This window comes from Ursus americanus, chromosome 7 (assembly GCF_024610735.1).
Source record: "Ursus americanus isolate L20-20 chromosome 7, mUrsAme1.1.p, whole genome shotgun sequence".
Taxonomy (NCBI): Eukaryota; Metazoa; Chordata; class Mammalia; order Carnivora; family Ursidae; genus Ursus; species Ursus americanus.
In genome coordinates this window covers 55,817,214-56,081,653 of record NC_142133.1, presented here as the reverse complement: position 1 = coordinate 56,081,653, position 264,440 = coordinate 55,817,214, and the positions used below count along the sequence as shown (strand labels likewise).

Genomic DNA, 264,440 nt, shown 5'->3' with positions numbered 1-264,440 from the left:
ACCACACTTAATGCATACCTCAGTATGAGAAATAAGTAATCCTTCCAATTATAAATTTTCTTTTTCTGTTACTTGTCAGCTCACTGAGTTTTCCTGGATCAGGAACAATGAAAACTCCTACCCACAATAGCAGATTGTTTGTTAGATTTTCATTCTCCTGGCTTAAAAAGATGTTGGGCATCTCAGAGAGAATCAGAAACTACGCAGGATAAAAATGTATAAATGAAGAACATTGAGACAAACGGAAATGAAGGTAAGAATATGAAGTCATGATGTGGTTAATACCCAAAAGCCATGCCATGAGGATCCTTCCTGTTAATACAGGTGGACTGTATTTTTGATTTTGAGCTTCCAGCAGCCAAGCAAGAGAAAAATCTAGATCAGTTATTGAGTCGAAAGCCAAGCTGGAGTTCCGTTCGCAGAGCCCAAGTACACAGAGCCCGGGTGTTGTTAGATACAGCACCATGCATTTATTTGAGCTCCTCCATGAATCTGGTACCAAGGGCCAAGATGCAGAATTGTAGCAGGGCAAAGACAAGCTGTATTTAGGAAAGAGCAAACTCCTCACCAAACCTGAGAGCTCCGGGGGATTCACAGACCAACTGCAGGGAGGGCCAGCCTCTGGGGGTTATAGCTGCCACCTGGCTCATCCCCACCCAGCAGAAAAAAACAAATGTCCTAGGGGCGCCTGGGTGGCCCAGTCAGTTGAGCATCTGACTCTTGATTTCAGCTCAGGTCACGATCTCAGGGTTGTGAGATGGAGCCCCATGTCGGGCTCGGCGCTGGGCATGGAGCCTGCTTAAGATTCTCTCTCTCCCTCTGCTCCTCCCCCTCCCCCAACCCCCCACCCTTGCTCATGCATGTGTGCTCTCTCTCCCTAAAAAAAAAAAAAAAGTTCTAGAGGAACCACCAAGAATTCCATACCAAGGAAGGAAGGAAGGGAAGAAGGAAGAAAGGAAGAAAAGCATTCATGACACAAAATGAAGAAATGGCAGAAAGTGAAAAATGAAGTTGAAGGATTCACAGCAAATGTATGATCATGGCAGGCGATGAGGCAGGATGAGCATGTGAGGACAGTGGGGATCAAAGTCCTCAAATGCACTGGGGACTATTTTATTGGATACACAGAAATACACAAGAAGGCTAATGCAAATATGCCAACATGCTAATAGCTCTCAATTCTGGGAGGCGAGAAAACTTTGTATTTTATACTTCTCTGTATTTTTTTAATCATTTAAAATTTAAAAAATAAAAATAGAAGAGATGATAGTAGAAGAGGGGACGTTGGTAAAAGATTCCTGGAGAAGATGAGTTTTGAGGCAACTATAAAAAACAGACTTTGGATGGCCTTGGGGGAGAGTTGCCAGAGTGAAAGACTGAGGAGCTTTCTGTTTGGAAACAGACCCTGTTTTTTAGAAGCTACTTAGGGATATAAAAATTACCTACGTGAAACACGTAGATGCCAATACAGTCACACAGAACTGAAAGTTACATCACTTGTTGCTAATAACAGAGAAAGCAAAAATAAATTATTTCAGAATGAATAATTCAGAGGTTTTCACATGACTCAACCTCAAATACACTGCCATTTCTTTACTCTTCCTCACTCATCCTCACCCATACCTATAACATTACCATGTCTTTGATTTCTTTGGAATGCTCTAGAAATAAGAGAGGAAGGAAGGGAGGGAGGAAGGGGGTCAGGAGGGAAGAGGGAAGGAGGGAAGGGGGAAAGGAGGGAGGGAAGGAAGGAAGGAAGGAGGAAGGGAGGGGGAGGGAGGAGGGAGATAAGAAAGGAATGGACAGGGAAACTAAGGGGGGGAGGAGGAAGAAGAGAGCTCAGTGTATGTGCAGATAACTCACTAATGGGCAAGATTACCATGCATCCTAGAAAAGAAAAACCAAATAAGTCCACAATAGATGTTCCACAATACCATCTTAGAAAATAAGAAGTCTTGGACTTTGAGGGACAAAAGCAAAGGTTGCCCTAGAAGGATACAAGGCAAGTCTCTCACCCTGTGATTAAAATACACCTGAACATTATTGGCTCTGTTGGGTTGGCTATTTTCACGAGTACGTGGTTACAACAAAACCCTCCACCTCATGTTTCTCAATCCTGTTTATATCAACTCAAGTTCTTGATGTCATTTGTATGTCAGAGTCCTTTTCTTTTAAAAAAAATTTTTTTTAAAGATTTTATTTATTTGAGATAGAGTGAGAGAGAGAGAGAGCATGAGTTGGGGGAGGGGCTGGGGAGGGGGAGAAGCAGGCTCCCCACTGAGCAGGAAGCCCAGTGCGGGCTTGATCCCAGGATCCCAGGATCCCAGGATCCCAGGATCATGACCTGAGCCAAAGCAGACGCTTAACAGACTGAGCCACCCAGGTGCTCCAAGTCCTTTTCTTTTTAAGGATAGTTCATTGTCTTGGTATCTTCGGGTACCGTGTATCAATTAACAGGGTAAGCCATGGGACACCTGGCAACGGATGCTGTTAGCACAGCTGCAGAGCTCATCTATGCTATAAAACTGCATTTAAATTTTGTCTTTTAGAGTTTGAATGAAGTATGATTCCATTACGAGGCTATTGAGCACATTTATGATGTGAGCATTCACAAACACTCCCTCTGCGGTAAAATGGCTCAATTGCCCTTTTTTTCCACCAAAGTGTTGAAGACCATTTTCTGTTGCCCGGCTTAAAGCAACTATAGTGTGAGGTCGGAGTCAGGTACTTTAAGTCCTGCAGATCAAGAAGTAGAACAGCATATTGACAATTTTCTTTGGGGGGAAAAAAAAGCATGTATTTTCACTCTAATTACTGTATCTGAGTCCTTAATGAGGTATATCTTTTCCAGAGAAAATTTAAAAAGAAAATCTGATGCAGATAAAAATGTTTAAATGAAGGGAGAAAGGGAGAACATTCAAATCACTCTGAAATAATGATAAATGATAACAGCTTCCAACAATTACTTAGTTCTTATGAAAAGTATTTACCATGGCAACCACTGCATCAAATTGCTCATAAATAGGTCCGGAGCCATACGCAAAAAAATAAAAATTAAAAAAGAGGAAGCGAGAGGAAATTTGTCTCCTAGACCCATATTTGCTCAGTTTACAGCAAGGAGGTAGCCTGCAGTGACACGATGACACAAACCTAGTACATGTGCACCGTGCTTTGTTATACAGCACCGCACACAGACCATCTCCTAGCTGGATCATGACGCACAGACCCTTTAATTATCTTGATCTCCTTCCAGACGTTTCAGAAAGGACTCCCAGACTATTTAAACGTGAAATAAGAGGTCTTCAGCAACCGATGTGGAGGGGTCCCTCCTCTCATGGAATTACTGAAACAGTGTTTTGTTTTTTTAAGATTTTATTTATTTATTTGACAGAGAGACAGCCAGCGAGAGAGGGAACACAAGCAGGGGGAGTGGGAGAGGAAGAAGCAGGCTCATAGCGGAGGAGCCTGATGTGGGGCTTGATCCCAGAACACCCGGGATCACGCCCTGAGCCCAAGGCAGACGCTTAACGACTGAGCCACCCAGGTGCCCCTGAAACAGTGTTAAATTCTTGAGGTCCCTTCCATATCACAAGGCTCCTTCCATACTTTGATTTCATATTATAAATGAAAATACATAAGAGCTTTAAGGAAATAATCTAATACATGGCAAAGATATAAGAACAAAGATATACAGTGCGGGACTATAATAATCAAGAAATTAGAACATGTTGGGGCACCTGGGTAGCGCAGTCGTTAAGCGTCTGCCTTCGGCTCAGGGCGTGATCCCGGCGTTCCGGGATCAAGTCCCACATCGGGCTCCTCCGCTATGAGCCTGCTTCTTCCTCTCCCACTCCCCCTGCTTGTGTTCCCTCTCTCGCTGGCTGTCTCTCTGTCACATAAACAAATAAAATCTTAAAAAAAAAAAAAAAAAAGAAATTAGAACATGTTCTTACTCTTTTATTCTTATTAGGCCAACATTATCAGGGCAACTCTGGAGCCAGACTGCCTTGTTTTAAATCCAGGCTATGTGACCTCCTTTTTTTTTTTTTTTAAAGATTTTATTTATTCATTTGAGAGAGAGAGAGAGTACAACAGGGAGGGGAGGGACAGAGGGAGAGGGAGAAGCAGACACCCCACTGAGCAGGTAGCCAGACACGGGTTCGATCCCAGAACCCTGAGATCATGACCCAAGCCGAAGGCAGCTGCTCAGCCGACTGAGCCACCCAGGCTCCCCTATGTGACCTCTTTTTCTCTCAGTTTCTCACCTGTAAAATTGGGATAGCCATAATTCTTAGGTATAGGATTATTGTACGGTTTATTCAAGTCAATACAGGCACAGGGCATGCGAGCAATGCATAGCAAGGGCGATGTGGGTGTCTGCTATTATTGTCATCATCATTATTAGTGAGCACATACTACGTGCCTGGCCACGAGATCCTTTATATACACAGGCTCATTTCATCGTTGCGGAAAACTTACATGATAAGTACTATTAGCCTGATTTTACAAATAGAAAGTCAGAAAAATGACATCATCTGCCAAAATCACCCAAGAAGTAAAGGATGCATGACTAATTATATAAATAATTTAGGACTCCGGGCCAGTTTTTGCCAAACGTAGGATGGAATAGTTGCAGAGAAATATCTGACTTCAAATACGGGCTACATGGTTTACAGAAAAATTCACTTTGGTAGAGGACTAGAGAGTAGTGACTGGCCAGAGCATGTGACACTGAAGTACAACCGGAGACCACTGGGAGGGCTCCCCGGAAGAGACACACAATAGTAACACAGATACTACAGGCAGAGAAAACATGCGCTGACCTCCACACCATACCCGAATGGTAAATCACAGGGTCAGGCGCAGCACTTCCCGTTACTCTGCAGAACTGCAACCCAGCTGCTTCTCAGATGCACAGCTCTGCACACGATGGCTCAGGAGGCAAACGATCATTTATTATGTGACAACTGTTGACTTTCTGGAAGAGGGTCAGCAGACTATGACTCATGGGCAAAATGTGGCCCACTGCCTGTTTTTGCAAGTAAAGTTTTATCGGAACACAGCCACACCTATGTGTTCATCCATTCTCTGTGGCTGTTTTCAAACTCCGGGGGCAAAGATGAGTAGTTGTGAAGAACACCACAAGGCCCAGCAAAGAAATATTTACTCTCCGGCCCATTACAGAAAACATTCCCTGGCCCCTGCTCCAGAGCAATTGGAAAGTCCAGCCTGTCTATCTATGTTGAAAAGAGAAGAATACATCTGAATTAGAAAGAATTTGATGATTAAGTAGATGATGCTTCTATCCTGTAAAGAACAGTTTGCACGCCATGCCCGAGACTTTCGTAACTATGACACTCACATGTGTTTTATAAGGAGAGAGTTGGGGAGGAAAATGTGAGCTCTGTCTTGAATAGGATAAGCATACAGTTGCAGTGGCCCGTCCAAGCTTCTAGTTGGAATCTTTATTAGGCAGATGGAGATAGAAGTCTGATGCCTGGGAGACAGGACAAGACTGGAGGTGTCGATTAGGGAGTCGTCAGTCCAAAGGTGCTCTTTTGAATTCATCAAGATTTAGAAAGCATATGAAAAAATAAAAATAAAAAGCACCTTTTGACCCAGCGTGTCACTACCACTTCTAGGTACAAATATTAGAGAAGCCCTCACAAGGTGATATGTGTATACACAAACGCACACAGCAAGATGGTTTGCTGTGGTTGTGAGAATGTGAAAACAAACTCAATTTCCATCGACGGAACAGGGATAAATGAATTGGACACACGACTCATGCTAACCTACACAGCACCAGCGAAACAGAATAACTTGAATTACACGTAACAACATGAACTAATCTCATGAGTATAAAGTGGAGTAAAGAATCAAGTTGAAGAAGACTATTTAAAATACATAGCACGGATCAAGGTGCACCACATACACACTTTGGCAGAGGGCCAATAGGTTCAAATCGATAGTTAAAGACAAAGCTACATGTCAACATCTAAGAATGGCTTCTGGGGCACAAGAATGAATCTGAAATTATCCTTAAAATATTGTTATTTTATTATTAATCTTAGTAGCAATTACGTCCTAGTACATAAACAATCATTTCTGCAGCGTGGTCAGGTGCTCTTTTGCTCCTGAAGACACCGTTCTACCTACGAGTGATGTCAGATAGACACATTCTCAGCTGAGCTCAGAACAGCAAGCTATTCTGAGATCATCTCATTTTTCTCGGCTACTTTTTTCTTCATGTATTTTATATTTTTTATGATGCCTAAATCAAAAATGATTTATTATAAATATTGTGCATGATTTTGGAGTTTTCCCTCTTGGTGAAATTTTGAGATGGCAAAATTGACATCCCAAATGTATCCTCATTAAAAAAAAAAAATTCCCAGTGACACCTTTTCTTAACCAATTCATGATCTAAATGGAATTTTAAGGGGCGCCTGGGTGGCTCAGTCAGTTAAGCAGCTGCCTTCAGCTCAGGTCATGATCCTGGGGTCTCAGGTCATGATCCCAGGGTCCTGGGAGCAAGCCCTGAGTCGGGCTCCCTGCTCAGTGGGGAGCCTGCTTCTCCCTCTCCCCCTGCCCCTCCCCCTGCTCCTTCTCTCTCTTTCTCTCTCTCAAATAAATAAAATCTTTAAAAAATAAAATAAAATATGCAGACAAACCTGATTTTGTTTGGGGTATTAAGAAACAAAATTCAACTGAGTAGACTTTAAAGATCTTACTGACTTTATTTAATGATTCATGAATTGGGCAGCACCCAATTTAGCAGATAGAAGGTAGCTCTGAGGAGCTGTGCAAAATAAAGGATTTTATAGGCAGAAGGGAGTGGGAACAAGGAGGTTGTACTAGGCAAATAGGCGGACTGGTTATTGCAAGGTTACATTTCTTTAGGGGATGGTAGGGATCTACCCCTCGGATTACCTAAGTAGTGCTGATCAGGTGACGCCTGAGGGGTTTAAGATTCCATTCCTGCGAGAGCCAAAACTGTAACGGGCTCAGTCTGGTGATGGGGGGCTTAGCATCAGCAGCTCTCTTTGGGTCCTTTTGTCTTGTTTTAAACAAAGATTACATGGGTATGTATCACAATGATAAAGGCATATCTGGGAGCGAAAACCAAAGTCAGGCACAAGTTTGGCCCTTCTGTGGGGAAAGATGGGGAATGCACTTGGGAAAAGATACACAGAAGGGCCAATTTTATTTGCAACATTAAATTTCTTTTTTTTTTTTTAAAGATTTTATTTATTTATTCGACAGAAATAGAGACAGCCAGCGAGAGAGGGAACACAAGCAGGGGGAATGGGAGAGGAAGAACCAGGCTCCCAGTGGAGGAGCCCGATGTGGGGCTCGATCCCATAAGGCCGGGATCACGCCCTGAGCCGAAGGCAGACGCTTAACCACTGTGCCACCCAGGCGCCCCGCAACATTAAATTTCTTAAGCAAAGATTTGAAACTTCAATATTTATTATATTACTCTCTACCTTTTTTCACATGCCTCAAAAATTTAATGACAAAGGAATAAGAAAAAATAGCAGCAAATAAAAAACTGTCCTTACTAAGAATGCCCATGCAGTTCCAGAAACCAGAAATATTTTTCACTTACAAACTTTTTAAATTGGAAAAAAAAAACCTCTAAAATAGGGATTTGTCTTTTCTTCAGAGGTGAAATTATTGGTTTTTAAGGCACCCACTCAGCAGTTGATGTACTTAAATCTCAGAAAATAAGATAAAAATAAGCATAAAATTAATGTAATCATATACCATTTTTAATGGCACGTTGGTACAAAACATCTTTTTGCTATAGTGATAGTAATTAAAGGAAAAAGAAAAAAATTGTTAAGAGGAAAAGAAACTCAGTAGTTTGGGTTTGAAACCAACAGAACAGCATTCAAATCTGCGGTCTTCATGGGTAAGATCTCTACTTTAAGCGGTACGTACCCCCATCTCAAAAGCTGGCTCATGGAAACGTTCCCTCCACTTCTGTCTGGGCACAGTTGTTCTATTTTCAGTATTACCTGGCGCAAATTTTCTGGTTTTCTCCACTGATCCCCAAACCTCTGATCAGAAAGCCGTGGCCCTGGATACTCCTGGGCGATGGTAGTTTGCCCGCGCTGATTACCTGCCTCATTTCCTGTTTTCTCTCTCATCTGGAGACAGCAGGTACCCGGCAGAGCAGGATATGACAGAGGGAATGCTGCAAACAAGAATGAAAGCAATTACTCTGAGTCTTCGGTGCATTTGCTCGTTTTCATTTCAGTGGATAAGTGATATTATCTCTCGCACGTGAAGTGGGACAGGCTACGCCCCTTCAAGGACAGCAGAAAAGGCACCTGCCTCCGGTTATCACTATCAATTAGCCGCTTGTTTGCTTTCCTCAGGCCTTGGGGGGGGGGGGTTAATGTCTTCCCTCTAGTGAGTTTTTGAATTCGAATTTGACTTTGTAACTTTATATCTACTTTATGTCTTTCTAAGTCTCACTAGCTTTAAGAAAGGTTGGAACAGAAAACAGACAGGACTTAGAAAACAGCATGATTCGTTTGGACCAAATGAGGAAAGGGATGAGGGGCTTAGAAATTCTTTCACTGAGTGAGATAATGAATCATTTCCTTCACAAAAAAACTCTCCCTGCAGCAGGTGAATTGCCTCTCGTGATCTGTTTAAATCTAAGTTCCTGCCCTGAAGCTCATTTTTATAATGCTCTCTACTGACTTTCTGGCAGAAAAATCACCCCTTTAAACATTTGTTGGGAGTAAAATAATGGTTGGCTAGTCCCGGGGGACTGGGGGTGGGGATGAGAGTGACTCGCTGTGGGGCAGGGGGTTACTTTTGGGGGTAATGAAAACGTTCCACACTTAGATTTGGGTGCCGGCGGCATGAGTGTGGATACACACACACTACCCAGACCTGGGATTTTCCCACCATGCTCTCTGCCCTCTTCCCAGCAGGGTCCTTCTTCATAATTGATCTCATGAATAACCTAACCCAATATAGTCCCGTGAGAGACACGGGATTCGCAACCCCAAAGCCATTCACAGGGTCCTCTTCTCCTGCCTTTTTCTCCTAAGAGGCTGGAAAAGCAAATACCTGATTTTCTGTATTTGCTGTGAAGAGAGGCCATAGGATTCAGTTTTGGCCAATACAACGCAAACAGAACGCTCGTACCTAAGATTTCCAGGAACGTTTCACTTCCCAGTGCAAAGAAATAGCTACAACGGGCAGAGCCTCTTTCGTCCCTGTCACCTTTCCCCTTCTTACTGCCTGGAAGGCAAACATGAGGCTCGACAGCCAGTTGGGGACATGAAGCGACAAGCATAAGAATAAAAGCCCATTAGCTAAGAAGGGCGGAGCAGAGAGACTGAAAGAGCCTTGGTTCTCGTCAGCATTTCTTAGCAGCTGTATCCCTGCTGGATTGTTCAGCTCTGGACTTCTCGTTTTATAAGAAAAAGAAAAGTCTTTTGTGTTAACCTCCTGCTGCTTGCCATTGCAAATAGATGTCCTGTTATTTGCAGCCAAAAGCACTCCTAACCAGCCAATTATGAGACTGGACTATTTATTTATTTATTTATTTAATTTATTTATTTATAAAGATTTTATTTATTTCAGAGAGAGAGAGAGAGCGAGCAAACACAAGCATGAGCAGGGGGAGGGGCAAAGGGACAGGCAGTCTCCCCACTGAGCAGGGAGCCTGACTCGGGGCTCAATCCCAGGACCCTGAGATCATGACCTGCGCCAAAGGCAGATGCTTAACCCACTGAGCCACCCAGGCACCCCAGAGACTTGCCTATTTAAAAATTTTTTAAATATGTCAGTGTCAAAGTGGTTTTATTTTGATGGCCAAGGGCTGCCTCTTATGCTCAGAAGAGACCATTTATAGTTAATTGGGGTTTGAGGTATTTTATAATTTAGTGAAGAATCATATTTTGCTTAAACCTTAAAGTTTAATTTAAAATATTTTATCTTCCTTGTAGATCTAATAAGGTAAGTGCCACACTAGAGATCTGGGCACAGATGAAGAAAAAGAAGGTTTCACAGAGAAGCATTTGAGCTAGGCCCTAAAGAATGGAGAAAAAAGAAAGTTCCAGACTGAAAGAATACATGAACTCAGAGGCACGAAAAAGCATGGCGTGCTAGATGGGTATGCAAGGCTGGAGAAGGGGAGATGATGTTAGAAAGCAAATTGAGGTCAAATCCTTTCAAGTCTTGTGTACCAGACTAACTTGCTTCAACTTTACCCGACAGAAAATAGAAGCTCCTAGAGGTTTTGAAGGAAGGGAGTGACATGGTCATATGGATGTTTTAGAAAGCGGGGTGCCTGGGTGGCTCAGCTGGTTGAGCATCCAACTCTTGATTTCGGCTCAGGTCATGATCTCAGGGTCCTGAGATTGAGCCCCATGTTGGGCTTAGTTTAGGATTCTCTCTCTCTCCCTCTCCCTCTGCCACCACCCCTCCCCCGCTCATGCTCTCTTTTTGGTCTCTATTTTATAAAAATCTTTTAAAAAGAAAGAAAGATAAAGAGATTGGGGGCCATAGGTAGGAGCACACTACAGAGAGGATTAGGAACCAAACAAAGAGAAGACCCCACTGCAGGAGCCCAGGGGGCAGGGGTCCAATGGAGGACAAAGCAGAGGCTCAGGGTCCACAGTGAGAGGGAGCTGAGGGGAGGCCAAGTCTTCAAGGGACAGGGGTCAGTGTTCCCAGGAGGCATTGCTAAGGCTGTTAAGGGCCACCTGTTAACGGCTGGAGGGTGCAGCTTAGGGAGCAGCACAGCACGGAGCAGACAGGTAGACAAGGCAGCAGAGGAGGCAAAGGACCCCCAGGATGAGGACCCCGGCTCTTCCTGCTGAGGTAGGCTCCTAAGCCACACCCCTGCCTCTTCTCCAAGCACCTGCTCACCATATTAGGAAAAGAAGCAGGCAAAGGGGAGGTTGTCTGAGAGTTACAATGTTTTTATCCAAGAGAAACCGAACATACCTATTAAATGAATTAAATACGGAGGCCATTAGCCCGAGGTGGCCCTAATGCCATGGCAGCCGACGTAAGCAAACCAAAATCTAAGCCTGTAAATGCCTCAAGGTTATGAAACTGAAACCTAAGGACAACCAATCACAAACAGCCAACTAGACCAAACTGTAACCAATCAATAATTTCCTTTCTTCACTTCCACCTTTTCTCTAGAAAGGTCTTACTCCTAACCACTTCCAGTTTGTTGCTGCCCATTCAAGTCGAGTTTTAATTCAAATAAGCTCTTTAAATTTTTAATCTGCCTCAGTTTATCTTTAAACACGCCCAGAGAGATCATTTTAATCATCAGCATCACCGTGCTTTAAACCAAATCGGACGTCTAGCTCACCGCCACCACCACCACCAGCAACTACCCATGTGGGTGGGAGCTCTGGAGAAGCCCAGAGCAGTTATGGACAACACAATAGGAAAAGCCGTCTTCTCTGCAAAACACAGTTGTAGAGCCCAAGTTAGAGTATGCACCTCTGATAGAAACACCAAGAAAGCAGAGTCAACCATGCGAACATCGGCTGATTCTATCCCTCCCTGTCTGTCGGTGGCCCCGAATCTGGGGGACATCAGCAATCTGGTCACCAGAGATAACTCCCACTTAGGAAGCAGGTACGTTTGGGGGGACCTGGCCCTGGCCCAAGACTCTCCAGCTCTTTGCCCCACTCTATGCTCATCAAACGGCCTGTGATTATTACTTCATTGTCCCCAGTTCTTTAACTAGAGCCTGGTACTGGAGAAGGATACCTCTCCCCTCTTAAAAAGAAACGGAATGGGCTTTTATTTTTTTACAGGACCTAGACCCTCCGGCCAGGGCGCACTCATCATATCAGAAGAGACACAATTGGGATCAACCGTGTCATAATCAGCATGAGATATGTAGATCCCAGCAATTTCTAGAACTGTTGGCTGGGTTCTTCTACCTTAGGGATTTGAGTTCAGCAAAAAGACAGGACACATTCAGCAGGACAGGTGTTTCCCAGGAAATCGCTGAGGAAGTGGCTGCTTCACTAAGGAGCGGCTGCGGGCTGGAGCCTTTCGTACCTGGTGGTGCAGAGCTGCCCCATCAGCACTGGCCTTTCCAGAGCAGTGATTACGGAGTGACGGACACCCTGTACTGTAGCTGCAGTGACTCTGGCTCACAACCAGGTCACACCAGCTCCACATGTTCTCTTTTCAGGACTTACCGCTTTGACGTCGGGAGCGGAGCTAGGCAGGTCCAAGTCTGAACACCCGCCGCCGAGCCTCCTCGGCCAAAGTCTTCCCTGGATCTCAGTTTTCTCAGCCATCAGAATAGCAATGGTTATTACCTCCCAGGCAGATACACTACCTAAAATGCCTAGCATGCACGCCGCCTGGCACATAGTAGACACTGACCAGTGTTAATTCTGATTCCTTTTTCTGAGTTTCTGATTCCAACCTGAGGCAGAATCTCCAGGATCCTAACGATTGGCCTCATCTAGGGGTCCTCTGTACTCAGTTTTAATTCTTCCTTGTCCTGAGTCAGGGGAAGATTGTAACCTGCAGTCAGACTTGGGGCTCTTCCTTCAGGGTATGATTGGACACGTTTCTGGAAGGAATGGTGTTGGGGGAATGGGGGGCCGACCCAAGGAAATGCTTGTTCCATGATCCTCAAACTTCGGTGAGCATGGGAATCACTTAGGGAGTTTATTAAAAATACAGATACCCAGGTCCCTCCCTCAGTGACTGAGAGCCACTGAGCCACTGAGGGTCAGACCCAGGAATCTATCTATCTATCTATCTATCTATCTATCTATCTATCTATATATTTTTTAAGATTTTATTTATTTATGTGACAGAGAGACAGCCAGCGAGAGAGGGAACACAGCAGGGGAGTGGGAGAGGAAGAAGCAGGCTCCCAGCGGAGGAGCCCAATGTGGGACTCGATCCAGGAACGCGGGGGTCACGCCCTGAGCCGAAGGCAGACGCTTAACGACTGCGCCACCCAGGTGCCCCAGGAATCTATATTTTTAATAGGGCCCCCAGAATATTCTAAGGTGCACTAAAGTTTCCTCCTCCTTGACCTGGTCATTCCCTGAAGATTGAGTGCATGGTAGGGCCCACTTGGGGGCTGTAGGATAATAAAAATATTTGGTCTTTATCTCTACTTCCTGGCACAGAGCTCTCTTGAGTGATAAGAGTGTCTTAAGTGATGACTGTCTTATGCTAATGAGACAACCCTTGGGGTGTGGCGGGGGGCTAGATAGCTTCAGGTTGAGAACTGGTCACGAGAAAACCCAACCAAGTAATTAGAGGATTAGAATTTTCAGCCTCACCCCTTGACCTCCAGGGAGGGGAGAATGGTGGAAATTGAGTTCAATCACCGATGGCCAGAGATTTAATCAACCATGCCAACCATTGGATTTAACCAACCATTTAGATTAATCGGCCTAATGAAACCTTGATAAAAATCCTAAAGGACAGGTGGATGAACACATTCATGTGCTTGGACGATGGCACACCAGGACAGAACATGGAAGTTCTGCACCAATCCCCAGGCCCCACCCCCACCCCCCAACCCCCTCCCCGTAATTGGTCCTATGCATCTTCTCCACTTTGCTGTTTCTGAAGTACAAACTTTAGAATGAACTGGTAAGCCTAAGTAAAGTGTTTTCCTAAGTTCTGTGAGTCATTCTAGCAAATTATCAAATCTGAAGGGAGCTCATGGGAACTCCCAAATTTGTAGTCAGGCTGGAGGAAATCTGGGTAGCCTGTATACCCCATTTGCAACTGACGTGTGATGTGGAACCAGTCCTATGGGACGGAGCCCTAATTTAACCCATGAGATCTGACCCAAACTCTAGGTGAATAGTGTCAGAATTGAATTGAATTGTTGGGCACCCAATTAGTGTCAGAGAATTGGTTGGTGTCTGTAGAAACATGACACATTTGGTGTCAGAAAAAAACCACACAGGGGCCCTGTCGTATTTCATCTCTTTCTGATTTCACCTGGCCCTTGTACAGCTGCACTTCTTTATAGAATGTGGTTAAGCCCAGAAGAAATGGCCAATTCTGTTTCATTTCTCTGACCTAAATTCAGTGTTAGCCTTTTGAAGGGGAGCAGAAGTGGGGCTTAAGTTTTCCCTGCACAAACCTACCTAAAGGAGGGCAGAATTTGCCTATGGGCCTCTGACCTGCTGATTGTAATCCACACCATAGCCAGTGGACAATCTCTAACAGGCCAGGGAGGAAAGGGCCCGCTCTAGAATAGGGCACAAGTCCATTTTCTGGAATCATTTTATGGGCTCACTGACCACCTTGACTCTGGCTGGATACCACTTGACCTGCCTCTTGACCTTGAGCCAAGTCATATGGTATCTGGCAGACCCCTTCCATCTAGCTAGGTTCTTTGCCCTGGCTCCTCTTGGCTATTTATCAGTAGTCAAGCCTTTCTTCATGCCCCAAAATTGCTACAATAAACTCACTCAGCCATTTCCACCAGAATGTGCCCCAAGAGTGCAGGTGAAGGCCTTGCTGATAAGCTTTCCTATCCTGGCCTCATTCCTGAGGTCTCAGCGGCACTGCAGTCCCAGCATTTATTAGGGTGCTATTCCGTCCCTTTCCTGCCTTCTCCTCCCTTTCCTCCTGGAGAAGCCACGCTGTTTTATCAACCAACGCCACCCATCTTGGTATACCACCTGACAGACCTGAAATCATGTAAGGGGCCCTCACACTTTCTCTTTTTAAAAAATATGTGGTGATTTTTGCAGAGACTTCTTCTACTAAGACCCTGTTAGGACAAAGTTAACCTGGTCAATGATTGTCTTGCTCACCTGCAGGGAGGGAGACATGGTCAATTTGGTAAAAGGTGGCACAGAATCAAGGGACATGACAGAGGCCCTATGTGCTGAAGTCCAAGTGGAATGAATGGGCTAAGTGCTTCTACTTGGAGTAGAGGCTCAAGTCTTCCATGAGAGAGAAGCTCCCCAGGAACTAGAGGGCTATACTGCAGAGCCACCATTAATGAGGAGAGAGTACCAGCCAGCTTCAGAGTCATCCCAGGGATCTCAGCTGGACCGTACTTGGGAGAGTGCCCCAGGCAGCTTCCAATCACTTGGCACAGGACACTCTTCCTGTGACTACACTGGGTCAACACGGACTCCTTAAAACCCTCCCTCCAACTCTGGCTCAGTGTCCTCTTCCAAGATACAAATGGCACATGCACTGTGGCTGATTGACTTGGGGTTCTAGATATTCTGCAGGGAAGCCAGTCTGGGAAGGCTGGGGGGAAATCCTGTGTGGCTTGAGCTCTTCCTGCATCGAAAAATGCATCACTATCAAACTGGATCACACCCTGTGCCACCCACCCTCTGGCCATTATGAACTTCTCCAACCAGAGCTGTTGCAGACCTTGTCACTCTGATCCTTGCAATTTCTAGCTCAACACTCACAAAGGCACCATCTTCTGGACTAAAATCTCTGTCTTCTTCTAGATCCCTGGAAATCCTCTGACTCTGTGTTCTCACCTTGGGCAGTGCCTGGCGTGTACCTGATACCCATAGTCCCATCCCCAGTGTGGGCTCATAGCTATCTGGCTAGTATACACCCAAACCAGGCTCAGATTTTCATTATGTGCAAAGAACAGGAGGGACAAGGTGGCTGTTAGCAACCCTCCAAGGTCCCTGGAAAGTATTTACTGAGATACTATAAACTGTTAGTAAGGAATGTGGCAGACTGCTCCACTATCGTCTTCTTTATACTACACGAACAGAACCCAGAGAAAACAAGATTATATCTTTTCCCAACCTACCCTGCAGGTGAATAAGTTATGGAACTTTCAGGATGTATCCTCAAAAGGAGAGGGCCTGGCCCTTCTCCAACACCCCCCCCTCCACACCTCCTCCCCTCCATCCTGCTGCTCTCAATGTGGACCCAGTGGCATACATCCTTGGCTAAGTGGACTTCAGGTCATGCCCTTCAGCTAGTGAAGCAACAAGTTAGAGGGAACTTATGGACCAGATGACCCACATGGAGCAGAACCGCCATGCTCACCTGGACCACTTGTTGAGAGAAGCAATCCACCAAGGCCCCGAGCGTCCCTGAACATCGTTTTTGGCTATGCTGAGAATGCAAAGCCCTGATGACTCTTCAGGCAACCATTTCTCGGGGTTGAGTTTGCGGTGAGCAGCAGGCTCATCTCCTCCCAGACAAAGGGCAGGCTCGCTTAGCATTTACTATAAAAGGCAGATTCCAGCTGTAATGCAGGCCCACTGTACATATCCCTTCTACCTTGGTTCCTCCGTGTTGCCTCCATGGGTCTTGGGGGGACATAAGGAACCAGCACTCGCAGGATGCACGTGCTTCTTGCCATGCAGTGAGGAATGAAATTGTTTGTCCTGGACCCAGGAATCTGTGTCTTCAGTCAGCATCCACGAAACAGCAACTTATGCACTTGCAAATAAAGTAAAGTCCCGGATCCTGACACACCTACCTCTGGGCTGTTTTTAGGGGAAAAGAAAACAACTCGTACCTCTCTTGCGCCACTGTGATTTCGGATCTCTGTTCTAGGCAGCCAAACCTAATTCTAACTAATCAAAGGGTCACTTTTCTAAAGCTCTAATTTGGCGAAAAAGAAAAAAGAGGGGGGAAAAAAAACCATGCTTGTTACATCTTGTCAGAAATTTATCTTTCAAGCTGAGCCAAATGTGATCCATTCAAAAGCAAGGAATTATTAAAGTAAGAAGTGTGTGCCGCTTGGGACCTCTTGAACAAGTGTCCTGGAGAAATCAAGATCACACTGTGACGGGTCAGCCGGTACTGCAGACACCGAATCAAAGGTTACGCAATCGGGCTGGCAACCTCACAAGAGCAAATCCTCCACACTGATGTGAGTCAGCCACATAATCTTTAAACGTTGTGAAGGCTTGACTGTTACTCTCCGCCAAGCCTCACACTCAGCCATGCTTTTGGATGTAAGATTCCATATTATGAGGAAGGGAATCCAGATGAACTTGGAGAGCAATTCCCTCATCTGCCTTGTTCGCAGACAAGGCGGGGGTGAATGTGCTTCAGGCGAGGCTGAATCCGAGCTAACATTCTTTCTAGAATGTTGGCAGCTCTTGCCCTTTGAAAAACAGCAGGGTAATTGAAGGTGTTGAGAAAGGTTCAAGGGAGTCTGCGTCACTACCACATTAGTCAGGAGACCGGGGCCAACAAAGATAAAACAAGACTAGCAGTAAGGATGTGGCAGGAAGCACCTGCTATGCGACCGCCGAGAGAATGCTGACAGCTCTGTGTGGGGCACAGGTATTTTGATGTGTCAAATATTCTAAGTGCACGAACTCTCTCTGCAAGAATTCCCTGTGCACCCATTCAACAATTCTCTAACGAAACTACCCCATTACTCTTTTTGGTGGGCGAATGTTGTTTTTGCCTGTCCAGCCTCCGTGCGCCTCCGTGCTCACTTTGGGACTAGCCTCTAGAGTTTCCCTTGGAGAATCACCCCTCCCCGCTCTCCCATCCACATTGCTGGGGGAGGCCGACTCAACCCCACCAAGCATCAGGCTGTTGGTTCAGAAGGCCACAGGACCTGGTGAGAGTCAACACTGGGACTTTCCTTGATACTATCTGGGAATGTGAGGCTTGCTGTGTCCTGAGATTGCTATTGGAGGGATAATATAAGCCTGGAGATGCTAGGGATCATAGGTAGAAAAACCAGTCTGAAAATAGGGCCAACACAGTGGAGAACAGAACAAGAGGAGGAGAGAAACCAAGTTCTACCGACATAGTTTTAGCCCAGATCCAGCCATGCCTGAAGAGAGCTTCATCCATAGACTTTTCACTCTGTTATCTAATAATTTCCCTTTTTTGCCTAAGCCAAATTTGAGTTGGTTTATGACTTGTGGAATTAAAAGAGTTCTGACTTTTGAAAGTATTGCTCTCACAAAGGACAACCAGAAGTGTTTATCTAGTCTATATAAAACCAAAGAATGTGCTCGGGCCAGCTGTGGCTTTAGAATTTCTATAAGTAGGTGCCACAGTCAAGTAAAAGGGAATGGATGAGGGGCTTGTTTTGAAGCTGCTTTACATGAAATTGATTAACCATCTATTATTCATGTCAAAAAATGAGGGGGAAGAAAAGACATCTCCCCAAGCCACTCCCTTGGCAACACCATTCACTCAGACTAAGGAAAGATCAATCAACGGGGTTTCCAGAGCACTGTGAGGGCCTATCTGACTGTCAAGGCTTACCTGAGGCTGAAGGATGTAGTGGAAAGCGCTCTGGATTAAAACCCTAGCTCTACAAAGCCCACGAGCTAAATGACCCCGAACTAATGGCTTAAATTGAGAGAGATCTAGCTTACTTTGCAAGGTCGAGTATTTGATACAAATGATACTTCTGCATCCCTTCTGCACTGGGTTTTTTTTTCCTCCTTAAGATTATAATTATGAAATTTATGCCTGAGGACCTGTGGAGTCCTAGGGCGTTTATTTTCCTGTTATGTCATATTGCATTACATGGATCTATACCCAAATTTTCTTCCATTTTTAAAATGATGGACTTTAGGTTGATTCCAAATTTTTATTCTTACACATAATGCTGCTATAAATATTCTTATGCCCTCATGCGAAAGATCATCTAGGGTATATTCCAAGATGGAATTGCTGGGTCCTGGGCTACTGGTGGGTTATGTGCAATTTGACTCTATTAGATATTGACAAGTTGTCCTTCCAAGTGGTTTTATCAACTGTGGACTTCTACCAGCTGTGTATGAGAGATGCTTCACATCCTTTCCAGCATTCAAACATTCAGTCCACAAATATTTTTTAGCGATCTACTAATCTGTTCTAGTTACCGGGATACAGCAGTGAAATTTCTCACTCTCGTGGAGCTTCCATTTTCTTGGCAGAACACATAACAACAAATAAACAAATGACAATATAATAGGCCTTGTTTCCAGAGTGTGTGGGTGCCAAGGACTAGCTCTTTTCCTTGGGCCCTTTTTCCCCACAGTTAAGTGAATGCAATGCCCTTTTGAGCCCAATGTAACCTAATCCCAGAAACTAATTTTTCAAACTTATAATTACCATAAAAATTAAAAGATGAACATTTTACATTGGTGTACTATGTTAGAATCTGTAGGGTGCTTTGGCATCCAGTCCTCAGTTGACCACAATACCAGGCAGCATATACGGAAGTGGTTATATGCCCCTACCTCTGCAGTCAAAGAGCCCAGGATCCAATCTTGATTTCCTGACTTACAAACCATGTGACCTTGAACACGTTACTTAACCTCAGTAAGTCTCGGTTTCTGAATCAGATAATAGTGCCTGACTCATAAGGGTGCTTATCATGGTGCCCAGTACATATTTACCACTTTATATTTACTAGCAATCAATAAATAATAACTGGATGGACCAATCATAGGATATTATTCCCATTTTATAGTCGAGGAAACGGAAGTTCAGAGTGGTTGAACAAATTGCCTGGCCAGTAAGTTCTGATGCCTTTTGAACCCAGATCTTCTGCTATCAGAGCCAATTCTCCACTACGACATTGTAAATACCAATGTATCATGTATTCATTCAATAGCTACTTACTGAGCATCTAAGATTGCCAGTCCCTGTGCTTGGTGCTAGGAGATTCTAGAATAATCCAAATATAGCTGAACTCTCTGGGCAACCCTGAAATTACAACTCCTTTGAGGCCAGTCCCAGCGCTTTCTTTCATCCAGCGTTGACTGGTAATGAATTCTGAAGATTTCACTGAAGGCTTTATGGAAGACGGAGGTGAGCCTTGCATCATATTAGACTGCAAGCTCCTTGAAGGCGAGGATCGTGTTTTACTTATCAATGTACAACCTGCTCTTAGCACGATGCCTGGCACACGCTCATTGACTATTTGACGAATGAACACGTCATACAGCAACATTTAACCCAGCTTCCTCCACAACTTCTCACCTGCCCGCATCACGCCTTCCCCAGCAGCTGCTCCAAAATTATTGACGAAGTAGAGGTGAATTGAACTGTGAAGAATTCCACCTCTTGTGAACTTGATTGGCTTCTCCCCGGTATTCCTGGCTTCCAGATACAAGTAGGTTTCTTCTGAAACCAAGGATAGTGTTGTTGAGGTTACCAAAAATTTGTGAGTTAAAATAAAGAGTCAGGGAGCCCATATAGCTGAGTAAACAATAACAACAAAATGTACTCATGGAAAGATAAAGAACGATCTAAGCCACTGCATAGTGGAGTGCCCAATGAAGATAACTGACAATTAATGCTCTTCAAGTTCAGAGCAACAGGAAAGAGAACAGGAAGATGGTAACTTATCAACTGAAGAGAATCTATTTTGGGTCCTTTTATAGACAAACTGTGAGGTGTTGAGTTGCTTTTATTATTCTAATTCAGAGAGTTCCCCCTGCCTAGCAGGCTGTCCGGAGCCTAAAGCTTTGGAGCCATTTCTGACACCTGCTGTGTCTACATAGAATGAGGCGGTGGGGCCCAGGGTCCAAGCCTCAGATCTCCTCCTTCCTGGCTGCCCAAGCATTCAGCTTTGAGGACTAGCCTCCAGGAGAGAAGAGAAGCTGACCTTATTCTTTACCCATCTACCCTGATGCCTCACTCTCTGGTTGAAAGAAAAGGTATCCATTTTAAGTAACTCCTCTTAACATAAATGTCACAATTCCTACTCTTTTTACCCCATAACCTCACCTTCAGCTCCCATCCCCAAAATAAAAATACTTCCCTGAAATTGACAATGCTTTATTTTCAAAGTTACTACCTTACTTCTGACCCAATCCAACCTTGGAGATGGAACATATTTTCTTAGATTTAGGGTGCCTCTTCTTCTTCCTTTTTTTTAAGTGCACAAATATTTATTTTATTTTTTATATATAAAATTTATTTTATTTTATATATGATAAAATGTTATCTATAACGCATATATATGTGTATATATACATATATGTATATTATTATTATTTTATTTATTTTTTAAGATTTTATTTATTTATTTGACGGAAAGAGAGACAGCCAGTGAGAGAGGGAACACAGGCAGGGGGAGTGGGAGAGGAAGAAGCAGGCTCCCAGCGGAGGAGCCTGATGTGGGACTCGATCCCAGGACTCTGGGATCATGCCCTGAGCCGAAGGCAGACGCTTAACAACTGAGCCACCCAGGTGCCCCCTATTATTATTATTTTTTAATAGGCTCCATACCCAATGTGGGGCTTGAACTCATGACCCTGACATCAAGAGCCACATGCTTTACCGACTGAGCCGGCCAGGTGCGCCAAGTGCACAAATAATCCTTTAGAATATCACTGTGAAACTAGGAAAATAGGATATTTTGGTAAGAAAAGTCAAGATTCGTGCCTGACCGCTGACCTAGCACAAGGTGGTCCTATTTAGGACACTATGTTAAGCCCTTAAAAGTGAAAGGAAAATGAACTGAAGACACGTACTCCCTACATCTTAGAGAAACATCACAGTATGTTTCATTTCCTACCAAGCCTAGCTACGATACCTCCCCTAGTGACACTTGGCTTTGGCCATTCAAATGCACTTATCTCTTTCTGCGACAACATGAGCTTGGCAGAACACTGAGAACCGTAGGCTGAGAAAAGAAAATGCAGTCTTCCTGCCCACAGAAGAGATTCTGAGACATCCGTGCTCACACAGCATTGCCGAAAGGGCTTGTCTATGAATCAGCCACAAATGTTAAGTGGGCTGATGAGGACTGCAGAGTTGATGAGAATTTCTGAGGAAGCAGCAGGCAAGAGGGCGATCGGTTATTGTGCGAGTGTGGTGCAGTCTGTGATGTCACTGGTATGGGTCTTTTTGTTATTATGTGTTAGGCTTCCCTAAGGCCCGTTGCAAGTTCTCTTTTCCCTTTGCCATCACAATTCCCCTGCTTCATGAATGAGAACTGAGGCTTGTGGCAAGAAAGTTAAATATCCCTTCAAACTACAGACAGAAAGAGGGCTGAGAGACAGTTATGTTGTATTAGCATCTGATCCAGGAACACAATTCCAATTCTCATTTTCCGATCAAAGATGCATTTTGGTGCTTACCGCAGTCTAGCTGAATCTCCTCTGTGGTACCTAGGAACCAAACCAAGAGCAGTGTCAAGCAAAGATGAGCACAAAGGCAGTCAAATAAAACACGTCTTCCGGCTTCCAACATCCTCCCCCTTCCCGGGCCCAGTACTGTCTAGAGTTGACACATTTAGCAAAGAAATACACCAGCTCCTATATTTTATTTGACGACCCTTTTAAGGCCTTTAGGAGCTCTTTCTTAGTCTTATGGCATCAGAGACTATTTTGGGAAAAAAATTCTGAGATTAGTCATCAAACTGTTGAGCCCCATTTCTCAAAGTCTGGTCCCAGGTAATCTGCATTAGAATAACCTGGGAAACTTGTGAAAAGGGCAGATTCCTGAGTCTTGCCCTTGACTCACAGAATCAGAAATTCCAGGGATGAGCCTGGAAATACACATTCTTGAAAAAGAGTGTCTCAGATAATTCTGAGGCACTCTAAAGCATGACAATTATTTAATGATCTGTTTGTCTTTTCCTCTCCCATCGGTACATACTTAAAGCCTTTTTCTGCTTGTAGGAAAGAGATAATAAAAGTACAGTATGTGACATTTAGGGGGGACCTTAATAAATATTCCCTTAATCCCTTTTTTAAAAAGATTTATTTATTTGAGGGGCGCCTGGGTGGCAGAGCGGTTGGGTGTCTGCCTTTGACTCAGGGCGTCCTGGCGTTATGGGATCGAGCCCCACATCAGGCTCCTCTGCTATGAGCCTGCTTCTTCCTCTCCCACTCCTCCTGCTTGTGTTCCCTCTCTCGCTGGCTGTCTCTATCTCTGTCAAATAAATAAATAAAATCTTAAAAAAAAAAGATTTATTTATTTGAGAGAGAGAGCACGTGGGTCGGAGGAGGGGCAAAGCGAGAGAATCTTCAAGCAAGCAGACTCCCCTGTTGAGCGGGGAGCCTGGGGCTTGATCCCACAACCCTCAAACACCTTAACCCATTGGGCCACCCAGGCGCCCCTCCCTTAATCTCTTCTTAAAGGAATTTTGGACTTCAGGAACAAAACGGGAGTAGATCCTCAAGGCCCTTCCCCAGACCCCCCGAGGAAAAGAAAGTCAGAGGCTGTCTCCGACCACCTCCGAGTAACAAAGCCCTAGTTCATCTACACTTGACCCTGTCCGGGCTGCTACTCCAGGCCCGCCTCCAGGAAAGCCTATGGACAGAGGTTCCAACACAAACATGTCCAGAGCTTCACTGTGTGGGACAAACAGAAGGAATCTTCAGTCAGTGTTCGGAGTCACCTGCACTTATTTGCCCCTTCTCTAAATTACCTCGGCACTTCTTTCTCCTCCGGATCAAAGAGTTAATTTAAAACCAGAATTCCCCTCCCCCACCCCCCAACATTCGTCTGTCTCGAATTCTGCTCCCTGCATTTTCCAGAATTTTACCTGAAAGTCTGCCACGAACATTAATGAACAGCTAGCTCACTGCCTGTTTGGGCACCGCGTGCCAGGGAAGGGGGTAGAATCCTGCCGATTCAGGATTTGGGGTTTAGAAAGACTACAGGCCCCAACATGCAATCTCATCATCCAAAGACTACCACTCCCAACATGCAATGCAGCCAGAGTTAGCAAAGGAAAAGCCTGCCTGGAAGTTTTGCCTTCCTGTCACCCTCAGGCGAAGGAAAGATTTAGAAAGTCGCCAGAGGGCATTTTTTGCAGGAGCGGTCACTCAATCCAGGCAGGGAAGGGGAGGAGTCTGAGCCGGGTCCCGCCTCTTCTCCAGTAAACTTCTCCCGCTCCAGCTTTGGAGGCTGGAGTTCCAAGGGCCGGGAGCAGCGGCGCGCCTGCGACTTTCCCCATGGCTTCGGTGACCAGAGCCGTGTTTGGAGACCTGCCCTCAGGGGCAGGGACAGTGGAGAAGTTCCAGCTGCAGTCAGACCTGCTGAAAGTGGACATCATCTCCTGGGGCTGCACCATTACGGCCCTGGAGGTCAAAGACAGGCAGGGCAGGGCGTCCGATGTGGTGCTCGGCTTTGCAGAGTTGGAAGGTGGGTTGAACTCTGCCCCGGGCTGCCGGGCCGGCCCCGGGCCCCCAGCCCACTAGTCTTTACGCACACGCCCCCCCCCCCCCCCCCGATCGATCGGGCTGCTGGCGGCCGGGACCCGGGGCAAGTCCCCGAGCTGGTCGCCGTCAGGAGTGCTTGCCGTCAGCCAACTCCGTGTTTCCATCCAGTGCCCCGAAAAAGACAAATGAATGGGAACTACAGGACTTGGCCTCTGGTTATCCATTTAGGCATTGCTTTAGTTAATTTGGAAGAGTTGAGGATAAGATGAAACCCCTGCAACCCAGGAGCCATCTTTGAGCTGCCAGGTCTGCGAGGGCAGGAGAGGGAAGAGCTGGCCAGAGGGGGTGTGGCTCCCCGTTCGGGCTTTGTGTTCTCCTGTAGGAGGACAATCCGGGACCTGCGTCTTCTACTTCCTTTCTCCTTCATCAGATCCTCTTTGAGGTCTGGTGGTCTCAGAAATGCTCCAGCGTGGCTCGGTGGGTGCAGACAGTTCTGCCAACTTGGTCTGATGTAATGGGGCCCCAGCGTTCCGGGGGCCACACTAACCCTGTACCGAGTGGAAAGTAGAAGACCGACTCACTGTCTAGCAATGAGGCCTCCCAACTAGGATGGACTTTTATTGGAATCCGTGGGCAATTAGGAGCATGTATGAATCGAGGCGTTCACAAACTGTTCATTCAGTTATGTCATTCATTGAGACAATGTCCTGACCCTCACAGAGCTTGCCCTTTAGCTGGGGACATGGACATTAGCCCACTCACCGGATTCATGCCTAATTACAGGTGCAGTTTGATCTCAGCCAAGGAAAATGGCCGCAGTGCTATCTCTTGTCACTACCCTGTAGCTAGACAGGAGATAAGGTCTGAACTAAATAAAGCTGGCCAAGGGAAACTGCTTGAAGAGAAATAGCCTTTGCTCAGTGGAAGGGGCGTGCACAAAAACTGCCAGAGGAGGTTTGAGGTTTTCCTTTAGGTGTGTCTTTCTATCTGTTTGGTTCTTTAGATATGTAAGATGGCTCATGGTTAGAAGTCAACAGAAGACTCCGGGTCTTGGTGTTTCTCTGGTGGGGGTTCAGATCTTCGGTTTTCAGAGTCAGAAGCTATGAGGGTTGACGAGTGACAAAAGAGGATTCTTCAGAATCATTTTGCTGAGTCACCTCTCTCTCTGTTAGTAGCATAGCTATTTTCTGGGCTGACGCAGAATCACAAAGAGATTACTTGGCTGGTGCAAAATTGCCCAATGGAGTCGAAGAATTCGACAGAGGGTCTAGAATTCCAGAGCCAGCAAAGCCTTGGAGATACTGAGCTGTCAGCATCTGCTTTTATCACCTCTTCCATCTCTGCCTGATCGGAGATAGCGGCCCTCCCCCCGCACCTCTGCACACATTCATTCACCTACCCTCACTCCTTACCCGTTTTAGTTCTGATACAAGAGCCACGCGGATCTTAAAAGACAAAGTGTCTGTGGAATTCTTGTGAACCGTGTGCCATGACACGACGCCTGGGAGGCAACAGTGTCTTCATAGGCGTGGAAGTGTCGATTTTGTGAGGGCATCCATACAGTGGAGTCGTCTCTGAGTCTAGGACTCCTGTGGGAGTCTAGGTGAAGAAAGTATTATCCCCACATGTTCTTGAAAGGGAGGGAAAAAACCCAGATCCCCTCGGATTATAGTGATCTAGCTTGCTCTGTATTGCCCTCCACGGTAGTCACCTGTCTTGAGAACGTTAAATAGCATTTTCTTATTAGGATGCATCACAGGCTTCCCCCAAAAGTTGAATCAAAGCGTCTAAAATATTGTGGGTGCTGGGTCAAGACAGACGTCCTCATTCCTATGCTATAATTTAGATAATTGAATTACCGATTTTGAAAGGAAAGCACGCTATTTTCAGAAGAGGAAAAGTTGGAAAAAAGCCCTCAGAATGTCAATTAGTGCTTTCTAATATGTGCAGTCGGCTTCGTGGTTATTGCAGTGGCCCTTTGTTCCCTTTTTACAGCCCGTCTTTCAGTTTTTTTTGTAGATTCTCTCAGTATTGCTAAAGATAAAAGAAGACTCCATATATGTCATAACAGGAAGCATACTTGTCTTGGTTAGAATAGTGTGAAATGCTGCTCTGCTACTATTTTGATTAATTCTTGTGTATTAAAACCCATGTTAAGAAACTGGCAAAAGTGGGCACCTGGCTGGCTCAGCTGATGGAGAGTATGGCTCTTGATCTCAGGGTTGTGAGTTTGAGCCCCACGTGGGGTGTAGAAATTACTTAAAAAAAAAAAAAGATCTTAAAAAAGAAAAAAAGAAATTGCTAACAGTGATTGTCTTTAAGAAAAGACACTGGGTAGCTGGGGTGCAGGGTTAAGAAGGAGACTTTATTTTCACTGCATATTCTTTTCAACTATCTGAATATGTAAGTATTATGTGAACAAAACGGAGGTAAATCATTTAAAGCTACAAGACGTGACAGAATATGACAGAATAGGGGGTTATCTTGACATTACTATGTCCCCCAAACGTTTTGAGCCACAGGGAGGAGCTAAGCATGTGTAATTCTTTGAGACATGGTCCTTTGGTATCTGCCAGGTTAGATGTCAACTCTCTCCAGTTTCCCAGATAGCTTATATAAACTGCTTGGATCATGGCCATGACCGGAGGTCGGAATGGTTCAATTTCTCCCTGGGAAAATTAGATCTTTCTTCTGTAGAATTCTAAACAGGTAAATCATAGGATCTTTTAGTTACAGCCTGGAAAAATCAGTAATGCCTCCTATGAATTTTTCTGCCATTTTTTGTACCTAAAATACTTAAAAATGCTTTTCATGTTCATGTCCCACCTACAATCATTACGACTTCTTTCAAAACCTGTGATGAGACTATTTGCCTATAAGCCACAGGTATCAACGACCTACCCACACGATCACTGCCTGTTCTGCCCCTCTATCTTCCCCCCAGTTACCACCGAATACCCAGCTATTACTGCCGTGAGAGCCATTGTGGAAAAAAATAGAAGAAAATGGACTTTGTGCTTTTTGAAAACCGTGATTCATTGGGGGGTGGAGGAAAGGGGACGGGTTCAGAGGCTGCGGTGTAGTATTGCAGACGGCCAAGAGTGCCCTTAGAGGAACGTTGAGGATTCCTGGTTTAAGTCTCTGCTTTGTCCCTTAAAGCCGTGGGACCTAAGCACGTTATTTAACCTCCCCAGACTTACTTCCTCGCCTAAATTAATGGATAGTGATGATTAAATGTGCTACCAGCTGTGATAGTGTCTGTAGTGAACAACCAATAGTTTTTATCTCTTTTCCTTCCCTTGCCTCCAAATATCTTCCCTCACACTACTTGAACTTTTTACCTCACTTCGTTAACACTGAAGAAAGGGCATGAAAATCCATGTGGGCAGCCAGCGGCCATTGGAAAATATCTAAGATGTTGGGGACAATTAAAATGCTTGTCAGTGAAAGTAATGTTTCCTCCGAAAGCCAAAGGAAAGTCATTCAGGTTGTAGAAGCTTCGACTGGGATTAGTAGGCACTTTTATGTCAGACTTTAGGGCACTCTGGCTGAAGTTTGGGCTGTAGGAGGCGGACAGCCCAGCTGGGGTCCTTGGAATGTTAGAGGAGTGGAAAGATCCAGTAATATATTCTGGCCAGTCCTTTGCCCAGGAAAAGGGACAGACTTTTTCTCTACCCTTTATCCCACATCAGCAGTTGGCTTGATTAAATCATCATTGTGGCTTGACCTAGAAACCTGCCCTTTTTGCATGGAAAACAGTATTTTCTGCATTTCAAAACAAGCTTTTTAGTCATGGCCTTTTCAGAATTTGAGGACTGTCACTCTCTATAATTCTGATTTGATATAAAACTTAGTAACATATGGGGGCGCCTGGGTGGCACAGCGGTTAAGAGTCTGCCTTCGGCTCAGGGCGTGATCCCACCGTTCTGGGATCGAGCCCCACATCAGGCTCCTCTGCTATGAGCCTGCTTCTTCCTCTCCCACTCCCCCTGCTTGTGTTCCCTCTCTCGCTGGCTGTCTCTACCTCTGTCGAATAAATAAAATAAAATCTTAAAAAAAAAAAAAAACAAAGAAACTTAGTAACATATGAAGATAGTATAAAATCCATTTGTTCGGAAGAGTTTTTCAGAGACAAGTTGGGAGCAGTGCTTTCTGCTGTCCTTATGGTTCAGTCATTAAAAACTCTTCCTCTAAACCAAGGACTGACAAGTGCTTCTTATCTCTGTGGTGGGCTATTTACTGTGGCCAGAAAGCGGTCCCTTCCGAGGGAATTCTTACAAGCCCGTGAACCAGCAGCATTGCTGTTGGATTTGTCATTGTTTCCAGAGCCACGCATGTGACTGGTGAAGAGTTAAGGTTGAACGGATCAAAGTAGAAATCAAAAATAGATACAGCCAAACGATTTTAAACAAAAATTCTGCTTTTCTTCATATTTTTGACTCCTGAAAAGCAGATGAATGGTCCACATTATGCGTCATCAGAAAAATGCAGATTAAAATAATAGTGAGGGTTACCAGTATGGCCAAAATCCAGAACACTGAAAACACCAAATGCTGGCAAGGATGTGGGGCAACAGGAAATCTCATTCATTGCTGGTGGGAATGCAAAATGGTGCAGCCACTTTGGAAGACAGTCTGATCGTTTCTTACAAAACTAAACATATTCTAACCATATTCTAACTATAAGCAAGCAGTCATGCTTCTTGGTAGTTACTCAAAGGAGTTAAAAATTTATGTTCACACACACACACACACACACGTCCACACACACGTCCACACAAAACCTGCACAAAGGCGTTTATAGCAGCTTTATTCATAATTGCCCAAACAACAACCAAGTTGTCCTGTGGTCCGTGAACGGACAAATGAACTGTGGAACATCCCGCCCAGTGGAATATTACCCAGTGCTAAAAAGAAATGAGCTACTAAGCCACAAAAAGCCACTAAAACTCATATTATTAAATGAAAAAAGCCCATCTGAAAGGGCTACCTACTATCCAAGTCCAACTATGACATTCCGAAAAAGGCAAGTTTATGGAGTCAGTAAAAAGATTTGTGGTTGCCAGGGGCTAGGGGGATGGAAGGGATGAATAGGGAGAACACGGAAGATTTTTAGGGCAGTGAAAATACTATGTATTGTATTATAATGATGGATACATATCATTATTCCTTTGTCCAAACCCATAGAATGTACAGCACCAAGAGTGAGCCCTACTGTTGAACTATGGACTTTGGGTGATAATGATATGTTGGTGTGGGTTCATCAATTATTAGAAATGTGTTTCTCTGATGGGAGATGTTGGTAACGGGAGAGGCTATGCATGTGTGGGGACGGGGAATATATGAGGAACCTGTACTTTCTGCTCAGTTTTGCTGTAGACCTAAAACTGCTCTAAAAATAAAGTCTAAGGCATCTGGGTGGCTCAGTTGGTTAAGCATCTGCCTTCGGCTCAGGTCATGATCCCAGGGTCCTGGGATCGAGTCCCGAATTCGGCTCTTTGCTCAGCAGGGAGCCTGCTTCTCCCTCTGCCACTCCCCCTGCTTATGGTCTCTTTCTCTCTCTGACAAATAAATAAAATCTTTAAAAAATAAAGTCTACTAAAAAAACAAAAGCAGATGAAGCAAAACCAAGAGAAGTTTTCCTGGCCTGTCAGAACTCCTCTTGGTTACCCAGTGTAAGGAGTTTGAAAGCTGCAGCTTCAGAAAGGGAGGAGGGCGGGGAGGGAGGTGGGAGCTTTTGGCGAGGTCAGTCTGGCCTATGCTGAGGGGTGGTAGTAAGATCAATTCACCAGAAAGTCTTGTGCTTTTCAAATAATGTGATGCTTCAGAACGAGTACTTAGGAGCCAGGCTGTGTTCAAATCCAGGTTCTTCTGATAACTAGCTGTGTTTTGGGGCAAGTTACGTAGCCTTTCTGTCCTCAGGTTCCACGTCTGTAAAATGAGGGTAATAATATTGTCTAGCTCATAGAACTATCCTGAAGATGAAATGAGTTGAATGTAGAGCACTTAGGAAGTGGCCGAGCCTTAGGAAGAACTCAGCGTTAGCTATTACGACAGTCCATACGCAGGACTCTGAGGACCTGCAGGTTAGCGGGGGAGTGAATCAGGAGAGACCTGGAAGAGGATGGTTAATGTTTCACTTACACCCAGCCAGTTGAGTAATGGGAACCTATGATCTGCAACTGGCCTAATGGTTCAGGGTCTGTATCCCAAGAGCCCCTCCAGCCATGGTAAAAATAATTCATATGCTTGAATTGCATACTCTTCTTTTTTTTTTTTTTTCATTTAAATTCAGTTAATTAACAGATAATGTATTATTACTTTCAGAGGTGGAGGTCAGTGAGTCATCAGTCTTGTGTAACACCCAGTGCTCATCACATCACATGCCCTCTGTAATGTCCGTCACCCAGTTACTCCATCTCCCCACCTCCTCCCCTCCAGCAATCCTCAGTTTGTTTCCTATGATTAAGAGTCTCTTATGGTTTGTCTCCCTCTCTGATTTTATCTTGTAGCAGTGGTTCTCATCTATAGCAGCGACGTCCACAAGAAGAAGAGTTGAGGCTTAAGAGAGGGACTTTCACGTTTTACTCTTTTTTTAAAAAAGAGATTTGTTTATTTATTTGAGACAGAGCGCAGGGAGCAGGGGATAGGGGGCAGAGGGAGACAGAGAATCTCAAGCAGACTCCCTGCTGAGCGTGGAGCCCGACATGGGGCTGGATCTTACAACCCTGAGATCATAACCTGAGTTGAAATCAAGAGACAGACAAGTAACTGACTGAGGCACACAGATGCCCCTTTCACATTTTAGTCTTTATTAAGGTTGCCAGATTTAGTGAATGAGAATATGGGACACCTGATTAAATTTGAATTTCAAATAAATAACAAATGGGTTTTTTAAAAACTTTTTAAAAAGTTTTTATTTATTCATTTATTTAAAGAATCTCTACACCCAACATGGGGCTTGAACTCACGACCCCGAGGTCAAGAGTCTCGTGCTCTTCTGACTGAGCCAGGTAGGCACCCCAGCAAATGGTTTTTAAATGTTAAGTATGTCTCATGTATAATAATAATATGGATATACTTATACTAAAAAATTATTTGTCGTTTATCCGAAATTCAGATTCAGCTGGGTGTCCTGTATTTCCTCTGACATGCCTACTCCCTATATAATTTGCTTAATGCTCTTTAAAGGATAGTTTCATGAAATAATGGTATTATTTTAAAAAAATAAAAAGAGGAAGAAGAATTCTTCTCAAGACAACACAAAAATAGGGTTTTTAGTTAAGGAAATTGACTTAGAAAAGAGCAAATTACAAAGTAGCACTTAAATTAAGACTCCGATTTTATAAAAAGAAGAAAAGCACATGTCTGCATGTACTAAAGGGCAGGAGGATATACATAAGAATATTAACAGTTGTCCTCTCTAGTGATGAGATGAAGATGATTTAAATTTCTTGGGGTGCCTGGGTGGCTCAGTTGGTTGCACATCTGACTCTTGGTTTCGGCTCGGTGTTGATCTCATGAGATCAACCCCCAAGTGGGGCTCTATGCTCAGCATGCGGAGTCTGCTTAAGACTCTCGCTACCTCTTCTTCTGCCCCTCCCCCCTCAAATAAATAAATCTTTTTTTTTCTTAAAGATTTTAATTATTTATTTGTCAGAGAGAGAGAGAGCACAAGCAGGGGGAGCAGCAGGCAGAGGGAGAAGCAGGCTCCCCACTGAGTTAGGATCCTGATGCGGGGCTCGATCCCAGAACCCTGGGATCACGACCCAAGCCAAAGGCAGACTCTTAACCAACTGAACCACCCAGGCATCCCTAAATAAATCTTTAAAAAAAATACATTTCTTCTTCGTGCTTTATAAAGTTCTTTCACAATGTTTACAAAGAACATGCATTACTTTTGGAAAGGGAAAACGTCGTGTGTAAAGAACACCATTTTTCTGTGCTCCCTGAGGAGTTGAGTACGTCCAAGCTGTTCCTACTTTCAGCTTCTCTCAGAAGGAAGTGGTGGGCAGCAGTGGGAGCCTCACCTTTGGTCTGAAGTTTTAAAAAACACTTCCATCTCATGTCCTGCAGGCTACCTCCAAAAGCAGCCCTACTTCGGAGCCGTGGTTGGCAGGGTGGCCAACCGAATTGCCAAAGGAACATTCACATTGGACGGGAAGGAGCATAGGCTGGCCATTAACAATGGACCCAACAGTCTGCATGGAGGAGTCAGAGGGTTTGATAAGGTGAGTCGGGGGCGCTGGACAGAGTCCTCACCTGGCGTACTTCACAGAGTACCTTCAAACATACCATCTGTTCGCTAGGCTCAATCCTAGGCCCTACAGCAGATGTGTGGGGAGGTGATACAGGAAAGAGGCCGATCCTGGGGTTCGGGGGACCCATCCTTCTGTAGCTCGTTGGACTATAACAGGCAGGGGAGCCCTGAGTGAAAGGGTGACAGTCCTTGACTTGGGAAAGATAGGGAATGACTTTCTCCCGGTGTCAGGCTCAGAAGTCCAGTGGACCTTGGGCACAACGGAAAAGTGGCTTACAAACACTACCTGCCACTTACTGTACAAGGCATTTGCATGTCTTCTCTGTCGTGCTTACGAGAGCCCTGCGTTCTCACCAAGTGAGAAATCTGAGGGTCTGAAAGGCCATATAACTCCTAGGTTGGGCTGCCCGGCCCGCAGCCCTTGTTTCTGCACGATAACTGCTGGTGTAAGCGCCCCCGGTCCAACACACACCCCTGAAACTGCCACTATGCCCCCCCTCCGTGCAGCGTGGTGCCACATCCAGGCATAGCCTTCCAGCGAAGTGCCTCATGCCTCAAAATTACCTCAGATTCTCCCCGGATTACTCCTGTCCGCAGTAAAACTCCCATTCCCCAAGCGAATCCCGGCAAAACAAGGTTAGGACAGCAAACTGATCAAACAGCTTCTCCCTGAAGTAGAAATGCCTGGCCTGCTTCCTAGCTGTGTGGGAGTCTGAGGCTTAACCCCCAGCGACTCTCTTACTAGTCTAATTTCAGGGTGATAATTTTGGTGGCTAACTCTCCTTTAAATTATACCACCCAGTTTATTTCCTAAAGAAGATCCAGAAAATACTAGAAGGTGTGTGGCAGTTCAAGATCACCATTTCTTCCTTTCTGCCTCTGACTGCCACCTGTCCCGTTGAAGGAAGTTGGTCACTCTTTCCCGTCTCACCAACTTCCCGTCTGTGGCCTAGAACCACACATGCTCCATCTCCTCCCTGTTGCTCCGTGATCAGACGCCTCACACCAGGAAGGCTTGAAGGCAAGGGGTGGCCTCGGTCCTGGCAGTACTGGGACAGAGGGTCTCCGGAGTATGGCAGGCCCATGGGCAAAGGCCAACCAGAGGAAGTCAGGCCCAGCTCTGTTCTGACAGGGATCGTCAGAGGAGCGTCAGAACAGCACCTGTTCTGGTTTGATCCCCTTCCCTCTGTTCCACTGTAGTGTTTTCTGTGGCGCTGCCTCACCTGTGTGCCCTGTAAAAACACAGCCAGCTAGTGAGGACATACCTCCCAGTGCACTGTGCCTATTGAGTCCCTTCTGTGAACCAGGCAGCGTCATATGGTGGGGATTCCTGGGACTCCAGGAGAGCGAGGGAGCCAGACCCTTCGATAAACAGCTGTTCTCGGCAACCGGCCCCTAATGTAGATGCCAGCGGTGTGCTGTAGACACCGGGTGTGGACAGATTCTAGCAACCGGGGAGGCAGGATTTGAACCACCCTTGAAGGAAGAGTAGCATTTCATTTAGTAAGTAGGTACTGGAAAAAATGGCTGTGCAGAAGCCCAGAGAGGGTTGGGGACAGACTTGGAATGTTTCCCTGGGGATATTGAAAGCTTTTGAACTGTAAGCTTTCACAGCGTAACGTGAGCCGTATCGGGGGAACTTTGTTTCCAGTGTATTTCATCTCGACAATTACTGAATAATAGCTGGTTTGTAGGTACGTCTTCTTCTATTTATATCAACACATTTTTCTTAAAAGATGAAATTGAATAACCTAACAGGATTAGAAATGGTATTTAAGTAGGCCTAGAGATGCAAATGTGGAAATTTTCAGGAAATTTGGAAAGTGCGGAGTCAGGGATATTCTCCCATGGGTAGGAATTGTGTTTTCCCCAAAATTATACTTAACCGATAATATTGGTTTACACAAAAAACTTTCCACTGTGTTCTTTCTCTAAGGACAAAAACTAGGTGGTAAGTGGAGAACATTTTGTTTCAAATACTTTATTCCTAAAATTTTCCATTTGGGGGATTTTTTCTTTTTTTAATCATGCATATAACTGGCTTTATATTTTAAGTGTCTTGAAAATTCAAGACTTCTAGGAGATAACTAGGGTGTAAAATTAATTTTTTACTAAGGTCAGTGAATTTGTTTCAGATACCAGCTGCTTTCACCATATGTAAAGGCAGAGACCTCTGCTCCTGCTGGGCTTCCCTGCCTGGTAAATGTGGGATCTCTCAACATCAGTGAGAGAGATCCAGGCCACGCTAGGAGCAGGTGGGCAGAGCCTGGGCTCAAAGGCCATTCCTGTGGCCCACAGAAATGATTATCTTTCAGTCTATTTGGAAGGACAGTGTTTGGCTTCAACTTTTCTGTTGAAAAAAGGAGATTCAAACAAAACATTCACTGTAAAGAAGATGTGGAATGCTGTAGACTCCAGGCCTAAGTCTGAATCTTAGTTCTGTCACTAATGACATGTATGACTTAAACAAGATTTTTTTACCCCTTTAAACAATGGGCACAGGGCCCCTGGGTGGCTCAATCAGTTAAGTGTCCAACTCTTGGTTTCAGCTCAGGTCGTGATCTCAGGGTCCTGAGATCGAGCCCCATGTCGGGCTCCATGCTCAGCCTGGAGTCTGCTTAACACTCTCTCTCTCCTAGGAGCACCTGGGTGGCTCAGTCAGTTGGGTGTCTGCCTTCGGCTTGGGTCGTGATCCCAGGGTCCTGGGATCGAGGCCCACGTCAGGCTCCCTGCTCGGCGGGAAGCCTGCTTCTCCCTCTCTCTCTGCCTGCTACTCTCCCTACTTGTGCTCTCTCACTCTGTCAAATAAAAAAATAAAATCTTAAAAAAAAAAGACTTTCTCTCTCTCTCTCCCTCTGCTCCTCCCCCTGCTTGTGCGCTTTCTCTCTTTCCCTCTCTCTCTTTCTATATATATATAAAATAAATAAATCGTTAAAAAAAAAAGAGTTTTAAACAACGAGCGTGAACTATGAAAAGGTTCTACTCAACCCCGGGAATATGGGAGGTGGAAGTAGGCAAGGTAACACTACTGAACTCAATTTGCTCATCTGTAAAATGGGGTCATAGTATTAGTGGGAGCCATTTGAAAGGGCCAGTGTTCAACTATTTTGACCTACAAAGATGGTCATTTCATTTGGTTCAACCAAATCTTTATCTTATAAAATGATTTATGTAAAGCACCAGGTCAGTGGCTGGTGAGCACCAAACAAATGGATATCTCCTATTAGCAAAGACCTCTTGACTAGTGACCCCCCCCTCAAAGGGACTGGGGCTCTCTGGACAGTATGTCCTTTGATAGCATAGAATAAGGAAAAAAGCTCAGGATCAGACCACTATCTTCCCAGCTGGAAGAAGCTAGGAAAAGTAGTGTGTTCTTTCTGAGCCCAACTCTCTCATCGTTAAATGAAGATAATGATGCCTACACTGAGTCAGCGCTGAGACAGATAAGAGAGTGTCTGTGGGGGCGCCTGGGTAGCACAGTTGTTAAGCGTCTGCCTTTGGCTCAGGGCGTGATCCCGGCGTTCCGGGATCGAGTCCCACATTGGACTCTTCCGCTGGGAGCCTGCTTCTTCCTCTCCCACTCCCCTGCTGTGTTCCCTCTCTCACTGGCTGTCTCTCTGTCACATAAATAAATAAAAATCATTAAAAAAAAATAAAAGAGAGTGTCTGTGAAGTTCCTAGCAAAGTGTCTGGCTCATCATGGGCACTCAGTAAGTGCTGGCTGGCCCTCCCCTGTAAGGGTAATCTTGAGGCCTCTAGAGCAAAGGTGAGAGGAACCACTGTGTGAATCAAAGATTCCTGTTTCAAAAGCAAAAAATTCTAGAAAACTTTTCTTCATATTTTTTCTGCCACCCTTAGAACCATATTTTCTAGAATGAGAAGAAGACTTCGGGATCATTTTTCCAGCCCCTTTATGGCAGGGACTGATGCCCAACATCACACAGTGAGCTAGGAACAAACCTGGCCCCCAAATCGGGACTCCTGACATGTGGGCAGAACTCTTCCTGACAGAGCAAGTGTCTTCTTGTTCGTTTGGAACTCTGCCCAGGGAATATAGAGAATCTTGGAGCGTTTTTTATAAATATTCATAAATAGTACTTCCCTGGGAAAGAGGGGCTGATTTATTAAGGTCATTTTTTTAATACCATTAATACCATTAGCAGATATCGCTATATGACATTTATCAGAATGGGGCACCAAGATAAAAAACAAAAACAAAACTTTTAAAGAAGGGGAAGAAGAAAATATTGTAGACACATATGTATAAGTTTAGGGAGAAAGACTATGGGGAATATGAGTAGGTAAAGAGCAAACATTTTCTCTTAAAATCTACTTTTTTGTATAAAACAAAATTTTAGAACAATTAAAATCCAAGCTGTTGGAATTTAGAACAAAGTTATTTGAATAGTAGAACAAAGCTATTATTCAAACATCTTGAAGATCATATAACCATTTCTCTTCCTAGAATTAGCTAGCTTTAAATATTGAAACGTGGCATTTAGCTCGAAATTGCAATGACTGAACAGCTTCGAAAACACTTTTTTCTAGGTCCTCTGGACCCCTCAGGTGCTGTCAAATGGCGTTCAGTTCTCGAGGGTCAGTCCAGATGGTGAGGAAGGTTACCCTGGAGAGTTGAAAGTCTGGGTGACTTACACGCTGGATGGTGGGGAGCTTATGATCAACTACCGAGCCCAGGCCAGTCAGACCACACCGGTCAGTCTGACCAACCATTCCTATTTCAACCTGGCGGGCCAGGTAAGTGGACTTGCTCTGCTCTCCTGCTGCAGCATAAATGTAACTTGCCTCTTCTCTCCTGCCGCGTGCTTTGTGGAATGACCTGGGGAGTGGCTGGAGAGACCAACCCAGGACGGAATTACTCTGGCAATGGGGTCAACCCTGGTGATGAGCAAAAATGGCTAGCAAAGCAGCTGGCTCATAGTAGGTGCTCAATAAATGGAAGTTAGAGAGAAAGGTAGAATGAGTACATTGTATTACCCAGAGAATTACCTCTTTCCCCCATGTTCAGACAAGGAACTAGCTATTTCAAGAACTCCCTCTCATCTCACTGTAACATGAGCTTATATTTGCTTCCTCATTCCACTCCTACCCCTAAAAGATTGCAGTGAAGGCACTTTCCGTCCTTGGAACTTTAAAAATGGGCTTGGCTCAGCCCCTTTAGATATGCTGCCAACATTTGTATGCCTCCAGCATGCAGCCCACTCTAAGAGAGCTCTAGAGACGGTCCCTACCCCCCAGGTAATCCCCTCCACACGACCTTATTCCCTCCTAATGACATTTTTGAGCTTGTCCAGGAGGCTGTTACATGAGGCAGAGTAGAAAGTTTAGCTAAACTCTGTAGACTCTATTACTTCCTCTTCATCTGAAAAGCCATCATTGTCTACTATACTTGAATCGCTTTGGCATGATTTCCTACCACAAGATGATGTTCCCAGCCAACTAGTAATATCTTGCATTTTTACACTCTTTTAGGAGTCTGCTGACGAAGTGCTGCTTTTTTTTCTAGGATCTTTCCAAATAGCACGAATTAATTGGTTCTTATGTAATTTCCAAAGTTCATCCCTTAAAAATAAGAAAAAGGATTCTAAACTTGTCTGTTGCTTATCCTCAGAAACTTCCACCATCCTCCTTAAGATTTTAAAGACAGGGCGCCTAGGTGGTTAAGTGGTTAAGCATCAGTCGGTTAAGCATCTGCCTTCAGCTCGGGTCATGACCCCGGGGTCCTGGGATCGAGCCTCGCATCTGGTTCCCTGCTCAGCCAGGAGCCTACCTCTCCCTCTGTCTGCTGCCCCCCCGCTTCTGCTTTCTCTCTGTGTCAAATAAAGAAATAAAAACCTTAAAAAAAAAATCTTAAACCAAAAACCAAAACCAAAACCAAAACCAAAACATGCCCAGCTGTAAGAGGCTCTGCAATAATGTGCATAAAAAATAATGTACTTTTAAAAAATATATATATTTTATTTATTTATTTGACAGAGAGAGAAAGAGAGGAAGAACAAGCAGGGGGAGTGGGAGAGGGAGAAGCAGGCTCCCCACTGAGCAGGGAGGCCCACGAGGGGCTCGATCCCAGGACCCTGGGATCATGACCTGAGCGGAAGGCAGATGCTTACCCGACTGAGCCACCCAGGCACCCCAAGACTCTACTTTTTATAATTCAGAAAGAAGCTTGGCAGAAATAGAACAAAATATTAGTGGTTTTTTATAGGTAGTAGATCATGGTGATTTTTCATTATTTTCCACATTTTTGTATACTTAGGACATCCTATTTTATAATCAGGGGCGGAGGGAGGTGCTCTAAAGAAATAGATTCAGAAATGCATTAAATACGTAAGTATCTGCTGATGTATTCCAATCAAGGAGTCAAAATGGGAATGCAAGTTCACTAAGGCTCTGTCCATTTACCCGGCATGAGGACCCTCACAGGTCACAGAGTTGACCCACAAGGAGGGTGGTCAACGTTAACCCCCTTCTGTATACTGTCTTAGCGCGTGCAACTGGAATCCACGGCTAGCTTCAGGGTTGAGGGTAGGAGGGGGCCATCAGCCCTTTGGGGCCCTTTGAGGAGAGTGGGTGGTCACTCACCAGGCCTGGGGTCCAGGGGCTCTGCATCTTTGGAACATCTCTTACCCTACCCAGGAAAGCATTAGCATGTCTTAAACCCTCTCCAGGGAAATAGCTCAAAACTTGGTCATTTAAAATGGTCAGCTCATCGTATGTATTTTCTTGTTGCTTATTTGTTTTTTAATTTAATAAGCAGTATGTTTGTTCTACCTGGGGCCAACTTTTGACTCATCACTTCTAAGATTGAGTGTTGGTGGCCTGGGGGGAGGAGAGAACTGTGTTTTTCAAAGAATGGAAAAGGTTGCTGGTTGTTTGGGCTTTGTTGTTGTGGTTCCTCCCTTATCTAACCCCAAACTGGGCAATCACGTAAGAGCTAGGAAGCAGCCTGGGGGAATTTGAGATGAAAGGCAATAGTGGGGTTCCAGCATGACTGGGGAGGTGGTCAGCAAGGACCCGGGTTCTTCTATCTTTCCATTCTGCCTCTTCAGTGTTTTGGCTCATCCTCTCCTGGTCACATGATGGTTGCTGCAGCTCCGGGAATCACGTCTTCATATAGTTCCACCCAGACTCAAAAAAGAACCTATTCCTTTTTTTCATATCTCTAATGTTCCATTTTTAAGAATAAACAAAACTTTTCCCAGAAGCTCCCAGCAGACTTTGCCTCACATTTCATGGGCCAGGAGAGTGTCCCATGCCCTGCCTAACCCCGTACCAGCAAGGGAACTGGACCACCATGATGGGCTTAGGCGAATCAAAATACACTCATGTGGGATTAGGGAGGGCGTCCTTTCCCTGAGCATACGGCCTAGCGCAGGTCCCATCAACAAGTCAGCACTCTGCCAGGGGAAAACGAAGGTGCCAGTAAGGGAGTTGCTGTGGCTTTGGGGTAGTACTCAAGTTGGCGCTATCCTGCTAGAGGTGACGAGAGCTGAATGAAGGCAGTCGTAGTGGCAATGCACGGAGAGGTCCGTAAAGCTCCGGGCAGGCCACAAAGAGCTCTATAAATGGTTAATGTTCCGAACCAGTAGCAGCTGAGCAAAGCTAACCGAAACCAACAGCGAACCCAGAGATGGGCCTCCAGAGCTGTTGGTGGATCAGCCTTCCTTGCCAGGTTTTCACCGGCCTGGAAAGGAGATGAACCCAGCAGGAATAGTCCACCAGAGTGGATCACTGCATTATTCCAGTCAGAACGATAAAATGAAGGCTGCTTCCCTTTCATAAAGGAATGTAGATGCCGCTTGGTGACCCGATGCCCATTAAGGGAGTGACTCTCATGAATGTTCCTTTCCTTCTCCCCCACCCGGGCTTCTTCCTAACCTCTCACACTCGTCAATTTATTTGGTGTGTGACTGAATCACTTTCTTCCTGCCCTAACGCTACAAAACAAACAGAAAAAGGAAATCCCTAAGCATCTTTATTCATAATAGTAAAAAACTGGAAGCAAACAAAGGTCTATCAACAGGCACACGGATAAACGGATTGTGATATATTCATACAATGGAATACTACTCAGCCTTCCACTGAGCACGGAGCAGATAGAGCCAAGGAAACAGTCCCCACTTCTCTTCCCTCATCTCTGCTCCCCTCAGGCCCAGAGGCCTCTTCGGTGCTGGCAGGATCCCTGAGACCGGGGGGGGGGGGGGAGTAGGGAGAACCCGCCAGGAGAGACCCCTCTAGTTGAAAGCAGCACTAGGTGGTGGTGCAGACCCCTCCCATCTTGGACCTGCCTTCTCAGGTCAGAACAGGGACCAAAGGAGTGGCTAAGGGAGAGACTGTGGGGGCAGAGGGGAGGCCTCTGTCCTGGCCTTGTCTCCCGTCCACTCCTACCCTGCCCACGTGTACCCACCGGGAGACGTACCCACAAGACCAGGGCAGTTCTTGAGAAACAGAGCCTCCTTTGAGTGTAATTAAAGCAATTTCTGGCCGGTTTAGACATAGATTCTCGTGGTCTCTAAAATCCTGGCATTTCTCCTCAGGACAACTCCATTTGATTGTGTGGGCCTACGTCTTTCTGACTAGAGGACCAGTTTCGGTTAACCCGCAGGGCTCTGCCTCCCTCTGCTTCTCAAGAACCCAGCCTAGCTTTCAGTTTAGCTTAGCTCGGAGTTTCTCAACCCAAGCGCATTGACATGTTGGGTCAGACAATTTCTTTGTTGCAGGGCTGTGCATTATAGGGTGTTTGGCAGAATTCCTGGCTTCTTCCCACTAGATGCCAAGAGCATTTCCACCCCCGGTCATGACAATCAAAAATGTCTCCAGAACACTGTCGGATTTTGCCTGATGGCAAAGTCATCCCCCGTTGAGAAGCATCCCCAGTTTCGCTTACATTTGAGCATTCACCGGGCAGAAGCCCTCTCCTGGTTCCCCTTCCACGTCTTCTGCTGTGAAGTTTGAAAATATACTATTCAAATGTAATCCTCTTTATCAGAAACCTGTGTGTGTCCTTTCCAATTTGCAAGCCGCACACCACAGCTTTACTAAACTGTCCCTCACAAGAACCCTGGAAAAGGTGGAAAAGGAGCATTGTTGCCCGGTTTTACCCTGAAGGCCAAGAGATTCTAGGTTGAGTGACTTCCCTGGGGCCACTCCATGAGAGCCAGAACTAGACCCCGGGCCTTCCGACTACGGACCTGTCTTCGACTCCCCCTGGGAAGGCGGGCTGCATCTGTAATGGAAGGCTGAGCGCGCTCTCCAAAGCAGGAACTCTAGTTCTGACTCCCGGGCTTCGGTCATGTGGTACAGAGTGGGTCCTCTGGGTGGGAGCTGGGCCAGAGAACGGGCACAGATACCCCACCTCCAAGCCTGGAGGCGACACGTTGGCCATCCAGCACTAGTGTGTTCCAGGTCAACAACTCTTGCTCTTCTGTTTGCATGTGAGAGTGGGAGAAACCCCTCTGCTAATAAGCCAAAGTCGAAAAGTTTTTCAAACCACTGATGTCTCTCTGACTTTTCACACTCATAATTCCACTTAGAAAAGAAGATGCATGCGGGGGTCACCCTCGAGAACGTCTTCCAAATAGGTGAGTTGCTCCGTTGAGGACCTAGCTACCTACACTTAAATGAACCCACTATTCGTCACCATAGGTCAAATGGGATTTCTAAAGTGTTTGTCAATGCCTGAAAATATTTCTGCAAGAGAAGTTAAAAAGCCAAAATACCTGGGGCACCTGGGTGGCTCAGGTGGTTAAGTGTCCGACTCTTGATTTCCGTCCAGGTCCTGGTCTCGGGGTCGTGGGATCAAGTCCTGCGTGGGACTCCGTGCTGAGCATGAAGCACTGAGCAGGGAAGCTGCTTGGGATTCTCTCTCCCTCTTCCTCTCCCTTCCACCTCCCGGCCCACGTGCTCTCCCTTAAATAAATCTTAAAAAAAAAAAAAAAAAAGCAAAAATACAAAATAAGACTAAGCATTAGATCTTGTTTTCTTTCTCTACCTTTCCCTCCCAGGGTTCCCCGAACATATATGACCATGAAGTCACTATAGAAGCCGATGCCTTTTTGCCTGTGGATGAAACGCTGATTCCTACAGGTTGGTGAACTTCAACGTTTTTACGGGAATGCAGAGCTGGGCCGTGATTGGGAGAGTACTAAAACCTCATTTACTTAAATTCATTTTCTCTGTTGGCCTGCCAAATTGCCTATAATTACCATGATTAGTCATTTATGTTGGTTAAGGTTGGGTAACCATATAATTAAACACCGGAGCCAGGATCCTTTGAGAGGGAAAGGGGATGCTATCAATAATTAAGCCGGGCAACAGGGCAGTTCTAAACAAACCGGGTCAGATGGCCGTCCTAGCCGAGCCGTAGACGGCAAGAGTTCTCTGCTAAAACGTAAATCAGGTACTTAGCACCTCAGCAGAGCTCAGTTTACCTGAGCATTACCTCACCGGTGCAGGACACCGACAGAACACAGCGTGGTTTTTGATGGAGGAGGAAAGGTTGTACCCTAGGGAAGACAAATGCATGTGTCACCTCTGAGACACAGTTGGGGGGACGGGGTAGCATGGGGAATCCAAAGTATCAAAAGAGAAGGTGAGGTGTTACCAAACTCAAACCTTCTGGCTGTGTGTGTGTGTGTGTGCATGCGCGTGCTCCTAGGTTAACTGGACTGAGGTCATCTTGGTTATTATTATTTGTGATCAAAACTACCTTGGTTCAAATAGGCAAATCCATAGAGATAGAAAGTAGATTAGGAGGTTGCCAGGGGCTGGGGACATAGGAGAATGGAGAGCGACAATGCGTACAAGTTTTTTTTTTGGAGGGGGTGATGAAAAGATTCTGGAATTAGATAATGGTGATGGTTGTACGACCTGTAAATATACTAAACACTACTGAACTGTGCACTTTAAAAGGGTGAATTTTGTGGTATGTGGATTATATCTCAATTAAAAACAAGAAAAAAAGAAACAAACAAACTTGGCTCCTGCGTTGTCTCCAGGATTAAGTGGTGCAGATTTGTACTAGACTGCAGGTGCCCTGCCATCTGCCTCCAGGGGACAGATGGATGACAGCAAGGTGGCTGGCAGGGGTGCTGTTATTCGTGGCAGCTTATAGAATTCACTTGAGGTCATTACCCCAAAGCAGTAGATAAATATTCTTCCTAGGGTTTCATTAAAATCAGAGCTGAGGTAAGTGTAGAAGCTTCGCCAAAGAAAACCAAAGTAAACAAAAGTAGAGGATGAAGGGAAAGAAGAGCAGAAATCCAGAACCACACAAACGCTTTTGCGTTAGGTCCCCTTCCCCCCCGGGAAGAAGGGCTGCCACGTGCTGCCCCTTGGCTGGCCAGGGTCTCCTGCCTGTGTCTGACAGCGACTTAGAGGTGTTAGGTCAGAGCCCCGTTGTCGGAGCACTAACATCCCGTGTTCGCTCCCTTAAGTGTCCGTTCAGAGCTCCAGCCTTCCATCGGCCCATCTGCTGGCAGCTCCGTGTGGAAGGTCAGGAAGTCTTGTCCCCCCTTCCCACCCCCTGAAGGGGTGCTACCACTTTGCTGGTGTCCTTGGCTAATAAAGAGCTTAGAATGACAGAATATGAGCAATTTGAAGCCAAGGGCACCATCATAATCAAATAATCAAGTTTTACATCACCACTAATAAGATGTATTGTGTCCTCCTATGATGTACTGAAAAAGTGCATCATGTCTGTCGTGTTCTGTCGGAAATGCCTAACTCCGTTCCATCCAGGAGAAGGCATCGCGTGGACCCAGTTGAGGGACAGTCTACAAAATCATGAACCAGTACAGTCCTCTTCAGGACGGTCAATGTCATGAAAGACAAAGCAACACTGAATGGTCACAGAAGGGACTAAGGAGATAAGGACAGCTAAATGCAATGGGAGATCCGGGACTGGATCCTGAGCCAGAAAGAGGACCTTAGTGGGAACACTGGTGAAATTCTAGTGAAGCGTGTAGTTAGTAGTATCGAACCAATGTGAATTTCTTAGCTGTGATCATTGTACCATGGTTATCTATGATGTTAACATTGGGGAAAGGAGAGGTGTACAGAGATGTACTTTTTTTTTTTTTTAAAGATTTTATTTTTAAGAAAGCTCTACCCCCAACGTGGGGCTCAGACTCACAACCCTGAGATCAGGAGTTGCATGTTTTACTGACTGAGCCAGCCAGGCGCCCCCACAGATGTACTATTTTTGTAACCTCGCTGAAGTCTAAAATTATTTCGAATTAAAAAAAGTTTTTTAAAAACCCAGGGCTCCAAGTAAGACATTATTTTAATTTTCCTGGACACCTGCCTTACTTTATAGGTAAGGGCTTTTGATTTATTTTGGCGTCTTTAAAATAATGGGGTTGTGTTTATGGCCACTCGTTCAAAATTTTTATGAGGAAAATGGAAAGATTGTGAGCCCGCATACTAAGTGGCAACTTCCGTGAACAGCAGGAATTAGGAACCCATAAATATAGGGACTACAAAGCTAATTAGAATAATAATGAGAAATCAAGATAAATGGATTAAAAATTTTTGCATCACAGTTTTCCTCGCTCCAGGGCTGAGTTTAAAGTCTTTTGCGTTTGTCTTGGTAACATGTGTCATCTTCTGATATTTACATGACTCAGTGTGGGGGTGAGTAAGCTGGCCCGTCTTGTCCTAGATGCCGCAGGCTGGCGTTAGAACTCTGTGTTGTGAACTGCAAGGGAAAAATGGTGGCGGCTGCTGTTTTGTGACTGATAAGGAAGAAAATGAATTCAGTAGCTTCCCGGTGGACGTGATGAAATTAGTGCGTATTTATTTGTGTATATTTATAAAATCTCATGCTGTCCTGTTGCGTTTTGATCAGATGAAAATCACAAAAATGCATAATTCATGCCGTGTAAAGATTAATTGTCACGATGGTAAGAGAGAACTGTGGCAAAGCACCAGAGAGCTTAACATGTAATCTCACAGGTTGCGGAAAACTCATGCTCAGCTCAGGTCTGCACCGTGAATGGTTTTAGGATCAAATTCTAGACTTTGTACTAATTTTGAACACCTGTGAAGTTGAATAAGGCTGTAAGGGCTCTGGACCCTGGGAGGCAAGAGCCCTGCGCTCTGCTGTTAACTTGCTAGGCAACCTTCAGTGTATGTGTAATGCTTTAACATTTAACTTCCCTACGCCCTCATTTCCTTTTCTGCAAATGGGAGGGATGTTGAACGCAATCCGATTTTATGGACCAGTAAATTTTCTTTACAAAATAATTTGAGAGACTTACAATGCGGTTGCCCAACTTTTCATTTAGCCAAGTTAGAAAGTGATCATAAATATAGGGCTATTAAAACTAATGAGAATGTATATATATTATATTTCAATTTTAAAAAATAATTTAAACTAACCAGGGTAATAATGAGGAACAGAAATAAATAGGCTAGTGGTGCCTGGCTGGTTCAGTCCGTAGAGCATGTGACTCTCAATCTTGAGATCATGATTTCAAGTCCCATGTTGGGCGTGGAGCCTAGGGGGGGGGTTGTAGAAATAGACTACATTTATTTTTTTAAAACCCAAGCTGCTATTTATAATCACCATCTTTTCATAAAAGAAAATATTTTAACACCACAAAAGTGGGGAAGTTTTAATCTTGGAGTAAAGAACAACACTTTAAATTGAATTCATCTTGCTTTTCAAAGAAATGTGATAGATTATCCAAATATATCTCCTTTTTCTGTGGACCAGTAAAAATGTTGTCATGGACTCATGCTTGTGAACCAGTAATTGGCCTGAAAGATCACTTATAGCTCTTACATTCTGTGATTCCACGAGGCTGTTAATATAACATCTTACTGCTATTTTTCTCCCGCCCTTCAAATCCATTAGAACTCTGGCATGAAAGTCAGTTGCAACAACTTCAGACCACATACAAAACTCCGTCAGTCTCTTTTACCTACCCAGACATTAGCCAGTCCTACAGAAGTTAATGTCTGTTTGCCCAGTGACACTTCAACTGAAATTATAGGGTTGTTTCTTCTTCCCCTTTGTCAGAAATTTGTGAGAAACAAGTGAATTGTATGTTTCCTTCGGAACTGCCTGCAAAAATGGGTAGCCACTTCTACTCTGCACTTCCCGGAGGGAAGAATTAACATGTCTGACCCTCTTTCAGCCAAGAACAAATCTCCGGGAGCCCAGATTTCATCAGATTCTTAACACTGACCAAAAGCCCATGAACGTGTGGCTTAATTCTGAGACCAGTCCAAAGTCATTTGGTCATTTGGAAATGCCTCCCCTCTGCTGCTGGGCTCGCCAGGAGTCGACAGTCTAGTGGAGGAGTCAGCCAGAATATTATCCATTAACCTGGAAAATGTCAGGATAGGTGGAACTCAGAGACCTGCTTCAGAGGAAAAGCGCTCCCAGATGGAGGAGATGCGAGTTAAATAAAACCTGAAAGGGAAGGTGGAGATTTGCCAGGCAACCAGGAGAAAGGTGTTTTAGATAGAGATGAACAGGGAAAAGGGAGTGCAGGAATGGCAGAACTATCCCCAGGAAAGTGCTGGGCTTCTGAAGCATTTGGGGTTTTCGGTGGTAGAAAACCAATGGGCCCAGAGGGGTTGGCTGGGGCCATGTCAGATCTGCACCAGACTCTGCTATGGCTGCAATCCTGGGTGACTCGGGATGGCCCTGGATGACCCTAGGCTGGTCTGGAGTTCAAGGCTGATCTGCACAGGGCAGACTCACAGGTGTACCTGAGTCCAGTCTTAAAGCTCCGGATATTCAGCCAGTAGTGGACTGAACCACAAGGCCACTTCCTTGAGACATGGTACGAGAAACCTGTTAGACCAGCCATACTCGGTTAAGAGTTCTGGGGATTGATATGCAGTATCTAGAGATTGTGGTTGTGCCGAATTGAGAAAAAGGAAGATACTGTTTATTTGTGAGGTGAGGTGAAGGTTTATGGTAATAATAGCTAATATTTCAGAGAGGACTTTATAAATGATAATCCACACCAGAATCCTATAAGGTAGGTTCTGTTAATTTTTCTTCTTTAACAGATAGGGAACCTGGAGCCCGAGAAGTGTCAGTAACTTGGGCTCACCCAAGTTAACAAGTGGTGGGAAGCTGGGATTCAGACCTAGGAAAACTGGTGTTCAAACTCAGGCTCTCCACTGGACCCTTACTCCGCAGACCCTACCATGTGGTTAGATGTCGAGAAGGGTTCTGGGATGGGGAGGTGGGGTAGGAGGGGAAAGGAAAGTAATTTCTTGATGACGCGGATAGCCAAGATCACCATGTAGTCATGACGTGGGAAGTTAAGCTAGAAAAAAAAAAGCGACATCTGTCAGTTCTCCTTTCTTTTCTACCTTTTATAGAAGTTGCCTTACAGCTTCTGTTTTCCTCCCTTTATTTTGACTTTTCTGCAAAGAAAACAGGAAACCAGTTATATTGGAAAGGGGAGGAAAAAAAGAAGGACCAAGATGGAAGGCTAGGAGGCTTTCCTGAGACTAAAGAGCATGAATAGAAGTGCCTGGCCGCGTTAGACTGACCAGGAAGGGAATGTGGAAAAGGAACACCACCAGAAGTGACCAGTTTAACGGTCAGAATTATTCTCCGTGCCCCTCAGTAACCTCGGAGGTCATTGTGCTGTTGCAACGTACGTAGTGCCTTGTCTGGTGACGCGTCCCTTGTCCTGCTGCTCTTGGTCCCCTCCTCTGCCAGCGCCGGTCGCGAGCAGGCTGTTGTTGTAGAGCCGCTGTCTTCCACTAGGCACGCTGGGCACCTCTGTGGAAGGTGGTGGGAAGTTCACCAACGTAGTGGAAGAACAGCTTCACCACGTACCTGGGGAGCTTTCTGTCACCTGGAAGATTCACTTACAATGAGATGCCTCCTTTAACCAGCAGGGTGCTGGGCAGTGAGTTCATTCTAGACCCTTCGGCTCTCCCTGGCTTTCCGTGGGGCTGCTGCTGCCTGGTCTCGGGAAAGCCCTGCAGAGGTTGGCGGGCCATGTTGGTCTCCTTGTGTGGGAATGGCTTTTCCTCTACCACCATCCCCCATCCTCTGCTTTCCACCCCAAATCCTTATTTGTGTTTGGGGGTTTTTTTAGATTTCTCATTTTAGGGTCATAAAGATCCTCATTATTTTTACTTGGAGCTCCCAGAGAGAAAAGTGTCCCTTACCGTCATTGTACCAAAAAAGAAACCGAGAACTCCTTACCTGCACCCAATATCCCAAGAAGAGACAGCTGCGAAACCTATCTGAAAGGGTGGCTCCGCAGGAGAATTTGTGGTGGATTCGGAGGAAGCTCGGGGCAACACTGCAACCATGAGGACTTTTATCAGATCATTCTTTGAATTCTGTGCGGGTTTGTCCCAAATGCTTCATCTGACAAATTGCAATTTCTGTAGCTTCATTTAGCCAGCCTTCTCTTGACTCTCTGCCAAGGCCCCCAGGCTTGCTTCGAAGCTCGAGTCTTTCCGCGGTACAAAGATGTTTAGTAGTCCCAGGCCCCTGCCTTCTGTGACTATTAATTTATACTTATGTTTGTTTTTCAACTCCTTCTTTTTATTTGCCCTTCAGAAAAACTATTTCTGAGGGAAATGCTGACACAGATCTAAACTTTGCGGGTGTTTTTCACCTTGGTCGTAGATATTCAGTAAATAATTTTTCAGGTGAAGGGAAAACCCACTGTCATGAGAAAGTAGCACCTCTTATTGTACAGTAGCTGTCATACTGTGGCCAAGGTACTCAGTAAAAAGGGACCTTCCCCCTGTGTCTATCTGGGGGAGGGACACAGCCTTGGCCTCCATTTTGCCTGTCGCAGGTGTACCGAGTGGGCGTGATCACACAGAAAGGAAAGGGTTGCGCTGGCACACGGTTTGAGGGAGCCAAAGCAGGCACGTATCATGAAATCCCCTTGTCTTAAACTCATAGCCCCCGTTTAGACCTCTACCCCAGGCAGCGCGCCCAGACCTCTGGCAGCCTCGGGCTCCTGTTCCGCTCCCGCCTTTCTTCCTGTTGGCCATGTGGGGAGCATATAAAATGTCTTCAGCCCTTTCAGATAGTAAAACACAGAAGATAACAGCCTGTATCACGTGGCTTCTTCGTTCTCCCCCTTTCTCTGTGATATTAAAAAGCTATCCTTTTCCCAAACCTCAGTGGAAAAGCCTCAGCAAGTGTGGGGGTAGCAGAAGCCTTCAAAGGGGCCCATTCAAATAATTTACTCACACACACACACACACACACACACACACACACACACCCTCTTTCCCCCTAGAAATTTCTGCCATTTTGTCATTCCTGGAGGCTTCCAGGCAAACGCAGGCAAACAATACCCTTTGTGTGTTAGGCTGCAAGACTCCAGCATCTTTGCTTTTTTTTCCCCGGGGTGGTGGGGGGGAGAAGAAAATGTGTTGAATAAAAGAATAGAATCCATCACCTTGCTTCCGAAGCTCCTGCTCTGGGTGTCGTTCTGTGCGCTCTGGAGTTGGCAGGGGTGCTGGGTCACGTGGCCCTTGCTCGCAGGTGTCTCCTGCTCCACGGCTGCACCACCGGAAGGCCTCTCTGCAGGGCCACGAGCTTGGTTCACCTGGAGACCAAGAGCAGCGTCTGCAGCTAAGCTGTCAGGCTGGGTTTGCATCTCAGCAGTTAGTTTAGCTTTGCTTCTTCTGAGCAGTTCTCTTCCCTACTTAAAAAAAAAAAAAAATCGCAGCCCATAAAGCATTTGCCACTACTTAGGATGGGCTCATCCTCTGTGACCGGGGGCATCTTCAGATCCTCTTGAGTGTATGTGTGTGTGTGTGTGTTGTTGTCAGGGCTGTCCCTGTAGTTTCCCAAAAGTGCAACTCCCAGGAGCTGTTTGTCAGGAAGGACCAGTGTATGATCGGTGTCCACAGAGAGAGAACATTCCAGCGCCAGATCCCTGTGCAGCCATATCAGGGGCATTAAGCTTCGGGACCTGAGTCGAGTTGTTCTGTCCAGTGGCAACAAGGGGAAATCGGTCCCTGGAGCCCTGCTCAGGTACAAAGCCAGCTCAATGTGAGCAGGTGAGAAAATTCAGGGCTTCAGTTTCCCTGGGGATTAATTCATTCCCAGGGTTGTAAACATTACACGTCCCCCTTTCGCTTTACAGAACTGTGAGACTTGGAGGCCGTGTGGGCAACCTGCCCAGCAAGATATTATCATGTACACAACATTGTGCAGAACCGAGCACGTGTCTTTAGACGCATTTGCAGCAGACAGCTTTTTTTTTTCTTTTAATTTTGCTGTTCTTTACTTGCAGTCATAGATGAGGAATTAAGAAAGCAAAAAATGAATGCTTTGACTAGGTTTTTGCCTCTTAAAGTAACATTAGTAAAATTCTATCTTATTCTTTTCCTTGAGAAAAGATACCTTTTATTTTTATAGAAATCTACACAACCCACTCTGTCCCCCAGCCCATCTGTGTTCACTTGCTGTTCTTGCTGCTCTCGGTTTTTGAAAGCGCCTTCTAAAATTACATGAAAGCAACCCCATTTTGACAAAATTAGAATTCTGGTATGAAAGGCTTACCATGAGGCTGTGGAGAAAGGCCCAGCAAAAACCTTTGTATTTTATTTCACCCTCTCTGGGCTCAACCTACAATTCAGTCAATTTTATAATTACTTCCCTAGGGCAAGTCTAGTCTCTGCCCTGAAGAAATAACAAATTCCGAAGTCATCTCCCGGTTCAAAGATGGTGCAAATGAAAACTGTTTTGATCTACGTGTTTTAATCATTCTGGAGCTTCTTACAGGAAATTCCCTGGGACTTTATATGATTCTAAAATGTTGGACATGATACGAGTTTCAAACCTACATCAGCATCCATCCTCTTTCTTTGCATCCCGCTTCCCCCCCCCCCCCCCAGTATTGTTAGTCATCAGGTGCTGCCGATTTTTTAAACTAAGAATGTATCTTTTTTGGAGAAGTTTTAGGTTCACAGCAAAATTGAGCAGAAGGTACCGAGATGTCCCGTATACCTCATGCCCCCACATATGCACAGTCCCCCCTGCTTTCCAACACCCCCACCAGAGTGGAGCACTTATTACAACTGATGAACCTACACTGACATATCATCACCCAAAGTCCATAGTTTACGTGAGGGTTCGCTCTTGGACAAATGTACGACGACACGTATCCATCATTATGATAGCACACAGAGCTTTCACTAACCTAAAAATCCTCTGGACATAATATTAGTTTCAACCATGCATCAATACACTTCCTCTTTCCTTTTGAGTCTCCCCTCCCCCCCAATATTGTTAATCATCAAGTCCTGCTGATTTTTAACTCCTAAGTATTTCTCGAATCTGTCTCCTCAGTGTGCATTAATTATATGGTTCTATTTCCATCGTCACTATCCTGGTTGGCTGTCTTTTCCTGTCTAGATTGCTGCCTGGCTTATATTATGAGTTTCACATATTGGGATCAGTGAAGGAACAAATGAATCTGGAAAATAGCTTTCTAACTGGGGGGGGGGGATCTCTTTAGATCTAGACTCCATCTGGTTACTAAAGTTATCTATCTAAAATGCAAATCTTACCTCGATACCCTACAGTTTAAAAACCTTTAGATGGCTCCCAGACCACACACCAGCTGCCTCCCAGACCCGTCTCCCAGCATGCCTCACTCATACCCCACACACCTGCCACCCACAGGGACTACCCAACTCCCCCTTCTCTGTTGCATAAACCCCTACTCTTCAAGGCTATTATTTCGCCTTAGAAATCTTTTCCCCACTTCCTGGAAACAATAGATTCTTTGTTGTTCAAGAGTTTGTGTAATGACAGAAACTGTTTAGAGCTTACCCTGTGCCCAGAGCTCACCTTTCTTCTCTTCCCCTCCACAAGTCTGCCTGAGATGACCTCGCAGGACTTAGTTACCGGTTGGAAGTAGGGAGCTGGAAGGCAGCTTCAGGCTTGGTCTCTTCGGCTTAAAGCTAGAAAACTATGCTAAACAGAAAAATGAAACCCAGTAAGAGCCATGCTGTACATTCTAGGGACAAGTACTCCTTCCTTTCCCTACACTCAGCCTCTCTCCACTCTTCTCCCTTCTTGACATTTGTTTTCAACAGACCATATGAACACAGCAGTGCAGGATAACCGGGATTCAGAAAGCCTGGGCACAGGTCTCCCTTCTACTTCCCACCAGCCATGTGCTCCAGCCACCCAGGAAAACTCGCTGGGCCTCATAACCTAATCTGCTAACTCTCATCAGATGGGGTTCCATCAGTTGAACTCTGTCAGTTGAACTCTGAAATCCTGTCCGTTTCTAACCCTGATTCAGAGATTCCATGGAATCTCTAACCCAGATATTCATAACCACGATCCATACATGTATGTCTGGGAAGATGATAAGAGATCTTCAGGGGCTTCATGGGCCCCCAGAATTCTGTGTAAAGCCCTGTATGAGCTGATCACATCATCTTGGTCCACTGAGGGTTTGTCTTTTTTTGGGGGGGAGGGCGGTCGTCTGGTCTCTCTTCCTTTCTCAAGGTAATGATAGTTTATGGTCATCGTACTACGTATTATTATATATATAAGATAGCCATTGTTTTGGAGATGAGCAACAGTGTGTTTTCCTTTTGGTAATCTTCAGGGTGGCTTTACAATTTTTTTGCTAATTCATCACCAATTGATCTTCTGAAGGGAGCTAGAAGACTAGCTAGAAGAGGAAGACAGCACTTCCCAGAAGGAAAGTAACTTCTCCAAGGTTCCCTCTGGAGGAGCAACAGCTGCCAGGGGTGGGGGTTGGATGGCCAGCTTCTCTTTTTCTGCTCGATCAGATGAATGCAGTTGCCCTTCTGTGTCCACCAGCCCTTGGTGTAGTAAGACTCCCGGCCTGGCCATCAGGATGGGAGCAGGCAGGCACGCTGGGGCCTCACTGTAAGTGGAACGCCAGAGCATGGTGTCCTGGTCGTCACCTTCAGCTCGGCAGTTCTGGAGACAGGCACCTCTAGCTGCGGGTCTGCTCCCCAAGTTTCTTCTTTTTTCCATTCTCCATCACCGGCCGACACCAGGCACCTGCTATGTGCCAGGTACTATGCCAGCCCCAGGGAAGCAATGTTGAACAAAACAGATCTGCCCCACCTGCGTGCAGAACACACTGCCGTGCATATAGCACACGTCCTGTGCTTGAGGAACGGAGACTAGTGTTATTAAAGGAAGGATTCGAATAACACTAAAAAAGTGAAACTCATGATATTGGTACTTACGAAATGTTAGTTACCTGGAGCTGTTTCTGCTATGACAGGTCCCTCCTAGACAGTTCGAGGAAATTCACGACAGAAACTCTTAAGGACTTCTCCTGGTAGCAATAATACTCTCCAAATGGGTGCATTACTGAATCCTTCTCTATAAAAGGGCCCCAAGAACAGTTTTATGAGGCCCCAGAATAAGTCCCAAAGCAGTCCTCGTGTTCCCTGATAGAAAACACATCACTGCTACAAGACTGGCGAACATGAGCCAGCATGGTGGAAATTTGGCAGGAAGAAAGCTCAGAAATTAGCACTTGTCCAGGCATTATGTAACTCCTATGAAAATTTCAGGCTAACGACAAGTGCATTTGCCAGAAGAGATGTTACTTGCTAGAGCTCTGACTACCACGCGTGGAGAGCCCGTGTTTAACGCCCACTCTCCCCACCCTGGGTCTGGACAGGGGCTGGCTCCAGCTCATTCCTTCAAGGTCACCCCATTCTGAAGGAGCTGAGATGTAACTGTGGGCTTTGCACCATGGGCCTGAGGCTGATTCACACAAGTACTCAGAGCAGACATATTCAGTTCAACGAACATTTATGGAGCACCTGCTGATTGCTACCTGCTTCCTGAGGCGCTGGCCATGGAAAGATGATTGAACGCTAGCTCTGCCCTTGAGAAGCTCACAGGAAGTGAAGTATCTAATGTGGTCAGGACAGTAGAAGAGGTAATGCCCATGGGGCTAGGGAGCCCAGAGATAAGGGTAGGAGGAGGCTTGCTCAAGATCACCCTGGGCTGCAAGAAGTTTCTTAGTGTCTGTGAGCATCTAGCAGCAAGGAGAGACTTTTGCGAAAGCATCTCCGATATTTAAGGTGCAAGAAAAGCTTACACGAAAGGCACCAAGGGAGATGGTCAGAGGTAGAAGGCAGAGAAAAGAAAAGGTGACCGGAAGTCTTGGAGTGACCAACAGCATCAGTACTCCAGAGTACTCTCCCTGCGGAGGCCTGGGGAGAGCGTGCGGGCTGTAGTGGCCGTTCCTGCTGACCTCGTGTCACAGAGTGCTGAGGGTAGAAGCCAGGCTCCGGCCACTGGAGAAGTCACTGAAAGTGAGGAAGGAGAGTCAGGGAGCAGAGGCCATGAGGAGTTCCCAACCAAGGCAACTTTCTTGAACACAAAGTCTCACGCCCCACCTCGGAGATCCTGCTTCCTTTGCTTTGGTGTGGGGCCGGGGAGTCCTTTCATCTGTAAGCTCCCCACTGAGCTAGCGGCGACCACTGGTGGTGACTATGCTTTCAGAAACCCGGGAAAGGAAGAAGACAGGGCGCCTCCATGAGGCGGAGATGCAGCGTCAAGGAAGAGGTTTCTTCAGGGGAGAGGAGCTGATGAGGGGCAAGTAAAATGTTTGTCGGAGGGTTTCAGGTGGGGATGGAGACCAGGAATCCGTGGTGGCCTCAGTCTCGGTTTCCTCCTGATTGTCTCGGGAGCTTCAAGTCAGGAGCAGAGACGGTGGACCGTGGGATGTTCCGAAGCTGGAGTTTTGTCAGGAAGGAAGGAGGATGTGAGGCAGGTCGCTAAGACTGTTACCAACCAAAGCGGCTCAGGTCAGAGACACTGGGCCCAGGCACGTGGCAAAGGACACGAGGGGCCTGATGGATTCGCTGGCGGGGGAACCTGGAGACCAGGTCTATCAGGAACGCCCCTGTGGGAAGTCTGCGGACAGACAGTGGGCACACTTTCCACTGGCAGCAAATCCCTGGGTGCCATCTTGATGTGAGTCTAGGATGGAAAAATTCTCTGCATGAAAATGCCTCGTGTGGGCCCAACTGTGAAGTGTAAAATTGCCTTCTCACCTGAAAACAATGTGGAACTGGGTTTAGCACTTTATGCTTCAGATGACATGTAATATCCAGAAACAATACCCTCCCCCCATTGCCAGTCAAAGTAAAATCAGAAAATGCTCAGTGAGGAGAAAAAAAAAAAAGAAAGAAAAAAGAAAAAGAAAGAAAACAGCAGTAGAATAAAGCCACAAACCCAAAGCTTCGGCAGAGGGAAGGGGAAAAACTGCAGCAGAGACAAGCTTTGAGGTTGTGTGATCTATGAAAATTTATAGAAATGTTACCTCAAAAAAAAAAAAAAAATCCCAGGGTGCTTTACTTGCCAACCACTGGAATGAAGACAAATTCCCACCCAGGGTGTTACTTTTAATTATCATTCTCTTTATGTTGTTTCTTAAAATAATAACAGGTATTCTAGAGATGATATACCAAGATGGCTTAATTAGGTGTCAGATGAGTACCTGTGCCCACGAGCCCCATTACCGCCGGCTTCCTTATGCAAATTGACTGACTTCTGAACCTGACTAGATAAAGCCACAGACAGAATTGGAGCAGCTGGGCTGGAAGCACAGCTGGGCCGTCCCCATGGAGACCAGACTCCCGCGGCAAGGCGCTCTTCCCGCTGCCCCAGCATTCCTCCCCACCCCCACCCCCTTTTTTTTTACTGAGATGAATGCACGACACATCTGAGCCTGGGTCTACCTTAGATGAGCTCCACGTCAGTGCGTACACGGATCATCTGGGGAGCTTGTTAATGTGCAGATCCTGACTCTGGTCTGAGGGAGCAGGGCCTCTGGGTCTGGTTTCTAGAAAGCCCCAGGTGGTGGTCCTAGGCCACCCTTTCTCTAGCCACCTAAAAAGCTCTGAAAAGCTCTGTCCGGCCTCAAGTTTGTTTCTTTTTCCTTTTTTGGGCACCTGTCCCTCCCCCAACAACCCTGCTGTCCTCTTGCTGCCCCTGAGCTCCCCTCCCTCCTTCAACTCTTCATTCTCCCATTCCTGGGCCTCTCTATAGGCCATTATACAAAGAGCTGCTCTCCGCCAATGGCCTCCCTAAATAAGACAAGCTAACAATTTGATTTAATAAAGTGAGAGGAGGGAAATAACTGGATATCCCATTGTGTCCCTAAAGGGAACAACCTGCATCATTATTTTTATCATGTGGGCCAGTGGATCTACAGTCTTGGAAGGTCACAGGCGGGAAAGTGAATCCCAGACCGTAGGCTCCGTGGGCACTCAGGGTGGTCCCTGTCCAACCTGGGCCAGCACGTCAGAGAGGCCTTCCTGAAACTGAGCTGGGATCTGTCTAGAGCCAGCCCCATTTTGCCTACTTCTTGGCTCAAGGCCTTAGAAGATAGTTGTCCTGTTGCCCCCAAGTCATTTCTTCTTCCACACATACAGCAGAGGAAGAACAGCTGTGAGTTGGCCATTCTGGTCACTGTCCTGTGATTCGGCTTCTGTATGTCTAGGCCTCTCCGTCTGGGATGCCTGCACTGCAAAGCGTTATCAAGAACTGTTACCACCTCGTTGCACTCTTGATGTGACTCCCGTGGAACTTACTGCCAACCACATCCTTAAAGTCATTTTCGCACAGGCTGTGGCTCACTACATCTCCCTAGTCAGCAATAACTGTGGTAATTAGACTCAACGTTTACGAGAAGCGGTATAACGTGATAGCTACGAATGCTGCTCTGGAGCCCGACTGCCTAGGTGTGAAGCACTTAGAAGAACCGCGTCATTGTTAGCTATCGCCATCATGATGGTCATCGTCCCCCCCATGCTAAGCACTTCGCCCATCGTAACTTCTAATCCCCATGGCAACTTCATGGGATAGGGGCTATGTTGTCCCAATTTTACAAGGAAGGAGATGGAACCTCCGAAGATTATTTTTCGTGCCCAGGGTTAGAGTTACAATGTCATGTGAGGCAGTGTCCTTTGCTTTTTGGCTTTTGGCTCTTTTGGACACACGTTCGGGACTGTATCTGTTGCCATTATTCACAAATTTCATCCTGTAGCCAGTGCTTTACCCCCACTTCGCAGTTTTTTGGATGCCTGGTTCTGTTATCCCAAGCGAATCTGCCTCCTAGCGTCATGCTGTCTGTCCTAGCTTGAGAAAAATACCTTCCCTATCTTCATCTCGATCATCCGCAGATCGGAGACCACGTGACAACTGCCTGCAGGTTCTGCTCACTGAAGCCCAGGTGCTCCATCTCCCAAAGCTCCCCGAAGGCTTTGCGACCCTTCAGAGAAGAGGGGGAAGCCTGGGGATGATTTGCATTTGAGCAGATCTGTATTTGGCTCCTGGTGAGCATGGCCATCTCGCCTTCCAGGACTCCATTCCATTCCAGAGTTCTTCCCAGGGCAGAGGGCAGCTCCTAAATTCAGCTTGTGAAGTTGACCCTCCAGGCAGGGCCAGTTGCAAAGATCGAATCGAATGCAGGTCTGCAGAACACACATACCAGGGAGGATGCTGACCACATCCTGCAGATAGTGAGACCCAGGAGGCTGGCTCTGCATTTCAAGGCTCCCTTCCTGCTGACTCCACAGGCCTTCATTGTCCCAGATAAACGATAGGAGGCCGAGCAGTCCTGGTGGTTGATATTTCCGTGTAGGGGGAGCGTGGGGCCCCAGTCTCTGGAAGAGAGACTGGGGTGTGCTTTGAAAAAAGTGTAGGTTTATGTGGAGCTATTTGCAAGAAAGGGGAGCACTGATGGAGATCAGAGGGGCTAGGTCTCCCACATAAAGCCATTTCTTGGTGCTACCACTGTGCCAGTTGACCAGAAAGACAGGACTGATCTCTTCCCTCTCCCCTCTACTGGTTCTATTCTCTGACCCCGGGCCATTAATGCAGTTTGGCTCTCTTCAGTTACCACCTTTCTTGGCCTCTGTGAACCATGACTGTGGTTCTTGGAGGAGAGCAGGAAGCCATGGGTCTACCATGAGCCTGGGCTCCCTAATTACGCCACTGTCGCTGGAGCCTGCCCAAGCTACTGTGAAGCGGCGGAACAAGCATGCAGGAAAATGTTTCTGCCCCAACACGTTCCCCGTTTGAAATCATCAAGCAAACGCCGAACACTATCTCTCTGTGTGGTCAGGCAGAAGGGCTGTCCCTCTCCTGCTGGAGCCGTGAGGGACTGAGCCCGGTGGATCCAGGAGGATTTGGGGAAGGCAGTCTTGGTTCTCACAGATCAACATCTGGCCCTAGCAGTGCCCCTGCTCTTGGGCACTGGGTGTCCCAGGATGCCATGAAAAGTGATGGGGACAGGTGAAGGCGCTTCTGCTGGAAATGGAAAATGCCTCTGACCTTAGCGAGTCCTTGGTATGACGTTGAATGCTTAAATGCTGATTTTGACACATCATCAGGAAAACAAAGTAGTTAAAGCATGGACTCAAACCCTGACTGCCTCGGTTTTAAATCCATCTCTGTGACATTGGAGCATTTATTTAGCTTCTGCAAACTTCATGTGTAAGGTAAAGGTAATCACTGGACCTGCCTGATTGGTCACGAAGATTAAATGAGATATTACATGTAAGGTGCGTAAAACAGCTCCTGGCATTTCATAAGAGCTTTGTAAGGATTAACTACTATTGTTACCATGTTCATCACCATCACCACCATGTCTGAGTGTTGAGTACGTACCAGCCGCTGAGCTAAGCACATACACGCGTTAGCTCACTCAACTACCCTTTCAAAGAGGCGTGATGCTTCAGTTATGCCCCAGTCGAGGAAACGGACATCTGGAGAGGTGAATTAAGCTGCACCGAGCGAAGCAGGTGAGCAATTGGGGAAGTCAGGATTTGCAGCCAAGTCTCCCTAACTCCAGAGTCCATGCTGTCATCACCCCTGGCCACGTTCCGCACAAGCGGCTGTGTTACAGAGTACTTCCTGCCGCCGGGTAGGATGCAGGGCGCGTTACGTGCCTTACCCTGTTTAATGTTCATAATCCCATGAAGTAGAGACTCTTCCTACCCCCGGTTTACAGATGAGGAAAGCAGGGCTCAGAGAAGCGAAGCAGCCTCCACACATTTTTACAGCACAGCATTTACATCCAGGCTGCCTGCCTCTTAAACTCCATTCTAAGATCTGTTGAGTTTGACTGTCAAGCAAGGGAGCAAAATGCTGCTCCTGGGAGGCTGATAACAGTCACTGGTGACCTCGACTCCTCACAGCCGCTGGCGCCCAGGGGGACACAGTTTGCCTGATCAGCCCCATTTTCTGAGCTGTCGTTAGGGGCAATTTCCACTGTCCAATGCTTCACTTTCCTGCAATTTCTGTAAGTTGTTGATTTGCTCAGATTAAGACAAGCTCCTGTGTGTTTCACATATTGTTGTACGTCCTGCAAGAATAGGGAGGAATCGTAGAGAGTCCAGAAGGAGGCCCCGATGTATTGTGCAAAGCCTTCGCCTCGTTTCTATAGGAGGAATCTGCCAGTAGACTCCCAGACTGCCTTTCTTGACCAAACACCCGAGATTCCGTGACTGCAACATTCCAGATGTGCATTTTCGTATCAGGTCATGAGAGGGCAACTTGCTTGGTGCTGAGTAGTAGTGGTCTAGGCGGAACACATTCACCGGCCTGGAAGTCAGGGATTCTTAACCAGTCATGGATGGCTGGTCTTCAGAGGTTCTGAGAACATTCTTTACATTTGTATGCATTTTTCTAGAGAGCGCCCATAACTTTTACAATATTCTCAAGGGAGTATATTTGAGGACTCAAAAACTACAGTTCTAGATTTAAAAATCACTAAAGAAGGAAGCTTCAAAAAACAAACCAAAAAACCCTGAATCCTTTTTTAATGAAAATGGCAATGCTCCCTGGAAGCAGAAATGTACCTTCCTTTTGCATCAATGATTTATGCTATAATGAATAACTGTACTCTTTGTTCTCTCTGTCTCTATTCTCTATTTCTGGAGTGTGTGTGTGTGTGTGTGTGTGTGTGTGTGTGTGTGTGTGTGTAACAGAAAGACAGAGCACTATGTGTCAGGTACTCCCTAGAGATAGGACTTCCTTCATATCATTCTCTCGGTTAAACCTCACAATATCTGTTTTAGGTAGACACCAATATTAGCTCTGTTTTATAAATAAAGAAACTGAATCTTATAGAGGCATAGAAACTTACCCAAGGTCAGTTAGTAAGTCTTTCTAAATCCTAAGATGTCTTACATAGATTTACATTGAAATATAGGATGAATCATAGAAAATAATTTTCAAATAATATACTCAATTTTTAAAATATTTCTTTTTTTATATATTTCTTTTTTTAAGGGAGAAAAAAAATTGTTGGAAAAAATTTCTCCTTTCACCCAAATTTTTCTGGAAAGTCTATGCCAGATTTTCTTTTCTCTCTTTTTTTTCTCTTTTCCCAAAATATTTTTTAATTGTTATTATACATAAGACTTTGCTGAGGACTGTCCGGTGGGACTCTGATTTTATGGCTGCACTTGTGTTACTGGGTTGTGTGAAGATGAGAGAGAAAGGGGACCTGCCGGGAAGGGGCTAAAAATGAATGAATGTGGAGATACAGTGACTCTTCCAGTGACCATCTGTTCATCTTCTCATTGAGTCAGGCACTAGGGCCACCAGGCAGAGGAAGGAACTATTTCTGATGATGAGAAATTAAAAGCATTAAATTAAAATTCACCCCAGGTGAATTTTCTAAGTCAGACACGGAGATAGTGTTCATGCCCAGATGTTACAAAAAACCATTTCACTGGAGTCAGTGTTTGATCAGAAGTTCAAAGGACTAATTCACCTTCTACTCCATTTCTTAAGTCGTTTGCCCCCCAAATTAAGTCAGAGCTGGGAGTCTCTAGGATATGTGTGATACAAATGTATCTTGCCTGCACTCTACACACAACTTCGCAGGGGACAGGAGTCCATTCCTATGCTGGTTCCGTCCTGCACCCTATCCACTGAGCCAGTCCCGACTTATCCTTCAAGAGAAGGCTCCTGTCACCATGTCTGGAAAGCCTTTCCTGACCCCACAGCTGCTTCTCTCTGCTGCACGAGAGCCCCCTGGATGCCACTCTCGCTGCCTTTGTCACACTCTCCTCTCAGCGTTAATTTATTTATCTGTCTCCTTCACTAGAGTCTAGGCTCTCTGAGGTCAGTTTCATGCCTGGTACATAAAAGCTACTCAAAAATGCCTGAACTAACTACTTGGTATTTGTTTTTTTCCCCACCCAAAAGTAATTTCGCATTCTTAAGGTAGAACCACTTCAAGATACTTCTGACTATGTAATAAAGGGAGGGTCAGAGTGCACTAACCTCCTGTCGAGACTAGTCAAATTTTCACCAAGAGGTGAAAACATCCGAAGGCAATATACTAGTTATCTATTGCTATATAATAAATTACTCCACACTTCAAGTATTATTTTCATTGTTCCTGTGGCCAGGAATTTAGACAGTGCATAGCTTGTGTCTGCATGTGATGTCTGGGGCTCATTTACTCGCATGCTTGCTACTGGCTAGGAGCCTAGCTGAGGCTATCAGCCAGAACACCCCGCAGATGGCCTTTCAATGTGACTTGAGCTTCCTTACAAGATGGCGGCTGGCTTCCAAGGGCAAATATCCTGAAGAGCAGGGGCCCAGCCCAAACCACTCTGTATTTATAACTTGACCTCAGAAATCACATAGCATCATTTGTGCCGTATTCTATTGGTCGAGGTAGTTATAAGGGTCCTTCCCAGTTTACGGTAGGGAACAAAGATGCCACCTATCAGTCAAGGAGTGTCCACATCACATTGTAAGTAGAGCCTGTGGAATGGGATACATACCGGTGTGGCCATCTTTGAAAAGTAAAATCTGCCACAAGCAGTCATGGGGAAAAGGCCGAAGTCTGTATAATAGAATTCATATAAGAACCCCTTAGTGAGGTAAGAGATATGAATGGAGGCAGATGGATTTCATGAAGGCAGTGAGTTTTTCCTTTGCTGCCAGAAGGCAGGTAATTATAATTGTCAGGAATGCAAATAGGAAAAGGAAGATTTAACACCTTGTGAGAGATCTGGAATGTTAGAGTCCTCTTTCCAATTAATAGGTCTACATCATCTTGCAAGGATGGGGCAGCTGTAGTTGCCAGAGTGACACATCTATTGAGGTCGTCTATAGACATCAGCTCATTCCTGGCTCACTGTCATTCCAACACCACTCTTGTCATAGTCCCTAATTATTGCATTATCCACATGGATGATACTTACCTCTTAGCTTCTTGACATCCTCCCTTCCAATGATCTTGTCCCCCAACCTTCTCAGTTACTCAAACCCATGGTCATTGGGTCATACCCTTGACTTCGTCATCACCTCTTACTGTAGCCATCTATAATGCCTTTTTAAGATGTCTGTTTCAGCCCCAATAATTCTTTGATGCCACACAAACCTACAGTCCCTTCATCCTACCATCCTTTCACTGCCCCTTGCCTGCTCACGAGCTCGCTCCCCACCTATTTGAATCAGAAGTCCATCATTAGATTCACCCCTTTGCCTGTGCTCTCCACTCCCTCACCCCCCTTCTGTGTATTCTCCTAACAAACCCAACCCACCTACCCTCCACAGCTGCCCCCACACAGGGACTGGTGTCACTCTAAATTTATGACAGGAACCTCAGGTGAATCTGAGTGGGGCCAGCAGTCAGGCTTTCCCTGCCATGGGGACGTAGAAACGCCAGACCGGGCTGCTCACCTGCCCCCGAGCTGTAAGCCCGTACCTCCGGGTCAGAGCCCACCACCTGCCAGGCAGGATGGCACTGCTGCTCAGAGCTCAGTGCATGGCCAGCCAAACTTCGGAGCATGAAGAAAGCCCCTTCAGAAAACAGCTTCTCTTTGCCGACACCCTAGCTTTCTGGTGGCTTCAAAACCGAAGTCTGGTGATGTGACATCCTCTCTGGGGGCACCCTTTCCATCTCCGCCTCATTTTCTGTACACTCAGCGTTGCTGAGAGAGCTATTTTGACATCTTCTATTCTTAGCACCAAAGCACAAAGTCACATATGCAGATAGACCAAAATTAGAAGAACGGCACATTGATTTTCCAAATTCTTTGAAAAAGCAAGAACACTTGGAGGGTTGAGGGTGGAAGGGGTTGTAACCAAGCCACTCCAGGGTGAGGAGCCTGGAGACTTTAGCATTATGGAGATGTGTCACCTTGGGCAAGTCCCTGTAGCTGGGGACCTCCCAGTCTTATCATCCACAAAGTGAGGGGACTGGATGAGGTAATTCCTAAAGCCCTTTCTAGATCTTTCATTCTGACTTTGGCACAGGATGTAACAACATTCACAGTGGTCCCTGTTTTTGCTGCCTCTACTTCATTCATTCATTCATCAATTTTTCAATCAAGTAAAGGCTTGCTTCATGCTCATAGAGTACAAAGATAAAAAGGACACAACCGCTGCCCTCTAGGAGCTTGATATAATCCTATAATTATGCCTAATGTGATGAATGTCTTGAAGAAAGTATGTTCCAAGTATGATAGGAACAAAGAAGAAAAGGAGAGCAGTTCTAGCTGTGGAGGCTCCAGTCCTTCACAGAGGAAGCGGCATTGCAGAGTAAGTCTTCTCCAACAACTTCGCCAGGGTGTGGTGGAGGCAGGCACGGAGAGGACATTCCAGTTACGAGACAGGCCAAAGACCCAGTGAATCTGGGGGACAAATTCCAAATTCTCCATATGCCCCCTGATTAAGAACATGTGTCAGCCTGAGGCTGAAAAACGGAGATTGGAACCCTCTCTCTTTTTTTATTTGGCAAAAATCTCATTTTGGAATTATCCCAAATTTCTCATTTTTAAGTCAGGGCTTCTCTGCCATTCTGAAGTCTTACCCCCTCTAGGCTCTCCTTTGTGGTACATATGTTATCCTGAAATTTGGCCTGTTTATTTATGCCACCCTCCTGAAACCATTTATCAGATATTTCCATGTAATGTATAAGGCAGCAAATAATAGCTTCATTTGACAAAGAGAAAAGTTAACGTATACATTGATTTGTAGATTGCTCAGTATCAGATAAACAGACCTGAAATATACTCTGGCTCCCTCGTTCATGAAAATGCCATGACTTTCTTCTTACCTTCAAGTCAAGAGAAATAAATAATCTTGACTGACTTGTGCAGAATTACATTGGGACTGTCATAAAGGTTAAATTTTGAGTCAAGCATGACTTTAAGGAACTAAGTATTGTGAGTACCATATAAAGTTAGGGAAGAAAGCATAACATAAATTAATACTCAGAATATGGGTTGGTAAGTGGCACCTGGGTGGCTCAGTCGCTAAGCATCTGCCTTCAGCTCAGGTCATGATCCCAGGGTCCTGGGATCGAGCCCCACATTGTGCTCCCTGCTCAGTGGGAAGCCTCCTTCTTCCTCTCCCACTCCCCTTGCTTGTGTTCCCTCTCTCCCTGTCTCTCTCTCTACCAAATAAATAAAATCTTAAAAAAAAAAAAAAAAAGAATGTGGGTTGGTAAGACTAAAATCTTCTTGAGCCCATGAAAACAGCTACTGCTTTTTCCCAGACTAATTGTTTCATAAGGAAACATTTTACCTTTTTAAAAATCAGTGTGGTCACCCAGACTTCACAAGACAGTAGCACCCAGGCGGGTCATTACCATCCAGGATTTGGCCTTTGGCCTGAGGGACCCAAAAACTTCAACTATTCATTCTCCCAGAACTAATCAGGGTTTAGAGGGCTGACTCTGAACTCAGAGGTGGATGTTTATGAAGCAAGCCCTTTATATTGTGTCTCTAGCACCATCTACTGGGAAACAAAAGTGCCTTTATTAGGATTCTTAACAGTTGAAAGCATCAGAAACCCCAAGTCAGGTAGCGAAGAGAAGGGAGAAAGGGTGAGAAAGGAAAAGCTTAGCAGATTCTAAGAAACAGAGGATTAAGTATATTATATTGAAGTTACTTATATATAGATGTAACCACTAAGACAGAATTATAAACTTTTGAAGTGATAAGACACACATACATAGACCATATAGTAAAAGCTTTTAAAATTAAGCAATAACAAAAATTCATAAACACAGAAAGCACACCACAAAATGTAATGACAGAACTAAGAATACTTAGAACATACATATGTCATTGTCATGCCATAAAATGCCTCTATTAAAGTCTCTCAGACTGAATCACAAAGCAAAATCCATCAGAATGCTGTGTACAACCAAGTCATACAGATGGGTTAAAAATATGAGATTTCAAAGCAAACCAAGCAAATGAAAGCCAAAGTGGCAGGAGTCTCAATCTTAATATCAGTAAAGGCTGATTTCAGGACAGGAAGCATTAAATTACATAAAGGAAGCACCTTGTAATGATAAAGGATGCAATTTAAAATGAGAGTTCACCATATCTGAGACCATAAAGAAAACCTCAAGGTCGTTTCACAAAATAGGAGTAATACAGCCAATACTGACCTAGAAATGTTTTAACTCTTAATAATTCTTGGATCAAAAGGGAATTCAAACCCCAAAACTAGAAACACCTAGTTATGTGTAAATAAGTAAATAATATGTCGTAATTATATATAATAGAAATATATACATAATACATGTTGGAATATATAATAAATGGAAATATGATGTTATAATTACATATAACGGAAATTCCTATATATGATATAAAGCCTATCGCTCAGAACATTGTAGCACTAAATACACCTATTAATCCCCAAAAGTGAAAATAATTAGGCATCTAATGCAAGATATTTGAAAAATAACAAAATAAACCCAAGGGCTACTTCACTGGAGGGGATAAAGTAGATAAAGCATCAGCTAACCTATTCAGTGCACAAATTTAGAAATGAGCACAGGCCAATAACCACAGACAGATGAAATCGAAAGGATCATCGGTTACTGTCTTCCTCGACTCTACACATAAATGAGAGTAATATAGATGGAATGCATATGTTTCCAGAAAAATATAAATTTGCAATTACGATGCCAGAAAAAAATTTTAAGTTGACAGATTATTAGAGAAAAAATAGAAATATGAGTGCATATCTGTCCAATCAAATACATAGGAGTAAATTTAGCAACAAGCTCCAAGACAAATTGAATAAAAAGATCAAGGTGGAAACAGGCTCTATGTGTGTGTGTGTGTACGTGGTGGGTCTGCACTTACACGTTTGGATATCCTCGTTTCTGGAAGGAAGCGTGAGGAAGAAGCAGCAGCGGTTGCTTCTGTTGAAGGAAATTGGATCTGTAGGGAAAAAAGATGAGAGAGACTGTTTTAATTATATACTATTTTGTACCTTTTACATTTGTTACCTTTTAAATTGGTTACATGTGGGCGCCTGGGTGGCCCAGTCAGTTGAGCGTCTGCCTTTGGCTCAGGTCGTGATCCCAGGGTCCCAGGATCGAGCCCTCAATCGGGCTCCCTGCTCAGCGGGGAGTCTGCCTCTCCCTCTGACCCTTGCCCCTCTTGTGCTCTCTCTCAAATAAATAAAATCTTTTTAAAATAAATAAATAAATAGATTACATGAGCAAATATTACCCATTCAAAAATCCTTTTTCTTACAAGCAGAACCAAGGCAAAGGAAATAGATGGTTCTAAAGGATGTTTTCAAAAAGAATGTTACTTAATTTTTCCTAAAGCTGACTCTGGTAAGAGAAGGATTGTTCTGTGTGCTTCTCTAACTCCCTTGGTTGAACAGTGGACACTGGATGCTAGGATGGTATTGGCCAGGCCTCCGTGTCCCCCTTGGGTGCTTTGGACCCCAGGCGTCCTCACAGCTCTGTGTGAATTCACAGACTCCAGTCCTCACATACCAGGAAGACCATGTTTCTGAAGAGTACCTCCGAGTTTAAGAAAAGGATGCCCTCTTTTGCCCAAAGATAGGAGATTTGTATTTCCTCCTAGTATTTAAGAGCACACAGAAGCAGAACTAAATGTTTTGAACAGCTAAAGCTGGTTCTCCTTTTACTTGTTTAAATCTTTTAGTGGTAAGGGACAAGTTCCTGATTTTTCTTAGCCTCCTAAGGCTTCAGACCCACTTTGCATGCTACCTCTCTCTCTTCTAAAAATAGCAGAGAAACCAAGTTCCTACAACATCTTCATCTGACCACATGAAAGCCAAGAGTTGTTCTAACCCCCAAAGAGTATGTTATCTGACTGGCATTTATATTCACCTTCAAATATGTGATACTATTCTAGGACAAAGGCGGCTTTTAAAGAAACTAAACTGGGCTTGCAGGTATGCAGTAAGTCACAGGAATAAAAGGCCCAGCGTAAGGAATGTAGTCGGGGGTATTGGGGTATTGTGATAGTGCCGGCTGGTGGCAGACGGCTGCCCTCAGGGCGAGCACAGCATCATGTAGAGAGAAGCTGAATCACTACGTTGCACACCTGAGACTAATGCAATATTGTGTGTTAACTATGCTCACATTTTTAAAAATTTTTAAATAAAGACAGAAACTAAACTGGATCACGGAGTAAGGCTCTGAAATAGAGTCCCTCTCCTCTTTCAAGAAAGCCTGGCCAGAGTACCTCAGCCCGCTGCCTTTTTATCTCCCTCTTCCCACCAGGAGAAGTTGCTCCAGTGCGAGAAACTGCCTTTGACCTGAGGAAGCCAGTCGAGCTTGGAAAACACCTGCAGGAGTTCCATATCAATGGCTTTGACCACAATTTCTGTCTGAAGGGATCTAAAGAGAAACGCTTTTGTGCACGGTAGGTCCTTTCCACTTCCTGTCTCTGTGGGGAAGAAGAGATTCCACGTCTTCTGTGAGGAGCCTTTTCTCTGGCCCTATCAGTAGCATTTACGATGCCGCAGGGACCAAATACCACATCCCCCGTCTTTTCAGAGCTCCTGTTCCACAGAGCAGCTCCTCGGAACTTCTCTCCCCTCCCCCCACTGGGCCACGAGCCCTGTGCTCCCACCTGGCACCCTGTCTCTCTCTGCTCCCTCGCTCCCCATCTGTGCCTGTTCTTTAAGGCCCCCTTTTTTAGAAGCCCTAATTCCTCCTGATTGAAGTCACCTCTGCTTTCCTTGAACTTCTGGAGCCCCTTGTACTCTGTTCATTTGTGATTCGTGCCCTGTCCACTTCCATGGAAAGTCAGAGGCCGCACTTCTCCTGAGCACCCACCACCAGCGGCCTTGTCTCATAGGCCTGTGCGTGCACTCTCCCTCTTCCGCACTGAATTCTGAGCTCCTTACGCCATCTCGTCTCTGAGAATCCCCACCTCTGCCCTAGTACCGAATACCGTGCTTGGCACCAGCAAAGAATGCCTGTAGAATAAGTGGATTTGAAATACAGCAGAGAAAATGATTCAGACTCCAGTAGAAACTTCGAATGCCTTCTCTCCCTCAGAGCCCCAGTCCCTGTGTTCTTCCTGCTGGAGTCTGCTGTTCTCTAGCCTACTGCTCACATTTCTCTCTCTACTCTCCCCACCTCGAGGAGACTCTCCACTACTCAAATCCTGGCCCTCCTCTTCCCAGACATCCCTCCCTGAACCTCTTGACTGACGCTACGTTGTTGGGATGTTTGACCTCAGCAAGAGGGTAAGCCTGAGGCTCTATCCGTATCCCTTCAACACCAAGTATGGGACCGGCTAGGTACTCTCAGCTCTGCAGAGAACTGGTTTTTTGGTTTTTTTTGTTTTAAAAAACGGAAACAGTAAATGTAGCAAAAACTGAGAGTGCATCTGTTCTCAGGGGGGATCTGACTAAAAAGTGCAGCCTGCTGGAGCCCCAGGGAAGGGGGATGGTTTAATTTAGAAAAGCATCTCTTCTCTTTCAAAAGACATAGCTGGTGGCTTTGCCAGGCCAGGCAGAGAGCTCCCACTCTTTATGAGAGAGTCTCAGCCCCTCCAGGCCCTGAAAACTGCATCTCTTCAACCTAGCTATACACACACACACACACACACACACACACACACACACACACACGGCTGTCCGGCTGGGGTGAGCCTTCCCCAGAGCAGCCAAGGTCAGAGTGAGAAGTCGTCATTGGAGGATCCTCAGACCCACCTGCTCGTGCCTCACCCCGGAGCCTGCGAGAATCTCCTGCCGTGCTCTTCCCATCTTTGTCTCCGGGTACCTGTCCCTGCTCTGTGGGGGGTCTGATGACGGTCTCAGAGGCTGCTTCCCAGCTTCTGCCTGTCCCTGCTGGCTTCTGCGCTGATGTGGTCTGCTTTACCCCCAGGGTCCGTCATGCTGGGAGCGGGCGGGTCCTGGAAGTGTACAGCACCCAGCCGGGGGTCCAGTTTTACACAGGCAACTTCCTGGATGGCACACTGAGGGGCAAGAAGGGAACGGTCTATCCCAAGCACTCTGGTTTCTGCCTCGAGACCCAGAACTGGCCTGATGCCGTCAATCAGGTAAAGCTCCAGCCCGGCTTCTCAAGTGGTGTTGTGTGCAAGGTCACACTGGATGACAGAGGTCCTGACACTCGGGTCTTTGTGATTCAAAAGTCCATGGGGGTTCTCTTCTCCCAGTCCTGATAAGGAAACCTTTAGCCACGTTACTAACATAGCACTTACGTGTTTTTTAAATCTCCGTTGTGTCTCGGAAGCCTTTATTCAGTTTAATGTTGCTCCTTGTCAATACTGGCTCATCTTCTGCAACCACGCTTTCCTTTGGGGGAGGGGCCGAGGGGAAGGGAGAAAGAATCCTAAGCGGCTCCACACCCAGCACGGAGCCCACACAGGGCTCGGTCTCACGACCCCAGGATCATGACCTGAGCCGAAATCGAGAGTCAAACAGCTAATTGACTAAGCTGCCCAGGCACCCCCTGCAACCACACTTTTAAAATGATCCCACCTTCTCTTCCTGTTTGCTTACTGGTGGCTTCTTTCTCTAGCTGCGGCCTGGAGGAGCACTCAAGGCACCAGCTCGTAAAACCAGAACGTAAAATGATACCCGGCCTCCCTCATTGGGAGAGTCCTGCTGTGACGACGTGCTCAGTGACGTGGCTAGCTCACTGCAAACCAATAGGGGCGCAGCCGGCTGTAGAGACCAGTCCACAGCCAGCCTGAATGGTGAAGGGTGCAGCCGGGCTGGCAAGTGTCACCTGTCCTGTTTTTTCCTTCACAGCCCCACTTCCCCCCTGTGCTGCTGAGGCCCGGGGAAGAGTATGACCACACCACTTGGTTCAAGTTTTCTGTGGCTTAAGGAAGTGTGAAGACGTGACCTCTTCCAGGGCCAGGCTGGGAGCCCCTTCAGCAGCCTGTCTCCTGCCCAGGGAGGAGACGAAGACTTAGAGGCTTTAAAAGTGATCCTGTGAATTAAAACCATGTAAAGGGTAGCTTCATAGTAACGAGTCTGAGTACTGATTTCCTTTCCCGGTGACTGGCTCCAGGTCGGTTCTAATGAGCAGCTCTCTCCTCGGTGTAGGTAAGGGGATCCACCCACTAGTGTCATCACCTAAGCCCTGAGCCTAGCCCGGAAGTGGTGCCCAACCCCTTGTACTGTGTTGGCTCCATCTCTCCACCCTGCTTTCTTCTCTACTTTTTACCCTTCCTTCCTTTGATCCTACTTTCCTTTGTCCTCCTCCTCTGCTGTCTCAAACCACTTTGGAGTTTTCAGTGGCGTTATTAGCTCACGGACCGTGCTGGCAGATGGACCTGTCTGCCTCGGAAAGGCAGGAGATGACTGAGGGAGGGAGGTGGGGCTTAGGGAGGGTAAATGATGCCCGTAAAAGCACATGGCTGGGACCAATTTTAGCCAGGACTGGATGTCAGGTCATGCACATTCAGGTCCCCTTCTTTGCTTCCATTTCAGTCTGCCAGGGCATTCCCGGGGTCACTGATGGGCAAATGTGGGGTCTGACCTTCCTCTCTCTGGGCCAGCCTTTCTTCCCAGATTCACATTTATAAGCGTGAGTCTGAGTTTGAGTTTAGCTGTCTTAAAGATGTCACTTAAAGGGCCAGGTCAAAATATCCAGAAAGAATCTGTAAATTTGATTCTCTGTCTTTGTGGTTGAGAAAGTCCTGGCCCAGCCAAGGCCTGGGAAGCAAGCAAACCACTGGAGACCAGAGCTGTGTTAGTGTGGAGACGGGGCCTCACCTGAGCACTGCACGTTGCACCTGCAGCAAGATGTCATGTTATGTAGATGAGGCCGGGGCTCCCCCCTTTCCTGAACAACTGAATTACCAGTTATGGGTTTGGGTTGGTGGTTGGTTTAGGTTTTTAAAGAAATGTATCTTATACTTTTGTATACTGGCAACCAGTTGAAATAAAACCAAAAGCTGCACCTTTGGAAGACTCCCAGTCTCTGGGAGTCTCATTTTTAAATCTGTCAGACACGGACCTTTAGGAAATTGACCCAGTATGTGATGTGTTCTGGGGTCCACGGTGCTCTCCAGTAGAAGAGCCAGCATCTTCCTAGGAGAAAGCCACCTAACTGGCAGCCTACTGAGCTTCCCACACTCCCTCTTTCTTAGCAACGATAAACCAAAAATAGTGTTCATTTTTTAATTCATTTCATCATGGATTTTCTGGATACCTATTGTGTCCACAGTTCTCTGCTGAGTCTTTTCAGGATTTCAGGAAGTAATGTCTGAGATGTAGTGTATTCCTTCAGGGACAGCAGTCTCTGTGGGGAAGACAAGACTAATAGTGACAATAAGATGACATAGAATTGCACGCAACAGACCAAACCCTGAGCACTAACTTGCTACTGGCGTTCACTACATGGGCAAACAATCTAATTTCATTTGGCCTCCATTTTTCTCACCTGTAAGGCAGTTACCGTCTTGCCAGGATTCTCCTCCTTAAATGGCTCCTCTTCATTTTGATTGCCAAAAGTATGACTGAAGAAATTATTTCATCTGACCCTTACAACCTGTAATGAGGTAGCAAAAGCCCCATTAAAAACAAGAGGTCGGGGCACCTGGGTGGCTCAGTTGGTTAAGCGTCTGCCTTCTGCTAGGGTCATGATCCCAGGGGCCTGGGATCAGCTCTGCATCCGGCTCCCTGCTCGGCGGGGAGCCTGCTTCTCCCTCTCCCTCTATTGCTCCCCCTGCTTGTGCTCTCTCTGTCAAATAAATTTTAAAAAACCAAGAGGTCACTAGCTGGAAAAAATAACAGTCCAGGAAGTGGCAGATCTAGAACATAAGCCCTTTAATAAGAAACCCAATGTAAAAAAAAAAAAAAAAAAAAAGGCAGCCCAATGTATGTTCTAGTGGCACTACACTCCAAAAGAAGTCCCCGGTTTTTCCTTTCAGAGGGCAAAATCTAACATTCATAACATACCGTATTGGTAAGTAGAGAATTTTTACTCCATCACCATCTAGAAACGTAGATTAATACAACTTTTTTGGAGGGAAATTTGGCAGAATCTATTCAATATTGGCAAACTTGCAAAACTCATGATCTAGCAATTCTACTTTTAGAAATCTTTTCCATGGGAATACTTACACAAATCTAAAGACAACATTCAGATAATGATGTTCGTTGCAATCTAATTGGCAATAATGAAAAACTGAAAACTACCTAACACCCATCAATACAGAATGGATAAATAATCCATATAATGGAAAATTATTAAAAGACCATTAAAAGAGATGAGATCAAATTACACACTATCCTCCTTTTGTAAAATAAAACAAATTTACATATATTTGTAAAGTCTAGAAGGGCTAATTAAGTTATTAATAATTGTGTTCTCTGGCAAATAGAATTTGGAGGGGAGTAAGGAGTTTCACTTTTTATTTCATTGATATTCTTTGAATTGCCAAAGACAAGCATCTTCCTTTTGCAATTAAAAATTCAAGTCTGCAAAATGAGGGAGGGAAGACACATTAAAAAAAAATATTTCAAACTTACGGAAAAGTTGCAACAACAGTACAAAAATTTCCATACACCCCTGACTCAGAGATCCCATTCAGATTTTATCACCTGTCTCAATGTCCCTCCTGGCAAAAGGGTTCAAACCAGGAGCACAAATAGTACTTAAGTTTCTTCAGTTTCCTTCAATCCAGCACAATTCCTCCAGTCTCCCTTGACTTGACCTTTATGACCTTCATATTTTTGAGGATTGCAGGAAAGTTATTTTATACAATGTGCCTCCATTGGGATTTGTGTGCTGTTTCTTCCTGATCAGATTGGTGTCCTACATCTTTCGCAGGAGTATCACTGGAATAATGCCGTTCTTACTTCAGGTAATGCCAAGTTCCGGGTGTGGCCTCTCACCGATGAGGTTAACTTTGTTCACCTGGGGAAGGCTGCCAGGTTTCTTCACTCTAAAGCTACCAATATATACTTTAATCAAGGGGCCTCAGAGATGAAATATTAAGTGGATTGCAACCTAGCTACTAGTTTAATTAATTTTCTGTGCAGGGTTGTAATATTCTAGGTGCCAGAAATCATTTAGGAAACCCTAGAGAAGAAAGAAAAAGAATATTTTCTTATTCTCAAGGAAATATAACAACTACAAATTAGTTCCCAGTTTAGTGGCTTCTAGGTTTGAGGTTACATTTATTACCCAAGTACATTTGACCCTTGAGGAACACAGAGGTTCAGGGCATCAACCCCCATGCAGTCAAAAATCCACGTATAACTTTTGACTCCCCCAAAACTTAACTACTAATAGCCTGTTGTTGACCGAAAGCCTTACCAATAACAAACAGTTGATTAACATATTTTGCATGTTACATGTATTACTGTATTCTTACAATAAAATAAGCTAGAGAAAAGAAAATGTTATTAAGAGGATCAAAAGAGAAAATATATTTACAGACTGTAAAAAACCCACATGTATGTGGACCTGTGCAGTTCAAACCAATGTTGTTCAAAGGTCGACTGTACTTTGTTTTCCTCTGTTCTCTAAAGAATTGTCTTTAAAAATAAATAAAACAGAGGGGCGCCTGGGTGGCTCGGTGATTAAGCGTCTGCCTTCGGCTCAGGGTGTGATCCCAGAGTCCTGGGATCAAGCCCTGCATCGGGCTCCTCCGTTGGGAGCCTGCTTCTTCCTCTCCCACTCCCCCTGCTTGTGTTCCCTCTCTCGCTGGCTGTCTCTCTCTGTTAAATGAATATAAATAAATAAATAAATAAATAAATAAATAAATAAATAAATAAATAAATAAATAAATAAATAAATAAAATAGGGGCGCCTGGGTGGCTCAGTCGATTAAATGTCTGCTTTCGGCTCAGGTCGTGATCCCAGAGTCCTGGGATCGAGTCCCACATCGGGCTTCCTGCTCAGCGGACAGCCTGCTTCTGTCTCTTCCTCTGCTGCTCCTCCTGCTTGTAAACTCTTTCCCTCTCTCTCTGTCAAATAAATAAGAAAAATCTTTAAAAATAGATAAAATAATTACAAAGAAAAAATAAAGTAACATCTTCCACTCATTAAAAAATTATAAAAAAATTAAAAATAAATAGGGCGCCTGGGTGCCTCAGCCAGTTAGGCATCTGACTCTTGATTTCAGCTCAGATCATGACCTCAGCGTCGTGGGACTGAGCCCCACACATCAGGCTTCTCGCTTAGCACAGAGTCTGCTTATCCCTTTCCTGCTCCTCCCCCAATGTGCTCTCTCTCTCTAATAAATAAGTAAATAAATAAATCTTAAACAAAAACAAACAACAAATAAAAAGAGTTACTTAGCCCCAGTAAGGACATGCGCCTTTAGGGCAGTTGGAGGAAGATACTGGTAATTGCAGTTATGAAAGACAATAAAAAGGCTATGTCGAGCAACAAATCTGATGAGAGTAATTTTAGAGAAATTGATCTTTTGTGGTAGCAACCAATCTATCCCTTTTTATAAAATACACACATAAAAAAGAACTTTGATTTGCCTGAGAAAAGACCTTCCATATACTTATGAGACATGGAGAGTGTGACATGTGAGCTTAAGTGTGGCATTTTATGACGAACTCACTGAAGGTGTCAGCAAGAAACAAAACTTTACAGGCTAATAACAGGACAATTTTAGTTCATGTGAGATGGTGAAGACAAACATGGTATTCGATATGAAAAACACCACACAACCACAGATTAAAGACTTGTTGAAAATGCAAATATCCACTAAATGCAACACAAACTACCCCATTCCCACAAAAATAAGTCTCCAGGCTTCCAGGAGTCCATGCCTTCTTTACCATACACCACCTACCCACAACCAGACTAGTGCTATTATTCTGAGTTCTGACCCTTCACAGGTGAGCCTATCACTGACTTTAGTTCAGTGATCTATGGATTCCTGTTTCAAATTCTTAGAATATAAATTCTTATCATTAGCTGTGGGATCTTCATTTTTCCAATTCCCAAATGTTTTGCCTAACAAGGTAAGATGTAATACTAAACAACTGCTCAAACGTTGCTGGAAAGACTAAACTAAGATGGCATACTGTGGACGTTGAACCGTTGCGACCTGTTAGGTAACCTATGACCGTCCAATCTCAAAGGACCAAAGGAAGTTAATGCCGATGAATACAGTTTGTAAAAAGTAGAACGTGAAAAAATACAGAACTACCAGCAGAAGACAGAAGGGAAACACAGCACATACCTTCTGTTCCCAGCCAGTTCCCGTTATCAGTCATAACCATTTTAAACAACTGGATCACCAGTTTGCAGTGGGCTATTTAGACAGTTTTGGCAGGAGTGCAATCCTTTTCCGATGGAGGCATTTATCAAGTTTCAACTTATCCTCCAATGACTCAAATCATAATTCAAGCCTCAGATGCTTTGGGTAGCACTTCCCAAGTAAGGAGGTCAGCAAATCCTCTCTCCTCAAAAAAGCAACTATAGAACGCTGAAAAAAAAAAAATTGACAAAACAACTTTGCTGCTCTGGAAAACTGGCCAAAAGCATACAGCAATCTGCGATGTTTATGTTTGGAGAGCTGTGGACTTTGTACAGGAACAGTGGGAGACTGTGGGATTCTTGCCTGAAGCCGCTCCCACTCCCATCCTCCCCCAGCCCAGTCACTGTGGAGGTTCTGCGAGGGCAAAACAGAACATGTGGACCAGCAGGTTGCTGTGGTTGAAGGGGGTGTTCACTCAATTTGGAGCAGTAGGTGATACCAATACCCAACAGCTTTATCAATAGAAGTAATGATCTCATTGGTATGCAAGCAGGGACAGCTGATGGCTCTACTAGCCTGATGCTGCAATCTGGTTGGAAAATGCAGATTTCTGGATGATTGGAGCCTGCACACATGCATCGCAGAGACCAGACAGGGTCCAAGCTGTACACTCCTGGCCAACTCTGAGGCTGCATGCATGTGCACAGGAAATTAAAAGGGGTTCAGCAAAAAGTAAAAGGCAGGGCAGAACTGAAAACAGCCCAAACACTGAATTCACTCCCCAACTAAAACAGATAGAGGGCAGAGGGCAGAAATCTGACTGGTTGGGGTGTCTGAGCACAACCTCTGTCTAGAGATTGGCTAACCACTTAGCTACACAGACACAGGGCAACCCCCTAGAAAACTAAGCTTAAAAATAAACACAAGAATGTTTTTCTAAAATAACCAAAAAGTTGAATAGAGACAGATTATAAAAAACAACCAAGTGAAAATTGTAGGGTTGAAATTTACAATAATAAATGAAAAGTTCACTAGAGAAGCTAAGAAACAGATCTGAGAGGACAGGAGAAAAAATAAGTGAACTTGAAGATAAATCAATAGAAATTATGAATCTGAAAAACAGAAAAGAAATTGAAGAAAACAGAACTGGGACCCCTGGGTGGCTCAGTCGGTTAAGCAACTGCCTTTGGCTCAGGTCATGATTCTCAGGGTCCTGGAATCGAGTCCCGCATTGGGCTCCCTGCTGAGCAGGGAGCTTCTCCCTCTCCCTCTGCCTGCCGCTCCCCCTGCTTGTGCAGCACTCTCTCTCAAATAAGTAAATAAAATCTTAGAAAAAAAAAAAAGGAAAACAGAACCTCGGAGACCTGCAGGACATGAAGCACATCAACACATATGTGTGAGAGTCCAAAAAGGAGAGGACGCTTTCTGCCTCCACTGCCGCCATGGCACCTGTGAAAAAGCTTATGGAGAGGGGGCAAAAAAAAGAACCCTTGACTGCACCCCCTCTGTAGAGGATGGAATCATGGATGCTACCAATTTTGAGCAGTTTCTTCAAGAGAGAATCAAAGTGAATGGAAAAGCTGGGAATCTCAGTGGAAGGGTTGTAACCACTGAAAGGAGGAGCAAGATTACTATAACTTCTGAGGTGCCTTTTTCCAAAAGCTATTTGAAATATCTCACCAAGAATATGTGAAGAATAATAATCTATGTGATTGGTTACACACAGTTGCTAACAGCAGAGAGAGTTACAAATTGCATTACTTCCAGATTTACCAGGATGAGGAAGGGGAGGATTAAAACTCATTTATCTGGAATATTCTGTATGAGTTCTTGAATAAAACTTGAGAACCAAAACACAAAACAAAAAAAACCAAAAAAGGAAACAGTCTGAAAAATATTTCAAAAAATGACAAAAACCCTCAAATTTGACAAAAAACCATTAATCGATACAACCAAGAAGCTCTATTAACACTCCGAGAGGATAAATACAAAAAGATCCCCACCTAGATACATAAACTGTTGAATGCCAAAAAACAAAGAGAAAAATTGAAAGCAAGAGAAAAATGACTCATTACTACGGGGGACCACCAATACCATTACATCTGACTTCTCATCTGAAACAGCTGAGTCCAGGAGACAGCAGAATGACATAGTCAAAGTGCTTAACCCAAAACTACCATTCAAAAACAAAGATGGGGGCGCCTGGGTGGCGCAGTCGTTAAAGCGTCTGCCTTCGGCTCAGGGCGTGATCCCGGCCTACCAGGATTGAGCCCCGCATCGGGCTCCTCCGCTGTGAGCCTGCTTCTTCCTCTCCCACTCCCCCTGCTGTGTTCCCTCTCTCACTGGCTGTCTCTCTGTCACATAAATAAATAAAATCTTAAAAAAAAAGATGAAATGAAAACATTCCCAGATAAAGCATGAGAGAATTCATTGCTAGCAGACGTGCCTTACCAGAAATACTAGAGGAAGTCCTTCATGCTAAAAGGAAATTAAGATGGCAACATAAATCCTTGGAAAGAATGAAGAATATCAGATATGGTAAATATATATATATATGGTTAACAAAAAGGGTCTGTGTATTTTCTTATCTCTTCTTTAAAAGACATAAGACTGTATAAAGCAAAAATTATGACACTATATCAGAGTTTATAATACATACAGCACACGGGAGGGAAATCCAGGAAAAGGAAATACATTGGAACAAAATTTCTGTATTTTTGTGATGGGTAGTAAGGAGGGCACGTATTGCATGGTGCACTGGGTGTTATACACAACTAATGAATCATTGAGCCTTACATCGGAAACTGGGGATGTACTGTATAGTGACTAACATAATAAAAAATCATTAAAAAAAAAAATTTCTGTATTTTACCAGAATATTAATCTGAAGTAGATTGTGATAAATGAAGATGTAACAACTAAGGAAATAACTCACGAATATAGTAAAAAATAAAATCAAGAGAAATTAAAATGATACACTAAAAACACATTCAATACAAAAGAAGGCGGTTACAAGAGGAAGAGAGGAAAAAGACAGAAAACATACAGAAAACAAAATGGGAAATACAAAAAAAATGGCAATTGTAAATCCAATCATATCAATAATTGTACTAACTGCAGATGGCTTAAATACCCCAAAAGGCAGAGTTTTGTCAGACTGAATTTAAAAAGCAAGATATAGCAACTAACTATATGCACCAATAGGCTGAAAGTAAGTGGATGGAAAAGATATGCCATATGAAACAGTCATCAGTAGAGAGCTGGGGATGGGGGGCACCTGCGTGGCTCGGTTGGTTGGGCATCTGCCTTCAGCTCAGGTCATGGTCCTGGTGTCCTGGGATCAAGCCCCGCATCAGGCTCCCCGCTCACCGGGGAGTCTGCTTCTCCCTCTCCCTCTGCTTGTGCTGTGTCAAATAAATAGAATCTTAAAAAAAAAAAAAAGAGCTGGAGTGGTTATATTACTATCAGACAAAATAGACTTTAAGATATGAAATATTCAAAAAAATAATAAAACAAATATTTGTAGAGACAAAGATATTTTATAATAAAAGCATCGTCACATCAAGAAGATACGACAATTATAAATGTATGCATGTAGTTAGAAGAGCCACAATTGTGACCAGAGGCCATGCCTGGAGTTGTCTTAGTGTTGGGTAAAACCAATAGTTCTAGTAAACACTGCTTCAAATTTCCTGAACAGAACATTAGCTTTCTTTTAGATGAATATTTCTCTGAGCACAGTGACCTCTGCTGGTATTTATATAAACTAAAATGTAGTTTCTACCATTTTCATAAAAAGGTCTCATTCCAGCATAAGGTCATTTGCTCAGAGAAACATAAAGGATACATATTAGAACCTTCCTTTGAATCACGAGTATTGCAAACTATTATAATAGCAGTTAAGTCAGGCCAATCTGTCCCGTAACTAGTGAACTTGGAGTGGGCTATCACTAGCCCCAATAGCAATAGTTTCCTATTCTGGTTATATATTAGAATCACCAGGAAGATTTTTAGAATATTAATGCTCAGGCATCACCCTCAGCAATTTTGACTTCACTAGAATGTTTCTAAGGCTTCTGGCTGATCCTAATATGTAACTAGGGATGAGATCCATCGTCCTAGAGTAAAAGCTTTCACTAATACTGTAAGTACATAAATGTTTAGCTAGAATTTGCCCCCTAGCTTCATGAAGCACTTTCTCAAGAATGAGTCACAAAGAAACAATCTCCCCAGACCAAAAGTATGTCTTGGTAAGGCTGTTGCAACCCTACTAGTAATGGCACCTAGGATCTTCAGAAATAATTATCTTGAAGATTGTAAACAGTTGAAGATAAATGTCTAAACCAGGGGTGGCAAACATTTTCTGTAAATGGTTTTGTGACTTACAATCTGTCAAAATTACACAACTCTGCCACTATAACACAAAAAGTCAAGAGATGATAGGTAAACAAATGAGCCTTGGCTGTGTCCCAATAAAACATTATGGATGCTGCAATTTGAATTTCACATAATTTTCATGTCATTATTATTATACGTTTTTCAGCCACATAAAAATGTAGAAACCATCTTAGCTCATTAGCTGTATGAAAACAGCAGTGGGCCAGATGTGGCCTGTGTGCCATAATTTCCTAAATCCTGGTCTAAATAAATAGCCTGCACTCTTAAAGAATATGAACATTAAAGCATAGTACAGCCAGCCTTAGTTAAAGAAAGCAGTATGTTCTTATTATGGGAGCCCAGGAACTCTGGTGATGGTCGTTTTGACAATGACCGAGATAAACTAGCCCATCTACCTTTACCTCTGCCATATATATTTTCTTTACAGCCAGATTTTTTATTCTTGGCATTGAACAGACTCATTTTCTAGAAACTAGATTTCTTGAAGGTATGCTACAAACCAAAATAAAAGCTAACAGGCTCTTCCTATAGGATCCCGTTTAGCCACCTGCCAGCTTCGGTTCCCGAGAAGCACCCAGGGAGTCTGTGGAACTGGACAGGACTGCAGGATATAACCTTAGGCAGCTGAGAGCCATATGATATGGCTGCTGTCGGTCCAATGATTTTGTTTCTTCCATGGGAGAGGCAGACTCATCTGGGCTCATCAGCTCTTGGAATGGTAGGTAAGTCTCTACCCTTCCTGCAGAGAACTTTCTGCACAGAAATTTTCCTCACCCTTTCTGAGCAGAACTCTTGGAGTTTAACCAAAATGAGAAAAAAACCCTTGCAGGAGAGTTGCAGAGCAGAGCCGGACATGGTGAACAGCGGCCTATGGAGCCAGATCCTTTGCCGGCGGATTCAGACGGGAGTCAGAGGCAGTCTTAGAGGTCACTAAAAGGCAATGTGAACTTTTAACTGAAATGGTGATTATAAAGGTCTCAGACAAGAGAGGAGGTTCTAATTTTATATGCTTGGTTTAACAGATTAGAATTCATTCATTCATTCATTCATTCATTCATTCATTCATCAACTAACTTTTCCTTCATCAAATATTTAAGTACTAGACAATGAGGAAACGGAATAAGGCCTGGTACTTGCTGTAGCCATTAGACTTTCGGCAGCGTACCTGCAGAGAAGTAAATAGGTAATTACAGTGTGAACAGAAATCTGACTAAAGAAGTTTATGGTGTTGAGAGCAAGGGTTAACATAAACCAGACGTCTGAGTATGTGGAAACTTTGCAGAATAGGGGGAAAATATGCATTCTGCCACAACTAAAACAAAAACCAAAAACTATGCTGAGACACCATTTTCCAACACAAGATTGGTAAGCTTAACAAATGATAGCCCATCACGTAGGCAACAGTACAGAGAAACAGACACTCATATACCTAGTCGCCAGAGCAAATGAACAATACCTAGCAAAAATATAAATGCACATATCCTTTGACCCAGCAATTCAACTTCTAGGGATTATCCAAGATATGCAGGGTCACATGTGCAACGTATTGTACAAGGTAATTCACCACAGTATTGTTGCAGTAATTAGAAACAACCCTCATATCAGGTAATAGGTAACTGATTCAATTCCTGTTACTCTTTGCTCAAAAATGCTCAGTGGAAACAAAGCAAGTCTTCTCCAATGTATACAAGGTCCCGTATGATCTATATCCTACAGCCCTCTCCCAAACCTCTTCAGGGCCTTCATGCTTACTGCGCCCTCTGCCCAGAGTTGACATATAATCCCTCACTTGCGCAAATGTCACCATCAGAGGCCTCCCTTAGACACCCTTTACCCAACACCAACTCCCTCTCCCCGAGCTTCACGGTTGTGCATATATGTTATTACCCACCTGTTTGTTCATTTGTCTCTCCAGAACTTAAGTTCCATGGAGACAGACTTTGTTCACCTGTTTTCCAAGGCTAGCAGTACCTGGCACATTGAAGGGGCACAAAAGTTAACTGCATAAATTATGCAATATCCAGAAACTAAATAGTATGCAACATAAAAGAGAGGAAGTGCCATTTTTACCTACACGAAAGAACTCCAAAATGTTAAGTGAGAAAAACAAGGTGTGTCTATTTTGTGTTAAAGGGAAAAAGGAGAAAATATCTATGTATATTTGCTCAGGCTATATAATTGGTAACAGTGGTTACCTTTGGGGAAGAAACCGTGCTGCTGAGTCAGGGGTACGGATTACCAAGTCAAAAAATGAAATAAAATGTAAAATAAGTTGGGCCAGTGGCCTATGGGAAAAGGAAAAAGCACTAGATCCAAGAACTGGCCTTGAGGGCGTAACAGTAATTGGCTACTGCATTCCACATCCTTCTATCCAGCATCTTTTCCTCATTAAGTCTGGAAAGAAAATAGCCAAGTTAATAGCAATGGTTATGGGTAGAATCATAGGTTGTATTTTCTGATTTTCCTACATGGTTTTGTTTCAAAGGAGTAGTAAGGTGCTTTATTGATTAGAAAAGTAAGGGCTTTGAAATGGTATATAGGATCCAAACATTTCTTACCTCCTAAGAGGATAATTGTACAGTATTAACAATCTTTCTGAACCCATTTCCTCTTCTGGGAGATGGGGTTAACAGCACTATTTTGTTGTGGGGATCGACAAAAAGTCCTTTGACATTTTTACCAGAATGGTAACAGGAAACCTATAAAGTGTGGAAAAAATAACCTATCAGGCCTTAAAGCTGCTTACTGGTGCTTCCCTGCCACCCTCCCTTAAGATAGTTCTGGATAGAACAGCTTTAATACTACTGTACCATAAACCTAGGCATCTTCACCCCATTTCTTCGGCTTGTCACCAGTTTTCACCACCCTCCGAACACTCCAAGACCAGCCAGGCCCTAATATGTTACTTTGACCTTTGCTTCATCATGTCTTTCCAGCTATGCAATTACATTTACATCTCTGGGTTGTATAGCCCTCCCTTCCAAAGGCCTCCAAACGACGGTTGCTCAGTTAAGAGCCAGATCTAATGAATTCTTTGCTATTACTCTTCACTCTGATTACTCTTTACCAAGCTGTTTTAGAGCTTCCATTTCCTTTTTATATTCTCTTGGAAATCACCGTGCTCCTTTAGACTTCAAGATAGGCTACACAAAAATGAGAATCACAATCCTATATGCCACCATTCATTTAACCAAGTCTCAAAGTGATGGCATTTCCAAACTCCCTCAGATTTCCTTCATCCTCAGGAGGGAACATGGCAAGGTGGTAGGACCTCTTTCATTTGATACTTAGCCTAGCTCCAAGTCCAAAGGAAAACCCACTGTGAAGTCAAGGGCATGCATTACCTACCTCTCAACACCTCTGCAGGTGAGAGGACCAAAATTAGATTCTATGTCCAAAGTACCATGTCTGATGTGTTCAATTAGCTACCAAGTAGTGCCAGGTTTAAAATTTAGAAGGAATGAGCCTAGACTAGCACTTACCAAGTCAGTTACATAAATTTAGCATTCCTAACATCTGAAACTATAAAAAGTACACTGCACTGAAGTATTAAGATGTATACTAATCATAGTAGTTGCTGTCAAGCATGTGAAAGGTACTAGCCTAGATACCCAGCACTCCCTTTCCCATTTAGAGCAACACTTCCTGGGCTTGTTTCTTAAACCCATCCTTGCCCCTACCCCTCTTCATATCCTTTTCATCTTTTTGTACTCATCTCTAGGATGCTGCCAGTAATCCATCCCAAAGCTACAGGTGATTCCTACTCTCGGCTCAGAACTCCCACTTCCAAAAATTGATATCAGGATTGTTTGTTCTCTGCAGATTTATTAAGTGAACTTATCTTTATATAATACAGAACAATTAAAGCTGACCAAGTGCAACAAATAAGCCTGCCAATTATACACAAAGCTTTACACCATTATAATTCAGCCAGTTGTCAAAATTCTGAAAACAAAGCATCCAATCTTTCAACGCACTAGCGATCAGACCAAATAAATTTGATGCAGACCAGTATTCCCTTTTTGCACCAATGCTAGTGAATACCTGGTAAAAGCTTGACCAGAAAACTCAAAATTAACTATTACTGCCCTACTAAAGTCTCAAAAAGAATCTACTGGCTATATTCTAAGAGCTACCAGGTGCTACCAAAACAACTAAATAAGGTGTTGCTAAATGTAGGTGAGATTTACAAAACTTCTTTAGTCTCATTAACATTTCTGATTGACATCTTTAATTACTTTCGCACCAGCCTGGCAAAATAAGATATTGGTAGTCGGGAACTGAAAAACCTAGATTGGAAATTAACAGATCTCTGCTCAGAATAAGGAATCTGTTTCAAGAGATAGATTATCTGGACTGAAAATTTTGCAAAGCTGGTTTACATGAAGATGTTTGTGCCAAATTCAGACAATTCCTCAAACATGCGAAAGTTGTGGTATAAAATTAATGTTGAAAACAAAACAAAAAAAGATCGGGTAGAACTTACTGAAGTCAGGAGTTCTAATTTGACACCATCCCATCTGATACCCTGAAAACCTCAGTTACTATACTTAACTAAATAGCCTTCGGAATCAGTGGTCCCTCTAGGTTGACAAATTGAGATCATCAGAGCTTGTTACCTAATAACACCAACTCCCACAGATTAAAGTAGGGACTTGTCAGATACACTTATGCTATTAAAGGGACTTGAGTTCTTATCTCACCCAAAGCTCTAAGGATAAAAAATAATTTTCAAAGTGTATGTATACTACAGCTAATGAGGTTCATGACTCAAACACCATTAAACTTTGAAATGTAAGTCTGTATGAATATGGTTAATATCAAGGTTTACCCCTGAAGCTTAACAAACTGAGTATTAATATTGAACACAAATCAAAAATCTAGTTAGAAACATTTTATTTAAATGTGCCAAATAAAAACCCACATTTTCAGACCATAGGATGTTAATACATTCAACAAAAATTTATATTATCTTACTGCTGTGAATTTACAGAGTAATAATCCAGATCCATTTTGATTAGATGGTTGAAATACCCTTCCTAGGTTACACTTTGACACCACAAATCCCTTATAATAATGTAAACAAAATAACTTTTCCCTAAAAGGTGAACTTGAGAACTTCAGTCCACTCTTTCAGGACTTGCACTTCTTCGCGGACTTCCTGATGGGGAACGACTAAAAAGAAAAACATTAAGTTCGGCACTGATTAGTATTTACTGAAATTTACTCTTCTCATGTACATGTCAGGGCAAAACTCAATTTCCATAAACTCAAAGGTGGCCAAAGGTACTATTTAGCAGAAATCAAAGATTTACATACAAATCCTTTGTCCCTGCTTAAGATTGGATTTAATTGCCTCCTTGCTACAACTGCAAGACAACTATTTAAATTCTGAGAGGTTTTGATCATTAGGTATCAACTAATAAGCAAGATAATGCTTTAGCTGTAAGATCTCAACCTAAACATTTTTCCTTCATGTGGGTACTTCATTTACCGACTGTCCCACGTGGAGGAAAAAGCAGGTTTCTTAACATGAAATTATACAGTTAAAGGTTCACCGCACTAAACATCTTAATAATCATCCTAACATTTTATGACTAAACATCCACCAAAAATATAAGCTAATGTTGAAGCGGGAAAAGCAATCACCTAAGAAACTTAGTATCTAGTAATATATATAGCACCAATTCTCCAAAGAGCTCAAAGCCTGCAAAAGTAAGCAGTAAGCAAAACAAATTCTGCAGAGGCCACACTTGACAGTTAAGATTTGGCAACAAATTATTTAGCTTACCTTCTTTTTGGAGATGGAGATCTGGACTTTGATCGGCTGTCAAAACATGAGAAATTCTATTAAGAAAAAGTACTAACCAATCCCTTTCTTATAATCACAGTATCATGAAATGAACCCCCAAGTTGCCCTGAGCTTAAAATTAAAAGGTCAGGCCACAGTTAAACTGAAAAAGAGCCTACCAGTTTTTGCAAACAAAAGCCAATCTTCCAACAACTGTTCATAAAATGAGTCAACTGCTTCACTGTATCACAATCTTTACACTCTGCTTTAAGCACAATTCTCTCAGAATGCTTCTCCATGCGCCCATCAGTTCTAACAAGGCCTCTTCATATAACCCCAAAGTCAGAAACTGCTTTTTCACCATAGCTTGACATTTCCTTGTCCAGGAAGTCAGCCACAAAAAGCCACATATAAATTAAGTTCTAGAAGTTTGGTTTACTAATGAGGTACTGTGTTCCACTAACACCTTGGCTTAAAGTTAACACTTGAAATTTAAATTCAAAACACTTTGAACTCTTTGGATATTGGTGCCATATACTAGAAGAGCATTAATCAGATTTTTACCCTACCTGCTTCTTGGTCGTGAAAGAGACCTGGATCTTGATCTTGATCTCGACCGTGATCTTAATAAAAAGAAAAACAATTATACCAATTAGTTCACAGAATAATCTCTTTCAACACCTACTGAGCACTTTATTAGGTAAACTAAGAACAGAGAAACGAAAATTAAGCAAGACACAGGGCGCTTGGCTGACTCAGTGGGTAGAGTGTGCAACTCTTGATCTCAGTGGTTAGGAGTTAGAGCCCATGCTGGGTGTAAAGGTTACTTTAAAAAAATTTTTTTAATGAAGTATTAAAAAAAAAAAAACTAGCAAAACACAACTCTTTCCTTGTATCGGCCTAAGACTGGACAAATTATACTTTTAATAAGCTCTGATATCAAAATAAAGAACCACCGCGTCAATTGTTTGGTTCTATCATCTCAATGAGCTGGGCTGATAGTCAAACTTCCTGTACAGAGGTATGACATTCTTAAAGAGTATAGTATCCAAAACAAATAAAAAAATGTTTTTAAGACTGGTATGGTTTGGTTTAATTTTATCTTAGAAGAATCAAACCAACATCACACAGATCCCTAAACGGATATTTCCATTCTTCTGGTGGTAAGTGCAGTATCAAGTCACAACTGGGTCTTAGAACTTTATTATTCTTGTATCAACAAGCTTTCATGCTCAAGACTATTGATTTGTCATCCAAGCTAAATTTGGCTCTAAAATACATACGTTTGGGGGGTCCTGTAGTCAAATAAAATGCATTTATCTAGAGTGTCAGAGCTTCCTCAACTGGACTGCAAATTTTAGAATCCCTGCGTTTGAAGATTTTGTACTATTATTTAACAGTAGTTAACTCCCAGTGGCATTCCCTACTAGTGACTCAACTGTAATACTGTCAACTTCTCATTTTCCAGAATCTTACCCATTTCTACCACATTTAAAGGACTTCTAACAAAGGGAGTAAAAACAACTAAGGTTCTTAACTTCTTACGTTTCAGTATAAGTCTCAGGTTAAAAACAGGCCACATTTACCCACATGTATACAACTACTACTCTAAACAACTTTCTATGATCTCAAATTCACCTCCCATCATTCCAAGAAGGAGAAGCTTTTCTTCCAACTTGCTTCTAAGTCTCCTCCTTGTTCTAAGCGGCCTCCTTATGAGATCAAGCAACTATCATCTTTTAGAGGTAGCATCATTTACCTAGACAGACATAATATTGCTCTAGAGTTCAGCAACGTGTCTACCCACAGTGTTCACTAGAATGACTTGAGGATTTGTGCTTTGGACCATCCTCTACCACGACCTCTCAAACAACCCTTTAAAAATCTTTGATTGGGCTTTTCTTTAACTGTACAATTAAGTAATATCCATTTACAGGTCATGTATAAATTCAACTTTTAGGTCTCAAAATATTTTCTGAAGCAATCCATTTCAATTATGTCTTTAAGACATTCATTAATTGTCTTAAAGTGCAGTCATTAAGACGTGACAATCCAAATACAAATAAGGGAAAAAAAGTGTTACATACTGGAAATACCTCGATCCTTTTATAGAACCAGACCTAGATCGTCTGAGTGAAGCTGATCTTGATCTACGAAGAGACACAGATCTTGATCGTCGTGGAGATGCTGATCTTGACCTAAAAAATAAATCAAAGTTTATGTCTTATGTCCAATTAAAGTTTACCACTTGTTAAAACTTAAATTAAGTAGTATTTCTCACCTCCTTCCCCTGCTCCTGCTCCGTGAGCGAGAGTATCGCCTACCTCTGGATCTCGAATGTGATCTAGACCGTGACCTATTTTTTAAGTTAGAAAAAAACAAAATGTTAGATGGTAACTCGTTTTTAGAGTTTGTGTGCCTCTGCTGAAATCGAATCTCAAAACTATTTAAATTTAGTATCTCATTTGGAAACAAACTCTGGGCCTATTAGCTTTTTTTTTTTTTTTTTTTTTTTACTACCTAAAAAAAGATTTGTTAAAAGTTGAATTACATCTTAGAATTACATTAATATAAAACACCATAATGTGTATTTAAAATAAACCTTGCAAGTTTGCAGGTCGACCCTCTTTGGCCCATGGTCTAGTAGATCTAGACGATCTAGAAGTATCTATAGCCGATCGCTGCATCTAGATGTTTTCTTCAATCTAACGACGATCAAACTGACAGCCAAATGAGCCAGGTGAGGCTTGATTGACGCAAGAAGATTTTTCTAGTTGGGAATGTGGTCAATCTGGTGTTCCTCTTTCTAAACCGGAGGGGGCCCCAATTGTAAGCCAAATTTACTGTTACGGCGATCACCGTCTCAAATTTTCTGCCCTTTAAAGAATAAGGTGAAGCTAGGTGTAGATGACTCGAGGGGATCTGGCCTCTTATGCTGATCACCTCAAGGTCTAGGAGGATCTTAATTGTCGGATTTGCAAGGCGCCTCAGCATGATATCATAAGGCTCGTGACATTCTGAATCAAGGCGACTGACTCAAACGAAGAAACCTGAAAGGTTTTGACCAGGTTGATTATTAATATATTAACATTTGTTTAATTAAACAAAAATTGTAAAATACACCTGTACAATTAACATTCAAGTTTATAGAAAAATACTAGTATCTGCCTTGCTAATAAAAAAATTACTTGATTAACTAGTATACCAACCATTCATTAAAATAGATACCTGCTTCGCCGCCGGCGGCTATAACGATGACAATCATAAGCATAATGTCCCTTTTCGCCACATTCATAGCATCTATCATTGGGATCAAAGGGACGTCGGGCAGGTGGTCTATCAAAACGAGATCTCCGAGGCATGCCTGTTGATAATTCAACTCTCACTCGGGAACCACAAATCACCCTATAAAAGAAAATCAACAAAATTCTAATGCTAAAAGAATACACCACTTCTAGATTTAGAACTTTCCAACCACTCTTCCCTCACAAACTTCAGCTATCTTTATAAACCCTTCCAACTCCACATTTGCACCCCCTTCATATCTTAAATATATAGAATTAAGTTAGCTGCTTGTCTCCTCCAGACTACAGAATCCAACCTTATTACCTACCTCACTACCCAGCTCACAGGGATATTTTAATAAACGTCAATTTCATAACCAACATCTACTTACTTCCCATCCAGGCCTCGCACTGCATCTTCTGCATCTCTAGGATCTTCAAATTCCACAAAGGCAAATCCTGGAGGATTTCTCGCAATCCACACAGTTCTTAAGGGACCATAATAACTGAAAGCCCTTTCTAACTCTCCTTTGCCGGCACCGGTTCCCAGATTACCAACATACACCTTGGTTTCTGTTTAAAAACGCAAATAGAATAATGCATGTTATGCAATATTTTGCCTAAGTTTCAGTGAATTCTGTATCCCAAACGGGCCATCCGTAAGATTGTGCAAAGCACGTTTAATGCGTTTATCAAAGATTTAATTTAGCCTTAAAACCAGCAAAGCCCATTCATTTTGAAAAGCTAGGCGTATGACAAAGATCTTTACATTCTAATAGGGAAACGACCTCCAAAACAGAAGCACAGACACGTGGTAGGATATTCCGAGGCGTGGGGCGGGCCCCGCCCCGGCCCCGCCCCCGAGTCCCGGCAGCCCCGGGCTCGCGGGGAGCGCGCGGGCCGGCAGCGTCGGCGGCGGGCGGGACCCGGCAGGGGCCGGACCGGGAGAACGGGGCTGCGCCGGCTCTCGTCCTCCGCGGCAACCGCCCCAGGCGCTGGCTCGCCCAGACTCCAGCTCCCCGCCCCAGAGCCATAAACCGCGCTCGAAAAAGCTAAAAGAGAAAAGAAACCAGCCGCCAGACGAAAAGATTATGTCTCCATTCCCACTCCTCAGTTCGACCGATTGTCTGACGAGAATGCGCAGCTCGAAGCTGCCACACTTTTGTTCAGTCTCAAATTCACCCGGATTCTACGGCTGCGACCAGATCTGTCTGCTAAAGTGGCGGGAAAGCGCCAAGGAAATGCGCCACCATGGTCGTCAATGTGCGCAAAATGGCAGCCGAGAGCGGGGGGGTGGGGGGGCAGGCGGGCGGCTCGAAGAAGGGCAACAGGGAAACAGTGATCGTGGGCCTGCCTTGGGCTGTGGCGGGAGACGAAATCGCCCAAGAATGAATACAGAACCCACCACAGACCTGCACCCGCCACCCCCCGGCTGCCTTCGATACCCCGCCCCCGCGGCCTCAGGCTTCGTATGGTGTGCGCCGAAGCCGCCATTACGCACGCGGAATAACCGTCTCCCAACCGCCGCGCCAACCCCACGGCCTCGCAATACTCACTACATCCACAGCAACGTCCCTTACCGGGCCCCGGCCTCTTACCTCCTCCATACCGCCCGTAACGCGACATGATGACTGGCCCGCGAGCTCGGCGTTCTCAGCTCGCAGTGCCCAGGGAGCGTGTAATACAAAAGCTGCAAAACCCTGTCTGTGGCCAACGGTCCCGACGGCACTACAAGGAAGAGTCTGGGTTCGCGTTTATATATGCGGCGGCTGCGTCTCCCTGCGCATGCGTCATTTCGACGTTCTGCGCGGCACAAAGGAGCTGGGCGGAAACAGTGGAGAAGCGGCGCGGAGGGAACTGAAAAGGCTAGACACTGGGAACGGGCGGAGGAATACGTTTCCATGGGAACGCTAGACCTCGCCTGTAAACCCGTGGACTTCCCCGCGGTGTCCCGCCCCCTCCCTTCCCCCCTTTCCTGTACCCTCCTCATTTTCCTCCCCTTCTCCCTCCCCCTCTTTTATTTCCCCCAATCTAGGGACCTTCAGCTCTAGTAATCTTACTACAGGTACATTAGACCAGCCTTATGAAAGGCTGTAAAATTTAACCGCTGATGTTGCTGCTGCCGCCGCCTTTCTGCTGGGGGACCTGGCCTAGACTGCTACTCAGTCAACCTTTGGGGCTCATCAGAGGTAATCGGGAGTTTGGCCAGGGTGAGAACTCCACGAACCCCGCCGTTCTGAGTAGTGGTCACTGCACCCTGGGCCTCAAAAGGACTGACGCCCACAGGGACGGCACGACCCTCCAGCCCCTTCAGAACCAATTTTCACCAAAACCGTACGAGTTCTTGGGAGTCTGGAGGACAAAGGAATAGAGTTTTATTTCGTTTTCCGGTTATAATGAAATTATGCAAAAACCCTAAGTCCTTAAAGCCTTCTAGCTAGTGGCAATTATGAAATTATTTGCATTTGAAGCACAGAGTTATTTACTTGTGCTTCCTTTCTAGTGCTTTCTGCTTTGTATTGTAGTAACACATTTCATCCACTAATACTCATATCCTGAAGACTGGGACTTTAAGTTGTCTTTGAGTAATGGCCTTGCTGCTCAGGCACTCTCTATATAAAATAAATGTAAACCTTTTCTTTAGATAGAATCGCTTAAAATTCAGTTTTGATTTTATTTTTTATTTTTGTTAAGTATAGTTGACAATGTTATAATAGTTTCACATGTACAACGTAGTCTTTCAATAATTCTTTACATTACTGGATGTTCACCATAAATGTAGTCACCATCTGTCACCCATACAACATTATTACAATATTATTGACTATATTTCCTATGCTGTACTTTTCGGTTTTGATTTTATACAATGTATTTGCCAAACACCAAGTCTACAAATACAGATTTAACTTCTTTTTCACCAGCCACAAAAAAAAAAAAAAGACATTACACCATAAATACTTGGAATATATGAGTTGGAATTGTTGCACATGAAAGATGAAATCCTTAGATATTTGTATCTCTATGTTTCTTTTGTGTAAATTCACGTGATGTATATAGGTGTATGATACAGAGTACAGGAGAAAGGAGACTTAGTTGATGAAAGAAGTATGAATCCTCTCTTGACAATGCTACAAATTCATACATGTTTTTTTCAGATTGATCAAATTATGGAAAGAATACACCTATTGCAAAAAAATTCTAGCAAGAAAACAGAAGTTCTATAGAATATGTTATATTTGTTCTCATTTTTTTTTAAATATTTTATTTGTCAGAGAGAGAGCACAAGCAGGGGAGCCACAGGCAGAGGGAGAAGCAGGCTTCTCGCTGAGCAAGGAGCCACAGGCCGGACTTGATTCCAAGACCCAGGGATCATGACTTGAGCTGAATGCAGACACAACCCACTGAGCCACCCAGGCATCCCCGTTCTCCTTTAGTTTTATTGATTTTTGTTTTCCACTTAACTGGGTTCTTCTCAAAGGATTAAATGATAAAGATCTTTTTATATACTTGCTGGAAGACAGAATATCAATTCTGTAAAGGCTCACTAATTTGACTTTCTTCTATTAAGAATTTACGGGGGCACCTGGGTGGCTTGGTCTATTAAGCATCCAACTCTTGATTTTGCCTCAGGTCATGATCCCAGAGTTGTGAGATCAAGCCCCACCTCAGCCTCCACGCTGGGTGAGAAGCCTGCTTAAGATCCTCTCTCTCCCTCTGCCCCTCCCCTCCCTCTCAAAAAAAAAAAAAAAAAAAAAGAACTTATGAAAAGTGCTGTTGCACAAAGCATAGGTAACTTATTGAAAGATAGTACTTAGTATACTATTAGGCCTCAATAAATGTTTTTTGTCTCTGAATGCAAAGTCTTTTGTACCAAAGAGAATTTTGAAGGATATAATACTGTAAAAAATAGGAAAAGAAGCAGTTTTCCAACTTGTAACAAACTGCTTTCAAGCACAGCAAAGGAAAAGGGGTAAATTCTGACTGGCTTGTCTACCTCTCTAGAGACAGGGGCTTTGATAAGCTAATTACAGGTGATTTATCTCTATTAGAGGAGGGACAATTCTAGGCTGGGCTTTGCTATCCTAGGTACCATGAAAAAACAATAGTTCCACATAGTATTTCCATACTCTATTGTACTGAACACTTTTTCTCTAAGAACACATAACCAATTCTTTTCACTAAATGTCAGTCCAAATCAGGGAGATATTACTGTACAGAGTACTTTTATTCCCACTGATTCTTTTGAAATCATTTTCAGCCACATAACTTTCTGCCTCTAGCACTGTGAGTTACATTAAGATCATGTTCCAGGATTCAACCGGAATATAAAAGCTCCTTAATTCAACAAATATTCTAAGAATTCCTAATATGAAATGTTAAGTAATTCTTAATATATTACTCTTGTTAAATATTGATTATGTTATTAGTTTAGGAGAGGGTGGGTTAATCCTTAATCCTTTTACAGCAGCTTTCAAAATTTATCTGCATTTTCTAGATTCAGTTTTTCCAGAGAAGCATTAAAGAAAAAGTTCACTCTTTCTCTTATTTTCTTCTCCATTTTAGTTTCAGTTTTAAATCATTGTCACTATTTTAGCTTGTATGTGAAAACCTTAAAACAAAAACAAATTTAGACCTTTTGTACATGTATCTATTTTTAATGTAAATAGTCTTTTAATATGTATTTATGTTATGTGCTGTATATATATGTACTGTGGATCCATCCAAACAGCTATATTCAACTACAACTTTGCTTTTTTTTTCCCCCAACATTTCATAATCTTCAATTCCCTCTAGAATGCTCTTACAAAATTCTAGGAAGGAAAAATTCTCAGAATCATGTTTATAATTCTTTCATATTGTATAAAGAAATTAACTTTCCATTAGCCAAGTACTGGACCATGATCAGTACTGAAGTATGGAGATGGGGATGGGAGAGGAGCAGTTAAAGAATGCCAGTGCCTTACTGGAGGAGATAATGCTAAGTGAAATAAGTCAAGCAGAGAAAGACAACTATCGTATGATTTCTCTCATCTATGGAACATAAGAACTAGGATGATCAGTAGGGGAATAAAGGGATAAAGAAAGGGGGGGTAATCAGAAGGGGGAATGAAACATGAGAGACTATGGACTCTGAGAAACAAACTGAGGGCCTCAGAGGGGAGGGGGGTGGGGGAATGGGATAGACCGGTGATGGGTAGTAAGGAGGGCACGTATTGCATGGTGCACTGGGTGTTATACGCAACTAATGAATCATCGAGCCTTACATCGGAAACCGGGGATGTACTGTATGGTGACTAACATAATATAATAAAAATCCTTATAAAAAAAAAAAAAGAATGCCAGTGCCTTAACCAACCTCAAAGAGTGAAACTAGGAAGAGTGAAAATGTGATGCAAGAGTGATCCACGGATACAAATATTACCTAAATGGGTGGTTGAGGAGTATAAGACAATCTAGGAAGAAGTAGGCCTTCTGAGGAATGCCTGATTGTATTAAAAACTGTGAAACTGCAAAACCATCAAACCCAGTTCAATTATGTTGTTCCTTATCTAAAGAAAGAATATTAATGAAAGGGACTTGGTAAGCTTGTCTTAACTAGAGAGAGCTAGACTGGCTTGGACAGAGTTTAGCAGTTCATTCAGCACTACCTTAGGAGACAACCTATGTTATTAGCCAGCCCTCAGGTGTACTTAAAGATTACTGCTCAAGACCATTGACTTCTCTTATTTGATGTTTTGATACTGATCTTTTAATCCCTGGAAATGAATATTCTCTACTGTAAATTAATAAAAATGATTTTTGTTCATGAATTCTTTCCTTAAAACAGGTGGTATATACTTTTAGGAAGGTATAGTATAGTATAGTATAGTATAGTATGGTATAGTATAATGATTACGGTGGGTAGGTATAGTACGGTGATTAAGAGCATAAGCTCATAGAGTGTGACAGTTGGGTTTAAAGCTTGGCTCCACTATTTAATAGCTGCCTACCATTGACCAAGCTGTTACTCTCCTGGTACTTCAGCTTCCTCACCTGCAAAATGGGGTTTGATAGTAGTACCCATCTCAAAGAGTTGTTGTTAGGCTTAGATGAGGTAAATCAAGCAATTAACATTGCCCAGCGTCTAGCACATACTGAGTGCTCAATAAATGTTAGCTGTTAGGAGGATGAAGAGGAGCGGGAGTAGCAGTGGTTTTACTAACCTTTGTCAGTTGCTAAAAATTTGATATGACCTGGGTACATTGAAAAAAATGAAGTTTTGTTTCTGCAAAGCTGGGGACTAGACCCTGAAACACAGTGACCAGCCTTAAGTGGCCACTCCCAAGACATCTTTGTCTCTTCACTCACTGACTTCTAAGTGAAATTGGCACTTTTCTTCTTTGACCCTATCTACACAAAAACAATCTGACACTTATAAAAAGCAACAAGGCAGAAAAAGAAATCTTCTTCATGAAAAGTGAATCTACAGGAATCCCAAAATTAAATGCTGAAACCTTCTTAAAGGTTCTATGCAAAGGCATCTGCCTATGAAATGGAGAGATACATGTTCATGAGCAATGGGGAAGTTGTTGCTTTTTATTACAAAGCTAAGTCTTTGAAGCTAATTTTTTTGGGGGGGGAGAGGGAGGGGTAGAGGGTGAGGAAGAGAGAGAATCTTAAGCAGGCTCCATGCCCAGCTTGGAGCCCAGCTTGGGGCTTGATCTCATGACCCTGAGATCCAATAACCTGAGCTAAAATTGCATCAGACACCTAACCGACTGAGCCACCCAGGTGTCCCTTTGAAGCTAATATCTATGAGATTAAGTATACCTTTTTTAAAAAAGCAAATAGAAAACCTATTCCCAAGCCAATGACAAATAGATATATCAGCTCGTGCTCTCTCTCTCAAATAAATAAAATCTTTTTTTAAAAAAGAAAGAAGTGATTGGAAACACATAGATAAATGAGGAAATATATTAAATCATTAGTTTAACTACCTCATTTTTCAAATGAGACTAAGCCCTAGAATTGTAACATGGTGATGCAGTGGTACCCAAATCTTGCCACAAGGACTATCAGAACGTTGATAAAAAAATATCTACAATTCCAGAAAAATAGGAACTATTGCCAACCACTCCTTCTTGGGAAGAACCATCTTTTATTCTGTGAATATGTCTTATTTTTTAAAATGTTCCCCCCTTTTTAAAATTAATTTATTCATTTGAGAGTCAGAGAGACAGCATAAGCAAGGGGAGAGGCAGAGGGAGAGGGAGAAGCAGACTTCCGGTTGAGCTGGGAGCCCAATATGGGGCTCAATCCCAGGACCTGGAGATCATGACCTGAGCCGAAGGTAGATACTTAACTGTCTGAGCCACCTAGCCCCCCCCCCCTTTTAATGAAAGGATGCTAAGAGTAATTTTTTTTTAAAAATCTTATGTTTTCTTTTTCTTCCTTTGTTTATTTTCAGTAATCTCTACACCCAACATGGGGCTCGAACTCACAACCCTGAGATCAAGAGTCAGCATGCTCCTCTGACCGAGCCAGGCTGGCACTCCTCTTCATGTTTTCTTGAGAGGAAAAAGTTCGTGCCCTCCACCCCCCAGTATTTTTCAGATCTACCTTGTTCCCAAAATCCAAGAGTCTGGAATCTCTATCTAAGAACAAAGTATGACAGGGTTCCTGGCTGGCTCAGTCGGTAGAGCATGTGACTCATGTGACTTGATCTCAGGGTCTTGACTTCAAGCCCCACCTTGGGCATAGAGCTTACTTTAAAAAAAAGAAAATGACTTCACCCAGTAAAAAATAGAAAAAAACCAACAACAACAACAACAACAACACAGAAACAGACAAGAAGAACCACAAAGAAAAAAAAATGTCTATCCTTACTAAAAATGCAAATTAATACAACATGCTATTTTTGTCAGGAGTGCAGTGAAATTGGCACTTATACACACTAATGGGAACGTGAAATGATACCATATTTGAGGGTCAATTTAGCAATATGTTGTTTCCTTCTTTAATGAAGCACGTTTATAGCCTATACACCCCCCCACACACAAACTTCAGAATATATAAAATTTAATTCTTTCAAAATATCCTTTAACTTTTTACTAATTCAGATATAACATTTATAATTAGTATATGATTTTTTAATTTTTAAAAAAATTTTAACTAGGCTTCATGCCCAGTGTGGGGCTTGTACTCATGACCCTAGGATTAAGAGTCACTGCTCTACCGACTGAGCCAGCCAGGCACCCCAATTAGTATATAATTTTGAGATAGTACTGAGTATGGTCACCTGTGTGTTCTTTGGAAAAACAGTCCCCAGCAATTTGCACCTCATTGGTATGTAGTATGATTCCCCACAGTCCGTGATCACTGTCTCAACCCATGTTTACAGCCATATTCCAGCATGAATATGGTGAACTGGAAAAAGTATTGAGTTGGGAAGTCAGGCAACATATTTCTCATCTTTATTATTAACTAATCATATTATCTTAGATGTTTACAAACTTTCTAGACCTCATTTTTCTCTCATCTCAAAAGAGGGCTCTAGCCCCCAATTAACTTACTAAATGTTAGTATTCACTGAGTATTTACTATGTGCCAGACACTATACTAAGTATTTTACATAGGTTAACTCTTTTTTTTTTCACTTTACAAATAAAACCAAACGGCTCATTTTTGAACAAACCTCTCCCCGTTTCCTTATGCCATTATCCTTATAATATTAATATTCCTCGATTGTTCCTATGAACAGCCCAACCTATGAAAGTCCTCCTCATACTTAAAAGCTTAGCTTAAATGTATCTCTTCAAGAATCAGAGAAATTAAATTATTTGCCCAAGGCCATCCAGCTACCTCTTTGATGAATACAGTCTGAGTTAATGAAAAGAGCAAGGACCTGGGACTTACAGAACTTCAAATTGAATCCTGTCTCTACAATTTACTACTCGGTTTTAGAAAAACCACTTAAATGTTTAAGACATTTGTTGTCTCATTTGTATTCATCCATGTATTACATGTTCAAGCATACTTTGAAAAGTGATTCAAAGTTAATAATCATAATCCAATTCAAAATTTTGAGTTACTTTGGACAGCAGTGTTGTATGTTCTTCTGTACTTAGCTCAAGTATTCCACTGGGTTATATGGATAAGATTATTAATTATACAGGGGCGCCTGGGTGTCTCAGTCAGTTAAGCATCTGCCTTCGGCTCAGGTCATGATCTCGGGGTCCTGGGGTTGGGCCCCATGTTGGGCTCCCTGCTCAGTGGGGAGCCTGCTTCTCCCTCTGCCTCTGTGTGCTCTCTCTCTAAAATAAATAAATAAAATCTTTTTAAAAAGATTATTAATTATCCATGTAATATTAAATTGAGAATGTAAAAACTTTCTTAAATTATAAAAATAATTTACTTTTGCTGTAGAAAATGGAAAATATAGGAAAGCAGAATGAAAAAAACCAATAATCCTACATGGTTTAGCTTTCCCAGTAAAATATTTGTCTTGTTCACTGCTGTAGACCAAGCATCTTAGAACGGTGCCAGGTACAAAGTAGATGTTCAATAAATAATTGCCAAATGACTTATTTTATTTTATTTTATTTTTTTAAAGATTTTATTTACTTATTTGACAGAGAGAGAGAGAGCACAAGCAGGGGGAGAGGCAGAGGGAGAAGCAGGCTTCCCGCTGAGCAGGGACCCTGACATGGGGCTCAATCCCAGGACCCTAGAATCATGACCTGAGCCAAAGGCAGATGTTTAACCAACTGAGCCACCCAGGCGCCCACAAATGACTTCTTTTAAAAAAAGAAGTTTGGGGCGCCTGCCTGGCTCCGTCAGAAAAGCATGTGACTCCTGATCTTGAGATTGTGAGTTTGAGCCCCACGTTGGGTGTAGAGATTAATAAATTTTAAAAAATTAAATAAGATTAAATAAATAAATAAATAAATAAACAAATACGTTAGCTCATGCCGTACTGACGACTATTGACTATGACTGTGAGCTCTGCAGTCCAACCACTTGGGTTTGAATCCTATTCTCCCTACACACACCAACTATGATTTTGGGCAAGTCATTCAACTTCACTTGGACTCAATTTCCCCATACATAAAAGAGAAATGACAATAACACCTGCCTCATCCAGTTATGAGAATTACATAAGCCTGCAGAAGTTAGACTTTTTATTCCTGATTATAACTAACATGTTGAGGGGTGCCTGGATGGCTCCCCCTGCTTATTCTCTCTCTCTTTCTCTGTCAAATAAATAAATAAAATCTTAAAAAAAAAAAGTAACATGTTGACTGTGGAAATTATAATAGCACAAATACCAGGCTGTGAATTTTGTGAGGGCAGGGTCCAAATCGATCTCATTAACTATGGTATGCCTAGTTCCTAGCATAGTCCTTATCATATAGTAGGCGCTCAAAATTTACTAAATGTTGTTAAATAAAGAATATAAATGTTATCCATAATCCATAAATAATTACACCATAAACAATCTCCCAGGTCATTAAATATTCTACAACATTATAATGTTTGCAATAGTATTCCATTTCATCACTATCCACTGTTGTAAGAAATTTAATTATTTTCATTTTCTGTATTATAAATAATGCTGAAGTATATATACCTTCTACAGATATTTATGTATATCCCCGATTATTTCCTTAGAATAATTCTGTAAGTGAAATTACTGGGGAAAGAGTGTAAAAAAAAAAATGTAAAAGCTGGGCACCTGGGTAGCTCAGTCAGTTAAGTGACTGATTTTTGATTTCAGGGTTGTGAGATCAAGCCTCATGACAAGCCCCACAGGCCAGCCCCCATCAGGCTTCATGCTCAGTGGGGAGTTGGCTTTAGGATTCTCACCCTTTCCCTCTCCCCCCACCCTAAAATGAATAAATTAAAAAAATGTGAAAGCTTTTAAAACATGTTGCCAAATAGCTCTCCAAAATGGCTGCAGACACTTAGACACCCCGCACCAAGTCCACAAAGGCACTTGGTTTTCTGAACCTTCATTAACACTGGATGAATTTTTTTAATCTGCCAAATTTCATTTTTAAGATGAATATATTATTTTTTTAATTTGCATTTTGTTATTTACAATGAGATTCAACATTATGCTTACTGGCAATGCATTCATGTCCTTTGTTAACTTTTCTGTCAGGGTGTTTTTCTAGCTTAGTGATTCTTAGCATCTCTTACTATATTAAGGACATTGATTCTTTGTAGTATTCACTGTTATATTTTTCTGAGTCTCATAGTTTTAACAGTTAAATGATTACTTCATCTTGAATTTATCTTAGTATATGTAAATTGAAAACTGTTATGGCCATGTAATAAATGCTAATTTAGTTTAATGACTAAGTGCCAGTCATTGTACTTGGTGATGAAGATAGATATAAAAGATGCAGAAAAAAAGATAGATGTTTAAAAAATATATATATATAGCAAGTGCTGGGATAGAGGTAAGCACAAGGCATCATGGGAACACATAGGATGTTCACTTATCTTAGACTGAAAGAAGAGATCAAGAGATTCTCACATCTTCTACATCTCTTCTCAAATGTCACCTTACTGGGGAGGCCTTCCCTGACTATCCTACATAAAATAGCAAGTACCTCACACACCGTCGCTCTTGAAATTCCTTATTCTGTCTTAATCTGTCTTATTCTTCTTCATAGCGGTATATCAATTGCTGACATGTTATTTATTCATTTATTTATTGTTTCCCTCCCTATCACAACATTCCTCTCCCTGCCAGAATGGCCCTCCCCTAAGAAAACCAATTCCACGGGAGCCATGTCTTTGTTTTGTTCACTACAGTATCCCCAGCACCAAGGACAGTGCTCAGTAGATTGAAGGAGCTCAATTCAATCTGTAGTAAATGAATGACAGAAAGGAAGGCTCTTCCCTGTTAGTGCGAGGGCTTTTTCCTCATCTCATTCAAGGCTTTTCCTCCCTGCACCTGTGCTCTGTGCATCCCTCTCTTCTTCGCTGAATTGTCCTTTCTGTACCTTCAACTTCTCCCTCTCTCTTTTCCTCAAGCCCCTACTTGACTGATCTTCCCGGCTCAGTATTAGTGTTCCCTAACCCATTCTCACTAGACTGATCCTTTTTTTTTTTAAGATTATATTTTTTAAGTAATCTCTACAGCCAACGTGGGGCTTGAACTTACAACTCTGAGATCAAGAGTTGCATGCTCTACCAACCGAGCCAGCCAGGCACCCCACTAGATTGATCCTTTTAAAAGTAGACAAGCAGACAGAGGTAAAGAAGACATTTTGTATAGAACATTTTAAGCAAAAGAATGATAGAATGACTCCACCTCTATCACCAAAAGCTGTGGGACTCCTACACACAGCAGTCTGCTTCCCAAACCTCATTTAAAACAATTCGGCACGCACCTGCTATATGCCAGACTCTGGGGAGATGTGTATAGAATAATATATTGAGTATTTACTATGGATGCCAGGTACTGTCCTGACCCCTTTACATATATTAATTTACCTAATTCTCCCAACCAGTCTTTGGTAGAAGTGCTATTATTCCCTCTTTGCAGATGAAAAACAATGGCACAGTAAAGCCAAGCAAGTCTCCACAGGATTCAAACCTAAGCAGTCTAACTTCATGGTCTGTGCATTTTACCATATTATACCATTTTACCATATTATAACCTTGTTAAAGAAGAATGTCCAGGGTGATTCGGAGGACAACAGAGAGGTACCGCGTTCAGCAAGGTTGATCTGACAGGGTTTGGTCACTGATGGATATAGGAGGAGGAAAAAAGAGATCTAGTGTGGATGATGGTACCAATCATCTAAAGAGGGCATACAAGATTTGGAGGAGGAGGAGATGGCCTTAGGAGTTGATAAATAACATGCCTTTTCCTGCCTGAGTTCAGAACCAACAGGATATAGATGCAAGAGGCAGAAGGACACCAAAATATGACCTTTTTGATTAAGTTACTGTGATTTCAGATGTGATGTGCTGCCAAGTGGGCTCACTGATGCTTCACCCCTGATTAAACACTTACTCTCCTGGTCCCAGGCACAGCTAGAGAGCGGAAAACTCTTCCTGGTTTTTGGTTTCAGACTTTGAATAGGCCAATTCCAAAAGGAGGAATTCAGAAGGCACAGAGCAACACTCTTCCAGGTTCTTTTATCAGCTCCCAGCCAGAAGTGAGCCCAGAGTATTCCTCTAGCAGAAAAGTCCCCTTATGGGAATATTAAGAACAAGGACTTGGGGGGCGGGGAGTAGGGAGAGGTTGGTAAAATAATACAAATTTTCAGTTATAAGATGAATAAGGTCTGAGGATCTAATATATAACATGGCGACTGTAGTTGATAATACTGTATTGTATAATTGAAATTTTCTGAGAGTAGAAAAATGTTCTCATCCCCCCCAAACCATCATATTATATATTTTAAATAACTTACAGTTTTGTCAATTTTATCTCAATAAAACTTGGGGGGGAGGGGAAGAATAGGGAGTGTGTCAACTATATTCAAATAAAAAAAATTATTTTAAAGGGAATAAGCCTTCCCCCATCAACATTTCTGAAAATGTGAATTATTGATGAAAGAACTTTTTGTTTATAAAGGATTTACTTCACATGTTTTCTATGCATTACAAATGATTTGAACTTTTCAGAAATACCTCTTAGGTAAATAAAATTATCTTTCTCCTCCTCCCCCTTTGTCTGGAATAGGTGAGACTACCCTAATGCTGCACCCTCACTATTAGCTTGTCGGCCTCCGTCGTAACAGCGACACCTCAGGCTGTAGAAGAAGGGAGCCCAGTCGGGAGAGCAGGAGCTACCCTCATTGCGGCTGCATCACTCCCCTTCAGATATTGCCCGTCTCTAAAGTAGGGAAGCAAATATGTCATTGACTCTAAGTAAAAGAGAACACGATAAGGGGAATAACTTTACATCATTTACTCTAAGTAAGGCAGAAAGTGATGAGGACAAGTTTGAAGACGCCTATGAAGTTATCCCTGCGGCAACAACAATGAATCTAACATCTTCCCTGGAAGAATGCACAACGGGATTGTATTTATTTCTAAATAACAGATTCTCAGAGGCCATAGACCTCATTCATCCGTGGTCGAAAAACAGCATATACCATGCTCTAATTTATAATATCCTAATGGTTGTCAAGGCCATCTTGACTTTTGATCCACTGGACCTACAGATTGGAATGACTGCCACAAAGGAAGCTTTGAAAACCTGTAACAGTTTCCGAAGAAAATCTAGGATGACCAGTTTTTCTCATCTAGTGAGTAAACAGGGAATAAAGGCTATCAAAGAAGAGGAACTGCATGCAGAAGTCTGCTATGCTGAGTGTCTGATTCTGAAATCCACTGTAACATTTATACAGGATGACAGTACGTTTGGTTTTCTTAAAAGCGCAATCAACATCGGGTTAAGTTATCAAATATACAAAGACTGTCAACAAGTATTAACACAGATACCTCACAACCAGAGCAAAACCTACCGACACCTGGTTGGAGGAGTAAAATTTGGACTTGGAGCGTTCAATCTGATATTATCGCTTGTGCCACCAAAGACCCTTAAACTACTCAATATTGTTGGATATTCCGGTGATAAAGAGGTGGGCTTGGCTTTGCTTTATGAGAGTGCATCTGAATCCCATATAAATAATATCTTAAGTGTTTTGACTCTCCTCTTTTATTACAGTTATATCTATGTAGCTGTTGGTGTTGAAAAGGGTCACGATGCTGCTGTAGAGGACCTCTTCCTAATCTATCTCCAGAAATTTCCCAACTGTGTCGTACTTAAATTTTTTCATGCACGTTTTAGTATGCTGAAAGGAAATTTTGAAAATGCACAGTTAGTATTAGAGGAGTGCATTTTCATTCAAAATGAGTGGAAGCAGGTTCAGCACCTCTGTTACTGGGAACTCATGTGGTGCCACATTTTTCTGCGGAATTGGAGGCAGGCTCACCGCTATGCCGATCTACTGTATCAGCACAGCAGGTGGTCCAAAGCAATATACGTGTACAGTAAAGCTATGCTACTCGCCTTGCTTCCTTCGGATTCTGTCAGATCAGGGAGCGAGGACATAACCTCTCTCTTCTTAAAAGTGGAGAGCCTGAGAATCAAAATCCTGGGGACTTCCGTGCCAATAGAAAAGTTCGTTGCCGAGAAGGGTCAGCGCTACGGCACTACTACAGGCTGGTTCACGGCACAGCCCATTCTGGAATTCCTTTACGCCTGGAGCGGTTTCCGAGTCATGAGCAAAAAACTAGACCTTATTTCAAGCTGGCTATCAATAATTAACAGAGGACAAGACCTTTTACGAGAAAATCCAAATAAGGAGTATGGCGCAGATGACATCAGTTTGTTAAATTTACTGAAAGGTCTCTGCCTGAAACACTTGGGCAGATATTCCACAGCTGAGCATTACTTTAATCGGGTCATTCACAAGGAGAAACTGTTAAAATACGACCACTACTTGGTGCCGTACACTTACTACGAACTAGGAATTCTTCACTATCTAAAAGGAGATTATGACAGCGCCACAAAAAACCTAGACAACATAAAAAACTACAAAGACTATTCCATGGAAGCCCGACTACAGTTTAGGGTTCACATAGCTCTTGAACAAATAGCTAAAGAAAAGTGATGGTTTTGACACAAAGTGTGGTTTTGTTTATTATGAGTGAAGTATCTGCAATCGGCCAGGTAACTGACAGTTAGAAAAATCATTTCTTTGTGGAAGAAATCCAAGAAGAGGCAGCTGCTAAGAATCCGATCGGTAACAAGTAAGAAAGGAATTGGCCATTACTTTTCCCTCTTTCCTTCTCCTTACCTATAAAATGGAATGTCTTAGACTGGCAAATGGAGTGGTGCACATTCTTGAAAAAGAAAAGACAAATGATGTACAATTGAGCCTTGAACAACACGGAGATTATGGGTGCTGACCCCCACGCAGTCAAAAATCTGTGTATAACTTTTGACTCCCCCAAAACTTAACCACGAATAGCCTACCATTGACCAGAAGCCTTATCACTAACAGTCGATTAACATATATTTTGTATGTTCCATGTATTACATACTGTGTTCTTATATACAATAAAGGAAGCTAGAGAAAAAACGTCACTAAGAAAATCATAAGATACGTTTACAGGACCGTATTGTAGCAAAAAAAAAATCCACGTATAAGTGAATCTGCACAGTTCAAACCCATGTTGTTCAAAGGTCAACTGTATATTACGAAATATACTCTCTTATATGTTACGAATTTTTCAGTTATGTTAGACAACATTTTCAAAAACTCAAAAAATATTTTTTAACATCTCACTCGATAATGTATACAACTTGCAAATAAAATAGGAAAAGTAGCCATACCGGGAATCCCAGTGCCCTATAAATGTTTTTACTGTTAAAAAAAGAAAGAAAACCTTTAAGGTCTTACTGACATTTCAAAATAATGATGCACCGAACAGCACAAACTCTGAATGTTTTTCCCTCTTACATAGTAATTTTTATTTCAATTTTTTATATCAGAGAAGATATTTTCCTCCCTATTTTCCCTTTTACCTGTAGTTTATTTTACCTTTTTTACTAGGAAGCTCAACTATGGGTCTATAATTTGTCACAGGGTAGAGAAGAAAAAGCTCCCCCCCCCCTCCCCTTCACACACATACAGAGACAAACCCTTTGAAGATAATTGGAGGAAGCTGGGAGGATAGATTTACTGGGTAGGAAAAAACAGGTTAGGCTTATGGAGAGAGACTTGAGTTACTGCTGGGCCCTCCCTTAGTTACCCTCCCTAAGGTGTAAGGAGCTACAACATAATTAAACGCTGCATTTATCCAGTTGCCATTGTCAGTGGGCTAATCTGAGAGTAAATAGCAGCTGTAGGCGTGGGGTATTGCTTTACCTGCCTTGGGGGTAAAATCAGTACCTAGACCATTTAATTTCCAGACCATTAAATCTGGCTGAGTGTATCCTCCCTTGGAAAGTCACCCTTGGAAACAGACCTTGCTGGGGAAGTCTGGTTTGCTAAAACACATGAGTGAAACATTATTTTTAATGCTTTGGGCGTCTAAGCAATCAACTGGAGCACAACGAGGAGCTAGTATTTCGGATTTAAAAACGCTTACTTTGAAAAGTATGTTCCTCATTAACTAAAAATTGACTTTTAGGTGAACAACTGTGCTTCAGTTTTCCTCCATTATTTAATTAGTGCGATATCGTGGTTAAGAGGGCAGGCTCTGGTCCGGTAGCCCGGATTAGTATCCTTGCTCTGGCCCTAGGTAGCCACGTGCTCTGTGCCTCAGTGTCCCTGGCTATAAAGCAGGGTTGGGGTGCTTGGGTGGCTCAGTCATTAAGGGTCTGCCTTTGGCTCAGGGCGTGATCCCGGCGTTGTGGGATCGAGCCCCACATCAGGCTCCTCTGCTGGGAGCCTGCTTCTTCCTCTCCCACTCCCCCTGCTTGTGTTCCCTCTCTCGTTGGCTGTCTCTCTCTCTGTCAAATAAATAAATAAAATCTTTGAAAAAAAAGCAGGGTTAATAGTTCCTCTTTCCTGTTTTTTCTGTGTTAATTAATATTTGAGTTAATACACATATGCTATTCTTATTGCTACTATTACCAGTAGTACTAAGAAGAATATTGTTACTCAGTGCAGAGGATTTAAATTACTTTCTTAGAAAAAGCAAAGGTGCCTTTGTTACTGCTTTGCCAATCTGAAATTAGACCTGTTAATTTGCTTTTTCTATTCTTTGTTTATCTTGGTCACTGATGAAATAAGTAACTCTCTGCCTAAATTATGGTTTTGTGTTTTGTCCTAGCTTCTTCCAATGAAGAGCAAATTTATTAATTGGTTAAATAAACATGTTGAATGCCTACTATTTGCAGCCACTGAACAGGGTATTGAGGATATAAAGATAAAGCAAGTTCTCTCTCCTGAGGGCTTTATTAGGGGGACAAGTTAGAAGAGGATTTTGTTGGGGTGGAAACACTTAAAACGGGTGAGAGTTTGTCTCAAACACAAGGAATCTGAAGATAGGTAGCTCAGGTCTGGTATGACTCTTATTTTTCTGCGTGGCACGCCAGCCTTCTCGTGCATGTCTCCTCACACAGTTGGAAGAGGCCACCTCATCTCCGGGCCTTACGTCCAAGCCAGGCAGGCTGGAGGAGGAATGCTTACGGAAGAAAAAAGGCTTTCTCCCTCTTAGGAGGCTTTGCCTTGTTTCAGAAGGGACAGCCTTCCTGGGGATTTCCATGTAGATCTCACTGGCCGGGAACATTCATTTGGCCACTTCTACCTGCAGGGGAAGCTGAAGATTGAATGGTAGCTTTCCAGCCTCATTAGGAGGCTGTGCGAAAGGACTGTTAAATGATCCAACCTACAGTAACTGCCTCAACACATATGTAAATAACAAGACGCTACAAAATGGAACAGGAAGGGCACTGTTGAAAAAGGAGCAAGGCAACAGTGAGACCAAGGAATCGCCTGCAGAAGACTCTGTGGGGTTCCAACAGGAAATCTTGCTGTTGGCATTTCCTTGGTGAAGTTGCGACCCGTAGCCCAGCTTTCCGGCCCTTAACTGGCCCAAGGGTTGACTAGACACATGGAAGCTGATTCTTGGCAGGCAAACTCACAAGAGATTAAGGTAGAATTTACTCTGCAAATTTGTTTATTTATAGTAGGGACTATTCCAGAGTTACTAACTAAATTTCCTGTGGGATCAGGCAGTTAATGTAAACAATATAAAGCAGCCAAACATAAAACAATAAAAGTGGTTGAAACCAGTTGTGAAGAAGAGAGAGGAAACCTATCTAAAAGCTTTCAAATTAAAAAAAATTAATTAAAAAATTTTAAACTGTGCAGATATTAAACTATCTGCATGTCCTGATATGACCCCTGGTTTGTGATTTCTGGTCTATTTGTTTCTATTGACTAGAAAGTGCTCATGTTTCCCTCTCAAGAATCACCTCTCCTGATAAACACTCCTCCCAGAGTGGAGGAGTCACAGGCAGCTTGGTGAGCATGGAATCAAAATCCAAGAAGGCGGGTGTAGGAACGGCTATTCCAGGCCAGGGTGAGATGTGAGGAAGCATCCGTTCCCCACAATATGTATGTATCTCCCGAAAGTCCCCGCCTTGCAGATCCAGGGTCTCTGAGAAATACCTCCCAATCTTTTGCTAACTGATCTTTCTTCTTCCATGTCTTCTGCTGCCAACCCTGGGGTACTGAAGGTCCCAATAGGGTACCATACAATTAAGTTTCCATCTACCACTATCAAACCCCATTCCAGTCCTGGGTCCAGAGAATACAACCAGATCACTCAGTTTGGAATTTTGGTCATCCCCACATTCTCTGGTGATCCAGATTATAGATGGGTCTCTTTGTACAAACGAATCACAGATCGAATCACATCCATTTAACTTAACATTGAGGGTTAGTTTATAAGAGCTTGGAGGAGGGACCTCACTGTGGCCTTCCTATGCCATAAACACAAATACAGTGTTAGCGAAGCATTTTTTACTCCAGGAAGAGATTTCTTATCTAATTTAGTAAATATAGTAACTATTTAGAGGCCCAAGATCCTGGAAAAAAAACAAAAAACAAAACAAAACAAAAAAACAAAGAGGAAGAGGGGATTATGAAGAAAAGAACAGAGAGGAGCTCTGTTCAAGGATCAAAGTTCTCAACATGCCCTTGCCCCAATCCAATCAACCACTAAATCCTGTTGATTTTTCCTTCGAAATATTTGTCGATTCTACTCCTTTTCTCACCTCTTTCTCATTTCCACTGCCATCAGCTTAGGCTAGGACTTTATTATGTCCTGTCTGGGCCGCTGCACCAATTTTGGGGAGCTCAGTAGTCAACAACTTTTGTTGTTCCAAAGCAATTCCAGGGAAAAATAAAAATAGTTAACCCCACTTTATTTTTTTTTCCAAAACAAAATAAAATCTATGTAAAACAGCTATATTTGTACCATTGAGGCTGATTATGTCATTGACTAAGAGGAACTCAATGAAAAAAATGGCACTAAAAACAAATGGCACTGATTTTTAGCCAGTATAAAGATAGCAGCTGAGCATATTTGAAAAGCAACAATTACAGAAGCAGTTTGCTAAACCTTCATGCCTTACGTGTGTTTAGTGCTTTAGAGTTCACAAAGTCTGTTCAAAGCATTTTCATCCAGGGAAAACAATCCTATCTCCACCTTACTGCGAGGGAAACCAATTTTCTCTGAGGTTGTAAAAATCGCCCCTCTGGGTGGGCCTGGGCAGCACTGGGCAGAGCGGATAACTAATCAATTTAGAGACACTGCCTCCCTAAATCTGATTTCCATTTGGAAAGTGGTTCTGGAATTTTTTTGTCCTGATACCACTGCTTTGTCTGGATAGAGAGGCTACGTTTTACATAAAGTTTCATGTTAAGTATATATACTCTGTACTTCCCTGTTTTCTCCACCTCTCATTTCTCTGCATCCTTTCTCATACACTGATTTAATCATGTTATTCCATCACTCAAATTTTTTCCATTCTCTTTGGTATAGTTATTCACTCAAAATGGGTTAATATCTGAAAGTTCTTAAAGTAGTGCCTGGCACATATTAGGTGATAAATAACTGCCTAAGAAATGAACGTTCAGTTCAAATTGAGCACCTACTATATGCCAGGCACGGTGGTGGAGGTGGGTATATGGTAGTAAACAAAACAGACATAGCCCCTGCCCTTAGAGGGTTTACAGGGCTTCTAAATGACTGCATGGCTTAGTCATGAACATTTATTGCTGACAGCATCCTGTCAGCAATAGGTCTTCTAATACCACATTTTCATTTATAAATGAGGAAACTGAAATCTAAGAAGGCAAATGACATCCAAAGTCATAAAGCTGGTAGGAATACAGTCAGTGGTGTGCGGGAACCAGTATAAACTGTCTTAAAAGAACCCATTGTTAAATATTCAGGAATTTTTTGAGCCAGTTGTTAAATCATTGGTACCTTGAAATCAGCTATGGTGGGAATATTTACACCATAGGAATCAGCAAATAGTACAAATCAAGTACAAATCAAGCTGCCTTTTTTCAGGAGAACCAGTTTACCAGGACACTATAGATTTAACCAAATTGAAACCAAGGTTGCTAAAACTCCCTGCCCACTGCTTTTCACTCCAACCTACACCTCCTTTGATTAGGATCTGTGTTCCATAGACACAGAATTTTTTTGTGTTGGGTCATTACCTATAACGCAAGTTCAAGGGCTACCTCTTTAAGAAGCTTTTCTCTTCTTTTCTTTTCAAGATTTTATTTATTTGACAGAGACAGCCAGCGAGAGAGGGAACACAAGCAGGGGGAGTGGGAGAGGGAGAAGCAGACTTCCCGCTAAGCAGGGAGCCCGATGCGGGGCTCGATCCCAGGACACTGGGATCACACCCTGAGCCGAAGGCAGACGCTGAATGACCGAGCCAACCAGGCGCCCCTAAGAAGCTTTTCTAAGAACCCCTTCCCATTTATTACCACTTTAAGTAGAATGATAGTTTACGTGTTTACAAGTACAAGGAAACGTTATCAACTTCCCAAAGGCAAGACATTTTTAGAATTAGGTTTTGAACTCCTAGTTGTGAACAAAGTGTAGCATGTGTAGGTACACAGGATGTGCTTGAGGAATAAATGTAGACATAAAGAAGAGACACTTCTAGTGGGTTCTACTTGTTGAATGAGTGGAAAACCCAGAACATTAAAAAAATCTCGGGTCAAAATGACCAGGTATTCTTTTTCTGACCTTACCTTGCATGAAATATACTCAGCAAATTACCACCCCACCCCCATTCATTTTCTACCTTTTTTTCATGATAAGTATACTCTTTATCTACCTACTATGATTACCCACCACTATGAATTGAAAATGGTGATACCTGGTCATGGCAGGGCAGGTTTATCTTTGAACCATGATAAAGAACAGTGGTAAAACTATTGACAACTTTTTTAACTTCAGATTTTCTTCAGGGAAGTTAAGAAAAGGTTCTTTAAAAGTTTTTTGCTGGGGCACCTGACTGGCTCCGTTGGTAGAGTGTGCAATTGTTTTTTTAAAGATTTATTTATTTGACAGAGAAAGAGAGAGAGCACACAAGCAAGGGGAGAGTCAGGCAGAGGGAGAGAGAGAAGTAGGCTCCCCGCCCAGCACAGAGCCCCATGTGGGGCTTATCCCAGGACCCCAGCATCATGACCAAAGTCGAAGGCCAATGCTTAACCGACTGAGCTACCCAGGTGCCCCAGAGCACGCAATTTTTGATCTCAGGGTCATGAGTTCAAACCCCAAGTTGGGTGTAGAGATTACTTAAAAAAAATACATCTTGCTAAAATTAAACAAAATGTATTCCAAAATCTAGAATAAGTAATTTTGCACTTGGCAGAGGAAAGGGGTGTGTGTGTGTGTGTGTGTGTGTGTGTGAATGTTTGAGGGGGAGGCAGACATTAGCAAGGAGATGGAGGGAGAGGGAAAGGAAGAGAGGAAGAAAAGTAGAAAATGTGAGAGAAGGGACATCAACTGGTCTGAGAGAGGCACCAGGGGGACAAGAGTCGGGGTTGACAAGGGAGAGGAAATGGCACCATCTGAGCTCCTTGAGGGTGGACTACAGGAGAGGGTCTTTCTGTGACTCTGCATTAGGGAGTGGGCTGCGCTCGGTCTGTACTGAATCAGCGATTCACATCAGCAGATACTGGAAATGATTCTCTATCCGGGAGCCTAAAGGGAGAGGGGAGAGAAAGGAAGGAATTTGCCCCAGTCTCATCACTTTAAAAGGGGTCATTTAAATTAAGCTTGAAGCTAGTTTCCAAAGTCTTTCATTCTGCAGTCACAGAATAAAGTCTTGAAATGCAAATGACCAGTTGTCACAATTGGTTGAAGCTGTTTTGGACTGAATTTTTATGAGGTCCTATGTTTAGCTTCACAATTTAACAATTGGTATGTATGCATGAATGTATTTATACGTTTTTTATTGAAGTAATTTCTATACCCAACGTGGGGTTGGGACTCACAACCTGGGGATCAAGAGTTGCATGCTTTTCCGACTGAGCCAGCCAGGCACCCCCAATTGGTATTTATATTAGCTCTTTGTAGATTTATAGAGGACTTAACTGGCATAATCTAATTTAATCTACTAAAGCCACATTAATATAATCAGCCAATCCCTCAAGTGAAGGTTGCCAAAGGATTATTTAAAATGATGGCAATAAGAAACAATGTACTTCAAGGATTATGTGAACTCAAATCCCAAATTGTAAGGGAAAAGCTGACTAATTTTCAGTGTTTTATACATCGTGGTTTGATAGTCCTCTAATTCGGCTTCTGTAAATCTCCCTTCGTGTTCACATTTGCAGAAACTCAACGTTTAACACCTAGCACCATTTTTTCAGGATCACAGTTTATCTGGACCATGCCAGGAGCCGACTTACATACCTGAACCGAAATCTGTGGCAGAAGCGAGTCTTTTGCGCTCTTCCACTGCGGGGGTGGTGAAGGGGTGCGGGGGAGCGGCCGGGGCATTCCTAGTGGTTGAGGCACCTCTCACTAGCGAGCGGTCTGCTAGGTGGAATTCATCCCAATCCTGTGCTTTTCCTTTCTGGCTTCTGCAGCTCCTACAGGACTGTAGCAAGGGCACATCCCAAAGGACCAGACGTATTAATTGCCTGACGCTAGCCAAACAAATATCTCGACTCTATCGCTTTTCTCCAAGGCACTTTCACCCCTCACTTCTAAAGCTTTAGGATTTACCTAGAGGGTTCTTGGGCTTTGATTCCACCGCAAGGGTTCTTCTCCAGGTAAACTCTCAACGAGGAACAGGCACGAGACTTTTCCTCTTTAAAAACAAAAGGTTGAAATGTCCACCGTGACAGTGAAGAGGGGTGGTTCTAGCGAACAAGGAGCCTTATTATTACTACACAAAAATCTCAGGCCCTGCCCGCAACCAGCCTTCATCCCCCCCCCACGCCCGGTGACTCTCAGACCTCTAGGTGTGACTAGGGCCAAGGACTACAAAACAGAGAATTCTGGGGGAAGGAAGTGATGACATGACGCAAAGCATGCTGGGCTCAGGTGGGCGCCGCTGCAGTGACTCCTTCCTCACCGCGTGGTTGCTGCGTACCCGGCGCTGCGAGTTCTTGCTGGTAGTTTTCTCATTTGTGGGGATTACACGTTAAGTACCACCAGGTTTGAGTACTGTTTTAAGTATCGTGCAGCTGCAAGCTCGCCACGGAATCTGCGCTCTAGAGCCTTCGCTGCTGCCCTCCGGTTCGTGCATCTTCCAAACAGATTAAGAGGGAAATTGTCAAATCCGGGGCCTCTCTCTGGCGGGATCCAGCGGAGAAACAGCTGGAGAGAGCGAGTGGGTGGATATCAAAGGAGTTTTCTTCTTCCGTTTTGGCTAAAAGTGGTGTGGAGTGAGCTTTGATCGCAGGAGAGCAGAGTTAAAAGGGTTTGAGCATCTGCTGACCGGAGTTCAAAGCCAGGGTGACGGCGATCTGGAATGGTACTGGGTGGTGGAATAGAAATAAGCCGGATGAGTTACCCCGGGCTGGGCCCCATGGCAACTCGGTGTCTCCTTAGCTTTCAGACCGAATTGTGAATATGATATTTTCCTGATAAGGAGCTTGAGGCAAATCACAGATGTTCTCTATCTCTGGGATGGCACTTGCTTGAGTGGAACACACATATTAACCTGAACTGATGGTGGTTTTAGATCTAGCCAGCCATGAATGAATGGATGAGGAAAGGCCCCTTAGAATGGCAAGATTACACGTACAAAGAAGTCAAAGTGACAGCCAGTGAGAAGGAGTATAAAGGATGGGTTTTAACCACAGACCCAGTTTCTGCCAAGTGAGTATGGGTCCTCCTCCCCTGAAATCTTAATGACACCCCTTTGTGCTGCCTATGTTATGTCCAAACTAAGGAAGTAGGTAAGTGAAAGCTAGTTATTCACACATAGAAATTACATTGCCTTTGAATCGAAGTGTTGTTCTAACTATGGATTACCTTGGCAGACCAGCCAAGTTTGTAGAAGTGAGACACTTTTTTGTTACTACATTTTTATTAGAAAATCTCAAACATACGTAAATGTAGAGAGAATAGCGTAACAGATGCTAGCCTTACCTTCCCCTTTAAATATCTTGAAGCCAGCTGCAGATACATAATTTTGTTCATAAATACCTCAATATATATTTCAGCAGATAAGGACTCTTTAATAACCACAATAACATTATAATACCTAACAAAAGTAATAATTGTATTAACAGTCTGTTTTTAGATTTGCCTCATCTCAAAATCTCTAATTGGTTTATCAGTTTGGCTGATACATCTCTTAAATATCTTTATGATTGCACTTTCTCTTTTTAGTTTTTCATGTCATTTATTTTACTTTTTTTTTTTTTAAGAACCAACATTTGGATTTAATCTTGTTCTTTTGAGAAAAAGAAAATCTTTTGTTTTCTATTTCATTAATTTTGTGCTTTGTTACTTTCTTTGGTCTGCCTTGAAGGCAAGTTATTCAGTTGTTTAAAGTCTGTACCCTTCTTGCTTTCTAATACACTTTTAAGCCATTCATAACTCTTCAGTGCTTTAACTGCATCCCACAATGATCAGTTTTAGTCTAGACAAAAAAGTGTAGATGTGTAGGACCCTCAGTGAATGCTTACTGAATGAGTACAAACAGTTGGTGAGGGGATTAATTTTAAACAAGGAAGTTCTTATTCCTGATTTCTAATTGCCTGTTGGGGATGATGATGCCTCTTCATTCTATTGCTTCTTCCGTAGTTTGATGGGCCTTTACGTTTTTCTTTTGCAACTTTTCCTCCCAAGTATTGTCCTTGTGAACTTCCTGGAAGATGGCAGCATGTCTGTGACTGGAATTATGGGCCATGCTGTGCAGACCGTTGAAACTGTGAATGAAGGGGACCACAGAGTGAGCGAGAAGCTGATGCATTTGTTCATGTCTGGAGACTGCAAGGCCTACAGCCCCGAGGATCTGGAGAAGAGAAAGAACAGCCTAAAGAAATGGCTCGAGAAGAACCACATCCCCATCACTGAACAGGGAGATTCACGAAGGACGCTGTGTGTGGCTGGGGTTCTGACGATAGACCCACCCTATGGTCCAGAAAATTGCAGCAGTTCTAATGAGATTATTCTATCCCGTGTTCAGGATCTTATTCAAGGACATCTTGCAGCTTGCCAATGAGAGGCCAAGAACTGTGGATGCATTGATTGAAATAACACTTCATTTTTATTTTTTTGCTTCATAAAATGTTTTGAATGTTAAATCCATCATATTACAAGACTTCAACGGCACACCATTCTGTGTGTGTGTTTTAATTCTCCATTGTTTTGGTAAAATCAAAGATGTAGATTATAAGTCCTAATAAATAAGCGAACTATGGCAAGGATAGCGTCACACGCAACAGAATAGCACAAGGACATTAGAATTTTAAGAGTTTTGTTGGCGGGAGTACACCTCCATTTTTGTTACGCAATAAATGTATTTGGAAGAAACACAAACATGTTAGATTCAATATAAAATGTCTTGTTAAGTCCCTTGCACTAACTGTATGTGTCGGTTTTAAAATATTTACTGTGTAAGAATGAAATATCGCTTTTGAATCAGAATATATTGGAATATATGCTCTTTTGGTTGAAACTTGGTAAGTTTTAACTATTTGTAAAATCTTAACACATATGCTGTATAACTTTCAAAGCCTTTAAAATGAGCCCTGGCTGAGATCTCTGAAGAAAAAGGTAAATGTGACATGTATTCTGCTGCTGCCCTGAACCCAGTTCCTGTGCCTGGTGGATTCATCCAAGGCCTTCGGCCCATGCTGCTTTCTGCCTGTAGTCCCCGTTCCCAGGTCAGGCTTCACGGAAGGGAGAGAATGCAGAAGCATGCTTCACTACACCTGGCCCTACCCCTTGGAAGTCAGGCAGGGGCCAGGACTCACATGGAGGTTTCTGGCCTAGAAACCAAGGGGGGTGCCTCAGATTGTCAGTTGGGTGTCTTCTCAGGGGCAGGTCAGATTAGAACTCCAGGCCTCTGACTCCCTAGGACAGGGGTCAGCAAGCCCTTGGGATGAATGCAGCCTGCTGCCTGCATTTGATAAAAGTTCTACTGGAACACAGCTGTACCCACTGGTTCACCTATTTTCTGTGGCTGCTTTTGAGCCATAATGGCAGATTTGAATATTGTGACAGAAACTATATGGCTTGTACTTACAGAAAAATATAGGCCTTTGGGGCAGCTGGGTGGCTCAGCCGGTTAAGCGTCTGCCTTTGGCTCAGGTCATGATCCCAGGGTCCTGGGATTGAGCCCCACATCGGGCTCCCTGCTCAGTGGGGCACCTACTTCTCCCTCTCTTCCCAGCTCACTATCTCTATCTCTAATAAAATCTTCTAAAATATACAAATATATATACATATAGCCCTTTACAGAACGTTTGCTCTAGGCGATCCTTGAAGCAGCCTTGTGTGCCAGGCCTGGGGCCGACTCCTGAAGGCCACTTTGAACTGGATAGGCCACACGGGCTGGCTGCTCCAGGCCTGAACTCACTCTCACTTCTCCCTAGTCTACCTGCAGGGATTCAGCTATGCAAACAGCCCTTTCAGTTCTCATGTCTGTCCCTTATTAATACAAAAAGAGAAGTGCTACCTTTTGCAAGAAATACTTTGAAATACTCAGTTTTTAGGGGGTCTTTGAATGCAGTTCGGTAAGCGCTATTTTCCTGCATAGTTGGCTAATGACAGGATGTAGCCTCACGCGCCTCACACTTCAGCAAGCATCAGAATCACTCGAGAGCTTGTTAAGTTGCGGGACCCTATCCCCAGTGGATTGTGTCTCAGGACGTCCAGGTTGGGGCCCAGGCATTTCCATTTCTAACAAATTCCCAGATAATGGTGATGCTACCTATCTGAGGCCGCACTTGCAAAAGCAGTTCAGAAACTTTGGGGAAACAGCCCTTCTCTCACAACTTTAAAGTTCCCATGATCTTAAAAAGATTTAGTGCATGGCCTTGCTCCCTGTGACTAAGACCCTCCCATTCAAATCCTGGAATGTCTTTGGAAAGCAAACAGGGCAAGGGGAATAAAAACAAATTAAACTTAGTGTGGAAATAATTTGGCAAAATATGGGGAAGACTTGAGATGAGTGAAGCCATGTAGGAAATTGCCCACAGCATCAGTTGGCCTTGAGCCCTGGCCCACGGACAGGTGCATTGGTGTTGATAGATTTGTTTGCCGTCAGACTAATGAGCTGGGGAGAGAGACTGTTTCTTGGCAACTGAGTCCTCTGATTGTTTAAATAATGTGCCTGCAAACAAAAGCTGAGTGCTGAAGAGGGTTAATGATCTGACTCTGCCATGGAAACCTCATATTCTTATCATTTTGTCATATCTATTTCTTTGTTTCTAATATTTACTCAAGTGGAAATATATTCTAATTATGTAATTATTGCGTACATGCCCCGCTTTTAACTTATTTTAACGTAATTTCAGATTTATAGGAAGTTTGCAAGCACAGGACAAAGAATTCCCATATATCCTTTTCTTGCCAAATGTTAACATTTTCCCACATTCGTATTTTCCGTCTATGTGAGCGTGTGTTCATTTTCTCTCCCCGAACTGTTTGAGAGTAAATCATGGACACGATGGAAAAATGAGGACATTCTCTTAAATAACCACAATACAGTTATCAAAATCAGGATAGTAACATTGATACAGTACTGTGACTTAATACACACCTTATCCAGATCATCTCAATGTCCTGCATTGCAAAAACAAAACAAAATACGAGATGATTTTTAAAATTTGGACCACATATCATGTTCAGTCACTTGTCCCTTCCTTTAATTGGGAATAGTTCCTCAGTCTTTGATTTTTAGGACATTGACATTTATATTGTGGAATAATCCTCAATTTGAGTTTGATGTTTTCGTTTTGTTTCAACTTGATAGGATTCTTTTGGGTAGGAATACCCTGGAAATGATAGTGTGTTTTCAATACATCACATATCAGGAGGCACAAAATAACGATTTGTCCCATTTCTGGTGATGTTAACTTGGTGAAGATGGTGTTTGTCAAGTTTCTCCACTGTAAACTATTTTTTTTAAGTTGATGTATTTTTTCTTAGTCATTGCTACACCCAGGGTGGGGCTCGAGTTCACGACCTCAAGAGTCACACCCTCTTCCGAATGAGCCAGCCACGTGCCCCACTATTTTTTTTTTAATTAGTTATCTTACAACAAATTTTTATGTATTTATTTTTAAGGATTTTAAATAATCTCTGCACCCAACATGGGGCTCCAACTCAACCACCCTGAGAGCAAGAGTTCTATGTTCTACTGGTTGAGGCAGCCAGGTGCCAAACGTATGTATTTTTTTTTAGAAAGAGTGAGCACATGTGCACCAGCTGGGAGGGGGGTTAAGGTGAGGGGAGAAGGAAAGAATGCTTTTTGTTAAATAAGTATGCACATTTTTTAAAAAGATTTGTTTATTTGTCAGAGAGCATAAGCAGAGGGAGCGGCAGGCAGAGGGAGAGCAGGGAGCCTGAGGCGGGACTCCATCCCAGGACCCTGGGGTCATGACCTGAGCCAAAGGCAGAGGCTTAACCTACTGAGCCACCCAGGCGTCCTAGAGAGAGAGAATCTTAAGCAGGCTCCACGCCCAGCACAGAGCCCCATATAGGGCTCAATCTCAGGACCCTGAGATCGCGACCTGAGCTGAAACCAAGAGTCAGACACTTAACCAAGGACTGAGCCACCCAGGCATCCCAGGCACCCAACATATTTTTAAAAAGAACTTTATTGAGGTATTATTAACGTATCATAAAATGCATCCACTTGAAGCATGTAATTCAGTGATCTTTAGTAAATTGACAGAGTTGTGCAGCCATTGCCACGATCCTTTATTTTTTTTAAACGTTCCCATCCCCACAAGATTCTCTCTCTCATTTGTAGCGAATTCCCATTCCCACCCTCAGTTCCAGGCAACCACTAATCTTTTTGTGTCTAGAGGTTTGACATTTCTGTTCATATAAATGGAATCACACCAGATGCAGTGTCTGTGTCTGGCTGCTTTCACTCAGCATCATGTTTCTGAAGTTCACCCATGTTGTAGCCTGTATCACAGGCTCCTTGCTATTACTCAATAATACTCCATCGTGAATCGACTCCTTTTGTGTATTCACTCACCATGGGTATCTGGATTGTTCCCAGTTTGGGGTATGATGAATAATGCTGCTGTGAACATTTGTGAGAAGTCTCTGTATGGACATATATTTTTATTTCTCTTATGTGAAATACCTACGAGAGGAGTTACTGGATTATGTGATAAATTATGTCTAACTTTTTAAGAAATTCAAGCTATTTTCTAATGTGGCCGCACCATTTGACATCCCGTCAGCAATGTGCGAGGGCTCGAATTTCTCCGCAGCCTTATCGGTATGTGGTACTACGTGTGACTCTAGAGGTTATGAAGTAGTAGCTCATTGCGGTTTTCGTTTGCACTTCTCTGATGACGAATGATGTTGAGCATCTTTTCGTGTGCTGCTTAAGCCATATGTACATCCTTGGTGAAATGTTTACTCAAGTCTTTTGCCTGTTTTTAAAACTGAGTTGTCTGCTTGAGTTGTAAGAAGTCTTAATATAGTCTAGATACAAGTGCTTTATCGAAATATAATTTGCAAATATTTCCTCCCAGTCTGTGGTTTGTCTTGTATTTTCTTAATGATGTTTTTGAGCTGCGGAAGTTTAAGAAATTGACTAAGTATGATTTACCATTTTTTTTTTCTGTTATGGATCATGCTTTTGGTGTTTGTGGCTAAAAACTCTGCCTAACTTAAGGTCACATAGATGTTCTATGTTTTCTTTTTCTCTTTTTAATTTTTAAAGTTTATTTTAGAGAGACAGTGCGTGCAATTGGGGGGAGGGGCAGAGGGAGAGAATCTCAAACAGACCCCCTCCTGAGCGCAGAGCCCGAGGTGGGGCTCCATCCGACGACCCATGAGACCCTGACCTGAGCCGAAGCCAAGAGTCGGGTGCTTAACCAACTGAGCCACCCAGGCGCCCTCCAAATACATTTTCAGGAAGGAGGAGGCCATAAATGTATTCCCTACAGCTACTTCTTTGGTGATATGCAGAAGTTTGCTCACAATGTTTATTTCTTTTTCTCCCCCTTCTCCCTCCATGTGCTTCCCCTTAACAATGTTTAAAGAAGCACACCTAGGGGCTCCTGGGTGGCTCAGTTGGTTAAGCATCTGCCTTCAGCTCAGGTCATGATCCCAGGGTGCTGGAATTGAGCCCCATGTTGGGCTCCCTGCTCAGCAGGGAGTCTGCTTGTCTCTCTCGCTCCCTCTGCCCTTCCCCACCGCTCATGCTTGCTCTCTCTCTCAAGTAAATAAATACAGTCTTGAAAAAAAAAAAAAAAGCACACCTAACTGCTGAATGAGATGAGATCCTTCAAAAGCAGAATTAAAAGACTTGGTCAAAGCCATTAGTATCCTTCATTTTAATTTCAACATATAGGCATCTGGTTTCTTTAGGACCTTCTTTAGAACCCTCTCGCAGGGGGTAAATTATGCTCCTGATTGAATTTATTCAAGTAAATATTTCTCCATTGTCCAGTTTCTCCTGTGTCCCAGTTTATCTTTGTATCCTGAGTTCCTAGGGTGGCTGGCACATAGCACCTGCTTAAAATGTTGGTTATACTGGAATTATGAGCATAAATGTCGCAGAAATTTCTGCACCTTCAATATGGGTCTCAAACTAGGCACGTAGCACACATTAGTTATAAACTGGACAATCAGCCTCCCCATTAACTAATCAGATTGCATGCTTCAACTAATCCGTTTTAGCCATGCTTACTGTGGAAAAGGATGGTATAAAGATTTATGGGCCAGAAATAATGGGGACAGCTGGAGCTTAAATGGGAAAGTGCACAGGTGAATTTCAGAGACAGAAGAGCGGCATTAACAGAAACATCTGTAATTATGGATTGTTTTGTGCTGGGTCTATAATCAATGGATTAGTTTCCTCCTTATATGGGATTGTCCCTTGGTGCCCATGGTATAGCATGGCCCCTGATTTGTAAAGACATCTGTCTTCTAAAGAGCATAACACATCTTTGACTTTCAGTCTGGTAATCTTGCTAATAATCAAGTCCTAAAACAAACTGATTTTTTTTTTTCAGTGCAAACAATAGGAGAAAGGTTACTGAGCCTAGAAATTATAGTTCCTAATTAAGCTTCATGTTAGATTTCAACATTTTACAGTTATCTACCTAATAGAGCTATATACTCCCATCCCCCTTCTTAAAATCCTATTTGTGTTATACCATATTGGCCAAAGTCTACTAGGTTGGACTCTGTTCAAAGAAAGATAAAGTAAGGGTGTGTGTATTTCAGACATCTTAATGTGGGCCTAAGTGGGAGAACTTGAGTTTTGCAGTGGAAAACGTTAGCAGTATTAGTGTCACATACAAATTGTACTTTCAAAACACATGTTTTAACTTATTTTCACATTTTCAAAATAAGTGATTTCTACAAAAATGAAATTTAATGGTAGAACATGTTTTTAAAGTAAATATATCCCGAGGGCCTCGGTGGCACAGCGGTTAAGCGCCTGCCTTTGGCTCAGGGCATGATCCCGGCGTTGTGGGATCGAGCCCCACATCAGGCTCCTCCGCTATGAGCCTGCTTCTTCCTCTCCCACTCCCCCTGCTTGTGTTCCCTCTCTCGCTGGCTGTCTCTCTCTCTGTCAAATAAATAAATAAAATCTTTAAAAAAAATAATAAAGTAAATATATCCCTACTCATCTGTGCATGGCTTTTCCCATTTGTACACATAATTTCCTCAAATTCTTAAGTACTCTGCATTTTGGTAACAATATGATGGACTCATAAGCTCTTATTCACACAGTACATGTTTATTAGAGTTGATTTGGATATAATGTTCAGAGACAACTGTGGGCATACTTTATATCTGATTAGTAACTAACAGCTAGACTTTTTAAGTAGTCATCGATCTCATTTTGTTTCAATAGGTTTTCTCCACCGTGGTGCTACTACATTTTGAATTGGACAATTTTTTGTTCGAGGAGGATCTTGTGCCTTGTAGGACATTCGGCAGCATCTCTGGCTTCTAACCGCTAGGTGCCAGGAGCACACCCCAAACCCACTCAGGTGTGCCGGCATCTCCAGATATTGCCAAATGTCCCCTGGTGGGCAAAACTGCCTCCACTTGAGAGCCATGGGTTTAAAACAAGCAAAATATACATTTTTCCCCTGTGAGGAAACTTCTTTAGAGTCTTTGTATGTGACGAGATCCTGTATTATAATCAACCTCTATGGACAAAGTCTTACTTGAATGGTTAACACATGCTTCTGTTTTAATACACTTGTACAGATGGAATGAGGCAAAACTTATTAAAAGGGGACTCTCGGGAAGTAAGTGAGTGTTTTTGGCTATGTTATCCCGTCTTGAATCATTGTAGAAGAAAATCGGCCATGGATAGTCTCCCCTTAATAATAAGCTCATTCAACTTGGAAAATTAACTCCTTCAGGCCATTTTCATCAAAACCTAGGTTGCAGGAGGTAGCAGTAACTGTATTTTTCTGCATAAGGAATAATAATACCAAAAATCCTCACTGTTTGAAATGCTTCCGTTGAAAATGCTTATTAAATACATTATTATACCATATTTAGGAATATTGTATTTGTAATGTCAGGGTCATCATCCTAAACACAGATAAAAAGTTGCCTTTTTATAAAAAAAAGAATTTATTTATGTATATACTTACTGAGAGAGAGAGAGACAGAAAGCCCATGAGCTGGAGTGGGGGGGGTAGGCAGAGGGAGAGGGAGAGAGAGAATCTCAAGCTGACCACACTGAGCTCGGAGTCCGATATCGAGATGGTGACCTGAGCCACTGAAACGCCCCTGGGAAGTTGCCTTTTCCAACAAACCCCTCATACTGTCTTTTGTTGCAATCTGTTTCTTTCCTAAAAGGTTGAAATAGAGGTGGAGAAATCCAGTAAATGGATCCTAAGCCATCCTCTTCCTATCTCTCTCACTGGGGCCTGTGTCCTGGCTTATTTTCTCAGTTAGCTGGGCTGGAACTGACTCAGGAGTAGACTCCAGCATGGCCCCCGTTGGGCAAAGATGGGGCACAGGCTGAGCCGTCTGTGGGAACAAGCTCATGTTTGGGCTGCTGTCCTGTAGCTTTCTGAAATACCGAGGTCACTCATTCCTGATGGCTCAGACATCAGGTGAGTGATTCTCCAACACAACTCTTTCTCTGCTCTTTGACAAAGCAAATTATTAAGACAGCTAAGATTTTAAAGCACCTTAAGGATTAGTGACTGGCTGTAAGTCCTATTTAAGACCAATCTCTTTGATACATGGTTTTGGGGGTGATAACTTAGAAATGGCAAGAAAAAAGTCTCTCCTGGAAATGACTTATCATGGTTAATGGTTTACACAGTCATTACACAGCTTTACAAGTGTGAGGCTTAAAAAGACATGGAAGAAGCCTGTCACTCTGGAACAGTCTGAAGCTATTGCTGTGACAATACATGGTACTAGCTGTTTCTACAGTGTTCCCCCTGAGGCACCGTACTGTGAGTACTCAAGTATCGAGTAACACAGTTTCATGATCAAGATCTAACTTTTTTTTTTTTAAGATTTTATTTATTTGACACAGAGAGAGAGGTAATAAGCACAAGCAGGGGAGAGCAGACGGAGAGGGAGAAGCAGGCTCCCCACTGAGCAGGGAGCCCAATGCCGGACTCGGTCCCCGGACCCCGGGACCAGGGCCTGAGCCAAAGGCAGACGCTCAACCGACTGAGCCACCCAGGCGCCCTAAGATCTACCTTCTGAAAACAGTAGCCCATCTTGCATTTATTAACTGGCTAAATATTTTAAGCAAACTTTCCCCTTGCATTTGGGAGAAAATAAGCCTTAGGAATTCTGCTTAATTCTAGCATGACTTGGAAGGAAAGAGCCAGTGTCTGCCTAGGCTTGTTTAAGCATAATGGCAGTGTGAGCATAATTCTGCTGCCCCCAGGGATCCTCATTTTATGTGGCAACTAGGTGACACCCACAAGACACACTGCAGGTATGACGCCTGAGCTCCCCAGCTCAGCCCAGCAACTGAGAAACACAGCAGGGCTGCTCTCAAAAAGCCAGCCTGGGCTGCGTCTGAAAACCACACCCTCAGTCCCAATTTGCTTCCATTTGCTACATTTTAATTTTACAAAGTACTTTCACAAGGTTTTATTTTATGATAACCTCATAGGGACATATTCAAACCATTGCCTAGAAAGGAAAAAGAATATTTACCCTATGCCTACAGAGCCACAGGCTGTGTGCTTTGGTGTACTCGTTAAACTGCTCCAATAACAGAATGGGAGGATGAAGACCAAAGTTCATTACTTGTCAGGGAGTCTGAATTGTAACATGCAGATACGGAACTCGAGGAGGAAGAAGACAAAGCGAATGCTTTGCCAACCTACGACCACCTCTGCAAGAATGTTCACCTATTCTCACTTCCTGAGCACTCCCCATAGACAGACTACAAAACCCTGATGCAGACTAATTTTGTAGCAAGTACTTTACCAATATCGCTTCCCAGCTAGATTCCAGTAAAACAAATACTTAAGAAACATTTCCAGAATTCTCCATAAAATGAACTTTAAACGCTGGCCATCTTGCTGGGCCTGAGAAATCCGGTTCCACCTTGAAAGGCTATACTGCATTCTGATCTTCAATTGTGAAGAAGTAATCCTGTTTCATTTACTTCATAATTTTGATGACGGGGGCTTAAGAAGTTTAGTTTTGGTGGGCAGGATTTTCTGCCTCAGTGTCTTCAGTCAAGGCTTCCCGATCTTTTCCACATTCTGGCACCTCTGTGGGAGGAGTTGTGCGTTTGTATGTGGCTGCAAGTAACCAGCCCAAGGGTAACTTGCCGGAGGGGCGCGATTCCTCAGCACTCTGGATGGAAAGTTCTGGTATTTACCGCCCCACTGTATACTCTGCTGCAAACCTGCGTGGAAAGCTGAGGTTTGCTTGGGCAGATGGCTCCAGCTCGGGCAGCCCGCATGAGCTCCACGATAGCACCGAGTCAACACTGGTTAAAGAAAATGTTCTGGAGCGTTAGTTGTGACCTCCTTCATTTCTCCTGAGCAGTTCTGTAAGGTGAGCCTTGTTCCAGCAGCAAGTCAGAGCTTGAATCCTGGGGCTGCTATGCATATGCGTGTTCTTTTATTTAAAGTGATGACATGAATTAATGCCTTTAAAAATACTGCTTAGAGTCGAGGCTCTTCAAGTGCGCCACAGCTTCAACACGCCTGATAATGACCGTTCTGGACAGTCTAGGAGGTTTTCTGAAAATTTAACTGAAATAATACCTTGAAAAGTGAACCCCCTTCACGGAGGGGGTTTGGCTGATTAGTTCGGATTCTATCTATAGTACGGAATCTGCAGTGACTCCACCTGAGCGCCGGACAAGCATAAGAATATTTCTTCTACTCAGCTCTTCGGGATGCTTCCTGGCCACACGGATAAATGTCCAGAGAAAATGTAAATGTACTGACAGTTTTTCAAAATGCTAGCTCCCCATTCACCTAAGTGGCGGCTGAAAATAAGCAGCCTCCTGGAAGATACTTTTATGGCTGTAAATCCGACACTAGCGTGGCAACCTTCTCTACTTCGACTGTGCCAAGTCCGCCCTGAGAACACCATCCAGCTCCCCGTTGGGTAATGTGAAAGGTGGCCATTAGATCTGGGCGTGTTCCTAAGAGAGAGCAAAGATTCCTAAACGGAAAACCGAAAACAGAACGAAGACATGTAGACTGTTCTGCTTTTAAGAATAAGAATGGTAAGGCTAAAACCAGCTTGCATTTTAATGACAAATAAGAGCTCTTCGAGTTTGTGTTTTCAGGCTGACCTTTAATGAGTAAAAATAAAAATCCCTCACAGATCAAGTTTAAGTTTACTTTGTAGCCAACAGCCTAAAATGAAATTTTAATTTTTCTTGCTCACATGATTTTTTTTGTGCCTCTCTGTTCTAACTTCTTTCAGATGAGCCTTTATGATAGAAAAAAGCATTCAGTATTTCTCCTCATGCTCCTATCTCACCCCAGTAAAAAAGCAGGAGAAAAAAAATACATAGATTAAAACAGAATTGTATTAAACATTCACTTTTGTATTATGAGGTGAATTTCATCCATTCCAGGATAGTCACAGAGAAAAAGACAGGCAAGCTGGTTTTTAGACTGCCTCACACGGACACTCCGAATTGTGCCGGGAGTGATCTTGTTCTGTTAGAAATACTCAGCCTGGGAAACCTCCCTAAGGGTGTGTGGTGCCTCCGCTGACTGCGCAGTGCCCGCCCTGGGCTCCTTCCCCAGGGCGGCCCCAAGCACAGAGCTTGGTTGGAGGTAGAGATGCTGCTGTTATTTCCCAGGTGAGCAAGAAGCAGGGGAGTAGCAAGCACTCTCCTAAGACTTTATTGTGTGGTGACAAGTTTCACAATCATGCTGATGATCCGGGATCCTCGAGGACATGTACACAAGTCTATGCTTGGGTTTTTTATCTTATCCTGGAGGAGCTGGTCAAGTTCGCAACGGAGTTCCTTTACTAATTCAGCCACCTAAAATGAAAGTTGCAATGTGAGCAGTGACTGGGGCAACAGGGGAGGAAAGGTTATTAAAGGAAATGTCCCACTGATGATTATCACTGTTCTAGATTTCTGGTAGTAATTTTAACGCCATGCGGGGGGGTGGGGTGGGGTGAGAAACTAAACACATTTTTATTCTAAAAGGGCTTCTCAAATTTCTTGATGCAGCTGTAAGAACATCCACTCAATGTCAGCTCTGCAATATAATAAACGGAATCTATTATAAAGAGGCTCCTCTATCGCATCTCATTTAAAGAAAAGATTAAATCTGGAAGAATGGCTTCTATGGAGGGTTCTGCATATTAAAGCTTGGTCAACGTTCACAATTTGCTCCAAGAGGAGACGCAGGAAAATGGAGAATTAAAAATGCTGGATATTAAACCGAAAAATCTGTAGTTTGGGGATACATTTGATGCTTTCACAGGAAGAAATACCTCCACATTTTTTACGGCATTTTCGTATGCTGATGTGTAGTGGGCTTTGGAGATGTCTTCCCAACATGGTCTGCTGCTCCCCATCATTTGACAACCATGCAGTTTGCACCTGACCTAACTCAGACAGGCTTATTCCATGAGCTTTGCCAAAGTGAAATGGCTCCAAGCATCTGGGCCTTAGAGTATATGATGGTCCTTTGGTCACAGAAATTGGTTTAGGAGAGGAAGTTCCTTGTCTCCCTTCTTGGACAGTATGCTGCTGCACAGATGTGAGGCCTGGAGCTATGGCAGCCATCCTGCTACCATGAAGTCAGCCAAGCTTTTGTTGTCCTTGAGCTGCTGAATTAAACCAACCCTGCCTGGCCTTCTTGACCTGTTCCATGCAATACAGCAGCCACGTGGTTAATATAATGGTCAGTCCAAACAGATGTGCTGTGAGTGTAAAATACACCCCAGGTTTTAAAGATTTAATATAAAAAAATATAAAATATCTCAATAAATTCTTATACTGATTACATATTGAAATTAAAACTTTTTAGCTGTATTAAGTTAAATAAAATTAAGATTAATTTCACCTATTTTTTATATGTGGCTGCTAGAAAAATTGAAATTACATATATGGCTCACATATTTTTATTGGACTGTGCTGCTTTAGACTTTACAGTTAAATGTGCCAATAAATTCTCTTTAATGTTTGAGTTGCTGTTTCTGCTTTTGCCACCTTTCTACCAGATGCAAATGTTAAAATGAATTTTTATTTCCTAAACATATACTCCCCCTTTAATGTTTCTGCAGATATTGCAATAATGAATACATGAGACCTGAGAGTAAAATAATTCAGACACATTACTTTCTTTTTTTCCCCCCTTAATGGTAGTGGTAGAATCAGGGTGATTTTTATTTATTTTTGCTCATCTATAGTTTCTGATTTTTCTTCGGTGAACATGTGTTATTTGTATAACAATCAGGAAGGTCCAGCATCTCACTCACGGCTTCTGTCCCAAACCCTTCACACCAGCCCATCCTGGGCTCCCCTCCCCGTACACTTCTCAGTCTCTCACTGAGCACCCAGCCCTGGCCTCCCTCCAGATCGTTCTCCGTGTCCCACTGTCCCTCTCGTTGTTCACTCTTCCTCAGCTCTGTTGTCCTCGCCCCAAAGGAACGCCTGCTACTTGACAGCATTCAAGCCCTCAGGGCCCGCGCCTCACAGACAGGCCCACTAGCCCTTACCTGATGGGATGCAGCCGCAAAACGGATCCAACCATCATCCAAGGACACAACGAACTCCCCTCTCTGAAGCTGCACGCTCACTTGGCCTCCCCCGAACAAGACCAGTGGGTACACGGACACCATGCTGCAGTCTCGGATGAATACCCGGCTAGTTTTGATCTTTTCGTGGTACACCAGGTAGGGGCTGTCAAAGTGTCTGACCTGGAACAGAAAACCTCAGATGATGACACTGGCAGCCGAAGGGGAACTCCCCCCATTCCACGGATCGAAGTACCGCCTGTCCATGAGCGACTCCCCAGATTTTCCCCAGCCGGTACCTGCCCCCGACGCCAGGCTTCTACGTGCAATCGCCTTCTTGACGTCTCACTCTGGATATCTAATAAGCATCTCAGACTTACGTTCAAAGCAATTCTTGATTTTCCCCTCCTTCCGGTATTCCCTTCCCGCTCAGTGCATGATGTTCCCAGCCCCTCACCGCGCACGTCCCACATTTAGAAGCCACCCTCAGCTGCTCTTTCCCCTCGCTCCATCGCAATTATCGCTGGGTCCTGTCGGTTCTATTTTCAAAACACATAATGAACTGACATATTCTCCCCACTGTGACAGCTACCGCCTCAGCTCAGAGCATCTCCGACAGGCACAGACCGCTGCCACGACTTCCTAAGAATAAAATCTCAAATCCTTAGCGTGGCCTGTAAGGTCCCACACAGTCCGGCCCTGCCTGCTTGTCCCAGGCCCGTAAGGTCCCACACAGTCCGGCCCTGCCTGCTTGTCCCAGCACAGCTGCTCCTCTGGCACCTCGTCATCCCACTCTGCCTGTCCTGCCGCTGGCCTGCGTCTCCTGGAGCACGCCAATGTGCTCCTGTCTCATTTCCTGTGCTGGAATGTTCTCTCCTTAGATATCTCCGTGGCTCGCCCTTCACAGCATTTAGGATCTGCTCAGTTGTTTTCTCCTCAGAGAGTTCTTCCCTGACCACTCTCGACAAAACGGCCCCTCTCCTGTCACTCTCAACCTCTCTTATTCTTTTATTTTTCTTTCTTTCTTTTTTTTTTTTTTTTTAAAGATTTTATTTATTTATTTGACAGAGATAGAGACAGCCAGCGAGAGAGGGAACACAAGCAGGAGGAGTGGGAGAGGAAGAAGCAGGCTCATAGCAGAAGAGCCTGATGTGGGGCTCGATCCCATCACGCCGGGATCACGCCCTGAGCCGAAGGCAGACGCTTAACCGCTGTGCCACCCAGGTGCCCCTCTTTTATTTTTCTTGATAGCATTTGTCACTAACCTGAGATTATCTGTTTACTTATTTCTCGCCTGTCTTCCTCAGCAGAACAGAAGCTCCCTGAGGACACAGACCTTGTCTGTCTAGTTCATCCACTGTCCTCCATGGCCCACAACAGTGCTGGGCGCGGAGAAGTCGCTAGTAGATACTGAATGGATGCATGAATAATTTGGATTCATTGCATGAATGTCATGGTAAACTCAGAAGAGGAGGAGTGGAGCTAACTCAGACCTCTAGCTCCTAAGTACGTGTGCAGCCGAGAGACCAGATGACCTTCTGGTCCTCAAATTCTTTGGGCTTAAGGAGACCCTATTCATGCTTGGCTGCCATGTTACTCGGTAGTTGCAGGGGGCTGACCAGCCCTAACACTTCAAATTCTCTTCCTCCATCCTCCTGTCCTCTTTTGCTCCATCTCCCCTCCAAGTTTTACTGAGCATCTGCTTTCAGATGGGGGCCCTGCTAGATGTCGAGAATATAAAAATGCATACCATACAATTCCTGTCGTTAGGAATTTCACAATTCCACGAAGGAGATGTACCATAAACCATAAAATAAAGTGATAAGCACAACGGTGGATAAAATGCATGCCACACAATGGCAGGACCGGAAGTAAAGAGCAACTTTGAGGGAGAGCTTCTTCATGGAAGCTTGAAGGTTAGGAGCCTGCTGAGAATGAGAACGCCATTCCAGGTCCTGAGGAAGTGTGTCCACGTCATGGCACACAGAAGGACCACGGGAAGAGCGGCAGTGGACATGGTACAGGAGGGGCCAGGCACGCAGGGTCCCAGGAGCGTGTGCAGGAGACTCCATGTATGAAGCGTTCCAAGCCAGGGAATGACGTGACCGAATGTGTGTTTTGCAAAGTTAATTCTGGCAGCTGTACCATAAAGGTTGGAAAGAAAGGACTGAAAATGATAGCACTTTTGGCAGGAGACAGAAGTTGGGGTTTGAACTGAGGAAGGGATGGTGGGGAGAAGAGGAGTAGGCCCATCCAAGAGTGTCGGAAGGTGCAACTGCTAGGACCTGGGGTCCAATGGACCGGAGTAAGGAGAAGAGTGGCAGGGTCTCTGTGAGCACAGGGTCTGCTTGGCCTGGTGCCATTCAGCAAGACAGGGAACACGGGAAGAGAAGAGGGAAGTGGAAGGTAATGAGTCTGAGGTGATTGGAAGGAATCTGGCTGATGATCTCCAGCAGGAGAGCTCAGAAAAAACCCAGGCCAGAGAGAGATCTGGGGCTCTGTGACAGCACGCAGGGGCAGTTGGAACCACAGTGCTGTACTCCGGTGGTTCGGGAAGAATAAGTGCCCTGTAGCGGGAAAAGGGGGACTAAGGACAGAACCACTATTTCAAAGCAAAGGATGAGGCACTAGTCAAAGAGGTGTCAGGGGATGATCAGAGAGAGAGAGAGAGAGAGAGAGAGAGAAGAAAATGGCATTTCAGGAGCAAAACCACATCAAAGCTAGTTGCAGGAGGACGGGAGGTTAGGAGTGTCAAACACTACGCAACAGTCAAGGCTGGGGAGGACCAGGGGGTGTTCTCTGGGTTTGACAGCTAGGAGGTGACGTGTAACCTGTGGTGAGTTGAGCGGAGCAGCGGGAGCAGAGCCCGGCAGTTGCAGGAGGAAGGAGCACCGAGGAAGTGCCATCAGCAAGTACAGCTCATTCCCCTTTAGGGCACACACTTAGTGAGGCAGTTACACCCTGACTTCTTAAATCACCACTGCAAAGAGACCATTTTACAACTGAGAGCAGGTTTGAGCATTTTTTTGGAACCCAGAATTTTCTTAAAATGGAAACAGTCTTTCCCCAAATGGTCCAATTTCTAGTCTGTTCATGCTTATTCAACCATCCCCAAGTCAGTGGTGCTGCTGGGGACAGAGAATGATAGAAGGTTTGGCTGACTCGAAGGGACTGTGCTGCTCCCGGTAAGACCTGCCATATGTAAATATAGGTGTACCCCACCATTCCGACCTGATAGTTCACCGAGGAAGGGTGAATGTGCACATATCCATCGTTCTTGGTGACAAACTTCAACTCATCTGATTTGGGTTGCATTCTGACAGCTCCGGTACTGGTCTTCTGAAATTTCCCTTCTGGGCTTTTCACCTAAACAACAGGTATTTGGGGAAAAAAAAAAAAGTGTGTATATATATATATATGTATGTGTGTGTGTACATATATATACATATATATATTTCCATGATAGGAAGCATCCCTTGGCACGAAACCAGTCTTGTCTGAATGCTTTTGCTGTTTCTTCCCTGTTTCCTTTTGAAAGCAGTGTAAGCATACTTTCCCCCCTTTTCTTTCTTTTTTTGAACCACCAAGAAGTGTGGGTGAGGTGCAGCAGCTGCGGGAGACTAGTACACTAGCCCCATGGGGGTGGGCGGACGTTGCTACTGGAGGTCTGCTCCGACTCTCAGCTGCAGAGATCCAGCCAGTAACAGTGCGGCAGGAATCTGCTTCAATCCTAATCTGATTTTTCCAAATGCATTTCTTTCCAAAAGAGGGGGAAAATGATATGAATAAACACATTATTTCATTTGAAAAGAAAAAGTTTGTGTGCACATATACATACATATGAATTTTATATATATCATATATATATATGTTTTGCAAAAATAATACATGGTTACTGTAGAAAGTAACATATTAGGAAAAAGGAAGAAAATAAAGATATCCTGTGATCACATGATTAAGAGATAACTAGCACTGTATTTGATAAATATTTTAGTTTGCGGTGCTAGATTTGTTTATATACAGAAGCAAAGAAAACTATAAACATATAAATAAAAGTATACACGTAGTGAAACTAATGTAGGATCATTTTCTACAATCTACTTTTTAAACTTAATACACTGAGAACATCTTTCCATGTTGTTCAATATTTTCTTAAAACATAATTCTAAATGGCTACAACTCCTTATAAGGATCTATAATAATTTAACTAACAAATTCCCTATTACTGGTACTTTAGATTGTTTGCGATTATAAACAGAGCTAGAATGAACATTCTCCTAGCTGTACCTTTATGCATACATGCAATTATTTCCTAATCAGTAAGTCCTCAGAAATGAAATCTAGAATGGGTGTATCAATTTATACTCCCACTAAGAGTGAGAGGGTTCATTGTGGGGGGCTTCTGACAGCACCAGTATTACAATTTTTAAAAACTTGCGTCACATCATAATGACCCAAAGCCCATAGTTTACCTTAGGGTTTGCTCTCGGTGGTGTACATTCCACGGGTTTGTGCAAATGTATAACGACGTGCATCTATTACGATGGTATCATACAGAGCTTTTTCATTGCCCTAAAAATTGTCTATGCTCTGCCTATTTATTCTTCCCAATCCTTGAGTTTTTTCTTCTGTCTCCATACTTATGCTTCAAATGATTTTTTAAAATTTCAAATGGTTTGAAAAGCATGCTAGTATTGAGCAGAAAATGTGCCAGAAATTCATCAGCAGATGTCAACCGAGCATTTAACAAAATGTTAAATGAGAAACAATTTAGCACTCTGACAAATTCATAGTCTTTCTAAGTTTGACAAGGACTGGATAATTAAAACTTAGGTAAAAGTCCAACAGCACATATAGGAGGGTTTTCCAGAAGGCTGGCCACAGGTGGTCCCATGGCAGAGCCCTGGCTTGTTTGATTTTGTTCTTATCTAAGTGTAGTCCAGAGCAGAGGCCATAAGGGAAACTGTAGTAGAATCAAGCTTCTATCTAATATAGAAGGCTAGTTATGCACAGGTTACCTGGCAGGGTAGCATTTATGTCCATTTAAATTTCTAGAATGTCATAATATGTCAGGATTAAAAAGGCACCTCATTTTATACAATAAATGTGTTCTTGAACAAGGTATCTGAACAGATTTGGGGAACTGAAGGATTAGAAATGTATACAAAGTTTAAAAGGCTCTGTGTGTGTTCATATATATCTCTTTAAAAAGACGATTAACGTATATGTCTTAACTTACGTCCCTTGGCTACAAATCGAACAAGAAGTGGGAGGACCCAGGAAAGATGTTTTGTTACCTGCACTACATTTGGATAAAGAGCAGCACACAGCATTGCTGATATCAGCTTGGGGTTCTCAGCATTTGAGTTTGCCTATGAGAGAAAGACAGCATTGATCTTACAAGTAATGTGGCTACTTCTGTCTGTACCCCGGAATTTACCATCATTTTTCACCTGATTTCTATCTTAAAACAAAACTAAAACACCAAATTTCTATCTTTTTGCTAGAAAAATTCTTTCTTCGTAAGTGAAAAATAAGTCTACTGGACCATATTCACACAGGACCCACTCCAAGAAGCCCACAGTGACTCTGGGTCTCTGCAGAGCAGTTACAAAGCCAGTGTTCCTAAGGGTCGGCGGACAGAGATTCTGGCTCACAAGATGCTCCCGATCTGCAGGAAGTACTAACTGCACTGAGAACAGAGCAGCATCGGGTTTGTCCTGAAGAAGCGTTCCTCCTGTCGTCATATAAAAAAGCTGTCCTTGGTTGCAAAAAGGCTGGTGTGATTTAAGAAAACATTACTGAAACATCTATTTCACCTCTTATAGGCTTATCAAGAACTGGTGTGGGGGCGTCTGGATGGCGCAGTTGGTTATGCATCTGACTCTTGGTTTCAGCTCAGGCCGTGATCTCAGGGTGGTGAGATCGAGCCCTGCATCGGGCTCTGTGCTCAATGTGGAGTCTCCCTTGTCCATTTAATTTTTGAGTTGCTCTCCCTCTGCCCCTCCCGCTTGTGCTCTCTCTCTCTAATAAATAAATTAAAAAAAAAAAAAAAAGAAACCAGTGTGAAATTAAAAAAAAATAGTAGCAACAATGAACAGGAAAACCCTTCTGTTTTTAGAAGTGTTACCTGACACTTATTTGTGGAAAGAAAATCAAGAATGTCACTAAGCCCACTGCTCAGAGGGCTTAAGTGAAAAATTAAGTGAGTTAATATACTATCCATGTGCTAATTAAAGAGAAATAAAAGAACTAACCACACATTCTTTACCTCTTCTCCTGTGGCATCCAAAATACCATCTCCTCCATGGGCCCTTTTCTCAATTTCCCTTGCTCTGAGTCCCTCCTTTACAAAGCCTATATCTGATAACAGTTCAGTGAACTGTCGTTTGAGGCTGGCCATTTCCTGAAAGAAATGGAAAAAAATCTTTAAGTCTGGGCAGCAGCAAATCACAGGTGAGTGCAGAGTCTTTACTTCAGTGGACAGTAGTGAGGCTCCTACAGGTTCACCAAAGAGGTATGAAGATTGTCTTGTCTGGTCATTTCCAGAAGGGTACTTTTTACTTTGACAAACCAGCAGATAGAGTGAAAGAGTTAGACAGAAATTCAACCAATTTTAGAAAACCTAAGGATCATTTATTTAACTCTAAATCATATTTTTAAAAAACACATTCATTGGAATTGGGATAGGTCTGAGTTTCCTGGCAATTCTTCCGACAGCAAAAAATACAGTTTACTTTGGACCCCCAACTCAAGGTGCTGTGACATTGTCTAGTTTTTCCTACTTACATTTCTGCTCAGGTCCCCTTAGTTCCTCACTGGAGCCTAGAGTGGTTAGTGTTCTCTCTCAATGGATGCAGAACACCCAGCTCAGAACTTACTTCCTACTACCTTGTGATCTCTCTGGCTCACATCTTTTCCTAGGAATAAGGACATTATTAAGTGGTTTAGATTTAGACACCCCTTTGTGTCGCTGAGCACAAGAGTGAGAAAGAAAAGAACATGGGGCGCCTGGGTGGCACAGCGGTTAAGCGTCTGCCTTCGGCTCAGGGCGTGATCCCGGCGTTGTGGGATCGAGCCCCACATCAGGCTCCTCCGCTATGAGCCTGCTTCTTCCTCTCCCGCTCCCCCTGCTTGTGTTCCTTCTCTCGCTGGCTGTCTCTCTGTCACATAAATAAATAAAATCTTAAAAAAAAAAAAAAAGAAAGAAAAGAACAGACCCCTTTCTCTTCTGGTCACCGTTCAAATAGAGGCTGTGTATCAGATGATAGGGAAGGAGATAAGGACAGTCAAAGGAACTGAGAGCCAAGAAATCCTGCCTCTTGATGGCAGCTTAAGTATTTTCTTGAAATGTCTCACGTACCCATGGATAACATAGCAAAATATAGCTAGGACTTCTCTATCATGACAAGGTTTTAACTGATATCTTAATAAATCTTAATATCTCTAGTGAGAAGGGGAACTCTGATGGACCTTCTATATCAGGGCAAAACGTATATACATCCCGAAGAAAATGAATACATTACATAAGAAATGTAATCTGAAAGAAACGTCATTTTATACTTAAATATTAATGACTTGAGGACATTTCTATTAGTGCACCTTCCATATAACAGTGGTTGTCGACCCTGGCTGCATACTAGAATCCCCCGGTGCGCCCGACGACGACCACAAACAGATGCTCTGGCCCCATCCACAGAGATCAGATGTAACTGGCCTGGGGTGGAACCTGGGAATTTTTACTCATTTATTTTGTTAAGCCTCCTCAGGTGAATCTAATGTGCAGCCAGGATTGAAAATTACTGCTTTCGGTGTCCTTGGAACAAAGCTAGAGCCCGTGTCCCCTTGCGATGCCTCACTGCAGTGCACCTCGAGGCAGGGGAGAAGGCAGGCCAACAGTGGGATGCTTCTGAAGTCTCTTACTTCATTTTAAATAACCAAATTCATTCACTTCTGCATTTCTTCAGTGAATCTTTACTGAGCGTCAGCTGTGTGCTAAGCACGGGGATACAGTGTTGAACAAATCGGTAAGGCCTCTGCTCTGAAGGAGCTTCTGGGATAGAGAGATAAATAAAAAAATGTCAGGTAGTGGTAAGCACTAAGGACATTAATTGTCTTCTACTCCAGGACATCTTTTAATACGAAAACAAAGCTACTTCCCCTTCCCCAGCCTGAAAATCTCTGAGTAAAACAGATGCTTGCCAAGATGTGTACCAACATTATTCTGGCTTCTCCTACCACTTTGGAAAGGCACGTACAACACTGTCACAACAGAGGACAGAGCCCTGTCCACTATGGCCCAGAAAGTAAGAAACCTTCTCTTTCTTGTGCTCTCATTACTGACATCTCAGCCTCTGATGGACGTAAGGACAATTAACAAAGCCTGGTTCAGGACTCATTCTCTGGTTTCGTGGAGAACGTAAGGAGCTTGATGATGGTCACAGACTGCTCTGAGAACAGGACTACTGCTATGGTCCCTCTCTCCAGAATAAAGCACATATGTATAAGCATATGATTTTCATATAATTTCAGGGGTTTACGGATCCAGGTTAAGAATGCCTGGTAGAATTACTGAAAAAACTGACTTCCGGTAAGCAGTAATCGTCACAGAGTCTATATTCTCCTAACCTCCACATAAGTAAACACAGATTCACTGAAGAGAGGAAAAGTGGGTCAGTTGAAAGGCTCAGTGCAGAAGGCCTCATGTCAGAGGATGTAAAACAGAAGTGTGCTTTACACAGCTGGTAAAGCCAAGCATATTCCGGAAGTGACACTTCCAATGTCGAGGCAGGACACGGGAGACAAGATTGCAACACCCTCTGGAGCGTGGCTACAACAGAAAAACAAATGAAAACAAGCTGTCCCAGAAACAACTCACCTGAAGAACCCTTCCAGACAAGAAGTTCTGTCTGCAGTAATTGTAACTTGCACGCATTCCTTCTTTCGTACTCAGCTGCCATCCCTAAATTTTGGAGAAAATAAAAGTGAACTTACTCTTTAGTGCCAATTTTGGTAATACACTTCAGCTATTAAGTTATATACTTACCTTATATGCTTGTAGAAGAGCCAGATAGTCGCTGTTTGCAAATGCAAATTCTAGCTTTTTCTGGTTAGCTTCCTCTTTTTTATCCCAGGGAGACACCTAAATGAGGAAAACCAGGTTCTAAGGGCACATTTTACCTGAGGTTTCTTTCTTTCTTCCTTCCTTTTTTTTTTTTTCTTCAAGATTTTATTTTTAAATAATCTCTACACCCAGCGTGGGGCTTGAACTTACAACCCCAAGATCAAGAGTTGCATGCTCCATGGACCAGCCAGCCAGGCGCCTCGTGATTTTTGACAAGAATACCAAGACCATTCAATGGTGAAAGAACAGTCTTTTCAACAAATGGTACTGGGACAACTGAACAGTCATATGCAAAAGAATGAAACTGGACTCTTACCTATGCCATTTACAAAAATTAACTCAAAACAGACCAAAGACCATAACGTAAGAGCAAAAACTATAAAACTCTTATGGGGCACCTGGGTGGCTCTGTCAGCTGGTGTCCAACTCTTGATTTCAGCTCAGGTCATGATCTCAGGGTTGTGAGATCGAGCTCCATGTCGGGCTCCGCGCTGAGCGTGGAGTCTGCTTAAGATTCTCCCTCTCCCTCTGCCCTTTCTCCCCACTAAAAAAAATAAATAAAAATAAAATTATAAAACTTACAAAAAAACATAGGGATAAATGGGACAAATCTTCATAACTTTGGATCTGGCAATGGATTTTTTTTGAGTGTAGTTGACACACAATGTTATATTAGTTTCAGGTATACAACACAGCAATTTGACAAGTCAATAATTGATACATTATGCTGTGCTCACCACAAGTGTAGCTATCATCTGTCATCATATAACACTATTACAATATCGTTGACTATATTCTTTACGCTGTGCCTTTTATTCCCATGACTAACTGGAAGCCTGTATCTTCTACTCCCCTTCAGCCATTTTGGCAATGGAGTCTCTTTTTTTGGAGGGGGGGATTCTTAACTATGACAATGGAAACTCAAGGAAGAAAAAACTGGATAAACTGGATTTCATCAAAATTTAAAACGTTTGTGTTTCAAAGGACATATCAAGAAAGTGAAAAAGGTAACCCACAGAATGGGAGAAAATATTAGCAGATCATATTTCTCATAAGGGACCTGTATCCAGAATATATAAACAACTCTTGCAAATCAATCATAAAAAGATGAATAACCCAATTAAAAAACGGGCAAAGGATCTGAATAGACATTTCTTGAAAGAAGATATACAAATGGCAAATAGGCAAATGAAAAGATGTTTACTATCATTAGCCATTAGAGAAATACAAGTCGAAACTACAAATTCACACCCCCAGGATTATAGTAAAAAAGTCAGATAATAATAAGTGTTGGTGAAGATGGGGAGAAACTGCAACCCTGATAAAAGGCTGGTGGAATGTAATGTGCAGCTACTCTGGAAAAAGAACTAGAACTTCTTGAGAAAGTTAAATATAGAGTTAATATTTGATCCAGTACTTTTATTCCTAGGTATATACCTAAGACAAATGAAAACATATGTCTGCATAAAAACTTGTACATGAATGTTTACTGGCAAAGGTGGAAACAATCCCAAATGTTCATCCAGAGCTGAATGGATAAACAAAATGTGGTATGTCCATACAAAGGAATATCACTTGGCAAAGGAACCAAGTACTGATTATACTGTACAAAGATGCACCGTAAAAGCATTATGCTAAGTGAAGAAGCCAGTCACAAAAGACCATAAATTATATTATTTCATTAACAGGAAATGTCTGGAAGAGGTAAATCTATGAAGACAGAAAGCAAACTGGTGGTTGCCTAGCACTGCAGCAGATGAGGGATTAGAGGGGGAAAAAGGGAGTGACTGCTAAGGGGTTTCTTTATGAGTTAATAAAAATGTTCTAAAACTGACCATGACGAGGACCACATAAACTAAAATTTACTGAATGTATAATTTAAACGGGCAAATTATATTTCAATAAAGCTGTTTAAAAAAAAGTGGTCCAATGTATTTACTGTCTTCTAAAATCATGCTGGGGTACTTTTGCTTGCTTGCATTTTCTGATTTTTCTTTAGTGAGCAAGGATGGAGCAGATACAATAAAAAGCACATTTAGATTATTTCAATAAGTTGGATCTTTAGTTCTTAATCTTTATTTGAGGTATGGATTTCTCTGAGGATCAGACAAAAGTTATAGACATCATGACCTAAGATTTCCCATATATCATCCTCACAAGAAAATGTGTGGGGAGGCTCACATAACCCTGAAGCCCCCATGGTCCCCTTAGAGATCTCTGGACTCCAGTTTAGATGAATGTTGTTTACTTACAAAAGGAGACTTAAAAGCCAAACTGGCAGCAATGGTGAGGGCAGGATCCAGACAGCGGAAGATAGACCCAAACAGCATCAGTTTGCCGATTCTCACATCCACGGGCAGAGAGGCCAAGTGATACCCTAGGGGGGTCAGCTTTTCATCTGGAGTTAATGCTCCTAAGTCTCGTAATCGTATTTTTGAGGCGCGGAGAGAGTCAGTGTGCGGCGGCTCAATGAGCCGAGAGAACACAGACTGGAGATTGTGAGTGCTAAACATCTCTAAAATTTTAATTCTACAAAAAGAAAACAAAATAGTAATTTTTCCATTTTATTTCTGGAGAGATGACACAGAGGAGAAAGCTTCTTTCTTGAAAGAAAATAGCTGATAATTTCCCAGACATATGCTTTCATAAGCCAGACAATGCTAGTTTAAATACTTTTTCTTTTGGGGGGTGAGGGGCAGAGGGAGAGAGTGAGAGAATCTTAAGCAGACTCTGAGCTGAGCATAGAGCCCGGAGCAGGGCTCCATTTTCCCACCCGAGATCATGATCTGAGTTGAAATCAAGAGTCAGACGCCCAACCGACTGAGCCACCCAGGCGCCCCTGAGCTGTTTTTAAATCATATGTACTATGTAATTACATTTTCCCTCTCATCCTCCCTCATGGGTCACTCAACTTCCAAAGCTTTCTCAAATCCCTTCGCTCCTCTTCATTTGCACTGTTACTACGTTAGTTCGAGGCAACTGCTTGCCCAACTTCTTAAGACCTGATCGTGGACACTTAAAAGTGGGGCCTGGGTCTTGATTCCTACATGTCTCTAGTGCTTAGCTCAACCCTTGGCAAATGGGAAGGCTTTTAAAATATACAGCTGGATAAAAGGAGAGCTATAACATCTTTGTACAAGGAACTTTTTATTATTTTATGGGCATACTCCCTCAATGCAGTGACTGGGTGAGAGGGCATGGCTAGTGTGAGTTCTTACATACACCAAGCACATTTTCAGAAAGGTTGAACCAAAGGTGGCCCAGCTTCAGTAACACTGAGTTCATCACTCTTTCATTAAATCCTATTTTATGATATTTGTTCTTGTTTGTTCATCAGGTAAATGAGGGTGTTTTTCAAGTTGCTTTTGTTCACTTTGCTCTGATAATGAGGCTGTAGATTTTTTTACCTTTGATGATTTAATATTGGTGTTGCCCCTAGCAGAAACTTCCTGATAAGTTAGATTATTTTCCTGATTACCAATGCATTCTTAAGCTCTATTTTAGGGCCATTCTTTGCAATGTAAGAGATCTTCATGTGCAAAAAGTTACAACGAATGGGAAAGGCAACACTGAAGAGCTCTTCCTTTGCAAATGAGTAAGTTCATCCACGTCCACTCTCAGCAAAACGTTTTCTACTAAGAAGAAAACAGGGAACTTAGGGTGAGAACCATGTAGACCTTCCAGAAGGCAGAACACAGAGATCAAGGTGTACCTCAGACACAGCTGCTCCAACGGCACTCTCTGTATCTCTGGTAGCTGCTGCTTTAACAGCTGGTGATGGAAGTGATGGCTGGTGAATAAGTGGAAGCAGACCCCAGAGGCAACACGGCCCGCTCGACCTTTTCTCTGCAGAGCATTGGCTTGAGAGACGAAAGTATCCTCTAGGCTTTCCATCCCTTTACTGGCGTCATATCTACAGAGAAAAAGAAAACGGAAAAAGGAATGATTTTATAAAAACATGGCTAAGACCCTACTTAGCATGGACAGAATAGATGCACTACCTTACCGCCACGGAAGGCACAGTGTCCTGTGTGTTCTAGGATAGTTCAGTCCCTGCTGGGAGCACAGAGTGCGATTTCAGTGGCATCAAATGCTGGTGAATCACATACAGTCCTTTATGCAACTTTTTCTTTTTTTGGTATTTATTTGACAAATAAAAACCGTATATACTTAAGGTGTACAATGTGACGTTTTGATATATGTGCGCACCGTGACGTGGTTACCGCAGTCAAACTAATTAACACACCCATCGCCACCTAGATCACCGATTTTCATTCAAGCACATGAAAAGCATATAAAAAAAAAAGAGAGGAAAAATAATTACTTCTAAGGTAAAACCTGAAACTTTCCACCTCCATTGGACTTTGAGACTATGGTCCCGGTACAGAATCACTCACATACACCCACACAGTTTTCATAAAAACCCGTGTGGCTCAAGAGCGTCAGTCGCGGACATGGCACGCTCCCTGAGACCTCATTAGCCCTCCTCTGGCAGCGCCGGAAGAGAATACCTCTTCTCTTTCATTTTCCCAGAATCGATGACATAGACAACATCGTCGATGGTTATGGATGTCTCCGCAATGTTGGTGGAAATTATAATCTTGGTTACACCCACAGGGGGTTTTACAAACACCGCCTGCTGCTCTTCACTGGATAAAGATGAATGAAGTGGGTGAACCACACATCTGAAAGGAAACAGAAGCACATTTAGTGTTCTAGCACAAAAGGCTGAAACTGGATTAATGGTGGGTGAATTTCTATTAAAATTAACAACAGGACTCCAAGTATCAGCAGCTTCTCTACAACCTGCCCTCAGGGTCCAGCTCTTCTAAATGGGAAGGTTCCTTCTGAGTCTTCCAGAACACGTACTCTGTTCTATGAACTAGAAACCTTGTAGCACCTTGGGGAAAACTGGAGTGTGACTCAGTAGTAAATATTCAAGAAGACTATATTGTTGATATCCTACAAGTAACGAGCCTAGAGCACACTGACAGCAGAGAGTCATTTTTCCCCTATCTTTAAGCCCAGGAATGAGAGACAGTGATGTATGCTAAGACTTCATTCTTGTATTTCTAGGGAGTGTTCCTCTCTTCAGTACTTGTCCCCTTAGATATGAAAACACAGGTCTTGCTACTGGAAAAGAAACTGTTACAAATTACTTTTTTCTCAAATGGCAGCATTTCTTTGTTGTTACTTACACTGGCTTCTTCCGTCCCCCGTATGTGGCAACTGAAATTACATGCAATTTTGCTGAGTCACTATGCTAAGTGAAGAGAAATATTTTTATTTAATGGAATGGGAATGATTGATTCCCTGGAACAAATAGGTTTGTCTACTTCCAGCTGGCATAAACAAACATATTCTTGAGGAGTGACACCAGGGTCTAAAGAGGGTGATGGCTGTCAGAGAGAGTTCTGGTTATTCATCTTTGCATGTCACTGCAACAAATGATTAAGGATATGGAAAGCAATTAACTTACCGATGACTGCGTCTGTTGTTGAAAAGAGAATTAGACTGTAGCTGTTCATATAGCATTTTGATTTCTGCTAGTCCCGGTAAAAATACAAGTATAGCACCTGGGTACATAAAAACAATCAATGAGGGGCGCCTGGGTGGCACAGCGGTTAAACATCTGCCTTCAGCTCAGGGTGTGATCCCGGCGTTGTGGGATCGAGCCCCACATCAGGCTACTCCGCTATGAGCCTGCTTCTTCCTCTCCCACTCCCCCTGCTTGTGTTCCCTCTCTCGCTGGCTGTCTCTATCTCTGTCAAATAAATAAATAAAAAATCTTAAAAAAAAAAAAAAAAACAATCAATGTGATAGACACAAAAAAGGAAAAACTAATATGGACTAGGGAACTGTTTTAAATTTTAAAAATGTAATAATCTGAGATTTTTTTCACTATCAATTTTCTTTGTAAAGTCCCTAGGGGTTTAAATGGATAGCACTGTTTTTCATACATTTTCTGACTTAACTGCAAAATGAATGGGGTATTATCTTTCTACAAGAGGAAAAACTGAAGTATAGAAAAATGTAATACCTCAAGTTACATAAGAATCATTCGCAAAGCTCTTTAAACATACTTCTTCAGTGCACTGGGCACTGACATTGTTTCTAGGAAGAGTTATCCTTCTAATCTTGTAAGACACGAATACTCTTCTATTAGTAAATAAAATCCATAAACATTTTACTGGAAATGAGAAAAAGAAAATACAATTGGCTGGCCAACCTGATAACCTAAATTCGGATATATGTTGGAGAGGCAGCACATTAACCACGTCATATTAACAATTAATGGGCTTTTAAATTTTACATTAAAGAAAATAAGCAGTGATAACTAATTATAAAATACTTCTGTGCCAAGAGTGGGCACTCAGCAAGTTACCTTCTTTTGTGCTTTATTCGGAGAAGAAACTGACACCATCTTCACTAGCCCCTCCTTTAATCCCACAGATATTTATTGGGTGTCTATGTCAGCTCTGTGCTAGGTACAATGAAATAGAAACCAAAGATCTGCCTACAAGGAACATAAGACCTATTATTTATCACAGTTATTCTCCCCACTAAGTAAATAAGGAAACTAAATTATTACAAAAAGGAACCCTGAAGGAGGCAAGAGACATCTTTGAGGGTTAGTTTCAACACTTCATAGTATATAAGGCACGTTTACATACACTATCTCATTTGATCCTCACAACCACCCATTAAGGTTATTAGTACCTTTAAAGTGACTCGGTAACTTGGCCAGGTGACAGAGTTAGTAAAAGTGGGGCTTAGACACAAACCTAAGGTTTCGGGCACCAGACCCATGCTCTTTCCATTACACATTCCATGTTCCTCTCTACTAAAATACCACAACATTTAAGAGGGGTAAAATAGGGGCACCTGGGTGGCACAGTTGGTTAAGCTTCCGACTCTTGGTTTTGGCTCAGGTCACGATCTCGGGGTTGTGATCTCAGCCCTGGGATAGGGTCTGTGCTCAGCAGGGAGTCTGCTTAGGTTTCTCTCTCCCTCTCCCTTTGTCCTACCCCCACCCTCTCCATGCTCTCTCTTTAAAATAAATAAATGCATTTTTTAAAAGATTTTATTTATTTATTTGAGATGCTCCATGTCACAACCCTGACATCACGACCTGAAGTGAAACTAAGAGTCAGTCGCTTGTGCCACCCAGGCACCCCATAAATAAATCAAATGTTAAAAAAAAAAAAAAAAAAGCGGTAAATAATCTAGATGGATGGGAAAAAATTTTTGTCTATATTTTTATGTGTCTCCTGATCTGCTCTGCCCTCACAGCTTGACCACCTGTATTGGGGATAACTTTATTATTATTATTTTTTAAATAAAGTAAGCTCTACACCCAACCTGAGGCTTGAACTCACAACCCCCAGATCAGGAGTCACATGCTTTACCGACTGAGCCAGCCAGGCGCCCCTGTATCAGGGATATCTTTAATATTCACAAACATATCAGAGTCCCTACTTACTACATTTAATCTGCTTTGAATTCAGGTAATTTTCTAACAGTTCTTTTTGTCTGCTGTGCCTGATGTTTTTCAAAAATCACCTTTTCCTCTGGGAGAAACAAGACATTCAGCCCAGTGATAATGCATTAGCCAACACTGACTACTTGCCAAGAGATAACAAACAAGGCACTTTAAGCCTTTCACGTGGCTCATACATCTCTTTAGAAAATATCACACAATGATCGATTACAGTCTAAGCAGAGGAGGGCAGCCATTCCCACGTCTCTAAAGCACTTTGCAGGGAGCACATCATGGAATTGCTTAATTTACGATCACCCGACAGAGCCTGCGTCTGTTCATGTGACAATTATTTACTCTGTACCTAAATATTCCAGGTGTCGTCCTGGGGTCTGAGGAACACAGTGGGGCAGGATAAATCCTATTCTTAAGGAGTTTGCATTCTATTGAAGGAAACTGTCAGTAAGCAGAATTATAACTCTGGATATTGTGAAGTGCTATAATGAAAATGAAAATCACTTTTGGATATCATGATAAAGCAAGGGGTGAGGGGTGAGAAAACAGATAGGGTGGTCAGAGAAGACTTCTCTAAAGAGAAGATATTTGACAGAAACCTGAGTGATGGGAAGGTTTAGTTATGAGAAGATCTGGGGGATAAAGGACTGCAAGTGAGGTTAAGAAGGCCACTGGGATGGGAAGACAGTGAGTAAGGGGAAAGCAGGGACTGCTCTGGGTCACGGCAGCAGCAGTAGTAACAGTGATCGCAGCAATAATAATGATGATGTATGTTATAATTACAACGTTACCATCTACTGGGCATTAACTAGATGCCAGGCACTATGTTAAGTGCTTTACATATGGTTTCTTTCTTTCTTTCTTTCTTTCTTTCTTTCTTTCTTTCTTTCTTTCTTTCTTTCTTTCTTTTTTTTTAAGATTTTATTTTTAAGTAATCTCTATACCCAACACGGGGCTCAAACTCACAATCCCAAGATCAAGAGTCACATGGTCCACGCACTGAGCCAGCCAGGTGCCCCCTACATATGGTTTCTTTTAATCCTAAAAATAGCTGTATGTCAGAGGAATTATGATTGTCATCATTTCACAAACAAGGAAACTGAGGCAGAGCAAGGATAAGGACTCCATCTGAGACTACACATTCCTGAGCAGCAGAGCTGGAAGTTTATCAGACCCCAAAGCCGGTTCTTTTAACCCCCCTGCCCTGTGACCTTCATGTGCAAAGTCTTCACGGGATTCAAACACGCATTACCAGACTCCCATTTAGCCTGGGCTGAGTGTTTACTATGTGGCTCGCCCAGGCCTTCTTTTCAGCTTTCTGCTTTTTGTACTTTGTATTGTTGGCATCTTTTTGTTCAGCGGGAAGAAGAGAACGCTGAGCAACAAGGAATGAGTGAGCCTCAAAAAATAAAATGTAAAATCTCCCCCTGAAAAGCCTAACAAGCAACATTACACGCAATTGGGGGGTGAAAAAGCAAGGGTGGGGGCGAGGGAGGGCTCCAGGAAGGGAGGCCGCCCCCACAGCACCCACTATATCTCAGTGAGTGAGCTGCCTTCCCTTTTGCCGTCTTACACACAAACGAAGACAAGAAGTGGTTACCTGGAGGGTAGGAGTGCTTTCCATCTACAATCCACTCTAACAAGGCCTCTATTAATTCAAGATTCACCTTTTCGAAATCCATGATGGACATTGTTTTGATGACCGATTTGCTAACCCCTGAAAGAAAGGTAAAAAATCAGAAGGATAATTATACCTTATTAAAGACAATGATCCTGTGAACTAGGTGAGTTTCCTGATTTAATGACATACACATTCACATTTATGCACCAAAATGAATTGTTTTCTTTCAGTCTCTCAGAAAATACATGCTTACTAGGAGCACTTTTTGCTTGAACAATGACTCATAACAGGCACCTGACCCTGCTGGAAAGGCCCAGATTGGCCACGTTTTCCTTTCTTCCTTCCCCTCTTTTATCCATCACACATTTTATTGACAATTTAAATCCTAGAAACAAAATTCAAAGTCAAATACACTTTAAAAAGCCCTTCCAGATTCAATCAAGTCATGGGTCAGACCAGATGCCAGGGAAATCAATGGACAGAGACCACAGCCTTCACCAACATCCTCACGAGAGTGACTCTAACCTTTAGGTTCCTTTGAGAAAAGGACAAAAGTTCTGGATTTTCCCTGAAAAATACATGTGATTTTAATGGCTTCACCAACAACCCCTGAGGTCTAGTCACAGACTTTTAGGTTAGGGTTTCCACTCTCCTCCTAATTTATCTGAGGCCTAGTGAAGGATACAGTTCTTTGGGCTGTACTATGCACCTGAGCTCTTTTAAAAACAAACAGCATACTCTTGGGGAGACTCCAAAGACAAAACCAAATGGAGGGACATTCTACAAAATAACTGGCCCAAACTCCAAAAAAATGTCAAGATCTTAAAAGAAAAATACAGGCTGGCGAGTTTTTCCAGACGAAAAGAAACTAAAGACACATAACAACAAATGCAATATGTAATTGTGGGTTGGATTCTGGACCAGAAAAAAACAGAAATAAAGAACACTTTTAGATAATTGGCAAAATTAGAATTTTGACTATGGATCAAATAATAGTATTATATCAGTTAAATATCTTCATTTTGATCATGTCTGGTGTTTATGCTTTGAAGAAATACATATTAAAATATTAGGGATTAGGGGACATTGTATCTGCAACTTACTCAAAAGGTTCAGAAAAGAAATATATACATGTGCACAGAGCAAATGATAAAGCAAATGAAGCCAAATATTAATAATCGGTGAACTGGGGTGGAGGATACAGGCGAGTTCACTGGATAGTCCTGCCACCTTTAATTTTGAATTTGCAATCATATCAAAATAAAAAGTTATAAAATACTCAAGAATACATTTATATTTCACTATTTCCCAATTTTTCTATAATAAACACATTTTTTATAATCAGAAAAAAACCTGGTAAATACAGTAACAATTACATCCAACATGTGTTGGAACTGCTATTTTTCTTTTTTTTCCTTTTTGGAACTGCTATTTTTCTAAGTCAAAGGTTGTTCTGATGGATTAAGACAATGTAGCTATGAGATAAGAGCCACGTTGTTGTTCCTCTGGATCACCATGGGGGAAAGAACTAGTTACCTTCGGCATAAATGTAACATTCCCCCAGGAAACGCATTACCTTTATAGCGGGCCAGGAGCTGCTTGAAATCTAACTGCTGATCTGGCACTGCGTCTCTGACCGAATCCTGGGGCTGGAGGTGAAGAGAGAGCCTCAGGTCTTCCTCTACTTCTTCAAAGGCAGTTCTGCTGCGCCTTGCTTTCAGCTTCTCCTTTGTCATCTGCTTCGTGGAGCGCATATATGGGCTCCCATCCTGTAACACATACCTGAGGAAGGAAGACAAAGGAATGGGTCCGTGGGGGCGCCTGGGTGGCACAGTGCTTAAGTGTCTGCCTTCGGCTCAGGGCGTGATCCCGGCGTTGTGGGATCGAGCCCCACATCAGGCTCCTCTGCTGTGAGCCTGCTTCTTCCTCTCCCACTCCCCCTGCTTGTGTTCCCTCTCTCGCTGGCTGTCTCTATCTCTGTCAAATAAATAAATAAAATCTTAAAAAAAAAAAAAAAAGGAATGGGTCTGTGTGTATGTGGGTCTGCTGGCGAGAAATGAAAATGTTCACCGATTTACATGCTCGTTCTGCATAATGTTGCTCTGTTTCTGCCCAACCCATGTGCTGCTCTTCCACCAGTCCAGGGTTCCGCTGGCTGGGCCCTATTTCTGGGAGGGGACACACTGGAATGATTTTAGTTCTGTCTCAAGATCATTCTGGCGGCAGTGAGATTGAGGCAATGAGTCTGAGTTTGAAAGTGAGAGAATAAAGACCGGGAAACTAGTTGAAAGATTAATTTCCCCAGAGATTCACATTCCACGGAAGTGGGATGGGGCCCGGAGAATAACAGTTGTAATAAGCTCCCTACATATGCTTATTGCACACTAATATTTGAGAGCCACTGGTTTGGGGTTTTTAGCTTGAGAATATTGTACCATTAAATAAACAGAGCTAGGAGTGGGGCTTCTTAGAAATGGAAGGAGCAGGGGGAAGGAGAACAATTCTGAATTGAATTCAGGTGCCAGACATCAAGGGTACTTTACTTCTGGAACTCAGAGGTCTGGAATGAAGATAATGATCTGGGAATTCTTGGCACAAAGGTGACATCTGAAATCACATGAGTCTAACAGAGGGATGAAAGAGTTTTACAGTGAGAAGAAATAGTACAAGGATAAAACCACAGGGAGTCTTCAAGGCTGAAGAGTGGGAAGAGGAATCAGGGCTTTCAAAGGAGAAAAATGTTTGTATCCAATGGAAATGACCATTTTCTACCCAGTACTGAAATTACAGACATCTTAACACTCACACTATACAGCACGCTCCCAGAGGCTTGCATGATGACGATGATACCAGCTAACATTTATAAAGCATTTAGCTCTGCGCCAGGCACAGTTCTACGCACTCTGCAGCTACTAACTCCAAGAATTAACTAATTAATTAATCCTCATAACAACCTTGTGAAGCAGCTATTTAATAATATCACCATTTTATGTATGATGAAACTGAGTCACAGAGAGATTAAGCTACTTATCAATGTCAGTTAGTAAGCAGAAGGATTTTTTTTTTAATTCTTTATTTTAAGTAATCTCTATACCCAATGTGCTCAAACTCACAACCCTGAGATCAAGAGTCACACGCTCCTCCAACTGGGCCAGCGAGACGCCCCTAGTAAGTAGAAGGACTGGCAGTCTACCTGCCGAATTGGTCTTTTTCTTTCTTATTAAATTTTCCATATATTTGTTCCTTCATCATTTTTTAAATAGACTTCAGCAGAAGGTATAGCGATTTCCTGATACCCCCCGCTCCCTACATATGCAAAGCCTCCCTCGTTATCAATAACCCCCCACCAGAGTGGTATCATTGTTGTAACTGATGAACGTCCAGTGGTACATCATGAACACCCAAAGCCTACAGTTTACATTAGGGTTCCAGTCAGTATGGACAAAATACAATACTGTCTGTGAACTGCAAATAATTTGTATAATACTTGCTGAAAGGGGAAAACAAAATGCTCAAGCAGAAAAATTAGAAGAAAAATGAACACATCTGTTAAAATGCTTGCACACTGAGGTCAAATGATAACTCTTTTCAAAGGCTTTCACCAAACCTTCATTAGTATCTTCCTTACCTCGTCACAGCAATTGCATCTTCCAGAAAAAACTGATCGACAGGAAATGTACGACCTAGAAGAACAAGAAAATAAAAGAGAAAAGCCTCAGAATACCTGTTCAACTATTTTGAAATAAATAGTTGGTATATGCAAAATTCTCTTAAAACAAAGCTTGGCACAACAGGAATGGTTGTTCTGTGGTCTTAAAAATACCAAAAAAGAAAACAAACACTTTCAATGATCAAAATTAGAAGGGATAGATTCCAGCTCGTAAAACAAACCCAGAAGTGCATAGGTAGAGAGATGCTCATTTAGTAATAAGACTTTTTTTAAACCTCTCTCTTTTTTTTTTAAATCTGTTACACTTTTCCCACCCTCCCCTTCTCCCCCTCAGGGAACTTTGAACCATTCAACAACTAGAAGAAATAGTACGATTATTCGTCAAAATTGTCACCAAATTGTCCCTTTGGCAATCAATTGCAGAAGGTTAGAGCAAAGCCCAAGGTGATAAATAAATCCCACAATGACACTGGGAAAGCACCAAGAGACATAGACTATTCAACTTCACTTTTTCCCAGAGTAGACAACGCCCAGAAAGTTAGAAGAATCCAGCAATGAACCAATATGCTTATACACAGAGACAACTTCCCTCTTTATGACAGATTACCATTATTAACTCACACTTCGATGTTACACACATGGAATGCCAGAAATCCTAATAACCTAGACTTTTTAAGAAAGCATATATAAAACTAAAATCTCTTAACAAGTGGATATATGTCACTTCTTTATTTATTTCATTATATGGTCATAATTTTGCTTGTTATAAACAAATCACTTCTCTAGAAAATAGGTATAAATACCTGTTATTTTGTATCTCAAATGAACTTTAAAAATAATTATATTTGCTTATTAGAACAATGCATATTTAAGGATGCATTTTAATCACCTGGTATAGTAATAACCGGGCAGGAACTGAAATATTCTGAAAAGAGTTCAGCATTTAAAGTTGCACTCATTAGAATAACTTGAAGAGTTGGTCTCTGCAACACAATGTCCTTCAAGACTAGCAGCAAGAAGTCACTAAAGGAAATAAAAGAAACACCCGAAGATCAAATTCATAAAAATGAATTAACTTTTGATGTATTTTTTAAAAGATTTTATTTACTTATTTGACAGAGAGAGAGAGAGCACAAGCAGGGGGAGGGAGAAGCAGGCTCCCCACTGAGCAGGGAGCCCAATGTGGGGCTCAATCCCAGAACCCTGGGATCAACTTTCGATGTATTTTGAACAATGAATGTATAAGACCTATGTGAAAAAAACCCAAAAAAACTATAAATCTCCGAAAGATGTGTCATGATCCTAGATGTAAAGACTTAAAATTATAAAGACATCTCCCAAATAAACTAAATTCAGTGTAGTACCAATCCAAACACTAACAGGATCTATCACTGCATTTGGTAATCCTACTTCTTGATATCTGCATGTACATAATGAAGATACAAAGCATTGTATCTTTGTACAGTTATTTCAAAACAAAACAATCGCATTGTTTATAATAGCAAAACAATGGAAACTACTTAAATGTCCATCCACCAAGAAGTGGTTAACTACAACAAAATCACCCATTCTATGGAATAACATGAGGCAGATAAAAGGAATAAGGTAGAGCTTTAGATACCGACGTGAAAACACCCGTAAGACATAGTGAAAGAAACCCAAGTTATAAAACAATTTGTGCTGCAGAAAAGCAATACCCTCACTGGTCCCCCTGCTCCACCCTGTCCCCTTGCAATCTATTCTCAACAGAGCAGACCCACAATTCTATTCAAATAGAAATCTTACTGTGCCACTCTTCTGCTCATAATCCTCTGATGACTTACTGAAGTGCTCACAAACAAGTTAGGCCCTACCCGACGGGATCTGCATCACCACCGCTCATCTCCTGCTGCTCTCCCCTTATGCACTCGCTCCAGCCACGCTGTCCTCCTTGCCGTCCTTGAAGCATGTACCTCAGGTCCTCTGCACATGTTATTAATTGGCCAGTAACGCGATTCTCCTACACATTCATTCACAGGTAGTTCCCTCACTTCCTTCAAGTCGTTACTCAAAGATACCTTTTCAGCCAGGCCTTCCCCGGCCACCCTATTTAAAAATTCAAAGGCTCCCCCTGCATCTCATATCACCCTTTCTCTTCTTAGCGCTTAAAATATTTTACTATATTTCACTTACTTATCTTTCTTATTGTTGAGCTCACCCATTAGAATATAAGCTCTATGAGGACAAGGATTTTGGTCTTTTTTGTTCACTAATAAAAGTAATCTAGAACAATGTCTGGAATGTAGTAGGTGCTCAATAAATATTCACTGACTTACTAAATGAACATATCATTTGTGTAAGAAAAAAAGGCCAGAAAACAAAAGTACCTATTTCTAACAAAGTAAACATATATGTCAATGTATAGAAGGACATATCATCAGTCTGATCACCATAGTAATCTCTGGGGAAGAGACTGGTAATGGTTTGAAAGTGTGACGGGGGACTTCCATTTTATCTGTATTGCTTGAAAATATATATATATATTAATTGTAGGCCCCATGCCCAATGTGGGGCTCAAACTCTCGACCCCAAGACCAAGAGCTGCATGCTCCACCAACTGAGCCAGGCAGGCGCCCCCCGTATTGCTTGAATTTTTCATGAGAGCGTATTCTTATATTATTTAGTTCTCTTTAATTTCATGAGCTAATTTAATTACATTGATGATTTTTTTCTTTTTTAGGGAAAAGGAAATAACATAACACTAGGAAATGCTTCAATAATTTATGGTACATCCATACTTTAAAATCTCCTTATGCAATTATTAATAATAACTTCAAAGACAGCTCATGCTATTATGTTAACTGTTACATCAAAAGCAGCACACAAACTCCAATGTTTGTAGAGACACCTATCTCTCCCTACCACATCTCTCCCCTAACGCCTAATATACTCCCAGAAGAAAACAGATCAAAATTGTAACAGGTAATTACTATACAGGGGACAGAAACTATTCTTCTGGACATCTGATACTTGCCAAACATTTAGAAAAATCATACTATCTCTATGATCAGGAAATTTACTAAAAATTTTAAACTAACACATCTACAACTTTCCTATATCCAACCTTCAATCATGTCTATATTTTTATTATCTTGGTTCCTGGATTTTACTCCTGTTTTTTGTCGTTTTCCATCTGGGCTAGCAAATATTCCTCTACTTTTTCTTATAATTTGTAAACCTTTCCCAAAGATTGGTATTTGTAAATGTCCGAATCTCCCTTCTGCAGTGTGTAACTTATTTTTATTCAGATGTTAAAAATTTTTGTATTTTTAACTGTTGATATTCTGCAAATCATTAAATTTTATAAAAATCTTTCCCTTTTAAGAACACGACTGCCTTCAGAAGCCAGATCCAGTACTACGCTTCAGTTTCTCTGAATTTGGGGGAAAAAAATTGTTATGAAACCCAAAGCCATTCTTTACATTCAAAATTACACTAGATATAATCTCCCCTAAAATTTTAAATGTATTTTAATAATATAATCATTTAAATATTATTAGTCTGGTTTAATGTTATATTTGATTTCCTCCTCCAATTGTATAGTGAATATACTGAAAAAATTTTCTTCTTTCAAACGTTCACTTGAACATTTACCTGCAAAATGAAATGATTTACCATTTATTTTTTCCCCACTGTTTTCTGGAGTCTCTACAAAAAGATTATTTGACCCTTAAAGATTCCCAGTGTTTTGTGTATAGTCATGTAAAATTTATGGGATGCCTGGGTGGCTCAGTCAGTTAAGCGTCTGCTTTGGCTCAGAGGTCATGATCTCAGGGTCCTGGGATCGAGCCCCGCATCGGGCACCCTGCTTGGCAGGGAGCCTACTTCTCCCTCTCCCTTCTGCCACTCCCCCTGCTTGTGCACTCTCTCTCTGTCAAATTAGTAAATAAAATCTTTTAAAAAATTAAATAAAATTTACTATTGTTGTGTTCTAGGAATTCTTTCTTTTTATTTTGATCTATTCTTTTCATATGCAAGTCTGCTTTTCTTTAGTTTCTAATTACTTCATATTTCCTATTTACTAGTGTATCAATGTATTTATTTCTTTGAACAAATAGTCTTCTAGTCATATGTCTTCCCTGTTCAGTTTTTAAAAACTTTTTATTGGCAATAGTTGGAGACTCTTTTCATATTTTTTTCTTTTTAAAATTTTGCTATTAGCTATTTTCTCCTCCTCTGTCAGTCTACTAACTTTACTCAGACTTTGTTTCTTCTCAGAATATTTATAATAGTATAGTCCTTTTGGGGAAAGTCTCATAATTATTCAGGACTGTATGTTTTCTCCATTAGTTTGTTGTTGTTGTTGTTGTTCTAGAACATGACCCACAAACTATGACAAACTATGATTAATACCACCTATTTACTTGGCCCTTCCTTTTAAAATACTGGAGATTTTGATTTTATATCCCAAACTTTAACGACTTCTAATTCCATTAAAATAAATTCTAAATGCTTTATTGTCCAGGGTATACAAGGCCCAGGAAGATGTGGCTCCTGCCTTTTCTACCTGCTACTTTTCCCCTCGCTTACTACACCAGCTGCAAGGGCCTTCCTCCAGTTTCTGGGCTCATGATGCCCTTTCTCACCGCAGAGTCTGCGAATGCTGGCCTTGCTCCTATCTGTCACATGGGATGCCTTCTCATACTTCTGTTTTTAATTTAATCACCATCTCTTGAGAAAGATCAGCTCTGACCATCTCATGGTTCTCTCTCCCCAAAACACAGCATCCTATTTATACCTTCTGAGTACTTACTCCAATTTGTCTTTATTTATTTATTTGCTCATTATTTGTTTTTCCTATCAGACCCTGAGATAAAGGAGAACCACATATGCTTGTTTGCTATAGTATCCCCAGCAATTAACAGATCACTTGGCACTTAAGACAGTCTCAATATACATATGAATGACAGTCAGGACTGAATGACTGACCAAATGAACAAAGAAGGAAGCACTGACCAGCTATCAACTACGCATGCGTTACACCTGTTATTCCTAAGTACAGCGCCCAGCTCAGTGTGAGGCCCAGGAGCGTGTTAAGCATCTCCTAGTAGAAGATGTGCATCTAACAAGATGACTCTTCTAATGATGAACATGTACCCTCCTAGCAGTTCTAGTATTCCAGACCATGGAGACCAGGAAAGCAGTTCCTCTTCTCTAACTTGGGCCGTCTCTGTGGACTTCCTCTCTAGCTCTACGAAATTGAACTGGAAACAGAACAAAATTATTTCAGCCATGTCTTCATTTTATGTGCGTGGCTATTTGTTTAGAAAATCTTTGGTTTACCTTTCTTCTGTCCTCTCATGAACTTCATCAACAATGATATGGGTGACTCCTTGGAGAGCTGTGTCTCCTTCCAGCCGTCTCAGCAGCACGCCCGTGGTGCAGTACAACAGTCTGGTGGCTGAGGACTTACACAGAAAAGGGCAGAGAAAGCATTCATGGAATTTTTGCAAAAAGGAAACACTTTCAAAGCCAATATGGCAAAGCCATTTTGAATGGATAGGGACAAAGAATCTTGAAAACATCAGGAGTTGCATTTAACATGAAACCACACTAAATGCATAGCTTCTTGCCGGCAACAACAGTAAAAGCTTTTCTATTTCTTATCAAAATTTTAAGTTTAAGATTCATAAAAAGCATTCAAAAATTATTATAAAACATAAAAACAACAGTGAGTGGTGAACTCAATTCTGCATTTGTCCCTTCCTTATTTGGTTAAGTGGATTAAGTCCCAGGTTTAAGAGTAAAACAGCACTTACTAGATCATTTCTGCCAATGAAGAATAAAAGGTCTTTAGAGAGGAAATGAAGTGTACCCAAAAAAGAGTTCTTATACCAAAATATTTCTAAAAGGTCTTCAGCCGTCCTAAAGTATGCATTTCAACTTGCCCACGAGTGTTCAGACTCCAAGAACCCTTTATATTTGAAAACGAAATTTCTGTTATCAGAAAATAAGCAGAGTATACAAACCTTGACACTTTCTAGCCGGATCTGGTACCCCACAGTCAGACCCACTCTTTCTGTCCTTTCTTTAGCAACACGTTCAGCGACAGATATGGCCGAGATTCGTCGGGGTTGAGTACAGATGATGTTAGCCACTTTCTCAGGTGGCCCATTCAGAGAATCATCCAGAATAAACTGAGGAATCTGTGTAGTTTTCCCACATCTGTATGTCAAAACAAGTAAGTTCTAAAATGAGAGTTTTCAAGTGCTAGTTAACTTTAAAAAAAAAAAAAAAGAGCCATGTGCAATGAGGGAAGTGAGAAAGCTAATTATAATAAAACTCGTTCAGCTTCAATTATCTTCTAAACGGACCTACTGACTTTTTACTTACAGCTCGTAACTGCTAGGAATTTGCACGTGGATTAACAGAACACTCATATAATAGTTTAGTATCATTTATAAAATTGGTACAATTGAGCAGACATTAGATTAAGTTCTATAAACACCTCTAGGAATGTATTTGTACATTCCTATGTATATACATGTACATACATCTGTATTTGAATCCTAAAGAAATGGTAGTATTCTCTTATGATTTTATATATTATCTTACCGATTTGGCTATAAGTGGACTGAGGTTAAAAAGATAAGAAACAGGAAGATCTCAAACTACTACTGTATCAGTGAGTCTGGACACAAATGTAATTATTAGGTTGAATACCTTTGAATATAGAACTAAATTAAGCCTACAACCTGTCTCTGTTAAATAAATTTGGATAACATATGAAAAGTGTGAAACAGGAAAAATAATATGCCTTAAGTTGTTCTTAAAAGAACAAATAAGAGCTCTAAGGAAATCAGAATAAATTTAGAAGATGAAAGTTTCCAAGTTAAATGTTCTGGAGAGGTACCTGAGTGGCTCAGCTGGTTAAGCAGCCAGCTCTTGATTTCAGCTCAGGTCATGATCACAGGGTCCTGGGATTGAGCACCCCCCATCGGGCTCCGTGCTCAGTGGGGAGGAGTTAGCTTGAGAATTCTCTCTCCTGCTCTCTCTGCCCCACTCCCAGCTTGCGTGCATGCACATGTGTGCGCTCTCTCTCAAATAAATAAATAAATCTTTAAAAATAAATAAATAAATAAATACATAAATGTATGTATGTATGTATATGTATGTATGTACGTACATTTTGGAACTATCCTTTGCATTAAAAAATGGGCCTCTTAAAAGCATTCAGTAAGGGGCACCTGGGTGGTGCAGTCGGTTAAGTGTCCAACTCTTGGTTTCAGCTCAGGTTCTTATCTCAGAATCATGAGATTGAGCCCATGTTGGACTCTGTGCTCAGTGCAGAGTCTGCTTAAGATGTTCTCTCCCTCTCCCTCTATCCCTCACACTTTGCGCTCGTGTGCTCTCTCTCTCCCAAATAAATTAATATTTTTTAAAAACCTTACCAAAAAAGTGTCCAGTTAGATCTTCTGCCTTAAAATTGTCTCAAGGCAGAGGTGTACAATGTGTATAAATTCCTGGATGGATTTCTTTTTTTTTTTTTTAAAAGATTTTATTTATTTATTTGTCAGAGAGAGAAACAGATTGAGAACATGAGCAGGGGGAGCAGAAAGCAGAGGGAGGAGAAGCAGGCTCCCTGCTGAGCAAGGAGCCCAATGAGGGACTCGATCCCAGGACCCTGGGGTCATGGCCTGGGCCGAAGGCAGATACTTAACTGACTGAGCCACCCAGGTGTCCCTTCTGGATGGATTTCTGAGTTTTGTTTTTGTTTTTTTGTAACTTGGGTCTGTTGGCTGCAGATCTACAATATTAGGGTCTGTGAAATATTATTTCATATCTGACCAGAAAAAGCACAAGTTATAACAGCTACTAGTTTTTTACAAATAGAACTGGTTGGGTAGGGGACATACCATATTCATGGATGAAAGCTGCATTACAAATAAATTGCATTCTTACCCAGTCATACCACTTATAACAAGCACTTGGTGCTCGCTCAACAATTTAAGAATGGTTTCTCTTTCTTCCCAAGCAGGGAGTGATTGTCTTTCTTGTAGAATTGACTGGAACTGTCTGGAAGCCTAATAACATGAAAGATAAGCCATCAGTTAGGGACTTTGAAGCGTCTTTCACAAAGCTCCGAGTGTGGAATCCCATAGCTTCACCCACCCTTTTCTTCAATAATTTATTCAGAGAGAAACTGCAGATTTGTTAGGATTGGATGCTGATGACTTCAGTCAGAAGGCTGCTCAGAGAACCAGCCGGAATAAGCACTGAAATCTTTATGGTTTTCCTACATCTGAATAAACGGCAAGATCTTATAAGAGAAACAAGCCGTCCTGCTTAGCACTATCAAGCTCTTCCTAACAGGAGTCTCTGCATCAGCACTACCCAACAAAACTTCCCATGTTAATGGAAATGTCTGTAATAGCACCGACCAATATAAACACCTCTGGCTACATATAGCTTTGAGCACTGGAAATGTGGCCAGTGCTACTGAGGAACTGAATTTTAATTTTATTTAAGTTTAATTAATTTAAATTTAAATAGCCACATGTGGCTAGGGGCTACCACATTGGACAGCGTAGTTCTATACAATATCAGAGTTTTACTAAAGTCACTAACAGTAACAGCACTCATGAAAGGGTTCTTTTTGGCCAGGCATCACATAGATGTAACAGTCTGACATCCAATGGCCAATAAACACTGAAGTGTATGTTAAAACTAAAGTTGTATTTTTGAATAAGAAATTTATACTAACACATCATTTTTGGCCTACAATTTTATCATATACATTTGTTACCTCTGAACACAAACTGATCAAACTGAATGTGGAATTTTTTGTTTCTACCATCTTACTATTTATTTATGGTATGAATTTCTATTCACTTTGATATTCTACAGGTATTGCACTATAATATGCGATAGTGTTATACTGTGTCAAAAATCAGAATCAGAACTTGACAAGTAGAAGAACCGTTAGACACATCTAATCCAATCCCCAAACTGGTTAAGCAACCTTTTGTCCTACACCCAACTCTGCCCTAAAAGTTCACTCATAGGTTCTTTTGAAATATTCTTCTTGTGAATGGGAAAAAAACAGCATGGACTTTAGGAACTGAGAATTTATTTGAATCCCTGTTGCCACCTACTAGCTATGTGATCTTGGATAAGTTATTTATCCTGTGATTCTCTGAATGGGGTAAGGGCCCCTCCTTATCCTTCTCTTTCCTACACTATTTTTTTCTAATGTCAATCAGTGTTAATTTTCATTTCACTCACCAGATTGTCTATTACAGTACCAAAGCCAAATGATTCTGAGAATATTTGGTATATATGCGTGTGTTCCATTTCCACCAGCCATTGGATTTTCCAGAACTATCTAGAACATGCACCAAGTTTGCTGTGGCATGCAGGAACTTCGACCACTCAGAGTTAAAGAGAACCAAAAGTATACTAGGGAGGGTAGCCAAGGCTTCCTAATTCCTAATCCGTTCACCCATACATTAGGGTACATTAGGGAGGCAATGCTAGCCATTCTCTCAGAATACCCTACCTGTTTTATTCGGAACTGCTTGCAGATTTTAGCATTTTCAGCATGTACTGATTTTGCCTGCCAGTCATATCTTTTGGAAATCTTTTTCTTAAGGTTCACATAGCTTTCATTCTCCACTATAACTGGTGCAGGACCTTCATCCTCATCTGTCTCCTCCTCGGGTTCTGATTCTTTTTCAACTTGAAGGGGATAAAAGGAAACATTTTCGATATGGAGCCCTTTCTTTAGCAAAGGGGGAAAGTCACTATCTAATAAAGTAACAACAACAACAACAAAATCATAAGATGGAGAGAAAGTTAAAAGCTTGAATAAAGCAGGTTCATTCTTTTCAAACAACTACTTCTGCTAAAGAAATTAAAATGCATTTTCAAATAAACTTTAATCAAGTACAAGGGGCTATTGCCAAACCAAATTACAAAAACAGAAGAAAAAAATCATAGCACGCCTTGTTAATTCTGTAGACTCTCTACATTCAAGGAATTAACTGAAAGTTTCAAACTATTTGCAAGCGTTCCTAAAATCTCATGACATAAAACAAATATCTATCAAATGATAAATCAATAAACAAAATATGGCATGTCCATATAATGGAATATTACTCAGCAATAAAATGAAGTATTGATACATCCTACAATATGAACGAACCTTGAAAACATGAAGCTCAGTGAAAGAAGCCAATCACAAAAGCCGCATATTGTATGATTCCATTTCTATGAATTATACAGAATAGGCAAATGCAGAGAGACAGAATGTAGATTCATGGCTGTCAGGGGTTGAGGGAAGCGAGAAATAAGGACTCACCGCTACTAAGTTAAGTATAGGGTTTCTTTTAGGGTTGATAAAAATGTTCTGGAATTAGATAGTGGTCAAGGTTGCACAACTCTATGAATATACTAAAAACTCACTGAACTGTACATTTTGAAATTAAGGGTGAATTTTATGGTATGTAAATTTTATCTCAATAAAGCTGTTACTTAAAAAACTCCAGGCCACACAATTTGTCATTTCTCAAGGAATATATTTGAAACCCACATGCCAAAAGCTGCCATTTGGGAGCAAGTGGCTAGTGAGTAACCTACCCAACTGTCCACCATCCCTATCTCAATGCAGTTTCGTTGTTCTCTACTTATTGATGTTTACCTAAGAACTGTTGTGAAATAATAAAAACTGTTTCTCTCAAAGAACGATAGCAACAAGAGAGAATTCTCTGATGAACTCTAAAAAAGGAGTTTAATTGTGGCGTAAGAATCTGTACAGCAAATCTGGATTTCGATAAAGCCAGAAGCGTGCACAAACATTCATTTGAGGACTTAAGGATTCATAAAGGTAGCACCGTGCTAATGAACTTTGGGGGTCTAGTGTACTATATAAAGGGAAATGTCTCTAAAAACTCATTTGAGAGTCACTCCATGTAAAGCGTCAGAAGTAAACATGTGAAACCAAAACAAATTAAACAAAACAGATTTTCCAGGAAGATGCTTTAAAGTTCTTCCAGCCCCCAGCAGCTTGAATAAACTTATACATCACTACAAACTTTCAACGCAGAGAGCCGACAAAACCGGGACTTACAATTAAAGTCAGGCCACAGTTCAGGGGATTCTCATTCCCTTTTGCCCATGGACTGAGGAGAATGACTTGCCTAAGATCACCAGGAAATCCGAGAGCAGCCCTTGGAAATGCTGACTTCCTTAATCCACCATTCTGAACTCCCCCTCCACAAAGCCCTCCATGCTTGAATCAAGGCCTTACATACCTTCAGGAATTTGATTTGAAGCAAAAGAATTATTTGGAATCACTGGTTTACGACAGACAGGATTATTGATTCTGGTCCCGGAGGATACCGGCAGAAAGTTCACAGGAGGGACGCTGTACTTGTGATGGGTATTTGTCAGTAAAGTGACTATTTCTGTTTCTTCCTCTAAAAGGGTTATCAAAGAATATACAACAGGTTCTGAAGTTTCTGCAAATGTCAAGGCCTTGCCGTAAAGGAACTCAGAAATATGTAAACGACAAGCCAGAGGTAGATTCTCATTGGTGGAATAAAATGCCACAAGGGGAGCTTGGTAAGGGTATTTGTGGTCTTTAGAAAATCGAATTTCAAGTTCATATAAAAAAGAGGCATCTTCATGGGCATTAAGATGAGAATCATCCACAATTCTTTCTGCTCTTCCGACAATTTGATTTGGGGGCACTTCATGTTTGAATTTGCATCTTGATCCAAATTTACAATTTCCTTTGAGGTAAAATTTACAGATTTCAAGTGTAGTGTCCTGTGTATTTTTGGTACTTTCCTTTTGCTTAGATTTGCAGAATTTACTCGTCAAATACTCCAGTTCTAATCCAATGGTCCAGACTCGGTTCTGAATTCTTTCTATAAATTTCTCTCCACAGATGGACTTGAGAGCAAATGCCTCTTCCTGCCGCTGTTCCACACACTCATCCAAGCTTACATGGGCAACCGTCTCAGAGATCTTCATCTTCTCCCCAAATGTCTCTGAAAAACACTGTGTGAGCAGATGTTCTAGTGATGCCCCCACATCTCCATCACACATCCTCAGGGCTGCCTGACAGCGTTCAGTGTTGAAACCATACCTACCAAGTGTGAAACGAGACAAAAAAATGTTAAGTAGTATCAAATCACAAAAGTGAAGTTCATTTACGTATGTTTATGTGAAGTTGTAGCCACACACAGGCAGGATCTGTATTTTGAAAAAGTATCTCTGCTAATACTCCCTGATCACCTTGTTCTGAAAGAGAGGCTGTTAGACATAGATCAGGCACCGCCGCAACCCACACAATAGGAAAGCACTCGAGGAGGGGTAGTTGGGTCTATCATACGATTTCAGTTTCTTCAGTTCTCCCCTAGCTCCCATAAAATGTGGAAAGCAATCACCTGGAAAGTTTCTGCACTGCAAACGTTGAGACTGTAAATTCTGGATTATGAGGCTCCACTGGGCCCGAGCCAGCATATTCCAAAGGGTCACAGTCAGGAACAAGGGAAGCTTCTCGTCCAGCAGACCAGTACTGTTCATCATCACACTCAGGCTCGTCATCTTCCTCCTCCCCAGAAATGCCTCTTCTGACAAAGGTAACATGTTCAGATATTAGATACTAATTTCCATGTACTTCAATGAAAAATTTAGCAAGAGTCTAAGAATTAAGTTCAAGGAGCCAAAGGACAGGATCCTAACTATTCTTCAGTCACTGATTTAAACTTTTATTGATCTGTTCACTTATATCTTGGCAATTAATCCTTATCAGGCATTTATTACATGCCAGGTACTATTAAGTTAAGTGTTTAAATGTTCTACCTCTTTAAAAGTCTTTCCACTAACCCTTAATCAGATACTATTGGAATCTCCATTTTTCAGATAATCTACTAAAACTTAGAGAGGATTAGTAATTGCCAAAGGTTACACAGTAAAGAGCAACTAGAGATTTTAGCCAAGGCAGTCTGACCCCAGAGCCTGTATCTTAACCACAGAAGCCCTGGCTATCCTCTCTCCTCATTCATAAAAATCACCACTAATTTTTTGCTTTGCTGCATAACCACCTTTCCTAAATCGAAGGCGGATAAAGAGATTTGTAGGTAAGATGGAGATGGAGCTATTCGTGATGGACCATAAATTGTGGCAAATGCAATGAACCGACTTCCTTGATTGAAATCACAAAGCAAAACAATCAAAAGAGTAAAAGTTGTTTCTCTTAGGCAGATGGTTATGAGAAAGTGTACCCCCTAAGACTTCATCTGTTAACTCCACATTTGCTCCTACAACAATGCTGCTACTTGTTCACTCCAAGGTCTTGTCTGGAAGGCTGTGGATAAAGCAATTACCAAATCCGTTTCAGCATTGTCCTCGGAAAAAAAGCAGCAAAGCCAATCTGCACTGCTTGCCGATACTGCAAAACAAACTCACTCTGAAACTGCTGCTGAATAATTATTCTTGTATTTCTCTTGGCTCAGTTTCAACTAATTATGTTGTCACAATAGGATCAGTACTGAAAAGTGTTCCCCAAGACACACAGGACCTTCCCACGGCCAATACATCTTCCTTAATACACGGATTTACTCAAATGAAATGATTTACTCAGATCCGGCATCGGTGTCCTGTTCTTGCAGGTCCCGGAGAAGAGCTTTCACTTTCTCTTGGTTCTCAGAAGTCATGTGCAGGGTCTGAAGGGGCACTTTGGCTTCAGGCTTCCATCTGGGGTGTGCCTCTCCTTTCCTTATGCTACTGTTGCTAGGTCTGCAAAGGACACATTTACCTGGGACCAGAACTTGACACTTTCCCCACAGCCCCCAAGTATATACAATACCCACTGTACTGTCAAGTATCTTACAAATGATAACAATGAATGTGAAGAATTCCCTGTCTTCTACAGTACTTACCAGACTTCATTATCCTGCAACTGCTGAAAAAAAAACTTGATTAGATTCTTAATCATTAAATCTGGCTTCACTAATTTAAGAAACCTCCGGAAAAAATGAATGCTATGACGACTCCTGCTGGAATAGAGGACTTTCAAAAGAAATATGTTACATACAAAGTATTATTTCATTCTATTTTAGGTACCCAATCTGAAAACAACGAAGGGTCTCATCTTACTTGTGAATATTAGGCCTGGCTTTTGAAATATTTACCTAAATTATCATTATTTCCTGATTACAAAAAAATAAATAAATACATGTTCACTGGAGAAAAGTAGAAAACAGAAGTCATCCTAATTCACATCAATTCTTTCCACAGATATTTTTAAATAAAATTATGCAGCATATATAATCTTTGATAATTTACTTTACTTCCTTATCAAAATAAAACTGGTATTTCTCTAAGATTAAATATTCTCCTACAACATATTTTTAAATGGTTACGTATAGATATAGATACACTGGAATTTATTTCACTAATCTTTCATTGTTGGATTTTAGATTTTTTTAGGGACTCTTTTTAATATTTTAAACAATAATAAATTCTAAAGTTTAACATTATTCACTAAATTTTTTGTTCATTTGGCATGTTTCATTATAAATTTTCACAAATCTGGGAAATGGAAGAAACTTTTTTTGTGTTTAAAATCTCAGTCCACAATATTGAGACTTTGAAAAGAACCACACATTTGTACTTGCAACACTGGGTAGCAAAGGAGAAAATATAATCGATTGTGGTTTTAGCCACTTAGTCACAATTTCTGAAAAGAAATGTTGCCCCAAGTCTATCATTTCCTCTAACAGTTTTTTCTGTTTTTTTTAAAAGTAGGCTCCATGCCCACTGTGGGGCTTGAACTCAGACCCTGACGTTAAGAGGCGCATCGCGTGTTCTGTCGACTGAGCAAGCCAGGCGCTCCTCAATAATGAAACACGCACACAAACACAAATGGAACCTACACTTTAGAGGGTCCATTTTAGGATTTTGTTTTAAAGTAATCTCTACACCTAACGTGGGGCTCAAACTTATAACCCCGAGATCAAGAGTGGCTTGCTCTACGAACTGAGCCAGCCAGGCAAAGAGATCGCTAACTTTTTGTTTTGAAAAAATTTAAACCTATAGAAATAAACACCTTTTACCTAGATTCACCAATTGTTAACATTTGCCATACATTCATGCATATACACATGCATATCTCTTCCTTCCTCTCTCTCTCTATACGCGTACATGCCTGTTATATGCCCCTTCTCTACTTTATGTATACATTGCCGAACCACCTGAATGCATGCTGCAGACATCATGCAGAGATCATATTCACTCTTAAATTTTTCAGCATGTATTTTCTAAGTACAGAGATAGACTCTTACATAACCTTACATAACCACAATACTATTCTCACTCACAAGATATTTTATATTGATACAGTATCATTTAGTATATAATCCATAGTCAAAGTTCCCAATTGCTTTAATCATGTCCTCTATAGATTTTTTTTTTTTAAGATTTTATTTATTTATTTGAGAGAGCAAGAACAAGTGGGGGGGGGGCGAGGAGCAGAGGGAGGGGGAGAGCAGGTTCTCCGCTGAGCAGGGAGCTTGATGCTGGGCTCGATCCCAGGATCCTGAGATCATGACCTGAGCCAAAGGCAGAGACACTCAACTGACCAAGCCACCCAGACGCCCCAGATTTTTTTGGTTATCTAATTTAAAATGATATTTAGCTATCCTTTTTTTCAAACTCCCTTAATTTAGAACAGTTCTCTCACCTGACATTGTCTTTTTGGAAGAGCTCAGGCCAGTCATCTTGCAGAAATTCTCACAATTTGGATTTGTCTGTTTCCTCATGATTAGTTAAAAAAAGGGGCAGGGTGGGGAATTCTACAGGCTCCTATCTCATCCACCACTTATCTGTATCCCCTTTACGTTGCCTTCCTTCCTGTTCCTAAGGAAGAACCACCCTAGACCCTAAAGTCAATCCCTCTATTTGTACACTGTGTCCCAATCTCTTCAATCTCCTCAAGGAAATCATCCCAGCACTTCTCTTTCCCTCTACATCATCGGTTCTTCATTCCCCTTGGAGCATTCCCATCAGCATACACACATCCTATAAAATGTCTACCATCTTAAAACAAACAAACAAAATTCTTCCCTTGAGTGCACACCCCCTCAAACTATTGCCTTATCTCTCCTTCCTCCTCTGCCCTTTATTGTAAAACTCCTCACAGGGATTATCTAAATCATTGTCTTTGTCTCCACTTTCTTTCCTTTTCTCTCTGACACACACTACATTCAGGGCTTCTCCTCACCAGCCACATCAAACAGCTCTTGTCAAGGTTACCTATGCTATAGATGTAACTCAATGAGGCCTAAAACCAAAATTATGAGGAGAAAAATCAAACACTGCACTAAGAAGATCCTGTCTCATCCTACCACCCATCAAGAGTCTTGAACACTATTGTTACTGAAGCTAAGGTGCAGATATTCACCAGGTGATGCCTTGGAGTAAAGCTGTATGTGAGATAAGACCAAAATGGGGCCATAGAGCAAAGATCCTCGCAGCTCATTTTCCTCTAGGCAAATAATTGTCATGCCACCTACAGAAGCAGTGTGAGATCTGGCTTTGGGATTCATAGAAAAGGGAGATACCAATTAAAAACTGAAATTACCTGATTCTTGGGAAATAACATGTGAGGGACATCTGGATTGTAAACTTTTCCATGTATAAGATAATTTTCTTAGTTAATCTTACCCAGGTGGCCTGCATAATCTCAGTCCTTCTCAATAAAACAGAAGTCTCCAGTAATCCTGAATTCAAATGAATAAACACCATGTAAACATTTCCAGTCTATCCCATTGGTTCAAGAAATTCCTGGTGGCCTTCACATGTGTTCTCCACGGGTCTGAGGGTGATAACTAGATTATATGGCACCTTTGTGGGAATGAAGAAAATGTTGCCATCTTCCAGAACTACTTAGGGGAAGTGATCATTCCTATGGGGCAGAGGGGGAGCTGGGGCACATGGGTAAAGGAAATAGAAAGGAATAAACTTAGTAATAAGATGATATGTTCTGGAGATGTAGTGTACAACACAGTGACCATAGTTAACTATCATGTTTTATATATTTGAATTTGGTAAGACAGTTCTTAGAAGTTCACTCATATGTAAAAGTTAAGAAACAAAAACAAATGAACACAGGAAAAAAAAGAGACAAGCAGAAAAGCAGACTCTTCAATACACGGAACAAACTGGTGTTGCCAGCAGGGAGGTGGGTGCCAGGGGATGGGTGAAACGGGCGACGGGGATTAAGAGCACACTGTCTTGATGAGCACTGAGTCATGTACAGAACGGTTGAACAATCATATTGTACAACTGAAACTACTATAAGACTGTATATTAATTAGACTTGAATAAAGAAAAAAGTTCACACCAAAAAGAAATAAGTAAACTGAAATTATGTAAGGCAATGAATATGCAACCTAAAAAAAAGGTTACCTATGCTATCCACAGTGCCAAATCCAGGGGCCAGCAGTCAGTGCGCACCTCTCTTCACCTCTCACAAGCACGCCTTTACAAGTGAGTGTCCCCATTATGTATCCCATCCTAGCTGACTGGATAATCCCCTTTAGAGCACCTTTATTTCCCAATTCCAGAAACCAAACTCTCTTAGTTTCCCTCCTACTCCACTGGCAACCCTTGTATCCCCTTTGTCAGATTCTCCTAATCTCTCTCAGCTCTAAAACCTAGAGTGTCCCAGGGCTCAAAGTTCAGACTTTTCTCTATCTATTGTAGTCTATCTCATCCAATCTCACAGTTTTTTTTTTTTCAATCTCACAGTTTTAAATCGCAGTCATTCAGAGGACTCATACACTTACTTCTCTAGTTTAGATCTTTTCCTTGAACTCCAGACTTAGACGTAAATTTTCTGACATTTCCACTTGGGAGAGTATCTCCCAACTAGTCTTCCTGCTTCCAACCCATGTTCCCCTGGAGTCTGTTTTCCACGCAGAATACTGAGTCAGAGCTACTGAGTATAGTTGTGCAGACCGTACACTGTGCAAAGGCTCCTGGTGGGGGTAGGAGGAGGATGAGGGAGGACGGGACAGCAAGAGCTCAAATCCAGTCCATGCTAGCTTACCAACCCATGCATTCTAGGGCTATAACTGCCCAAAGAAAGGGGCACCATTTTCTAATTCACAAAAAGGCGTATGTTGAACAGCAGCAACTCTGGCCGGAGGGATTGATGTCACACATCCTTACCTCAAAGCCGCCAATGGCTTCCTATCTTTCTCAAAGCAAAAGCCAAAATCCTTATAAAGCCCAATAAAGTCCTACGCAGTGTTAGCCTCTGGCATCTAACTGCCTGTTACCCATCCACTCTAGCCACATGCTTCCCTGCCACTTCTTAAACCTTCGAAGCACGCTCCTGGCTGAGGGGCTTTGGACCCTCTGCCTTGAGTGTTCTTCCCTCGGGTAGCTTCACAGCTCTCCCCTTCATTTCCTTCTTGCCCCTGCTTAAAGGGCATGCTATTAGAGCAGCCTTCCCTGATCACTCTACATAAAACAGCAACTATTTAAAAATAACAGCAGTTTATTTGGCATTTTCTACCTTTTTTATCTTCCTTTATCTTTCTCCAGGGCACTTTCTACCTGACATATTAGATATTGTTTATGGTCTTTATACTTCACACTTGCTTCTATGAAGACAAGAACAATATTTTATTCATTGTTGTCATTCTAGTCCCTAAAGCAGTGCCCGGTGCACAGCAGCCGCTCAGGACATACTTGCTGCATGACTGAACGCCCAAGACGGCAAGAACCTCCAGTTACAATGTCTACGTTTTCAAAAAGAAGGGAGCTGCATCTAACTCAAAAGTTAGGTTCTTAAGTCAGCGGGTAAAGTGAAAATATAGTTTAAAATCACCCTGGAAGATTCCTAGATTCCTTTAAAAAAAGGTGTCAAGTTTGAGCTAGACATATTAGCTCTCAATATGTCCGAAAGGACTATTTTTCTTCTAGAACAACAACAACAACAAAAAATTGTAGATTCTCTGGTTGAATGTCATTCAAGTATTTGGTTATGTTAGGGTCTGTGTATAAAAACATATATTTAAACCCTAAAGTCACATACTTAGTACATCAAGTGGCTTCAACTACAAAAAGCACTTGGAAACTGAGACTGACCAAGGGAATTGTAATTCTTCTTCCATATCTTGCTCACCATGGGGCCCAGATTCATTTAGTGGCAAGTTTAAACTACCCAAATGCTATTTGCTTTTCTTTTTTCTTTTCCTGAGTGCATATAGTTGTATTCATTTAAGTTAAAAGCATGTTTGATGCAGTTAAACTCCAGCACTCACTTATATTCCTTTCTAACTAATATTTAGCCAGGAGTTACTTCCACAAAAGAGACAGAGAGTGTGTGTGTAGCTTTAAAGAAATCTTTCCATCTCTAAAAATTCCAGTAGACAGCTTGCAGTGCCATTTGAGAGACAATGAAAATTCTATATCTATACTGCGTAGCATGCAGCAGTAAAATCTTTACTTTCATTAAATTTTCATTGGAATTATCAGAATCTATTCATTATTTAAAAGTTGAAGATGAAAGAAGCCTGGATATGATTCTGTCGCTGGTCATCACATGAAGCACCGGTGAAGATTTGGCTGATATGTCTGGAAAATAGATAATTCATCAACTAAAAAGACAGAGAGTACAGACAAGTAGCATTTGGGGACTTTCAAACTACAATGTGTAAGAAATACTGAAAATACTTTTCATCACTTTCGCCATTTCTAATATTTACTTTCCTGGTAACATGAGTTATAATAACAGTATTATACTCAATTCACAGTGTCATGTAAGTTGAAGTTACCTTCAGATTTCGACCTTCCAAAAAAAGCTGTTATTTGCCAACATGCCTCTAGAAAAGGTTACAAAGTGGGAGACTGCACGGTTTTAAAACAAGAGGAACAATTCACTTGACCAAAATTACTTGGCATTTTCCCCCCTTCCTCTCAGCTCTCTGCTGTCCCACAGATTAGGAATTGATACCGTTTCTATATTTAAACATTAAAAAAGCATAATGACCTGGATGAGCGCCTCGATTCACTGAAGATACAAAAGTCATCGCCATCATCCCAAATTCTACTTGAGGCCTTTCTACTGCCAGCACTGCCACCACCACTGCCGGCGCCGCCGTGAGATTTGCTAGTGTGACTCCTGCCTCCTCTTCCTCCTCTAGAAGACCCTTTTCCACCTCCTTTGCCTGGCTTGCCTTTTCTTCTTACTGAAGAACTCATTTTCACCTGCAACAGAAAAAGTAATACAGACACCATAAAACCAGACAAGTGTGACAATCCTTTGTCACAGTTATGGATATAGCCCATTATAAAGAAATAAGGAAATGCACGTTTTTAAAAGGGTCAATCTAGGGGAAGCATAGACAATTGTTTTAACAAAAGCTTTACAAGCTCATCCCTCTGAGGATTAATATTTAGTGAGTTTCTCTGACACAGATTTCTTAACCAAGGTTATGCATCAGTTGAAAAGAGATGTTTTCCATGTATTTAATATGTGATTTGATAAACAAAATTTTAATTTACATATACACTTTCAAAGACAGAGATCTGGTTCAGAGATTTTGCCTGGGTAGAGTGAAAGTATAGAGCTTTTGCATGCAAATGAAGTTAAGTTGTTAACCAGGTTAAAATAGAATGTTGTAACTATAAGATGTTTTATGTAAGCCTCATGGAAACTACAAAGCAAAAATCTACAGTAGATATACAAAAGAGAAAGGAATCAAAGCATACCACTACGTAAAATCATCACATCACAAAGAGCAAGAGAGGAAGAAATGAGCAAAGGATCTATAGAACACCTAAGTAACAATGAACAAATTGTCAGTATTAAGCCATTACCTATCAATAATTACTTTAAATGTAAATAGATTAACTTCTCCAATTGAGAGACACAAAACGGCTGAATAGATGAAAAAATAAGACTCAACTATACGCTGCCTACAACAGAAGTGCTTTGGCTTTAAGGACATCGACTGAAAGTGAAGGGATGGAAAAAGCTATTCCATGCAGATGGAAACCAAAAGAAAGCAGGGGGAACTATACTTTTATTGGGCAAAACAGACTTTAAGGCAAAAACTAACAAGGGACAAAGATGGTCATTATATAATGATAAGAGAATTAATTCAAGAGGCTCTAACAATTGTAAATACTTATGCACCCAACATCAGAACACCTAATATATATAAAGCAGAATAGAATTTATAGACCAAAAACAAAGTAAAAATGAAAATGATATATTAAAATTATAAAATATAGCCAAAGCTAGATTTTATTTTTTTAATTTTTAAAAAAATTTTATTTTTTAATAGATTTTATTTATTTGTCAGAGAGAGCGAGCACAAGCAGGGGGAGCTGTAGAGGCAAAGGGAGAAGCAGGCTCCCCGCTGAGCAAGGAGTCTAATGCGGGACTGGATACCTGAACCCTGGGATCATGACCTGAGCAGAAGGCAGACGCTCAACCGACTGAGCCACCCCGGCATCCCGAAGCTCGATTTGAGATATTTTCTTAGACTTACATATTCCTATAATAAGAGAAAATAGTTTTAACTCAAGAAGTAATAAGCTCGGGGCGCCTGGGTGGCACAGCGGTTAGGCGTCTGCCTTCGGCTCAGGGCGTGATCCCGGCGTTACGGGATCGAGCCCCACATCAGGCTCCTCTGCTATGAGCCTGCTTCTTCCTCTCCCACTCCCCCTGCTTGTGTTCCCTCTCTCGCTGGCTGTCTCTATCTCTGTCGAATAAATAAATAAAATCTTAAAAAAAAAAAGTAATAAGCTGCATTAAAAAGAATAAAATACCTAGGAATAAATTTAACCAAGGAGGTGAAAGATCTGTGCGCTGGAAACTATAAGACATTGATGAAAGAAACCGAAGAAGATACATATAAATGGAAAGATAGTCTGTGCCCATGGATTGGAAGAATTGGTATTATTAGAATGTCCATACTACCCAAAGTAATCTCCAGATTCAATGCAACCTCTATCAAAATTTCAATGGCATTTTTCACAGAAATAGAACAAATAATCCTGAAGTTTGCACTGAGCCACAAAGACCGTGAATAGCTAAAGCAATCTTGAGAAAGAAGAACAAACACAATCCCTGATTTCAAACTATATTACAAAGCTATGGTAATAAAAACAGTGTAGTATTGGCATAAAAACAGACACACAGATGAATGGAACAGAATAGAGACTCCAGAAACAAACCCACACATATATGGTCAATTAATTCACAACAGAGGAGCCAAGAATATACAATGAGGAAAGAAGTCTCTTCGATAAATTGTGTTGGGAAAACTGGATAGCCACATGCAAAAGAATGAAATTAGACTATTATCTTACACCACAACCAAAAATGAACTCAAAATGGATCATAGACTTGAATATAAGACTTGAAGCCACACAACTCCTAGAAGAAAACATAGGCTGTAAACTCTTTGACATCAGTGTTGGTGATGATTTTTTGACTCTGACTCCTAAAATCAAAGGCAACAAAAACAAAAATAAAAAAGTGGGACTACATCAGACTAAAAAGTTTCTGCACGGCAAAGGAAAACAGCAACAAAATGAAAAGGCAACCCACTGAATGAGAGAAAATATTTGCAAATTATGTATCTGATAACAGATTAATACCTAAAATATATAAAGAGCTCATGCAACTCAACAGCAAAAAGCCCTAAACAATTCAATTAAAAAACTGGTAGAGGATCTGCACAGACATTTTTCGAAAGAGAACATACAGATGACCAACAGGTACATGAAAAGATCAACATCACTAATTATCAGCAAAATACAAACCAGAACCATAATGAAATATCACCTCACACCTGTGAGAATGGCTATTATCAAAAAGACAAGAAATAATGAGGGTTGGCAAGGGTATGGAGGAAAGGGAACTCTTACGCATTATTAGTAGAAATATAAATTGGTGTAGCCACTATGGAAAACAGTATGGAGGTTCTCCAAAAAGTCCAAAATAGAACTACCATACAATTCAATAATTCCACTTCTGGGTGTTTATCCAAAGAAAATGAAAACACTAATTCAAAAAGATATACATATGGATATATACAATGGAATACTATTCATCCATAAAAGAGAATGAAATATTGTTTTTTGCAACAAGGATGGACATTGAAGACATTTTGCTAGGTGAAATTAGTCAGAGAGAGAAAGACAAATACGTACAATCTCACTTATATGTGGAATTTAAAACAAAAGCAACTAAGCACACAGATAAAAAGAACAGATTGGTGATTGCCAGAGGTGGTGGGTAGAGGGTGGGTAAAATGGGTAAAGGGGGTCAAAAGGTACAACTTCCAGTTATAAAATAAATAAGTTATGGAGATTTAATGTACAGCATGATGATTATAGTTAATAATACTCTATTGCATACTTGAAAGTTGCTAAGAGAGTAAATCCTAAAAATCCTCATCAGAAGGAAAAAAATTTTTTTTGTGACTATGTATGGTGGTGGATGCTAACTACTAGACTTACTGTGATCATTTCACAATATATACAAATGGCAAATTGTTATGTTGTATACCTGAAACTAATATAATGTTATATGTCAATTACACCTCAATTAAAAAATGGTCCAACTATATGCTATATATTTACCACTTTAAATTCAAAGAAACAAATAAATGAAAAGTAAACAGATGGTAAAAGATAAATTATGCAAATAGCAACCACAAGAAAGCTGGAGTGACTGTGCTAATATCAGATAAAATAGACTTTAAAGCAAAAAAAAAGTTACTAGAAATAAAGAAGGACATTTCATGGAGGCCTTGGTGGCTCAGTCGTTAAGCATCTGCCTTTGCCTCAGGTCGTGATCCCAGGGTCCTGGGATCGAGCCCCACATCAGGCTCCCTGCTCTGCTGGAAGCCTGCTCCTTCCTCTCCCACTCCCCCTGCCTGTGTTCCCTCTCTCGCTGGCTGTCTCTCTCTCTCTGTCAAATAAATAAATAAGATCTTTAAAAAAAAAAAGACATTTCATAATGATAAAGGGAAGATAAACAATGATAAATATATAGGCACCTAATAACAGAGCACCAAAATACATGAACCAACAACTGACAGAAATGAAGGGAGAGAGAGACACTTCAATAATAACAGTTGGGGACTTCAATACCCCACTTCCCACAATGGTGGAAGAACAATGAGACAGAGATCAACAAGGAAACAGAAGACTTGAAACACAGTATAAACCAACTAGACCTAAGAGACATCTATAGAACACTCTACCCAACATGATAAACATTTTTTTCATTTGCACAAGGAAAATTTTCCAGGACAGACTATATCCTAGGCTATAAAACAAACCTCAATAAAGTTAAAAAGATGTATTACAAAATATGTTTTGCAACCACAGGAAAATGAAATTAGAAATCAAAAGCAGGAACAAATTTGGGAAACTCATTGTCATGTAGAAATTAAACTAGGCCTCTTTGTATTCTTCAAAATCCTTCATAATAATACATATTTATACAGTGCTTATTTTATGTTTATCTCCCCCTTCCTCCTCTCAAAAAGCTCTTTGAAGGCAAGGATTAGGTCTATTTTGAGTTACACAGTGTCTGGTGCATAGTAGGAATTCAAGATATACTTGTGTAATGAATGACTGAAGGCTGAGTAAATGACTGATATGAGAATGGAGATTCATTCACTCCACAAATAGTTTTTGAGCACTTATGATGTGCCAGATCCTGGGGATATAACAGCAAGGAAGACAAAATTCCTCATGAAGCTTACCTTCCAAAGGGTAAGACACAAATAAACAAATAAATAGATAATACCAGTTAAGAGTTATACAGAAAAAAAAAATCTTAAGACTGTTATTTTAAAGAGAATGGTCAGGTAAGGCTTCTCTGAGATCATGTTTGAGCAGACACCTGAACAAACTGAGAGAATGAGCCATGAAATATTTGTGAAAAGAACATTCTGAGGGGAAGGTGCCAGGTCCAGAACATCTTCAATGCATTGAGTTGGACAAACAGTAAGAAGTCTGATGGGTCTGTACTGAAGTGAGGAGAGGGGATGAGGTCAGAGAGCAGAGAAGGCCAAGAAGAAGCTGGAGACAGGGGGAGCACTGGGAGGACAGGCAAAAGAGAACAGGTTGTAACCTCAGTAAAACCTGCAGGCCACAAAGCTAACGTTGCATTGCCACAGTAAAGACCTGGATGGGTTTCATTTTTAAGTTGCAGTTATTGCCAGTTTGGGCTAATACTTGACTTTGAAGATTTTATACACAATATTTTTGTTATACATCACGATTTGGCCACCTCTGCTCTAAACAACAGAATGAATTTTCTTTTTTTTTTTTTTTAAGGATTTTATTTATTTGACAGAGAGAGAGACAGCCAGCGAGAGAGGGAACACAAGCAGAGGGAGTGGGAGAGGAAGAAGCAGGCTCCCAGTGAAGGAGCCTAATGTGGGGCTCGATCCCAGGACTCTGGATCACGCCCTGAGCCAAATGCAGACACTTAATGACTCAGCCACCCAGGCGCCCCCAGAATGAATTTTCTTAAAGTGAGCTCAGTTTCTGAACTTTTGGTGATTCATGAATGTACATAGATTCTGTGATCCCATTTCATACTGCACCATACAGGAACACTTTGTATAAATGAATTGCTTTTTGTTTTCACATTATTAGTAGTATCATGGTCCCATTACATGCCTATTAACCTCATAAATGTGTCATTAGTCTTTGAAAAAAAATATGTAAATATGTATGCAGAACATGAGAATTTCTCTCCAAAGTAGGGCTTAAAGTATTTTGGAAAACTTTGACAGAGTGTATCACATGAATTCAGATTTACCTCAATGCCAAGAATTATGTTTAGATAGGAAAAAAGAAACTTGTTTTGATCTCAGATAGAAAAATAGGTTGCTTTGGGTTTTATGTAGCTTTAGATTTTAAAAAAGCTAGAATTGTGTTTAAAAGTGATTTGGAAATTTTTAAAAATTTATTATTTATTTATTGTTAAGATTTTATTTATTTATTTGAGAGAGAGACAGAGAGAGTGGGTGAGGGGCAGAGGGAGAAGCAGACCCCCTGTTCAGCAGGGAGCCCAATGTGGGGTCCGATCCTGGGACTCCAGAATTGCGACATGAGCCGAAGGCAGACACTTAGCCGACTGAGCCACCCAGGCACCCCATTTCTTTATTTTTTTTAAAGATTTTATTTATTTCCATTTCCAACGACATGGATGGAACCAGAGGGTATTATGCTAAGTGAAATTAGTCAATCAGAGAAAGACAATTATCATATGATCTCACCGATATGTGGAAGTTAAGAAACAAGGTAGAGGCTCATAGGGGAGGAGAAGAAAAAATGAAACAAGACAAAACCAGAAAGGGAGACAAACCATAAGAGACTCTTAATCTCAGGAAACAAACTGAAGGTTGCTGGAGGGGAGGGGGTGAGGGGATGAGGTGGGTGGGTGATGGACACTGGGGAGGGTATGTGTTGTGGTGAGCGCTGTGTACTGTGTAAGACTGATGAATCACAGACCTGTACGCCTGAAACAAATAATACATTATATGTTTTTAATAATAATAATAATAATAAAGATTTTTAAAATTTATTTGACAGAGAGAGAGAGCAAGCACAAGCAGGGGGAGTGGCAAGCAGAGGGAAAGGGAGAAGCAGGCTCCCTGCTGAACAGAGCCTGAAGTGGGGTTTGTCCCAGGACCCTGGGATCATGACCTGAGCTGAAGGCAGATGCTTAACTGACTGAGCCACCCCCATGTTACCTGGAAAAAAATTTTTAAGTTCTAAATATGATAGGAAGTCACTAAAGAGCTGAGGCAAAAGACTGCTAAGGCTGACTCATGTTTTAAAACAATTACTCTAGCTGCTATGTGAAGAATAAAGAGACTATAGGGGGGTGAGGAGAAGCCAGGAGGCCAACTAGGGAATTACTGCAGTTGTTCAGGCAGAAGAAATACAGAAAAAATACAGTGGGTTGGACTAGGGTGGGAGAAGCAGACACTTGATCTTAACCAAAAAGCCAAGAAGCGATTAGGTGGGAGCAGCAGAGCTGAGAAGTGGTCACAGACTCTGAATGTATTTTACATGTAGATGAATTAGATGAAAAGTATGCGAAAGAAATGCCTACAATTATTTTAAGATTTTTTGGCCTAGGTTAACTGGGTAAATAGTGGTGTCATGTGCTCAGAACTGGAATATTGGGGAGGAAAAAATCTGGGGGGGGTGTCACAAGTTCGGATTCGATCTGTTACACTTGAGATGCCAATTAGATACTCACATGGATACATACTGAAGGTTGTTGAATATACAAGTCTGCCTTAAGGGGAAAGTTTAGTTTATTTCATTTAACCCTCTAAAAATCTAGTAAATATTATTTTCTATATTTTATAAAGGAGGAGACTAGGGCACAGATAAATTATATGATTTGTCTAATGTCACCTGATGTATAGAAGCAAAGTCTGGAGCCAGGGTCTGAAACAATCTGTTTGACACCAAAGCCAAAATTCTTTCTACCATATCTCCTCCTCCTCACCACACACACGTACCTTATATCTTTACTTCATAGTTTAATGATAAACATCACCCCCTTTGATTTGTGCCTGGGTCTTAATTTATAAAAGTGACAAGGAAAGGTCAATGCCACCAAAAGAAAAGTTTAATGTTATTCACCGTTTAGCCAGAAAGGAGAGAGTCACAGCATGCCACAGCAGGCCAGGCCACAGGAGGAAGCACCAGTGTCAGTCAGGAGGCACAAAGGAGCCAGGGGAAGGCAAAAGCCACAGTCTTTCTTAGGGTTTCTGCAGGTAAGGTAGGGTGGAGTAAACAGTTTAGGACTGGCCAGTTAAAATAATTCCAGCAGGCTATGGGGCCTAGGGACTGTCCCTAGTTGCCTGTGACCTGGCCCTGGGTTGATTTAGGGGAGGGAGGAATTGGCTTGGGGTGCAAAAATTAGATAAAGGAGGTAGGTGGTTGGGGGTGGGTCTGCATATGAAAGGTGTGTTCACAGGTCAAGGTGACTTAGCTATCTCTAGGAAGGGCAGTTTCTTCCTGGCCAACTAGGCCCCCGATGTGTCAAAATATAATAGAATATGGAAAACAAAAAATGATTAATACACTTTTCCAATCCGAATTTAAAATCCCTTCATTGCAAGTTTCCTGACTCCAGATCTCTTAGATAAGAATATCATAAGAAACCCAACTATCTCAAATTCTTCTGTAAAAACAGTGGTACTCATACATACACTCACAAAAATGGAGGGTCATTTAAAGCTTAACAGGAGACTAAAACAATCAGACAAACTGAATTCTGTAAAGTTGTGTATTAACAATTACCTATTACTTCTAGAATTCAGAAAAAGGGTAAGGATATACAAATCAGACAGAAAGATTAGAGCTTCAGCTCAAAAAACACCCAGTCCAGGTAAGTTTGTGTAAGTAAAATACATTAGAAAAAAAGCAAGACGATAATGTGCTTTGATTTTTAAAGAGTGGCTAGCCAACAAGACCGCGCCCCAACTAGCTTGCCTAAATAATGATCAACAACTTGTCTCACACCGACCGAGAAAATGTCACCTTTACAACCTGATCTAAGATCTGTTCTCAAAATGTTGAAGGAAGACTTGCTGGCTGTATCCAATATGATTCAGCCCAGGTGTTTTTAAGGGAATGGGAATTAGGTTGCACAATCTACATGGATAAATTTCACTATTCTATTTCATTTAGCCTGGGAAGATTCCAGCTATTTTTCTTCACCGTGGACACAGGGACCTAAGTTTGGCTCAAAGAGGAGCCTTTGTTTCACACCCAGAACAGGCCCCCAGGAACAGACTCACCAAACAGAGCACTGAAAACTGATCACACATCACTCCCTTCCCAGGCAAACCTCTGACTGACCCCATCTATTCAGCTCCACGCAGATACCTACACCTGGTACCTTTCTTCTAGCATACACTCAGTTCGATATGGTGACAAGAAACAGAAAAGGAAACCTGAGCCTCTCCAGAGCAACCCCTTACGCCTCTCCGAGCTGAATTCGGCTTCCTCGCCTCCAGCCTGGGTGAGGAGAACCTGGGATCCCGCTGGTGCAGATTCACCGGCCCCAGCCAGCCTGCCTGGATCCCAACCGGCCGGATGCTGCTCAGCCCGTGACCACCCCCGGACAGGGAGGCGGTAGAAAGGTCCGCACACTGACAACCCCGGCGGCTCGCAGACCACGCACACAGGCACACATCCCTTGTCCGCGTTCGGGGAAGCCGTGGCGGGTTCGCAGCGCTGCTTTCCGCGTCGGCTGTCCGGAGCGAGAGCCCACGGCTGAGGGGTCCCGCCCGGGCTTCGCCACCCACCGCGACCTCACCTGGAGCGGCTCCGAAGCGGCCCTGCTGCAACAGCACAGCCTGCTGCCTTCCGATTGGCTCAGCTTCGGCCCCTCGCATATTCGCTTCCGGGTGAGAGGTGCCTCGTCGCCCCGGCAACCGAGTCGCGCCCTGCGCGGAATTTGCGCTTCCTTCCCTCAGTGCCATAGAGCTGGCGGCCCAGGAGGAAGCCCAGAGTCAAGAAAGTATCTGCAACACACCTCTGTCAAGTGAGTGCCCCTTCTCCCAATGCCCTGAGCCGGGAAGGGCTCCTCTACGTAGAACGCTTATTAAGCCAGAGCGTGGCCACTGGTAGCTCCTGTGTGGCTGGGACTTATTTCCTGATCGTCTACACTGGGGATGACGTGGAGACGCGGAGAGCGCCGCCCCCCCCCCACCCCGGGCCTGGCAATCAGAACATCTGGATTCCAGCTCTGTTTTGGCCATCGATTTGCTGTTATGACATCTTAGGCAAATGCCATCCTCTCTAGATTTGTTTCCTCTATGGTGCCAGATAGTCTCCGTCTCTTATGTTCCTTTTCGCTCTAACATTACAAAGTTTCAAACGTGGAACCATTTAAGGGCATTTGAAAAATTTGGTTTATTGTATGATCAACTTAAGTACCCTGCTTAATAAGCATTTAAAGATTGCTTCCCAAGCGCCGTTCGTTCGCTAGACATTCAGTTCCTACCTACAAGTACTAAGCACCTACCACTAAGTACTATGCTGGACACTAGAGTGAAAAAAAAAAAAAAAAGATTTGACTAATCCCTGATCCCCGACCTAGACGAGCTGGGTATTGTGATTAGGGATTCCAGCACAAAAGAGTTATTTTAACAGGGTTCTAAGTACTATAGTAGGGATCGGCCCAGAGTGCTATGGAGACGCCTAGATGAGTCTGGGGGTGAGGGGAGATAAGAAAGGCTTTGCCCAAGTGATACCTGTCTTTTTCTTTGTGCCTTTTTCCTGGGAAAAATTTGCAACTTTGTATTCCAGTTCACCGATTTACTTTTCAGTTGTGTCCATTATGCTATTCAGTCATTACACCAATTATGTTATTCATTCCCTAGCTTGCTAATTGGTTCCTTTTCATAACCATCTATTTCTGCCTCAAGGATACTATACCTTTCTCTCTGAGGATGTTACAGTATTTTTAAGTCTTCTACCTATTGTGTTATGTTTTTTTCAAAGGGGATGAGCCTTCAGTCTTTCTCAATTGGCACCTAAATTAATTTTTAAGTAAAAATGTCAGTTCTCTTGCCCCACCCATAGAGATTCTGATTCAGTAGTATAGGAACTTGCAAGCATCCCAAGTAATTCTGAGCCACGAGCCACACTTCGAGTAACATTCTGGTAGACTCTATTGTCCCAGAAGTTAGAATTTGCTTATCTTCTCTCTATATATGTTTTCTTTGGCATTGGGGGAAGAAATTTTTAACAGTTTGGTCCACTAAATGACCCAGGGCTTTCAGGCATAGGTTTCCCTCAGTCCTTTCTTTTGACCTGGCCCCCATTCCAATCTCATTCTGTCTAGACAACCTCACCCCTACCTCTCCCCACTATCATTTACTGTCTTTATTTTCTATTCCCTCCTTCCGCCAATTCCTCACTCCACTTTACCTCTGTGAGGGCATCCATAGGTCATATAGGCTACCCATGAGAAATAAAAAAACATATCTACACAAAAACTTATACATGAATGTCCACAGCAACGTTCTTCATAGCAGCCCAAACTGGAAACAACCCAGCTGTCCACCAGTTGATGAATGGATAAACAAACTTATTTCTGTACAGTGAACTATTATTTGGTGGTAAAGGGATGAAGTACTGCTACACACTACAACATGGATGAACCTTAAGAACATTATGCTAAGTAAAAGAAGCCAATTATAAAGGACCACATACTGTGTGACTCCACTTATAGGAAATGGCCAGAATAGGCAAATCCATAGAGACAGAAAGTAGATTAGTGGTTGCCAGGAGCTAGGGTGAGGTGGGGCTAGGGGTAGAGAAGAGGTGGGAGTCGAAATTAGGGGAATGAAGACTAACTGCTAACATTCTAGAATTAGATTGTGGTGATAGTTGCGTACCTCTGAAAATGCTAAAAAAAAAAAAAAACCATTGAATTGTATACTTTTAAAGGGTAAGTTTTGTGGTATGTGAATTATATATTTAAAAAGCTATTATAATAAAGAAATAAATAAAAAAGATCATCTAGACAAAGTTATTCATCTCCCCAGTACCCTACACTAGACAATGGAAATGCCAAGTAATCATGATACGCTTGTGATCATATGTAGGGAGTCAGTTTGGTTAGCTCTTAAAGCACATTTGTTACAGGTCTTCTCACATAAAAATATTTACGTTTATGTGACTTTTCTTAAATCTTTTAAAACAGCTGCTGAAGTGTATAAGATTAACTTTATATTTCCAAATGGAGACAAGTATGGTAAGCATAGATTTCAATTACTTTTTCTATCTAGACTAAAATTAAATAGCATAAGAGTAAAAATAATGAGACTGTAAATTTTGTTAAACTACTATTGGGATATTAACTCCTTTAAATAAAATGACGTAGAAATACCAATAGATGGATTTTAAATTTAAACTCTAATTTAAGTCTAGACAGTATGCCTTGGAAACCTATGTATGGGATCAGTCAGTCTTCCTGGCCGGCGTGTTTTAATGGTTACATGATCTTCTAAGGGGCGCCTGTCTGGCTCAGTCAGAAGAGCATACAACTCTTGATCTTGGGGTCATGAGTTCAAGCCCCAAGATGGATGTAGAAATTACTTAAATGAATGAATAAACAAACAAACTTAAAAACAAAAACAAGACCCTCTAAGTCCATGGAGCTCCTTATCTCTGGCCTCATTGGTTTTAATGCTAGGGAGCCAAAAAGACCCACAGGGGTGCAGTTGTGATTAGGCCTGAACATAAATACTTTATTACCTACCTAGTCAAACAAGGTTCCCATTCATAATGGATTACAATATATTTCTCTCTTGTTTAGATGGTGACTGTACAAGAACATCTTCTGGAATCTTTGAGAGAAATGGAATAGGTATTCATACCACTCCTAATGGGATTGTCTACACAGGAAGCTGGAAAGATGACAAGGTATTATTGTTGTTGTAATATTGACAGTGGATAAGTAAACCTATCACTTGAATGATTCCTGGCCTTTCACCATTAATGAAAAACACATGTGAGTAGACTATATAATAAAAATAACTGATACGAACATAGAAGTGATATTAAAGTCATAGAGGGTTTGTCATCTTTTTTTTTTTTAAGTTTTCTTTAATCTCTACACCCAACGTGCCCCCACCCCCTCCACCGAGGTCAAGAGTTGCATGATCCTCTGACCGAGCCAGCCAGGCTCCCTGTCATCTTTATTGTCATCTTTCTCATCTCCTATTCACTGAGTAAAACTAAATGCATTACATAATTTACTCCTTTGATACTCACAGCACCTCATGAGGTAGGTACCATTAATGATCCTATTTTACAAATGAGGGAAATCAGGCTCAGGTTTCTTGCCCAGTGAGTGATGAAACCAGACGTGGACACAGGTGTGCTTGAATACAAATTTTTGTTCCGAACAACTTCTTTGTACTGTTTCCTGGGCTAACTAAGCTGGTTGTCCTTTAAGATTTTTGATATATTCAAGATATCTTGAGGACCCTATTATCATCATCATGGACCCCTTAGATGTTCAAATGCCCCAGATCAGGAACATTTGACTTGGTGGGCTTCAGAAAAAGATGCATTTGAAGGACAATGAGAAATGGTAAATGTTGTCTTATTTTTGTGGAAATACAGGGTGATATAATGATGGATTAAATAATAACTAAGTGGATGATAGACTATATATACATATTAAGTATTCTAAGGAAACTGAATGTTAGTTACTGAGGTAATTTCCTTTTTTGCAAACAGATGAATGGTTTTGGAAGACTTGAGCATTTTTCGGGAGCAGTGTATGAAGGACACTTTAAGGACAATATGTTTCATGGATTGGGGACTTATACATTCCCAAATGGGGCAAAGTATACTGGAAACTTCAATGAAAATAGGTAGGCTTAAAATAAAAAGTCATTGTAGTTCTAAAAGGTTCTTTTCAGGCATGTTTGCTTAAATATTATATTTAGTCAATGCTAAATATTCTTTTGTAATATATTTCATTAAAATATATTTATAATATGTTTTTAAAAAATTGTTGGATTAGGGGCACCTGGGTGGCTCAGTTGGTTAAGCATTGACTCTTGATTTCAACTCAGGTCATGATCTCAGGGTCATGAGACTGAGCCCTGCATTGAGCTCTGAGCTGGGTGTGGAGGCTGCTTAAGATTCTCTCTCTCCCTCTGTGCCTCTCCCACCTCTCTCCCTCCCTCTCTGTTAAAAAAAAAAAAGAATTGTTGGGTTATTTTGGGGGGAAAATGTTATAAAGAGAGGCTAAGACCATCAAGAGCTTCCAAAAGAAAATATTCTTATTGATAATCTATTAGACTTTTCATTTATTTCCTCTTACCTCTCCTACTGTTATAGAACTTCTTGCCATCAGCTTGGAAATGGAAAGCTTATCACAATCACTGAGAAAATTTAGGCCAAAAATTACTTTCACTTGAAATATCCTGATAAACTTTTTTTCCCCTTAATTTTAGAGAGGAAGGGGTAGAAGGAGAGGGAGAGAGAATCTTAAGCAGGCTCCACACACAGCATGGAGCCTGACCCCGGGCTCGATCTCACATCCTTGAGGCCATAACCTGAGCTGCAATCAAGAGTTGGATGCTTAACCAAACTGAGCCACCCAGGCACCCCTATCCTGATAAATTTTTTAAAAAAGCAGCCTTGGGGGATAATATCATAATTGTGTATTGGATTTTGACATGATATATGTATGTATTCTTACTAAGCTAATTTTTAAAATGTAAGCAAAAAGTTTTCAAACTGTAGAAGTGTACTCACTGTTGTCCTTTCTGAGCTTATGCTTGAAGGAAAAATAAAAGTGAAATGAAACAAAAGCACACTTTTACAAGCTTAATCTTCACACTGAATACCATGCCACGTCATCCAGAGGTTCATGTTCATTTATAAATATCCTTTATTTCCAGAATTGAAGATGCAACCTAATTGTTATGAAGTGGTTGATATAAATACATTTTGAGGAGGGCAGAAAAGTGTTCACCTTTTTTGAGTCTCAAGTCTATGCTGATAACACACACTTTTTCCACTGTTGTTAATGAAAGGAAAAAATCTAATCCATGGCATGAAGGTCTGTCTGTTTATGTGAAGTACATTTTCACTACTCCCAAGAGTCCAAGAAACCCCCCCCATAGAACACAGCACCTCACACATAGTTGATGGTCAATAAATATTTGTTGAATAAATGAACGAACTAATATGAACTTTTCATTTTTTAACTGATTGTTTTGGTTTTGTGTAAACTTAGTGTATGTGATCCTAAAATCTTGGACACCAAAATTTGTATAATAATAATGTTTGTTTGGAATAGTAATGGTTTTGGGTAGGATATGAAAGCAGGATGCTGAATTTTATTTTACTTTATTTTATTTTTTTATTTTATTTTTAGGATGCTGAATTTTAAATCAAAGTTTGAAAGTGGAAAGTTATAATTCTTCAGGCATAGAGTATAATATGCTAGACAATCGTATACCTGGACTGTAAATTCTTGGTCCTGGTTAATGAACAAATTTATTTTTCTACTATTTTCTACTATTGCAGGGTGGAAGGTGAAGGACAATATACTGATATCCAAGGACTAGAATGGTGTGGTAACTTTCATTTCACTGCTGCTCCGGGCCTGAAACTAAAGCTCCACATGTAGTATATTCTGCATTAAAGTTTCAATGTGGTAACTGAACCTTTTAGTTATGAGAAAAACTTAGTCATCTGAAATAACTTCATATACTACCTCTGTATCATAATTTTGCCAATAAAACCATCTCTCAATGCCTTTTTGAACTTTATTTTCATCATCTTATAATTAGTTTAAAATAAATTATGTGGGATGCCTGGACGGCTCAGTCGGTTGAGTGTCCAACTCTTGATTTTGGCTTAGGTCATGATCTCAGGGTCATAAGATAGAGCCCAGCATCAGGCTCTGCTCTGGGTGTGAAGCCTGCTTAAGATTCTCTCTCCCTCTCCCTCTGCCTCTCCCCTGCTCTCATGCATGCCTGCTCTCTCTCAAAAATAAATCTTTTAAAAAAAATAATAAATTATGTGATTCATTTAATAAACACAGCAGAACTATCTAAATCTTGGCAAAGTCAATTTCCAATCCTGTGCCTGAGTTTTATCATCTTTAAAAAGCGTATCTGTGTGTGAAAGGGAACTATCAAGGAAATGAAAAGAATCCACAGAATGGGAGAAAATATTTACCAATCATATATGTGATACAGATTTAGATTCCAGAGTATATAAAGAACTCATATGTAAATACATATAAATAAAAATACAACCCTATTAAAAAATGGGCAAAGGATTGAACAGACGTCTTCAAAAAAGATATGCAAATGTCTAATAAACAAATGAAATCATTACTCTTTAGGAAAATGCAAATTAAACCTACAATTAGCACTTCACAATCATTCAGATGGCTATATTAAAAAAGACAGACAATAACAAAGATTGGCAATGATAGGGAGAAATTGGAAACTGCCAACATTTCTGGTGGGAATATAAAATGTTACAGCCGCTATGGAACAGTTTTTCAAAAAGTCAGACATACGATTACCTATGACCCAGCAATTCCTAACTATGTCCCCCAAATAAATTGACCTGTATGGGAATGTTCATGGCAGCATTATTCATAACAGCTCAATATTAGACACAACCCAAATGTCCATCAACTGATGAATGGATAAACAAAATGTGGTATATATGGATATATATTCAGCCATATATATTTTTTCATCCATAAAAAGGAATGAAATACTGACATGTGTTACAACATGAATGAGCCTTGAAAACATTATACTAGGTAAAAGAAGCCGGTTGCAAAATTTTGGCCACATATTGTATGGACTTTATGTGAAAGGTCCAGAATAGGCAAATCCATAGATATAGGAAGTAGATGAAGGGTTGCCATGGGAGGGAGGAACTGGGAGGCATGGAGTTTCTTTTTGGGGTGATGGAAATATTCTAGAATTAGTGCTGATGGTTGCACAACCTTGTGAATACTAAAAGCCACTGAATTATTCACAATAAGAGGGCAATTTTTATGTGTTGTATGTGAATTATATTTCAATTTTTTAAAAAGTAGATCTATGTGTCCTCATGTATTCTATGCCAAGGAAGCTTTTTTACCCTCTAGATAATACAGTTTAAAACTTACCAGAAGAATACATGACAGCTACATATTAAAATTACAATAAAGACCAGAGTGCTTGCTGAAACTATTTTTCTGAAAACGACCAAAAAATGCTGTAAACAGTAACTTCCATATTTCTTCATTCAAAATCTTGTGGAAATTTGTACTTTTCAATATATCATTGCTAAATTTTTAAAAATCTCTGTTGTACTACTATAAATCTGGGTTGAAATGTCTTTTAAAATAGAAATAAAAATGGTATTTTTGTTAGTTTCTCATAATCACAGATTATGTATTTAATTTCAAAAGACCCTATTTTTAACTGTTCAAAGATACATTTTTAGAATTAGACACTTTTGGATTTGTTGATTAGCACTAATTGGCATGTTTTGGAATTAAATATTATTGTCCTGGAATTTATACAAATTAAGATAAAGTGAGAGGATGTTTTCAGGGACCAGGACATATGGAGCAATTTCAAAATTTGTGGAAAATATAGAAAAATATCTGTTTTACTACAAACTAAATTTTTCCCAATATTTTTCTTTAAAAGTATTTAAGGTAACAAGATAAATATTTTACTTTTAAAATCTTTAGCTTTTTATTGATATAGAAATAACTTTTTAATGCTCAAGTTTCCAGTTTTCTAAGATAACAAAGTCATTCCTTTTAAACAGTTTTCTTTCTTTTACTCCTTGAAAGTAAATCCAGTTCAGTTGATTAGTTGATGCTAGAATTTGACCTGAAGCTTATATAATTAGAAGAGACACTAGTTTTCCTCATTTAAAAGCCTAGTTAGCATATGACAATCTCGTTTCCGGGGAAGTCAAACCTCTCCTGCTTTTTTTTTTTAATATAACCTTTAAATTAATTTAGAATCCAGATAAGCCTTGATCTGAGGATGATATAACAACAGCAAGCAACATGGGGTAAGTGTGTGCTTTTATGTGCTTTGAAAGGCATTGACAGGGGAAATATTTTCATAAAAGAAGAAATCCCATATATCCTTACTAATTTAAATGTAAAACATGCTGACATTTATTTAAGGTAGCCATTTAAAGAAATAACTATTTAAAATTTATAACAATTTGTAAAATATTCATTTATTTTTCTTGCTTAATTTTTAAATTATATCATAATCTGTCTTTGCAAGTTGTCAACTAATGAAATGTTTGGGGACTGAAGAGTGTTGGATGTTTACATATTAATTTGAAGTGGAATTGCATTTTGAGAGCAATCTTAAAAGATGACGGGTTTCTTGATTTACAAGGCAGATAAATCCAATATGTTTATACCTCTTTGGGATTAAGAATAAAGAATAAAAAAGATAAGGAATGCCTTTTGTAACAAAGAAAAGAGACAGAGGATTCTATCAGAGTTCACTCCTCTATGCACAGAATAATGTGTGCTGATTAATTACACAAGGACATTAGTGAAACTTTATTCTAAACTCTTTGTGGGGTTTTGGGAGCATGATGAGAAGAATCGGGTTTCACTTGAAATCTTTCTATTCTTACGCAAGAATAGCATTCCATATCATTATAGCATTATAATTAGTACTGGAATCATATGGGTTTTCACATGCTGAAACTAGAATTCTGAAAATATAAAAATATGTCTTTTATTACCCTTTGTCTTTTTAAATAGCTGCTTTCAATACAAAATTGTACAGCTGGAAATGGTATAGCCATTTCACTGAAGGTACTTCCGAAGGATTTAACATAAATGATCAGAAATTTATACTAGAGAAATAAGTTTTTTGACACATGGTTATTCTAAACAGTTTCTCTGTATTTAATTAACATTTACATTTTTGTTAATACCATGGACGCTGAAAATGCCATCTAAACCAGTTTGAAACCTCAGAGGCTTTTGAAAGGAAGTTGATCATACTATTGTTAACTTCTAATACAAATACAATATAAAAGTTAACAGATAAATACCTTGTACAAATTTCACATATATTTGGTTGATTTGATTTGGGACAGAATTGATGAGACTCCTGGTTTCTCTTTATTCCCCCTTTTTCCTTCTTTCTCTTCTCTGTATATAAGAGTGAATATCAACATAGTGGTAAACTAGTAAACTCCAAGCAATGGGCACAAAAAAAGTCTTCCTTTCTTCCTTCCTATCTGAAAAAAAAATTGTAAAATCAAAAAATGTCAGGCGATTTACAGATGGTCTGAATTTTAATCTATGGACCCCAGATTAGGAACCTTCTGATTTTGAGTTTAGGGACTGGAGTATGAGTTTGCTCAGTATTTTTCTCAGTTTTTGGCTTTTTAGAAAATGTAAGAATATTTAATAATTCCTGCTAATCTTCTCTCAGGGACAATGCTGAAAGTACTGATTCTCCCACTGACCATCTCCCAGCACACACACACACACACACACACACACACACACACACTACAGGACAATGAAGCACAGTTTGATCAATACCCATCGTTCAACAATCACATTATTGCTGCTTGTCCCCAATGACTTGATTAATCACCTGTGCTTTCAAGAGTGCCAGAAATCACCTTGGGAACCATGGAAGAAAAAAATCCTCATTATTTTAGTTGGAAGGTGCTTTCAGTGCCCCAGATAAGATGAACTAAACCATAAATTGCTAAATTTTGCCAAGGATACTCTTCTGATTATTTTGTTATCTGCTCCTGCCCTTATTGAGAAAGAGAGTTTAGTAGGTATTAACACCCGTTTAAGTTGTCCTAAAATAGAAAAATAAAAAAAGAAAGTGGCAGCTGATCAGATGCTCAAATTTTTTCATTTGAGGAAGGCTCTAGAATTTATCCCCTGGGAATGAGGAAGTAGCTGTTCAGGATTTTTTTGGACAAGGGTTACTTATCTCAAAGCTATTTGAGAAGACAGTGTCCTTCTACGGGTCTGTGCCAGCTCTTTCTATTTTTCCTCAGGCTATGCTGGCATGATTTTAGTGAGCAACGAAGAGGCAAATAATAGAGGATTCTTAGACTCTCTAGAAAGCTTCCTCCTTCTCTTAAATTTTCACTGGATCCCTCAGGGAGAGTGAGGGTGGGTGGGGTGGGTAGTGATGGTGCATAAGGGTGGTAAAAGGATAATTGGGGAGAAGTGCAAGAAGCTTACTGTGTAAGGTACCCTGATACCTGCTATTTATTGTCATACCTGGGCAGAGGATGAACAATGGGAAAGAAGAGATGGTTGCATTTCTTTCTTTCTTTCTTTCTTTCTTTCTTTCTTTCTTTCTTTCTTTCTTTCTTTCTTTCTTTCTTTCTTTCTTTCTTTCTTTCTTTCTTTCTTTTTCTTTCTTTCTCTCTCTCTCCTTCCTTCCTTCCTTCCTTCCTTCCTTCCTTCCTTCCTTCCTTCCGATTTATTTATTTATTTTAGGGGGGAGAGAGAGAGAGAGCATAAGTGGGAGGGGCAGAGGGAGAGGGAGAGAGAATCTCAAGCAGAATCCACACTGAGCGCAGAGCCCCACACAGGGCTGGATCTCGTGACCCTGAGATCACGACCTGAGCTGAAAACAACAGTCAGCTACTTAACCGACTGTGCTCCCCCACCCCTGAGCCCTACTAAGATACTTTTGAATACTCTTTCCCCATCTACCAGTTATTCTGTGCACTCTCAGTTAACATCTGAGGATAATAAAAGTTAAGGCTCTGCTAAAATTGTAGAACCAGTAAGTTTATTATTACAGCATATTCAACCTCCTTTTAGGTCCCCAGTTCAAATAAGAGTAATTAAAAAATTCCTTAATGACTATATTCTTCACTTCTGAATCTGAGAATTAAAACCCAAATCTTTTTCCTGGGCAAAGTATACATTTAGCTCATGAAATAACCTCTGAAATGTTGCTTCCATCTGTGCCTTTCTGTCCTAATAGCTGCTTCCCTAATTCCGACTGTCATTACCTTTTACTTGGATTACCAAAGCTGCCTACTCACCGGACTCTCTGCAGCTGGGCATCCCTTTGCAGTGGCCCCTGTAAGAGGCACCTTCTTACTAAAGACATGTGATCTGGCTACTCCCTTGTTTAAAACTTTCAGTGACTCCTTAGTCTCTCTACTGCAGAGCAGGCCCCCAAGAAGATATTCACAGCCCTGTATCTGTCCCCAGTCAGCCAGTCCAGCTTTTCCTCCTACTTTTGCTTCATGCTCCCTAGAATCCCTAAGTCCACCTATGCCTTGTGACTTTCTACCTCTGTTCCTTTGCTGAGCCTCTTTTTACCATTTCTACACACACACACACACACACACACACACACACACACACACACATATATTTTTAAAAGATTTTATTTATTTATTTGACAGAGAGAGACAGCCAGCGAGAGAGGGAACACAAGCAGGGGGAGTGGGAGAGGAAGAAGCAGGCTCCCAACACAGAAGCCTGATGTGGGGCTCGATCCCAGAACGCCGGGATCACGCCCTGAGCTGAAGGCAGACACTTAATGGCTGAGCCACCCAGGCGCCCCAACCATTTCTACATACTGTTCAAACCCCAGTTCAAATCCTATCTTCTTCTTCTTTTTAAGATTTTGTTTTTTTATTTGGGAAGGAGAGCAAGCATGAGCGGGGGAGGGGGCAGAGGGACAAGCAGACTCCCTGCTGAGCTGGGGGCCAGATGCAGGGCTCCATCCCAAGACCCTGAGATTCTGACCTGAGCTGAAGTCAAACACTTAACCAATTGAGCCACCCAGGCACCCTTCAAATCCTATTTTCTTGAAATTTTCTGTAATCCCCACGACTGGAACTCATCTAGTTTCCTCTGAAAGTTTTAGGCACTTTATATTTTTCTCATTGCATTTTTTTACAGTCTATCGCATGCTACAGTTACTTGTCTATCTTCTTGAAGGAGAAATAATATCATCTTCATATTTTTCCCAACACCTGGCACAGTGCTTTTTATATGGTATATGCTTAATAAATGCTTATTCAGTTGAAATGAACTGTTTTCCCTTTAATCCACAAAAAAGCTAAAAACTTAATTTTAGCCAAATTCCTTCTTTCTTCCCTAATAGAATGGCCCCATTTTCCAAGTTCCTATCTGAAGAGCTCAAATGAGTGTATAATGCCCAAAATATGGGTGTTGCAAAGGGGAAAGGTAAAAACAATGATTGAAGTGACATTCTAGAGGCTTCTGAAGAGTGGAGAATTTGTTATTAAGTAGAAGGGATACACAGGCTCAAAGGAGAGAAAACTTTCAAGAATTAAAAATGCTTCTTGGTTCTAGACATTTTCCTAGAGGACCAGGTTCATCTGTATATGATGGGAAAGCAAACTAATAGTGGCTTGAACAAGCTAGAAGTTTATTTCTCTCTTCTGTTAAAAAAAAAAAAAATCCTAGGGCCACCTGTCTGGTTCAGTCTAGAGCCTGTGACTCCTGAGCTCAGAATTGTGAGATCAATCTCCCCACTGGGCATGGAGCCTATCTAAGGAAAAAAAAAAAAAAAAAAAAAAAGCCCCCAGGTAGGCAGTGCAGAGCTGTTAGAGCAGGTCTTTGTGTGCAAGACCCTGGTTCCTTCTCTCCTGCTCTTCTGCCATCCCTAGTGTACCCCTCTTGGTCCAAGAAGGTTGCTCAGACTTCACCTATCTCATTTGTGTTCCACCAGAGGGAAGAGAGAATAGGAAGAAGATGCGTTCTCTCTTTTGAGACTTCCCAGAGATCGTTCACATTATTTCTACTTCTATCTCATGGGTAGAATCTATTCTTGTGGTTACACCTAGCTGTGAAGGAGAAGGGGGAATTTGGTTTTTTGTTTTGGTTTGGTTTTTGGGTTTTTTTTGTTTTGTTTTGTTTTTATAATTTTTATTTTGTTATATTAGTCACCATACAGTACATCCCCAGTTTTTGATGCAATGTTCCATGATTCATTATTTGCATATAACACCCAGTGCATCATGCAATATGTGCCCTCCTTAATACCCATCACCAGCCTATCCCATTCCCCCACCCCCCCTCCCCTCTGAAGCCCTCAGTACGAATGTGGTTTTTAAACTAGGTTACTAAAGAAAAAGGGATACTGGGTGGCAATGAGCAGTGTCTGACAGAGCCGGAATCAGGCCTTGCATTGCCCCTTAGATTCCTTCAGGACAAAGAGCAGCATTATGCACAAAAAGGAACATTTTAAGAAAAATTTTCTGTAAAGTTAAGAGGAAAAAAAGAGCAAGCTAACTGGGAATAAACATAGATTCTCTTAGGATAAAGAAGGAGAACTTGACAAAATGACAAAGGTGACTAAGTAAGCTATTGGTGCCCCTACTGCCCACGTTCTAGTCTCTGGCCCCCCAGCCTTCATCTCTCTTAATCCTCACATCTGCATTGTTATTATTATTATGCCAATTATGCAGACCAAGAAACTGAAGGCCAGAAAGATTCCGTGACTTGGCCAAACTGCCCAAGAAGCTTCAGATAATGAAATAATGAAAAATAAATAAAACATATAGCTGGGTTGAAACCTGGTATATTACTCAAAACAAAAAAACAAAAAAACCCCAAAAAAACCCAAAACCATCCATCATATACTCATAGGGTATTTTCCAAATGGGTTGCTGCTTAATTTTGACTGTAGATCACCTCAATTAGCCCCTACAAAAAAACCTATTATGAACCTATTTCACTTGTCACTTGAAGTAGGTGACTTCATTTAATGTGGGATACTTAGGAAAATTTCTAGATTTGTGGCTTTCATTATTTTAGGGTCACATGAACTGCTTTGAATGTTGGAGTACTCCAGCTGATCTTAAAGACACAGGAATTGTTTTTTATTTGTCAACCAAAGATATAAATGCCAAGGTGAATGTGCTTACTCAGCACCAAGTAACTTAAAAATGAAAAGACTAAAAGAAACAAGAACTTTTACTTCTTACTTTATATATTGTTGAATGATCAGGAATTTTTTTAACAGCAATCTCTTGAATGTACAATAAAAACCTTTTGTTATAAAATTATTAAAACAAAGGATGGCATAAATTACAAGGTACCTATCATCATCGATGGCATTTTATTTCTCGTAGAACCTCTAGAAAAATCAGAAAGACTTCACAAAACATGATGTGATGTCTACTGGTGGAGACAGGCCACGAGGTGAGTGAAAATCGCAAAGAACTTGTTTCTAGTAACCACACAGATGAACTGAGAGCTTAGTTTAAACCAGTACCTGTACTTCATTTATAAATTTAAACATTTATAAATTGTTTAACAATCCTGTAACTCTTCTGTTTATTTATTTATATATTTTTAAAAAGATTTTATTTATTTATTTGAGAGAGAGAGCATGTGCAAGCGTAGGAGTTGGGGGAGGGGCAGAGGGAGGCGGGAGAAGCAGACACCCCCCTGAGCAGGGAGCTCCATGTGGGGCTCCATCCCAGGACCCTGGGATCATGACCTGAGCCAAAGGCAGATGCTTAACCAACAGAGCCACCCCAGCACCCCAACTCTTCTATGTTTAAAAACAAGCAAATACATCATGGGATTCCTTATTAGTCAGCAGTCAGAGCTAAAAGCCACCTTATAAACTAGCCATGTTACATCAGACTTTTACTGAATGTATAAATGCTTACAGTATTGAGATAAAAATGAACTACATTTTCACTGAGTTCTATTTTGGGTGTCTTGGGAGACTGCAAACAAAACAAAACAAAATCTTAAGGACAACAAAATTTTCATTTAATAATATTTACTGAGTCCCCACTTCATGCTAGGCTTTGTGGCATGATAACAATGTGGGATAGGTAAGTATTATCCCATTTTACAGATGAGGAAATGTAGGTTTATAAAGGGTAAGTAACATTCCCAGGGGCACAAAACTAAATAAGGAGCAGAGCTGCAATTTGAAGCTAGATGTCTCATGGACTTAAGAAGAAAGTCCTATGGTTTAAAATATTATTTTTAAGTTTCAAAACTAAAAAACACACATTGTAAAACAAAGTTGATCAAGACTGAAGAGGATAGGGGCACCTGGGTGGCTCTGTGGGTTAAGTGGCCGACTCTTGATTTTGGCTCAGGTCATGATCTCAGTGTTCTAAGATCAAGCCCCAGGTTGGGCTCCGTGCTCAGCAAGGATTGAGGATTCTCTCTCCCTCTCCTTCTGCCCCTCCCCCCACTCACACACACACTCTCTCTTTCTCAAACAAACAAATCTTTAAAAAAAGACACAAGGGTATAAGTAACGTTTGAAAGCCCAACCCACCACTACCCCATCCCTCTTTCCAAGAATAATCACTGTTAGTAAGTAGTAGTTTGGCATAAATGTTTCCATATCCTTCCTTTTGACTAATGTACTTTTTACTATATCACTCTTCCTATTTACTTAAAAATATGAATGAATAGAGAAGGTTGAATATTACTATGTATCTTCTAATATAAATATCTAGTCTAAATAATAACTGAAATGTTCATTTGGCAAACATTAGCATCTAATTGTAAAGATTCAAAGAAGTATATAACTTAACTGTTTCCTAGGGACTCATAGTCTAGTGCAGTGGTTCTTAATTTGGTTTTGAGAGGGTAAATATGGACTCTGTTGTGAGTATGATGTGAGCTCTGAATCTTCTCCCCAGCAGAAAATGAACCTACATAAATTTTTTCCTATAATTCAGGGGATTCATGGACACCCTGAGAGTATGTGGACCCCTGCCTCTTGTAGAAGTAAGATTCTTATATTAATAATTTAACTTAAATACTATAATAGAAGTGTGGACAGGACACTACGGCAGCATAAAAAAGCAAGGGCTTACCTTTAGCAAGACATGTCAAGAAAGACAGGGGAAGAGTGATTCTTGCCCAGACTCCAGAAGCACACAAGAAGCTTGACAGCTCGTACAGGGTAAGGGAAGAATGTCCACTGAGGAACAACTCTATAAAGCCCAGAGGCTAGAAAAGAGGGAGAACCATAGGACTTTCTTTGTGATAGGAGCCCAGTATGCATACGAGAATGATCGAAGAGAAGTTTCGAGAGCTGGGGAGAGGCCAGATCACAAAGGTAGAGGTCTGCTGTGTTAGGACATTTGAACTGTAGGAGTCACTGAAGGATTCTGATTAAGATTTTCATAGGTAGGTAAGAAGACTATACTTAATGCATGACTGAATAAATGATCGTGGGAATAATAATTTAGACGGCAGGATAAGATAGAAAAAGGAGATAAGACCACTTGTTTGACTTGTTGGAGGGTCAGTGACAAAACAATAAGCTATTCAAAAGATGCAGTGCTAAAAATTGGATGGAAATCATTGGAAGGTCATTCCTTTTGCAAAGGAGATTGGGAGCATGAAACTCGGAGACCGTGTAAGATAAAACTCAAAATTTGGGCAGCACGTCTGCCCCCTCACTGCAGTGAGTTCCACGCAGAATCAAACTAGTGTCGGTCACTCAGGGCGTATCACTCACTCCTGGTCTGCACACCTCCATGCCTTCTGCTGTCCTCCCGTAACTCCTGATGGACGGCTCATTTTCCCATCTACTCTTCCACCTGCAAAGAGTAGAAAAGAGAAAGGTGGTAAAATCGGTCAGTTTCTCAATATTTCTACACTGAGAATATGTATTCCTTTTATAATTATTTTTGTAATTCAGGTTTCAAAGTAAAGCAATTTAGAGCAAGTCTTACAAATAATGGCATAGTTGATTCATTTCTTTTTGGGTCTTAACCTAATATACCTAGCAAAAAATCCAATTTTGTCTTGCCTCCTACTACTTGGCAATGACTTCATAATTGAGGCAAGACTATAACATCTCAAGGATAATTACTTGATTAATATTTATTATTCATTAAAATTTTACTTATCAGATGCTGTAGGACTTTGAAGACTAAACTTATCCATATATTAAATATGCAGTTTTGCATCATTTGTCATAAAAAATTTTTTAAATACAAAGATGCATTTGCTCTTTGCCAAAGGGTAGTTCCTCCAAAAGATTTCTCAGTCCCTATGTTTAGATAGTGAACTTTTGTTAAAACAAAATTTATAATTTGAGGTGAAATAGCATTTTTTTTCCAGCTTACCTTTTCTAGCTTATTAATTTAACAAAAATGCATCTCCTTGCTATTACTGTGAATGAATAAAGTTGTCATTTTCTTTTTTCCTCAGCTTTACTGAGGAATAACTGATAAATAAAATCGTAGTGTATTTAACAGCTGGTCTGTTATATATAAACGCTATGACAGGATTTCCCCCATTGAGTTAATTAGAACATCCATCATCTCACATATTTACCTTTTTCTGGTGAGAACATTAAGTTCTACTCTCTTAGAAATTTTCAGTTATACAGTATTATTAACTATAGTCACTATGTTATACATTAGACCCAGACCTTATTCATCTTATAGCTGAGAGTTTGTACCCTTTTCCCAACCTCTCCCTATTGTTGTCTGCTCTAGGGGAAAAAAAATCATTAACCATTCACATCCTCTGGAATTGAATTAAATTCAACTCAAACTTGTGTTGAGTGCTCATCACAAAAAGTTCTCAAACTGCCTCAGAGGAATGCGAACAAATAATATAAATGTATTTACCTTTTAAAAGCCAAGCTAATTTTGCATGCCTCTCTATAAAATATCTCAGCATTTAAGAATATATAATAATTTTTAAGTTGCTTATTATTGAGTAAAATTGCCATATAGGGAGATGATCTATATTTATCTTGAGGCTTAAAGTCCAGCACTCTAGTGTGGTAAGAACCAGACGCCCAGGTGCTATGGCTATGAATAAGGTGCTATGGCTACAGCTATGAATAAGAAATGGTTCCTGCCCTAGTGGGGCTGACAGTTTTGCATGAGAATCAGACATGGGAACTAGGGATACTAATAGTATGATAGGAGAATGCAGTAGAAGAGAGATTGACTAAAGATGACTTGGAGGAACAGGGCTGGCTTCATAGAGAAGCAGGTGCTTGAATGGAGCCTTGAAGGGTGCGAAATACTTCTTTAGGTGAGGAAAGGTACTTGAGGCATAGAGAATGGGAGGAACAAAGGTACAGAGGCAAGTGTTTGATGAAATGCATGAACTGCGATCATCTACACATCTATATCACACAAACTAACTACTATAAAGTTTTATCTGAAATAGTATGAAACGGAGAAACAAATCAAGTAAGTTCAGCTGGTTCTGGCAATAGCTGTTACAAGTAGCAACATCATATCGGTTAATGTCTAGCCGGCCCCGGGACACGTGGGGAGCCTCACCCAGGCAGCCTCTCCAAGGTTCCAGAGAAGACTGTCTGAGAGGATAGGATGAGATTGTGATTTGCAGAGCTGATGAGTTGGTGAGAAGGGGCTACTGGGATATAAAATTAAGGGTCAAGAGACCTGAAGGAGACTAACAATCGGACACTCATTCAAATGGATTTGCTTTCAATACTGAACATTTGAATAAGGGACAAGCTGATCCCCTCAGGGAGGAAGAGTGGGAAAGGAGGCCCCTTGAGGGCAATACTTGGCCTCCCATCCTGGATTAAGGCAGCTCGGCTCCAGCCTCACACTACAGCACTCAGCAAAACAAACATTTTATAAGGAAACCGGACTCACCTTTCTTAGCTGGCTTTTTGATGACTATTTGTTGTTACTCAAGACTGCACCTACAGGGGTGCCTAGCTGGCCCAGTCGGGAGAACATGGGACTCTTAATCTTAGGGTTGTGAGTTCAAGGCCCACGTTGAGCGTGGAGCCTAATTCTAATTTAAAAAAACCAAAACAAAACAACAGACTGCACCTAGGACATCCCATCACCCCCACCCCAAACACACCCACCCACATACCCTCGCCATGTTTACAAAGCATTCCTTTCAATCACACGAGACACTGTCCTTGAGAGAAGTCCTGACAGATCCAGTTTTCTCGCTCTCATTTCCAGGGCTCTTGTAGTCCTGTGATAGACTGGTGCATGCATGGCTCCATAATCCAGCTCTAACCCTGTTCTCAGGCCTGAGAGTGTCAAGCAGGCTCCCCCATCCCACAGCTGGGCTGAGGCTGCAGCGGCAGAAGCAAGCGCCAGATTCTGGCTCCTGCAGTGGTAACCAGGGCCTCTGAGTGAACCATTTTATTATTTCTGTTCCAAACAGGAGCTTAGGACTCAGTCAAGTCATTCAACCTCTCGACCTCATTTTCTTTATTCGTGAAGCAACAGGGTTTGGCTGGCTGATCTCTATGTAATCCTTCAGTTCTGATTTTCTTCACCCCTATGTGCTTAATCTTTAGCTTGTATTGCAAGTAATGCTGGTTTGGTTTGGCCTGGTCCCTCCAAACTACGATACTGGTTCATTCACTTATTCAACACCTATTTATTCAAACCTATTCTGTGCTAGATCTTGCGTTAGACTTGAGGGGATGCAGGGTGAATAAAAGTGCCCATGCCCTCATGATGTGGAGGTGGCAGGCCAAGATGGCCGGTAAACAAAGAAAAAGATGGTATCATCATTTGCTCGTAAATGCTATGGAGAAGAAAGCAGTGAAGGGCAGGTGGGCAGCAGAGGCTGGGTCCTGCTCTTACACATGCGCTCCAGGAAGGCCTTTCTAATAAGGTGACATTTAAGCAGCAACCAAAAGCCTCGGAACTTTTTTTATCCTTGATGTATGATAATGGGATACTGTAAATTTGAGAAGACCTGGAAGTTGTCAAGAGATAAGAATGAAACAGGCTCTGTGGAGGTGTGTGAGAGTTTGGGTTTCACCCTAGCTTTGCCCTGTCCCATCCTTCGTGTCCCAAGATTTTCACAAATGAGTTTACCTCACTTCTATGATTCTAAACATTCTAACATTTTAATGACTTTTCAAATGTACTGAATCTACTTACTTATTTCACTTTTGTCAATGGGAATTATGCCTCTTAACAATAAATTCAAAAAGCTTTGGCAATGGAATGTGTAGGAATTTACCAAGCAGGGATTTGTTTGGCATGTGAATTTTGCATCCCGATTTTCAGTACTTTTCTCTTCAGCTCCACAAACCACAGCCTGCCTAGAGGCAGGACACAACCTAAAGAATGTGTGGGAAGGAGGTAAATAATCAATGACTAGACTGGAAATACTCCTTTCAAAGGGATAGGTGTTTTGTTTTGTTTTTCTCCCCCTAGATTCATCTTGCATCCACTGGCTCGTTCACTGCCTATCATGTAATTTGTTTTGGAGCAGACCAGAGGCATGGGTCCCCGAGCTGATGGATGGCGGACACTGCAGGCTAAAGGCAGGTCCTGTGGATGTTAAAAGAAGAGAAGTGGGCAAATCCCAGGTAGTGAGGTTGCTAAGGTGCATTCCAAAGTGGGCTAAGGATGAAAAGGATTCACCTTGCTTCCAAATCCAAAACATTATGTACACACACACACACACACACACACACACACACATATATTGGTGGAGGAGAGACTCTCGAGCAGGCTCCAAGCCTGATGCAGGGTCTGGCATGGGGCTCGACATGGGGCTAGATGTGGGGCTCAGTGTGGGTCTCAATCCCACGACCCTGAGGATGATGACCTAAGCTGAAATCAAGAGTTGGATGCTTAAGCAACGGAGCCACCCAAGTGCTCCACAGGTCATCCTACTTTCGGTCCTGTAGTTCTGAAAACCCTCTTTAGGGCTGAGACAGAGCCTTAAATCCCTTTGTTCCACCTCTCTCAGCCTGGATTTCCTGTGGCCAAGTTCTTCCTCCCTTAGCCTCTACATCCATGACTACTGATTATCAGATTTTTAGGTAAGATAACACTTAACCAATTAATTATTAATAATTAATTACACCTAATTAGCACATTAGATTATGTGCTAAATAGTTACTATTTGCAGTGTTTAGGAGGTTTATCCTCTTACTCAATAAGTTTTTAGTGAGCTTCTACTCTGTGTAAGAACGTAGAATGAGCACCAGGGATACTAAGAGGTAGAAAATAGCCTCTTTTCTCAAGAAGTTTATAATCTATTTAGAAAATGAGATTATTTATGTAAGATAAATAACAGTAGAAAGTCATGGTTAAGGTTCCAATTGAGTTCTACAGATATTCCAAGAAAGGAGGGGTAATATCCTACTGGATTGAAGGAGGAAGTTCCAGAGGTCAGGAGCCTGAGTTAGACCTTGGGGAAGGAGTCAGGATTTGACAGCTGGGGTAGGGTGAGGAGGGCAGACCAGGAAGCACAGAAAGGGAGAGCCAAGGCAGGGATGTAGACAATGCATTAACTCAGGAGGCTGGAATACCTCCTACGTATTGGAAACAAGGTTGGAGAGGAAGGTCAGGGATGTTGCGGAGGACCTAGAAAAAACAATTTATGTATTATATTTTACAACTCGAGTTTTTGAGCAGGAGTAAGAAATGATCAAGTGATATTTAAAGGAAAATACTCTAGTAGCATTGTCGAGTGTTGACTAAACTAATTACGAAGATCCTACAGAGGTTGAGGCACGGAACAGTCAGTGTTGAAACAAAGAGAATGAAAAGGGAAGGAGGAAATTTAAGAAATCTGACAAAGAAAGACTCAGAAGGACTTCACTGCTGGATTGGAGGAGGAGAGGAAGTTTGTTCAGAGGTCTTGAGCCTGGGTCAATGGTAGTGCCAGTGACAGAGCTAGGGAACTCCCACCGGGGAGCCTGGATAGGCTAATGATGACCAGTGTGATTTAAAGAGCTTGAGTTTGAGGTGACCATGGAACTGTCAAGTGACAATATTCATTAGAGAGAGATATAACAACAAGGGATGCCCATTTAGCAGAAGAGAAGAGAAAAGATCAGAAAAACAGCTGGTTTTGTTTCCTTCCCTCAAAATAAAGACCTAAGTACTAAAAAACAGCTAAAACTGCATAGTGGAAGAATTAAGGATTAGGAAATTATGAATGGCTTAGCATAATTCCAGCTTGGGGTATAGTGGGTTTTTTGTTTTGTTTTCATTTTTGTTTTTTGTTTTTTTGATTGAACAAAAGAACAATTATGGGAGGCTGAGGGGACTGAGGGGGCTGGGGAAGGGAGGCGGTTGGTTGCTATATCCCCATGTTGCTGAGTAGTATTTAGACACCCTCAGCATTTTAGAGTTCCGAAGACTTTGAGAGCCTCCTCGTCCTAGAGATGAGAAAACGGAAGCCCAGAGAGAGTACGTGGCTTCCTCTTGGCCCCGCAGAGTCAGAAGTCAGGGTTGGATCTCAGTCAAGTATTCATCCCATCCCTCTCCCCCCCAACCCTGCTAGTCAGCAGGTGTACACCCTCCTGATTGGGGGGGAACATTTTTACATTGATCTATAGTGGGATGCCGGGTGAAAAGGTTCAGATTGCATTATCAAAAAGCAAAATGGATGGTCTATGAAAAGCACTAAGCACACAGCACTGGAGGCAGGAAATGATGAGGTGCAGCACGTGTGCACCCCCTGTTAGACTGACTTGCCTTCCGTGAGGGAACCATTTTGAAATGGCATCAGAACAAGATGAAACGGGCATAATCTATGCAAGTAAAGATTTCCTTATAGCATGTTTAAGCAGCCCTAGAATAGATTTCAAGTGAGATTGTTTCAGTGTGTTTCCATATCTATTTTTAAAGGTTCTGGAGATTAGGATTGCTATCTAACAATATGGGATGGGAGAAGCATGTAATTCAGTTTGGAGTCAGGAGGATGAAGAACTTCTGTTTTTCATTTACTTATTCCTGTCCCAACTTGTTCCCAAAAGGAAATTGAAACAGTGCAACAAGAGATTTAGGAATCAGGATATAGCTTCTTAGCAAAACCAGCCCCAATGTGTTCTGGTCTCTTTATGAAGTATTTCTAGATCTTTTCACTTTGTGCCAGACTTGCCAGATATTGGTAAGAAGTGCTAAGAAATTACTCATTGATTGGGTGCATGATGCCTTAACTCTAGGAAGGCCTGTATGAAGTAGGCTGAAATTAAAAAAGAAATAATCAAGCTAATGATGAATTTACATTTTTCATCGATGAATAAAAATGTTGACTATTTCTTCTATCTAGGTTAATGTGTTGTTTAACTCTAGTAATAACAGGTTATAAGATGACCCTTGCCTTAGTGAGGATAGGTGACAGCTGAAGAGAATGGCCAAGGCAGGCTTATGAAGGGTACGACACTTGAACTGCCCTTTGAGGGCTGAGTGGGATCTGGGCTGGCAGAGTACAGAGGGTTTTAAGGCAGGGCGCCTGCAGGGACTGCGATCCTCAGGTAGAAATGCATACAGCGCGTGGGTAGACCAGTTCTGCAGGGACAATGTTGTCGCTTTTTAGTGGCCCAAGACCATCACGGACCCCTGTCAACAGTGCATGAGCTGTGGGGCTATTCTTCTAACTGAGGTTATAGATTTGCGGGGTTTGTCTGTGACTTCCAACACCTGGAGTCTTTGTTCGCTGGGAGGTAATGAGAAATTACAGTCCTTCTGAGGATTGGATTTTACTCTATTCTCCTTTCTAGCAGTTCTGAAAATGCCAAAGGCAGATCCAAATTGGATGTCATTTTATCTGTACTATGAAAAAACATCTCCCAGGAGAGGCAGCAGTAACCTGGTTTCCCCTCTCACCTAAAAAAGGCTTTGGTGACTGATGATCTATTTCACAAGGTACTACTAACTCGGCCACGTGATCCAGCTCTTGTGAGGCCTGCTGCTGCCTCTTGCCTCTGCCTCAGCAGGAGGCATACTTCCTGAGGACTAGTTATGGTTTGCCATTTGGATACACATCCCCCCCCCCCCCACTAATTAGGGACGTCCCTAGGGCTGGAGCTCAGGACTCTTCCCTTCAGGGTTCTCCCAGGAGCCTCTCTCGCCCTTTGCTGTCTTCCCGCCTGTCCCATCAGGACCAGCCTGGTGAAAATACAGTGACAGTCATTTCATCTTCCTCTCAAGTAGGCGTTTACCTTGCACTGGGGCAACACTTTGCCCTCCGCCTCCTGCAGTGTCCCGGAGAGGCTCTTAACTTCAACTCAGGTGAATCCAGGGAGAGAACCTGTTTGAGAGGGTGAAATTAAAGTGAGTTGAACCAGGATAAGAAAAGAGAGAGAGCCCATCCTCCTAACCAGACCCATGCTACAGCATTGAGGTTCACAAAATTCGGTTTGGGCACATTTATGCCAGTCAATAAAATGAGTCAGAAGAGCGCCTGGAAGTAATAGGGTCTGAAACTGTTGATACGTTTTGATGTCTTAAATGACATGATAAACTAAATTTTAATTTTAATTTTAAAATAATTCTAACCATTGGGTTGTTTTTTTGTGTGTGATAGCATACTGGTGTTCTTTTTTTCCAATTGTTGTTGACAAATGACAACTCAACCAAATTACTCTATCCTGACTGATCCCAGGTAAACAAACCAAAAAACTAATGTGCCTGTGGAGTGGAAGTGAAAGGATCTTTGTTAATTTGTATTCTGATGTAAAGAACCTCTGTGTGCCCTTGAACTCTGGAATTGCCCACTCTCTGCTCCTCTTCTCACTGGCTTTGGTAGTTATAATTAGTTTTACTGTGGCGCCGTTTGCTAAGAGATGGCAAGATCTCTAAGCCAATGGTGGGCACAGGGGATATGGTTCTGCTACTAAACCTTTGCTTGATGGGTTTTATCCCCCCTAATAAAAATCACCTTGAGGCTAAACTCTTTCTCTATTTACCAGTAATTCTTTTTGCTTATGTGAAGCACCGTGTGGTAGAAGGCATGTTTCTCTTATCATCCAGGATGAGAATTCAGTTCACTCCCACAAGTATTTGTTGATCACAAGCCCTAGAAGGGCACAAGGAGCTGGGGACACAGAGATGAATAAAACCCCACTCTGCTCCCAAGTTGCTCATAGTCTGCTGAGGGGACCAGCATTTAGGCAGTTAACCAAGGACGTGATGATGGCCTTGTGACCTGGTTCCGTGGCAGGGGCTGCCCTGTTTCTAGCAACATCCATATTTGGGAAAAAGTCAATTAAGAGGCTGACTTGAGGACCGAGGACCATTTTCAAAATAAGACTGCTTATTTTGGCGGATGTCTGGAGGCAGAGTCCTAGATTTTAATTCTTTAATGTATTGCCTTTGTCACCATAAGCTGCTATGTATTCAAGAATGATTTGGTTATCTATGTTTTTAGAAGCAGGTGTAAAAAATTACATTATCATTGGGTATCCTCATTGTAATCACTTGCATCCATGCTTATATATTGTGAAATTTGTTTTATCTCCTTATCATTTTGCTTCTAAGGGTCACGCTATGCTCTCTGTTTTCTTGCATTATGTTGATTAATGAATTATATTAGATTTATAAGCATCCAGCTATTTTTATACTCTAGAACAAACTCACAGGGTTGTATTTTTGCTGATATTTGATTTAGAATATTTGTACATTTATTTATTTAGGTTTTTCTAGAGCAGATTTGGTATCAGAACCTCATGGGATAGACTTAGGGATTTACATATATACTATTCCTTGGTACAGATTACATAATACAGTCACTGCTATTTTCAGAAACTTCTTGTGATATTACCCTAGGTTATTTCTTATTTGAGGGGTAGATATTTGACACCCCCCCTTCAATATCTTCTCTAGATAGTTGTTGCGGTTGACTTTACAGTTTTTAAAGCTCAGCAATCTGTTTTCCTAGAAAATTGTCCATTTCATTTGGCTTTAAAAATTATTGGCAACAAATGACATATAGAATTTTTAAAATACTATTTCATACCCTCTGAATTGGTGGTAACATCCCTCTTTTTTGTCCTATTTTGTATTCTTTATCTTTCTCTCAATCACCCTCTGTCTTGTCAGGCTCGCTAGAACTTTTCTCCTTTTACCAATCCATTCAACCTGTTTGTTCAAATGGCTCTCCGAGCCCATGTAGGAAGGAATACATTTTTAAATACAGTAAAAGTGGTTTCTTCTATTATAGTGCTTTGAGATCCTGTGGCATGAAGTGGTTTATTCAAAGATCTAGGTTAATACAGTAATGGTCTTGGAGCTACTTCTGAAGTAACTTTGGGCACATACTTAATTGTTGAGAGCTTCAGTTTCCTTCCATATAAGCTGGATGGTAACAATGCCCAGCACAGCACAGCTGCAATGAACAACAAAGACAACGTAGGAGAGAGTGCAAACTATGGCATGTGTACAAAAAAGGTCATGAAATATGTCATTTCATGAAACCTTGGTCGCTTCTAAGCTATGGAGAAAAACAACCCCCTTAGAAATTTTTTTAAGCATTTTTCTACATCGCAAAGATCATATAGATTTGCCTCTGTGAAAACATTTGCAGGATTTGTCCTGATGAATTAACTTTAGTTTCAGGGGAAAATATTTCCTCATCACCCTCCCCTCAACATAAAAAGTTCTCATTCTACTAAATTAGAAATGTGCACTAAAGACCCATTCAATAAAGGACACTGAAATGGAAATTAACTCAAGTCTGCTTTCAATTAATTTCAATTCCCCAAAGTGCCAAACTTTCCTTTTCTGTCACAGCAGTAATTGGAAAGTAATAGACAATCCTAAGTTTTTGTGGTCTTTCGTGTGTATGTGTGTGTGTGGTATACATTCTAGGTCAGCCTAGGGGAGGGTCAGGAGATTTTATTTTTTGGTGTTCTTTAGGCTTCTATTAACTTTATTAATATTATTAACTTAATTATTTGAATGAATTTCATAAAAATCTGGCTATCACTTCTTAGGTTAATTCCTATTTCTCTACTGCAATAATTTTAGAACCTTTGTCTTTCAGTAGCAGAAACAGATTTTAAAAGGAAATCCTTCCCAAAGCTGCAGTTTGTTAATCAGAGAAGAACGGAGAGACTCTGGTTGAAGGGGATGGAGAGGGGAGCCCAGGACCCCACAAGCTTGGTGGCTTTCTCCCTGTTCCCAAGGCAGGTTCAAAAAAGGCCGAGGGCTTAGAGGAGTACAGACTGAAAACCATTGTTCTATATAATGATCAGGCATGGTTTAGTAACTTATAGCCTCTTCCTAAAAACTTAACAAGCAGTGTTTTCCAAGCGTCTGCCAGGGCCCACATGGGTGTGTTTAGAGGCTGGCTCTGCCACTCTAGAGATAGAAAGACAGGAGAGACACTGGGAAGGAGAAGAAGCCACATTAATTTGGTGAGAGGAAAGCATCCACCAGTTAGTGATTCCAGGGCAACGAAAGACAGGCTAGAGAATGGGCTCAGGACTGTAAGTAAAATCTCAAAGGGGATGTCAGAATGTAGTAAGGCTTTTTCCAGAAAAAGTCATACTTCTTTTCCATGTAATCTTGTTATTCTCCCTTTTAAAATGTGCCTTTCGATATACATTACTTATTTTTATGATCACAGTGTTTGAACTAGTAATTCTCTTCTGGAAAACTTGCCTAAGAAAAAAAATGTCTTAAATATGAAAAGAAAAAAAGCTATATTCCTTTTAACATTTATTTATTATAGTGAAAAACAAAAAACTATCCTAATGTTCAATAATTGGAGGAAGGAAGGAAAACCGACACATTTCCTCAAACAACTATTTTTTAGTAACTAGATATAATGACTGTGTAACGATCTGGAGAAAGACACAAGGAATAAAAGCACCCGTTCTGAAATCACAGAGACCTGAGTTCCAATTCTGGCTCCCTCTGCCGTTTTTTATCCGTGATCCTGGGTATATTATTACCTCTTTTTCCCAATCCTCAATATTCTCATCTATAAAATGAGGATAATGATACATGCTCAGTAGGACCAATATGAAGATTCAATTAAATGGGACAATATCAATAAATATGAAGCAGTAGAGCTTGGCACATAGCAGCTGTTCAATAAATGTTATTTCTCTCTCCACCATTCTTTTTCTTTTTCTTCTTTTAAGGTTTTATTTATTTATTTGACAAAGCGAGAGAGTAGAAGCAGGGAGAGCATCAAAGAGAGAGGGAGAAGACCTTGGGATCATGACCTGAGCCAAAGGCAAATGCTTAACCGACTGAGCCACCCAGGCACCCTCCACCATTCTTTATATAGCATACAGAAAGATGCGTAAGCTCTATCAGCAGATTTGTTGACAAACTTAAGGAAATACATGGTTTCCTAGGAAAACATAAATTACAGAATTAAGTAGAAAAATTGAGTACATCAATGACCTTTGAGAAAATTGAAAAGGGTTTAAAGATCTGTCTACCTTTAAAAAAAAAAAAGGCACCAGGTCCAAATGGTTTCATAGCTATGCTCTATTATCTTTCAAACAACAGATAATTTCAATTAAACTGAAATTTTTCCAAATTACAGGAAAAGATTGAAAACTCTCTAATTCATTTTAAGAAGCTAGCATAACCTTAATGCCAAAAGAGAATAAAAGACAAAAAACAATAAACCTTCCACAGATCAAAATCATTCATGAATATAGATGCAAAATGTCTAAATATTAACAAAGAGAATCCAGCAGGGTATCAAAAGAGATCTATCCTATGACCAAGCAAATATTATAGGAATGTAAGGATGATTCAACATCAGAGAAGCAGCATAATTCATTATAATAATAAATTAAAGGAAAAAAAGCAATTCTATCAATAGCTATTGAGAGGACTAGTAAAATACAATAATCATTCCTAATAAGAAATTTTAGTAAAATAGAACTAAAAAGAAATTATTTAAATATGATAGAGATTATTTACCAAAGATAGCAAGTATCATTCTAAATGACTTTAAAGCCATTTACAGTAAAATCAGAAAATGGGTCATAATGTCCACTATCACTATTAGTAGTGGTGTTATTCTGGAAGCTCTAAGAAATACAATAAGATAGGACAGTGAAATAACCAGTACAAATATTTGAAAATAAGGATAAAAATCACCTAGAAAGGGGGCACCTGGCTGGCTCAGTCAGAAGAGTGTGTGACTCTTGATCTCGGGGTCATGAGTTTGAGCCCTATGTTACTAAAAAATAAAATAAAATAAATTTAAAAATTACCTAGAAATCTCAAGAAATACTCATTTACTTATTTTATTTTTTATTTTTTTTTTAAGATTTTATTTATTTATTCGACAGAAATAGAGACAGCCAGCGAGAGAGGGAACACAAGCAGGGGGAGTGGGAGAGGAAGAAGCAGGCTCACAGCGGAGGAGCCCGATGTGGGGCCCGATCCCAGAACGCCGGGATCACGCCCTGAGCCGAAGGCAGACGCCCAACCGCTGTGCCACCCAGGCGCCCCTACTTATTTTATTTTTTAAGTGGGCTCCATGCTGGGCTTGAACTCACGACCCTGAGATTAAGATCTGAGCTGAGATCAAGAGTTGGATGCTTAATTGACTGAGCCACCCAGGCGCCCCAAGAAAAACTCATTTAGAAATCTATAATTAATAAAGGAATTTACTAAGGTGGCTAATGTAAAATAAATACACACACACAAAAAAAACCAGAGAATACAAAAACCAGCTAGAAGTGGAAGTGGGAAAATGCCCTTCATAATAGCAATAAAAATTATAAAATACTGAAGAATAAATTTCACAGGAACAGTACAGGATCTTTAAGAAGAAAACAATAAAATCTGATCAAAAGACCTAAAGCAAGATCCAGGCAAATACTTTTGGATGACAAGATCTGATGTAAAAAAAAGATCAGTTGTCCCAAATTAACATATAAATCTAATGCAATTCCAACGGAAATCCTAATTTTTTTTAATGGATAAAATGATCTTGGAGTTCATTTATTCATATGGAGAAATAAATGTCAGGTAAAGCAAATAATAAAAAAATAATAGTTGACTTGCCTTACCAAATGTCTTTAAAACACAGAAGAACATCTATAATTTGTGGTTTGGGAATAGAAACAGATCAGAATCGGACAGAGGGCCCATAAAGGATCTCTGTGTATATGGGAATTCAATGTGTGACAAAAATAATGTTCAAATTCCATGAAGGAAAAGGATGGCTAGGTAATGACTGGTGCAGGCACAAGCAGCTATCTGCCTGGAAGATAAACAAATCCAGCACTCTCTCGCGCCACTTACAATAACAAGTTCCAAATGAATTGAACACTTAAAAATAATGAAAGACTTAGAAGAAAATCTAGGGAAACATGTATATACAATCTTGGGGCTGCAGAGAGCTTTTAAAGCAGTGTAAGAAATCTAGAAGTAAATAAGGAAAAAGATCTGTTTGACTTCATAAATTTAAAAATGTTTCAATAGCAAAAGTGACCACAAAGTCAGAAGACAAAAAAGATAGATGGGAAAAATATTCAAAACTCACACGACAAATGAAAATCTAATCTCAGTTATGTGAAAACCCTTACTAATTGATAAGGAAAAAACAGACGACCCAATGGAAAAATATGCAAAGCAGAGGAACAGGTAATCCCAAAGCAGCAAATCTAAATGTACAGTCAGTCTATGGAGAGATGCTCAGTAGCACTAGCAATTAGCAAAAGTAACTATGGAATATCACTTGTCACTCACCTGACTGGCAAGAACTTAAAAGTGTTAACATCCGCTATAGGCTGGGATCCAGGAGAGGAGATACTCCTGCAATATTCTTGAGGGAAATGAGAATAATTACAGCCCTTTTGTGAAATGGCCTAGTCTTACCTGTTAAAATCCTACATAATTAAAAGCACCAGTGTGTAGGGCTCTATGTACTAAGCTGTTTGTTATAGCACTGTTTGCAGGGGCAAAATAATGCAAAGAGAGGGAATGTACATTAATACAGAAATCATTAACATAGGTCATTCGTACCCCAGATACTATGCAGCCACTAAAAATAATTTATTTGATCTATACCAATTAACTTGGAAAGATTGCCACAATGTATTATTAAGTGAAAGAAATTAGATGCAGGGAGGTTTCATTTGAACCTACAATGACATGTATGCTCTTGTACGTGTGTGTGTATGATTATATGAGGATGGAGAGAGGAATGGAAGAAACTAGCAGATTGTTAACACTGCTCGGGACCGGGGAGGAACACTCCAACTCTCTGCTCACATGGCCACCATAAAAACAACATGAGTAACAAGGATCCAATTTTTAAAAAGAAAGTAAAACACTTATGCTATAACATAGGTGACACAGTGATGCACGTAGGTCCATTAACAGTCATGCAAAACATTCAAGAGGAAAAAGATTGGCAGGCAATACAGCTGAATGATCATCACGGTTGTTTAAGTACAGGCATTATAGTTGGTTTTTTCCTCTATATAGTCTAAATTTTCTCTAATGCAGTTTTGTTGCTTTTGTAAATAAATAACTAAAACAAAAATTCTAATTTATTTCTGTGAACCACACACTTTTTTATTATGTCTTTAACCAGTCACTATAGGTACATATGTGAGTTTAAGGATGTCCTAACTCTGAAAATCTGTACATTTTATCTATGACACCTGAGAGGTATTTTCAGTTTGTTTTCAATTAGTTGTAGATTAGACACCTAAATCCCTAGGAAATAATTATCCATAAAAATATAGCTTTACATATTTCAACATTTCTTTTCCCCCATAAACAGTAACAGATATCACTTCTAACAGTAATTTTCAAAGCTGCGTGGCTTTGGGCAGGTCATTTCTCTTCCTGTCCCTAGGCCTCAGTTTCTTCACCTATAAATGAAGAAGCTGGATGAAATAATTTTCTCATGGCCTTTGGCTCTAACTTTCTGTGATTTAATTTACATACCTCATAGAATGCATTAGATGTCAAACAAATGAACAATTGCTAAGGAGAAAAAAATTTTCATCTGAGTAATACTTATATCAGCTGTAAAAGACATTCAGGTAACTAGAGAAGATGCCCAACCTTGACATAACTTTCATGCTCAAATGAAAAATGTGTAAGATTCCAAAGACTGTATAGCCTTGATTTTCTTGATATCCCTAATTTATAATTATATAGCTGTTGATCGATGCTTTTTCATTCATGTTTACACTTCTGCCCCTGCCAACTTATTTTGCTTTACAGACCTCAATATATGAATGAAAACCTTTTTTTAAAGAAAGACATGAGTGGGAGGGGCAGAAGGAGAGGGAGAGAGAATCTCAAGCAGACTCCCTGCTGAGCATGGAACCGACCTGGGGCTCAATCTCATGACCCTGAGATCATGACCTGAGTTGAACCCAAGAGTTGGAAGCTTAACTGACTGCACCACCCAGGCACCCCTAAATGAAAAGTTTGAATTCTATTTTCTTGAGGTGTAACTTGTAGAAAATAAAATGCACCCAATGAAAACATACATTTTTATGAGTTTTGACAAATTTATGCACGTGTATAACCACTACCACAATTAAGCAATAGAACATTTCTATCACCCTAAAAAGTTCCCTGTGCCTCTTCCCAATTAATCCCCACCTCCTATCCTAGGTAATTACTGATCTGCATTTTGTCACTCTAGGTTAGATATGTCCTTTCTAGGGCAATGAACACATTTTTGCCTTGTGTTTTCTCAATCTTGGATAGTGTTAATATACTTTGACAGTTTCAATCAGGTTTCTCAGTTGCAAGCAACAGAAAAGAGCTCTGGCTGATTTCAGCAGCAAAGGAGTTTGCTGAAAGGCTATGGGCAGCTCATAGAATTGCTGGGAGAACAAGACTGGGATGATGCAGCCAGCAACAAAGCCCCAAATCGTAGAGTACAGCTTTTCTGGTGAGGAAAGCACCACAAGCAGCACTTGGAGTTACCTCAACTCCGTACCAGATCATGGTCCCCGCCACCACCCTTGCTGCCACTGCTATTTTAGGAACTCTGTTTCTTAGAAAGTACGAAGTACATCCAGTGTATCTGTCCTAGGAAATCCTTCTGCAACTGCCAGTGTCAACTGAAGTGAGTAAATCTGAGTGGCATATCCTTGTGAAGGTCATGTGATCTTCATGCCTAAGCTGCAAGAGAGGCTAGGAGAAACCACCACTTTCAGCGTCTAGAGTCAAGCTTCATAAGATGGGAGGATTCCCCCAACATTGCAAAGGGTTAAAATTCTAGATGGCCAAAAAGAGGGCCAATGTCCAAAACACTAATGGTTATGTTTGTTTGTTAGATTGCATTCTGAACGTGTGGCTTCATGTCTGACGGTCACTACAACCAGGCCACATTTGATAACACCGCCTGCGTGTAAAGTGGTCTACCAGATGCCGAAAGTGGGAATGAGGTCATCAAGGCGCTTACTGTGTAATGAAATAGAAACAGATGTATTGGCCCTTGTACTTGCTTGCAAGTTTTTTCTTCTTAAGATGATTTCCCTCAACTATAGCCTGTTAATAAAATCAATGGGTCGAAAGTAATTGATTTGATCCAGAAAAGAATGTAGTATATTAAAAAGTACTGTACTTTTAAGTAACAAGTTTCATATCTATTACAAAATACTTAACCTTTAACTTTTAAACTAAATATTAACTTGATATTTTTACTCTTCTGGAATTACATAAACCTCAAGTTGCCTCTAATAGCTGTGTTCATTTAAATTATTTTAAGTTAACACATAAAGTAAGTCCAGTTACTTCACCAGTTCTACCTGCTATCCCTTATTCTTGATTTTAACTGCCAGGTCCAGAGAAGAAGGGGTGGCCTGATCCAGGGACAATGAGGATGTAATGTTGAAGAATCAGCTGGAGGAAAGAAGCAACAGGCACCATGGAAAAGACCAAAACAAAGCAAGGTTAGATTTTTCCTATGTCTTGCTTTAGATCTCGGGATTTAAGAAATGTAGGTTTCAGTCTTCTCTTGCCATTGTATCAAAACATGATAATATGTTGCCTTGACTATTCTCATCTCCTTATCATCATATAATGACCATGAAGAGCAGAGACTTGGTGCTGGAGAAACAGGAAATGCTATATATATAATTTGGTCTGAGTAGTTACCTAATTTTTCTTAGCAATAAATTTAAGACTTGCTTCAGAACAAGCTGCTGAATAAGGCCAAGATACAGATTCAACTAATAAACATCCGACACCTTCTAGGTTAGCCTAAGTTATGTTAGCACATAAGTGCTCTCTTTTTATCTTTACCATATAGAATTAACCATATAGAAATAGTTTTGTTATCATCTCCAATTTACAGATAAGGAAACATTCATAGAGGAGTTAGGCTACAATCACAAAATGTCAAAGTTTGATCTGGGAGCCTGGTTTCTGTTCTCATGTTCTGGTTCTTGCCACGATACCAGGCTGTTGGGACACAGTATAAAATAGGCTAAGTAATCTCTACCCAAGCTTGTGTGAGGAGTTTTGGTGACCTCAAACCACCTGGATTTTATAGGAACAGCCTTCTGTCTGTGTAAGTTCTGGGATGAGGTTATGTATTCCTCTAAGGAAGGGTTTTCTATACCAGCATGTCTTCAGAGAACAATATACACATCCATACAACCAAATACGTGCAACCGGTGCTTTCATCTATAAACTGTTTGATTCATACAATGTGGCACAATGGAACTATAATAAGTGGATGAGCAATGAGCTGCATGTTTACATGGGCTGTTCTGTCTTCATGGCCAGCCAATATGGTTCTGAAAGGTACTAAGCCAACCTTTTTTTCCCTGGTTTGTAAGTGGTTTTTATAACCTACTACGTCCTTTGTATTTGCCCTGCGTTTCACAGTATCTGGGGTTGCCAATATTCTTTTCTTTTTGCCTGCATCCTTCCCAGAATCTTTCCAGTGATAATTCCCTTTACCCACCCTCTTGCCCAGGAAGAGAGTAAGGTTACCTTAGCGGAACTGGGCAGTGACAGGAGAGAGCTTAGAAGTTTGGCAAGGACATTTTATGCAGGCTTCCTGAGAACAACAGAGTGACAACTGGACAAGTGTCTGGTGTAGCCTTCCTGAGTATAGAACTACCCCCTCAAGTAAACTCCTGTCAGCCCCAAGAACATGAGGGAAACCCTTCATGGGCCTTCCCTTCTGGTTGGTTAATGTTCACTAATCATTCAGTTTGGTTGAGAAACTTCCCCACTGTGGTAGAACATGTTTGGCTTTGTTTTGCTTTGTTTTTTACTGTAAGAGTTGTATCAGGGAGATATGGTTAGGTCATTAAGATGTGAATATAGAAACCACTTACACCAGCTTATATTTAGTTCTTGTATCATTGGTTTCTTGTCATGCAACCACAGATTTAAGATCCTATGAGTCCCCTGACTCCCTGCATGTGTGTGAAAAGGATAGGGACAGAATGAGTCGTGTTCTTTGAACAAAGCTCTTTCTTCCTACAGGAGAGAATGAACATATGCCGATGAATAACCCTTCCACGCAGATTTACCAGGTAAAGACACCTAGATCGTTTTGAACACTCCTGTGATAGTGATGACTGTCGCTTACGTATAAAGTTTTCTAGTACTCACAGGTGCCTGCACATCCATCATTGCCTTTATTCACTTACCAGGACCATGAGGTAGGAAGGGGCAGAGAGTGCTGCTCATGTCGCACCTTTGAGAAAACTGTTGAGTGAAGGACAGCTTATCCAGGTTCTAAATTACAGCATGACTCCCACGTTCACTCCACTTTCCTTGCCTGTCACCACCATCATTCTGGCCATTACGCTGTGCTGAGAGGAAGGAGAGAGCAAGCTCTGTTTTTCTTGGTTTCCTATTTCAGCAGGGAGAATTGAGGACTGAAAGGGGGTTAACACTGCAGATGTTCATGTAGGGTGATCGAAAAAATGTTAAGCTCCCTTTAAACAATGGAAATAATTTAATTTCCAAGGAAGATAAAAATTCTGTAAAACATTTTATAATATGTTTGCAACAAGGGTCATATGGGGCTGCTTTGGCTTTCACACAGTATTTATTTGGGGTCTATCTTCTAAATGCAAATTTAAAGTAAAATTCTGTCCTTAAAAATCATGGATGTTTATTCTGATATAATTTGTAATATAAAAGAAGCTTGGGCTAGGAAAATCCATGCTCCCCTCTAGAGTTAAGGCACTGTTATCTGGAATGCAGGAGAGGGAAGAAAGAACTAGCAGCGCTCCGTGGGGGCTGGGAGAAAGAGTGATTTCAAAGTTGGCTGTAAAGTTTTAAGCTTTGGTAAGGATAAAGAGTGGTCTTCTGAAAAGAGCTATAGGAATCCAGAAGAGTGGAGAGTTTTAGGAGAAATGTTATTTAGATTTGTTGAGTTTAAGTGATAGTAAGGTGAAAATAACAACTAGTTCCCAGAAATCTCACGCAAGAAATCAATGCTGTGGGCCAATCAGGGTGAACCAACACAGGATTATGAAAACATTTTTGTAATTGTGATACTCCTAGACCAAGACCAGCAGTGGGAAGGGATAGAGGAAATAGCCTCATTTCAATTTAATACATATTTATTGAGAAGTTACTATGTGTAAAATCAACTGCTTGGTCTAATGAGAAATAAAACAGATGCAACAGACAGTTGCAACTGATTTTTAAATGTCCGGTACCTGGAAAACACATGCAATGAATAACTCAAACAGGTAGGCTGTTGGAAGGATTACAACAGAGGCACCGATGTGGTGGAGGGATGAATGAATATTGGCTGAAGGATTTGAACCAGGCATTTAAGGACAGACTGGTCATTTGGTAAGTGGATATGGGGAAGGGTGTTTCAAGCAGAGGGACCAGCTTGAACAAAGGCCTGGGAGCAGGAGTGAGTCTTCACTCAGTGCTGATTTGATGCCTCATTTGTCCACGACCTCCAAATGCCTTCCCTGCCCACCTCCCCTCTGTTCACATCTGACCTGTGTATGGCATTGGAATGACTGTGAGTATGTCTTTAAACTTAGGAATGATTTAAAGTCTATTATAGATTTTATGTAGGTCACTCCCTGAATGTTGGCTAAATAGAGCGGCAGTGAGGGGTGGCCTCATTCTCTTATTGTATCACAAATCCAAGTACATCTGTTCGCAGTGGAACAAATGAAGCAGTGGAAGTGAAGTTGTTCTATGTGACCTCTATGATGCTGTGATTATAACCCCATCCTTGTTTTAAAAGAATGCTTCCTAAACCCCAGTCTGTTTACTCCAAGCAACACTTACCAAAAGAAGATGAAGGAGAAGTAAAGAAAGAAGAGGAGGAAGAGGAAGGAGGGAAACAGGGAGAGGTTAACTATAATAGAATACAATCTATACCAAAAAGGGAGAGCAAAATAAGAAATTTGAAGAAAATATGATGTTTTAGCCATTTGTTATTTTATTTTCTTAATAGACCCCCATCCCTACCTGAAATTATAGTTAATATTATCTTGTTTATTTATTTATTTTTTTATTGTCTGTTTCCTTCTCTAGAATGTAAGCTCCAAGGGCAGGGATTTAGTACATTTTGCTCTCTGTTGTATCCTCAGCATAAAGTACAGTGCCTGGAATATAACACATATTCAATAAATATTAGTTAAATGAATGAATGAATATCTGCAAGATGTGTATATTGCTTTGAGCCAAGAGACCTGATGCAGTCATTTAGTCTGGTGTCAAATGAGTTTGGAAAATTGTCTGGTTCTTCTTTGGGACAAAAAAGAAGAGATCCTTACTTCATAGCCTAATCAAAATAAACTCAAAAATGGATTAAAGGGCTGGAAATTTAAAAATCAAACTATAAAAGTTGAGAATTAGTGAGAATTTTTCTTGTCTCTGGATGTGAAATGTCTAAGTAAAAGAGCACTGGAAGAAATCACAAAGGAAAGGGCTAGAGATTTCACCCATATCATAATTCAAAAATTTCCCAACATAAATATATTTTCAATCAATTCAAAGGCAAATAACAAAATGGGGAAAAATTCTTACAAAGACTATCACAAGGGTTTAATGATATATAAATAGTTAATATAAGTCAGTAAAAAAAGAAACTTCTGAGACCTCAGTAGAGTATGGGCAAAGGACGCAGACAATTTACCAAAGTAGAATTACAGATAGCTAATAAGTAGGAGAGAAGATTGAGGCTTTTGAGGCTTATGACAATATGATTAGTAAATAATAAAATAATTAATAATATTTAGTTCTGATGAGTGTGTGTAAATTGGTGGAAACTTTTACAAAACTTATTAGCTAAAATACAGTAAAAGTGTTAAAATGTTCAAAACTCTAATTAACTCCTGCTCTTTGGATGGATTTGACCTCCTTGGTGAGTAAGGTACATTGACCCCAAATCAGGTCCCGGGAGCCAACAGGAGAGTGAGCACTACCATCTCCCAGTGCATTCCAGAATTATCACCAGAACCAGTGAATCTGTGTGGACGCACTGATGGCTCCTTGGCTCATATTGCCTTTTATTTGAATCCAAGTCTACCCCGCTTTTCTCTCATTCTTTGTTCACTGCACATAGGCCTCTCAGATTTCACCCAATCTCTTTTCCAGAGTCAAATTGTGTTCCTTCAGACTGATTACTTCCTTTGCACATGGATTTTTAAAATAAGATTTCGTTAATGTGAGAAATGGGGGTGGGGTCCCACAATCAGGGCAACAGATGTGGTAACTGCACCATTTGGTCCTAGCTCAACTCCCCTCTAATGATGTAAATTCCAACTGTGTTTCTGGCTAACCTGTAGGAATGTAAGCATTGCAGCCCCCTCCATTTGTACTACTTATGTTTTATATATTTTGTCCAAGACATGTTTTTCTAAATACACTAATTTAGCCCTTTGAGTCAAATACTACCCAACGTCCTTAAACTCACAGTAATTTCATATTTAGGAATTTATCCTAAGGAAATAATCTGAAATACATACCAAGCTTTAAACAAAAAGCATTATATGTCAGCATTATTTATAATGTTGAAAAATTACAAACATTAATTTCTAAGAAAACTGAATGGGTGGATGAACTCTGGCACATCCATAGGATGGAATATCCAGTAACCATTAAAAATAGACACTTAGAAAAAATTCGAAGGCTATAGGAAGGGTTTATAACAATGTTTGGCAGTAAAGGGGGGACAGGATCAAAATATATCTGTAGTATGATTTCAACCATATAAATGTATCCACTTACATTCATAGAACAAAACAGAAGGAAATGTGCCAAAACATTTGCGGTTGTATTCAAGTAGGGAGATCTGAAGTGATTTTTTTCTTTTTCCTTTTTCTCTGTAATGAAAATAATTTAAGAAAATGAGTTATGTGCAAAAGGACCCCTAACTGAAAAATTATGGGAACCAGTCTTACAGTAATAGGTTTCATCATTAAAATTGCCATTGAAAGTTTTCTAGGATTTTTAAGTCCTTTTCAAGCTTCAGTCTCTTTTTGCCATTAAGGAGTATCTTCCAACACCAGAGAAATTAATTCTACTAGGTCTGTGGTGCATCCAGGGATTGATAAGAGAAATTTCCAGCACGCCATGCTTCATATCAGCTTCGGCAGTGCCCTGTAAGAATGACATTAAGGGTCAACTTCTGCAGGGACTGTAGAGGAGTATATTTGGGAAATCTACTCTTGACCGTTCGAACAACTTGCTGCCCACTTTTTGTTCTAAATTATCATATTTCTGGGGATTAATAAAGAGGCCTAAAATTAAGAAGATAAAAACTGGCAGAAAGACGATGTTTCCTCTGTACAAACCCCAGTGTCGGGGGAAACCAAAGCAATGATGTTGGCATCCTTGCCATCATGTGCTGCTTCTAAGAGCCTGTAGTCAGGTGTTGTAGGCATTTGGCCTGCCTTGTGGAGCTTTCTCAAATCTTGACATTTATGACTTAGCAGGGATCTCAAGGCTCGGGCCCAGTCCCCTGAGTGGGCCTCAGAGTAGACTTTGACCTTGATAATGGAACATATTGAAGGACAAGTCTGTGTGAAAAACAAGTTGGAACGACTTGCATAATTTATGAAAATTTAGTTTGAGGGATCTTTGGTGGAAAATGATGGGAAGACATTGATTAAAACTCACCTTGAGAAGAGTTAAGAAGCCAAGAAAGTAAAGAAAATTGAGAAACAGAAATTAAGAACAGGAAATAGGAAGAATTCGGACTCCTCTCCCCTATTTCTTTGAGCCTAAGATGCCCTCTGTGGTACCCTAGGCTTCGAAGTACAAGTCTTCCCTGAACCTGCCTCCGGTGGGAACCCGCCTCCAGCGGCAGGATGGAGGGATCATAACCTCTCTAGAGCAGCTTCATGAAAAAATCAACGAGATGAGGAACGTGTTCAACTCGCTGGAGAACAAGGTAGACACCCATTTCTAATCCTTGGGGTGGGCTGTGGGCTGTCAAATGAGAGAGCTGATGAGAGAGCATTTTTTAATCACAAGGAATGGCCAGTTGGTCCTGGAAAACCAGTCAGTAGCAGCTAACGATACTGAGCCCCATGCCATCTTCAAAGCGACGTGCTGCTTCAGGTGTCATTGTGCTCACATATGGCATCCCCTCCCTTGCTCATCAGTGGTTGTGAAGCTGTTTGTGTCAGGCAGTAGTGTTACTTCGGTGGCAGGTACCCAAGGGGTTTAAAATAATATATGGGAAGGAAATGGGCTCATAGCTTAAAATGGTCTCAAAATCCCCAAAGTCCCAATATAATCTGGCTGTTAGGGAAGACTCGGGGTAGGGGATCCTACTGCTGTCTTTTGGTTCCTGGGGAAAACTCCACACATCCACCTTAGGGAGCAGTGATAATGAAACCTATTTCTGTCGGATAGTGGTTCCCTTTTTTTTCAAACAGGAAACTTGAGTTTATTTCAGAGCACCTGAATGAGTGTCAGGTTTCCTTCCTTCAATTTTAAAACTTGCACAAATTTTCTTTTGGTATTATATTGCCGGCGATTTTGTTTATTTTGTTCACTGAAGATGAATTTACATAAAGAGAATGACCAGATCAAAGGTAATTGACCTGGTGATTTAATCCATTACGATGACTAGATTAGGACATGTACTAAGATCCACCACAAAGATTAATTAAAATTAAAAATGACTAGAGCGAAACACAGATTGCTCATGGCGTTTCTCAGGCTTCCAGCCTGAACACTTGGCAGGTCCTGCTTTTTTCCTCAGAATGATCTCTTTGGTTCCACTTATTTTTCTCTATTCCTGGCCCTTGAAAGAAACCTTTGTGCGGCACAGTGAACCACAAAACCCTATATTTTAAAAATGTGGTGTAGGAGACCAAGTCATTTTATAGTGGGAGGTGTCATTGTGAACTGGAATCATTTTGGATAACCAGATTCTGAAAATGTTTAGAAGTACACATTGGAAGGAATTTTGTTAATTTTGTCAAAAGTTCTGTTTTAAAGAGAGAACTGGGGCTAGGAGTTCCTCTTCTTAGCGGAGTGTAAGATCATGAATTTTCAGAAAGTAATGTTATTATCTTCTTGTTATTATTATCTTAACTTTCTGTCTGTTGAAAATGCTTTTTTTCATTTGTTCAATAAAAAACCCCTGAACTTTAGAAGCGCTCCATTTTCTCCACGTTTCTGTTTGTGCTTAACATTTTGATGTGCCACGTAAAGCGGGAGAAGAATTAAAACTTCTTGAATACCTTCTATGTACCAAGCACGCACTGTGGCAGGAAGCCTGCCTAAATGTATTCATTGAACTCTCCAGTCAGGCCTGTGAAAGAGGCGTCACAGTAGTTATTTCATGCAGGAGGAGACTGCTACAAAGAGGTTAACCAACTTGCCTGAGGTCTTACTTCTCCCAGGAGAGAGCTAGGATATTTGTACCCTATCTGACTCCAAAATTGATACTTTTTCATGCTGTGGAAGTTGACAACAGAAGTCCAATGTGTGCGCTCCTACACGACCAGGCTTGACTCCTGAAGATAATTCAACATCACTATCAACAGTGTGCTGAGCTCCTGTCACTCAAATACAAACGTCATTTTCTCCTTTTCCACATCATCCAACATTCATATATATACATATACAGGAAGCCTCTTCCCTTTCAAAGAGATTCTCAGATATGCCTAGTTATTACTCTTTTTATCATTTAATTTTTTAAGGGAAAAACAACTGAATTTCTTCACTTTCTATAATACCAGGGATAATATGACCCATCCCTTCTTTCATGGGATTCAAAGAGTTACTGGATCAAGATGGTCTTTCACAAGCATATGTTGCTTTTCAAGTAAATCTCATTTTAATCAAAGGTGTTAGAATAAAGAGTTGCTCACAGGAGCACCTGTGAACTTAACTGTTTGCTTGCTTGTCACTATTGAGCTTTGGCATGTGCTATATAAAAAAGACCCTCTTTTCCTTAAAAGAGTGGGACCAAGGTTGCCTTATGTTGTCTAAACTTTAGTCTACCAGTAAATGAGGTCTGTAGGTTTTCAGGAGCCTGGTTTCTTAAACAAAATGAACATTCAAGGGGCCAGTGGTAGTATTTATAATAGTTTGTAGTAAACTGAACTCACTCTTGGTGATTATCTTTAGTTGCAGGCCTTGGCCTCTGAACTCAAAACTGGTTTCACGGAAGCGATGCAAGAACTGTCAAGAATTCAACATGGAGAATATGCTTTGGAAGAGAAGGTTAAGAGCTGCCGATGTTCCATGGAAGAAAAAGTTACCGAGATGAAGAATTCATTAAACTATTTCAAGGTAGGCTCCTCTTCTTTTCCCCGGCTAAACAGAGAGGTTCTTGGTCTTAGTCACAGCAGAAAACACCTTTTCATGTAGCAGTCAAATAAAAGAATTTTCCCTCTGGCCCATTCACTAATTATCACGGAAAAAAAAATCTATCTCATGTTTTTCTTTCTTGGATCTCTGTGTTAAAATTATAGATCACAATAGAAATAAGACGTTCATCTCTCATTCATTCAACAACTATGTATTAAAATCTTACCATGTACTAGGTATCATGTTATATCCTTTCACCCCTTTTACCAGATTCAGTATGTATCAATTCCTATTTTTCAGGAAGAGCTGAGCAATGCCATGTCAATGATTCAGGCCATCACTTCCAAGCAAGAAGAAATGCAACAGAAAATTGAACAGCTTCAGCAGGAAAAGCGAAGGGAATCTCGGAAAGTTAAAGCCAAGTGAGTGTCTTACACAAAATTGGCCAATGGCAAACCCATAAACAGTGGCTTGTACAGTGACACCGAGAACACCTTCTCCCCCTATCGGCAGATAGCTAACTGGCTACATACTGCTGGGATCTGCGGGTCAGCATGTGACGGAGGTTCTAGAGTCATAAAGACGGGTTACACTTAAAAATGGATGGTAACTATTACACGGAAAATGTGCTCAATACAACAGGAAGTAAAATGAAAATGATATAAGATGACATGCAGAATTCAACTGTAAAAACATGTAAAATAACCAGAAAGATACATTCAAAAATGGTGATTGTTGTGTTAAGATAGTGGGGTCACGCAAGATTTTCTTTTTTAATTAGTTTTCTAAAATTTCTCTCATGTTACTACTAGTTTACTTCTACCATTGAAAATACATTTAGGTTAATAACTCCACCAGGTTGAATCAATTAAGTTTCACCATTAAACATAAATAATCATTATTGTTGTAGGTTTTTAAATGATCAAATTTAAAATAGAAATATGGCAACAGGGGCGCCTGGGTGGCACAGCGGTTAAGCGTCTGCCTTCGGCTCAGGGCGTGATCCCGGCGTTATGGGATCCAGCCCCACATCAGGCTCCTCCGCTATGAGCCTGCTTCTTCCTCTCCCACTCCCCCTGCTGTGTTCCCTCTCTCGCTGGCTGTCTCTATCTCAGTTGAATAAATAAATAAAATCTTTAAAAAAAAAAAGAAAAGAAATATGGCAACAGTATTTGTGTGACCCTGAAAGATGGCTCGTTGTTTGTGGTTGAAGACCTCCTGCTTCCCGGTACCTTTGTGTTGCTTTGTTAAGTGAGTGCAGATCACTCCAAGCAGATTGTCATCTTTGTAAACTCTGTACGGATCCTGATGACAAAGAAGCCAGGGACAGAAAAACAAAAATATAGATATTACAATTAGGATGCAATTTGTATGTATTTGAAATTTTTTCTCCAGCTTTGGTGATGACTCAAGTTGAACCCTAAGAATTGCTAATATCTAACTTTTTAATTTACAAAAACGGCACTTTTGTATGGTTCAACCTGATAATTCAGAATTTTTCTTGAATTATTCTGAACTGATGCTCTTCTTAACCCATCAGGCATTAAGACCCTCTGTTTTCCTTCCTCAGGAAAACTCAAAAAGAGGAACATGGCTCACAGGCTGGGCCTGCTCAAGCACAAGGAAGTCCTTTCCGTTCAATCAATATCCCTGAGCCTGTTCTTCCAAGCGAGGACTTTACAAACCTGCTGCCTTCTCAGGCCTATGAAAAAGGTACGGTTTGCAAATCATATTGAATTAGCCAAGCCTTTCCCCTTGATTCCTAGAGCTTTCGTAATAGTGAGAATGTGTTTATGTCCTCTATCCTTATATAGGAAAATGATGTATTACTCAGAATTTTTTCTCCTGTAACTGGAATTTATAAGAATCAAGAGGATCCTGGGGCACCTGGGTGGCTCAATCGGTTAAGTGTCTGCCTTCAGTTCAGGTCATGGTCCCGGGGTCCTGGAATCGAGCCCCACATCGGGCTCCTTGCTCAGCAGGGAGTCAGCTTCTCCCTCTCCTTCTGCCTGCCACTCCCCCTGCTTGTATTCTCTCTCTCTCTCAAATAATAAATAAAATCTTTAAAAAAAAAAAAAAAGACTCCAGCAGATCCTAAGAGACCAAGAATCTGCCCAATTTTAAAAGATTTTCTTTTTTGGGAAGATAATTATCTGAGTTTTCTAAATTTCAGATACTAACCTTAGTAGAAAAATGTTAAAAAAATTATTCACTCTAATAACTCGTTTTATTTTCCACATTACTTCTCAATCCTTGTCTCTGCATAGACATTTTAAAGGCGTATTCTTAGCATAAAATTGTGTGTTCTGCTTTTTTTTTTCAGCGGGGTGTCACTGATATGAGAAAATCACATCTGTCTTAACTGGCAGGCAGTGATGTCAGTGGCAGTGTAACTCTGTACCCCTCTTCCTCTGGATAACCAGAGCTGGTGCTGTCTGTCGGCGGACAATCACTAGCCGCACCGCTGATCTGAGGGATGAGAGAACAGATGCTAGAAAACTGTTCCTGGGCAGTGCTAAAGAAACTGGTTTTCCATCCAGTTACCTCCATCTGTAACCATGTCTGGCTACATGTTTGCTACATCTTTGTATGCTCAGCAATGTCTAGCAAAGCACCTTATATGCCGGACATTGAACGGAGATATTAACGTTGTTTAGAAGAATTGTCCTCTTTTTTAAAAAAATGTTTTGGTCACATATAGAAAGCCTCCAAAAGAGGCTCAAGGACTTCTCAACCAATTGTAAGCTCCTCTGGGGCAGGGCTGGTGGTTTTCTACCATTCTGCCTTAAGGCACAATATATTCCTAGACGATAAATGTGTTTTGAATAACTAAATTTAAAAAATCTAAATCAGACGGCTTTTAATCAGTATAACTTCAAAGTATGGATCTGCTTTTCTTCTTTGTAGTTTTGTTTTGTTTTGTTTTTTACCTCTTTGAGTAGTTACTTTAGAGACTGATAGGTGCAGTGCGGGAAAACTCACTGATCCATCTGGGGAATGAGTGGGTTCATCACAGGTGGTTCTATTTTCTTTGCTCCATGTCACGAGGAACAGGACATAGAAGGATGGTCTTATTAGGAAAGAATACAGGATGGCCTTGGAAAGTAGAGGTCAGATCAGTGCCTGGTCTGGGGAAGTTGAACATGTTCACAAGATAAAAGATTAAAAATTATATTTGCAAAGTGCTCAGATGGAGTTCAGTGAGCCGTGTGGTGGCAACTCCTCCTTCCTTCCGTTATAACAGACATAGCTTATATAACATAGCTTATTCAATTGAGTTTCCACAGAATTTGGGAATAATGTGCCATAATAAGACATTCTGGATATGACTGGTGGTAGGTTATGTTAAAACTCAGGATGTAAGGGCCACACTTTAGAAAGGGTTAGGTTACCAACTGTTAATTATAAAATGGTGCAATTTTTGCTTATTGCTCCAAAATTCAGTAGCTTAAAATAGCAAACATCCATTATGTTATAGTTTCTCTGAGTCAGGAATCTGTGGGTGCCTCTGGCTTAAGGTCTTTCATGAGATTGCGGTTAAGGTGTTGACTGTCCCACTACCCGTTTGTCTTTCCTTCTATCCATCCATCACCCAAGGTGCTGATGTAGATGGTGGGAGATAGTAATGAACTAAACAACAAACATTTCTGCCATCTTGGAGCCTTTGTTCTGAAGGAAGCAGACAATGAACAAGATAGATAAAATGTGCAGTATGTTAATGATAAGGAGAACAATAAGGAAACACAGGTGTAATTTTAGAGAGGGTGCCAGGTAAAGAGCTGAAGAAAGTGAGGATGTGAGCTTATGCATACGGAGGGGAAGAAAGGGAACAGCCCGTGGCAACGTCCCAGCGGGAACATCACTGAGATGTTCAAGTTGGAGCAGTGGCGCTAAAGCAGAGTGAACAAGAGAGACAATAGGAGATGCGGTTTTAAGAAAAGAAGGAAACAGCAGGCACAGAAGGGGGCAGATATTTTAGGGCCTTACGGTCATTATAAAGCCTTTGGCTTTAACGCTGACCTGAGAAGCCATTGGAGGGCTAAGCAGAGGAGTGACAGGGTCTGACTTACATTAGAACAGCCTCATTCTGGCTCTTCTCATCATCACCATCCTCACCGTCATAGTTAGACAATAATTTAGGTCTTACTGTGTGCAGTTTACACATGTAAGTGCCACTCATCGTATCTTCTTACAAATGGGAGAATAGTGCTTGCCACTATATTGAAATTTTATTTTATTTTTGGCTCTTCTGTCTTCTTCAATAAACTGCCAGCTGTCCCCAGTGTCTGGCTCATTGAAAGTGCCAGCCCTGTTAGTGGAGTGAATACTGATTGAAAGCTTCCCTTTCTCTGCAGCCCAAGAGTCCAGATCCATGCATGTAGCAGACAGTAATGTGAAGGGGATGATGGGTCCTGGTAAGCAGCTCTGTTTTTAGTTCTCTTCTCTTCTAGCAATTCTACCCTTTCCCTGCTTCCATCTTCCCTGCTTCTAGTCCCTTAGTCACAAACCAGGCTTGAAAGAATTCAGGCAAGATAAAGCACTATGGTTACTAAGATGCCAAGATGTATAGTAGAGTAAGTCAGTGACTCAGTTAAACCAAGGAGAGAGAAGGGGCGGAGATGTTTAAGACAAAACCAGTATTCTTGGTTCTTTCTGGCTCACATCAATTACCAATGAAATAATATTTGCTGAGAAACTCACAGGTATACGTAGCATGGCATAAGTTTTCTACGGACACATTTTATAGTTTATTTACTTTAAAAGTTATTTACTTAATAGACAATTCACCAGTATTTTATAAATTATTTCATCTTCCCTCCCTCCATTCCTCCTTTCTTTTTGCAACTTACCATTATCGGGGCCAAGGAAGACAAATTGCAAAAGAAAGCATTGTTTTTGGCATCTTTCTTCCTCTGTATTTTGTCCCCTGGTGTGCTCGCCTAAGAGGAAGGAGATACAGGAAGTCCATGCATACTTACTACAAATTAATTATAGTATTTTATAAATTTACTTTTTAAAAACGCATTATATAGTAGAGACTACATACAAAGAGTAGAGGATGCATAAGTCGGAAACAGACAGAGGTAATCCTTTGCAACTGTGGAAACTTTTAATCCTTAGTTGATACATTTAATCCTTGAGGGATAGTTTGTACCCAAACAGGGGCATAATATTTCAGAATAACAGATATAATTTTTTTTAAAGTCAGATCTTTTTTTTAATGATTTTTTATTATATTATGTTAGTCACCATACAGTACATCCCTGGTTTCTGATGTAAAGTTCGATGATTCATTAGTTGCGTATAACACCCAGTGCACCATGCAATACGTGCCCTCCTTACTACCCATCACCAGTCTATAAAAAAGTCAGATCTTGACAGCAGGTGTTATTTTTCAGGAATGAACCCAACAACTCCAGAAGCAGAAGAAAACCTGAAGTCTTGCCTCTCAGCTGATATCCAGCCCAAGAGCCATCTCTCATCTGGTGTGTGGAGGCAGCCTAAGGAGGGTAAAGAATGGGGTGAGGAATATGTCACGAAAGACCACCCAGATAAACTCAAGGACTCTGGCCAAGGCAGACACAGCTCCTTGGAAAATGTTTTATGTGAAACCTCTTTAGCTGGTAAGTCCCAAGGGGAAATACAGGTTGAAATTTTGAAGAACAGGAAACCTACAGGCTAGAACCCTTGCAATATAGGTTCAGGGGACATATGAGACCACGTGCTCTCCAGTTTCCTTTTCAGATGAACACTAAAGCCTATAGGAGTGAAGGGACTCACCTGAGGTCACATGGCCAGCTTGGGACCAGCACCTTGATTCTGGGTATCCATGACATTTGGTAACACAGTGCTTTGGGCGGGGGGAAGGCATAAAGTTGGTGGAGAAGAGGGCAGCATTTTGTGAACTACGTAGTCAATGATGCGAAATCTTCAAAATGTGCATCTTGGATCAGTAGTCTGTCACCAAAGTATCAACCACTGCAACAGGGTCTGTCCTCCCTCCCTCCCTCCTTTTTCCCTTCCTTCCTCCCCTTCATATCGCAAATTGCTACTCAATGCTTATTATACATCGCATAACGGCATTTCCCTCCAACTATTTTGTGGAAGGCAATTTTTAAAAATTAGTTTTTACTATCAAACACATGAAAAATTAAATAGTACTAAGAGGTTGGTTATGAAGAAAACAGCAACCACTTTTAATTTGTTTTCACAGTTTCTTTTGGTACTTGCTTCCACGTTTTAAAACAAGTTTATACTGCTATTTTTTTTAAAATCAGTACTTTACTGAAGGATAATTTACATACAGCAAAGTTCACAAATCTTGAGTTTCAGTTCGTTGACCTTTTATATATATGTATGTATAGCCCCTTGTGATCAGTACCTGGATCGGGACATACAATATCTGTTACCCCAGAGAGTTCTCTCATGCACCTTACCACCCGAAGAACCACTCTTCTGACTTCCATCACTCTACATTGGTTTTGTCTATTCTCGAACTTCATATAGAGGGAGTAATACCATGTGTCCTCTTTTGAGTCAGGCTTCTTTCTCTCACTATAATGTGTGTACTTCATTCAGTAGTTCATTCCTTTTTTCAATCATTGAATAAATTTACCCCAATTTGCTTATCTGTTCTCCTGCTGATGGACATTTGGAACGTTACCAGTTTAGGGCTACTATAAGCAAAACTGATAAGAATATTCTTGGACTAGTGTTTTTTGGATGTCTGCCCTCATTTCTCTTGGATGTACACGTAGGAGTGAAATCTCTATATTAAGGGATAGGAGTATGCTAAACTTGGAAAGAAAACATCCGTTTTCCAAAGTGGTTGGGACATTTTATACTCCATCCAGTAATGTCCACGAGTTCTGGTTGCTTCACATCCTTCCCAATATTTAGTATGGTCAATCTTTTTAATTTTAGCCATTTTCATGGGGGTGTACTGGTATTGTAGTTTTAATTTGTACTTCCCCGATGACTAATGACGTTGAGCATCTTTTCATGTACTTATTAGTTATTTGTACATCTTTTAAGGTGTGCCTAAGTTCTTTATCCAACTTTTATTTATTTTTAATAATTTTTTATTATGTTATGTTAGTCACCATACAGTACATCCTTAGTTTTTGATGTAGTGTTCCATGATTCATTAGTTGCGTATAACACCCAGTGCTCCATACAATACGTGCCCTCCTTAATACCCATCACCAGCCTATCCCAATCCCCCACCCCCCTCCCCTCTGAAGCCCTCAGTTCGTTTCCCAGAGTCCACAGTCTCTCGTGGTTCATTCCCCCTTCTGTTTAACCCCCCTTCATTCTTCCCTTCCTTCTCCTATCCATCTTTCTGCTATTTCTTATGTTCCATAAATGAGTGAAACCATATGGTAATTGTCTTTCTCTGCTTGACTTATTTCACTTAGCATAATCTCGTCCAGTCCCGTCCATGTTGCTGCAAATGTTGGGTAATCGTTCTTTCTGATGGCTGAGTAATATTCCATTGTATATATGGACCACATCTTCTCAATCCAGTCGTCTGTTGAAGGGCATCTAGGCTCCTTCCACAATTTAGCTATTGTTCTTTGTCCAACTTTTAAAGTGCATTATCTTATTATCAATTAGAATTTCTTCATATATTTTGGATACGAGTTCTTTATTAGATATATGTGGGGAGAATATTTTATTCCAGTATGTGGCTTGCCTTTTCACTTTCTTAATAGTCTTTTGATGAATAGATGTTCTTAATTTTGATGAAGTTAATCAATTTTAAACTTTTTTATATAGATTGTGACTTATGTGTCCTTCCAAGAGATCTTTGCCTATCCCAAAGGTGTGGAGATATTCTAGTACATTTTCTTCTAAAATCTTTATAGCTTTAGCTTTCACATTTTGATCTACTATTTATCTTTTTTTTTTTTTAAGATTTTTTTTAAGTAAAGTCTATGCCCAATGTGGGGCTCAAGCTCATGACCCCAAGATCTGAAGTTGCATGCTCTACGGACTGAGTCAGCCAGGAGCTCCAATCTATTACTTATCTTGAATAGATTTTGATGTATGGTGTGAGGAAGGAGTCCAAGTTCATTTTTTCCCCATATGGCCGTCCAGTTGCTTCAGCACCACTTATTGAAAATATCTTTCTTTCCATATTGAATTGTGTAAAGAACATCAGATGATTCACATATGGGTGGGTCTAGTTCTAGACTCTATATTCTTTTTATTCCAATTAGCAGAGAATTTACATCTTGACAATATTGAGTGTTCCAATCAAAGAACATGGGATGTCTCCCTTTATATAGGTCTTTTTAATTTTTAGCAATGTGATGGAAAATCTATCATTTACATTCTTCTTCTTCTTTTCCCCCACCAAAGCCTTTGCCCTAGAGTCCTCTGTCATCCTAGTCCAATCTGGCCTGGTGCAGTGCTGCCATCCCGGGACTTCCCATTCTTCCTAGGAATTCCCTTCATCGTTCTTCTATGTCAGATTCCCTTTTGTTTGTTTTTATCTTGTGTGTCTTTGTTAGTTTCTTGGTTTACTCTTTGTTTGACGGAACCCCTCGTCCAGCAGCTTCCACATGCTTTGTTGATAATTTAGGTGAATATAAAATCATTTTCCCTGGGATGCCTGGGTGGCTCAGTCCATTAAGCATCTGCCTTCAGCTCAGGTCATGATCCAGGAGTCCTGCATTGGGCTCCTTGCTCAGCAGGGAGCCTGCTTCTCCCTCTGCCTGCCATTCCTCCTGCTTGTGCTCTCTCTGACAAATAAATAAAATATTTAAAAAATAAAAAAATATAATCACTTTTCCTCATCATTTTGAAGCAACTGTTCCACTGTCCTCTAATTTCTAATGTTACTATTGGAGAGTCCAATACCATTCTGATCACCAGTCCTTTGTATGTTACCTGATTGTTCTCTCTCGTAACTTTTAGGATCTTCTCTTTACCTTTGGTGTGCCTTTGTCTTCTTCATTAATTATGCTGAGCACAGTGGGCCCTTTCCTCTAGAAATGTGTGTCCTGGTATTTTTTTTCTATTATTAATTTGATAATATCGTCTCACCAATCTTCTTTCTTTTCTCTGAAATTTCTACTAATTTGATGTCAGGTCTCTTGGATTGATGTTCTCCACCACCATCTTTTTCTGGTCTCTTTTACTTCAACATGTCTCTTTCTTGTTTTGGGGGGGAGTGGGGAAGAAGGCAGACCTCCTTGACTTTATCTGACACTCTTCTATCTTTGAAAAAATGCCAAAAATTTCCTCCTCCTCCACTTCCTCCTCCTTCTTCTTTTTTCTTTTTGGATGTTCTCTTTTCTTAAAAAAAAAAAAAATAGCATTCTGTACCTATTAAATGGGCAGAATGTTTTTCTCATATCTTTTTGAGGATATTAATTATAAGGTTTTTAAAAAAGATTTATTTACTTATTTTTATATAGAGAGAGAATGCATGAGTGATGGGAGGAGCAGAGGGAGAGAGAAAGAATCCTTGAGCAGACTCCCTGCTGAGCAGGGAGCCCAATGCAGGGCTCGATCCCAGACCCCAGATCATGACCTGACCTGAAATTCAGAATCAGTGCTTCACGGGATCTCTGGGTGGCTCAGTTGGCTAAGCATCTGCCTTCGGTTCAGGTCACGATCGCTGGGATGGAGCCCCACATCAGGCTCCCTGCTCAGTGGGGAGCCTGCTTCTCCCTTTCCCTCTGCCTGCCAACCCCCCTGCTTCTGCTCTCTAATAAATAAATAAAATCTTAAAAAAAAAAAAGTTCGATGCTTCACCAACTGAGCCACCCAGGTGCCCCTTAATTATAGGATTTTTAAAAAGTTTTGTTTCTGCATTGTCTCTTTTTTAATTGATGTATAATTGACATATAACATTATATTAGTTTCAGATGTACAACATAATGATTTGATATTTGTATATATTGTGAAATGATCACCACAATAAGTCTAGCTAACATCATCACCATACATAACTACAATTTTTTTTCCTTTGAGAACTTCTACATCTACTCTTTCAGCAATTTTCAATTATGCAAAATAATATTAACTATAGTCACCATGCTATACATTACATCCCCTGCATTGTCTCTATTTATTCAAAATGTATATATACCTTTTTCTTCTCTTTCTTTTATGGTGTAAGGTTGATTCAAATGTCTGAGGACCCTTAGCTGATTTTTTTTTATATATCTAAGAGAGGGGCCCTAAATAAAAAGAAACCACAAGATTCTATATTGGCCAAGCTTATCAGTAAACGGGCTTCACTATAGGCTAATCAGGTAGCAAATTAACTTTTTGGTAGGTGACCTCTTTACATCAGTGTCTGTAGGTCTTTTCCCCTTGGGTAGTTCAGGTTCTTCAGTGGAAGATCCTCCAGTCTCCTGCCTGGAGAGTGTAAGTCTCCCTACTGGCACTGTGGGAAGACCTGCAGGGGGAGGGGCTGAGGGGAGTCTCCCCACCCAGTATGCAAGCCTTCTCTGAGTCCCCTCGTTTCCATGTTGGCATCTCAACTCTTCCCTCTACTGTCTTTAGTCCAGACCCCAGAGATAAGGACCTCTCTAGTTTAATTTTTCCCATTTTCCCATGGTGGGGGTGAATGAGGAAGCCATCTGGCATGGGGGTAGGAGCCTGGAAGTTCAATTGCACTATATGTAGACTAAGTCTCCTGTTTTCAGCATTGTTCCTTATTTGTACTTTCTGTGGTGCCCCGTGCCTTCACTCCTTGAGGCTTTCTGCTTCTCAGCAGATTTTCCATCTGCAGATGAGAACACCAAGGTTTTGTGCCCTTACTCTGCTGAATTAACTACCATGCTTCGGTTCTGTTTTCCATCTTCCAAAAACTTGCTGATATCTCTTTTTATTGCTCTCAATGTCTTTTTATTGCTTTCTATGATTTAATAGAGTTTTGGGAAGGAATGGTTGACAAAAATTCCCTTTGATTTGTTTTTAAAGCTAAAAGACAGACTGTGGCTCTAGAACTGCTTGAGTCAGAAAGAAAATATGTCATTAACATCTCTCTGATCCTGAAGATCAAGGCAACATTCCAAGGGTCAGATGGAAAGAGGAATTCCAAAGAGAGAAGGTATCCATGTGTTCATTGCCTTTGCTTTTCAGATTGATTAAAATTTAAGGTAAGTTGTTTATTGTTTCCACTTGGGGAATTCTGGGACCTGTAAAGAGTTCCAGAAATAGTCCTTGAAGAGAGAGTAGGCAGTGACAGCAGGTAACGCCTGGCAAGTCTCAAGTTTAGACTTACAGCAGATAAGAAAATGAATAAAGTCTCTGAGACCTTCATTGTCCCTGGCATGTCTGTAAAGAGCCTCAGGGAGAATAAATGCGACAGTGAGGGAGACATTGCTCTCAGTTGCCATCTGCAAGTCCTCGTGGGATCACAGGTCTCATGGACGTAGGAGGGAATCGACGCAGTGGAAGTCTGAAGCATTAAGAGGCCATTAGATACATGGCACAAGGCTGATTAACTCTGGACTTGGCTCTTATTTGTTTAGGTGATCCCATAGTACTAGATGGTGAGCAAGTGGGTGGGGTGTGTGTGTGTGTTTGTGTGTGTGCGTGTGTTGGTGCTTCCACAGGGTCTGCAGGATATTATAACAGCACACTAGCTCCAAGATTGCAACACTCCATGATTGCTTCTGTTCATCATCTTTATATCCTCTCTGCTGCTTCTCCATTAAAAAAAGCAGGAAGGAGGAAACTCTGATTTGGTGGAAAGGACTAACGTCATGAAGATGTAATAATCCAGATTAGTTGAGGAAAAGGCCAATCCAAAAGAATGGAAAGTCTGGATTATGGACTATTACAGATACATGTAGCATTAATAGTTTAATAGTCTATCAGGTAATAGACACTGGTGGTCCATAAATCGTGACTCTATCTCAGGAAGCCCCTAAATGTATTTTCCTCCTCTTTACCATCCTCCAATTTTACTTGGCTTTGCGGCTGCCGGCAATATGCCCAGTCACCAGAACACAATGCTCCCCCTGTCTAAATGGCTGAGGTGAGGGAATAGTCCCTGACAGACTCGAAAGCGGCTTGACTATTTTCAAGAATCATTTTACTGCAAAGCTGAGGTAAGCAAAGTGTAGAAAACAACAAGGAACAGAAAGGGTAATGTGATGGGCTAAAGCTCTGACCACTAGAGGCCCTGGATGGGGCTTCACCCTCTCTCAGGGGCCACCCAGATTCTCATTCCTTCCCCGTCTGGAACTCCTCCTACCCTCCCACATTGCCCCTGCAGCCCTCTGAGATGTCTCTACCGCCTCTAGCTATCTTGCTGCTCCTAGAGACCTGCTCCGTTTACACTGATGAAATCTGAAGGCAAGTCTACCTCTTGGTGTAGTATTGCTTCCACATCCGAGATTCTAAGCCAGCCGCACGTCCTCGTTGTCTCTGAAAATGGAGGGATGGGACAAGGAGAGAGAGAGAGAGAGAGAGAGAGAGAGAGGGAGAGAGAGAGTTGCTTACTGTGGAACACAGGAACCGGGCACTTCATGGCTAACTTCATGAAATCTTCACAGGAACCCTGGGGAGCCTACCTTACAGATGAAGAAACTAAAGTCCAGAGCGCTCTAAAGCCACCTAGTCCATTAGTGCCAGGATTCAAACCCAGGCCTGTCTGCCCCTGTCCTTGTGACCTTTCCACATCATACCACTTCTCTGAGGACCTTGTCATTTCGGACACATCACCTAACTAACAGCAATATGCCAGGTTTCTCAGCCAGAAGCAGACCTTCTGTCTGTTCCTATTTCACAGCGTAGGCTTCCCTCTTAACAGCGCGTACGTTCTTACTTCAGATCTCAACTGACTTGTCAGGCAGAGATGCTAGAAATGTTCTTGGCTCACTGAAGCTCTCTTCTACTTGCCGTGATTCCCGGCTTGTCTAGGATGTTCTCCCATGACCCATGACTGAGGAAGGACTGATCTTCCCCAAATCCCGAGCTTAAAAAAAGTTTAAAACTATCATACAATCCCCCATGAAAGTCGGAAACCGGATATTTCTCATATCCGTGATAATGCTATTCATGTTAGTTACTACGAAGCTAACTGTCTTTTTTCTTTTCACAGATCGAGACGAGAAAAACTTTAAGTCAATACTCTTAGGACTTATATAGAGACTGGAGTTCTGAGCTTTGCAGTGTTGCCATTTTTCCACCCTGGTCTTAGATTTCCATTATCCTCCTTTGCTCACTACATTTCTTCTTTTTTCTAAGCTTTCCTGACGCCTCCATGGGCACTTTAAATAGGCCAGCCGAACGAAATACACAACAGAATGAGAGTATTCCTTTTCTCTAATGGCATTTTCCCCATGGAAAGATGAAAATAAGTTAGTAACATGCCCTATCTTTCCCACCATACATTGCAAGCCACCAGCACTTTCTACCCCTGCTGAAAAGTAACCCCCGGGGTGAAAACAAAACCCACCGTAACTACAACCGGATCCTCAAAACTTCTCAAACCTATACAATGAAACTTTAGGCTTTCCCTAGAGGAAAGTAAAGCCCTCAAGAGTCTCGTCAGCCTGTTTCAAGCCAGCCCTGCCCCTGGCTGAAGGAAAGGGCTGGAAACTGCAGGGGCACGAGCTGCCAGCTGAGGTCTGAGTGGAACTGTGGTGCTGTTCATTTGTTAGAGGATCACGGAGGTTGCAGTCCTTGGCTTCGTCTGGTCTGATTCACTTAGATAGAGTTACAAGCTCAGGATCAAAGGGGCCTGTCTGTCGGAATCCTTGTGGGGAGGGGTGACGCCATCCTGACAGGATTGCCAGGCAGCCTTCTGAGCGCAACTCCACATCCGCCAAGAACTCCGTGTGCTACGGCTCACCACCAGGTGGCGCACGCCTCGCGACGGCGCCCCTCAAATGTGGGCGCGTCCTGCTGCTGAAGCTCAGGACTTCTGGCCTAAAATTAGACTGGCAAGAGCTAAGTTATTGATCTGAAACTCGAACTGGGTTTTCCTTGATGGCTTTTAGTTTATTTCCCTTATTGTTTAAGTACTGTATTGTGGGAGTTGAAATAACTTTTAAGGTTTTAAAAAGATTAAACTACTCATGTAGTTGCTATAATTTCACCCCTAGTAAGGAATAGATAAGAAGTTGAGTACTTAATACTATCATCTTCATGAACAAGTTGCTTCTGGGAGTCAGGGGTGGCTCTAGGCAAAACAAGGAAATAGGTTACGTTCATGTCTATACCGCTTGCTTCTTTCTCCCTCTGCTCTCCATCTCCTGGCTCCCCTCCTTTGCACTCCTCTCTGATTTCAAATAATGTCCTTATTAAATAGATTCCCCCCCCCCCATATTTGGTATAGAACCCACTGTACGCCATTGCTCTTTGTGGAACTTTTGTGTTTCCATGATACTTGATGGGAGCATTAACCTTTTCTGACCCGTACCCTGAAATCTCAAACTATTACCCCAATGGACAGTCCAGGAGGTACATGGCCTCCAACCAAATTACCAGCTTTCCAGTTCTGCAAGGATACTGGTCACTGTGTAGCAGAAGGCAGATTTCTCAAAAGAAAGAGAAAGAAGGTCAGGCCAGGTGAGGCCAGGCAAAGCCAGGAGAGGAGTAAAGAAAGAGACAAAGAAAAGAGATCATTTAAGAGATATTATATAACCTATATGGACAACCCATCTCAAAGTAAGATCTCGCCATGGCATGGTGCCTTAACATCTTTCAGTGTCACACCGGGAATATTACCCAAAGTCATGATAGCCTTGGGTGGGGAGAAATCTTTCACAACTAGACCTTTCGTGGGTACAGTGTTTTACTCTGATTTCAGTTCAATCAGTTGTGCTTTCCTCCATTAGCTTTATGGTCTCCTCCACAGTCGGACTGTCTCCTAGCCACTCCTCCAAATTCCCTCTGATCTGACAGGGATTACTTAAATCTTCTGAGCCCACTGTGCGAGCCATAACAGCTTAGATGGGGAAGCCCTTCCACTTGTGTTTAATGGACCAGCTGGCTTTCCATGTGTGGAGACTAGTGATACAGGAGGGGGAGGGAGAGAAGACCAGAGGGAGGGAATCCTTGTATCTTTTCACAAGGGGCTGGATACTCTCTTTGTTATCTGTGTCTTCTCTGAGCTATAGCCTCAGGGGAGTCTGCTTTACTTGCAGATGGGTTGAAAAAGCCTTTTTTTTAAAAAAATTTTTATTTATTTTTTTGGATGGGAGATTGAAAAAACTTCTTACCAAAGTGCTGTTCTTCGTAATGTTCTCAACAAAGGTCTGCTTGTTCAGGGTTGGCAAAGCACCTCAATTGTCCACTGATTTATTCTCGTTGGACCCTGGGGGAATATCCACGTAAGTTCAGCTCTTGTTGACAAGCAGGCCTTCCTTCACTTTCATCTTCGTTAAACTTGTGGTCTTGAAAGCACGAGGGAACCTACTATCAATTCCCGTAAGTCACCAAGCTGGAGTTCTAGTGCTGGCTGCAGGCCAGCAAAACTCCCTTTCCTTGTGGCTTCCATCCTCATTCCTATAGGCCCTTGATTGCCCCACCCTTCTCCATGCACCCTCTTCCTCCTCCCCTGATTCTTTCTCTCTCTCCTCTCCACCTCATCCTTCTCTGACACCTCTCTTCCTCCCTTCATTTCCTCTGGAAAAACAAACAAACAAATCGGGACACACTGAGAGATGGGGGAGAGGGTAGTGAGAGGAGGACGGGGGCTCTGTGAAGCTCTAGGGAGTAACAGGCCAGGCCTGGTCCACAACCTCTCCAGGCAAGACTGTGTCCTTACCCAGTATTCCTCTTGGAAAATGAAGGGAAGGGAAAGGAGCACTTTCATATGCCCATCCCCTGAGCATTTAGGTGCCTTCTTTAAATAAGTCTTCCCTTTCACCTAAATCGGAGTCTCTTACTCAGTAGCTAAGAATGATAAGTGCCACCTTAGTGCTGTCATCTACAACACTAATTAGAGTAGACTCTTTTGCAAGTGGGAATAACTTTAAAATTTTGGAAAAGAGTTCCCTTAGAATTTCTATTGTCGCATAAATGAGACAGTAACTGTTTGGCTTTAAAAAGGCCATTCAAGGGACACCTGGTTGGCTCAGTTGGAAGAGTGTGTGATTCTTGATTTCAGGTTTGTGAGTTTGAGCCCCATGCTGGGTGTAGAGATTACAGAAAAAAAAAAAAAAAAACCTTAAAAAAAAGAAGCCGTTCAAGTGATGTACTCTTTATTAGTGCAATACACATTTGTGTAGAAGCCACTGGTAAAGGGGTTTTTTAATTTATTTTTTTAAAAGATTTATTTATTTATTTTAGAGAGAGCGAGCGAGCGAGTGCACCAGTCGGGGTAGGGGCAGAGGGAGAGAATGTTCAAGCAGACTCCCCTGCTGAGTGCAGAGCCCAACAGGGGCTTGATCCCAGGACCCTGAGATCATGACCTGAGCCAAAATCAAGAGCTTAACCAACTGAGCCACACAGACACCCCTAAAGGGGTCTTTTTTACATCTTGAGGATATTTGCTATTAGGTCTACAATGTCAAACTTAAAAAAAAAAAAAAGTCCTGAATGCAGAGCTGTGACTCAGAATATTCTGAATGACTGGGGAAAATGGAACCTCCTGCATATGTTCTTATAGTGTCTTTTCTCTACACCTGGTTTGTGTGATCCTATCTCTATTCTGTTTCAAGCCTCTTCCCTGGCTCTTTACGGTACCTTGTCCAGCAGCACCTCGATTTGCTTCATGCTCTGCAGGAAAGGGTCCTGAAGTGGCCACGCCAAGGAGTTCTTGGAGATTTATTCCTTAAGTTAACAAATGATGAGGTAAGTTTTTAAAAATCCTTTATAAACTTGAATTACATGCATTTACTGCTGAGATCTAGTCTACCTCCTCACTCTACAGATAATGAAATAAAGTTCAGAGACATTAAAAGACTTTGTTGAAATCGCTCAGCTGGCTAGGTAGTTGTGGATCTATGAGCCACGTCTCCTAACTTCCAGCCCATCGCTTCCCACCGTACTATGTATAACTGACCCACTGAACATGCACGTAAATGTGTGTGTGTGCACTTGTGTATAAATATATACACATTCACAAACATATCCATCCACATGTACAAAATAAATATAAGAGGGTTTGTGTACGTGAATGTATTTCACACCTAATTTCATTCCTTAGAGATATTTGAAACTGTGAGGGGTAGTTATTTGTCTTGGATGTTTTTTATTTTCACTTCCTTGGAGAAAAGGGTGTTAAGTTTCGAAATCTCTGTAATGTTCTGCAACGAAAATATGATCCAGGCCAGAGGTTGCAAACTAAAATGCCTGCAGGACCAGACAGTGATATAAATGAGTGGAAGTAAGTGGAATGTGATACAATATGGACTATTGAGAGGTGAGCTTAAGTGGAGCACATATGCTTTTCTACAAGAAATATTATCCAATTATTATTCAGGAAGAAGGGAAGAGAATTGCCAGATCTTCTGATATTTTAAGAGACACTGCCAAGCCAGAATTTTATGTGAAAATTTATTTAAAAAATATTGTGTGGGCTAATCAAAATTGGTCTGCAAGCTAGAGTTAGCCTGCAATCAAACTCTGTATATCAATGATGTAGGTGATAATACAAAGTTTATAAATTATTTACTTATATAGATGTAATGCAATCCCTCTAATATCACTTTTACTCATTTGTATTCAATATGCTTTCTTGGGCTGAGAATTGTTGTATCTGTGGGAATATATCTTTGGAAGCTGAGAATTGTTTTCCTGAAAATATATTGCATACATGAATAAGCAATCGGTGGAAATACACAATTAGTGGAAAAAGTTGAGAATCACTGGTCTAGATACCAGGAGGTGGGCTGGACAAAGTTCCTTATTGGATGTAGATGACTAAAATAAAAAGTAACTTAAAAACAAAATAGGCATTTTAATTATTTAACAATTTAAAAATACTTTTTCAACATACGTGACCCCTCTCTGCTGCGCTGGTTTTTCACTTTCTCTCATTGAAACAGGACTATTGAGTTTTGGTTCCCAAGTCCATAGGGATATTTACCTTAAAACCAAAAAGATTTAAAAAATGAATTAAAAAACAAACAAACAAAAAACCCATATTAATGAACACATTAAATAAATGAAGATAATCTCTGCAAAGTACTCCTTTTTGATATAAATGACTCTATAAAAATATTAGCTGCTATCATTCCTGTTTCCGGGTTCTTACCATGCATTTTTGTGTTTGTTTTCAAGAATAATTTCTTGGATTATTACGTTGCCTACCTAAGGGACCTGCCGGAATGCATCTCTTTGGTTCATGTTGTTGTTCTGAAGGAGGTAAGGTAACTCTATGTGTGCACTGCCCTTTGGTTACATGTGTATCTATAGGTCGTTGCTTAACCACCTCGGGGATTACAACACATGCACTCAGCTTGTCTTCCAGGCTGGGGAATGGCTCGAAGAGAGTCACTGACACTCCTACCTGGGGTTAAAGGAGCCCACTTGAGGAGGAGTGCCAGTGCTTTGGTCCTTGCTCTGATTTATTGACTTCTTTTTTCTATTTCATTAGAAGTTTGCACACAGTAAACAGGTGTTCTAAGCAGAGATCCTCCGGCTGCAGCTTGCATGCTGGGTGTGGGTGCCCCCCTCCCAGGCTCAGCTAACTGGAATCTGAATATTAAACTCAAATCATCCTGTGTCTGTCAGTTTATAAGATCATAAAGTGGTTCTAATATGTAGCTTTAAGTATTGCTACTGCAATGCTATATTAGGTGCTCAATAAGTGCATATAAATATCTAACAATTCTAGCTATTTTAGGTCAGTAGAAACCCTCTCAGAGGCCTAAAGTTAAGAGTTAATCAAGTTTCACAAGAGGTGAGGGTCTCTTTATTAATGTTTTACTTCAACCCCCACTACTCTCAACCCTGTAAGTATAATGCCTACCACATGTTAGCATTCAGCAAATATTTGAGAAGGGGAAAGGGAAGGGAAGGGAAGGAAAGGGAAAGGAAGGGATATGGAGAAAATCCAACATGTTTCCTCTGCCAGCCCAGCTGACCGGTTTCTAGTTATATTCTTTCTCCACCCTCATGAGGCTCCAACCCACCCTTAGTGCCTACTAGTAAGCCATTGTAATGAGCACTTCCATGAGAATCTTAATGAATGCTTTCAACTCAAATATAATTTGTTGAGTGGCCACTTCTGTCCAGCACTATGCTAAAAAGAGTGGTGGGGAAGGACAGGATTGTTTGGAAAGTTGGGTGGTTTCAAAAGAAGTACAATATGCTTCCTGCTACAGAAGAATTGTCTCCTTGAGTGTGTCTCTGAACAAGTGTCCTATCCAATGAAGGATCATGACACTCTAGAGAAAGAAAATGCTCTGCGAATAAAAAAAAAACCCTGGGTTTTTTGGGGTAGGACTGACTTTGGGGTTCTGCAGCCAGAGCTGAAGAATGACTCTACCTTTCTTTCATTCAGGGTGATGAAGAGATTAAATCTGACATCTACACACTGTTTTTTCACATAGTCCAGCGCATCCCTGAATATCTGATACATCTGCAGGTAGGCATGGCTGGGAAGCCACCAAACTGATTTTCAAGCTAAACTACTATTTGTGGCTTGCAACTGAGAAACACGGTAAAGGGTCAAGGAAGAATCGTTGGTATGATATCTAAGGAGTAATGAAATGACTTAGATTGCTGTGATTACCCCATTCCTACTTTGTTGTATGAACTGAAATCTCAATCTCTAAAAATTTTTAGCTCATGACGTTTGCCTTTGAAGTTCTGTCTTCATTTACCAGCAATCACCACCTCTGCTGATCTAGGATCTCTCTATAGCAGCTCCTGGTAGATTCTGAGTACTATTCAGTCCCTTCCACCTTGTTCTACAGCCATCTAAATGTACACCCAAACACTTACCCCACCCGCTGGCATCTAAGAAATATCTGTGTAACCTGTCTACTTAACTGCTATCCTGACTACTTTCTTTTGGCTTGAGTCCAAGGGCCTACCATATATTGCTCATGTCGTATGTCACAGAGAAAGCATGAAGAAGTTGATGAGCTGACTTCTGCACACCATTTTCCCCATAGCACCCAACACGGGGCTCGATCCCATGACCCTGAGATCATGACCTGAGCCGAAATCGAGAGTCATATATGCTTTACTGACTGAACCACCCAGGTGCCCCAATAATTATCTTATTTAATGCTTTCAATAATCCCATGAAATAGGGGTCATTACCATTGCTTAGGTAAGGAAATGGAGAGCCAAAGAAATAAGTAACTTGCCCAAGTTAACACACATATAAGTGAAAAAAAAAAAATCTAGGACTGAAACCCAGGTCTTGCAAGCAGTATGGTAAATAAGAGCCCTGATTCTACTCTCCGACTTGAGTTCAAATTCTGACTCTGCTACTCATTAGATGTGTGACCTAATGAAGATTACTTAACTTCTCTATGCCTTGATTTCCTTATTTGTTAAATGGAGGTAATAACTGCACCTATCTAACCTAGCTGTGGTCAACATTAAATGAGAAAACAAATCTGTGAAGGCATTAGTACTTGGCAATAGGAAGACTCAATAAATGTTAGCTTTCCCAGATCCAACCAAGGCGCACGTTCCTCTACAGTGCAGTAGCCAATATAATAGGAGGAACCACCAGGCTAGGCTTGGTCATAAACATCATCCCCTTCCAGCCTGCCTTGATGCCTGACATTCTCACCATTGGCCTGACTCGTTTAAGTCATAAGGCATTGCTTATAGATAATAATTCTTAGAATGTTTCTATTACCCTAATTAGAGATCTATTGAGTAGATCCTTCTAATTTTCAGAGGGAATTATCCAACGTTCACATCCAACTCAAACAGGAGCAATGGTGACTATTATTCTCCCTTGATGGACAAAGAGAACAGTAGGTTTAACCATTCAGCTTACAATTAGATTGGCCACATGTATTGTTGTTCTGGTTAAATGGCTACCAAACTCTGATAACAGATGGAGGCAAGGTGCACAAGAGACAAAAGTTTCATTCTAATTATGCAATGCTGCCTCCTTTTTATCTCCATCCAGAATGTCCTGAAGTTCACAGAGCAGGAACACCCTGACTATTACCTCCTTCTGGTGTGTGTTCAGCGCCTTCGAGTATTCATCTCGCATTACACCCTGCTGTTTCAATGCAACGAGGATTTGCTTATTCAGAAACGGAAAAAGCTCAAGAAGTAAGCTTCTAATGGTGCCATCTAGAGGGTTGATCAAAGTTTTCTGACAACAGGGATATCGACAGTCAAGGTGGATACCTGTCAAAAGTGACCTCATTCTATGTTAAGTTGCTGAAATGCATTGACGGGGGAAGAAGAGAACAGAAAAGAGGAGGGAAATGAGATGGCCAAGCTGGCTACAGGAGGGAGGGACCTATTTATTACCTGGTGGTAAAGTAATTCCATCAGGTAATAGGTACAATTACTTTAGAAAAATAAAAACAGTCTTACTCTAATCCCTATGCAGGCTCCCTCTTGTGTTATTAACCACCTTGAAAATAGTTGTTTCCCTAAGCTTACCAGGTCAAAAAAAAAAAAATGCAGTTTAAAGGCCAGAATGTGGTTTCTTTCATGAACTCAACAAGTATTTATTGAGCACTTACTCTGTGTCGGGTACTGCTCTATGTACTGAGTATACTGCAATGAACAAAACAAAAATCTTTGCCACGTGAGCTTACTTTCTAGAGATGGACAACCAGTTAATAAATAGATGGCGTAAGTGCTGTGGATAAAAACTAAACAAATAAGGGTGCTGGTTGAACAAAGTTCACGCTAAAGAGAAACAAAAAGAGCTGACTAGGGAGAATCTGGGCTTCAGAAGGAACAGAAACAACCCATAGCAGAATTTTCTAATGACCTGGATTTCCTTCAACCTCATCCCAACCCAGTGAGGAAAACAATCATTTCTGTGGATGTTTGAGACCAGAAAAAGATGCCATTTCCCAAGCTAGGGCTCCTCATATGGAGGACATCTTTCTATACCACCCCTTTCATTCAAACTTAACTCAGGCAATTAATCAGCATCCCTATTCTTGCCCAGCATCTAGCCTGTACTGTTATGTAAACAACTTGGTTTGTGGAGGGCCATGGAGAGACAGAGAGAGAGGGAGAACTTCACAGCTGAGCTTTGTCTGAGAAATATTGTCTCCTTATCTTTCTTGGTATAATCTGTGCATTCAGAGCCAATTTCCCACTGTACACCCTGAAAATTACTACTTCCATTCTCATAGGTCATCCATGGCAAAGCTGTACAAAGGGCTGGCTTCCCAGTGTGCAAACACTGGACAAGATGCTTCCCCTACTGCAGGCCCTGAGGCTGTCCGTGACAGTGGGATCCACTCAGAAGAGATACTGCAACCCTACCCTTCTGCTCCCAGTTCTGGCCCTGCTGTCACGTAAGCACTTGTTGCTATGGAAAGGTTATATGGCAATGCCCTTGGGTGCCGAGTCATCTGTATGGGGTAGCAGGACAGCGTGGAATAGGAGTATGACCTACAGGATTCCTCCCTCCCTCTTGCTCCATCAAGCCTATATATGGCAGGCAAGCAGCTGACCCAATGGTTGGATCCCAGAGGAAGGCTAATGTTAAGAGGCAGGCCTAGAGGCTGAAGGCTACTCCTAACAATTTTATCACACATAACCCCCCTCTGCCTACAGCATAAGTTTCTTTGGGTTTAGACAATGATTGAGTGGAAGAGAAGACAGGAAGGCATCTTACAGCTCCTCAGAAGGATAGGAACACACTTTAGCTCTCCAAAAGGTGTAGCAGAGGGAGAGAGAATCCCAGGCAGGGGTGAGTGGAAGTTAAGGCTCTGAGAAGAGAAATAGGCCTGAGGTGATATAGAAAGAATGTTGTTCAGCCTTTTCCAATTCCCCTTGAAGCTGCTTCAGAAAGGGATTTCTTAAGTTCTTCATTTATGACAGCTTCTCTTAAAGCTGTTGTGTGCACTGGATGTATTTGACAGCCTTTTAAAGTCTCTGCACACAACCCTCTAGCACATTAAGCTGGATTCTTATTCATCAAACTTCTTGATGATTTTTACATTAAGGATTAGGCCATTTATATATATTTGGAACTCTTTACCTCTGAAGGATAAGGATAAAGTCAAATTAGCTACTTTTGAAACCAGGATTTCTGGAAAGATAAGGGAAACTAAAACTCAAAATTCCAAACCCCAGCACTCTGTCAAATACAGACATTTTTCATAGAAGTAATTCCTTAGACTATAATTTCTGCTTTGGGTTTTATTACCTTAAGGAAAATTTAGTTTTATTATCTTAAGGAAAATTTGAAGTTTTAGCTACTTTTCTAAAATTACAATGAAGTAAGAGGTAGGCAACTGAGATTATTTCAATTTTTAATCGCTACAATTTTTTAAATGCCAATTACAATCATTGGAAGGAGTATCTGATCAGTAATGCAAAATAAACCATTTCCTTGTTCTGCCTTCATCTCTTAAAATTGAGAATGATATATCATCTAAAGACATAAGCGTAAATATGGAGAGACAGAGATATTCCATAAACATTCTGGACCTATGAGACATTAACCTTTCTATAAATAGAGCCCAGGAAGATTTCCTTCCTATAGAGAAAATCCCACAAATCCTGTAGGGGAGAACTCCATACAGAAAAAAATACCTTTCATGGGTGGAGAGTGGGAAAGAGATAGGCAGGAAGAGGGTGTTTACTTTGTGGGTCACTTCAGCTTTTATGACAATGATAAAGCTATCTACTTTGAAGTGCAGCAAATAGAGCCAAAACAATCCCTAGAGATTATACCCAGACCAAAAAGATGGCTGCCATTGCACTCCGTGTTGGGAAAATGGCCAGTAAAAAATTTAACAATTTTCCAAGTGAAAAGACAATTCAAGTTAGGTCAATATTTCATTTTATCATTTCTTTTCACCTTTGAGTGTGAGACCTCGTTTTCATCTTAAGTTCACTGTTTTTTCTTTATAATACATCTGCATTTTTAATGCATTTTTGGTGGTAGAATTAATAAATATAAATAAATAAAAGGTTGGGTCTGCGTGTAGTTATGGACTCACATCTGCCTGGCAATTACCTTCCACCAGAACTGGCAAATCCCATCCAATCTGATGTGTATGCTACCCTAATATCCTACGTAAATTATTCATTATTCATGGTTAAACATGAAATTGGGCATATTTAGAGTGAGAGCCTTTTCATTTTGGTGGTTGTTCCTGTCGGTCAAAGTTTGAGACAACTTTATACAGCATGCTCTACAGCCACAAAATTTTTTAGTTTTTTATTGTGAAAACGTCAAATATGTACAAAAGTAAAGTGTACAGTGAACCCCATATACCATCATCCAGATTCAACAGTTTTCAAGGCTGTACCACATTTATTTCATTTAGAAATTTAATTGTTCTTAGGCGTTTAGATCCAGGAGTCGAACAAAAGTTCTTTGCATCATTTGGTTTCATAACGCTAGGGCAAAAAAAGGAGAGGAGAGAAAAGGAGGTACCTTGGGGCTCTGGCCACGTGGTGGGCGGGTCAGAGCTTCCACGTGCGGAGGGACGACCATCCTTGGCTAGCCTGCCATCTCTGTGCCAAGCCTGCTTGCTCTGACAGATACTTCGGTCATGTGCTTCACAGATGGCGTTTTCACCCTCCCACGTGGGGGACCAGGGCTCATGGGGACTCCTTAGCTGTAGAAGCCCATGGAGTTTGGTAGGTGACACACGAAGGCACCTAGGAGGGCAGAGAGGAGAGGAACCATTAGTTGTGCGTCTTAGCAGCAGCTGGCAGAGGCGTGTTGCTCCCAGCCTCGTGCTTCGGGGAGAGGCCTGCACTAACCAACCGTATTGTATTCCGTTTCCCCTTTAAAGACACTTGATGCCCCCAGTGAAGAAAAGCCAACAACAGCAAAGCTTGATGGAGAGCATGCAGCCCGGGAAGCCCAGTGAGTGGGAGATGGAGAGCAGAAAGCACGAGAGGCCCGAGAGCCTCCTGGCGCCGGCGCAGTTCTGTGCGGCTGAGCAGGACGTGAAGGCGCTCGCCGGGCCCCTGCAGGCCATCCCCGAGATGGACTTCGAGCCCTCACCCGCCGAGCCGCTGGGCAACGTGGAGCGCTCCCTGCGCGCCCCGGCCGAGCTCCTGCCCGACGCCCGCGGCTTCGTGCCCGCGGGCTACGAGGAGTTCGAGTACGGCGGCGAGATTTTCGCGCTGCCCGCGCCCTACGACGAGGAGCCGTTCCAGGCCCCGGCCCTCTTCGAGAACTGCTCGCCCGCCTCTTCCGAGTCCAGCCTGGACATCTGCTTCCTGCGGCCCGTCAGCTTCGCCATGGAGGCCGAGCGGCCCGAGCACCCGCTGCAGCCGCTGCCCAAGAGCGCGACGTCGCCGGCGGGCAGCAGCGGCGCGTACAAGCTGGAGGCGGCGGCGCAGGCGCACGGCAAGGCCAAGCCGCTGAGCCGCTCGCTCAAGGAGTTCCCGCGCGCGCCGCCCGCCGAGGGCGTGGCTCCGCGCCTCTACAGCACGCGCAGCAGCAGCGGCGGCCGCGCGCCGCTCAAAGCCGAGCGCGCCGCGCAGCCGCACGGCCCGGCCGCCGCCGCCGCAGTGGCAGCCGCCCGCGGCGCGCCCCGGACCTTCTTCCCCCAACAGAGGTCCCAAAGCGAAAAGCAGACCTATTTGGAAGTAAGGAGGGTAAAGTAAAACCAAACCCAAACCCACAGTGCCGGCAGCCCCGGGCCTAGATCTCCAGGGAGCAGCCTGGGCTCCCCTAGCGTGGAGGGGAAAGCGGGCTGGCCAGAGGGGGAGCGGAGGCCGCCGGGGGAGAGCCCCGGTCCGAGGCTTGTCCCTCAGGTGGGCCCGGAGGCGAGCGGTAGCTCCCGTTCTGCAGTGCCAGGGCACGAGGGCGTGTCCTGTACGTGTATGTATGACGGCAAAGAGCCAGCAGAGAAGACGGACTCTTAGACCTGTCTACACCGTCACCACCCTGCCCCACACCTCCCCCGTACAAAGTTAGGGGTGTTCTCTGCCTCGCTGCTTAAGCTGCGGCACCTCACAGTTGCACTTCACATTCGAAGCCCTGCACGCTAGTCCCAGACCTGTTTCCTCCTCTGCCGGCACCTTCTCGTGGAAGTGTTCAAAATACTGAACACGGTGTGCCGGCCTGCCGCACTCCCCGAACCCGCACTAGCCTTGCTGGTAGCTAGGGAGGAAGCAGGTTGCCCCGTCTCACTGTGGACTCCCTGCAAAGCCTGCGGCAAATGTGACCGGCAAAGGGTGTCACAGTCCTTTGCCCATTCTACTGGGACAGGGACAACACGATATAGTCAAAGACGCCTTGACCCCCAAATACCTTCTTGGCGCCCAAATCAATGTTTAGTATTTTGATATCTAACGTTGCTCTCTGCAAGCCTTGGGACGTTTAAAGGGGTGTTTAAGTACATATCCATGGAAGGGCTAGTAGATCCTGAGCAAACAATTTCTCTGCATGTGATTGGAACAACGCAATTTCTGATTAAGCAGAGAGGAACAGGATAGCTTTGACCTTTGCCACCATTCTTCTTGTTTAACCTCGTTTGAAGAGTAGTGGTTAGGGTTTACAGGGCAGCTCTGTATTGGTACATCATGAAAATGATATAGTCCAGGACTAACTTGCATCAAGCTCTGGAGACCTTTTGCCTAGGCTAGAGGAGGTTTTTCCAGGAATCAGGGCCCTGTGATCCACCTATTCCCATTTCCAAGTGAGTGCGGACAGATTGAGGATCACTGACTCCTTTCATTCATTCATTTTCAGCAACACTGAGCACCTGCCTCCCACCGGGCTCTGTGCTAAGGGCTGAGGGTTCAGAAATGAATGGCACCTAAGTCTCTGCCCTCCAGGACCACTGGCTTATCACAGGAAGGAAACACAGAAACACAGAATTATAATAAATTGTGGGAACACGTGGGAAGGTTATTTAAACCCTGCTGGTGGTCAGACAGGACCTCCTGGATAAATTGAATGTCTGAATTCAATTTTAAAATCTCCCTAAATGAAGAGTGAGGTAGGGAAATAATGAAAAAGGCTCATGAGTCTTTTTTTAAAAAACAGTAGGGTGATGTTTTTCCTCTTGAATACTGTGCCAGGTGGGACTGGTGGACAGCAGGCCCGAGGAACAGGAAGGGTCTGCGTCATGAAGAACCTTTGAGCTTGTAGCCCATTTAGACTCCAGGTATCAAAGTCTGACTGGTTCCTACAGTGGGACCTTTGTATGCTCAGCTAAAGTTGCTGAGATTCCCCAGAGTTCTGAGATTTTTTTTTTCTGGCTTTGATTTTCAACTCTGAACTTTACAAAATTCTATTAGGCAAAATTTCATAGGCAAATCAATCTTCAGCATGTGTCAAAGTTTAGAAGTTCATTAACAAGGGAAGTAGTTAGGAAATAATGCCAATTCAAATTGACTTGAGATGGGCAGATATTTACATATAAAACCTTCTAACTAGTATAGTCTAAGCTGCAAAGAATGCTTTTATTTCACATGTTCATAAGTCTCCCCCCCCCAGTTAATATGTGAAAAAATGGGAGTTCAACAACTGACAGGAAAAGAAAAAACACTAACCAGAAATAACAAAATATATCTGAGAAGCAAACAATGAGTAAAACATTTGTGGCTATTTATCAGACATACCAGATAACAATAAACAATATATTAGGGACTGTTAATCAGACATCCTGGAGAGCAAGTTTCATCCCCTAAAAGTGTCAGACAAGAGTCAAGTCAGTTCAGAAAGTGACACTAAGGAGATGTCAAATAGAGGTCAGTTACAAGAGGCCTTTTCTCTTTCAGTCAATAGTAAATTTTTCAAGCATGTGAATTTTTCACACAAAGTTTACCTTATTATTTCTGTTTTTGGACAAAATTTTTCTTTCTAAAAATTCAGAAGGTGTGGATTGTTAGGAATCCTAGAGAGGTGGAATGCAAAGTCCAAGTGGGCAGAAGCAGTGCGTGTGTGTATGCATGTCGGCAGGCATCTGTACGTGTATATATGTGTTTGTGTGTGCATGTTTGTGTGTGAGTGGTTGAGGTGGAAGTGAGGTGGGATTTTAGGTGCAAAAGATGAACCCTTCAAAAACACTATCTTTAAAGGTGTCAGCTCTTTCTTGTTGAGACGTGTAAAGCTCCAACTATTCCATCTCCTTAAATATACTCTGTGTATCTTCCACCCTTGCCCCGCAGAGCCAGCCAACCCCTGTCTTTAAGAGTCAGGAAAGGAGGCAGTATACTTTAGTGCAAAGAGCACCTACCTGGGTGTCAGGAGATCTGGGTTCTAGTCCCGGCTCTGCTATTGAATAGCTGTGTGCTTTTGGACAATTCACTTGGCATCTCTGTGCCTCCAGTTTTCTCATCTGTAAAAATAAGACAATATATACCTTACCTAACTCACAGCGTTGTTGTGGGGATCAGGCCAAATAAGATAAAGTATGTGAATATGCTTTGTAAAGTACGGAATGCTATACAAATGCAAGATATTATCAAGATCATCATTGCACAGAGAGATTTTCCTTAAACTCCATATACTTAGTTCCTAACAGTCCCTAAAAGCCCAGTTTTCAAAGTGTGGTCCTTAGGGTAGTAATAAATGCATTTATTACGTGGGAGCTTATTGTAATTGCAGAATTTGGGCTCCACCCCAGACCTACTGAATCAGAGTCTGCATTTTAGCAAGATTCTCAGGTGACTCATATAAACATTAAGTGCAGGTGGGCAGGAGCATACCCTAAACCACTGGTTTTTAAAATCTAAGTGTGCATCAGGATTACCTAGACCTAACTCCAGAGTTTCTGATTTCCAAAAGTCTGGTTGGGTTTCAGGGCTCTACATTTTAAATAAAAACTCCAGTTGATCCTGTTGCCCCGGGACCACTTTGAGAAATGCCACACTAAGCCATCAAGATGTTGCTCTCCATAGTTTAGTAACGAATCTTAGCGTCTCAGAGAAACTCTACATCTGCTACTGTAACTCCAAGTTAAATTTTCAATGTCAAACCATGTTTCCTGAAAAAAAAAATCATCCCCATGCCTCACTTCACTGTCAGCAAGTAGTCAGTCACTCATCCAATTCATGAAAGTTTCAGGGTGGTTTTTGCTTTGACTCCTTGGGTTCTCTTCTGTGGTTCAAAATTAAGCAGCTATTTTAGGTTGCTTTTGTCTCAGTCACCTCACAGTAAACATTTCATTCATATGGAACATAAATATAAGTGCATATCTTTTATTTAGCACATCTCACACTTAAAAAGTAACTAGAAAGTTCACAGAAGATAGAGCCTTATTTTTTATTAAGTTTTACTTTACACTGTACATACCATGAATTAAGAATGACAAAAACTATACTAAAGGCGTATTTGCAGGTTGGAAGTGTGTGGCAGGCACACATACACGCATGCACGTACGTGCCCATATAGACAAGGTTGACTTCTATTTCTAAACAGATCTGACCCCGCAAAACCTCCTTCCCTCATTTATGTCTAAAATGGAGAGTTAGGAACATGAGTTTAAAACTAGCATTACAACAAAGGAACTGCCCTATTTTGTAGAAAGAGAAACATTCCCAGAGACATGAGGGGCCCATTGTTTTCCAGCAAGACAGGATTGGTGCCAGACTAGGAAGTTACTCTCCAGACCCTTTAGATACAGGCTAACTCCCCTTATGTCCTGATCTTTAATTGTTTTTATGCCGTAATCCTACTCTAAGACTGTTTGCCTTGATACGTACAAAATACTTCTGCACTCAGCGGAAGGTTATCCTCTTTTCAACTTCTAATAAGCATAGGTTTGCTTTAGTTGGAATAGGGTGCTCACCGTTAGTCTTTGGGGTGGGAGAGGAAAGTGACAAAGTTAAAAAAAAATTGTCCCAGTCAGGATAACGTTAACTTTGGAAAGAGTAAATAAACACCCCTCTTTTATATTTTCAGGAGATGCATTTAGAAGACACCACCAGATTCTGTCCAAAGGAAGAAAGAGAAAGCGAACAAACATCTTTCAGCGATCAAAACCCCAGGCAAGACCAGAAAGGGGGCTTTCGGAGCTCCTTCCGCAAGCTCTTTAAAAAGAAGTGAGTAGCCCTTAGACAAGACAGCATTGTAACTCATTTCCCTTTGGGCTAAGTCTTGGGGTTTTAACAGTAATAAGTTTTAAGTAGCCTGGTTTCACACAACAGCTTCAAGCTCAGTGCCTGCAGCCAATAGCCACGATTCCGTCAGGTGAAGATGTTTCTCATTGTAATCTAGAGTAAAAGCAAACTCAGCCCTGTCCTCTGCCTCTTTTAGCTCCACTTCCTTGTTCCCAAAATCACGTGTCTGAGAAGAGTAAGCCGAGTCAGTCCCCAGGGGAATGAGCTGGTGACAATCAAATCCCTTTAGACTGGGAGGCCTGGGATCCACTGTTGCAGTTGGGTGTAATGGGTGCTCCATCCAAATCTCCCCACCTGTGGAGAGTTTTCCAAGGCATCTCAGCACTTCTGCCTGTGGGAGTCTATAGTTATCCTGGATGCTAGTACATGTTTATTGGGACTTTCGCTAGTGTTTTCCTTAGCAGAAATGACGGAATGGATTTGGCTTGGGCCCTAGTTAAAAATAATAATAATAATAAATCGCTTTAATGACGTTTCCGTACTCCATAGGAGGCAGAAAACAAGACATTTCCCTTCTGTGGTCCTTCTAAGACTCTAAGTCCTTGTTGTAGGAAATCACCCACCAGGCATTTTGGCCAGCATTTATCGGCACTGTCTTACAGACTGGGAGGTGGTGGCCAAACCCCAGCATGAAACGTAAGGAAGAGAGGTTTGAGCATTTAGCATTTGACCTGAAAGGAGTTCTCCAGTCTAGCCATTGCCCGTCTGGGAGACTGCTGTTTCTTATCTGCACTGGTCCTCACGCCATCTCCCCCTCCCTTAGAGAGATTTTCCCTGCTACTCAGTTTCTCTGGGGGAGAGGAGGTTCTTTCAGTCAGTTTTAAACGTTTCGTGGATGGGAAAGTTAAAGACACTATAGCTGCCTTTGGAGAGTTGCTGATAAGTGAGGAAGTTGAGGGACATCACTTTCTCCTTGAGGGTAGAAGTTACTGGCTGATTTAGATAATGGTCTTGATGGAAGAGTTGGGGGCAGGCCTGGAGTGAGGACTCTTTTGGATGGTTTGTCTAATTTTTCTCCCATGGGGAGGGTGGTACCGAGATTAGAGGATCTCTGAGTGTGGGTCCCTTCCTGTTGTTACTGGAAGAATGAGGAAGAGAAAGAGAGCAATAGTATTGCATTAGACACAGTACTACTCCACAAAGTCCCCTTTCAGTTTTGCTAAGGTACGTGTGACTGTTGCTAGATCCCCTTTATGCAGAGGGTGAGGAGTTAAGACTCGTATCCCTCTCTTTACATTCATAGATTAGACTTTTTCTTGGCCCAGTGCCTTCCTCTGTCGTGTTTGGCCAGGGTGGAGAGACCTGGAAGCAGACAACCCTCCAGGCTAACCTTAGGATTTAGGCTCCTAAATCCTTCTCAGGACTCCTAAGATAGGCACTGCTTAAGCCTATCTTTTTTCTAGACCACAGTATTCCCAAAACAAATAGCCACTTTTTGCCCACTGCCATTTATAATGAGTGGGTACTGTCTGTTGGAAAACAGGGAGCCATGGACTCACCGCTGGTTCCTTTACAAATTCCCATTTTTCAGAGCAATGTAAGAAGATGCTCTGCCAGTTACTTGAGGCAGAGGGAGTAGTCTTGTCCCCTCTGTATCAAGGGGGCGGAGCTAGGAGTGGGTAAGAGGAAGAACTTTCTAAAAATGCAGGTGCTGGAACTGGAGCTGGCTGTCTCATGAGGGAGTGGGTTCTCCTGAGTAGAAGCTAGATGACCCTGGTCAGGGTGCTAATGGAAGGGGTTCCTGCACTGAGTGGGAAATTGCCCGAGATAAGCACCTGAGTCCTTTCTAGTGCTAAGATTTGCTTTATCTGTACTTTGGCTTTGTTTTAGATCAATCTGAGTAATCACATCTTTTTAACACCTGGAACAAGAAATTAATATGGCGTTGGGACCTATAATTTTAAAGACTCACCATTGGAAGACCTGATTTTACCTTTCTGTAGCCCTCCCACCGCCCCCCGCCCCCAGCCCTTGGCACAATGCTGAGGACTAGCTGTGGACTCTCCAAATTCCTGTTGGTTAATTGCTTTCAGTCTTCTTGCACCTTTTGGGGGTCCTTCTTAGAGGGTTAAATGGATCTCCGCAGTCCTCTTCTCCTTTCTCATAGATCAGTCCCTCCTGCATCAATCACAATGCCGCCACCAGTCCTGCTGCTGCCTTTGTATTTAAAATCTGAAGTGGTGTATGAATGCAAGTGAAGGGGCTGCCGCACAGATGGCTGCTCCCTCTGGCAGGCTCTCCTGGCTTTGAACATGTGGGGTAGGATCGTGAGCACCCCCAGGTGATATCTGCATATCACCGGTGTCAGGGAGCTGCAGTGGGCGCCTTGGGACTCTGCACAGGGTAAAGAAGCCTGAGTAGCTTCTCCTGAGTGTTCTCATGTAAGAACCACGGGAAGTTTGCTCCATTATGCTAAGACAGAGAGGAAGGGCAAAAAGGTCCCAGTGTAGCACAGAAAGGTCAGCAGCTCTTAACTCAGATGAGAACGTACCATTCTTCTCAGTAGTTAAGCATTCTTTCTTATATGCATGTGCTGTATGAGACACTTGTATAGGAATTGTAATGACATAATCCCAGCTGTTATGTAGGAACTTGCACTCTGAAGTCAGGCATGTGGACAGATACAGGGAGGAACCAGAAAGAGACATTTAGCTCCTTCTCCTCCCATGTGTCGGGAGGTCAGGCTGGCAGCAAGCCCTGTGACTTTAGGAAGTGGTTAATCCTGGGTACTGGAACCATGCCACAACCTGGCCTCAGAGATCCAAAATGGACTAGTGCCAGAACAGCCACCTGTGTCACATTTGGGGCTCGCTGCCTGCCTCCCCCACAGCCCTCTGGAGGCTCATTCCTGTCTACACTGATACCCTTTTTGTATCCATAGGGGCTTGTTTGGCTGGTGGCCCCACACACCCAGAGTGCTGCTTCGGGACGAAGCTAGGCATGGAGCCAGATGCAGCAGAAAACCCGAGAAAGGGTTCTCTTCCCTCTGAGGCTGGGAGGGCCGAATGCTCAGACCCACAAGGATTCAAAAGGGAGAGTCAAGTTGACATCATTAAAAAAAAAATCCTGAAAAGTGCCCAAGATATTTGGAGAGAAGGTTGATGCTCTGATTATTTCTGTCTCAGGCACATTTGTCCTGGGTAGATACCAGGTCACATGTCCCTGAAAGCTGCCCAGAACTGATCAGAATAAAGACTACATATCTAAAGCTTGAAAATGTTAAGTGACTTTAAAAATTTTTAATGAAGATCTTAGAAGCCAGGAACAGACCTAATGTGATAGGCTGATGCTGGACTGAATCCTTAGCTCTGTGCCTTTGAGCAGGGAGTAAGGCAAACTGTCCCATTCTGGAAGGCTGTATATGGGGGCTGTTCAAGACTTACGTCTAGACTACTCTGAAGTGTGAGGCACATACTACTTTATACATAAATCTTGCACTTAGTTTATTAAGTATTCTTGGTTGGGGCCGTGGCACAGAAGAAGAGGATTACGTAAGACAGTTTAGGGGTAGAGAGTATAGAGGCTCTTTTATCCTCAAATTTGGGGGGTGTGGAAGAAAAAGAATATGGCTTCCAAATGATTAATTCTGCTTCCTCACCCATTCTCTTCCTCTTTAACATTTTATAACTTATATACCTCAGACTGTTTCCTTCCTACATCATCACCTTCCCTGCACCAATCACATCAGAATCTCTCCATTTTTGTAATCACACAGACAGAATACTTCTACAGGGCCCCATGTCATTGAACATCAGTGAGTCCTCTTCTTTTGGTGTCTTACCTGCTGGTTCTGTACATGCCCAGCCTCGGCTATGGAACAGACCATGTAATGGAAAGCAGGACTACTAAAGAACTAATTGATAATTTACTCCACCTTCTTCTTTACCTCCTCACAGCCTATCTTACGTCCTTCTCCCATTTCTTACCCACTCAGGCTCCTCTCTCATCTCCCATCTCATTTCGCTACATCACTTCAAAATTAAAGGAGATGGTTGAAGGCATAACATTTTAGATGACTTAAACCTCATTACAAATGTGTCTTAATAGGTCATTTGAAATCCATCACTAAGTTAAGGGTCTTTAGTGTACTAGGTTCTGTCTAGCACAAAAGAAGTAAAAGACATAGTTGTAGCCCATTAGAAACTTACAGTTCAAAGGTAAGGGTAACCTAGCTGACGGTTTAGGACCTAGAACATAGTAAGCACTCAACAAACATACAGTAAGTGAATGCTCATTTGTCACCCTGTTGATTACCACCACTGACTGATTTGGGTGACAGGATGGGTGTTCCCCTGTTCCCTTACTTTTCATGTGCAGGTCTCCTAAAGCTTGCACAGGAGACGGTCTTTCCCATCAGAAAGCCAGCCCTTCTTAGGTCAGAGGGTTCCACGGCACTGGATTCTACTCCTCTTCCCAGCTCCAGATAAACTTACAAGGCTTATTTGTAGCAGATGTATACTTGTATGACCTACCCAGCTTGTTATTTTCTTTGTCTCTGTGGACTGAGTGGAGGGAAGCGTAGCAACAGGTTATTCTCTTTCCATCAAACACTTGGATTGCTATGCGTCAGAACGTACTGGCAGCCACTGTACCCTTATCCAGCAAGCATTTGCTTTCCTTTCCCTCTAATGTCTGCTCAGATCTGCCCTGCTATCAACCAAAATGGCCCCAGGAGCTCAAAAGCCATTTCCGTTTTATAGATGAAGGGAATAAAAGCAAATACACTGGCCCCTTCTCCTAGGTTCTGCAGGTTATTTCCCAGTAATTTAGGTATACATTACTTCGAAGCCTAATAGCCACACATTTGGAGGAGTCCAAATGGCCACATACTACAAAGCGGTCAGTTAAAATTATCTTTAAAAGGATAAAAATAAGCTTATAGTCATGGCTACAGTAGAATGCTGGATTTTGAAAAGGATTAGCAAGTTAGCCATTAGTTAATTAATAGTTAATATCAAGAAATGCAGAGAAATTCACATACTTGGAGACACAGAGAAAGTGGTTTGTGAGAAGAGCGGTTAAAAAAAGAAAATACTGAGCTGAGTTTGTGGACTTTGAAAACTAGACAGGGCGATTTTGGCATTTGTTTCAGAAATGGGAACGCAACTGGTGAAGATTTCTGTGGTCCTTGGGGCTGGTGGTGACATCAAAGCTTTCCCATTTCCAGGTAAACACTAAACAGTTGCATGTTGGAACCATCAAAGTATGACATACTGGGTTTTGGAGAGCTCAGATGTAGCTAAGAGGGGGAAATGTGAGGTAAAGATTTTAAGTTTTGACTAATGATTTTCTGATGAGAAACTGCCATATGGGGGAACCATTCAGAAGAAACACCAGCCAGATTCAAATCTTGCTTCCTATTTCCCACCCCAAAATCTATAGGCATTCCTAGCCTTCCGGATAGCAGAAGATATGGGGAAAGAATAAAATTGCCAAAAATATACTTCCTAACATTTTGATTTGTTAGGAAGATGATTTGAACTGTAGGTAGGCGGGGATTCTGAGTTGAGAAAAGGTGTGGAGTTTTAGGGTGGGGCATGTGGAGGCTGTTTCAAGGGAGAGTTCCAAGGGGGATTTTGAAAAGGAAAAAGGACTTTCACCCCACCAGATAAGAAATAATCTTATCTGATGAGTACGCAGACGGACTGGTATTGAGAGAAAGAATAGCTTCTCCTCTGTGCACTGGGGTGTAGTGGAAAAGTGCTTCTTCCTGACTGGAAGTAGAAAACATGGTGGGCAGCTCTGGCTTCATCTGTGATACCAAGTATCAGGGTGAATAGTAAGAAAATCCAGTCAGTCATCAGGTTTCCAGATATCAGGATTTTAGTCTTTGTGTGGATCCAACTTCTTTCCTTGAATAATGTAAAGGGGTGTTTGAATTCTGCCCAATGAGTTCAGTGGATGATAGAGTCACAATTAACTTACCTAACAACAACAGTGAGGACTCATAGCATACCAAAGAGAGTGAAAGAACTTACCCTTCTTTTGTGGATAGTGGAAGCATGCCTGATTCTGCCTCAGCACATGGGGAACTTGTTCAGTTGTGTAGGAGCTTTGGACAAAGAACTTCATGTCTAACATCACTTCCATACATCCTGCATGAGGTCTTTTGATATTGGTTCTTAGTCAGTGGGCTAGTTCTACCCATTCTAGCTCAGAGTTTAAGTTAGCCAAAGGTCCCCAGCCTAGCTTATCAGAGGTTATTTCCAGAAAGCCTCCTCCCTCCAGGGACTTCTGACATGAACAAACTGGAGAAGGTGCAGAGCTGGAATGGATTACCCAACTGGCTTAACCAAGATAAAGGAAGAATGCACCCTCGACTGGGGACTCAATTGGACTGATTTGAGTTGTTGACTATTGATTGGGCTTGGTCTCCTTTGTGGTGGTTGAGATTATAGCATCTCCTCAATCTGACTACTGTACGAATTTCTGCATTCTACCAAATGTAGCATATATGTGTGGTTGGCTTCAATAAATCTTTCATTTAAAAATGAAAACAAGCAAAAGCAAGAGTTTGTAATGTAATGCCCAAATTCAGTAACGGCCCTTGATAGATAACCTTGGTTGAGAACAATGAATTCCATCCATTTTAATTTAAGGGCCTTGGTAATTTCTGGAGTAGTTACTTTGTTGAATCAAAAATAGGATTTCCTAAATTTTCTGAGCTTTTATTTCCCTTTTACAACGTTATACACAATATCTTACACTAACATACACAGTTGTCACAATTGTCTCCATAAAGCGTTAGAAAGATACTCTCTTTATGTTCGTTGCAAATTTTAGTTACACATGTCCTGAGTCATGAAATTGAAGGGAAGTAAAAATTATTCCAGATCTAAGAGGCAACTGTTTAACAAATGCAAAACAATTTGGATAAAATATCTGAAAACAATTAAAACCAAATCAACCTGTACTTTATCTGTGTGCTGAGATTTTAGGTCCAGTGGATCAGAATACAGGGAAAAAACTAATGAGAGTCCCTCAATGGATCCTTCACCCACCAAACAAGATTTCTTCAGAAACCGACTTGCTCTTGCAAATGACCTTGACCAAGGAACAGCTGTGTAAAACATACTTAAAGTTGTATTGTCAAGTGGTAAGATGAGGATAAAAAGCTTGTATATATCTGTGTAGGAATATATATATATATATATATTGATGTATAAATCCCTGAGGAAAACTAATATAAATACTTACATATGAAACTAAATCAACATACAAGACATTGAAGAGATGAAGATTAGTCTATGGTTGAGAGCTGGCTTTTTGAACCTCAACACTTGGGAAAAGGGAAATGAAGACTTTTCACAGCATTACAGAAACACAGTAAATTTGGAGGAAAATAAATGTTTGTAAGAACAATAACTTCCAACTTGAAGTCATTCCCCCCAATAGAATGTTGAGATGTAACGTGGATGTGAGTTTTCTGCTTCCTAGGCATTTACCTTATGAATTCATCCCAGTGTTCTTAGGCTAATACACACGATGTTAGGGAGCTGTTCTGTCTTGCCGTTTGTCTTTCAAAAACCCCAAGGCAATACCCAACATCCCTTAAGGCAAAGGATCAATGAACAGAGTTGTATTTTACATGTTGCCAATCTGAGTTGTGGAGAATTTGTGCTTAAACCATGATATAGAAGTTTCAGATCTTAGAGACGCATTGATCTCCAAACAGGAAGAGAACCCCGAGAGTAGTAGTTCTCTTCTGTGGTTATGAAAATCAGTACAGGGAACAATGATTTCTCTCGAAACTGGGAGGCCAAAGAAGCATTTTCCCTCACGTGGGTTGTGCTATAGATGAGAACAGTCGAGAGTCTACGTGTTTTTGAGTATTCAGGATTCAAAGATCCACTAGTGACCCCGAGTGTCACATACGCCCACGCACAGGCGGATTGGGAAGAAAGCCCTTACCTAGCTGCATCCTCTTTTTAAAAAGATTTTCTTCAGTCTGTAAAGAAGGTGGCAACAACATCAGTGCTTTAGCGGCTCACACACAGGGGTTGCTACGAAACACCAGGTCAGAATGAAAACTTAGGGCTGTTTTCCAGCAGTGAGCTGTAAAAAAACCAGCGTTCTTGTAGTTCAGAGGAATCGTGGCCATGAGGCTTGCCTGGCTGCGGGGTGATGGAACGTGCTCTGTTTCTACACGGATAGATCCAAGACGGTCCCCATCCTTGGCATGACCCAAATGTAAGAATAATAGAAACCCATTTGGTTTAAACAACTTGTCTCTCTTCCCAGGCAGTCGCCTGTAATAAATTAGAGGCATTTGGTTACTGCTTCTTCAAAATCTTGGCATTCAGACCAACTTTTTTAGAGGCTGTTGCTCTAGGAACGCGCTGTTTGATAGAATCAGGGAAGTTTTACTTCTGAGTGTTACAGGTTTTCTTCTGCTTGTCTGATGATTAATTAGGAACTCATCCATTAGCATTTTGAACAATAGCTGATCTGGAACACTTAAAAGATCACTGCCAAATTTGGGGCATTTCCAGTATTTAGTGTAAGCCAAGCTTTTCATTTTCCTGAAATTAACGAACCCCTTCGAAGTTAGATTTCTCTCCATTAGTAGGCTGAAGGCGGTTTGAGGGCAGTGCCTGAAAGCACAGTGCAGAACTGACTGGACATGGAAAAGTGAAGCACAAGTTACAGTCTTTTAAGTAAAATGTAAAAACAATAACGTTTCTTTCCCCTTTGTAATGTCAATCATAAAAATGATCGATTACTGGGAAGGTTTCAAAACTCTCACACACCTCCCAAATTTTCATTCTGATAACATCTTTTGAAAAAGTCTTGATGTTACATCTGTAGCACAACTCAGTTTTGTTATATTTTATGAAACTAGCCTATAAAACTCGTAATAGTTAGTGCTGCTACTCTCTCCTTCACCCGATACCTGGGTTTTTCTTGTAGCTTTCTAACTGCCCCCAAGAGCTGTCTGTTCCCATCAATCCTACACATCTCTAACACATTAATATTCCTGAATACTGAATTGTGTGAAACTATCTGAATGTTCTTACTTGTCAAATTCTGAACATCCAAGGTTGTCCTACTCTCCAGTATGGCTCCCAGTCTTTTCTCTGGCTGCCATCTCCCACTTCGCCGGCCTGCTGGACTACTGTGCCTCAGCCAAGCTGGGCTTCTATTGCCCACTGGCGGGCCATGCACCTTGCTTCAGGCCTTTCCCCAGCCTCCTTCCTCCCTGCCAGTCTTCGAGGTCCAGTTTAAGTCCGCCATCTTTCTGTGGTCTCTGGTGCTGTAACTTGTCTATCTTTTGATGTGTTTTGTCTTGTCTTCCCAAGAAGAATGTAAGTCCCTTCAAGGGAAGGAACTATGACGAACTGTGATGTACATTTTAAAATTCCTTTCCACCTCTAGAATAGTACACAGTAGGCTACAGAGGATAATTTCTACTCATAATTCGACAAAGAGCTTCAGGGTTGTCACTTTACCTTCCTGCCTTTCTTTTTTTAAAAGAAAAATATCAAAGAAATAAAATACAGTTGTCTTCAGAAGCAGTTTTTGCTTAAAGGCAAAAGGCACTGCTGCCACTTTCACAGCCTCTAGACGTAGAAAACATCCCTCCACTTAAAAAAAAAAAGGTTGCTACTTTTTTCTCTGTTGTCCTGGCTTGTTTCATCATCTTACTATGTAGTATTGTATAAACTGACAGCAGAGATAGGATCTTTAATGAAATTTCTTAATGACATCTAATGTTTCAGTAAGGATGAAGTCAGGGTGAGAAAGAGTCTTGCAATTCCTGCATCTGGGTGATCCAGTCTCCTGGAGAAGTGCAGTTTAAGCAGAAGGCCACAGCTGTCTTCTGGAAGTGTCGGGGTTCATAAGCAGAAAGAACCACTCCACCGAAAGATGAGGGGGATGTTTCTGCACAGGTCGGGAGCAGCACCCGGTCCCTTCTGCGGCCTGGTGTGGTCTGTGTCCAAGCCCAAGCAAGGATCGCCCTGCTTTTCTGACTCCGAAGCTGGAACCTTGGAGAAGAGGGATTTGCGGACCAGTGCTCTGGGGTTCCCTGCAGGGGGTGGTTTCATCACGGGACAAATGGTTTAAACCTGTTGGAGACTTGAAAGCAGAATGTTTCATGTTTGTCCAGGGAAAACCCTTTGAGTAGTGCTTTCTATAGTATCTCGTGTCTCGTTCACTTACCTTCTTCAAGTCTTTACCAATGCGTTTCTTTCTCCGTGAGGGCACTTGTAAAAATTCAGATTTCTGGGTCCTAGCTCAGTCCCTTTATTGGAATATTTGTGAGTGGGGCCCAGGCATCTGCATTTTAAATGCACTGAGGTGATTCTTTGGCCCACTGACATTTTAGAGCCATTACCTCTTAGACCAACAAATTGAATGATCTAGTATGTAAACTTCAGCACTCAGATTCTATCCATAGGTGGAAATTGAAGACAGAATAAAGAGTTGATTACACTTACCTTGAACAGAAAGTTGGTAGTTCATCAAAACCTAAATGAATCTTTCTGAATTCTTACATTTATCATCTGTGACCTTTACTATCACATACAATAAGATTTTGGTTAAAATATACATGTGCACAGGATTAGTGTTCTTTATAATAAATCGGTAGAATTGATTGTATATTCCAGATTATCGCATGCACTTAGGAAAACAATAAAATGAATGTCATACATTAAGTTGTATAATAAAATTAAATCTAGTTTTCAGACTAAATTTTCTCTTGAAACATCACCATTAATAATTTTCTTCCTGAGCCTAAAACTAGTAATGCTTTTGGGACACTTGGAATTCTCATAGGCTGAAAGTTGATTTAACTTAAAGATGTGAGTGTGGCATTCTGAGCATCTGAGCATACTGGTATTTATGGAATACAGGCCAGTGAGTCTCACGTGGGGGGGAGGGGGGAGAGAAAAGGAACATGAGATATAAAAGAGGTTGAGAAAATTGATAAGGACCTACATATTTTAAGGGAAAAAAATAGAAATTGTTGTGTGACACTAGACCGAAGTTTTAAACATACGTATAAGAACATATGATATGATTTAGGCAATGCTGAGAATGTTGTTTTTGGAGTTTGTCAGACGTGCAAAATAGTCAAGATTTTTCTACCCAAATAGCTTGTTTCCTAAACTTGTTTTCAAAGAGCTTATGCATGCATGATCTTGATAAGGCATCTAAACTTGTTTCTTATCTATAGATTATTTTCTCCCCTCTTGCCTCATTCCCTTCAGAGATGGTAGCATTAAATGCTCATACTTCTGAGCAGGAAAACTGAATGTGTTGTGTTTCTTCCTCATGTATGTAAAGCTGTTCATCTGAAGGCAGTGGGCTCTCCTGTAAAGGCCTGTTGCTGGACGCCGTCGGTGTTTCTAACTGGGTTGTTTCCATTCAGCACTAGGTCACATCCCTTCTCCTCATTATCACATTTTCCAACTGGGACAACGCTTCAGCGTACAAGCATGCTCTTATTTCTCCCATTTTTTTTTTTAAAGATTTTATTTATTTATGTGACAGAGAGACAGCCAGCGAGAGAGGGAACACAGGCAGGGGGAGCGGGAGGGGAAGAAGCAGGCTCCCAGCCGAGGAGCCTGATGTGGGGCTTGATCCCGGGACTCCGGGATCATGCCCTGAGCCGAAGGCAGATGCTTAATGACTGAGCCACCCAGGCGACTCCTATTTCTCCATTTTTTAAGCAAAAGATACCTTGACTGTTGTAGCTATGCCTTACGTGCCTGCTTGCCTTT

At 41.8% G+C, this 264,440-nt stretch overlaps 6 protein-coding genes, 2 long non-coding RNA genes and 2 pseudogenes across 21 annotated transcripts; 6 read left to right on the top strand and 4 right to left on the bottom strand.

The window, feature by feature from the left end:
* Positions 1-4,036: 4,036 nt before the first annotated feature.
* On the bottom strand, positions 4,037-23,597 carry LOC123799819 (uncharacterized). The gene is made up of 4 exons (XR_006781713.2): positions 23,462-23,597; positions 22,050-22,079; positions 19,942-20,085; positions 4,037-8,203 (listed from the first exon to the last, which is right to left on the bottom strand). It is a non-coding gene; the product is annotated as an uncharacterized LOC123799819 (long non-coding RNA).
* Positions 23,598-23,725: 128 nt separating this feature from the next.
* On the top strand, positions 23,726-70,608 carry GALM (galactose mutarotase). Of its 4 annotated transcripts, XM_087863722.1 has the most exons (8): positions 23,726-24,063; positions 31,018-31,092; positions 32,156-32,310; positions 36,888-37,094; positions 42,362-42,443; positions 67,883-68,024; positions 69,500-69,674; positions 70,390-70,608. In XM_087863722.1, exons 1-8 carry the CDS (start codon positions 23,874-23,876, stop codon positions 70,465-70,467), a joined length of 1,104 nt encoding a protein of 367 aa, XP_087719848.1. In that variant the 5' UTR covers positions 23,726-23,873; the 3' UTR covers positions 70,468-70,608. The 4 variants fall into 4 exon arrangements, with proteins under 4 accessions (XP_087719848.1, XP_045665001.1, XP_087719849.1 ...); XM_045809045.2 differs by lacking the exon at positions 31,018-31,092; XM_087863723.1 differs by lacking the exon at positions 36,888-37,094.
* Positions 70,609-70,751: 143 nt separating this feature from the next.
* Positions 70,752-79,433, top strand: LOC148109701 (large ribosomal subunit protein eL22 pseudogene; annotated as a pseudogene).
* A 5,662-nt stretch (positions 79,434-85,095) lies between these two features.
* Positions 85,096-91,054, bottom strand: SRSF7 (serine and arginine rich splicing factor 7). 4 transcript variants are annotated; one of them, XM_045809038.2, is made up of 8 exons: positions 90,890-91,054; positions 89,684-89,864; positions 89,236-89,412; positions 88,289-88,363; positions 88,095-88,205; positions 86,577-86,630; positions 86,008-86,043; positions 85,096-85,391 (listed from the first exon to the last, which is right to left on the bottom strand). In XM_045809038.2, exons 1-8 carry the CDS (start codon positions 90,915-90,917, stop codon positions 85,337-85,339), a joined length of 717 nt encoding a protein of 238 aa, XP_045664994.1. In that variant the 5' UTR covers positions 90,918-91,054; the 3' UTR covers positions 85,096-85,336. The 4 variants fall into 4 exon arrangements, with proteins under 4 accessions (XP_045664994.1, XP_045664995.1, XP_045664996.1 ...); XM_045809039.2 differs by having other exon boundaries at positions 88,104-88,205; XM_045809040.2 differs by lacking the exon at positions 86,008-86,043.
* A 194-nt stretch (positions 91,055-91,248) lies between these two features.
* Positions 91,249-106,761, top strand: LOC123799814 (tetratricopeptide repeat protein 39B pseudogene; annotated as a pseudogene). Its single transcript, XR_015725281.1, has 2 exons — positions 91,249-91,480; positions 102,979-106,761. The product of XR_015725281.1 is annotated as a tetratricopeptide repeat protein 39B pseudogene (transcript).
* A 6,605-nt stretch (positions 106,762-113,366) lies between these two features.
* On the top strand, positions 113,367-115,938 carry GEMIN6 (gem nuclear organelle associated protein 6). Of its 2 annotated transcripts, XM_045809035.2 has the most exons (3): positions 113,367-113,543; positions 113,992-114,128; positions 115,107-115,938. In XM_045809035.2, the coding sequence occupies exons 2-3, from the start codon at positions 114,004-114,006 to the stop codon at positions 115,480-115,482; spliced, it is 501 nt and encodes a 166-aa protein (XP_045664991.1). In that variant the 5' UTR covers positions 113,367-113,543; positions 113,992-114,003; the 3' UTR covers positions 115,483-115,938. The 2 variants fall into 2 exon arrangements, with proteins under 2 accessions (XP_045664991.1, XP_045664990.1); XM_045809034.2 differs by lacking the exon at positions 113,367-113,543 and having other exon boundaries at positions 113,554-114,128.
* An 8,255-nt stretch (positions 115,939-124,193) lies between these two features.
* On the bottom strand, positions 124,194-180,012 carry DHX57 (DExH-box helicase 57). 5 transcript variants are annotated; one of them, XM_045809032.2, is made up of 25 exons: positions 179,936-179,966; positions 178,252-178,379; positions 170,600-170,817; positions 164,176-164,334; positions 162,981-163,166; positions 161,841-162,679; positions 160,088-160,266; positions 158,491-158,612; positions 156,558-156,753; positions 155,872-155,996; positions 151,439-151,572; positions 150,508-150,562; positions 148,456-148,661; positions 146,859-146,975; positions 143,243-143,339; positions 142,275-142,448; positions 141,476-141,676; positions 140,016-140,292; positions 137,686-137,781; positions 137,518-137,601; positions 134,911-135,045; positions 133,937-134,011; positions 131,871-132,005; positions 128,622-128,822; positions 126,207-126,930 (listed from the first exon to the last, which is right to left on the bottom strand). In XM_045809032.2, the coding sequence occupies exons 3-25, from the start codon at positions 170,809-170,811 to the stop codon at positions 126,787-126,789; spliced, it is 4,149 nt and encodes a 1,382-aa protein (XP_045664988.2). In that variant the 5' UTR covers positions 170,812-170,817; positions 178,252-178,379; positions 179,936-179,966; the 3' UTR covers positions 126,207-126,786. The 5 variants fall into 5 exon arrangements, 4 of the variants coding, with proteins under 4 accessions (XP_087719845.1, XP_045664988.2, XP_045664986.2 ...); XM_087863719.1 differs by lacking the exons at positions 126,207-126,930; positions 178,252-178,379 and adding an exon at positions 124,194-126,072 and having other exon boundaries at positions 179,936-180,011; XM_045809030.2 differs by lacking the exon at positions 178,252-178,379 and having other exon boundaries at positions 179,936-180,011.
* On the top strand, positions 178,281-185,914 carry MORN2 (MORN repeat containing 2). Its single transcript, XM_045808880.1, has 7 exons — positions 178,281-178,385; positions 179,489-179,638; positions 180,034-180,163; positions 182,333-182,383; positions 182,948-183,054; positions 183,877-184,013; positions 185,683-185,914. The coding sequence occupies exons 1-7, from the start codon at positions 178,281-178,283 to the stop codon at positions 185,783-185,785; spliced, it is 783 nt and encodes a 260-aa protein (XP_045664836.1). The 3' UTR covers positions 185,786-185,914.
* Positions 185,915-188,899: 2,985 nt separating this feature from the next.
* LOC123799810 (uncharacterized) lies at positions 188,900-247,194 on the bottom strand. 2 transcript variants are annotated; one of them, XR_015725280.1, is made up of 12 exons: positions 247,061-247,194; positions 240,497-240,586; positions 239,242-239,328; positions 237,774-237,868; positions 237,037-237,067; positions 234,911-234,972; positions 222,375-228,077; positions 219,034-219,128; positions 213,609-215,633; positions 204,066-204,154; positions 196,656-196,722; positions 188,900-189,402 (listed from the first exon to the last, which is right to left on the bottom strand). It is a non-coding gene; the product is annotated as an uncharacterized LOC123799810 (long non-coding RNA). The 2 variants fall into 2 exon arrangements; XR_006781712.2 differs by lacking the exon at positions 188,900-189,402 and having other exon boundaries at positions 195,455-196,722.
* ARHGEF33 (Rho guanine nucleotide exchange factor 33) lies at positions 222,394-263,354 on the top strand. Its single transcript, XM_087863720.1, has 14 exons — positions 222,394-222,558; positions 222,877-222,998; positions 224,147-224,289; positions 226,932-226,991; positions 227,976-228,200; positions 233,518-233,647; positions 239,217-239,349; positions 240,781-240,864; positions 242,006-242,089; positions 243,602-243,750; positions 244,800-244,964; positions 247,425-248,229; positions 252,497-252,636; positions 259,653-263,354. The coding sequence occupies exons 1-14, from the start codon at positions 222,439-222,441 to the stop codon at positions 259,780-259,782; spliced, it is 2,490 nt and encodes an 829-aa protein (XP_087719846.1). The 5' UTR covers positions 222,394-222,438; the 3' UTR covers positions 259,783-263,354.
* The last annotated feature ends 1,086 nt before the right edge of the window (positions 263,355-264,440 follow it).

Bases quoted from the DNA above. Each gene is read 5' to 3' on its own strand.
- MORN2 (XM_045808880.1), top strand. From the start codon at position 178,281: ATGCCACAGCAGGCCAGGCCACAGGAGGAAGCACCAGTGTCAGTCAGG. The intron at 178,386-179,488 runs GTAAGGTAGGGT...CCATCTATTCAG, and splicing joins CTTTCTTAGGGTTTCTGCAG to CTCCACGCAGATACCTACAC. The intron at 184,014-185,682 runs GTAGGCTTAAAA...CTACTATTGCAG, and splicing joins GGAAACTTCAATGAAAATAG to GGTGGAAGGTGAAGGACAAT.
- DHX57 (XM_045809030.2), bottom strand. From the start codon at position 170,811: ATGAGTTCTTCAGTAAGAAGAAAAGGCAAGCCAGGCAAAGGAGGTGGA. The intron at 146,976-148,455 runs GTAATGCGTTTC...CCTTTCTTTCAG, and splicing joins GCTCCTGGCCCGCTATAAAG to GGGTTAGCAAATCGGTCATC. The intron at 137,782-140,015 runs GTAAGTAAACAA...TTCCTCATTTAG, and splicing joins TGGCTTTTAAGTCTCCTTTT to GTGTCTCCCTGGGATAAAAA.
- GEMIN6 (XM_045809035.2), top strand. From the start codon at position 114,004: ATGAATGAATGGATGAGGAAAGGCCCCTTAGAATGGCAAGATTACACG. The intron at 114,129-115,106 runs GTGAGTATGGGT...TTTCCTCCCAAG, and splicing joins ACAGACCCAGTTTCTGCCAA to TATTGTCCTTGTGAACTTCC.
- ARHGEF33 (XM_087863720.1), top strand. From the start codon at position 222,439: ATGCAAGAACTGTCAAGAATTCAACATGGAGAATATGCTTTGGAAGAG. The intron at 243,751-244,799 runs GTAAGCTTCTAA...CCATTCTCATAG, and splicing joins AAACGGAAAAAGCTCAAGAA to GTCATCCATGGCAAAGCTGT. The intron at 252,637-259,652 runs GTGAGTAGCCCT...CTGAGATTTTAG, and splicing joins CGCAAGCTCTTTAAAAAGAA to GTCCAGTGGATCAGAATACA.
- SRSF7 (XM_045809038.2), bottom strand. From the start codon at position 90,917: ATGTCGCGTTACGGGCGGTATGGAGGAG. The intron at 89,865-90,889 runs GTAAGAGGCCGG...GTTTTTAAACAG, and splicing joins TTACGGGCGGTATGGAGGAG to AAACCAAGGTGTATGTTGGT. The intron at 86,631-88,094 runs GTATGTAACACT...CTTTTTATTAAG, and splicing joins AAAGGATCGAGGTATTTCCA to ATCACGGTCGAGATCAAGAT.
- GALM (XM_087863722.1), top strand. From the start codon at position 23,874: ATGGCTTCGGTGACCAGAGCCGTGTTTGGAGACCTGCCCTCAGGGGCA. The intron at 32,311-36,887 runs GTGAGTCGGGGG...ACTTTTTTCTAG, and splicing joins GAGTCAGAGGGTTTGATAAG to GTCCTCTGGACCCCTCAGGT. The intron at 69,675-70,389 runs GTAAAGCTCCAG...TTTCCTTCACAG, and splicing joins GGCCTGATGCCGTCAATCAG to CCCCACTTCCCCCCTGTGCT.